Here is a 288,358-nt window from a genome sequence, read left to right as displayed (position 1 = left end):
CCCAGATGAGCTGGAGGCTCTGCCTTTTATACTTCCTGTCCCACTTTCCTACTTCCAGCAGAAGGAACACGTCTGGTCTAGCTCTGCCCACCTGGGCACAGGGGGTGGTTCCTCCCCCTCTGGGTTGGAGGGAGGCCACAGTGCCTCACTACACTCCCCAGAAAGTGTCTATTTTAAATGCTTATATACTCCAGCAATCATTCTGATGCCTCAATTTTTTCTTGCCCTATTGACATTTGGCAAATGATGCAGGTTTATTGGACACTTTCATTGAATGAATAATCTGAAAACCCAGAAAGAAGCCCTCTGGATCCCCGTTAGTGCAAATGCTGCCCATTGTATACAATATATCTAATCTATTTCTGGACTGTACACTAGAGAGATGAATGAATTATTATAGCTGTTCATGAGACATGGGCAATATGCCTAAAACAGGAGAAATTAATGCATCTGTAACAGATCATACCTCATTTAACTTTATTCCTTTGACAGCTCACTTGACTTCTAAGTCTAAAAGGTGGACATTAATGATAATGTCTTTGCGCATAATTATTTGGTAAATACAGAGACCCAGCTGCAAAAGACTGATCACAATGGAGTAAATGAGTTAGTCTAAATATGCTCTGAGCTGCAAAGATTTATTGCAAACGACCAATGGGATACTGGCTTTATTAAATGATTAATCTAGAGCACTGTCAAAATTAAAGGATTCAATACCAAAATTTATAGCCCAGTAGCTACTGATAACTAGATCATTAAGCACTATCATAAAATATTGACTTAGACACAAAAGTGGAGTGAAATAATACAAATTAATGAAATCAAGGTACTGTAATAAGCAATCAAGATATTGCAACAATCAGATTTTCTGTTTAATTTTCTGTTTATGATCTGATCATCTCACCATGAAGACTTATAAGGCCTAATGCATCTCAAGTGTAAGTGTAACTTCATTGATGTCAACGGAAATATCTGCTTACACCAGGTTCAAATTCACCTCATAATCAAGCTAAAAGTTGGTATTTGATCCAAACATAGATTCATAGAATCATAGAATATCAGGGTTCAAGGGACCTCAGGAGGTCATCTAGTCCAACCCCCTGCACAAACAGGACCAATCCCCAACTAAATCATCCCAGCCAAGGCTTTGTCAAGCCTGACCTTAATAACTTCAAAGGAAGGAGATTCCACCACCTCCCTAGGTAACCCATTCCAGTGCATCACCACCCTCCTAGTGAAAAAGTTTTTCCTAATATCCAACCTAAACCTCCCCCACTGAAACTGGTGACCATTGCTCCTTATTCTGTCATCTGGTACCACTGAGAACAGTCTAGATCCATCCTCTTGGAACCTCCTGTCAGGTAGTTGAAAGCAGCTATCAAATCCCCCCTCATTCTTCTCTTCCGCAGACTAAACAATCCCAGTTCCCTCAGCCTCTCCTCATAAATCATGTGTTCCAGTCCCCTAATCATTTTTGTTGCCCTCTGCTGGACGCTTTCCAATTTTTTCACATCTTTCTTGTAGTGTGGGGCCCAAAACTGGGCACAGTACTCCAGATAAGGCCTCACCAATGTCGAATAGAGGGGAATGATCATGTCCCTGATCCGCTGGCAATGCTCTTACTTACACAGCCCAAAATACCATTGGCCTTCTTGGCAACAAGGGCACACTGTTGACTCATATCCAGCTTCTCGTCCACTGTCACCCCTAGGTCCTTTTCTGCAGAACTGCTGCCTAGCCACTTGGTCCCTAGTCTGTAGCAGTGCGTGGGATTCTTCCGTCCTAAGTGTAGGGAAAGCCAAATAAGACCAATAAGGCTGAAGAGAAGGAATGGAAGAGAGACTGCTAGATAGGAAAGGACAGAAGAAGCTGTGCATGAGTGACTGTTCTTCCCCAAGATTCTGATCTAAAGACTGTTGTGGCAGGTACTGCAGTTTGCCATCGCCACCACTACATTAGAGCCTGGCCCCACACCTTACCACCAACAGGGCTGTGACTGGAGGGTTCTGTCTATAACACAGGAACCTGCCCAGACAGCAGGGACTTAACAGCTAGGCTGGGAGCTGGCACCACTGCTACCTCACAGTCTGGACTTGCCCCCTCTCCAGCAACAGGGAGTGTGACAGGGGACCTTTCCAAGACAGCCAGGTCTCAGTGCCAGGCAGGGAGCATACCTTCAGGCCCTCCATGTTTGGGGTTTTGTTTTTTTAAATCTTGTCTATCTGCCACTCACCCATGGCTCTCACCAAGCCCTCTTCTGCATTCTAGCATCCATCCTCCTCCCTTCTCCCCTCTGGCTCCACCCTCTCCTTCCTGGTTACCTAATCCATCACTTCTCCCAACTCCTTCTCCCCTTTCCACCATGACCTCCCCCCGTGTTTCACCAGGACAATTCTAGGTCTAACATCCACATCCTCCTCCTCGCCTCTAATGACACTTATACCAACTCTGGCCCTCCCTCCACCCCCTCTGCCACTCTCATGCCACCATTCTAACCTCACACTCCTTCCCCTTCTCTTTCTGTCACGGGAACATCCACTCGATCTCTAAACAGATCAGCCTTTCATGGCCTCTTCATATCTCACTCCTCCAGCTCCTTCCTCTCACAGAAACCTGAATCCTCTGACACTGCCTCTTCAGCTGCCCTGTCTTACAGGGGGTCTCTCCTTCTCTCAAACTCCTCATCCTGTATCAGATTTAGGAGGAAGTGTTGGCCTTTTCCTCTCCTCTTCCTGCTGCTTCCCACTCTTTCTCCTCTTTTAAACAGCACTGTATCTAACTCTCCCTCCTTTCCGCCTCCAGGTTATCTCATCTACTGTCCAGCCAACTCCTCCCCATCAGCCTTCCCTCTCTGATTTTGACTCCTAGCTTGCTCTTTGCCTCTCCTCACAATCTCCGACATGCATCCTTGGTGGCTTCAGTCTCCATGTTGATGACCGGTCCAACCCCTTTGCTGCACACTTCCTCACACTCATGTCTTCATTTGACTTGCAACCAGGTTTAACTCTCCCAGAACCAAACGGGCTGTTTACTTGACTTCGTCTTCCCCTCTCTCTCAGCATTGCCCATTATCCCGCCCCTATGCCCTGTCACTTGGCCTTTCTGTGACTTCCAGCTCATCAGCGCTGGTGACTCCTCATCTGCTCTCCTTCCTACCCTCACTCTTCCCTTTCTTCTGTTGATACCATTGTTGATTCTCTTCATGCTTCACTCCCTTCCACCTTTGACTCTTTTGCTCTTCTCTCCCATCACAAGGTCCACCCTTCCAACCTGCAGCCCTGGCTCACCTCCAACCCCTTCCTATGCTTCTGCTCTTACACGGATTAGTGTCTTGGGGAAAATCCTGTGACTAGCATGACTTTCTCCAGTACAGGTTCATTCAATCCTCCTTCACTTCTGCCAACTTTCTAGCTAAACAACTCTACTGCTCCAGTTTAATTGAATCCCATGCCAGCAATCCTAGCTGCCTTTTTGCCACCTTGACTCACTGCTCAAACCCTCCCCTCCTCTTGCCTCTACTTCTCTCTGCACAGAAGATCAACAATTTCTTCCAAAGAAAATTGACAAAATAGGATATTACCTTCCCCCTTCCCTTGGCTTGCCTTCCCTTCCTCCTCCCCCTCCCTGCTCACACATACAAGTTTCTCAGCTGCTTTCCTCCTCTTAACTCTTCCACTTGTCCCAGTGACCCCATCCCATCTCCTGGTCTCCCTCACATCAACTCTCACTCTCCTCTGTCTCCTTCCTCTCACAAGTCAAGCATGCTTTAGTCTATCCTATCCTAAAAAGCCCACTCTTGAGCCCACTAGCCTCTCCAGCTACTACCCCTTCTCCCTTTCATCTTGTTGAACACATTCAGCTCATTGAACACACTGTTTAGTCTCTGTCTGGAGTTCCCCTACTCCAATTCCATCCTAGACCCTCTCCAATCCACCTTCTGACCCTGCACTCCAATGAAACCACTCTCACCAAAGTCTCTAATGACCTCTTCCTGGTGAACCTCAGAACCAGTATTCCTTCCTCATCCTCCTTGACCTGTCAGCTGCCTCTGATGCAGTTGACCATGCTCCTCTTCTTGAAATCTTGTCCTCTCTTTGCTTCCGTCATGCTCAAATAAATTGGTTAGTCTCTAAGGTGCCACAAGTACTCCTTTTCTTTTTGCGAATACAGACTAACATGGCTGTTACTCTGAAACCTGTCCTCGCCTGATTCTCCTCCTGCCTCGCCATAAACATTCACAAAGCTTCCTCGTTTCTGACCTTCCAATCCCTCCTTAAAACTCTCCTTTGCCATGATGCCTACAAAAAAGTAAAAGCTAGGTTGCTGGTGTGCTGAGACCACTGCCTATCATGCTGACCAATATTGTCTCATTTCCCCCTGTCAGGCTGTATCCACCTTTGTCTTTTGTCCTATACGTAAATGGTAAGCTCTTGGGGGCAGCAATAATCTTTTTGTTTGGCACCTAGCACAATGGGTCCTGATCCATGGCTAGGGTTCCTAGGCACTATGGTAATACAATTAATAATTTTAAAAAATTGTTACCCCTCCTGCTTAATGTGTGTGTGATGCCAGTATGGGGAGATAGCAAGGACTCAGCTTGTGGTTTTCCAGTGTCTGACAGATTGAGTTTCGGTGACAGCTAGATGTCTGAAGCTGGATATGGATAATACAGAGATGATGATGATAGTAGGTAAGGGAGAAACAACTGGAGGAGATGTCAGAGGTGATATCTGCCCCTCCATTTGATGGATTATATCCACCTCTTTAGTACTTAGTGTTTTCTTTGCTTGAAGATACTTATATAGTCTAATCAAGTCACCTCTTAATCTACTTCTTGATAAGCTAAACAGATTCAGCTTTTTAAGGCCCTCAGATAATTTTTGTGGCTTTTTTCTGTACCCTCTCCAATTTTTCAGCATCCTTTTTAGAATGTTGACACCAGAACTGGACACAGTATTATAGTATAGGTCTCACCAATGCCATATACAGTGATAAAATCACCTCCCTGTTCCTACCCACTACTCTGCTGTTTATACAGCCAAGAATTACATTGGCCCTTTTTGCCACAGCACAGCAAGCATACGTTGAGTAGCTTGTCCACTATATGACCATAAATCCCAGAGCCACCGCTTCCCAGGATAGTCCCACCCATTCGATAGATATGACTTACATCCTCTGTACTTAGATACATGCCCTCACATCTGTGGCTGCATTAAAACATATTTTAATGGGCCCCCCTCACCAAGTTATCCAGATCCCTCTGTACGACGGCCATGTCCTCATCATTATTTACCACTCCGCCAATCTTTGTGTCATGGCCAAATTTTATCAGCAGTGATTTTATATTTACTTCCAGATCATTGGTAGAAATATTTAATAGAATCAGGCCTTGTTCTTCTGGAACACTAGAAACACCCCAATTCAATGACAAGTTCCCACTGATGACTACTTTTTGACATATGTCAGTTAGCCAGTTCTTACTCCATTCAACACATGCTTTATTGGTATTATATACTGCTAATTTTTTAGCCAGAATGGCATGTGGTACTAATTCCAATGCTTTACAAAAGCCTAAATATATTGCATATATGCAGTTAGTGTTATCAAACAAAGTTATAATCTCAGCAAAATATAAAATCGTGTTTGTTTGACAAGACCTATTCTGAAATATTGAAATCACACCAGACATTGGCCTGTCAAACTGATAAATCACCACATGCCAGTTCATACAAAACTAGTATGAATGTATTTTAGAATGACAGATCAGATCAGCTACTCTGAGAACATCTTCAGCTTTTAGAAATCCTAATGGAGTTCATTAAAATATTTTCTTTGATAATATAATACTGTATTAAAGATTTTCTAGTTCTAGCATTGCAATCATAATTAGTACATTATCTTGCTTCTTGTAATGCTCTACCTTGTTTCCATAACAAAGGAAATCCTATAATACTTTGCATTTTAAAACACGATTTCATTGTAGCTGGTTGCATATTTTTAAAACTGACCTTTCCCCCCTCCAGTTTCTGAAGCACGTCATTCTTTAACCTTGGACTGCTCTCTTGACAAGGAGAAAACTCATTAACCTTCTCTGTATAATTGAAACACACAGCTTTGTTATTATGCTGGCACTAACCCACATAAAAGGAAAGGTTCTGTAGGAGCCTGTTGCTTTAGTGATAGCCTGCTCTCCTGGCAATTATGTTATTGATAGCTTTTTCTGGGACACAGGCCAATTACTTCCCAGTAGAAGAATCACAGCACAAGAAAATACACAAATACAATACTGAAGATCACATCCCACAGAAATGCCACCTATAGCTATCTTTTAATCTAAACACCCGGGTGATATAGCCTTTTTAATGTTTATTTTAGTAGGAACGGGTCACCTAATCACTGAGAGAAAAGACAAAGTATGACTGAGAGAAAAGACAGCTTTGGCAATGTATTTTTAAAACCTCAGTATAAGAGGAAAGTATTTTTCAGCTACTGATATTTTTGCGAGTCTGTGGTTTTACATTCTATTGTGTACTTAGAACTAAGGAGCTAATCTCCTTTGCCTACACACTCCTAATACTCATTGACAGCAGTGGAAACTGCACATTCATAAAGAGAGGAGGAAGAAGACACAGCTAGAAAACATATTGCACTCAAAGATGGATTTCTCCACTTACCAACCATATGAGGAATGCAAAGGGACTCATGAACAGCCAAACCTTTCAATACTACTTGCACTTAATAAGGGGAGAAAGGGAATTCCAATAGTCAATACTGCTAACAATCCATGTAGCTTTCCATGGTACAGTCATAGAAACACTGATGTTATCTCAAATCCTCCTACCTGACCCATAGTTGCATTTGCTTCAGCTATGCTCTGCCTTTCTCCTCCCTGAGCAAGCTGCCCCACTTCTCCTGCCACTAGTGTTGTCCAGGGTGTATTCCTACCACTAATACGGACCGGCTTTCACCACATCCCCTGCAACATGATGTGCAAGGCAGTCTGGGAAAATTTAACCTGAATGCAGAGCCTTCAAAGCAACATAGTAGGAGCACAGACTGTGCAACTTATGTGCTAGAATCTGTGTATCAGAGTCAAGTGAAGTTTGAATGGCAAGGTCATTGCTCCAGGTACCAGGTGCACTGGGAACTGGCAGCCCCATTAAGCAGCCCCACACATGTACCCGCCACTATTCAAAAGCTATAAATAGGGATATTTGAGGACAAAATTAGGAATGCATCTTTATACTACAGAGAAATTAGAGCCAGGACTAAATCAGAACTTCAGATTTGAAGTTAAGATAATGGGAGAGACCTATTCGAATCCCCACATGATCCAAGCCATAGGACTTTGTTTCTAGGTTAGACCCCAAACCAGAAAAGGTCTATTTTCCAATTCCAGTTTGGATGCAGCCCAAATCTTGTGACAGTCCCCTGGTAGCAAACTCGAGATGGCAGAAGTCTCAGGGTTTGACACACACTGCAATAAAAAAGGAACGTTTTACAGTTTCGTATTTCCAGAGCATGTTGGGGCTCCCAAACCCCAAAGCCGTGACTGCTGTGGTTTGGCATTCTTTAGTATAGAGGGAGTCCAACTGTTGGCCACATCCTCGGTCAACCACTTAATGCTTCAGGTGCCAGTGAAAATTGCCTGTACATCCACTCAAATGAAAATGCAATGATCGTTCCTGGGGAATAGTAATAAAGCAAAGAAATTGATGCACATAAAATATATATTACATAGAGAAGTAAATATTGCCCTGTCCTGTAAAATAAAATGCAAACACGAGATTATTTTATGAGGGTAAAACCATGTTTTTTCATACTAACCCCTATACTAGGAACAGTCTCTTGCTCCTTCCAATCTTCCCTTAAGATTCACTGCTTTGTCAGCACTCTCCATCGCTGAACAACTACGGTAATGCTACCACTCTCCCTCCCCTTTAATTTTTTGTACAGAATCCGTCAGATTCTGAACAGCCCCTACTTGGGATTGAAGCCCCTCCTAGCTCTCCCATGGTCACTCGCTGTCTGAATGGGGCAGGGTGAAGGTGGAGCCATGGCACTCCATCCCATCCAGCAACACTGCCTAGGCAAGGAGAAGAGCGCATGCTGCACCAGCTCCAAAGATAGTGGAGCTATTGCTTCAGTGCGTGCCCATAACTGTGGTTCCTGGGCTCTGGTCTAATCCTCACTGATGTCAATGGAAAAACTCCCATTGACTTCAGTGAGGTTTGGATCAGGCCTCTGCTGAGCCAAATTCGGAGGTGACCTACATGGTAGTATATGTAACACTGGCAGGAAGGGAGTGCCTGTGGATGTAATTTGCATGCTGAGGTGCAGAAGGGAGGCACTAAGAGAGTGAAAGAACAATCTCATGCCCTCCTTTAAGATGCTTTTCCTGTGACAACCCCATCCTTCCACCCTCTTGGCATGTGAATTTCACACCTTGCACACAGCTTACACCAACACTACATCGCCTCTCAGTCTGCTGTAGTGTGTTTCATACTGGAGTGCGCAAACCTTTTCATAATGTGCCCATTTCTTTGTAAAGAGGTTGTCTCGAGGATGCCACCCCTTCCACTCGCAATTGTGCAGACCACCTCCCTTGTCACTGGTGATAAAATAACATCCCTCTTGTTACTACAGCAATTGTTTACTATAAAAAGGTAATATTAGGGAGGTATTTAGTGCAACTTCTTTTATTGTGGTTTAGAAACTGGGAATAGGTGAGGGGACAATGGCGTGGTTGGGAATTATGAAACATTACTATGTACAGTGGTCATAATTTAAAACAGCATTTTGACAACGGATACCACAGTTATTCCCTATTCTATCCAAAAGAAAAAATTGTTTCTCAAATACTGTGAGGTGCTTTCTGGCAAATACTGATATTTTAATGGGGTAAACTTTAAGTTTAAAGGCTATTTTATAAACTAATCCAGTTGGCTACTGAGTCCCCGCAAGTCACCAAAGCACATGCTTAATTTTGAGCATGAATAGTGCCTGCCTTTTTCAATAGTGGTCTATTGGGACTACTCATGCTTAAAGTTATGCATATGCTTAAGTGCTTTATTGACTTGTAGCCTTAGTTTGCTCCACTAAGCAGGTGCCGTTCTAGCATTAAGACGCTCCTGGCCATTACTGACTGGGAGGAGCATGCTGTTCTTGATACAAAATTTCACCAACGACTAAGGCAAAGATGCTAAATATAGCAGAAAAATAACCATGTCTAAAGAAAGTAAAGACCTCCCACTGCTCACCATGGCCCTGATTTAGCAAAGCATTCAATAACATGCTTAACTTTAAGAACAAAAGTAGTCCCACCAGGGCCAGTGGGACAATTCACAAGTTTAAAGTTAGGTACTTGCTTAAGTGCTTTTCTTGATCAGAGCCTAAAACTGCCTCGCTAACATGCCCCATTTTAAATATAGGCAATCTCTTTCAAACTATCAGAATATTTCAAAACAAAATAATATATCCATTTTAAGTGAATAAGTGCCAAATTCTGCCACACTTACTCACAGTGAGTAGTACTGTGACACTAGCAGACCAGGTGCCAGCTCATGCCAAGGTCCCTATGTCTCAGCTGAACACTGACAGATACATAGCTGGAACCAGTCTGGCTCACCTGTGTGTTAGTATTGTTAAAATGGGTATTAGAATTATAAGAATGTGTTTAGTGTTTACACTTTATTGAATGCATGAGAGTTGCTGCATGCACTAATCTCACTATAACATCTGTATCCCATATTGTAAGGTAATATGTGAGCCTCTATGACTGTAAATCACCAGACAGGAGAGACATTGATTAGTGTGCAGAAGGTGTTACAACCATGCCAAAAGGAAAGGTCCATCGATATCAGATGGACTATTGTGGGACATTGTAACAGGAATTTCCCTATGTACCCTCAGCAAGAGGAAAAAGACTTTTGTTTTCTGCACTTCTCCTCATGAAGATGAATTATGCAAGTGGATTCCTCCCATCAGCTGAGCTTGCAGTTCAGAGCACACGGCAGGAGAGAGCTAAAAAACCCCAAACAAAAGGAACTAGGGATCTCTGTACTGCTTGGACTTTTGAGGGGGCAATGTGTTTCTGGGCATAAGCAAGAGATCCCCAGCTGATTAGCCTGGGTTAGCCCTAACATACAGAGCTTTCTGATTATAGAAGCCTCTTTTACCTTTTGAAACTTAAGATTGTAACTCATTTGTGTATCCATGTTTACCTGCTTTAACCTTGCAAATAACTCGTTTCCTTTTTCTATCTAATCTTTGGATAATTTAAGATAGGATTGGCTAGAAGCATTGTTTTTGGTGTGAGATTTAAAGTGCAATTGACCTGGGGTAAGTGACTGGTCCTTGGGGACTGGGAGTAAGCTGACTATTGCTGTGATTCTTGGTGTGAGGGACTATCTATCACAAAGGAAAGGTTACCTGGGTGGCAGAACAAATCAGAATACCAAAGGGGACTGTCTGTGACTCCATGTTAAGGTTGTTTTAGTGCCTGAGGAGTTACCACTTGGTGAAATTTAACTATAGAGCTCACAACCAATTTGGGGTTTCTGCCCTGGTTTCTAGCAGTCTGCCTTGAGTTTGGCACTCGTGCTCTTGAGTCACTTCAGGCAGCATTACATGTATGTTACTCCACAAATATCGGACATTGTTCATGTCAATTTACTGAGCTTGATACTATTCACTCATGTAATAGGAAAGACTAATTCCTTGCAGGCGTCACTGGATGAAATTCTATGGTCTCTGGGTTACAAAGGAGGTCAGACTAGATGACCATAATGGCCCCTTCTGGTCTAAAAATTTTACTCTAACCTATGAATGGATACTACCAACTTTGAATAAGGGAGGAAGACTCTTGCCCTAAATCATTTGTTCAGTAACAACTTATTACACAACTTGTGCATTGTTCTCTTTTCATTACAATGAACAAGAAGGAATTAGCAGAGAATACTTAATGCTAATGTAATATTATCCAAGCTGGCAGTAAACAGAAATCATTTTTTAATTTCATGCAAATCTTTTTAACCAAATTCCTCCTGTAATAAATGCAACTACATGGAATATTCAAAAACGAAAAGCAGTGATAACGAGTCATCATAGGAGGGTAGCATTGGAACACTGATAAACTAAAGTAATTTGTGACAATGATAAAAACTTAGAGATAATTTCGGTAGCCTACAGCATTGCAGACTCCATTGTTTACAGCAACCATTCTAGTATCTGGTTTTAAGAAGCTGCTTAGAGCGGCCAGATATTTTAAAATAAAGGAAGGATGGTGAGGGACATTTACAAATGCACATCAGTCTATCACATTAATTTTAATGAAATCAGATAAAGCCAGGGGATGCCTGAATATTTACCGCCAACCTGAATGAGCAGGTGCCAAAATGACTGTTTCCACCCTCACAAAACCAGATGATGGAAATGAAATATTAATCCAGCAATTTCATTTACTCAGCCTTCTGTTAATGGAGGAGTTAGTCCATCTCCTGAGAGTTATGAGACTCACGTAATTTTTTATCATTAGTACCAATTTATATAGTGCAAAAGGGGATATCTAATGCTGTGGTTTGCTAATGCTTGACATTTGAGTAAGACATTTATGAAGACTGTGTCATAACGTTAACACAATAAGAAAGCAACATTAATTGAAATCTGTGGCAAACACCTTATGCTTTCAGGATGTCAATGATGTCAATGTGCATCAAAAGAAACTAAGTTACGTCAAGAAGACATCAAAATAATATCAGTACAGATAGTATGGAGATGAAAGATGAAATGCTGAGCAGCCATTCCCAGGGCTTTTTTCCTGGGGACTTCCTTCTCCACATTCTTCCTGGGAGAGGACTTTCTCACCCTGAAAGGATCTCTGCCTCTCTCTGGGCCCTCTTATATTTCCCTACAATGCCCAGTTAAGTCAAATGACCTGCAAGCAGCATGACCTTACTGCTTCTCACCACCTGGGGAGGCGAGCTAATAGTGTCAGGTTGGGGCTGAGTCCCATCTCCTCTTAAAGGGCCAATCACTCTATGACAAGTGGCCTAAATATTGATGTAGGTGCCTTACTTTCATTTGAAAATGTTGACTTAGAGAAATAAAAGGATCACTTTGTTTCACCCGCTATTGAAACGTAGTCACCCAGAATAGAACGTAGAAGCCATAGAAACAGCTTTACTAAAACTACACAGTAGGACATTAGAATTTGCTCTCAACTTCTTGACAAGTGATATCAGTGAAATTTCTTGGATATGAAGTTGCTGTATATGGACAAAAACAGGACCAAGGAGGAAGCAAAAAAGAAGAAGAAATTCATCAGCAAAAAACTACAACAAGAAAAAAGACAAGAAGAGCAGCAAAGACTGCAAGCTAAGTCCTGCAGAAGAAAGACTTCACTGACTTCAGTGGGATTTGAATCAGTCCCGGAATGCCTCACATTGTTATTTAGTATATCCTCTAGTCAGCTCAGTGTATTGATGGGGTCCAAAAGGATCCAAGTCAACACATTTGCTGTTGGAGGTTGGATCACTATGAGGTGTGGACATAAATCTCACACCTGCGCCTTCCCTTCCTTCAAAACCAGTAACCTAACACAAAGGCCAAGGCAGAAAGTAGTAAAGCTGCAGTGAATGCCTTGCTTCTTAAAAGCTCAGAAACTTTCTGAAAGGAGTCAGCAAGTCTCACTCTTTGCAGGATCCTCACTGTATCAGGCCTGAGTTAGAGTGAGATCTTTGAAATAAATATAGACAATGCAGCCTTAGACTTTGCAGCATGTTTAAAGTTTTTTACACACTCAGGCTTTAGTGGATCTGCTGCAATGAAACATCATCATCGACTTAGCGGGGAAGGAGAGCTAATAACTGATGACATGTTCAATATCTTCATAAATGATCTGGAGGATGGTGTGGATTGCACTCTCAGCAAATTTGCAGATGATACTAAACTGGGAGGAGTGGTAGATACGCTGGAGGGGAGGGATAGGATACAGAAGGACCTAGACAAATTGGAGGATTGGGCCAAAAGAAATCTGATGAGGTTCAATAAGGATAAGTGCAGGGTCCTGCACTTAGGATGGAAGAATCCAATGCACCGCTACAGACTAGGGACCGAATGGCTAGGCAGCAGTTCTGCGGAAAAGGACCTAGGGGTGACAGTGGACGAGAAGCTGGATATGAGTCAACAGTGTGCCCTTGTTGCCAAGAAGGCCAATGGCATTTTGGGATGTATAAGTAGGGGCATAGCGAGCAGATCGAGGGATGTGATCGTTCCCCTCTATTCGACACTGGTGAGGCCTCATCTGGAGTACTGTGTCCAGTTTTGGGCCCCACACTACAAGAAGGATGTGGATAAATTGGAGAGAGTCCAGCGAAGGGCAACAAAAATGATTAGGGGTCTAGAGCACATGACTTATGAAGAGAGGCTGAGGGAGCTGGGATTGTTTAGTCTGCAGAAGAGAAGAATGAGGGGGGATTTGATAGCTGCTTTCAACTACCTGAAAGGGGGTTCCAAAGAGGATGGCTCTAGACTGTTCTCAATGGTAGCAGATGACAGAACGAGGAGTAATGGTCTCAAGTTGCAATGGGGGAGGTTTAGATTGGATATTAGGAAAAACTTTTTCACTAAGAGGGTGGTGAAACACTGGAATGCGTTACCTAGGGAGGTGGTAGAATCTCCTTCCTTAGAGGTTTTTAAGGTCAGGCTTGACAAAGCCCTGGCTGGGATGATTTAACTGGGAATTGGTCCTGCTTCGAGCAGGGGGTTGGACTAGATGACCTTCTGGGGTCCCTTCCAACCCTGATATTCTATGATTTTATGATTCTATGACATCAAGAAGGCTAAGGTTTTTATTGCCTATTTGCTTCAGTCTTCAATAAAAGATTAATGGTGACCAGATACTCTACACAATTAATATTAACGACAAAGGGGAAGGAATGGCAGCCAAAGGAGGAAAAGAACAGATTTAAAAATATTTAGATAAGTTAGGTGTATTCAAGTTGGCAGGGCCCGATGAAATTCATCCTAGGGTACTTAAGAAATTAGCTGAAGCAATCTTGGAACTATTAGCAATTATCTTTGATAATTCATGGAGGACGGATGAGGTCCCAGAGGACAGGAGAAGGACAAACATAGTACCTATCTTTCAAAAAAGGTAACAAAGAGGACCCTGGGGACTTATAGACCAGTCAGTTTAATTTCAATACCTGGAAAGATACTAGAACAAATTTTAAAAAAAAATCCATTTGTAAGCACCTGGAGGATAATAAATAATAACCAGCATGGAGGTGTCAAGTACAAATCTTGCCAAACCAACCCTAATTTCCGTCTTTGATGGAGTTAGCAGATAGAGGGGAAGCAGTAAATGTGACATATCTTGATTTTAGTAAGGCTTTTGACATAGTCCCACATAACGTTCTCATAAGCAAACTAAGGAAATGTGGTCTAGATGAAAATACTATAAGCTGGGTGCACAACTGGTTGAAAGACCATACTCAGTGTAGTTATCAATGTTTCTCTGTTAAACTGGGGTCAGTCCTGGGTCAGGTACTAGACAACATTTTCATTAATGACTTAGATAATGGAGTAGAAAATATGCTTATAAAATTTGCAAATGACACTAGGCTGGGAGGAGTTGCAAGCACTTTGAAGGACAGGCTTAGAATTCAAAATCATCCTGACAAATTGGAGAATTCATCTGAAACCAACAAGATGAAATGTAATAAAGACAAATGCAAAGTACTACACTTAGGAATGAAAAATCAAATGCACGAATACAAAATGGGGAATAACTAACTGGCTAGGTGGTAATACTGCTGAAAAGGATCTGGGCATTAGCAGATCACAAATGAGAGTCAACAATGTGGTGCAGTTGTTTAAAAGCTAATATCATTCTGGCCTGTATTAACAGGAGTGTCATATGTAAATATGTCAGGTGATGCCTCACCTGAAGTACTGTGTCCAAGTTTGGGCATCACACTTTAAGAAAGATGTGGACAAATTGTAGAGAGGCCAGAGGAGAGCAACAAAAATGATAAAAGGTTTAGGAAATCTGACCTATGAGGAAACATTAAAAAAACTGAGCATGTTTAGTCTTGAGAAAAGAAGACTGAAGGGGGAACCCAATAACAGTCTTCAAATATGTTAAGGGCTGTTATAAAGAGGACAGTGATCAATTGTTCTCCATGTGCACTGAAAATAGGACAAGTAGTAATGGGTTTAATCTACAGCAAGGAAGATGTAGCTAGAAAGTTTTTCCTAAAAGGGTAGTATAGCTCCAGTATAGGCTTCCAAAGGAAGCTGTTGACTCTTAATTATTGAAGGTTTGAAAGAACAGGTCGGACAAACACCTGTCAGGGACGGTCTAGGTTTACTTGGTTCTGCCTCAGTGCAAAGTGCTGGACTTGGTGACTTTGAAGTCCCTTCCAGCCCTACATTTCTATCATTTGATCACATTTATAGCAAAATCTGTTCCTCATAGTCTCACCTGGAATGTGAAAAGAGAATGAGGATTTTTTTGTAGGGTGGTTTTCAGGATTTAAACTTGGCATAAGGAAGACAAATTCAAAGCCAGATTGGTAGTGCCCAGGACTGTATTGCAGAGAGAAAAGAGAGAGAGGACAAGAGGAAAGGGAGTAAAAGTGACAGTGAGGAGATAAGGCTATATGGGGCCTGGGTTCAATGGAAGCAAAGGGTCCCAAACAAACCAAAGTCACACTCCCAACAAATCAAAATTCTTCCCTTTGCAATCAGGTTGAGCCCCAGTGTGACTGTCAGCTACTTACAGTTCCCCACACTGGAGCAGAAGGTTCTGCTTCTGCAATATTTTCAGGTTCAACCACTCACGGGAGTAAGTAACGCAAGGTTACTGTTAGCCACTTATACGTCTATACCCAGAGGTGTGAGCAGTGTTGCCTCTGCAGTATTTCTTACTCCCACTCTCCCCTCGTTATAAGCTGCGGCTGGCAACTTGAGGTGTATCTACACAGCAACTGGACACCCACAGCTGGCCTGTTTCAACCGACTCGGGCTTGCAGGGCTTGGGCTGCAGGGCTGTTTCATTCCAGGCTCGGGTTGGAGCCTGAGCTCTGGGACCCTCCCACCTCCCAGATTCCTACAGCCTGGGCTCCAGCCCAAGCCTGGAAGTCTACACAGCACTGAAACAGCCCCACAGCCCGAACCTCGCAAGCCCAAGTCAACTGGCAGAGGCCAGCCACAGGTTTTTCTTTTCTGTGTCGACATCCCCTTGACCTAAATCTCCTGTACATCAGCATACAGCATTACTGCTGCTCTGCAGCAGCACTCAGATGAATGCTTCTACTTGCCCGTTCACTCCTGAGTTTCTCACAGGGGCATGGATTTCCCCCGTTCCCCTTTGAGTACATTAGTGAGGGAAACAGAACAGTGAGTTGATGGCCCAGGACCTTATCAGTAGAGGTGACTGTGTTTTCAGGTTAATAATTAAGCACAGATAGTGCTGCACTTCCAGAGGTATCCTTTGATGGCCTTGGATGGAGATGAGCAGCAACAGCAGAAGTGTTAACAGTGCCCTCTACCTGAGGTTTGCTGATGTTACAGGCACCGTGGGAACATGACTAGTAAGCGGCTGGAACTGTATCTGAAGCACAGCTTGGCCCCAGGAGTGGTTCGGGCAGGCTCCGCAGATCTCGGTAAAGCCCATTCTTACTCCCAGAGAGCTGGCGAGGAAATGCTGGCTGTGGTTCAGTGCCTTCAGGGTGGGGCTGGGATCAGAAGAAAACGAGTAATGGTGCCCATCACTGAGACGGGGCAAGGATGGCACCACAGAGGAAGAAATTAGACATTTCTTTTGTTTTTTACAGTGCAAATATTTGTAATAAAAATAGCTATAAAGTGAGCACTGTCCACTTTGTATTCTGTGTTGTAATTGAAATCTATATATATGTGTATATATATATATATATATATATATAATATATGAAAATGCAGAAAACATCCAAAAATATTTAAATAAATGGTATTCTATTATTAACAGCGTGATTAATCACAATTAACTTTTAAAAAATATTAATCAGTAAAGCTTCTTCTTAGCTGCTTTTCCTTTTTTTATTACTATTTGAGAGGATAAACAACATGCTACTGTTCAAAACCTCAAACACTAGACAATAAACTATCAGTCGTGGCAGGCTGGATAGGTTTACAGTCCCTAGTATTGGACTCCCACTAGCCGGGGGCTCAGATCTGCCATCTGTAATTAACAACTATTTTCAAACATGCTTCACAGTTCATTTATAGTGGGAAGTGTTTCTTACCTCTTGGGGACTTTCAGCTTGTTTGGCTGAGCAAAAAGTTTTCATGTATTGACTGAAATTTAAAAAGAAGACACTTCTATGATTTCTTTCGGGATTGCTTCATTTCCCCCACCAGCATCCTCTACCGCCCACTTTATCCCCCTTACTCTTCCATCAGTGCTACCATGCCACTGAAATTCTCTCTGGCCCTAGAAGAACTGGACACAATTTGCACCAGAGCCAATCAGTGCTACTCTGTGCATCAGCCACAGAGATACCGGCTGCTTGAGAAATCTACAAAACAAGGAAATTCGAAGATAGGACTGAACAGTGCAACATGGCCCCAAACAGCTGGAAATGCCAAAAGCAATTAAGTTAATTAAACATTATTCTCTTAATCTCATAACGTGTTTCTGAGGATACACATGGTACAAAAAGCAAACATTTAAAATACCAAAAGCATCATTGTACTCTAAAGGCTCAGAGCCAAATACTGGAGGGTGCAATTGCACTGACTAGGGACAGGATGGGGAGAGAATGTTTGCATGGTGTGGGATGGCCTGGGACTGTGCTCTTTGTGAACTCCTACCATGGAAAAGGTTTGGAAAGCAGGGATTGTGGTCAATCTATGGATCTGTGCTGACTTATTGGCCAAATCCCTCTGCATGGGGAAAGTTCAGTTTCTACAGTGCTATTTCTTTGCTGAGGCTGCAGTAGTGGCTGTGGATCAGGCTACATCCTGAAGGCAAAGACTTCATGATCTCCCACTATTGCATACTCTGGGCAGAATCAGTTTGCCCAAAACAGATAATTTGACTTTAAGTGCTTTCTGTGATGCTGCACTTCATAAGTGGCACAAAACTTCATGCAACATTCATAAAGCCCATCCCTACCTTATCCTTCGTCCTTAAGACTCACCTCTGCTATCATGCGTAGTTGAGAACATCTAGTCAGATGAGAAGCTACAGTGTGTGCACACCTAGGTTACATGAAAACCTGCTGCTAGTGTCCTCCTTCTCCCCATTGTTTTCTTCCATCCCTCTGTTGTGTCTTGTCATTGACCTACTTTTAAGCTCTTTACTACATGTTTGTACAGTGCCTCTGTTGATCACTGAATGGGGCCTCAGAGCACTCTGGTAATTAATAAATTAACAATAAAATAATAATAGGAGTACGATTCAACAGATTTCTGTTTGAGTCAGTGGGATTCATGTAAGAGTATCAAATCTGACCCCGTTTTGTATACATTAGGGAGTTTAAGGCATGGCATAACTGCATAGAAAAATTAACTACATTTCTGTTCTACAGAGTAAAGTAAATGTAAAAAAGCAATTGTGCATTTGGGGGATTTTTTTACAGTGGTAAAACACTGTATTTTACTTGGCAATAAATTTTTGCTGTATTAATTTAGTAAGTGCTGTTTTCTTGAAAATGGACCTAATTTTATTTTTTTAGAGTTGATCAAGAAACTGTGATTTTCAATATACTGCAATAATCAACTGATATTTATTAATATTTTTCACAATGCGCTTGTCATAATGGTAAAACTCCCCTGGCTCGACACTCACCTGGCTCCTGTGTTGGGGGGGGCCACCTCCTTGGGCCCCATGTGCTCTAAGCCTCCTGAGTCTGAGCAGAGTCCAGACACTGCTCCTGGCTGGGGTCCTGGGTACACTCATGGGGTCAGATCCTCTGTCTAGCTCCCCTTCTGAGGGCTGAGAGCCTGCAGGCCAGTTGGCCAGCCCCTGGGACGAGTGCTGACCACTCAGACTCCACCAAAGTGTAAATACACCACACCCAGAACTTTGCCATGTGGGTGCTCTGGGTTTACAGCTTAGCACTTCAGGGGCACATGACAGTGCAAGGCAACAGACACACAGACAGACTTCACAGGATTCTCAACCCATTACTGTAAAGTGATGAATCGCTACTGGGCTAGGCTCCAGCCAATCCACAGGCCAGGAACTGGTCTTGTGACTCCCAGACCAGGTATATAAGCCTCACAGGAGGCCGAGCAACTCAGTCTGCTCAATATCACTCCAGGGGTTGGAACTCACTCTTGCCTGACAGTGGCAACAGACTCCCCAAGCCTTAGCCTTCTCCAGCCTTGCTCCTAGTCCCGCAAAGCAGTGGCCTAACCGTTGTCAAGTTTTTTGTAGGCATCACAGCAAAGGAGAGTTTTGAGGAGGAATTTGAAGGCCAGTAATGAGGTAGCTTTACAGAAGTTTAAAGGGAGTGCTAGGAACACACAAAATTTTTATGCTTTCCTCTTCAATCATTATATGTTATTGTCCAGCAGTTTTAACATGCCTCAGTGAGGATCTCTGTCCAATAAACATTTGCATGGGGCTTTTTCTGAACTTCCCTAATTCTCAACAAAAAGACAAAAAAGCACATTGTCCTTTAACATAACACACACAAATAGACACGGGTGCCACCTGATGTGCTGGGATCCCACTGAGCCTGTCCTTTCTACCAGCTTGGGCTCCTTCATCCTGTCCTGCTGCGCCCGTGCACCTCCCCCCACACACAGACACATGCATGCACACACACAGAGCCATCTGTAGAATCACAGTCTGCAATCAGCTCTGTGCAGGAAAACTCAGCTCAGTGAATTGCCCAGCACTCTTGTGCACACACCCTCTGGACTGTAAACCCAAAATTATATTGCCTTGCACTGTTTAGAGACCTATATAGCGTAAGCTCATAAAATTCACCCCCTCCCTCAATGTGGAGGAAGATATGCACAACTTTTTGTCCCCCCATGAATTGCACAAACTGGTGTTGGAATAAACAAAAAACAAGTTTATTAACTACAAAAGGTAAATTTTAAGTGATTATAAGGGATAGCAAACAGATCAAAGCAGATTACTGAGCAAATAAAACAAAACATGCAAACTAAGCTTAATACACTAAGGAATACTAGCTACAAATAATAATTTCTCACCCTAAATGTTGTTTCAAGCATGTTGCAGAGTTTCTTGAAGATAAACTGCACTGCTTGCAGCTTAAATCTCCAGGGATTCCTTTTACAGGCTAGACCACTCTTGCCTGGGCTCAGTCCCTCCCCCCAGCTTAGTTCCTTTGTTTCTTCAGGTGTTTTCAGCAGTCTTCCTTCTTGGACAGGGAGGCAGTGCAGAAGAGCCCAGATTAACTCACTCCCCAGCCTTAGATAGGATTTGCAAATGGTGGGAATCCTTTGTTTCCCAGTTTCACACCCACCCCCTTCCAGTGGAAAAATACCAGAAGTCCAAAGTGATGTCCAGTACCAGGTGACTTGATCACCTGACCCTGCAGTGTTAAAAGCAGCATTCCAGGAAACTTCTCAGGAAGGAGGGAGATTAGCATCTTCAAAGTCCTATTGTCCTTCCTAATGGCACATCCAGGCTGATTGCATGCTGTCTGGTGGGTGTTCCCCAGCTGCAAGCACTTTTGTAATTGACACATAGTCCATATTCCTAACTTCAGATACAGAAATGATACATGCATACAAATAGGATAATCACATTCTGTAAATCATAACCTTTCCGAGGATATCTCACATAACCCATCTTGCATAAAACGTATCTTAGTTCTGCCATATTCATACCATAACAATATCTCTGTGAAGAATATGGGGCTTAATGTCACACACACACACAAATCTCTAGTTTCCCTGAACCACAGAGACTATTTGTTCCAAGAAAAAATAGCTAAATGCATATTGGAGTGCCAAGGGATGCATAAAACAAATATCAGGAGACAAAAGTGAAGTAAGTTATCAAAGGAACCACTGTATACACAGATGCTAACTACTACTCTTATCTCGGTATCCCAAAGAAACACACGCCTTGGACCAAAGCCATCCATGACTGACTTCACTGAAGTTACAACAGGAATGATTTGGCCCCTTGCATTTTCTTTTAATTACATCACATTAATTATTGAGCTATAGCAATACCAACATTCCAGGAAACAAGGCCGGGCCACTAATGGGAAAAGCAGCTGCAATTCCCTATCTCAGTTACAATGCAGATTTGTGTTAATTTATGCACGTGCGATTTTGATACTGAAATATTGTCCTTAAATGTCTTCTTTGTTGAGAGCCAATGCCTCATGTTAATCATAAACATATCAGTCTTTCAGCTGTAGTAAGACAAAAAGAGCATCAACTGACATAATGATTTATGACATAATACAGAGCACACCACACCATATGCAGGAGTGCACTTACCCATTACAGATGCTATATAAAAACTCACCTACTCCAATGCTACCCCTGATATTCACTCAAAGGAACATATGGAAGAAACAAGTGAGGGAGACCCATTTAGACAGCAGAGATCTACACACATACTCCCACATGCAAGGAGAGAGAGAGAGAGAGAGAGAGAGAGAGAGAAGATAACATGGAATAACTGTTCAATACATTAGAGAGCACTTCTAGGGTATCATCAGTTTTGTCATTGTGCACCTTAGTTTCTTTAGCTATGATGATTCATAACAAGATGTATTTATTCAGCTTCCATGCAGTCTGTAACAAAAATTACTTTAGAACAGTCCTGGAAAGATTCTCTGAGGAGCTCACACCAACTGAACATGTTTTGTGATGTTCAGTCTTGTGAGGATACGGTACCCTAAATGTATCACAAGGTGACATGTAGGCGTAACAATCCTGTCGGAAACAGCCAAACGCTTCATGAACACAGTTGAAATCAAACTGCCTATTTTCACTTCACCACATTTACACACCACTGTGATTTCACAACAGGGATGTACCTGTAAGTACAGGGTCAGGAACGAATTTCATACAAAACATTTAACAGACCTCAGAATCCATTTTGTTGTGACTCCGCATACTGAATGCCAGGGATGACATTAAACAGGATTTTTTAAATTTCTACATTATGAGCTACTGCGGTGCAATTCAAGGACAAGTGCTATTCTTAAAACGCTCAGTGTCATATAAACTATGAAACTAGGGTGACCAGATGTCCCAATTTTGAGGAACAGTCCCTATATTCAGGGCTGTGTCTTATATAGGCGCCTATTACCCCCCGACCCCACTCCCATCCCGATTTTTTCACACTTGCTATCTGGTCACCCTATATGAAACTATTCTTTATATTAATTTGAAAAAAATTGTGTTTGCAAGATCCTGGAAAACATATGCTTCTATGTTAGGCTGCAATAATGTAACACAAAGGAAGTGTTTGAAGCTCCTGTCTATCTTAGGTACTTATATACCCCCTTTCACCATAGTAGGAGAGTATTTCACAATCTTTAATATATTTATTCTCACAATATCCCTATGTGGCAGGGAAATGCTATAATCCCCATTTTACAGATGGGGGAACTAAGGCAAAGAGAGATCAAGTGACTTACCCAAGGACGCTCAGGAAGTCTGTGGCAAAGCCAGGAATTGAACCCAGGTCCCCAGCTATCATCCTAACTACTGGACCATTCTTCTTCTTAGAACATTTAAAACAAGTCTGGACAAAACAGTAAAAGATATATAAAAGGGAAAAAAGGTGGGTGAGATGCAACCTAAAAGTCATCTCACAGATCTTTTCTACACTAATTCTATGACATTTATTATAGATCCAGAACCATTTGCTTGGTCTGGACATGATTAGTAAGTACTGTAAAGTATCAGGAAATCAGTTCAATATCAGCACAGTAACACTGATAACAATTAATTTTAATAGATACTTTCCTGCAAATACTTTTTTAAAATGCATAGAGGATGCCATTACATACTTGCATGTGAGAATACCATCCTGTTTTGGTCACCTGACATCATTTCATTTGAATTCACTTGGAAATGAAGTAAACAGCTTGTATATTTGAACGAAAATGCCTGCATCTGTAATATTTCATATTTAAGTTACCATCTGGCCAATTTTTTTGAATATCATTTTACTTCTTTCTCTGATCCTTAAAATATTCCTCTGCCAGACTGCCACAAATCTCCCCTGCTGCTTCTGAGTGAAATTTGGCAGCTCTCAAATACCACCATGACAAGTCCAGGAAGAGAACAAGCCAGCATCCAGAGAGACAGGAGAGAATGAGCCAGCAGCCTGAAGAGAGACATTGTTTTTAATTACATTAATCATCCTGTAAATTTTCCATTAGTTTGGCTGGTTATATTGTAATTTCCCACAATAATTTTCCCAGAAGACATGAGTGTAATATTCGGGCTATGTCTACGCTACCGGGGTAAGTCAACCTACACTACGCAACTCCAGCCACATGAACAACATAGCTGGAGTCGACACACCTTAGGTCGAGCTACCGTGGGGGGTCGACGGGAGAAAGTCTCCCATTGACTTACCTTCCTCTTCTCGTTGGGAGTAGAGTACAGGGATCGACTGGAGAGCGTTCTGCAGTCGATTTGGCGGGTCTTTACTAGACCTGCTAAATTGACCGCCGATGGATCAATCTCAGAGCACCGATCCCTGCCGTAGTGTAGACCTGCCCTCGCTGTTGTGTTCAAAGTCAGGTAGCCTCTCTGACTTCAGTGGGTTGCACAGGGTGTAAATCAGTGCAGACTTTGGCTTGAGAAGGGTTATATTCTTGTCTTTTATGTTGTATAGTTAATTTAAAAAGGCATCTGTAGGCCAAGAAGAACTGTGGACCCAAATCATAGATCTACTCAAACTAGCATTAAAATATATCCTGCATTTTGGAAACAAAGTTTCAAACATGGTTTTAATTTATTCTGTGATTTTATTTGGTTATTTCTGTATAGTCTGACAAATGAAAAGCCAAAGGGCCAACCCTGCACTTCCTACTTAGGCAAAAATTGTTTTGAAGCCAATGGTAGCTTTGCCTGAGTAGTGACTGCAGGGTTGGTGGTGAAGTGTTCAGGCTGCTTCATCATGAATTGTAAAAATATAGCTGGTATACAATGAGCCCGTTTGTATGCTCCTTTGAATAGCTAAGAAACCTGTGGGGAGGATATTTCTTTTTAGATATCTTTCTCAACCTTTCGATTGAGTTTGAAATTCTTCTAATTACTTTGCTGACGTATCTAATTTGTAACTTTAAAAATTGTCACTCAAGAAAATAAATATAAATAAAAATAAATAAATGCAAAACTTTGTTTATAATCTTAAATCATTAAAAGCCAAGTCATTAGAGTGCCTAGCCTGAGTAAACAGGCACTACAACCAGGGAAATGTGCCAAGGTCTGAGAATTTTCTTATCCAATCTGCCATGGTCAGCACGGTAGCTATTGTGAGCTGCGAGGAGGAGCAGATGTAAACTGATGTCATGGTTTGAACCAACAGGTACAGGCTATGTGCTGATCATCTGGCCATGTGTTCTTTTCTCTTGGTCTTTCAAGACAGCAGACCATAAAAAAAAACAATATTTAGGTCAGATAGATAAAATATCTCATAAATCTAATACAGAATGATTCAGCAGATGGGTTCCCATGGGCATTCTCCACAGTGAAGAACATTTGCTTGTTGAAACTGGATGTGAATATGTTTTAATTGTTCATATCAAGACACACAATGGTTTAAGTCATGATGCTGTTCTTTTGTGATATACTGTATCATGCCAATTGTGACACTGGCAGACCAGATGCCAGCTCATGCCAAGGCCCCAGGCCTCACTGAACACTTACAAATGCATAGCTGGAAACCATGGAAAGACATACTTAGGTCTAAATCTGACCAATCTTATCAACAAAATATCTCTAAATCTCCTCCGAGTAGAGAAACACTTGACACATTTACTCACTGTAGACTGCCCAAATTAGCTAATTCACAACCTGCAGCCATTCCACTAATGGGAACTTTATAAATTCTGTTACCAGATTCGCCTGTTACATTGGGGTATGCTCATTTATTAGGGTTACTCTTCTGGGGCGGGGTTCTATAATTCTGTCAATGTACTGCTTGTGTCACTTGTGTTCTCATACGGAGCGCTACTTCGCCCTTCTGCAAGTTCCCTCCCAATGAAGCTATCCTGCAGGACCTAGGTTCCCCAGGGCTGGGTTCTGCCAGCCCCAGAATCAGACTAACACACGCACACACACATTAACAGAGCGCGTCTGAGAGGACCGGGTTAATCAGCACTCCCAAGCTGACCTCTTATATGTCCCTGGACTCAGCCGACTGGGTCAAGCAGCACTTTCAAGCTGCCTCCCTCAGATGCCCCAGATTCAGCGCGTCCCTATCCCCACTTTCACATTACAATTGTTCTGGTAGTAACCCACTTGATGAGCAAACCACACAGGATTTTTGGGCACTACAAGGATCTTTAGCTTAGGTACGAGGAGCATTGCTGGAGAGAGAGAAAGAAACAACCAGCTTAACCAAGAAAGTTATTTATTGCCAGGTAATAACCATTCAAGGGGAGCCAAAAAAACAAAACAGAATATTAAATCTAACTTAAATTTGATTATAAAAGTCAGGTTTAGAAAACTATAACTGATCACACAAGTCAGGGTCAGAAGGCTAAACCGAGACTGAGAGAGAGAGAGAGAGAGAGAGCTGGGTTCTCACTACTCCGTGAAGCTTGAATCAATCAGGGTTCCCAGGTGGTGGTGGTAGCTGAAGGTCCAGAATGCTGAAGACAGGCAGAGCCCCCAGCATGATCAGTCAAGAGAAGATGAAGTCCCAATGGAACTGATGCAGATTTTGGATCCAGGCATCAGAACACTTACTTGAGCATGGGTAGGGGTTTTTGTAGGGAAAGAGCAGTGGTTCTAGGGAGAACACTAGATTTGTTTATGGGTAAACTGATGGCTCAAGGGAGTATACCAAAGTTGTTTTGTTCAGGCTAGACAATAGGAACTGATCGTTTCTGGCTATGGGCGGTGTTCCTTTGTGGGAGCTCACAATGCAATTAGGCAGCTTCAGTATTTTGGATACCAATAAAGGATTTATTACTAGAATTGATCTGATAACTACTGAGCTGGATGTGTGCAGGAATGGGTTCATTAATATCTGGAGCATAGATTCCCCATCATGCAGTGCTTCCCTGTTTTTCTGGTCCCAGAGTTCAGTGTGGTTCTTGCCTTGGAATCTCTGTTCTCCATTCTGTATGCTGATGGAGATGCCTCCCTGTCCCAAATGAGGCTAGGGGAGTTTCCTTAATCCTGTCACCCTTGTCCGGAGGAGTTTAGGTGTGTCTTCCACTGCCTTTTCATTGCTTTTTGTAAGTCTTTCTTCCAATTGGCTTTGGTTCAAGCAGAGGCTGGGGGGAGGGGGGAGATCTTTTGTGAGTCAGACAGGCTGGACACTGTGCCCTGGTTCCCAAGAACACAGAGCTGATAGTTAAGAGTGCTATGGTGAAAGCAAAGAAACATATACTTGCTTCATACACAGCCACGGCATAGAAATTCAGAAACTTTTCATGTTGCAATCACTCAGCATTTGATTTCTGTCATTGGCCATCTAGCCATCTACCCTCCTGCTTCAGCTGTCACAGGCCCTCACCATGCTGTGGTGACCTGTGAGGACAAAACTTGAGCACAAGATATTTATCAGCCATTGTACTCAGTCAAGGACAAAAGATGATGATAATATCCTTCCAAGCCATTGGTAAAGTTGTCATGGCATGCACAATAGCCTTCCCCAGAGTCTGTCTTGGGGTACATCTACACTTTGAGCTGGGGATATGATTCCCCGATTGAGAAAACATACCCACACTATTTCGGATTGAGCTAGTGTGCTAAAAATAGAGCGTAGCTGCCATGGTGCAAGAAGCTAGCTGTCCAGAGTATGTGACTAGCCTATCTTAAGGGACTGCACACAGCATGGCTAGCTCCTCCCACCATACGCACCACCATGGCTACACTCTATTTTTAGCATGCTAGCTGGATCAGAACTAGCGTGGGTATGTCTCCTCGAGCTGGAAGTCACACCTCAGCTTGAAGTATAGATCTACACAATTTTGTGCAAAGATCATTAAAACTGGCCCAGTGACCTGCCAGGAAAGTTGTACCCCAGCCTCACCGTGACATACCTGGACACAATCCGGACTAATAAGTAGCTATGTCCTCCCTGCCCTGTAATCTGGAGTGCTCTTTACAATGCCTTGCTGCTATAGCCTCCAACCCGATCTGCTGACAAACAGCCTCCAGCATGTAAGTCACTCCCAGCTATGTCTCTGTGTGTGCTGCAGCCAGCCAGACACACCTTGGCTCTTACCAGCCTTAGTTAGGCTGCAGAGTGACCCCAATGCACCCCCAAGCCCAGATCTTCCCCCAGAAATCTATGTCCTGTACTGTCCAGCCTTCTCCTGGACAGTACAAATACACTGTCCTTTATTCCTTATTATTATTTTTAACTGTTATCCAGACACTTTAACTTAGACACACTGGATTAGATAAAACATTAAAACAAGTTTATTAACTACAAAGAGATAGATTTTAAGTGAGTATAAGTAATGAGGAATAAATGTCAGAAATGATTACAAGAAAAATAAAGATAAAACGTTTACTAGTGCCTAACTTAACAAACTATATTACAGTCAAACAAAGTTTCTCACCACATGCTCCAGCAGATTAGTGACCAAATGCTCAGGTCAGGACCACTCCTGCCCCACCTCATAGTCCAACAGCTGTTTTCCTTTGCCTTCTTAGGTGTGATGCCAGAGACAGACAGGGACAGAAGGAGGGTCTCTTGGGGGTATCTGCCCCTTCTGATTATAGTCATGTCCCCTGTTTAAGAAGCATTTCCAGTTGTGAGCAAGGCAACATGCACCCTGGTAAAGAAAGGAAACTCCAGTCTGTTTCTTTGCTAAAATGTAGATATTTGTCCCTGCCCCCTTCCTTGCCAAAGGATGGCCACTTAACAGGGAATGGTCTGTCAGCCACTGGCTGAGGTGTCAGCTTGCCCTTTGTCTCTGAGGAACTGGTTTAGCCACACCCCAGACTTATCTAAGAAACATGCTTCAGTCATGATTTCAGCTTATGTTCATAACTTTATATATAAGGTTGCTATTTGTATTTTGCCATGATATTATTGATCAGTAAGTTATGAGTTTTTAAATGACGCTTCCCAAGGCATACCTTGTACAAACATTATTACAGTAGTGCATAGGGTATGAACACAGGGGTATATTCCATCACACGCACATCCAAGGAGGCTATATAAAGAACAAATAGGCAGGACAGAACGTGTTCAGCATTGTGAATAACAGTTTGTAACAGATGATTAAGCACTGCTAGGCACAGAGTGTATTGATTTTACACAAAGGAATTGGAACCACATCATTTTGGTTGGTTTTATTGGATGCAGAGCAGTGTTCTACCTGGGAAAAGTTCCCAAGGGTGCCACTTCTGATTGCTGTGGTCCCACTGCACCCCGGATTGGGAGCACTCTATTTCAACTCTTGCCAAAGAAAACCAGTCTGAAAAAATATCCTTTTTATCATGTTTGAAATCCACAAGCACTCTTTCTATGGTGGTTGTGATTTCCCATGTGGGCCATTTTTAACAGAACAAGCAGATGAAATTATACAACAGCACAGGACAGTGAGGTCTACAGCCTCCAGTATCATCAAGCATAGATCTCATTACTATTTAATCTCAGGAATTCCTTAAGTATTTCTCTTAAAGACAAGAGACAACTATCTCTGAAGTGTTCTAAATACACAATTTAACCACTATGCTGAAGAACTCTATGCTGAGCTTATTATAATAAATACATTTGCTGCAAGTGCTACCATCAGAATCTGTAGCTAAATAAATACTTGGGTCAGACTCTGATCTCACTTATGCCAGTGTATCTTCATTACAGTAAATGGAGTTACTATGGATTTAAAGTGGTGTAACTGAGATTATGATGGCCCTCTGACTCTACTGACCACCCTTTTTCATCTGATCTTGGAAGCCTTACTTACGTGATTGTTTCTTACTCACTTGACTCATGTGAATAACAATAGCTCACATAACACTTTGCAGGATCAGGGGCTTAATAACATACATATTTAGGGCCCCACCAAATTCATGACCATGAAAAATCCATCACGGACCATGAAATCTGGACTCCCCCCATGAAATCTGGTCTTTTGTGCCCTTTCACCTTATGCAATACAGATTTCACAGGGGGAGGGGGGTAAACAGCATTTCTCAAATTGGGGGTCCAGACCCAAAAGGGAGAGTTGCGGGGGGGGGTGTCACGAGATTATTTTAGGGAGGTCATGGTATTTCCACCCTTACTTCTTTGCTGACTTCAGAGCTGGGTGGCTGGAGAGCGGCGGCTGTTTGCTGGGGTCAAGCTCTGAAGACAGCACCCCATCAGCAGCAGTGCAGAAGTAAGGGTGGCAATACCAGACCACACCATCCTTACTTCTGCGCTGCTGCTGGAAGCAGCTCTGCCTTCAGAGCTGGGCTCCAGCCCAGCAGCCGCCAATCTCCAGCTGCCCAGCTCTGAAAGCAGCACTGCCGCCAGCAGCGGTGCAGAAGTAAGGGTAGCGGTACCAATAACCCCCTCCAATAACCTTGCAATCCCCCCACAACTCCTTTTTGGGTCAGGACCCCTACAATTACAAACCATGAAATTTCAGATTTAAATAGCTGAAATCATGAAATTTACGATTTTTAAAATCCCATGACCATGAAATTGACCAAAATGGACCATGAATTTGGTAGGGCCCTCTATACATATTGTATCAATGACAGCAGCAACAACCCTCTTGATCTTACTTAGCAATAATTTTCTCAATTATCAGCTCAGCTGTCATCTTTTTAGCATTCTTCCTTCCTTCACAATTTCTAAACTTCAGGTTTATAAAACATTTTACAGTTGGAGAAAGACCAACACCTTTACAGCTGCATAGTGCTGTGATAATAGACTGCATTTAAGATACCATATACTATTAACTATGTAATTGTCAAGCATACATTTATATTACACCCATTTTAAAATGTATAATTTTAAAATCACCAGTTTAAAACATTTAAAAATTAAATGTTGCTAGTTTTGAGCTTGAGACAATGTAAACTTTTATCAACATTCTGCCTACATAAAATCTACAGAGTGAATACACACGAGCATGTGGCTATATAGATTCCTTAGTACAAACTGACAGGTCACAAATAATTGATGTGTGTGTGTGTGTGTGGGTATGCTCTCTGTCAACTTCCCAGAAATCTATAACTCAGAATCATTCACATACCACAGCAGCTGGACATCTCAACTGAAAACATTTCCATGGATGAGTGAGCCGAGCAAATGAATCACTTTTATGACCACAGAAAAAGGTTGCTCTCGGTCAATGGCTGGATATTAAAATATTAGAAGTCTATGACCTAGTTTATAATTCATCACAGAATTTTAGTTAGCACTACAGATATTAAGGTTATTTGCCTTCTGCTCCTAAAACTGAAATTACTTTAGAGACTTAGTGAAGAGTGAAAGTGCTTAGTTTAATTATTTGATTAAAATTTTTTACAAGGATTAGAAAATCTTTGAACAATAATTTGTTAAGAATTCAAGATGGACACCACTAAATTAAATATAGAAAATGACAGCTGTTGAAATTACATTATTGCTGCAATTACTTGAAAATTCAGCATAACTTCATTACTAAGCTTCAAATGAATAACAAAAGTTATACTAAAATCTTTGACCCTTCTGCACCCAAAACTCTTGCTGAACTCAATGGGAGTTTTGATTGTGCAGAGAATACAGGATCAGGCCCAAAAATGAATGAATGAGGGAGGGAGAGAAGGAGGTATCAGCATATAAACAAAAATCAGTGTTATAGGAATAAGAAATAGAAAGTGAATCATAGATGGTAAGGACTGGCAAATCAGAAGTGGGTACGGTAAACTGTATACAACATTGAGCCCAATCCTGTGAGGTGCTGGGATCCTCCTATGAGTCTATGTGAGCTGAAATCATTCAGTCCCTAACATGTCCAGGTGCGATGTGAGGGGAAATACTTTTATTCAAGTAAATGTTCTCATTTAGAGTTTAAAGGCTGTGGGACAAACCCAGAAGGGATGTGGAAAGTGGTGTAAGTTAGACTCCTACACCCTGTAACTTACATCTGTTGATGTTTGGCAGGTAAGAAAAGCAGCATGGTCCAGTGATAGGGCATTACACTGGAACTAAGGAGACCCAGATGCCGCTCCAGCCTGTGCCCCGACCTACTGTATGATCCGGAGCAAAACCCTTCAGCTCTCTGTGCCTCCGCTTGTTCTCTTACTCTTTGTCTGTCTTGTCTATTTAGACTAAGTTTGGGTGGCAGGGATTCCCTTTTGTACAGTGCCGAACACAATGGGACCGCAATCTTTAGGCCTGATCCAAAGCCCATTGAAATCAATGGAAAGATTCTAAATGACTTCAGTGGACTTTGGCTGGGGCCTGTAGGCACTACTGTAATATGAATAATATATAATAATGTGTTATTATCTTATTCTCCCTTTGACTCACAGCCACACATAGGGCTAGACTTAACAGCTGGTGTAAATTAGCATAGCTCCATTGTCTTTAACAGAGCTATGCTGATTTACACCAGTGGAAAATCTAGTTCATATGTTTTTTACTTACACACACCTGACACCTCTCATTGAATATAACTCAGTGTAAGGGATTCTAAGATGATTTAATATGTGTGTCAGTGACCTACTTCAATGTATGCTTTCTTACATCCCTCTGCTACTTGGTTTTCTTCCTACACTCTTCTCTTCTGACTCCTGAGCATAGTGGTTGCAACAATTTAGACTACCTTATACTAATACTCAGTGAGTCAAATTCAGATGTAAGGTCTACTTTACTTAGCCCTGGTCTACACTAGGAGTTGAGGTAAAATTTAGCAGCGTTAAATCACTTTAACCCTGCACCCGTCCACACGACAAAGCCCTTTTTTTTGACTTAAAGGGCTCTTAAAATCAATTTCCTTACTCAACCCCCGACAAGGGGATTAGCGCTGAAATCAGCCTTGCTGGGTCGAATTTGGGGTACTGTGGATGCAATTAGACAGTATTGGCCTCCGGGAGCTATTCCAGAGTGCTCCACTGTGACCACTCTGAACAGCACTCTCAAGTCAGATGCACAGGCCAGGAAAAGGCCCGCCAACTTTTGAATTTCATTTCCTGTTTGGCCAGCGTGGCAAACTGCAGGTGAGAGCAGAGCTCATCAGCAGAGGTGACCATGCAGAGCTCATCAGCAGAGGTGGCCATGATGGAGTCCCAGAATTGCAAAAGAGCTTCAGCATGGACCAAACAGGAGGTACGGGACCTGATCGCTGTATGGGGAGAGGAATCTGTGCTATCAGAACTATGTTCCAGTTTTCGAAATGCCAAAACATTTGTCAAAATCTCCCAGGGTACAAAGGACAGAGGCCATAACAGGGACCCAAAGTAGTGCCGATGAAACTTAAGGAGCTGAGGCAAGCCTACCAGAAAACCAGAGAGGCAAATGGCCACTCCAGGTCAGAGCCCCAAACATGCCGCTTCTATGATGAGCTGCATGCCATTTTAGGTTCAGCCACCACTACCCCAACTGTGTGCTTTGACTCCTTCAATGGAGAGGGAGGCAACACGGAAGCAGGTTTGGGGAACAAAGAAAATGATGATGATGAGGTTGTAGATAGCTCACAGCAAGCAAGCGGAGAAACCGGTTTTCCCGACATCCAGGAACTGTCAGGCAGAGAAGGGACCTCTGGTGAGTGTACCTTTTTAAATACTATACATGGTTTAAAAGCAAGTGTGTTCAATGATTAATTTGCCCTGGCATTCGCAGCCAGTACAGCTATTGGAAAAGTCTGTTAACGTGTCTGGGGATGGAGCGGAAATCCTCCAGGGACAACTCCATAAAGCTCTCGTGGATGTACTCCCAAAGCCTTTGCGAAAGGTTTCTGGGGAGGGCAGCCTTATTCCATCCACCATGGTAGGACACTTTACCACTCCAGGCCAGTAGCACGTATTCAGGAATCATTGCAGAACAAAGCATTGCAGCATATGTTTGCTGGCATTCAAGCAACATCCGTTCTTTATCTCTCTGTGTTATCCTTAGGAGAGTGATATCATTCATGGTCACCTAGTTGAAATAGGGTGCTTTTCTTAAGGGGACATTCAGAGGTGCCCATTCCTGCTGGGCTGTTTGCCTGTGGCTGAACAGAAATGTTCCCCGCTGTTAGCCACGGAGAGGGGTGAGGGGTTAGCCAACGGTGGCGGGAGGCGAAATGCAAACTTGTAACAAGTGCTATATATGTAATGTTAACAGCAAGGTTTACTGTGAAAGAGTGTACCCATTGTTCTAGAAAATGTGTCTTTTTAAATACCACTGTCCCTTTTTTTTTTTTTCCAGCTGCATGTGTTTCAAGGATCACAGGATCTTCTCCTTATCAGAGGCTAGTGAAGATTAGAAGGGGGAAAAAATGCACTCGCGATGAAATGTTCTCTGACCTCATGCTGTCCTCCCACACTGACACTGCACAGATGAATGCGTGGAGGCAGACAATGTCAGAGTGCAGGAAACCACAAAATGACCGGGAGGAGAGGTGGTGGGCTGAAGAGAGGGCTGAAGCTGATAGGTGGTGGCAGCATGATGAGAGGAGGCAGGATTCAATGCTGAGGCTGCTGGAGGATCATACTCCTACCCAAGTTCCATAGCCTCCTCACCCAGATGCCCAAGAACACGGTGGGGTGGGGCCTCCTCACCCAGCCACTCCACCCCAGAGGATTGCCCAAGCAACAGAAGGCTGGCATTCAATAAGTTTTAAACTTTTAAAGTGCTGTGTGGCCTTGTCCTTCCCTCCTCCACTACCCCACCCGGTGCTTCCCTCCTCCACCACACCTCCTGGGCTACCTTGGCAGTTAGCCACCTATTTGTGTGATGAATTAATAAAGAATGCATGAATGTGAAGCAACAATGACTTTATTGCCTCTGCAAGCAGTGATCGAAGGGGGGAGGGGAGGGTGGTTAGCTTACAGGGAAGTACAGAGAACCAAGGGGAGGGGGTCATCAAGGAGAAACAAACAGAACTTTCAGACCGTAGCCTGGCCAGTCATGAAACTGGTTTTCAAAGCTTCTCAGAAGAGCACAGGAGGGCACGGTGTGCATCAAACCGCCCTGGTGTCTGGCTGCGCGTAACCAGCAGCCAGGCAATTTGCCTCAACCTCCCACCCTGCCATAAACGTCTCCCCCTTACTCTCACAGATATTGTGGAGTGCACAGCAAACAGTAACAACAATGGGAATATTGGTTTCGCTGAGGTCTAACCGAGTCAGTAAACTGCGCCAGCACACTTTTAAACATCCAAATGCACGTACTACCACCATTCTGCACTTGCTCAGCCTGTAATTGAACAGCTCCTGACTACTGTCCAGGCTGCTTGTGTATGGCTTCATTAAGGGCTAGGCTGGGTCCCCAAGGATAACTATAGGGATTTCAACATCCCCAACGGTTATTTTCTGGTCTGGGAATAAAGTCCCTTCCTGCAGCTTTTGAAACAGACCAGAGTTCCTGAAGATGCGAGCGTCATATACCTTTCCCGGTACCATCCCCCGTTGATGTTGGTGAAATGTCCCTTGTGATCCACCAGTGCTTGCAGCACCATTGAAAAGTACCCCTTGCGGTTTATGTACTGGCTGCCCTGGTGGTCCAGTCCCAAGATAGGGATATGCGTTCTATCGCCCCACCACAGTTAGGGAATCCCATTGCAGCAAAGCCTTCCACTATGATCTGCACATTTCCCAGGGTCACTACCCTTGACATCAGCAGATCTTTGATTGCGTTGGCTACTTGCATCACAGCAGCCCCAACAGTAGATTTGCCAACTCCAATTTGATTCCCGACTGACCGGTCGCTGTCTGGTGTTGCAAGCTTCCATAGGGCTATTGCCACTCGCTTCTCAACTGTGAGGGCTGCTCTCATCTTGGTATTCTTGCACTTCAGGGGAGGGGAAAGCAAGTCACAAAGTTCCATGAAAGTGTCCTTACTCATGCGAAAGTTTCGCAGCCACTGGGAATCGTCCCAGACCTGCAACACTATGCGGTCCCACCAGTCTGTGCTTGTTTCCCGAGCCCAGAATCGGCATTCCACCGCATGAACCTGCCCCATTAGCACCATGATGCCCACATTGCCAGGGCCCATGCTTTGAGAGAAGTCTGTGTCCATGTCCTCATTACTCTCATCACCGTGCTGACGTTGCCTACTTGCCCGGTTTCACTTTGCCAGGTTCTGGTGCTGCATATACTGGGGGATAATGCACATGGTGTTTAATTTGCTCCTAATTGCCAAAGTGATCTGAGTGGGCTCCATGATTGCCGTGGTATGGCAACTGCACAGAAAAAAGATGTGGAACGATTGTCTGCCGTTGCGCTGATGGAGGGAGGGGCGACTGACGACATGGTTTACAGGGAATTAAAATCAACAAGGGGGGTGGCTTTACATCAAGGAGAAACAAAAACAACTGTCACACAGAATGGCCCCCTCAAGGATTGAACTCAAAACCCTGGGTTTAGCAGGCCAATGCTCAACCCACTGAGCTATCCCTCCCCCCAGTATTTCAGGTAGGACTGAATCTCCATTAAACTTTTCAAGGTGCCCCTGACAGACCTCACTGAAAGGATTGTCCGCCGTTGATTTCAGAGGGGGAGGGAGAGCAAATGAATACAAAACAAACCTAGTCTATTTCTTGTTTTGATCCACTCCATCTATCTTTTACATCTTTGGCTGGCAGCAGACGGTGCAGTAGGACTGCTAGCCATCCTCATCTCCTGGCTGCTCGGCAGAAGACGGTGCATTAGGACTGCCAGCAGGACTAAAGAGAATGACCTGGTCGAGTCACTCCTATTTCAGTCCCTGTGCCCATGTCTGCCCAGGCACTCCTGACCGACCTTACCGAGGTGGCCAGGAGCACCTCGGACATGATGATGATGGTTATCAGTCCTATTGCACCATCTGCTGCCACAGGGCAATGAACTGCTGCTGTGTAGAAATGCAGTACTGCATCTGCCAGCACCCAGGAGATGTAGGGTGACAATGAGCTTAGCGGGCTCCATGCTTGCCGTGGTACGGCGTCTGCACAGGTAACTCAGGAAAAAAGGCGCAAAATGATTGTCTGCCATTGCTTTCACGGAGGGAGGCAGGGAGGGAGGGACGGCCTGACGACATGTACCCAGAACCACCCGCGACAATGTTTTTGCCCCATTAGGCATTGGGATCTCAACCCAGAATTCCAATGGGTGGCGTAGACTGTGGGAACAGTGGGATAGGTACCCACAGTGCAACGCTCCAGAAGTCGACGCTAGCCTCAGTACTGTGGAAGCACTCCGCCAAGTTAATGCACTTAATACACTTAGAGCATTTTGTGTGGTGACACGCACAATCGACTATATAAAAATGATTTCTAAAAAAACAACTTCTATAAATTCGACCTAATTTCGTAGTGTAGACATACCCTTAGGGATGTAAGTTAAATATGAGTCTCATTAAACAAGTCTAAGTGTTTGTCTCCTCAAAGCCACAGTCCAGAATATGGGTAATTTATGCATTGTAGGTAGAGCACTCTAATGTGTTGCACTCTAATTGTCCCATATAGACTCTTGCTGCATGAACTAAAAGGCACCTATGTGGCATTAACATAGTCCCAGGACTACATCATTTTGAAGCAGGTATCTTTTAGTTTGCACCAGTAAGGTCTATATGGGACCATTAGAGCACAACACATAAGAGCACTCTTCAGTTCACAACCCCATAGTCTGGCCTGTAAGGGGTGAATCAAAGTTAAAAATTTTATCAAAGCTAATGTTAAAAAAATTATATAATACATAGGTTTAGAAAAGAGTGTCTGTACATCTGGGTATAGTGCTTAAATTATCCACAAATACAAGGGTTTTTTTTTTAAAGTCATATGATACATAGAGGATATAATCAGCAATAACCCAAATTTAGGTGAATAGATTTAAAATATTATGTGAATACAGTTTAGATATTAGAATCCAAATACTCGGGTACATCACTCATGAAAGTTGTACAGAGATTTGGTTGTGGAAAGCAAAATATATCAATGAGTAGAGATTGTCCTTCAGTAATTGAGAATTAGGTTGGTTGTCCATTTAGAAAATACAATCTATGAGGAAAGTATGTGTTACTTTCCTGACTGCATTTCTTATTGGCACTCCAGCTCATCCCTCCTGATAGTGCCCATGTCCAGTGATGTGTTCTATGTAGATGTCCCTCGACCACCTGATGGCGTCCAACACCCTGAGTTGCTGCATCAGCTGAGCGTAGCATTGATTGATTCCGCATTCTCTCAGCACTCGCTCGTTACTGGGGTCCCATGCGCCTAAGGCGCTGACGATCAGTGAGTGTGTCTGGACCTGGTAACCCTTAGCTATCAAGGTTTCAGCCAGAGGGGCATATTTCTCTACCTTTCAAGCTCGGGCATCTTGGAAGGCCGGGGTCCTGTTCTTGAATGGCACTGTGACGTCCACCATGATGATCTTCTTCTGGTCCTCATTGGTGATGAGGATGTCCAGTTGCAGTTGGCTGTCAGTTCCGGGGATGGCGGAGTTTACGGCAACCTTCCCCATGGATGGCAGGATGGCTCTGGCCAGGAGATCTTGGATAGTGTTGTGTCACAACTGCCAAGCTCTTGAATGAGGCTTGCAGCTACACAGGACATGGGCTAGCGTCTCGTTGGCATAGCCGCACTTCCTGCATTGCTTATCCCGATTCCCATGGCGGACGGCTCCATTCAGTGGAACACAGTTGAGCCAGGCCCTGTGGATGAACCTCCAGTCGGCAAATCAGGTGAAGCTGTCCCTGAGGAGGAAGTGGTTGCTGGCGTCCCACTTGCACATCACCACAAATGCCTTGCCCTGGGTCCAGCTTCTGTTTCAAGTTTTGACCTACATTGGGGAACCAGAGCAAGATGTAGTTATACCAACTCAAACTCCATCTAGACTCACCTTTCAATTTGATTTTTTGTTTCTTTTAACAAACGGTAAATACCTTGTAATTTTAATGCCTGTCACCTGTCCCACCATTTTGAGTCTGAGAACATTTTTCATACAAAAATGCCTGTGACTGTCTGGGCAAATAATGCATTATCCTTCAGATACATTAAGTTGCTTGGACATACATCATTCATCCATACAAAGGTGTAAGAGAAAATAGTTATAATGAAAAACATTTTTGACACCAGTTGTATGGGTATTTTATGAATGTATGCAAAGTATTATGCATTATGTGATCATACGACTGTCATCAAATGCTTTTGCTGTCCACAATTGTCATAAACAGTGTTTGTATGAAAACACTGGCATAAACAGAAAAAGTTATGGCTAATAATCTATACAATAATTTTCTAGTGTCAATTAAAATTCCACATATATGCTACACTGGAAACAAACAGTGATGAAAAATGGTTTTGATAACATATAACTTGACAGGTAAAACATTATTATATTTCATTCCAATATATGCAGCATGTATCTAAATCAATTTAACATTGATAGCCACTCCATTGTTAGATGGGGATTTATTCCCTTGAAATTATAAGAAAAACAAAATATTTCCTTCCCAAACCCCACAGAGGGTTATGGGAATGCCCTTGAATATTAGCACCATTTAAATTCAATAATAAAGAATATTTACAAGCATTGAAGGAAAGTATTAGCATCATTAATAACTCACGTAGCTAAAAATACTAATTACCACATTATTAATGTTAACACTAATGACAATAATTACATATTGAAAACTCCCACCGATTTTACTTACATTTCTCAAATATTTAAACCTTAGAGGGCCCATCTGAAATTTGCATTTATGCCTCCATTGTAATGTATTATTAACATATCACAGTAGACGCACAAGGTGCTTTACAATAAACACAATACTACAAAGAAAGAACAGTATTTCTATAATGAAAAGTTTAGGGCACAAATTGCTATGATAGAATACAAACAAAAAGACAGGAAACATCTAGGCAAATGTAGAAGGTTGTGTTGCCATTGTAACAGGGATGTTTAATCAAATAGAAGGATTTTTAAAAAAAATTTTGAAGCTGGAGAGAACGTTTTAGTTTACCTTAATTGGGAGACTGTTCCAGACATAGATGTAACCCTTCTGCCAAGTGGAGCCAGCAGCAACAAGGGCCAGGTTCAGTATCTAGGGGTTCCTTTTCAACAATACAACATAAAACTGGCTCGAACCCCCATCCAGTGACCTGGGACAATTACACACCACCCCCGGGTGCCTCTAAGAGGCAATACTTCCCCTCTTGCATGCATCGAGTCTGAGTGTAGCAAAAACTTTTAATAAAAGGAGGGAATTCACTCAGCATTAATTTGGGAAAACACCGCAACTAGGGTTCATAAACACAAACCATGAGCAAAAGACCCACCCCCAAGTAAGTTGGGCAGTGTCCTTTTCCCATCAGGGTCTTAAGTCCAGCAACCCAAAAGTCCCTTTAGTGTGCCCATCCCTTCTCTGTACCCCACTCACAGTTGTTGTCCTTGGCCTGTGCAGCCCAAGAGTTCAGAGGTTCATCTGCAGAGTTCACCTCCCACCCTGTGTGGAAGGCGGAGGGTGGGGGGAAGAGGCACCTTACACGCCGCACTGCTCGGACACTCGCTTTTCGCCCCGATGGCTGATTGCCACACTTCTGTGGCTCTCTGCTCTGGCCCTCTCCACCAGCTTCTCCGCTGGCTGCTTGCTGCTCCTCTCCACCAGCCGCCCTGCTGACCGCTTGTTGTGCCTCTCTCCACCAGCCACCCACTTGCTGCGCCTCTCTGCCAGCTGCCCAGCTGGCTACTTGCCAAGATGTCTTCAGAGCCCTCCCACACACACTTAACACAGCTCTCAGTGATTTCAGCTGTTTGAGGGATCCTCATTGCTGGTGCACACTAGACAGTCTCTCGCAATAGAGACACTGTCCAAAAGTAGGTCTAATACTTAGACCTAGGTATCACTGATTTCAGCTCTGCAGCCTGTAACAAGCCTCCCAGTTGAGTCTAAAGTAGCTCTTCTATTACACCATGGAGAGAGGAAGGGTCAAATGGTGCCTAGGACCCTTAAACAGGACCCACACCACCAAGTAGAAGTATTTATCCCACTCTCTCTCTTAAGTCATTGGGTTTTGGAACCCATGTCCCCTGCCTAGCGAGTGCCATTCAGTTGAGGGTGAGTCCCTCCATCGGGGTATGCCAAGTACAGTTCTGCTGCCCTCAGTTCACACAATAAGAATAACAATGCTTTACTACTCCTGCCCCAATAACAAGTAGACTGGGGATCCAACACAAGCCACAAGTGATCATTTGGGCAAGCAATCCCATCATGCTGAGCACCTAGGCAGGATGGGTGTGTCCAGCTGAGGATCTGCCCTCAGATGATCTTGATGTGGTGGGGGTGTGAGGAATGGGAGAAAATGGAGACAGAGATAAGAATGGTCATGTGAGTGACAGTAGAGTGACAGAAAGTTTTGAAGGTGAAGAGGAGCAGCTTGAATTTTGTGAGAAAGAAGAAATGAATTTGGTGCAGGGATTCAAGAATTAGGGAGTTATAGTCAGAGCAGTAATAAAGAAAGATGATTGTTGTAGAAAGAAGGAAAAGGAGTAGTGAATGATTAAAGGAAGAAGCAGGCAATAGGAAATGCAAAACAAAATTTCTGCTGTAGTCACATTAGAAAGAATCTTCCATGATCTTCATATTTAAGAAGGAATATTTGAAGAAGCTGAAAAATTAACAACTCATCTGATGCATTAAATTATTTACATTAGGACCCAATCCTGCTCTCTGATGCACACTGCAGTCAATAGCCGTTGTGTTCATGCATTAAGTTGGTCTTTAAAAGCGATATGCAACGCTACCTGACCAGCTAGATGAGTCTAGAGCAGGGATTCTGAGGACAACTCTTGCTGGTGGCCACTCTCACAGTTTCCCCTAAAATACTTAATTAGCTTTAGGAAAAACAAAGAAACATGCACAAATACACATCCAAACCATTGTAATTTATTTACTGCTAGCTAGTAAATCTGTTGTGAAAAGTGATATTAGCAAACATACAAGTATCACTTTTCATAGCAGACATATTCAGCCCTGCCAAGCCTGGGGACAAATTAAGCCCTGGATGTGGGATCAGGGAAGGCAGCATGGGGCTGGAGCCTAAAGCCCCACAGCCAGGACCCAAAGGCCCATGGCCCGGGCCCGGGGACAGAGCCAGCCACCCCGCCACCCCAGGTCTGAAGCCCAAAGCCTGAGCCATGCCACCCCTGGGAAGATGGGGGAACTCACCGGTTGCCTGTGTCTCCAGCGTTGTGCACCAGGTGTCTCCAGAGGGGGGCAGGACCCAACCCCTGCTGGCACCCCAGCAACCAACACCAAGACAGTGCATCCAAGAGCCAAAGGGATGGGGAGGGACCACTACTTCCTGCTGTTCCCTCCCCCACCCCCCCATCACAGCCCAGGAGGCTGTGGCCACAAGAAAAGCCCCTGGTGGCTGCATGAGACCCCGGTAGCCACATTTGAGAAATGCTGGTCTAGAGGTTTTCAAAGAAGCAAGCAGGATTCAGAAAAGGCTGTTTCAGTAAAGTTCACATTCATACAGAAAGAGCATTGTGAGTACACTGAATCACTTACCCTGTCTTAATAAAATATCTTTGGCTTATAGAAAACAAGAAAGCTTTTGGAAGCATTGCAAGGAAAAGAATAAGTGCACTCAGCTCCTTAAAAAGCAGTTGTGCACAAAAGCAGCACCTCAGCAAAAATATCAAAGGAAAATAAGAAAATTCATAGACTGATAGAGTTTAAGGCCAGAAGACACCATTCGATCATATAGTCTGACCTTGTGTATATCACAGGCCATTACATTTCACCCAGTTACTCTTGTATTGAGCCCAGTAAGTTGTGTTTAACTAAAGTATAACACAATTGGAGACTTTAGCACTCCCCCCACCCAATTTAGGGATTGCATTAATAAATAAACGAAACACTGAGTTTGGAACAGCATCTTGTTTATCTCACTTTATTAAAAGGGGAAAAATTTAGTCCTGGTACAAAACTACTAATTAAAGCATTGCTTTTTAAAATATGAGTAAAAAATACAACTTACAAATATGGAACAGTTCCAAACAATGATCTTTGCCCTGGCTTTCTTGAAGCATGTTCTTCTGTAACATCTGTAAGACATCAGTTTTGTCCTTGTGTACATGTAAAATCATAAAACCAGTTGAGACATGATTGGCCCATTGTGGATCAAATCCATCTTTTAATACAACACTGAGCTCTTAAACTACGCTTACAGCATTGGATGCTGGTACCATCAAAATCTTTTTTTTCAGCTTCATCGCAACAGAAAACAGATGGCATTGGGTTTGGCTGAGTATGACCTGGTGTGCCTGGAGTAGCCCTCACTGGAAATGCCAAGATCAGGGCAGGCTGGAAAAGGGAGAGCAGATACTCCCAAGACTGGTGAGTAACACTGAAGTTAAACTCTCCAACCAGTCACCGACTGTGCTTCTGATCCCGCACACTGGTTATCAAGAAGCAAAAAGAAATCACACAGCCCCCCTTTATTGCATGCCAGTTCTCTGGCTCCCAATCAGCACCTCGGTCCAGTACAGTGAGAACTTAAGTTATTTTTAAAAAACTCTGCTCGCATATACAAAATATTCTTCTGACCCCAAAGGGTCCGCCACGTTACCAGTTCAGTATAGGCTTGGATCTTACCTAAAATACCATGCTGCCAGCCAATCCTTTTGTATCTAAAACTAAAGGTTTATTATAAAGAAAAAAGAACAGGAACAGATATGTTAAATAGTAAAGCAGCCACATACATACAAAGATTCAAAGTCTATGAGGTTCCTAGCAGTATTGGTGAGTTTGCTGGCTTGAAAGTCCCTCTGGAACACATCCACAGCTTGGATAAGTCATTCAGTCCTTAGTTCAGAGCTTCATTTGTAGAAAGGTTACTCCAGAGATAAGAAGCAGGACTGAAGACAAGAAGCAAGACTGAAGACAAAATGGAGAAGATGCAGCTGCTTTTTATAGTCTTTTGCCATGCAGTTTGTGCTTCGTTTGTTCCAAACACAAGCTGCCCAGCACATGACCAGGAGGTCTTAGAGTTCTGCCTATAGGCATGCCCCTGCGTGCCTTGCTGAGTCATAAGGTGTATCCCTTGCCTTCTCTCAGTGGGTCAGTTGTACAGCTGATGGCCCTTGATGGGCAGTCAAGCTGGCTAGGCAATGCTGATGCCAAACTGTCTCGGGGTGTCACAAGTTTGAAATACAGAGATACATACATATTTATAATTTATAATACAAAGGTAATACAAACATATAACCAAGATTTTCATATTTGGCAAATTATAACATTTCTGCAGATACCTTACATGGCATATCTGGCACAACTCATTACAATTTTGCAATATTGATATTCATAATATCCTCAGGTGTCCCCGAGATTTCATACAGTGTCACACTGAGCAAATTGAGATATTTCTGAACTGACAACCATGATCTTTCTGTAAACTGACAGCTGGCTTTCAATAAATGAAGCGGAATAATTAATCCACCGTGGTTGAAACTGGAAACATACACCAAAGAATGTCTTGATCTTGCATTCTGTTACATTTGGAGTTATGAGACTGTCACAATTTTGAATAATTTTGTGGCCTTTCTGTTCAAATCTTGATGGAATACTAGACATTGTAAAATCAATTACTTCAAATTAGATATCCTTATAAAAATTCCTTTTCTATATTTGTGTAAAAAACTCGGTTCATTTGTCCCCTTATTTGCATTTTCTTGGGAACTTTTCTCTTCCTTGGAAGCACAGGCATTCCAATTATCTCTAATTTTAAACTGTTCCAGTGGATTTGCTCACACAATAACTTGTTGTTGTCATCTGATTTGATGGACTTAAGTGAATTGTCATGTTCATAACAGATTGGGCTTCCATTGCTGAAATGTCCGACTTTTGCAGACTTATGGACAGATTGTCTACCATGATTAGGACTTTTCAAGCTAGTTCAATACCAAAGAGGAAGTTAAATTTTCCCATTTGAGCTGCTATGCCACCAATTCAAGCTCTCATTTCAGGATCTTTCACTGCATCCTTTGCAACCTCCCAATTTGCAAACAATGCAAGGTAGTTCTCAGAAATTGATGTCAATACTTCTGCACAGAGAGTCCATCTTGTTGGATGTCTAATGATGTACTTAACACTTCATAGATTATGCTGAAATATAGCATCTTGTTAGGGCGATCTTTTAATTATTTTCTGTAATTTCATAAACAGTTTCCAGAGCATCTGTTAGGTTTCTATTATGTTGAATAGTGTCCTGGCATACCAAATTCAAAGTATGCCCATAGCAATGAATATATGTAGATCATGATTCATCCTTTTGCTCTCTGGTTGCTACACCTGATAGTCAGATGTGTTAGTGGCATCATCATAGCATTTTCTGTGACACTTGTTTAACCTCAGATTTAGATGTAATAATATAACTTCAGTTACTCATATGATTATCTCTGCCAATGTACAGGCTACACTGTACAATCCAATGGACTCTTCATGAACATTCATGTCATCATCCATATATTGCACAAGTCTGTTCTTCCATCTAGCATAATTACATACCACTTTCTGAAAATTTTCTCAGAAATATCCCTCATGATTTTAAGATCTATTATTTCCATTATCTCATTTTGATGTACAGGACTTATAACTGGCCTAGTGGATAAGGAGGAAGAAGTAGATGTGATAAAATTGGACTTTAGTAAGGCTTTAGACACAGTCCCACATGACATTCTCATAAGGAAGCTAGGGAAATATGTTCTAGATGATATTACTAAAAGGTGGGTGCATAACTGGTTGAAAGACCATTCTAAAAGAGTAAAAAGAAAAGGAGTACTTGTGGCACCTTAGAGACTAACCAATTTATTTGAGCATAAGCTTTCGTGAGCTATAGCTCACTTCATCGGAGTGAGCTGTAGCTCACGAAAGCTTATGCTCAAATAAATTGGTTAGTCTCTAAGGTGCCACAAGTACTCCTTTTCTTTTTGCAAATACAGACTAACACGGCTGTTACTCTGAAACCTGTCTAAAAGAGTAGTTATCCATGGATCACTGTCAAACTGGGAGGACATATCAAGTGGGGTCCCACAGGGGTCTGTCCTGGGTCTGGTAGTATTCAATATTTTCATTAATGACTTGGATGATGAAGTGAAGAGCATGCTTATAAAATTTGCAGATGACACTGAGCTCAGAGGTAATGCGAGCCCTTAGAGGGCAGGATTAGAATTCCAAATGATCTTGATAAATTTGTTCCTGTTATGCCTTTCTCTACTAAATTATAGAGCCCCTGTGTACCTAATATTTTCTCCCCATGAAGTCAAGTCACCTCTGAATCTTCTTTCTGATAAATTAAACAAATTGAGCTCCTCAAACTGTTCAGTGTAAGGCATTTCCTCCAGCCCTCAACTCAGGTTCTTTTCTGGCCTGTATTCTTTGTTCCTAGACATATAATGTTGCAGTTGGCTGTATTTAAATGTATTTCATGTGAATGGGCTATGGTTACCAAGCAATCTAGAAAGCTATGTATCCTAGTCATTATTTACAACCGCACGTCTTTCTGTCATCTGGAAATTTTATGAGCAATGATTTTATATTTATTTCTAGATTGTTGATGAAAATGTTGCATACCATTGGGTCTAGTACCGTTCTCTATGGTACCCCACTAGAAATACCCCCATTTGATGATGCTTCCCCATTGACAACCACTTTTTAACATGGGTCAGTTAGCCAGTTGTTAACCCATTTAACGTGCTTACTGATATTGAAAAGTAAAATTTTTTTAACAAATATTCCATAGAGTACTAACTCTAAGTATATTACATATATTAAATTTGTAATCTCATCAAAGAATGAAATCAGGTTTGTTTGGCAAGACCTATTTTCCATAAAACCATGTTGTCTGGCATTAATTATAATTTTTTATGCAATAAAGATAATGGACTGATTAAGGTCCGGGAATAAACCCAAATCTTCACAGTGAAGCCTGTACTTAGCCAAACCCCTGTTGTCTTCAGCCTGAGTGATAGCTGAGAAAAACTGAGTTAGAACTTCATGTTTGGCTCAGTGTTAAGAAGAAAGTTTTCATAAAGTTGGCAAAAATGAGACTGAACTGCGGGAAGATGGGGTATATAGTATCTGAACAAATTCTAATCTGAAGATTCTGGAAAGTCAATAAAATATGTTTATACCTGTACAAGGGCAGAGTTTTGCATAGATTCTAAAGCCAAAGGATAGGGCTGTGAACATCTAATCTGACAACCTGAAGAACACAAGAATGCTTAAAGGTACAGGATTATGCCTGGCCTTTACAAGGGCTTGTCCAGGACTTGAACCTGAAATCTCTGGTTTACACCCTAAGCAAGAATTATACTACCAGACCTATAAGCCACTTGTATTTTGGCCTATTGTATTTTGTATTTAGTGAGCATTCAACTGACACTTATATAACATTGACAATTAAACTGAGGTGAAGCTCTCACACTCCAGATGAAGAATCTTAGCAAATAGAAAGGAATTTCAAAGAGCTGCTGAATACACTTATGAAACCTTCTCACTTTGCAGGAGGGCAGCCATGAAGAAATTAAGAGGACAGCCCAAGCCCGACAGAGCACATTTGGAAAGATGAATGCAATTTTTTAAAAGACAGCCTACCCATATGTTTGACGATAAGTATATTCAATGAATGTATGTTTGCTGCCATCTGGAATTATATATAATGAGCAATAGCAGGAAATATGGAGCTGTAACCTTTCATAGGCTAATTGATAGGGTTTGTCCTAATTGTGGCTTATGCCTTATATTGTGCTGATGGTTGATACAAGTTCGGTCTCTCAATCGGCTACACTATAAAGCGCAACAAAGTGAGTATCACCAGCAGAAATAAAATAGAGAGACACGAGAAACACTCACAAGTAATCACATCCGTTTCTTAATAATTTCACTAAGCAGATAAACAATGCTACAAACATGGAACCATAATAGAAGAAAGTGAGACAATACAGAATGCCCAGCATTGATACTTGCAGTACTCATGCCTCCATGTGGGGAATCCCAGAGTATGAATAGTCATCAGAAGGGCATCAACTGGGCATCTTCTGATGCGTCCCCCACAGCACACGGGCCAAGTGACACTTTTATCATGAGTTACGCTAATGCCCACAGAAGCTCATACCTATGCTTGCAGGTTTCCACCTCTTTCCCTTGTTTGTACTTCCACGCCCCATTAACTTTGGGGTGTCCTGTTTTTCATAGGCTAAATTATTAATTCCTCTTATACTCATTAACACTTATGTCAACTAATCATCATAGCAACTTGCAGTTAACACATTGCTGACTGAGACCCTATTCCTACAAAAAATTTTTAAAAATGTTACAACCAGCTTTAACCGATCTCTTGTGCTTTTTGGTACATTGCAATACAATTTTCAGAAACATCAGCACTTAACACATGTATTTATTGTAACAGAACATTTTATGGTCCAAGGTTATTCATCAGTCAACTCCTCAAGTCAAACTGTTTCTAGGCTGGAAACCTTATTTGGTAACACTGAATATCTCATAGGAATGAAGCCTATAGGCCTTGTATTCCGGCCTTAATTCATACCTGTACCTTATCTATCTTATCCCTACAGTAAGCTAATTCTCCTGTCAGTCTTATACCCCACTACCATTCTACTTTTTCCTAACCACACAAGCTAAGTGATTTTAACAAAGCTACAAATACCAGTACCTGCAAGGTCATAAGCTACAAAGATTAAGAGTAATACTGCATGGATACATGTACATTAATAATATCTTGCATATTATATATACAGTAGGACCTCAGAGTTACAAACACCAGAGTTATGAACTGACTAGTCAACAGACACTTCGTTTAGAACTGGAAGTACACAATCAGGCAGCAGCAGAGACCAAAAAAAACCCCAGAACAAAACAGCAAATTCAGTATAGTACTGTGTTAAATGTAAACTACTAAAAAAAGGAAAGCAAAATTTTTGTTCTGCATAGTAAAGTTTCAAAGCTGTATTAAGTCAATGTTCAGTTGCAAACTTTTGAAAGAACAACCATAACATTTTGTTCAGAGTTGTGAACATTTCAGAGTTACAAACATCCTCCATTCCTGAGGTATTCGTAACTTGGAGGTTCTACTGTATATGTTGACTAGATGTTATTTTACTGCATTACATGACTTTTGTGGTTCAAAATATTTTACATCTCTGCGGTTCACCTTTCATTAAGGTTTTCTGTACCTTTCTGGAATTATAAACACATACTGAAAACTACTTCAGATACTCCCATTTGTAGAGCAGAGTCAATTGCCAAAGATTGCATATTGCTGGCAAGAGTCCATTCAAAAAGGTACATGTGGGTTGTTGTGACAGATTTGAAGCTGCCCTGTAATAATGTATTAATTAGCTTGGTTATTGAGATGTTTACTGTGTGAATTTACTGGTTTAGCTCAATAGTGGAAAACCAGTCAGGAAAGAAAAGATGGTTCAAGGTAAGCCACCGATCAGCAAACACTTGAGAGTTACTAAGGAACAATGCCAGAACCACTGGCTCTGAGGACTCTCCCCTGGTAAACCTACAGGACTGAAGGATTGCAGGCACAGCCCAGGAACACAGAAAAACTAGCGCAAGGTTTAAAAGGGACGCTCTCTCAAGAGAAGGTGTTAGTTGTTCATGGGAAGAAGACTGAAACATAGGACTCCTCTGGGTGTCTGGAGACGCTACGCCTGTCTAAATTAGCATCAAAAGATGGCATGATGTTAGTAAGAGAGACATGCAGGTAGAGTGTTGTTTTAAAATCCTTTTTTTCTGTTAAAGCTTTGTTCCTACTACTAAAATAAATGTTACTTTGATTTTTAAAAGGCTGTGTGATCACTGTATACCACTGATCACAGACTCCCGAAGGGCAGAAATGCAGGTGCCTGAACACAATTGGACCTGCTGGGTTATAACAGTTGACACACAGGGCACAGTAGCTCAGGGCCCAGTCTCAGAGTGGGAGAACTGTAGAATGCCACCCTGGGATAGGCAAAGCATGAGGCCTGACATGTGAGGGGGGTGCACTCGGAGAGACCAGGGAGGAGACAAAGGTGCAGCTAGTTCTGTAACCGTGACAGCTGCACTAATTCCAGCAGCATGACTATGCTGGGGATATCTGGGAAGAAGCCATTACACTAGATGCCACTCCAAAAGATAGTTGTGATGTATTTCAGCAGAGTGAAATCTGTGCCACTAGCCATCTGTCCTAATGGCCAGTACCGAATGATAGATAATTTTCCATTCCAATTAAGCAATCATTAAAATGGTGACCAAGATAACAAATGATGAAAAGCACCAGACATATCCAATCTAGATTGCAATAAAACATTCTTTACACTATCACATGAGAAGCTGGTGGATAAATTAAGAGGACAGGCATCAGTTCCATTGTGATATCTGTTTTAAATCCATGTTATGAAATAGGATGCACTAGGTCATTGGAACACAACTGAATTGTTTTGAAAAGAATACATACAGAACACCTGAAACATGTGACTTCAAACAACCTATGTTCTCTTTTGTCGCTAACAACAAAACCAGCATTCTGAGCTTGGTGCCCGCCCCCCAGCTCAGCACCCCAGGCGGTGGTCACCTGCCCCTAAATCCAGCCCTGGCTGAGGCTCAGTATTTGCCAGCAGCAGTAAAGGCAGAGTCATAGGATCAAAATCACCCTGCTTTGGAAATAAATTTAAATGACGTTGAGGTTGCAATCCCTTTTAGGGCAGGGTTTAGCTCTACGCCTAGCACACCTCCAAAGATACTGTCAGCACTGAACAACAACAAAAATAGTAAATAATAACAGCATTGCTTCCACTTATTGCAGGCCTGAATTTGACCTTTAGGATTCAGCATAAGGGAATGCTCAGGGAGATGGGGGGCTGTAGCAGAGGTGCTCAGGGGATTAATTAAAAGTCAAGGAAGATTTTTATTATTATTGCGCACATTTATAAGGTGCCTGCCACTGTGGTCGTTGGCTGTCTTAAACTGAGGCACTAACATTCCCAATAAGAACAGGAAAGCACCCGCATGTTTCTACTTCTTGCAGGTTTGGCGCAGACAATGAAGCGAGATATGGCCAGTCTGCTAAGCACTATATGACTGCATGGCATGTCTCGGCCATGCTACCGTCACAGTCATTCTCATGGCGGCATGTGTGACATTTAGGACCAGCTGGAATATGCCCCCATGTGGGGAAAACAGGGCAGGGCCTGCCCAGACAATCAGGTGCTCACTTTCAGATCGGGTGCCCCTAGGGTTGCCAAGTTCCAGTGCCTAGGGGCAGGAGCCACTTGGCATCCTGGGGACGAGGGTTGGGGGCCGTGGGTGGTTGGAGGGAGCTATAGCAAGGGGATGCTCAGCAGCAGCAGGTGGGGATTGGAGCCCCGGGCTCAGTGTGATTGGGGGCACTGCAGCAGGGGGATGCTCAATGAGGCTCAGGGTGGCTGGGGTAGGGCTCAGGGAGGCTGTAGCAGGGGAGACTCAATATGGCAGAGGGCTGTAGCAGGGAAGGCTCAGGTAGGTGGGGGGCTGAAGCTGGAGGTTGCTCAGGGAAGCAGGGAGGCTCAGGGCAGTGGGGGGCTGTAGCAGGGGGATGGTCAGCAAAGCAAGGGGATCAGGGTGGCAGCCGGGGGAGGGAAGCAGGGAGCTGTAGCGGGGGGCTCAGGGCGGCAGTGACGGGGATGCTCGGGGAGGCAGGGGGCTCAGGGTGGTGGCAGGGGGGCTGTAGCTGGGGGATGCACAGGAAAGCAGGGAGCTGTAGCGGGGGGCTCAGGGCGGCAGTGACGGGGATGCTCGGGGAGGCAGGGGGCTCAGGGTGGTGGCAGGGGGGCTGTAGCTGGCAGATGCACAGGGAAGCAGGGAGCTGTAGAGGGGGGCTCAGGGCGGCAGTGACGGGGATGCTCGGGGAGGCAGGGGGCTCAGGGTGGTGGCAGGGGGCCTGTAGCTGGGGGATGCACAGGGAAGCAGGGAGCTATAGCGGGGGGCTCAGGGCGGCAGTTACGGGGATGCTCGGGGAGGCAGGGGGCTCAGGGTGGTGGCAGGGGGGCTGTAGCTGGGGGATGCACAGGGAAGCAGGGAGCTGTAGCGGGGGGCTCAGGGCGGCAGTGACGGGGATGCTTGGGTAGGCAGGGGGCTCAGGGTGGTGGCAGGGGGGCTGTAGCTGGGGGATGCACAGGGAAGCAGGGAGCTGTAGCGGGGGGCTCAGGGCGGCAGTGACGGGGATGCTCGGGGAAGCAGGGGGCTCAGGGTGGTGGCAGGGGGGCTGTAGCTGGGGGATGCACAGGGAAGCAGGGAGCTGTAGCGGGGGGCTCAGGGCGGCAGTGACGGGGATGCTCGGGGAAGCAGGGGGCTCAGGGTGGTGGCAGGGGGGCTGTAGCTGGGGGATGCACAGGGAAGCAGGGAGCTGTAGCGGGGGGCTCAGGGCGGCAGTGACGGGATGCTCGGGGAAGCAGGGGGCTCAGGGTGGTGGCAGGGGGGCTGTAGCTGGGGGATGCACAGGGAAGCAGGGAGCTGTAGCGGGGGGCTCAGGGCGGCAGTGACGGGATGCTCGGGGAGGCAGGGGGCTCAGGGTGGTGGCAGGGGGGCTGTAGCTGGGGGATGCACAGGGAAGCAGGGAGCTGTAGCGGGGGGCTCAGGGCGGCAGTGACGGGATGCTCGGGGAGGCAGGGGGCTCAGGGTGGTGGCAGGGGGGCTGTAGCTGGGGGATGCACAGGGAAGCAGGGAGCTGTAGCGGGGGGCTCAGGGCGGCAGTGATGGGGATGCTCGGGGAGGCGGGGGCTGTAGCTGGGAGGGCGCAGGGAGGCGGGGGGCTTTAGCTTGGAGGGCTCAAGGAAGCGGGGAGGCTCAGGGAGGCAGGGGTGGGGGGTGTAACTGGGGGAGGCTCAGGGAGGCGCGGGTGGGGGGCTGTAGCTGGGGGAGGCTCAGGGAGGCGGGGGGGGGCCTCAGGGCGGAGCACCCGGCGCTCGTGCCTCGCGGGGCGCGCAGACATCCCCTCATTATAGCCCTCCCCCCAGAAGGTCGTCTGGGGCCAGGGACGGGTACCGCTGCGCCTGCGCATCAGAGAGCAGCAGGTGTCTCCCTGTCAGCGCGTGCCTCAGCTCCTCCCCTCCCACTTCGGTCCGTGCGCGCGCCGCTCACGCGACCCCTTTCCTCTGCTGCCCACGTGCCTTCAGCTCCTCTTCCCGCGGACTGGCAGCGCCGCACGGCGCGCGCCCCCGCCTCTGTCCGTCTGTTGTGCGCGCGTGCCTGCGCCTCTCTCTGCCTCAGCCCCATGCACCAGGCACCGCGTCCAGGGGCCAGCGCGGAGGGGATTGCACCTGCGCTCCCTATTGCACAGCCAGGAGCTGGCACTGCCGCCCCCTCCCCGTGTCTGTGCAGTGCAAACAATGAACCTGCCAGGAGCAGCCTGCCCTGCTGCATAGAAAGGACCTGGAGACCCTCCTCCTCCAGCAGGGGAGAAGCCAAGGTGACCACCATTGAGGGCTAGTCCCGCTGTCTGTCTGTCACTGTCTGTTTCCATCTGTCTGTATGAGATTGTGTTACCCTCGCACAGATGCTTGCATGGCATTGCTCTCTCTCCCCCACCTCATCACCTCCATTGCTATTAATTCAGGACCAAGGATGCTCTGCATATATCCCCCAGCCCGAATTTCCAGCTGAGGTAGATAGGATGGTGGCTCCTGGGGTTAAAAGCATTCGGCTGTAGTGCCTGCTCCAGGTTTGAATCATGAGCATTCCTAACTAAATGGTTCAAACCCCTGATATTTAATTGCAAACCGTGCTGGTGACTTGTGATTTTATTTCATGCATCATGCAACAATTGCTCTTTTTTCCATATTTAAACTCATGTGCTTTGGGTTTTGTTTATCTTGTTAAACCAAAAAACCTTTCAAATAGTTCTAGTTATGTTAACGGGTTTTTATTTCTTTAGTTCAGTACTTTGTGTCCATACCACATTTCACTTGTTTCCCTCTTCCATTTAAGGAAGAAAATCTCTCTTATTACTTCATATCCTGTTCTTTTGTTTTCTTCAAATAATTTTAGGCAATTTAAAATTAAGTATTTTTCTTCATCATTTGTACTGTCACGTTTATGTAACATGTGCCTGCCTGCATATGAGATTCATAGAAATATCTAAGGAATTGCATGTTCTTGAATTGACTAGTACTGTATCTGAACATTAAAAAATGTCTTTTCATTGAAGAAGACAGGGGTTAAAATGAATGAAGATCTGAAGGTTAATTTAAGCTGGCTGCCTCAAGATCATTTAGAAGCCAGCTCTCCAGAGAATGTCTCAACTGCAGTCTCGTCCCTGATTCCTGTCGTAGACCCAGAACCAGAGCTCATAGTAAACCCTTGGGACATTGTTTTGTGTACTTCAGGAACCCTTATCTCCTGTGAAAATGCCATTGTGGTCCTTATCATTTTCCAAAATCCTAATCTTCGTGCCCCCATGTTCCTTCTGATAGGCAGCCTGGCACTTGCAGACCTCTTAGCAGGAATTGGATTGATCATCAATTTTATTTTTGCCTATCTTCTACAATCAGAAGCTACAAAACTGGTCACTGTTGGACTGATTGTTTCCTCTTTCTCTGCATCTGTCTGCAGCTTGCTGGCTATTACTGTTGATCGTTACCTCTCATTGTATTATGCTTTGACTTATAATTCAGAAAGGACTGTCACTTTTACCTATATCATGCTTATTTTGCTCTGGGGAGCATCTATCTGTATTGGACTGCTGCCTATAATGGGCTGGAACTGCCTCAAAGATGAATCCACCTGCAGTGTTATCAGACCGCTCACTAAAAATAATGCAGCTATCCTTTCAGTCTCTTTCTTGCTCATGTTTGCTCTCATGCTGCAGCTCTACATTCAAATTTGTAAAATCGTGATGCGCCATGCCCATCAGATTGCCTTGCAACACCATTTCCTGGCCACGTCCCATTATGTGACCACCCGAAAAGGAGTGTCTACTTTGGCCATTATTTTGGGGACCTTTGCTGCTTGTTGGATTCCTTTTACACTCTATTCTTTAATAGCAGATTACACTTATCCTTCAATATATACCTATGCCACTCTCCTGCCAGCCACCTACAATTCCATCATCAATCCTGTAATATATGCTTTTAGAAACCAGGAAATACAAAAAGCATTTTGGCTTATCTGCTGTGGCTGTATCCCCTCTAGCCTGTCTCAAAGAGCAAGATCACCTAGTGATGTTTGATTAACAGCTATGAGGACTTTATTTAGCATTTTGTTTTTCAGAAATTCCTGCAACAATCTTTGGTTAGATACATTCCTTAGATTGTACGTATCTGATTCATATTCAAGCCACAGGATGCACTGACCCTTTTGTAAAGAGAAACCCCATTAACCGAAATGAACTCAGTGGTTTAAGGAAGATTTCCAAAATCATAATGATTAGTGTTCTTTCAAATTGTATTGTTGCTCAGGTTCTATGAATAGACTAAACTGGTCTTTCACATCCACTATGATTCTAAGTTAACTTTATTAGTGAAAAAAAGGTAGACTGAAGAGTTATAGCCTTTTTAAAATACTTTATGTGCTTGAGCTCAGTTATACTGCATGTTTTTTCTGTTGTCACAAATTCTCTCTCTCTTAGCCTTAGTGAAACAGTAAAGAAGACTATGTCCTTGGTTCTGTTAACATAAACTAAAATGTATATCACCAATTTAAAATAATGACCCAATTATTATTGATTCATTTAGTATTTATTGTAATACTTTCTGGACCATTAATTTGCTAAAATGAAGAAGTGCTTGTGCAGGTTTGCTATTTTATATCTCAGTATAAATTGATCATTATTTTAAAAGGTTACCTATTTTCTCATGAGTTCTGGATAGATGCTAGAATAGAATGTACGTTCCGTCTTAACTACTGCTTTATTTCTTTTAAAAAATCAACTATACATTTTTTAAAATATAGGACATCAGGGCCTATTGTAACACTGATTTTTAAACAGAATTCCTCATTTAAATTGATGGGGAGTTCTGCTCAGAAATCTATGGCACAATGTGGCCTCTAGGAATTATGCATTGTAATAAGTGCAGCATTTTAAGTTTCTTTGACAGATTCATATTTTCAGAAGTGTATAAGGAAATATTTAATAAAATAACTTGCTTAAAATAGTATATCTACAGTAAATGGTTCCCTAAAATTTGCTTTTGATACACAAGTGTTATTTCATGTTCTCATTGTTCTGCTATGGTTTCAGATTCTGAAGTTTGAAAATTCTCTGAGCATGTCAGGTTCATAATTGTATGTAGCCAAAATGCCTATGGAACATATTTTCTGCTATTCTAACAATTTAATCTTTGAGTCCATCACATATTATGATGCTCAGTACTGTATGAATATCATTTCACTTCATTCTAAGATAATACTCCTTGTGTAAAAGGCAAAGCTTCCTTTCATGAATGGTTTAATTTAAGCTGCTTCTGATCTTTTCCATGAAGCCACATAAGAATCATTAGAACAAAAATGTTGTTTTCTAATAACAATATTGTACTGACAGAAGAAAAAGCTTACTGGAAAAAAAACCCCTGATTTTGGATTTCTTTGTTAAACTTGAGGTATATTCTCATATCAGTGAATGGGAATTTATAGTAAAACTTCCATTAGTGCTAATGGAAGTTACATGTATAAATGCCTAGGCACCAATATGGGGGTGTAGTCCCGTGAATATCAAAGTAAATATACTATATTGTTGCTTCAGTATCTTCCATTATAGTTTAAAAAATCTCAAATGTTGATAAAAATATACATGTACAGTATAGAGAATATACACTACTATACTGCTGCCACTCGATCTTTTCAAATGGTATCTTTCCTTTCATTTAAACTTTTGGAACACTGTAGCTTTTGTGGCAAACTTCGGTGACATTAATAATCCATATGCTATACCCAGAACTAAATTTCAAATGTGAGTCACTTGTATATTAGCAATAATTTATTTTGGTTTCAATGCCAGATTCAAATTCCATTATTTACTTGGTTCAACCTTCATGATGTCTAACTATTACTTTGCATTAATCTAATCAAATTTAATATTGTATGGTGACGGCCTTATCTTGACAGAACTGTACTCTTGCAACTCCCGTTGGCTTAACTGGGATTTGTAGCTCCTCAGCAGCCACTGAAATCTCCCCTCAAACGATATAGGATATTTGTGTTCTTTATCTATCTCTGAATATTAATGAAGTTCTAGTAGTTTCCAGTTTTCTATTGTTTATAAGAAATCATCACTTCAAAAATACCTATGATGTATATATACTTGATTTTTATATACATATATGAAGTATCAAATATTGGAAATTATTGCTAGGATTATTTGTTAACATTTTAAAATGAATTCTGTATAAGGGTCACAAATGCTATTTGCTTGTTAACAGACACAAATAAGACTTGCTAAAACTCCACAAACAAAACCTACCCCTCTCTTCCTCTATCCTTTCCATGAGTTTGGTCAGTCGCATCAAAGTGCCAAAAACTGATCAGGACAAACACCTACAGTTGTGACTGAAATTCTATCCCAAGAAGATCTGAGTTTTGCTCCACTTCTATCTAGTTACTAATATGCCCCTCCATTACCAGAATATCTGAGCACCTCACAATTATTTTTGTGTCTTTATCTTCACAACAATCCTGTGAGGTAGGGAGGAGCTATCATTCCCCTTTTATAGCTGAGGAACAGAGACACCCACTAACTTGCCCAAGGTCACACAGGAATCCATGGCAGAGCATAGAATTGAACTTCAGTCTCCTGAGTAGTAGTCTAGTTCCCTAACCACTGGACCGTCTACTCTTTCCGCCCTTCTCTTCCAGTCTGGATCACGCCCTCCTGTGGCAAAACCCATAGTATGGGGCTCTGGAGAAGAAATGTGTGACTTCAGTGGTTGTTCCATCAGAGAGATTCCCACTCTCTTACCCAAGTAGGCCATTGTGCTTACCAAGAAACCTGGAAGATCTCCAGAGATGTGTAGGAGGCCACAGCTGTCCACATGGAGGCTGTATGCCTCTGCACTGGCTCTGGTCTGGAAGGGGGGTTCAGCAGAAAATATCCAAGGATGCCAGAGGGGGACAATGTGTGTCCCCACCACAACCTTACCCTCTCCTCCGCTCCTGGCTTACCTGGTGTTCAACTCCTCACTCAGTGTGGAACTTAGACCTGTAGATCAGCCAGGGAAGAAACTACACTCTCCTTCCATGCAGGATCAGAGAGATTTGTACCCAGAGGGTCCACTTCACAAGCAGATCTCAGGACACCATCTGGGCTGAATTTAGGATAAAGAAGGATTAAAATTACAGAGTAATGTTCACATAGGGCTAGATTGTAGAAACACTATTTGCGCCAAGTGAGGGGCAGTGCCTGTAGGTGCACTGCTTCAGAAACAGACTAGCAATCAAATTGTGACTTCAGAGCCATTACTTTGCTCTTGATGTTACTATAGTCACTTTAAAAGCTTGAATGAAGCTGATAATCACTGATAATCAGGCCATTCATGCATAATTGTCAGTTTCCTCACTTCTGCAAATTTGTTCTAGAGCCAAAGGACCATATTTTCAAAATGTGGGAACTGACTTTCATCTGGGACTCTCTTTTATAAAGATGTCCTTAAACTCAAAAGGGTCTGCAGTAATAGTCCTGACACAGGCCAAAAGTCCGCTCGAAGTCAGTAAGTTTGGCCTATATAGGACTACAGGGTTGAGCCCAAAATGCTGTAATTGTAAAACTAGTAGTCCTGAGGTAAATACTGCATAATATACAACTGAATGACCTTGTGTTCAGAACTGCATGTTAAACATTTGCCTCACCAGATTCAATAGTTCAACAAGAAGAAATGCTTTTTAAAAGCCAACTGACCCCACAGAAATAGATGGTTCTGTCCAACATTCTATTCAAGTTTCTGTATCTAGACAGTTCTGTCTTAGGCCATAGTTCTGCAAATTGTTCCGTGTGGGCAGAACCCAGCACCACATGGAGTCCCCCTGAAGTTAGTGGGACTCCACACAGACCCAGGGACCTGCCCCCATTGGATAGCTTGAAGGAACATGTCCTTATACTGTAATATTGAACAATACTAGTACCTAGTGCCAGAGGTGTTAAATTGACCATTCTTAGCAATATTGGGTTTCTTCATAGCTCAGTCATCAATTCAAGTATTTTTAAAATGCACATGCATAATTTAATTAAAAGAATGTTTGTTTTAAATTATTAACATGCTAGATCTATTGTTAGTAATAAGTTGTATTTTTAATGGTGAAACCTGTTGCAGCCAGTGGTTTGTGTACCCAACCTAAAAGCTTTTGCTAGTTTTTTTTTATTTTTCATAACATTTAACATTTTAGCAATAATGCAAAAAATGCTTTTGTTATAAGAGCAATAAAGTCCCGATAAGATACAGTTTATATAAGCTGTAGAGTCAAAGCAATAGTGAGGAAGCAATAAAATCATTAGATAAAATATTGTGTTTCAGTAAGCAAATCTGACCTGTGCAAGGACTTTACGTAAGCAGAATTCATACTTTACTGTTAGGCACTTGTTATAGTATTTGGATGGGACATTGTTTCAGGCTGGTAGCATTATGATCATTGGAGTTACTGTGTTGAAATTTTTGTGGATAACTGTTTATCTCAATTTTCATATCCTGAATTCATAATATTTCCAAGACAGCATTATGTTAATGGAATAGATATTTCTATGGAATGTATTCTTTTGTATAGTTTAAAATTTAGTTTATAGAACAGTGTAAGTATAATTTTAATTATATGCTGAGTTTCCAGTTTTAGGTTAATCTAAATAAAAAATCATAGGTTTTCATAAGACCTACACTGAAAGTACCCCAAATTTACAATGTTTGCAATGTTAAAAACAGTGGAGGGGCCAGGGATATCAGATTATCCATGCACATTGGCCGCTGAACCCCATTTTGGAGTATGAAAGGAACATGATTTTGGTATAATTGAAGAACACATCCTTCACCTCCCCCATGCCCAGGCCTGTTTAAAGCAAGCAGAAAGCTCTACTTTGCAGTGTGCAGGGGATGCTGGCAACCCATCATTGCCCGCTTCCCATATCTTTGTAATAGAAGTTAAGTGGTGTAAAGGGCCTTGTCCCATCTCTGTCACATAGGGGCCTAATCTAAAACTTACTGAAGTCAGTGGAAAGTCTCCCATTGTCTTCATTGGGTTTTGGATCAGGCTCAGGTTGAATTTCACCCACAGCTCATTCTTTTCTCATTACCTCCTTTTCCTCCCTACTATAGTTACTAAATATTAGACACTTGTGGTTTGATTTTTCAGTGTTGCTGAGCACCAGCAGCTCCCCATTGCTTCAAAGGGAGCTGGGACTGCTCAGCACCATTGATAATCAGGCCATTCATGCATAATTGTCAGTTTCCTCACTTCTGTAAATTTGTTCTAGAACCAAAGGACCATATTTTCAAAATGTGGGAACTGACTTTCATCCACAGGAAGGGCATGTGCTCCTGCTTTTGAGTGAAAATATTGGGTAGAATGGTCCCCATTTAAAAATCAACTGTTATCACATAGTGATATCCAAGACACCAATCATTTCCCTGTGTTTAAAATAGAAGGTAATGCTGATATCTCAGGTACTATCCAAAAATAAAAAAAAATTAATTGCAATGTGAAAAGCTTGAAAGCAAAAATAGGAGAACTAGAGTATCTGGCAATGGAAAGAGATTTTGACATTATAGGCATTTATGTGGAATCGAGAAAGGAGTGATATACCTGGATGTGTACTATATAGAGTGGGTAGACTAAGTAACAGAGGCAGAGGATTATCACTATGCCGGAAAGACTGAACAGCATCTCATGAGGTCACATTTCTGACCATACAGAGTATCTTACTGGATGCAAATCTTAAGTATAAGAATAAAAGTACACTGTTAGGGTAACACTGGCCTCCTGATCAGGAGAAAGATGTCGAGAGCACATTTTTGAGAAGAATCAAAGATGCAATTAAATATAACAAAAGAGTAGTAATGGGTGACCTCACCTATCCTCATATAGACTGGTTAGATGTCACATTGGAAAGAGGTGTAGAGCAGTGGTTCTCAAACAGGGATCTGGGGCCACGAGCACGTTTCAGGGGGTCCACCAAACAGGACCAGTGTTAGACTTGCTAGGGCCCAGGGAAGAAAGCCGGAGTCCCACTGAATGGGGTGAAGCCCGGGGCCCTGGGCCCCGCCACCTGGGGCTGAAGCAGAAGTCTGAGCAACTTAGCTTCACGGTGCCCCCTGTGGCATGGGGCCCTGGGCAATTGCCCAGCTTGCTACCCCTTAACGCCAGCCCTGGCTTTTAGATGCAGAAAACCAGTTATTGTGGCACAGGTGGTCCGTGGCGTTTTTATAGCATGACTGAGGGGGCCTCAGAAAGGAAAAGGTTGAGAACCCCTGCTGTAGAGAATCAATTTCTTGACAACTTAATTGATTGTCTTCTTAGAACAGCCAGTTCTAGAACACATAAGAGGCTGTTCTTGAAATAGTTCTGAGTACTGTACAGGAAATACAAGAGGTAACTAAAATTGAGCTCATATATAAATTAATCACAGTGTCTAAACTCCTCCCATTTTCCTGTCTTGGTCGTGTGTGTGTACATGTCCACTGGCTTCCTCTTCAGTCTCAGCTTTACTGCTGCTGTCAGTGTTAAACACCCTAAAGGAAGAGAATATACAAGGTCTCTCCAGAGCAATATATAAGGGTGGTGTCATTAGGTCAGTACATGAAACAGGGCCAGAAAGTGACAATCCACAAAAGAGTGGGACTGATTACACAAAATACAGTCAAATGCACAAAGTAAACATATTGAAAATATAGAGCCAAGTTAAAAAAATCATTAATCTTTTTCAGCTGTAGTGATCTTAAGGGTTTCTTTCAACAATAGTGGAGCAGATCCAGGCTATTTCGAGTGTATTTGTTGACCTGCAGGGTATACTTTACACAGGCTTTTGAGGAAGGTTGGTCTTAATGTGGCCCTTTTTGGGTGGGTCCGGGAAGCACATTAAGGCTATATTTTGTTGGGGACTACTGGAAGACTAGCGTTGAATTGATGGCAAAGCACCTAGAGTGTGAATAGGTGCCTCTTCTGCACATTAGAAATCAAAATGAATAAAATATTTCTAGTCAAATGCAATTCCCAAGGTGAAGCATCTCTAAACATTATGGTGCCCCAAGGAGCCCTAGCAAGACAATACTGTTTAATAAATTGATTTATGAACTGGAAAGGCAGATGAATAATATGGCAAAATTTGCAGGTGGCACAAAAGTTGGCCCCTTTCGTGCAATGCATTGTGTATGAGCAGACAGTACCATTAACATCAACAAAGCTAGACAATTGGGCAACACAATGGCAAGTGAAATTCAGTGTTGATACATACAAGTTACTGGTAGGAAGGAATAATACATTGGAAGGAATAATTTGAACTACTCACAGTCATTCCTGGGTTCTAAATGACTTGCAACCCCTCACAAAAAAGACTGGGGGTAGGGGGGAATTTTTGTCGACAGCTCAGTAAAAATGTCAGTTTAATGCTCCGACAGTCAATACTTGGAATGCTGTGTTCAGTTGTGGTCACTAGCGGTTCGGAGATGTTCATTGAAAATCATTAGAGATTGAAAAGATTAGGGCTATTTATTATAGAGCGGAAACTAACAGGGACATAATAAAGGCATACTAAATAATGAATGCTATAGGGAAGATAAATCAGGCATGCTTATTTTCCCTTTCTCATAATACAGGAACAAGGGGAGTTCCAATGAAATTGAAAGACAATACATTTGGAAATACTTGTCCAAAGTAAAAGCAGGTAAAAGGTAATAGCAACTTGTGGAACTGCCTGCCACAGTATATCACTTCGGCCAAGAGTTTATCATTATTTTAAAAAGGATTAGCAATTGTATGGACGAGGACCTTCACATTTACATAAGATGAAATTTAAAAAGGTCAAGGGATGCAAATCTTTATAGTTCAGAGAATTACACAACTACTAACTGCCTAAAATTAGGGTAAAAGTGTTTCCCATTGGCAAGTTATTCTGCAACTGTCCATTGTGTGGACTCACACCTTCCCCTGATGTATATAAAACTGTTGGAAACAGGATTCTGAACTAGATGGACTACTGGTTTGATCTAGTACAGCAATTTCTGTTACTTTGTTCTTACGTAAGTCAGTGTAATACCTATTGGTGAATATGACTTTTAATGATGACCACCATATCTGCACAAATGTATAGCTGCAAAAATGCACAAATGTGATTGCAAATGAGCTGCCACTTTTCTGTAAATTTGACATGCTGGGTTGTATTTTAGTTATGAATGGCCTTGATCCTGCAATCCTGACATGCATAACTTCAGTTAAAGTCAGTGGGAGTTTTCTGCCAATTTAAGAACAGGCACAACAGCAGATTATTTTTTAGGGTGCATCATAATACATTCCTGTTTCTTCTGAAGAAGAGATGAGCCCTTAACTTCATTGTAGTTGTTTCCTTGAGCGTGATTTTAAATGTGTTACCAAACATATTACATAATAAATGCCTGTGCTGAAGTTTATTATTTCAATTCTTGCTGATCTTGTAGGCTAAATTAGCCCTAGCCTTCTAGAGGAGATGAAGTAAATATATATAGTACAAAACCTTCAGTAACAAGGGAGAAAAAAACCTGAACATAGCAGATTAGACATTACGTGCAGCCTGATGAGACTCATAAGAGAAGGTAACTGACCCCCCAAAAAATCTTGTTACAAATAAGTATTAGAGTACTTATGTGAAACAAACCTTTTCAATAAAAAGAAAAGGAGGACTTGTGGCACCTTAGAGGCTAACAAATTTATTTGAGCATAAGCTTTCATGAACTACAGCTCACTTCAGCATCCGATGAAGTGAGCTGTAGCTCACAAAAGCTTATGCTCAAATAAAATTGTTAGTCTCTAAGGTGCCACAAGTCCTCCTCCTCTTTTTGCAGATACAGACTAACACGGCTGCTACGCTGAAACCTTTTCAGTGTTATTGAAGTTTTTCAGTGTAATTTGTGGGGCAATATTCAGAAGTATCTGAAAATTAATGGAATTTGCGATCCTCAATTCCTTAGGTACTTTTGAAATTCTCCCCTCTGAATTGCCTATTTTGTAAACGAACTAGTTTTTATGCAAATATTAAAAATAGTAATTGTATCACTGTATATTCAAACAAACATAATATCAGGTGTATCAATATTAAATTATTTTAATTAATTTTAACGTTCATTTTCAGTAGAGCTCAGATTGAAAAAAGCCAACAAGGACAATATCTGCAAGAGTTGTTTAGTCTTGTTTAATGTAATTTCTAAACAACATAATTCATAGTATAAACAAAATGAAATATAAAACAGCAGAGTACTATAATGACAGCTACATATTATGGGTTTGAGTCTCCTCTCACTTACATCAGCTTTATCCTGGTGCACTGCAATTCTAATGACTGTAATGGAATTACTTTTTATTTACAGCAGTGAGAGATCAAAATCTGGCCTCATATCTTTAGCTCCAAGGATCTCCCTTTTTATAATTCAGAGGTATCGTAATCCTACATAAGTAAGGGATCTACATTATTATATTTGGAAGCCAAATGGTAGTACTTGTATGTGTACATCCAGAAACCTTTTTATTAACAAAATAAAATGCTTTAAAAATTAATTCACTCATTTTCAAATTTTCCAAAGACAAATGGATTGCATTCGATCAGTGGTTCCCAAACTTGTTCCGCCGCTTGTGCAGGGAAAGCCCCTGGCGGGCCAGGCCGGTTTGTTTACCTGCCGCGTCCACAGGTTCGGCCGATCGCGGCTCCCAGTGGCCGCGGTTTGCTGCTGGAAGCCGAACCTGGGGATGCAGCAGGTAAACAAACCAGCCCGGCCCGCCAGGGGCTTTCCCTGCACGAGCGGCGGAACAAGTTTGGGAACCACTGCATTAGATAATTGTCTGTATATTTGTGATTGACTATTGCTTCTGCAGTTTGCTGTAACACTTTCCTATATGTCTGTAGCAAATTTACAGTGACAAAAATGTGTATCAGTGGATGTTTTTCTTGCAGGAGATATCTGTTTCAATTGCAGGGAAAAGTTCAAGTGAATTGCTGCTATATTGTTTATATTTACATTGGTAGTATTTTCTCATCCTATTTAATCCTAAACTGCAAGGTATCCACCAACTGTTTAAAACTGCAAGGATGTCTCCATAAGGGCCTGATCCTGGAATCCTTACTCAAGGAAAACTGCAATTGTATATTAATCACAAAATTCTAAGGACTCCACCCTGCAAGGTGCAGAGTGCTGCTCATCTTGGAATTGGAGGAGCTCAGCACCTTTCAGCATTGGAACGCAACACTAATTATATTTTCATATTTTCAAAAATTCAAAAAAAGTAATGCTTTTATAAATCTCTTTTACATATGCAGACTCACCTAAAAAGAACCCTAAGTCCACTCTTCATTTTAAGAGCTCAGGCAGTAAAACAATTATATATAACCTGCTTTCTTGAAAGGACAGAAAAACTGTGTTCTAGTACATTTTGGTATCCCATCAGTTTAAACTAGAGCTGTTGATTAATCAGTTTTAATTGCACTGCTAAAGAATAGAATACGCATTGAAATTTATTATATATTTTTGGATGTTTTTCTACATTTTCAAATATATTACAACACAGAATACAAAGTGTACAGTGCTCACTTTATTTTTATTACAAATATTTGCAGTGTAAAAATGATAAAAGAAGTAGTATTTTTCAGTTCACCTCAAACAAGTACTGTAGTGAAATATCTTTATCGTGAAACTGCAACTTACAAATGTACATTTTTTTGGTTACATAACTGCACTCAAAAACAAAACAATGTAAAATTTTAGAGTCTACAAGTTCACTCAGTCCTACTTCTTGTTCAACCAATCGCTAAGAGAAACAATTTTGTTTACATTTAGGGGAGATAATGCTGCCTGCTTCTTATTTACAATGTCACCGGAAAGTGAGAACAGACGTTCGCATGGCACTTTTGTAGCCGGCATTGCAAGTATTTACGTGCCAGATACTCTAAACATTCGTATGTCCCTTCACGCTTCGGCCGCCATTCCAGGACATGCTTCTGTGCTGATGATGCTTGTTACAAAATTAATGTGTTAATTAAATTTGTGACTGAACTCCTCAGTGGGAGAATTATGTCTCCTGCTCTGTTTTACACTCATTCTGCCATATATTACATGTTATAGCAGTCTCGGATGATGACCCAGCACATGTTGTTCGTTTTAAGAACACTTTCACTGCAGATTTGACAAAATGCAAAGAAGCTACCGATGTGAGATTTCTAAAAATAGCTACAGCACTCGACCCAAGGTTTAAGAATCTGAAGTGCCTTCCAAAATCTGAGAGGGATGAAGTGTGGAGCATGCTTTCTTTCAGAAGTCTTAAAAGAGCAACACTCTTGTCCAGAAACTACAGAACCTGAACTACCAAAAAAAGAAAATCAACCTTCTGCTGGTGGCATCTAACTCAAATTATGAAAATGAACATGCGTCAGTCCAGACTGCTTTGGATCATTGTCGAGCAGAACCTGTCATCAGCATAGACGCATGTCCTCTGGAATGGCGATTAAAGCATGAAGGGACATATGAATCTTTAGTGCATCTGGCATGTAAATATCTTGGAACGCTAGATACAATAGTGCCATGCGAACACCTGTTCTCACTTTTAGGTGACATTGTAAACAATAAGCAGGCAGCATGATCTCCTGCAAATGTGGAGGGATGGCTCAGTGGTTTGAGCATTGGCCTGCTAAACCCAGGGTTGTGAGTTCAATCCTTGAGGGGGCCATTTAGGGATCTGGGGCAAAAATTGGGGATTGGTCCTGCTTTGAGCTGGGGGTTGGACTAGATGACCTCCTGAGATCCCTTCCAACCCTGATATTCTATGATTCTATAAAGAAACCCTGAGAAGTAGGACTGAGTGGACTTGTAGGCTCTAAAGTTTTACATTGTTTTATTTTTGAATGCAGGGGTTTTTTTTGTACATAATTCTACATTTGTAAGTTCAGCTTTCATGATAAAGAGATTGCACTACAGTACTTGTATGAGGTGAATTAAAAAATACTATTTCTTTTGTTTTTTACAGTGCAAATATATGTAATAAAAAGAATAACAATGTGAGCTCTGTACACTTTGTATTCTGTGTTGTAATTGAAATCAATATACTTGAAAATGTATAAAACATTCAAAAATATTTAAATAAATATCATTCTATTATTAACAGCACAATTAATCACACAATTAATCATAATTAATTTTTTTAATTGTGTGATTAATCGCAATTAACTTTTTAATCACTTGACAGCCCTAGTGTAAACATCCCTTCAATGTCATGGGTAGCTGAAGTGTGATCAGTGGACACTGAGACCAACAGTCTAATAGAATTCAAAAAAAGATTGAAAATGTTTATGACTAACAAGAACATCCAGAGTTACAGTGGCAAGGATTTAAAACAAAAAAAAACACAACCAAGAGTTTTGGAAGGGATATAACCCCTCTTGCTTCAAGGAGGTCGGGAAGAAATTTTCCCCATAACTGTCTGCTATGAGCTTTTAGACACATCTATTACTGCCCACTGTTGGAGATAGAATATGTGATCAGATGGACCAGTATGCAGTTTCTGTGTTCCTGCATCCAGTATTCCATCATCACATCTCTGTCTCTTACTAGGAACTTAGATAGCCCCCATCACTACAGCCCATCTGAGCCTATTCCATGTATTTAAAAATAGAAGTAACAACAATTTTTTTATACATACTATTTTATATATATATATACACACACACACACACACATACATATATATATACATATATATATATACACACACATATACACACACACACACACACACACACTCACTCACTCTTCAGGGAAAATCCCACAGAAAGGAGTAAATCTTAAATTCTCTGCATCATTGGCCCAAACCTCTGAGTCATCAATTGCCCTCAGTTCCAATTCAAGTCTCCTCTTAGGAGATCCTCAGCACCTCCTAGGATCAGGCCCATTAAAGCCACAGAAAACGCAGCCAATGCTCCTTTCAGCGAAGTGGCTATAGGAAGGGGGCAGGGACCTGGCAGCTTGGTTTGCCCATTTCAGATCTGCATAGCTGTTGTTACAGTAGTGCCTGCATGTGTCTGTAAAATCACATGGAATGAGGACAGAGATGTTTCTGCAGACCTGATAGGAATAGGGGATCGTACTTCACTTGGCTTTCCATGAATTCCTGCTCCTTTCTTCTGTTCCCCCCCCCACCCATTTTGTGCTTCCCTCCGCTGCAAACAGAGAGCTATATCAGACCCATGGTGCTCAATGCGTCAGTAGACATGTTCAGATGTGTGGCGTTCTACACAACAGCTCTTCCAATGTGCTTAAACATATAGTTATCTACTTTCATTTATTCTGGGTGTTCCTACAAGTTATTAAGGATAGTAGGAGGAAATGGGTCAAGGAGAAAACAGAAATAATTGAATGGTATTTGCCAAAATATAGGATAGGAATACAATTGCAGATAATTTTACTAGTATTTTGTAGTATAATTTAATAATATAATTATAGTATAAATCAAAGTGCAATGACAAGCCTATGGGGCCTATTCCCCAATGCTCACATAAAGCCTGTGAAAGCCCTGCACGTGCATTAGGGGGCAGAATTAGGCCTTGTGCATATCGGGCCTGATCCAAATCCCATTGAAGTCAATGGGCCTTTTATTTTGCTTGTTACTTTTAGAAGTATGTACAGTAGACCTCTGTCCACCTTTTATTCTGTACCCCATCCTTCTGAAGCAGTTTGGGGTTAAAGCCTACAGTAGTTCTTCCTTTTGTTTTCTTTCAGCTTTACTGTACTTGCAAAAAAAAAAAAACCCTATGAAAATTGATAGTAAATGGGTTTAGAAACAGAAATTTCACAGCACATAAATATTAAGACTGTGTCTATGACATCAAGTTTATATTTAACTCTAGCCCATCAGTTTAGAATCCCCTGGGCTAATAGAATCATTTTACAGTTTTCTAGAGTTATATACATGTTCATTAACCAGATCCCAGGGAACATTTCTTTTCACTACCATATGCAGTAAAAAATGACTACGTATAATTTACAGTGCTTGTCCTCTTACATACGTTCAATGGGACAGCATTCCTAAAGAAACTGAATATAGTTCACCAAAATACATAATATTGGTGACTTCAATATGAGGATTACATATTGTATTGTGAAATGTTTTAGCAACAGCAGCTGCATGGAGATGCTTTCTGAAATACACATATCACTAGGAGCCAAACAGCTTTAATCCCAGTAGTTTGAATTTTTGCATGAATTGCTTTTGATATTAATCCCAATTATTGTCTTTGTATACAAAGACCTGTGGTTACTTCTTAGACTGCCTAATTTTTTAAATTGTGGTTGAAGTTTGAACCATACGTTACTAGCGTGTAAAAAAATTTAGAAATTTTAAAATTTTGAGTTTCCTCCAAGGTTAAAGCTTTGGACTGCAACTACAGCTCTTCTTGTTGTATACACAAAAATGATTTAATGCACTTTATTTTAATAAAAATGGCACAATTCTTTGTTTATAAAATGTTACAATTGCACTATGCTATAAGAATCAGTTACCAAATTTAAAATTGTACAGTTTTGTAGTCTACAGTGTAACTGCTTATTCATAAATGATTGAAACAATTAGATCTCTTTCAGTTAAATGTTAATTTTATATGTGGTACATGTAACTTAAATAAATTTTCCTTTGTAAAAATATTGTGTATGTCCTCATACTGAATGGATTTTATCTGTCTTCATTCTTTTTCCCACAGGAAAATAGTGCTGCATTTTTAAAAAATTGAGTTAATACATACACAGCAGATACACAGGGTTATCAAAAGGTGTTTGTATTTTTCCAGAATTCTAAGGATCAAATTCAGGATCAAATAAAAATGGAGAAGACTCAGTTGGACACCCATAGAACTACTGACACCCTGTGTACAAAAATCTAAGTTAATGTCATTTTACACCAGTGAGCCAGAAGCAGGTAAAGTCAGGGTGCGATTCTAACTTGCACTTTCTTCCACCTACTAGTTTAGCTGCTTTTCTTGCTCCACTATACCTCTCTTCTAACACCTTGGTATGTATCATCAAATTACACTCTTATACACAGTGACCCAAATTCAGAGGGTATGTAAGATGTAATAGGTGCTGGGGTATAAGTTATATCTTGGTAAGTGTATGAGAGTCTTAATAAATGAGTTGTAAGGTTGTATAAGGTGGGAAACTGAGTTATGAGTCCACCCGATTTAGAGAATCTATTTTTACCTTTATTTGTAAATTTTCAGACAGAATGTTTGTCACATACAGTTTCTGATAATATATTTATGATAGAGAATAAACAGGTAAGGTGGAACATGTAGGGGTCAAAGTTGCCAAGTCCTGGGGTACCAGAAGGCTTTTATGTACTTCATGGCTTCTGGTCTGATTCTTCAGTCTCATTCCTTCAGTTTCCGGTCTGATATTTCTGACTTGGGCCATTGTTCACTTGATTTCTTATACCTTTTTACATTACATATTCATTAGCTTTCCTTCAATCAATGTTAAGCATTTTGTCCGACATAACCCACGCAATACACATGCAAGCTTCTATGTACAGAGCTTTTGCTGTCTACAATATACCTTTAAAGTCAATATTTCTTATCTTGTCCAAACATGGGTTTTCGGTGACATTTACTTAAAGTTCTAGCATCACACTTGTAAATTTGTAAAAGGCCTTGTCAATAATTTTGCCTTTTGCATTTTGAGGATGCTTTTGTTTTAGGATCTTGATCATCAGTTGTTCCCCAACAGAGCGCAAAGGACTCTGAGTTGGTGTATCATACAAAATGCAGCATGGTGGGAGGACAGAAGAAGTTATCAGTTACATTAACTTGAATTCCTTCGGAACTTATTTAGGCCATGATCCTGTAATTAACTCTATGCAAAGTCAGTTGCAGGATCAGAGCCCTAGATTCAGATTTGAATTTGGCTCTAAATTTGAATCTTATGTTGAATTTACTAATAGAGACAATAAAACGACAGGGCTGAACAACCAGCTTTTCAAATGAAATTCTGAAATTGTGCATCCACCATGTGTCTTGATTTTTGCATAATATAAAATTATTCTGTTTAGTATTTGGTTTCTTTTCTAGGCACATGAGTTGTTGGAAAGAGCGACGGGTCCAAACCAAAATAGGACATTTAGTACCTTAGTCAATGAATAAATGACCCATGAAACTAAAGACCATTGATAGTTGTACTTATTATGAAATACCTTATTTACTTTTTATAAAATACATTTTTGTGATTGTTCCCCCCCTCCCCAAAATAGTACAGATAGAACAGATTTTTTTAATTACCATCATTTTTCGGTATTTTTTATTATTGTTGATGCTAGTGCCAATCAAGCCCATTGTGCTAGGCATTGTCAAAAAGTGATCCAGGTAACTACAGGCCTGTTAGTTTGACATCTGTAGTATGCAAGGTCTTGGAAAAAAATTTGAAGGAGAAAATAGTTAAGGACATTGAGGTCAATGGTAATGGGACAAAATACAATATGGTTTTACAAAAGGTAGATCATGTCAAACCAACCTGATCTCCTCCTTTGAGAAGGTAACAGATTTTTTAGACAAAGGAAACAAATTTTTTAGACAAAGTGGATCTAATTTACCTCCATTTCAGTAAGACATTTGATACAGTTCAACAAGCGGAATTATTAGCTAAATTGGAAAAGATGGGGATCAATATGAAAATTGAAAGGTGGATAAGGAACTGGTTAAAGAGGAGACTACAGTGGGTCACACTGAAAGGTGAACTGTCAGGCTGGAAGGAGGTTACCAGTGGAGTTCCTCAGGGATCGGTTTTGAGACCAATCTTATTTAATCTTTTTATTACTGACCTCAGCACAAAAAGCAGGAATGTGCTAATAAAGTTTGTGGATGACACAAAGCTGGGAGGTATTGCCAATACAGAGAAGGACCGGGATATCATACAGGAAGATCTGGATGACCTTGTAAACTGGAGTAATAGTAATAGGATGAAATTTAATAGTGAGAAGTGTAAGGTCATGCAGTTAGGGATTAATAACAAGAATTTTTGTTATAAACTGGGGACGCATCACTTGGAAATAACAGAGGAGGAGAAGGACCTCGGAGTATTGGTTCATCACAGGATGACTATGAGCCGCCAATGTGATGTGGCCGTGAAAAAAGCTAATTCGGTCTTGGGATGCATCAGGCGAGGTATTTCCAGTAGAGATAAGGAGGTGTTAGTTCTGTTATACAAGGCACTGGTGAGACCTCATCCGGAGTATTGTGTGCAGTTCTGGTCTCCCATGTTTAAGAAAGATGAATTCAAACTGAAACAGGTACAGAGAAGGGCTACTAGGATGATCCGAGGAATGGAAAACCTGTCTTATGAAAGGAGACTCAAAGAGCTTGGCTTGTTTAGCCTAATCAAAAGAAGGCTGAGGGGAGATATATTGCTCTCTATAAATATATCAGAAGGATAAATACCACGGAGGGAGAGGAATTATTTAAGCTCAGTACAAATGTGGACACAAGAACAAATGGATATAAACTGGCCTTTGGGAAGTTTAGACTTGAAATTAGACGAAGGTTTCTAACCATCAGAGGAGTGAAGTTCTGGAACAGCCTTCCAAGGGAAGCAGTGGGGGCAAAAGACCTATCTGGCTTCAAGACTAAGCTTGATAAGTTTATGGAAGGGATGATATGATGGGATAGCCTAATTTTGGCAATTAATTGATCTTCAACTATTAGCGGTAGATATGCCCAGTGGCCTGTGATGGGATGTTAGATGTGGTGGGATCTGAGTTACGACAGAGAATTCTTTCCTGGGTATCTGGCTGGTGAGTCTTGCCCACATGCTGAGGGTTTAGCTGATCGCCATATTTGGGATTGGGAAGGAATTTTCCTCCAGGGCAGATTGGCAGAGGCCCTGTGAGGTTTTCGCCTTCCTCTGCAGCGTGGGGCACGGGTCACTTGCTAGAGGATTCTCTGCACCTCGACATCTTTAAACCACAATTTGAGGACTTCAGTAGTTTAGACATAGGTTAGAGGTTTTTCACAGGAGTGGGTGGGTGAGATTGTGTGGCCTGCATTGTACAGGAGGTCAGACTAGACGATCATAATGGTCCCTTCTGACCTTAAAGTCTATGATTCTGTAACCCTTCTGCCTGTCAGAGTTGGCAGCAACAAGGGCCAGGTTCAGTATCTAGGGGTTCCATTCTAATAACACAATGCAAAACTGGCTCGAGCCCCCACCCAGTGATCTGGGACAAATATATACCACCCCCGCTGGGTGCCTCCTAGAGGCAATACTTCCCCTCTCACAAGCACATAGTCTGAGTGTAGCAAAAAGCCTTTTAATAACAGAGAGAAACAATGTGGCATTATGTTGGGGAAACACCACCAACAGGATTCATAACGCAACCTATGAGCAAAAAACCCACCCCAAGCAAATTGGGGCATGTCCTTTCCCTTTGGTTCTTGAGTGCAGCAACCCAAAATCACCCAAAGTCCCAAAAGTCCAACAATCCAAAAGTCTCTGTCCCTGGTCAGGGCAGCCCCAGAGTTCAAAAGTTTATCTGCAGAGTTTTACCTCCCAACCTGGGTGGAGATGGGGGGGGGGATTAAGGGGCACCTTACGTGGTCCAAAGCTGATGGCCCCACCTCTCCATGGGGCTCCGCTCTGCCAGCGTCCCCATGAGCTGCTCTAGGCATCCGACAAACTACTCTGCTCCACCAGCCACCAGCTGCTCTGCTCGCCGTCCCACAAACTGCAATGCTCTGCCCTGCCAGCCGTCCTACAAACTGCTCTGCTCCACAAGCTGCTCTGCTCGCTGTCCCGCAAACTGCTCTGCTCCACAAGCCGCTCTGCTCTGCTCTCCATCCCGCAAACTGCTCCACCATATATCTTCAGGCTCCCCCACTACTTAACACAACACTCAGTGATTTCAGCTTACTAAGTACAGTTCCACTGTCCTTGATTCCCATAATAACAATTTATTCTTCCTGCCCCAATAACAGAGACACTGGGGATCCCCACAGCAGCCAAATTGACCATTTGGGCAGCTATGGCCTCAGTCTAGGCAGGGTGGGTGTGCCTATGCAAATGAGATCAGCCCCTGAAGTTCTTTTCCACAACTTGCCACACCTCACCACCAGATGTCAGGGTGGAGCTCATCCTGACTCTGCTTACAATTCTATGAAGTCAAGTAACGAAGAAGATAGTCCCTGTACCAGAGAGCTCATGCCAGACAGGATGCAACAGTAGAATGAAACAGGTAAATGGGGCAGGGTGGTTTGGAAGGATTTGGTTACAATAAGAGAGAGTTTATCAGAGAAGCAGTGGGTTTCAGCTTAGAGATCAATGCCAGCTGGGAGTGAATTGTAGGCGATGTGCTGAGGTGGGTTTTAAGGAGGATTTAAAAGAGGATAAGGTGGCAGCTTAATGAATTTTGACAGGCAGTTTTTCCCCATGCACAGGGGACAGCATATGGGATAAAGCATGCAGGTGCCAGAGAGTTAAATAGACAGGCAGGCCATTGAGGCTTGTGGTAAGTGATACATCTCCATTTCTCCCCAGCTTACTGTGACAGATGTTGCAATCGTGTGCAGTATCTTTGGGGAAACATACTGTATGAGGTGTATGTATCACTGTGGGCCAGAACTGTATGTATGATTATGTTGTACTTCATGGAGGAGAGTGACCACAGCTCCTTCAGGAACTATAAGAATGGGGTGGGGGTGATTAGAGTGAATCTTTTACTTTTTGTAAACACCTCCAAAGAGGTACCATCTGCTAAGGAGGCTCACATGTGCTGGTTCAAACTGGGTTTCCAGAGAATAGGACAACAAAGCACTTGGGGCTTTAAAAGGCTGCATTTGAACTGTTTCAGGGCCTTCATTCTGATCCAGCAAAAAGACAGGGACTTATGTGCAAGGGGGGCCCCAACCCATAAAGGGTTAGAAGGACTGTGGCCTACTAGGGCCCCATAAGACTGATGGCGACCATTGGTAAGCTTTCAGCATGTGTATAGGAACTGTTCTTTTTTTTTTTTAATGTTTTCTCTGTAATGCTTTTACCTTAATAATAAATGTGCTTGCTTGGAGCTATGTGTAATTTTCAACTGCTGACAGTATATTCTTCACAGCCCTTGGAGAGAAAGCAAAGCATAAGCACTGGTCTTTAGGCAGGCTGGCTTGCTGGGGATATCAAAGTGTAAGGCAGGGAGTTATGTGGCCTTAACTCCTGCCCCCACCTCCACCCCATGGTTAGAAGGGAATGGAACAAGGGTCCCTGCCCAGAGACAGGTGACATCTGTAGACCTGAGACCTGACTGGGAACTCCTGGAGTAGGGCAGAGGTGGGTACAAGGGCTGAAGTACAGATGCAGTTACCCTGAAACTGTGACAATATGGTGGCAGCATGGATAGGATCTATGACAGTGGGGAATTGCCAATAATAATTACAGCCACAGTGAAAGCAGGTCCTGTAGACAGGAAAAGCAGAGAGAAAAATCTCAGCCTTTTCAGGAAACGAATAGCAAAAAGTGGGTGGGAGAAATGGAATAATGAACCGCTGCAAAAAGGCAGCTGGTTGAGAAAAAGGCAGCTCGAAACTGAGGAGTGGACAATGGCACAACTAATTGACCTGGTATACTCTGAGGACCAGAAAAGGAATGATGGTCCAAGATTGCAGGAAGCATCCTGCCCATTGGCAGAAATCTTGGAGCCAACTCCCTGAAGGGAAGCAGGGAAGACGCTGACAGAGGCAGCAACCGTGCTCCATCCAGACTGAATGCACCATTGCAACAGGGCTCATGGACAGATCAACAGTTAGAGCAAGAGAGACTGCAGCTAGAGAGGAACAGAGTGTGCCTGGAAACACAGCTGCTTGCAGAATGGGAGAAGTAGCACCAGCATGAGCAAGAAGAAGACAAAGATCAGTAACATCAGCTCAAGATGGAGAGGCTGTGACAGGAAAATCTTAATCTGGTAGGTGGCGCCAGACCCCAGGTACCTGTCCCCGCAGGTGACATGGACTCCAAATTATTTCCTTGCTTTAAAGAAAGGGATATGTTTCTAAATGCTTTTGAAATGGGATGTGAATTGAACAAGGTGGAGCAGGAGGACATGGTCTGGTATCTGGCTCTACCACCATCAGGGAAAAGACTTTAGACATTTTTGCCCATATAGACATTGAGACTATAAAGATTATGGGCTATACAAACAAGATTTGTCACAAACGCTTAAATTGACCCCTGAAGTGTACAGGAGGAAGTTTCAGGGAGTTCGGGGGGAAAAAGAATATGACCTATGATCAGGTGTTCACCCAAATTAGGGATTATGTAAGGAAATGGGACACTAGCTGAGGTTACCACAGTCAGTGAGGCCCATGAATTAATGGGTTTAGAACAATTCTATAAACTCTGCCACCCCGACCTAAAACCATGATTAATTGACAAAGATCCTAGAGATGTAACCACAGCTGGGAAATAGGCAGACCATTATGTGGATAGGAAGCCTGGGTTTGATAGAGACCTAGTAGGGATGGAATGGGATCAGAGGACAGGGATTCAGTCCAAGCTGAACCTGCACTTGCAGGGAAAGGAAACCATCTCCAAGAATCTCTGGAATGGGTGGGGAAAAGTGGTATGCCATACGTGACCAGCTGGGTCACTTTGCACAGGGTTTCCCTCTCCGCCCACGGAGGTCCAGTGCGGTGCTGGAAAGGCCTGCTGCACCCCAAACTCAGAGTTAACTGTGTAACTGAACCTTCAGAGGGAGGGAGTCACACAGCTACTCCACCAATGGCATATAATTTCATGCCAAGCCATTCACACCCCAAACTACTGCTCAGCTGTCCTGCAGCACCCTCCTGGGTGCAGATCCATTGGATTCCCTGTGGGAATGGAAGGTTGAAGTTAATAGGGAGATATTCACTGAATGGAGAGATACTGGGACTGCTAAGACTATAGTTAAGACCCATCTCATGAAACCCCATCAAACGCTACCAGGATGTGAAGTCTGGGTTAAAGTTCCTGATGTAAAAGCCTTCGCTCTGCATACAGTACAGATTCCTATACAGACCCAGGAAGGGTCAGATGTGCTGGTTGTAGTTGTATTGGAAGATGTTTTTCTTTTGTGCTTTTGGGGAATGATATTATGGCTTTAAAAACCAAAAGGGTGAATCAGACCCTCTTAAATTAGCTACAAACCTGCATGGGACTGTTAGCCAAAGTGCAAATGGAGTAGCTGACAGGGAGGAGAGATGATGGGGTTGTATCCCTGATGCCAGTACACAAGAGGAAAAGCTATGGAGATCATCATGATCAAGTTACCTTCCCAGCGTATGCAACCAAATACCTGAGACTAAAGGAAGGGGGATGAGACAGCTTTCTACTCCATGGGAGTGAGGAGCCATACTGACCTGAAGGGAAATTCTGTGAGTCCTGTAGCCCAGGAACCAGAGGCATTAGAGAGCATGGTGATGGCAGTATCTCCAGCCAAAAGTGGGGGCACTGAGGCAGCTGCAGTGCACTGCCAAATCCGACACCCACTCAATGGTGGAACTTGCCCGAGTAAGGTGTACAACAGTTGCTTTGAGAGATGATTGAGGTAACAACAGCCAGGAAGAAAGGGGAACATCTCCCAGTCTATGACTGCCTGAAAGAGGTGGTTAGGGACTATTTAGAAAAGCTGGACGTGCACAAGTCCATGGGGCCGGACGAGTTGCATCCGAGAGTGCTAAAGGAATTGGCGGCTGTGATTGCAGAGCCATTGGCCATTATCTTTGAAAACTCGTGGCGAACGGGGGAAGTACCGGATGACTGGAAAAAGGCTAATGTAGTGCCAATCTTTAAAAAAGGGAAGGAGGAGGATCCTGGGAACTACAGGCCAGTCAGCCTCACCTCAGTCCCCAGAAAAATCATGGAGCAGGTCCTCAAAGAATCGATCCTGAAGCACTTACATGAGAGGAAAGTGATCAGGAACAGTCAGCATGGATTCACCAAGGGAAGGTCATGCCTGATTAATCTAATCGCCTTCTATGATGAGATTACTGGTTCTGTGGATGAAGGGAAAGCAGTGGATGTATTGTTTCTTGACTTTAGCAAAGCTTTTGACATGGTCTCCCACAGTATTCTTGCCAGCAAGTTAAAGAAGTATGGGCTGGATGAATGCACTATAAGGTGGGTAGAAAGTTGGCTAGATTGTCGGGCTCAACGGGTAGTGATCAATGGCTCCATGTCTAGTTGGCAGCCGGTGTCAAGTGGAGTGCCCCAAGGGTCGGTCCTGGGGCCGGTTTTGTTCAATATCTTCATAAATGATCTGGAGGATGGTGTGGATTGCACCCTCAGCAAATTTGCGGATGATACTAAACTAGGAGGAGTGGTAGATATGCTGGAGGGCAGGGATAGGATACAGAGGGACCTAGACAAATTGGAGGATTGGGCCAAAAGAAATCTGATGAGGTTCAATAAGGATAAGTGCAGGGTCCTGCACTTAGGACGGAAGAACCCAATGCACCGCTACAGACTAGGGACCGAATGGCTAGGCAGCAGTTCTGCGGAAAAGGACCTAGGGGTGACAGTGGACGAGAAGCTGGATATGAGTCAGCAGTGTGCCCTTGTTGCCAAGAAGGCCAATGGCATTTTGGGATGTATAAGTAGGAGCATTGCCAGCAGATCGAGGGACGTGATCGTTCCCCTCTATTCGACATTGGTGAGGCCTCATCTGGAGTACTGTGTCCAGTTTTGGGCCCCACAGTACAAGAAGGATGTGGAAAAATTGGAGAGAGTCCAGCGAAGGGCAACAAAAATGATTAGGGGTCTGGAACACATGACTTATGAGGAGAGGCTGAGGGAACTGGGATTGTTTAGTCTACGGAAGAGAAGAATGAGGGGGGATTTGATAGCTACTTTCAACTACCTGAGAGGTGGTTCCAGAGAGGATGGTTCTAGACTATTCTCAGTGGTAGAAGAGGACAGGACAAGGAGTAATGGTCTCAAGTTGCAGTGGGGGAGGTTTAGGTTGGATATTAGGAAAAACTTTTTCACCAAGAGGGTGGTGAAACACTGGAATGTGTTACCTAGGGAGGTGGTAGAATCTCCTTCCTTAGAAGTTTTTAAGGTCAGGCTTGACAAAGCCCTGGCTGGGATGATTTAATTGGGGATTGGTCCTGCTTTGAGCAGGGGGTTGGACTAGATGACCTCCTGAGGTCCCTTCCAACCCTGATATTCTCTGATTCTATGGTCTGTGAAAATGTTAAGGACCCTGGAGGAAGAACGGCTGCACACCTTGACTCAGTATGTGAGTCAAAAGGTCACCCCAGCAGGGTGGGGGATCAGTGTTTTTCCCTTTCTCCCTCAGAGAAGCTGAGGTTAGGTCAAAGAGATGCCCCGGCCCCAACCTCTGAGGGGGTGGGTCAGAGAAAGGAATTTGGCTGAAGACTCTCCCTTGTGCAACTCCTCTGCTGTTAAAAGCAGTGCATGATTAAGAGCTGCTCCAGGAAGAGCCAGCCGTGCCTTATTTCTCCCTTTTGTGTAAAGAGATGCTTCCTGGAATACTCCAGAGGAGGGTGGGGAATCCCAGGAAGCGTCACAGACAGTGATGCTACAATCTCTCGATAACCTATTCCAGTACTTAACGTTCCTTATAGTTAGAAAGGTTGTTTTTTTTTCTAATTTCTCACCTAAATCCACTTTGCTGCAGATTAAGCCCATCACTTCTTGTCCTATCTTCAATGGGTCTGGAGAACAATTGATCGCTTTCTTTATAACATCCCGTAACATATTTGAAGACTTATCAGGCCTCTCCCCCGCTTCTTTTCTCAAGAATAAACATGCCCAGTTTTTTTTTTCCTTTCCTCATAGATCATGTTTTCTAAATTTTTTTATCACTTTTTGTTGGTCTCTAATAATTTTCACTGTCTAATAATCTTTATGTTTTGGGGAATAAATACTGGAAAATGTTATAATTTTTGACATTAGTGTTTTGGTTTTTTTAAATGTTAGTGTGCCTTCAATTTGGTCCCAGCACTGCTTTGTGTTTATAGGGATCACTTAATTATCAAAATCAGATGCACTTGGTCTCAGCTGATTGTGTTGTATCTTTCCATGATTGATTTTGCAACGGAGGCCATAGAGCACATCTGGCACACCCATACAAGGCTTTCAGGCTTTGGTGTCTCATCACATTAAATATTTTTTTCAACATTTAGAAAATTTGTCTAAGAAATGTGTCAATTCTTCTGCAGAGATAAAATGAGATGTTTCTCAGGGCTCATAATTTTCCCTGTTCTGCTTAGCATTTGTCTGGTTCCACTTGATTGCATTATAACCTGGTTTGATGAGTGCTCATTAAACTTAGATGTATTTCAATTTCTCCATAGACCCTAAGCATGAAATCTCTGTGGTACATCATTTCCACAACTTCTTTACCTCCAGATGAAACAGTGCTTCATTCTAATAAGGTTAAAATGAAAGAAAACATGGCTGTCTCTCTTTCCATCATTTTACCTTTAATGGTGATTAGAGAAATAGAGCTTCTTCTGCTCTAAAGCTTAGAAGTTATTTTTGACACCTTTTCAATTACAGTTTAATTGGAAGGCATCTTTTCCAGGCACATGTCTAGTCTGTCCTTCAAAATATTTGAAGTTTCCATATTTAACTGTAGAAATAGCTGCTTTGCAAGGGTGGGTGAAGTTACCCCCATGAATAGTTTGTGTGCTACGATTGTATCATCATGAATAGTATATACCCTTAGAAAAGCCCTTTAACAAGACACTCTATAAACGTTAGACCATAATTAAGCTAATTCAGGAAATTTATGCTAGAATTTGAATTTTGTTTTAAAAATAGTTGTGAGATCTCACCTGACAATGTCATCTGAGCGCTGATGGTAACTGGTATTATGGTGATCTGGAAGCAGGTCCCATCAAGCCATAACAAAAACCGAAGCCTACTAAAATGTTGACTATTCTTCTTTGCTTGAAAAAAAATTATGTTACGAATGCAGCATGGATGACTTGCATGTTTCAGTTACTATTGACTTGGTGGGTAAGTGTCCAAGATCATGTCTCATGTTTAAGTTAGCAAAATTTATTTAAACATTTTGAATAATTTCTATTCTAGATAGTGATGCAAGTCTGTCAACAAGCTAAGGGTTTCAGAATGTTATCATTACTACCAGTCAGTTGTTTGTTTTCTTTGAATAACACCGTTGGTATAACTAACTGCAGTATTCAGAAAGCATAAAACAACAACATTCAACTATGGAGTAATCCCAAAAATGAGGACATAAAAGGGCCAGTTAGAGCAGGTTATGCAGAAGTAGTGCGTGTTAAAAACAAGCTAGACCTACCAGCACACTGGAGTTTGTTATTCCACTGTCTGATCAGTTTGCTTTAATTTAGTCAGTGGCAAATAAATAGGGATCAAAAATTCAAACACTACTTAGATTCTACCTGAATGTCTAACTTATTGAGTCTGTTTCAGAGTACATAACAAAAGGAGAGAAAAAGCTAGTATCAGGTTTATCTAATAGACTTGAGTATTGTTGTGTAATAAAAATATGCTTTTCGATAAACAAAACCTTTCATATTTATTTCAGCTATCTGGAATATTTTAAGAGCTCCAGTCAGTATATTGGCAATGTGCTTGCTGAATCCAAATAAGAACATCACAAATCTGAATCACTCATCTACAACTGCCTATGCTTAAGAGAAGTCAACAAGAGAAAATATTTATGCTTATTTCTATTTACTTACTTTCTTTCGGTGTAAACAATGATTTATAAAAAACCTAGCCCAGGACCCAAAGAGCATATATTCCAGCTCGAGGAGACATACCCCCACTAGTTCCAATTGAACTAGTGCACTAAAAATAGAAGAGAAGCCATGGCAGCATGGGTAGTGGGAGGGGCTAGGCACCCTGAGCACAATCCCTTCCAAGACACTAGGCATGTACTTAGAGGCCTGTGCATACACAAAAATGTGGATCCACATCCGCCAGGATCAACCCACACTCTGACCCACGATCCGCTAGCCATCTTTTACCCTGTATCCACACCTGTAGCAGCAAGCCATCTCACAAGGGTAAGCAACAGGCAGGGGCTGGAAAGGAGGGAGGGGTCGGGGGTGTTGCAGGGAAGAAAGCAGCATAAGAGTCGGGACTGGGGGTAAGGGGCAGCTTGGGGGTGGGGTCTTGAGGAGAAGGGGCAGTGTGGGGGGTCTGGGAGGAAGGAGCATCGCATTGTGTGTGCTCCCAAGGGCTCGCAAGCAATGGCACGTGGCAGCAGCAGTGCGTGTTGCATTACAGTGAGGAGGAGGGGTGGGGTGCCAGGGCCCCGCCCGCTCCAATCCCTGTGATCAGGGGTGGACCCTGCTGCCCAGGAGCCGGGGGGCCAGGCTTGGGACTGGGAGTGCAGCCAGTGCTGCCAGGCCGGGCCATGGTGGGGATGAGGGGCCCAATCTGCCCGAGGTGCCCAATCTGCCGGACAGGAAGCAGCGCGGTGAGCGGGTGCTGGACAGCCCCGATTCCATCCAGACTCAGTCACTGGCTGCTGCGGCCGGCCCCAAGTGCAGTGCACCCCCTGGGCTGCCCGAGCCTGATGCCGTGGGCCAAGCACTGCTGGTGAATAGAGCCCTGCGAGGTTGTATCTGCGTCCGATCCACTAGCCGCAAAAATGGTCCATGGATATGAAGTGAATATCCACGGATTTGCAGGGCTCTACATGTACTCAGGGCAGCTAGTTCCTACCATTGCTCATGCTGCCACAGCTACACTTCTACTGTTAGTGTGCTAGCTTGATGAGAGAATCACACTCCCAACTCTAAGGACTGACATACCCCAAGCGTGTTTGACGTATATTAGAGAAACAACTAAACAAATGTATACAAAACAACTAACAGCCTCTCCTCCCTCCCACCAAAAAAACAAATAAGAAACCAAATAAAATAAAAATCAAGCTCAAACGATATCCCACCTCACACCATGTGAATACCAGCTTCTAACGCCTCCCTCCTTCCCCAATAGCCTGGGAAATAGATGAGCTTTGCAATGTGCCCAGAAAGACCCTGTCTAGACAAGGGAACAGGCCATTCTGGAAATGTATTAGCTAACACATTTTAAAACCCTACCTATTTTCTAGCCTAGCATGCCCAAAGTCAGTAGTACAGGATTCCTTCAGATGTGGGGAATTAGTTCCAAAGTTAAGGGCTTTCATGGAGAACACCTTTCCAGCAGCCCCATCTCTTTTACACTAATGGTGCATCTTCACTAGGAAAAAAAGGTGTTTTCTTAACTTGAGTTAACTAGCACAAGGTAAAATCCTAGTGAACACAAGGCAGTTTGTAGTTTTCATATGAGTTAGCAGACCAAGTAAAAGACTATAGGGGAGCCTAGGGTTTACCTTGACCTGCTGACACTTGTGAAAACTACAAATCACCATGTCTCTACTGGGATTTTACCTCATGCTAGCTCACTTGAGTTAGAATCATAGAATATCAGAGTTGGAAGGGACCTCTGGAGGCCATCTAGTCCAACCCCCTGCCCAGAGCAGGACCAATCCCCAACTAAATCATCCCAGCCAGGGCTTTGTCAAGCCTGACCTTAAAAACTTCTAAGGAAGGGGATTCCACCCCTCCCTAGGTAACGCATTCCAGTGTTTCACCACCCTCATAGTGAAAAAGTTTTTCCTAATATCCAACCTAAATCTCCCCCACTGCAACTTGAGACCATTACTCCTTGTCCTGTCATCTGCTATCACTGAGAATAGTCTAGATCCATCCTCTTTGGATTCACCTTTCAGGTAGTTGAAAGCAGCTATCAAATCCCCCCTCATTCTTCTCTTCCGTAGACTAAACAATCCCAGTTCCCTCAGCCTCTCCTCATAAGTCATGTGTTCCAGACCCCTAATCATTTTTGTTGCCCTTCGCTGGACTCTCTCCAATTTTTCCACATCCTTCTTGTACTGTGGGGCCCAAAACTGGACACAGTACTCCAGGTGAGGCCTCACCAATGTCGAATAGAGGGGAACGATCACGTCCCTCGATCTGCTGGCAATGCCCCTACTTATACACCCCAAAATGCCATTGGCCTTCTTGGCAACAAGGGCACACTGTTGACTCATATCCAGCTTCTCGTCCACTGTCACCCCTAGGTCCTTTTCTGCAGAACTGCTGCCTAGCCATTCGGTTCCTAGTCTGTAGCGGTGCATTGGATTCTTCTGTCCTAAGTGCAGGACTCTGCACTTGTCCTTGTTGAACCTCATCAGATTTCTTTTGGCCCAATCCTCCAATTTGTCTAGGTCCCTCTGTATCCTAACCCTACCCTCCAGCATATCTACCACTCCTCCCAGTTTAGTGTCATCTGCAAACTTGCTGAGGGTGCAATTCACACCATCCTCCAGATCATTAAGGAAGATATTGAACAAAACCGGCCCGAGGACTGACCCTTGGGGCACTCCGCTTGCTACCGGCTGCCAACTAGACATGGAGCCATTGATCACTACCCTTTGAGCCCGACAATCTAGCCAGCTTTCTATCCACCTTATAGTCCATTCATCCAGCCCATACTTCTTTAACTTACTGGCAAGAATACTGTGGGAGACCATGTCAAAAGATTTGCTCAAGTCAAGGAACAACACGTCTACTGCTTTCCCCTCATCCACAGAGCCAGTTATCTCATCATAGAAGGCAATTAGATTAGTCAGGCATGACTTGCCCTTGGTGAATCCATGCTGACTGTTCCTCTCCTCCCAGTGCTTCAGAATTGATTCCTTGAGGACCTGCTCCATGATTTTTCCAGGGACTGAGGTGAGGCTGACTGGCCTGTAGTTCCCAGGATCCTCCTTCTTCCCTTTTTTAAAGATGGGCACTACATTAGCTTTTTTCCAGTCGTCCGGGACCTCCCCCGATCGCCATGAGTTTTCAAAGATAATGGCCAATGGCTCTGCAATCACATCCGCTAACTTCTTTAGGACTCTCGGATGCAGTGCCTCCAGCCCCATGGACTTGTGCTCGTCCAGCTTTTCTAAATAGTCCCGAACCACTTCTTTCTTCACAGAGGGCTGGTCACCTCCTCCCCATGCTGTGCTGCCCAGTACAGCAGTCTGGGAGCTGACCCTGTTCGTGAAGACAGAGGCAAAAAAAGCATTGAATACATTCGCTTTTTCCACATCCTCTGTCACTAGGTTGCCTCCCTCATTCCCACACTTTCCTTGACTTTCTTCTTGTTGCTAACATACCTGAAGAAATCCTTCTTGTTACTCTTAACATCTCTTGCTAGCTGCACCTCCAGGTGTGATTTTGCCTTCCTGATTTCACTCCTGCATGCCCGAGCAATATTTTTATACTCTTCCCTGGCCATTTGTCCAATCTTCCACTTCTTGTCAGCTTCTTTTTTGTGTTTAAGATCAGCAAGGATTTCACTGTTAAGCCACGTTGGTCGCCTGCCATATTTACTATTCTTTCTACACATCGGGATGGTTTGTCCCTGTAACCTCAATAAGGATTCTTTAAAATACAGCTAGCTCTCCTGGACTCCTTTGCCCCTCATGTTATTCTCCCCGGGCATCCTGCCCATCAGTTCCCTGAGGGAGTCAAAGTCTGCTTTTCTGAAGTCCAGGGTCCATATTCTGCTGCTCTCCTTTCTTCCCTGTGTCAGGATCCTGAACTCGACCATCTCATGGTCACTGCCTCCCAGGTTCCCATCCACTTTTGTTTCCCCTACTAATTCTTCCTGGTTTGTGAGCAGCAGGTCAAGAAGAGCTCTGCCCCTAGTTGGTTCCTCCAGCACTTGCACCAGGAAATTGTCCCCTACACTTTCCAAAAACTTCCTGGATTGTCTGTGCACTGCTGTATTGCTCTCCCAGCAGATATCAGGGTGATTGAAGTCTCCCATGAGAACCAGGGCCTGCGATCTAGTAACTTCCGTTAGTTGCCGGAAGAAAGCCTCGTCCACCTCATCCCCCTGATCCGGTGGTCTATAGCAGACTCCCACCACGACATCACCCTTGTTGCTCACACTTCTAAACTTAATCCAGAGACACTCAGGTTTTTCTGCAGTTTCATACCGGAGCTCTGAGTTACAACAGTTAAATATGGGAACCAAAACCAGAAATCAGAATCCTGCCTGAAGAGTGAGCCATCAAGTATGACTGGGTGAAAACAGAGAACCAGATTCTGAACTCACACTGTTATAAACCCAGGGGAACTTCACTGGCTTCAACAGAGTGAGATTTACGTAAGTGTGAAATCAGGATCTGGCCCAAATAGCAACATGCAGACACTGTTGCTGCTAAGCTTTGTGGGGTGTTGATTTTCAGAAGTAATTTCAAGGATGAAAGGGGTGACATATATTAATTGGGAGGCTGTCCCATGCATAAAGACACAGAAGTAGTAGTTAAATAAGGAGTAAGAAGTGAATAAACTGTGGGTAGGAGGAGAGCTACAGAGAGCTTTAAAAGTGAGATGAAGTCTGAACTGTCTGTGAAAGATGATGGGATGTCAGTAGAGAGATTCAGAAGGGAAAATTTGGCGAAATTTGTGGGAAAGGAAAGATGATCTTGGTCCAGTGTTTTGAATAGGACAGAAGACAGAGAAGTTGAGGGAGGAGAGACCAGAGCGAAGGAGTTACAGTATTCAAGACAGGGGAATTAACAGTATATAGTCTTAGGGATATAGACGAAAAGAGCAAAACTAATGGTAAACTCTATCATTATCATAAAAATATAATTTTTAAAATAGTGCAGATGTACCCAGGGCTTACAGACTTTTGGATAAACTTAAAAACATTAAAACATTTTAAACAATTATTTAAATTTTGTTCACATTCAGCAGTGCAACGTTTTTAAAAACTCCACGCTGGGGACTATCCGACCTGGTTCTAAGGTTCTTTGTCACCTGCTCAGGTTCTATGCCAGCTTAGGCACAGGAGCAGTAGCTCAGATTTTCATTACTATTCATGTAAGTCAAATAATTATAAATACATGTAATAGATTTCAAGGTCAGATGGAACCATTGTGATCATCAAGTCTGACTGTAGAATACTAGCCATAGAACTCCCCCAAAATAATTCCTAAAGCATATGTTTTTGAAAAACATCCAATCTTGATTTAAAAATTGTGAGTGATGGAGAATCTGCCACAGCTCTTGATAAATTGTTCCAATGGTTAATTACTTTCACTATTAAAAAATGCATGCCTTATTTCCAGTCTGAATTTGTCTAGCTTCAATTTCTAGCTATTGGATCGGGTTATACCTCTCTCTGCTAGATTCAAGAGCCCATTATTAAGTATTTGTTCTCCTCATAGGTGAAGTCACCCCTGAACCTACTCTTTATTAAGCGAAATAGAATGAACGAACTATAAAGCATGTTTTCTAACCCTTTAATCATTCTCGTGGCTCTTCTCTGAACCCTCCACAATTTATCAACATCCTTCTTGAATTGTGGACCCAAGAACTGGACACAGTATTCCAGCAGTGGTCACACCTGTGCCAAATATAGAGGTAAAATAACTTCTCCTCTCCTACTTGAGATATGCCTGTTTATGAATCCCAAGATCACATGAGTTCTTTTAGCTACAGCATCACACTGAGAGTTCAGTTGATTATCCGCCACAACCCCCAAATCTTTTTCAGAGTCACTGTTTCCCAAGATAGAGTCCCCCATCATGTAAGTATGTCCTACATTCTTTGTTCGTAGATATATACATTTAGCCATATTTGCTTCTGCCCAGTTTACCAAGCAATCTGGATTGCTCTGTATTAATGATGTGTCCTCTTCATTATTTACCACTCCCCCCATTTTTGTGTCATCTGCAAACTTTGTCAGTGATGATTCTATGTTTTCTTTCAGGTCATTGATAAAAATGTTAAATAGCATAGGGCCAAGAACCAATCCCCACAGTTCCCCACTAGAAACACCTCTGTTCAATGACTCCCCATTTAAAATTACATTTTGAGACCTCTCACTTAGCCAGTTTTTAGTCCATTTAATGGGTGCCATGTTAACTCCATATCTTTCTAGTTTTTTAATCAAAATGTCATATGGTACCAGGTCAAACACCTCACAGAAATTTAAGTATATTACATCAACACTGTTGATCAACCAAACTTGTAATGTCATCAGAAAAAGATATCAAGTTAGTTTGACAGATCTATTTTCCATAAAACCATGGCATTAATTATGTTACTCTCTTTTAATTCTTTATTAATCGAGCATCTTATACATAAAAACATCAATAATCAGTTAGAATTTTCTGTAGTCTTAAAATATGGGAATAACTGGTATTGAGTCTTCCCATCTGTACTGTACAGCATTTTAAAATGTGTGATGACATGTAGTGTGTGAGAATTACAGACCTTTTCACTAGCTAAACTCCATTATACTCCTTCTGCAAGACCCTTTGCTTCCAGATGGTGCTGGCTAATTATTATGCTACTATTTCTGCCTGGGCCTGAGAGGGCATCGTTCAGTTAGCTGCCCAGCATCCCTGACCCCTCTATAGGAGATGGAAAGGGTAAGCATAACAGTCTCCTCTGCCAGAACTAAGATCCTGAGTCTGTTCCCATTGATGGCAGTGCGGTAGGGTTAGGTCCAAGTTGAGTTGCTGTAGCACCTCGGTTTTTTCTTCTTCTGATGCCTCAGATTTAACACTGTGCTCCTCCCTCATCAGTTTTATTATTAAGACATCAATAGTCTCCATTCAAAAGGTGACATATAATTGCACGTGCAGGGAACCAGGTAGTCATTCAAAACCTCTTTTTTTAATCATTTACCAGTTGGTGGACCGGCAATAAGAAATTCTACCATTGCTCATGGCTGCCATGTATAGATTGTTGTCATTTTAGTAACATGAGAGAGATTTTGGACCAGATTTTGGTCTCAGTTACACTGGTGAAAGTCTGGAGAAACTTAATTCAGTGAATTTATTCTGGATTTTCACCAATCTAAATGAGATCAGAATCTGGTCAACAAATCCACATGTTCTCATTGTACACCTGCTTTTTGTGGTACGGGATTATTTTTTAAAAATACATAGTACAGGTAGGAGTTGCATCTGTCTCCTACCCTTGACCAAAAGGATTGAAGAAAACACCACCTGCACCCCCAGCTCCTTCACCCATACTCCCAGAGCCTGGTAGTCATTTCTGATCTCTATTTACAATGAATAAACCTTTTTCAATCAGCAGGCCTGGATAACTTGCACCCAAGAGTGCTAAAAATGTTGGCTGGGGAAATCTATGGCCCAATGGTGTTAATTTTTAATAAATCTTGGAACACCTGGGAAATTCCAGAGAATTGGAAGAGCGTAAATGTGCGAATATTCAAAGAAGGCAATTACCTAGGTCAAAGGTCCAGTTAAGAGTCCCTCATGGCCACTCAGCAGACTGCTGTCTGGAGATCCAGATTGCTGTGAGGAGATACTCCCTGGCTTTGGGTCCCTAGGGCCACGCTCATGGTGCAGATCTTCTGGTACCCCTTCCTGAGTGGTTAAACCATGCAGCTCACTGCCCAGTGCCTGGAACCAGTGCTTATCTCCAGACTCCCCCTGTAGCTTAAACACACCCTCTTTCAGAACTCTACTCAAAGGGGTAAGCTTTCAAGGGGGCACACGGCAGGTTTAACATACACAGACAGACTTTGCACAAGATTCTAAACTACCATTGCTCTTTCTTTAATAGCACAAGAAATACACAGATCTATGCAAAAATAATAAACCATACACACATTTCCCTGCTTGTTTCCTCACCACTCCAGAGCATTCTTTGGACTGGAATCATGGTCATCCAGGGTTGTCCCGGGGCCTTCTGTTGTACTGCATGGTTTGTGTGCTGAAACATGGAATCTTATCTCCTCAGCTCAGCTCATCTCACCTTGACCAGTCCATCTCCTTCCCCTCTCCTGCCCAAACTTCCAGTGTGTGTGTCTGTGGGTCTTCCCTGGTTTATATACCCCCCACCCACACTTCCTAACATCTGGCTTATTTGTTCTGCCTTTCGTAACTTTTCACTGTTCCAAATCCCTTTCCTGCAGACCAGTTTAGCTGAAGTGTTTTCCCAACTCAAGCACCCTTCTTAGCCTAACTTTTGTGTGGCCAGAGTACAGTCCTTAAGATTGTCTCTGTTATGGGGAAATGTGAGACAGTCCTTGCCAGCAATATTGGATACATATTCACAGAGAGGGTCATTCCAGAAACAGCAATTTGTCATAGTACCAACTTCATAACATCAACTAGAATTCATGTCATATATAGATTCCCCCATGCATCTCACTGGGTAACTATAGGCCAGTTAGCCTAACATCATCCCAAGCAAAATAATGGAAAAAGCTGATATGGGATTCAATTAATAAAGAATTAAAGGTTAGGAATATAATTAATCCCAGTCAACTTGGTTTTATGGAAAATAGCGGTTGTTAAACAAACCTGATTTCATTCTTTGATCAGAGTATGAGTTTGGTTGGTCAAGGTAACTGTAGATGTAGTTCATTTAAACTTTTGTAAGCCATTTGATTTAGTGCCACATGACACATTCTGATTAAACAATTAGCACTATACAATGTCAACAGAGCCATGTTAAATAGATTGAGAACTGGCTTGCTGATAGATCTCAAAAAGTCGTTGTCAATGGCAAATCATCATAGAATGGGGGTGTTTCTAGTGGGGTTCTGGAAGGATCTGTACAAGGCCAATCAATGATCTGGAAGTAAATATAAAATTACTGCTGATAAAATTTTAAGATAGTGCAAAGATTGGTGGAGTGGTAAATAATGACAAGGACAGGCCAATCATTCAGACTGATCAGGATCACCTGGGCCCATTCAAACAAAATGTGTTTTAATACAGCCAAATACAAAGCTATACATCTAGGAACAAGGAATGCAGGCCAGATGTACAGAATGGGGGACTGTACACTGGAAAGTAGTCTGAAAAGGACTGAGGTGTTATAGTAGACAATGCAACATGAGCTCCCAATGTGATGCTCTGGGGAAAAGGATCAATGCAATCCTTGGAAGTATACACAGAAGAGCAGCGAGTAGGGGTAGGGAAGTGATTTTACCTTTGTATATGGAATTGGTGAGAATGATACCGGAATATTGTGTCCAGTTCTTGTATCCACAATTTTAAAATGATGTTGAAAAATTGGAGAGGGTGCAGAAAAGAGCCACAAAAACATTTTGAGGATTGGAGAAAATGCTGCACAGTGACAGACTGAAAGAGCTCAATCTGTTTAGCTTCTGGGAAAAAAACAGACTGAGAAGTGACTTGATTACACTGTGTAAGTACTTTCAAGGGGAGATAATACTGGGGACTGAAGTGCTCGTTACTGTTGCGGAAAAAGGCATAGCAAGAACCAATGGCTGGAAGCTGAAGCCAGACAAATTCAGGTTAGAAATTAGGCACAAATGTTTGACAGTGAAGGTGATTAACCATTGGAACAAACTACCAAGGGAAGTGGTCGGTTTTCCATTTCTGGATGTCTTCAAATCAACACTGGATGCCCCTCTGGAGGACATGCTATAGCCACCCACAAGTCACTAGGCTCAACGCAGGGTTTATTGTGTGAAATAAAATGGCCTATGATATACAGGAGATCAGACAAGAAAATCTAATGGTCCTTTCTCCCCATAAACTCTATGAAACTATGATCCACAGTAGCTGCATAATACGGGCTTTACTCTGCAGTCTCTAAGTTAAATATTGTACCACTTCTCATAAAATATTAGCTCCAAATGCCTTCGTAAACAAAATTAAACAAATGGCTTCACCATCAACTTTTTTGGACCCCTCACCACTTTATTTAAAAAAATTATGCCCTTTTTTGTTTCTAAAAACATTTTCCCTGTGAATTTTCTTGTACTGTTAATCTTATTATGTTTGTAACCAGACTGAATTTTAAAGAGGGCCTTGCACTGAGCTCCTTAGTGGGGTATGACCTTCGGAAATAAAATTACTTGAAATTATTATTAGATCCAGGTTTTCCGTGGTTCCCTATGTTTTATATAATGTACCAGTGAGAGAAATGAACCATGATGATGACTGATTTTATTAAGGAGAAAAGGTTCATATTAATAGTCTGTCTCACGATACTAATTATTTAGACTTTAAGTTATTTGGGGCAAGGACCATCTTTTGTTCTGTGTCTGTGCGGCACCTAGCACAGTGTGGTCCATGGCTAGAGATCCTAGGCACTGTGGCAATACAAATAAAGAATATAAATGACTGAAAGCTGCTACCATCTACCAACTGTTTATTGGTCTCTGTGAAGTGGGGTGGTGGTTTCACTCTAGTTCATAGTGGTCCAACCCAAAATTTCCTTCATCATTGGCCCCTTTATTCACAGTATCAGCAGGACTGAAAGGAGACAGACAAAACAAATAACTTAAAAGATATTTCATCTAGTCCAGTAGCTAATATGGATAAAGTGAGGACTTCGCTCTCCAGGGCTGTCAGAATGGCATGTTTGGGAGCCCTGAATTCATGGAGAAGAAAGGAAAATGCCAATCCTAGTACTAACAGTAAAGTATCAAGAATCCATTTATTAACAAATCATTTTCTTCTGTACTCAGTATCTTATCGTACTATACGTTCACGAACATTGCTTTTTCTTGGAGTCATGTTGAATACATCTCATTAACATCCGGTGCAACATAATTTTGATAAAACAGTAAAATTAAGTGCTACACGTGTGCATTTCACAGAAATTCCTTTTGTTAGTTGGACAGTGGGTCAAAATATCCATATAAATTGAGACATCTCTCAATAAAATAATAAAAACGGTAACAGCTTATTAATTTGAGACAAGGCTACTCTATAAATTACCTTCTAAATGTGCCTGTTTATAAAGAGCTTTTCGAATTGATTGTCCTATTGGAGAGTTTGGCTGAAAGCCCTGAAACACCAATCAAGAATTTCAACCAACATGTGAGCAATAAACACTCTTTAAAAGACAGTATTTAACACTTAACAAAAATCCACTGAAAATATAGGGGATTAGAGCATGACCATCACCATGGTATCTGAGCAATACCTGTTCATGTATCTGCCTCATTCTACACTTGATTAGAAGAGGCATATTCAATCACTAAAGTGCTAATTTCCAAAAAATCATTGGAAACCTCAGTGGTTTGCCAGCTTTGTGCCCTTCCTGCAGATCCTAAAGCACAGAACAGCTCATTTTGGAGCATAAAAGAGGATAGTCTTAATTTAACTTAATCCTGGGTAACACACATAGGAGTTTGTTCCAAGCAGTGAATGTGGTCAAACCACAAACTGTGGGAACACTGAATACAGTGTAAATACAATTTTTTTTATCCTTATTCCTTACACAGGGAAGAGAAGATGGAATTAGAACAAGCAACCTATGTCAAATTTCAAGAAGAGAGACTTCTTAAAAAAATGCAGAAGACAGAAACAGTTTCTATGGGAAAAGTTAGGAAATAACAGTGGAAAAATTCAGTTCCTCTTTATCGTGTTAGCAATCCCACTGGATTTGTTTGGACTATTCATAGAAATTAAACAAATAGGATTTTGCCCAAAATCAGCCTCAAGGCAACTAAAAAAATACATTGTTGGAGTTCCAGAGTGTGCGCATACACCTGACACAAACAGGGGGTAAAAGTGAAGGACAATGTGGCTAAATGGCATAGTAGACGAGTTCATTCAAGTCTCCCAAAGTATCCTTTAAAATATGAAATCTAGCCTAACTATACAAATAGACTGGAACAAACTCTGGCAGGGATTGCACACGACAGAGATTGAGGACAGAGAAAATCTGAAGAGCTGCAGATATCAAGGTAAATAGTACAAGATTATGGAAGTGCCTCCGAAGTAAGAACCACATGGATGTGTCTAAGAGTCCACTTGCCCACCAGGATGTGAGTAGGAAAATCAAAGTAGAAACAATTATTATAGAGAAGTTACTGGTAAATAATACTTAGTACCTAGAATGTGCTTTCCATACTGGAAGTGCTTTATAGCTATTACCTAATCTTCACAACATCTATCTGAAGTAAGTAAATACTATTAATCTCATTTTAAAGATTGGGAAACTGACACAAGGAAAAATTAGGAGTTTTGCCTGAAGCCTCAGAGGGAGTGCCAGAGCTGAGATGAAAACCTAAGAGTGCTTGTCTACCAGTTTGTGTTTAGACCACCAGGATTGTCTTTCTCTTCTACCTGTGTGGGTCACAGAGAATTATGGAGATCTATCTGCCTCAAGATAATGAAAGTGAAGCACCACTGTCTGAGAGAGTTCATTAGAGAAGGGATGGAGCAACAAACAACAAATATCTGTAGAATAAATGTGACATTTGCAAATCATCACATTGTTCTCTCTGTCTTCTGTCTGTCTTTTGCAGTGTTGTTGTACCCATGTCAGTCTCAGGATATGAGAGAGACAACAAGAAGAAGAGGTCTGAGGAACTCAAAAGCTTGTCTCTTTCACCAAAAGAAATTGGTCCAATAAAAGATATTACCTCACCCACCTTATCTTTCTTTGTCGCCTTGTCTATTTAGATTGTAAGCTCCTCAGGGCAGGGACTGTCTCTTATTCTGTTTGTGCCATGCCTAAGACAATGGGGCTGTGATGTCAGTTGGGATCCCTAGGTGCTTCAATAATAGTAACAACAATAAATAATAGTAATAATTAATAATACTAAGACACATGGATAAGTATCACAGGCAAACTATTGCAGACAAACAGACAAGTCAGGTGTATCTGCTTCACTACAACTCTCGAGAGCAACTCTTACTCTCAAGCGCAATTTCTCTCTGTGCCTCCTCCTGTCTCTCTCTCATCCTAAACCCTCAGTATTCCAGTCCGAGACAGAAGGGAAGGTCTGTCTTGTGAGTTCTGCCTGCCCAATCTAGTTAACTAATACAAAGGTTATCTTAGTAGCCTTAATTCCTTCAATCCATACAAAGCAGTGGACGCAACCACAAGCATGGCTTCCCTGTGAGTTGCTTTTGTGGCCAACCTTTTTAGGGGCCATTGGAAGGAAGATGGCTTTGAAGGAGTCACTTGCTACCCAGCTGTAGGATCACATTTTCCCACTAGTATCTCTAGAGGACATTAAACAGAAGTCTACTAAAGTTAGACATTTTAAAATGAGCAGGTCCAGGTAACTTGCATCCAAGAGTTTTTAAAGAATTGGCTGAGAAGTTCCCTGGACCATTAATGTTGATTTTCAATAAGTCTTGGAGCACTGGGGATGTTCCAGAAGATAGAGAACAAGCTAATGTGGTGCCAATTTTCAAAAAGGGTAAACAGGATGATTCAGGTAATTGTAGGCGTGTCAGCCTGATATCAATCCTGGGCAATATAATGGAGCAGCTGATACAGGACTTGATTAATAAAGAATTAAAGAAGAGTAATGTAATTAATGCAAATCAAATGGATTTACGGAAAACATATCCTGCCATACTAACTTGATATTTTTTATGAGATTATAAGTTTGGTTGATAAAAGTAATAGTGTAATATACTTAGGCTTATATAAGGTGTTTGATTTGATGCCTACACAACATTTTGATTAAAAAGCTAGAACACACATTAAATGGATTAAAAATTGGCTAACTGATAGATCTCAAAATGTAATTGAGAATGGAGGAATTGTCATCGAGCAGCTCTGCTTCCAGTGAAGTCCCATGGGGATTAGTTCTTGGCCCTATGTTATTTAACATTTTTATCAATGACCTGAAAGAAAACATAAAATCATCACTTAAAAAGTTTGCAGATGACACAAAAATTGGAGGAGTAGTAAATAATGAAGAGGATACATCATGAATATATAGTAATATGGATCACTTGGTAAACTGGGGCACAAGCAAACAATATGCATTTTAATATGGATAAAGATAAATGCATACATCTAGGAACAGAGAATGTTGGCCATACTTGTGCAATGGGGACACTATCATGGAGAACAGTAACTCTGAAAAAGATCTGGGGGTCATGATGGATAATCAGCTGAACATTAGCTCCCAGTGTGATCCTGTGGCCAAAACAGCTAATGCAATCTTTGGATACATAAACAGAAGAATCTCAATTAGATGTAGAGAGGTTATTTTACCTCTATATTTGGCATGAATGTGACCACTGCTGGATTACTGTATCCAATTCTTGTGCCCACAATTCAAGAATGTTCTTGATAAATTGTAGAGGGTTCAGAGAAGAGCCATGAGAATGATTAACAGATTAGAAAACATGCTTTCTAGTAATAGTCTCAAGGAGCTCAATCTATTTAGCTAACAAAGAGAGGATTAAGGGGTGACTTGATTATAGTTATGACATTCTGCTCAGGTTACCCAGAACTGTCTTAGCAAGAGTGAATTTTACTGAAGATTAGATTGTGTGTCAGCTCCCTGCCATACCAGTCTGTCCACTTCACCAGCAAATTATTCGAGACTCTGCCAGGCTAAACCCTGCCCTGCAGGTAACAGACAGTGAACTCTAGTTCCAGAGCTCCCCCCAGACACATCTTTCTGCAGTGTCCAGTACCTCTTACTGGACACTCACAGAAATTATCAAGGTTGCTGCCTCCAAAGAGACAGAGTATACATCAGCCTGTTAATCTAGCTGAAGATGCATACTTTACTTCAATATGACAGCACTGAGATGGTTTATACTAAAACTATGAAAAAATCTCTGTTCTTTGTTAATAAAGTTAAATGATACTAAGCAAGAGAAAGAGAGACAGGTATAGTTGCTAACAAAAGAAAACAAAACACGTTTTCTAGTGACTAAAACTTAATTATAGCAAGTTACAATCTTTATCTAAGACATCTTTCTCACTTACATCAAGCTATCAGCAGCTTCTGCTCTTCAGGCCAAGAGGGATTCAATTTTCTCAGGTTCAGAGGGTGCTGTTCTCTGTATCCCCTAATTGATGGCTAACAAGAATGGAAAATAAAAGAGGGATCAAAAAGACAAAGTCCACTGTCTTTGTTTTAGGAGCCAGGAAGACTTTTTGGACCCCTGGGGTGCTCACTAAATTGTTCCCTCCATTGTTTGTTAGCTCAGTTGCCTTACCTTATATATAAATGTACTTTCATTGTCCTCTGCCTGTAATCAACCAGTCAGACAGATGAATCTCCATTTCTTTGTCTAGGGCAGACCTGGTTTATGCACTGCCTCCCAAACACATTTTAAGAACATATTTCCAGCACACACATACAACTCTTTGTACACAATCTGTATGTACATCGCACAATGATTTTCAGGACGAGCATGTCACCAGTTTATATCTGATGCCTTACATGACATCTTTTAGATACGTATTTTGATAAGAGTGTGTTGGGGATAGTAAGTGTGTCAGACCTGATATGAGTTATAGTGTGGTGGGCCCTCTGGCAATGGGCACTAAGGGTCACAACAGTCTATAAGTATCTACATGAAGAACAAATATTTAATAATGGGCTCTTCAGTTTTGCAGAGAAAGATGTAACATGATACAATGGCTGGAAGTTGAAGCTAGACAAATTCAGATTGGAAATAAGGTGTAAATTTTTGACAGTAAGGGTAATTAAACATGAGAACAATTTACTGTACCAAGGGCCACGGTGGATTCTCTATCACTGACCATTTTTAAATCATGATTGGATGTGTTTCTAAAAGCTATACTTCTAGGAATTATTTTGGGGAAATTCTATAGCCTGTGTTCTACTGGCTGTCAGACTAGATGATCACAATGGTCCCTTCTGGACATGGAATTTGTGAATCTGCTTTGAGGAGTGATGCTGATCTAGGATCACACAGCCTTCACTCCCACACTGTCCTACTCCTCTGTACACCCCTAGACCCCTCCTCCTCTTCCACCCACCCCCAGGTTTGAAAACACCATTGTCATCCATTCAAACCAGTCAGACCAACAGCCTACGTGATTCAGGCAGAAACTTTCACCCAGTGAAATTTCCACCCGGGAGCACAAGCTAACTGATTTAAAATTTAATACCTCATTCAAGCAAAAAGCAAAAAATTACAATAGATTGAATATTTTATTGTATAATTCATCTCATCACAAAAAGAAGATAGCAGAAAGAGAAAAGTTCAGAGAAGGGCAGAAAAGATTATTAGATTTTACTCTAAAGACCTACTGGGAAAGGGTTTCCAAAGATTGAGAGATTAAAAATACTCTCATTATTTAACCTGGAAAGGAGAAAAGTAAGAGAAGATATGACAGAAATATCTACAATAATGAATGGGAGCGAGGATCTGGCAGATGCTCCTGTAGCCTTTATTGATTATGGTATTGAGTAATATTGGTAACCCCTTTAAATTCTATTATTAGACAAAGGTCCAATCTCCATGGCTACAACAGTATTCAAAACATCCAGGCTAACACCACATCAGCTAGCATCAGTGTTTGGATTGGAGACTTGAGGAGCATGCAAGAAACCACCATCAAAATCACAGAACCATACAAGAAACAACAATCACAATCTCATCTAATTAGATGTACCTTTATTAAAAGCCTTATTACATAGGGGAAAAAAACCAGTTAATATAACTGCCATGGAGATTGCAATGGTTTGAAAGTACAAAGTGTCCAGAACCAGTTTTTCTAATTCTTTCATCCTCCTATAGCCAGATAGAATCCTGAAGAAGAGTGGAGGTGGCTGGCTCCTGTTGAGGGTCAGGAACCATGACCCCCAGGAAGTGACTACCCCAGGCATCAACCAGGCCCCTTTTATAGTAAGTTACGCATAGGACCACCAAAGCTTATTTAATATGCATGGGGGTTGAACCCCTTCATGTCCATCTTCGAGGATGTTACCAATATTATTGGGAGGCTTGTCACTTGATAGGCCAATTGGATAGTTCTCCTTTCAACTCATTAGCATTTACATCACCTTATCACCATAGTAACATGTGGTTACCTTAAAGTCTCTAACATTCCCCCCCCCCGTCACCTGTGGTTATCTTGTGATGTCTACTGATCTGTCTCAGACATTATTATCCAAATTCAGCAGTTATTTTCAAACCATCAGCATAACACAGACACAAGCTCAGCATGTTTATTATTAACTCACTTATGTTAACTGATATTTATAATATAGTAAACTTATCCTAAGGCCTAATTTGACTAAGCTAAATATCTTACAGACCTAAGCCTGTAGGTTTCTTGCATTTCAGTTTAAACCTTAAGCTATCGCTTATCTGTTACCTATCAGTTATTAGTCTCTTATATCCAACTCTTATAATGCATTCGTTTATTAGTTACAAGCTACACTTCCATCTATCCTTATTCATCATTCAAGAGCAGGGAGACTTCCTTTGCATTAACTGGCTAAGGGACTGGACCAATCTTGCAAGGCCCAGACAGGTGATTTCTTTAACGAGAGATGGAGAGATCCATGATGACACCTTTCCTAAAGCATTTTCAAAAGAAAAACTTGTTGGCATTTGTTTCTACAAAATAACTTACAAATCTGAGTCTGAAGTGACCCAACCCTAGGCAACATGGCTGCAGCTGTGGGAACCTGCATGAAAGACCCCCTAAGCTTATTCTTACCAGCTTAGGTTAAATGCTGCCACCACCAAAGTGTTACACAAAGAACAGGGGAAGTGCCCACTTGGAAACGTCTCCCCCCCCCCACCCAAATATCCCCCCAAGCACTACACCCCCTTTCCTGGGGAAGGCTTGATAAAAATCCTCACCAATTTGCATAGGTGAACACAGACCCAAACCCTTGGATCTTAAGAACAAGGAAAAAGCAATCAGGTTCTTAAAAAAGAATTTTAATTAAAGAAAAAGTAAAAGAATCACCTCTGTAAAATCAGGATGGTAAATACCTTACAGGGTAATCAGATTCAAAACATAGAGAATCCCTCTAGGCAAAACCTTAAGTTACAAAAAGACACAAAAAACAGGAATATATATTCCATTCAGCACAGCTTATTTTATCAGCCATTTAAACAAAACAGAATCTAACGCATATCTAACTAGATTGCTTATTAGCCCTTTACAGGAGTTCTGACCTGCATTCCTGCTCTGGTCCCGGCAAAAGCATCACACAGACAGAGAGAACCCTTTGTTCCCCCCCCCCCCTCCAGCTTTGAAAGTATCTTGTCTCCTCATTGGTCATTTTGGTCAGGTGCCAGCGAGGTTATATTTAGCTTCTTAACCCTTTACAGGTGAAAGGGTTTTTCCTCTGGCCAGGAGGGATTTAAAGGTGTTTACCCTTTCCTTTATATTTATGACACTAGCCAACATGGCTGCAGTTCTGAGTGCACAAGCATAGGCCTGTTCATTTCTCTTGAATGCCTCCCTTCGCCACCCCTTATCATCTCTCTCCTCCCCTCACCATGGTCCTCCCATGGTTACACACCACTGGGTCCCTATCCCCATTATCCCTTTTACCTCCCTGCCTGGCCTGCTGAAGTGCTGACTCATGCTGAAATGGCTCAGCCGAAAGCTGTGCCTCCTGAAGGGATTCAACTCCGTGGCTGAATTAACTAGAACATTTCTCTCACTGTCAGGCAGGAGGAGAGCCGTTCAGTCAAGCCACTTCAGCAGCTGAGCATTTCAGCCTATCACTGGAGTAGGTGTGTTTATACAAAGTATAAAAATATAGAAGGCATCGTGAATAGCTGATACACACTCATGCAGCTAAGTGTGCTCTCACTGTGACATACTACAGATGGGAATCTTAAATTCCCACTGTAGGTCCCTAAATCCAAAATTTAGGTACAGTGAGATCCTCAGAACGCTTGCTCAGCTGCTGAACTCTGGAGGCACCTAATGTCCCTTGACACCCACATTTTTTCTGTAGAAGTCCCCATAACACACAGGTTTCTTCCTCTGGGCAGGTGCACAATGTGTCACTCTAAGTCAGGGTGAACAAAATATAGCCTACGGGCCGGATCCAGCCCATCTAACATTTCTGTCTGGCCCACCAGGCTCTTTGGCTGCCCCCTTGCAATTTCCAGGCTGCTAAAAGTCCCACTGTGCAGTGGGAGGTTCAGGCAGGCTGCCTGCCTGCTGTGGCCCCACGCTACTCCCAGAAGCGGCCAGCTCCTGCTGACATGTCTCTATGCACCCCTTGATTATTTGTTCCGTTATCTTTCTGGGTACTAAAGTTAAGCTGACCTTGAAATTGTCCAACATTAAACAGTTTTAAACAAAGTTCAGGATTAGTTATTCAGAGACCTCTTCCTGCTTAGTACCATGGCAAACATACCATTAAACTTCCTCGTAACCTTTTATTAAAGATACCAAAAAGAAGGAAAACCAGTGAAAGCATTTGAAATGTATAGTACTAAGTAAGGCTTCGATTTTAACAGCAACCCTTGTTCTTTAGCTAGAGTGTCTTGGACAGAAATGTATCTGATCAACCCCCGAACAAAGAACATTGCAAACGATCACTTTCTAGACTATGAGTAGGATTTTCAAAAGCAGCAAAGTGATTTAGGAACTGTAATGCCATTAAAAGTCAATGGGACCTGCATTCTTACATCACTTAGGTACTTATGAGTATCTCACTCCACATCAAATTCAAGCTTCTTGAACTCACTTTTAGGCCATTCAAGATTCTGCCCCTCCCTACGATTGTATTTTATTGAAGTCCCCCACCCCCGTTCTCTTCACTCTGCCACTGCTGCCAGCCATGTTTGGCCACTTCTCCCACAGCTGCCTTCACTCATTTGTTTTTACAGATGGAACACGCTCTTCAAAACCCTCCCCTAGAACAATTTCTATCCCAGCCTGCAGGAAATTACCAGCTGATAATGAGTAAAGAAATGGCTAACAGGGGCAGCTGAAGCTGATGGTACTCGTTTATTTATGTCTTGTAATAAAAAAAAAGTCAAATGACTCAGAAGGATCAAGCTGAGCACACAGTCTATGCAACTGAATGTTCTTCTCAGTTATCCTTGTCCGTCTATTGATTGTTACCCTCACCCGTTGTGTCTCGTCTTAGACTGTCATAATTTTGGAGCAGTGATGGTATCTTTGTATATATTTGTACAGCACCTAACACATGGATTCCTCAAGCCTGACTAATATGATAGTACCGAAGGCCCCACTGCTAACAGTAAAGAGGCTACTTCATTCTATGCTCTAATTGAACCTATTACAATAAAATCTACAGTGTTTTCAGAGCACATTTTTTGCTAAATCAATTCAGCACTGCCATGGCTGCTGCCATTCACTATGCTGAGTTGGCCCATACCCAGAGACTTGTTTTTCTATCAAATATTTTAAAGGGATAGTAACCAACACAAATCTGCCCCTTACTGCAGCTATTTGGAAACTCACTGAAATCATATCAATATTCTCCTGTATCCTTGTACATAAGTTTTAAACATCTGACAGATGCAACAAGCCACACAATATTATGTTCCATTTAGAATACTATAGCTCTGAGCCCTACAGTGAAGTTTTCCTTGGCACAGCCACACATCATCATAGTTTTCACATTCACCATTTTCAGATTTGACTCTGTCAGTTTTGGTATTCACGCTTACAAATTTTTTTTTTCAATTCCCCATATACAGAATGTTCAGTTTTCATGCTAGAGAATGGCAAACCCTACAATTTTCGTTGATTTGGGCTGCTCTGTCTGTCTTCTTTCTAAATGAAATCTATTTAGCAGAGGTGACAAAAAAAAGGGAAAATATTTTTTAAATCTCAGCTTGTTTGCTGAGATTCAACATTTTGAAATTTGAACAACTGGTGCGAAATGACCATAAACCTAGTGGATCCGGCTAGTAGAGGATTTCCCCACACACCCCTCACCTGCTGCCAAGGGGAATCCTTCAGATTTGTAGGATTGTAATAGTGGCTCCCTGTGATGGGGTTAATAGAGCCCTAGGGAGGCTGTGCAAAAAGCAGCTAATAGGAGAGGGGCTGCGAGGAGTGGCCAACTGGGGCCCAGCAGGCCCAAATAAAAAGATCCTCATGGCAGAGCAGGGTCAGTAGCTGCCTGGAGCTTGAGAGGGAGGATTGTGGAGTAGGCTGCAATCCTGTAGCACCTTGGACAGCTCAGTGCAGGCAGGAACCCAGGGAGAAGAGCGGGAACTCCAGACCAGCTGCTGAGATTGAGGAGAGTGTTGTGACCACGGGGAAGTGGCCCAGGGAAATGCAGCGACAGCAGAGGCAAAGAAATGCAGTAAGTGACTGAGGTTCAGAGGGTCCCTGGACTGGAACCCAGAGTAGTGGGCGGGCCCGGGTCTCCCCTCCACTTGCCATGGAGGAAGTAGCAGCAGTTGCCTGCATTGACTGCAGTTGCCACTAGGGAAGTGGCTGAATTAGTAACTAAACTCCCCTGGAAGGGGGAACAGAGATAGTGACACAGCCAGAGGGCTGAGTCACGAAGAGGACTCTGCAGTTCCTGATGCTGTGAGAGAGGTTGCAGGCCAACAGTGGAGAAGGACTGACAGTGTGCAGACGGCAGACAGGGGCGTTGACCTCGAGCTAATTCCCAGAGCGACCTGGAGGAGGTGCCAGTCCAGCGGTGAGTGACGTGCTCTGTGACACTCCCACTCCAAAACCTCCCCGCCCCTAAAGTAGGAGGAGTAGCTGCAAAAAACAGGGGAATGACCAGTGCATTTCTGTGATCTCCACCTCTGGAACAGCCTTTGTGGGGCTTTCAGCAGCTGATATAAAGCAGAGCGACTTAGACACTGCTCCACTTTACACTGGGAAGCAGGCCAGCCCCAGGTTAGAGCAAGCAGTAAAGGCTGCATTGCTCAGACACAGCCCAGTCTGGGATCCATAATTGTATTCAAGGACTGAGGTGGAATCCTAAAGTGACAACAAAGTTTTGACTTGCAAAATGTACATTTGTTCAGTAACAGAGTCTCAATGTTCTAAAAACACAGCCTTGTCTTTTCCACTGGCATGAATCACAATAAACCTCACTGCATAAAATTTTATGCAGCAACCGTGGGTGTTCACAGTTTTAATTTTATTTCATGTTGTGACAAGTTCTTGTAAAAAGATGCTTATTATGATGGAAATGTTGTATTGCAGTGGCACTTTTCCCCCCTCTACTAGGGATCAAAGCAAACTATTGAACACAGGAACCTAAAAAACAGCAACAGTTGAAGCAGCTTATTATACAGCTAGCTAACATCAACTGCAAAAAGAACAGCCACACTGTCAAGATATGTCAATCTGCTTCCAATACACAGTAATAGAATGGTTTCAGAGTAACAGCCATGTTAGTCTGTATCCACAAAAAGAAAAGGAGGACTTGTGGCACCTTAGAGACTAACCAATTTATTTGAGCATGAGCTTTCGTGAGCTACAGCTCACTTCATCGGATGCATAAAGTGGAAAATACAGTGAGGAGATTTATATACACACAGACCATGCAAAAATGGATGTTTACCATACACATTGTAAGGAGAGTGATCACTTAAGATGAGCTATTACCAGCAGGAGAGTGGGGTGGGGGGAGAGAAAACCTTTTGAAGTGATAATCAAGGTGGGCCATTTCCAGCACATTTCCAGGAGTTAACAAGAACGTCTGAGGAACGGGGGGGGGGGGGAGAGGAATAAACAAGGGGAAATAATTTTACTTTGTATAATGACTCAACCACTCCCAGTCTCTATTCAAGCCTAAGTTAATTGTATCCAATTTGCAAATTAATTCCAATTCAGCAGTCTCTCCTTGGAGTCTGTTTTCGAAGTTTTTTTGTTGAAGAATAGTCACTTTTAGATCAGAAATCGAGTGACCAGAGAGATTGAAGTGTTCTCCGACTGGTTTATGAATGTTATAATTCTTGACATCTGATTTGTGTCCATTTATTCTTTTACGTAGAGACTGTCCAGTATGACCAATGTACATGGCAGAGGGGCATTGCTGGCACATGATGGCATATATCACATTGGTGGATGTGCAGGTGAATGAGCCTCTGATAGATTGACAGAGCCAGAAGAGTACTCAGAAGTCACCTACTACAGGACAGGCCCAACAAAGAAAATATCAGAACGCCACTAGCCGTCACCTTCAGCCCCCAACTAAAACCTCTCCAACGCATTATTAAGGATCTACAATCTATCCTGAAGGACGACCCATCACTCTCACAAATCTTGGGAGACAGGCCAGTCCTTGCCTACAGACAGCCCCCCAACCTGAAGCAAATACTCACCAGCAACTACACACCACACAACAGAACCACTAACCCAGGAACCTATCCTTGCAACAAAGCCCGTTGCCAACTGTGCCCACATGTCTATTCAGGGGACACCATCATAGGGCCTAATCACATCAGCCACACTATCAGAGGCTCATTCACCTGCACATCTACCAATGTGATATATGCCATCATGTGCCAGCAATGCCCCTTTGCCACGTACATTGGTCAAACTGGACAGTCTCTACGTAAAAGAATAAATGGACACAAATCAGATGTCAAGAATTATAACATTCATAAACCAGTCGGAGAACACTTCAATCTCAGCGCAGGTCTGCGCTAGGAAAAGCACTTTTATGCCAGTGTAACTGTGTTGACAAGAGGACTTTCACTGGTATAGAAATGATGCAAAAAAGTCCCACCCCTTAGCCAATATTGCTAGACTGGCAAATCTTTCTAGTGGAGAGCTGGCTGACAACACACCTGTAGGTTCACGGTAAGCCCCAGCTTTCTGTAGAGGACCTTGCCTGCCTGCCATCACTACAAGTGTGATAAATAGACTGTAATCTCTCTGGGGTAGGGACTTTTTAGTACTGTGTTTGTACAATATCTAGCATAAAGGGGCTCTGGTCCATGACTGGGACTCCTAAGCACTACCTCAGTAGAAAGAAATAATAACAGTGCCCACTCCAGGTGTCATTGCTGGGAATAAAAAATCTCTTCAAAAGCTGTCTGATAATCATGTGCATTCATCTCAAGTTTACTAGGTGAGGAAAATGGGTCCTTTTTATATTATTAGCACTATTGGTTTATAATCTCTCTATAAACTTTAGTTATTATGGAGCCCTGGACTTAATATTCCATCCAGAGAATGCCACAGAAGGCACTATTGATTTCCATTCTCTCTGAGAGCTGGCTTCATATCTACTTAAATTAAAGGTTATATATATTCCAGCTATGGATTAGTTGTCATTCAAGTGTTGTTCTATTGTTATGAAGACAGGCTGCCCTACTGGCAAGTTCCATTTTAAATAGACAATAACGCACCTAATGAAATCTATATGGAACAAAGCTAAATAAAGAATCTTTGTGCCTTAAATAAAACATCTCTGGATCTGACAGCATATTTGCTATGGAAAATTTGGGATAGATTACTCCAAAGAAATGAAAGGTTTCAGAGTAACAGCCGTGTTAGTCTGTATTCACAAAAAGAAAAGGAGTACTTGTGGCACCTTAGAGACTAACCAATTTATTTGAACTGTAGCTCACGAAAGCTTATGCTCAAGTAAATTGGTTAGTCTCTAAGGTGCCACAAGTCCTCCTTTTCTTTTTGCAAAGAAATGAAGAATGTCTTCAATATATACACTGCAAAAACATGAATTCAATGTCTGTGTTCGTACAACACCCAGCACAAAGGTGCCCTGGTCCTCCCAGACTAAGACTGAGCTTCTCTTTCCTCTCATCAGCTGGGGGACAGCGTAAGGTGCACTGTAAGGTGTGGTTCGACCTGGCTGTGGTATCACCATTCAGGTCCTACAAATGCTTGGGTCAAACCCACCCCTTCACAAAAGGAATACTGACCTGAGATTTTTTTAATACAAAATAACAAGCACACATAAACTTTAAAAATCGTCATTAAAGCTGTCTGCATTCATCGTAAGGGAGCAGGGACACAATAGTCTAGTCTCCTGTGGGCTGCAATACTTTGGTCTCATTTCACTTGTTGGGTTTAGTGTGTGGGTGCTGGGAGGGGATGGTGGCACAGATGAGACAATCTGGTGGTCCCTTCTGGCATTACACTCTATGGTTCTAGGTAAGGAGACAAACTTTGGCTTTTGTTTTTTCTTCACAATTCTCCATCTGAATTAAATCAAAGGCACTTCCATAGGCCCAGGGAGCAGGAAAGGTTGCAAAATAAAATTGCAATTTCCAGCCTTGCCCCAAAATAGCTTAAATGCTCTTCCCTTGCCTACAATGGTAGTGTAATTGATTAGGGTTTTGTTATACGCTTTCTGCTTAGAAAGCTTTGCTTTCCATTCCACTGATGTGGGAGGAGGCAGGTGCAGGCTGAAGAAAGAAAATAGCACCAGCAAACAATTACCTCTTGCACTTTGGGAGGGGAAATTTAACCATGCCCACAATCCCCACTGGCTCAGGAGGAAACTCTTGCAGGAAAGGAGAGAGGACAGATGTAAGTATCACCCCTCTGGTTCATCCCACCATCACACACAGACAGATCACTGTTCATGGGGAAGGGAGAGCTCTAGATCCTATGCCTTTGAATGTCGTTCCTACCCAGCTTGGGGAGATAGGTTTTGGTGGAGAGGCAACTGGGACCAATTCCTGGTCAGGAAAGGAGAGGAAAGTTCTTAAACCTACCAGAGCCTCTCTCTGGCCCTCACCCCCATACCAGGCTGCCTGAAGCCCCTTCCCTTCGCCTTGAAAACTGTTCCTGCCAGGCTGAACTTGGGCATCTAAAAACGTCTCCCAAATTAGCAAAACCAACACTATGTCTACATCTGCCCTATGAGCCCTGGGGTGTGATTCCCAGCTTGCATACACATGTGCAAGCTCGATTCTCAACGGGGGTTGGGGGAATGTTACCAGTATAGTTAAAGCAGTACAACTTGTGTGTAGACAGGGCCTTACCTGTGGCCAGTAAGAGATGACCTTCTGCTCCTATCCATTGTTATGGGTTTTCTGAATCTCTGGAATTCAGGCCAAGAGACTGCATGCTGAGTTTCTGCCATCTCTACCTGCTCTTTCTTCTCCTCTTACTGACAGAGAAACACACGCCATTAAAATCTGTCTCAGATGTCCCAGTTTCTCCCTCTTTGTCCTCTTGGAGGGGCTGTTGGAGTAGTTGAAGGTTTCCTACTTCAGCGCGGTTTGTGTGCATTCAGAGATATTTGTTTCCAGAGAAAATTCCTTCAGGAAGAAGGATGCTATATAGATATTATTTCACAAGAACATTTAAAGATTTTAAGCACATTGGAGTCATATTAAGTTGTGTAAGAACAAATATTTCCAATTAGATGCTGTGCCTTGTGTCATGGAAGAAGAAATGGGTTGTGCTTGAGCTGTTGGTTGCATGTATGAACCTGGGCTCGTCTCCGCCATGCGCTGCTTCTCGACTCTGGGCTTAATAAACCGCTAAATTTGGATTCTGAATAAACTCCTATAATTGCCCCATCTGGCCACTGGAGGTCAGTGTCTTTCCATCAAAATACAGCTCCTTTTACCTGTTGTGTTTGCAGGCAAGTCTTTAATCCTCTCAGGCCAGCGCTCAGATTTTCTGTCAGTGGAACTTTTTAAGGCTGCAACCTCAATGCAGTGAAGACAGTAGACTGCAGTTTCTGGAGATGGCCTCTGTTGCACTACAGGGACTGCAGTGGGATGGATTCCAGCTGCAATCTTTCTCCTTCAGTTTAAGGACCTGTACTTGCAGCCTGGACTCATCTGAGCAGTATCATTCAGTGCAACTCGGTACTCCCGTGAGTAAGAGCTGCAGAATTGGGCCCCACATTTGTCCTATTCCCCCAGCTGTCCCAGATTAAACAGAAACTTCCAATCAGAATTCCACAGGCAGCTGTGTCGTTCCCCATCCCCCACCCCACGCTTTCCTAGTTTTATTTCTATTTTTTAAAATTTCCAGTGTCTAGTTATCCCAACCCCCCACCCCCACCTCTCCCCCACGTCTCGAGACGTGATATCTAGTGTGGCACAGGATGCCATGGCATGGTGAACATATGTTCACAAATGTTTTTCATGTTTCCTGTAATACTTATTCTCATGAGTATTTTCAGTCAAATAATGTTGTAATTACTAGATCCTTGATGCTTCCCAGCTTCAGTCTAATTAATCCTGCTTGGCTCATTTTCTAGGATTAGCGGCCGAGAAGCTGCCTGCTTAGGTGGCTACACAAGCTGTATACGACAGCAATTCTGCACTGCTCCGCTTCGAGAAATACTTTCTAATATTACTATTGTTTACTCGCTGACTGCCAAAAGGGTGCTAAGAACATATAGCAAAGATGTGGTCCAGTCCCCAAACAGCTTACAGTTTAAATGATACATGATGCAAAGGGGAGACAAAATAAAAGCTGGGGAAGGAGGAACAGTAACACAACAGCAAGATTACACGGTTACTCAGCAAAGCCAAGTGGACAGTAAGGTTGAATTATTATTTTAAATTACCACCAGACCTCACCATTAGTAGCACAGAACTTATGCTTAGCTCCACAATAGCACTTTTCATCTCAAGATCTCAAATCAATTGGGATCGGAGGGCAAGCATCATTACCTCTGTTTTACAGAGGGGGAAACTGAGGCATAGACCACTGAAGTAATTTGCCCAATGTCAACCAGTGGGTTAGTGGCAGAACCTGGAACAGAAGCCAGATTTCCTGAGCCTCAGCCCACTGTAACATCCACTGTACCATATGGCAACCACTCTCCTATTTTATATTTCATTTACTTTTGGTGCTTTCTGTATCCTAGTATTTAAATCTCCAGTCTATTTTCTGATTTAACCCAGGCCCAGTTACCCCAGTTATATGCTATATTTACAGTACCTTTCAAAATAAACTCAAACCCCAACACATCAGTCTTAGAACCCTAACTTAGATTTTGTATGCTCCCAAATTGTATATAGTTGATACTTAGTTTTGAATGGTTTTTAGCCTTTATTTGTGTTAACCCCTTAACTCTATCCTGCACTGTTTGACAACGTATTGACAACACAACCTGGGACTTTATATCCTCCTCATCCCTGATTAAAAAATTGAAGATAATTTACCTAATTCTGTTCTGACCTACACTGATGTAAGCTGAGATTTACTCAACATAGATGCATAGCTTTGAGGCCAGAAGGGACAATTATGAGCATCTCATCAGACGTCTTGCATAACAGATGCCACAGAAATTCAACCAGATATTCCTGCATCAGATGCATAACTCCTGGTTGAGCTAACATGTCTTTTAACAAGATAGATAGCCTTGATTTACAATTTTTGAGTGATGGAGAATCCACCACACCCCTTGGTAAGTTGTTCCAGGGGTTAATGAACTTCACTATTAAAAACCTGTCCATTATTTCCAGTCAATTTCTCTAGCTTCAGCTCCAGCCATTGGGTCTTGTCAATGCATTAGGCCATGTAAATCAGAGTGAGAGCAGTATCAATCCCAGTCTACCCATGTTCACCCATTGTATATAGAGCCCATCTTTTTTTATTAGCATTTGTCTCTCCGTTTTCTCTTTGGCAGCTGCATCACTGTATGTCAGCACTTCCCAGGGAAGTTAGATCTGCCTGAAGACATCTTTAGGGGACTTCACACAAACTGTGCTTTTCTGCCTTCCCAGGACCCAGGAGACTTTGCTTGGGAATTACAGAGGGTTGCTTTTTTCATGAAAATAAACTTCCAGTCAAGGTGGGAAAGCTTTGCCAAAAAAGAGGACCTTGCAGCATATTCTCTATGCAGCCAGACTTCAGATTAGTCCAGTCTCTTCAGGTAGCTTGTAGGAGTAGGACTTACAGTAATGGGTCAGACCCAAGGTCCATCTAGCCCAATATCCTGTCTGCTACAGTGGCCAGCACTAGAAGCTTCAGAGGATGGTGTAAGAATCCTAAGGTAGGTAGCTCTGGGATAATCTGTCTCACACATTAGGCCTAATCCTGGTCTCTAATAGTTAGAGCAAGAGGTTTAATATCCCTTCCACAAATTTTGTCACCATGATTATGAAACTGGATATTCTTGATATCCATATACATCCAATACCTTTCTGAATCTTGTTAAGTTCTTTGGCTCAAGAACTTCCTGTGGCAGTGAGTTCCACAGTTTAATCACACACTGTGTGAAAAAAATTTGATTGACTGTCCCCTTGTTCTTGTGTTACCAGACAGGGAGAACAGCAGTTCTTGATCTACCTTCTCTAGACCATTTATTTTTTTATATGTTATATACTTCTATTACAATGTGTGCTGTTGGCAGAGAAGCCCAGGGTATCTCTCAATCTCTCCAAGTCATTTTGTGGAGCTTTTTCTATTCAGCTAAATGAATTTCAAATAAGGTGGGGGGTGGGGGTGGGGAATCATATCAGAGCACAGGCGCTAGCTTCCTTCTTGCCCCACAGGTGCTCAATCCCCGCTCAGCCCCAGGTCCTGCCCCCACTCCACCCCTTCCTCCAAGCACTCTCCCCCTCCCCGCCTCTTCACACCCAGTTCTGTCCCTCCCCGAGTGTGCCCCATCCCTGCTCCTCCCCCTTCCCCCCCCCAACACCTCCTGCACACCACAGAATAGCTGATTGCAGTGGGTGGGAGATGCTGGGAGGGAGGGGAAAGAGTTGATCAGCAGGGCCGCTGGCAGGCAGGAGGCACTGGGGGAAGCTGGCTGCTGGTGGGAGCTAAGCACCTGCTAATTTTTTCCGTGGGTGCTCCAGGGCTGGAGCACCCACAAAGTCGGTGCCTATGTTTCAGAGTATAATTAAAAAAAAAATAGGGCTGAATTTTCATTTACACTAGTGCAAGCCCATTGCCTTCTCTAACAGGGTGGCTTGTCCCTAAGGGTTGGAAGGCCTGGGGCCAGCCAGCCCTGATTACTGAAGAAGCCACACCTGAGAGGAATCAGGTGATTTCCCTATAAAGAGCAGCAGGAAGCATAGGGGGAAGAGATCAAAGACTTCTAGGAGTTAGCAGGATCCAGGAGAAAGTCCTGAGAGTTAGGACTGAGACTCCAGCCACATAGGGCCTGACAAAGCAGGAAAGGCCCCAGGCAAGAAGGCCTCGGAAAAGGAAGAGAAAACCTTTATTTTGTGCGGACATTTGCATGGACTTTGTTTTGGGGTTTTGAGTATTATTTGAAGTTTATTTTATATTAAAAATCCCAGTCCCCCAGGAAAGGTATTTTGACCACAAAAAGCTTGGGTGAAATTTTATTTGAAGAGCTCAAGAGGGGAAACCAAGGCAGGCTGCCTGTTGTGTGACCCTAGGCCACGAGGGGGCGCATAGGAGGTGGCTGGCCTGATGTCAACTTCATGTCTATAAAATCCCCTCTCCATAAAGAACGTGCTTAATATTTTTGTCTTATTCTCCAATCTACATGATTTTTTCTTAATGCAGCCACATTCTCTATATCACATCACACAAAGGAGTTCCATTTTTTAAACATTGCTATAGTTCCAAAGCAAAAGAAGAGAAGTCTTTATTCTGAGTTATTATGGAGATTTAGCTTGGCGTTAGTGCACTGCAACATGGCACAACCACAATTAGGAGGAAGACCCAGACTCCAGTTCTAGGTGTCTGGAGATCTAGCATTCCAAGATGACTTTCTAAATCTGCACTATTTTCTTTGGCCCCTGCACTGACAAATTCATGTGGTTGGCAGTAACTTTAGTGCTGTCCTGCCAAACAGATCGGTTCTGGGGTTAGCTTGCCTCACGGCTTCCCAGTACATGCCATCTTCTCTATTACATGATAAGTTCTTTGAGACAGTGAATGTCTTCATTGTGTGTCCTGTACACTGGGGAATTTGTCATCACTTGACAAATAAATAATAGATGGAGAAGATAAATAGTTGTCCTAGAATAAGAGGGGGAAGAATGTCAATGTAAGGTTGGGAGCTAGAGCAACTGCAGTAAAACTCACCCTTGGAAGCTTTGAAAATAGTTTTCCTTTAATATGAATTCAGAGCATTTTCCCTCAGTTCCTGAAATGACAGACATTCCTGGACGGCCATATTCTGACAATTTTTCCATGAGAGAATCTGCCCAGATTACTACACTCTCCTCTTTAAAATTCATGACTTAAAAAAAAATCAATGAGGTATTTCTTTTTAATGTCATCTTTAAGACTGCATGTCCCAATGGGGTAGCAAGGCCAGCAGTTCCTGCCAATGCAATTTGCCCTCTCATACATCTCAGCTGATTGATGAGGGAAATAACAGCTGAAAGAGGCAGATGGGTGAATAGGGAGGAAAAAATCATTAAGTGCTGAAACAGATCAAGCAGACAGAATAAAAAGGGGAAGGTGATCTTCAAGAAAGAAGGTTTAACAAATTAAGGTTATCACTTAAAGGGCAGAGTTTCTCAGCTTGTAATAAAATATACATGAAATAAAACAAGAACGTATAAATACATTGTTCACTCTGATGTCCTTACGGTCTTAGCATAGCATGAAGCCTGGTCTTTCCTTTATTCCCTGCCTCATTCTTTTAATCTCTGCCTAATATATTTTGCTCTCTCACACTTATTTATTAAACTGACTAAAACCTACATAGCTCCTTTCATCAAATTGCTCAGCAAAGCTGGGTAAGCATAATTCTACCAATCTTATGGATGAGGCACTGGGTGGCTAAATGACTTGTCTAAAGTCACCAAGTGAGTCAGAAGCAAAATTCTAAGTACCCCCCTTCTATCCTGTGTCTGTTCATTCCAATACCTCACAAGTGCCTGACAGTTCTCAATATTGTACCTGTATCTGAAGCTCCCCAGGGCAAGGGGGATTCTCCTATTTTTCTGCAGAGCAGCAAGCACATCTCTGGTACTGTGTGAATAATTAAGACGAATTCCAGAACCGTAGCAAAGAATATGGATTGATTCCTTACTATCTATTTTTTCATGCTTTGCTTACCCTAGGTGTAGCTATAAATGTAGCAATGATTCTTCCATCAGTTCTCTTGGAAAATAAATCCAAAGATCACCTAGGAGATCGGCTGCTTCTGGGATAATGTTGGGGTTCATAGGCTGGTTAATATTTGTTACCCAGAAAAACATGCCAATTGCTTGCCCTCTGAGTTCAAGTCCCTTGTTTTTGATCATTACCAAGCACTTTGGCACAGGTATTTTTATCTCAGCAACCTGCCTAAGATCTCAGATCCTCAGCTTCCAATTTCAACTCTCCAGCATATTTTTTCTATGGCCTCTGACTCAAGATCCAAGCACAAACGTATTCCAGACCACAGCTAATCAGGTAAGTATTTCTGTATTTAACTATAACAAAAAATTAATGTCTTAAGAGACTTTTCTGTATTTAACTAAGAATCCCGTAAAGGCTACTTGCTTTCTTAGGTAACTGAGCAAAAAATCCAATGCAATGTGAATATGTGAGATTCCCTTTATATGTACAATAATCACAAGTGTTATCCATAGACAGGCACACACATTTCTCCACTACTCCTTCATTGTTACAGAACATGTGTGTTTTCCTCAGTAAAAACAACAGCAGTCCTCTCCTCCCACCCAAGTAAGGTTATTAAAACAACACACCTTTTAGATCATGGACACTCATGGATTCCAGTCTCCCATTCCTTTCTCCATAGTACACTTCCCCACACTGTTCCCCATGCACGGAACACCCCTTCCATTCATCCCAGTTCTCCAAGCCACTGTTATCTCTTCATTCAAATCCTTCAAAAGACCTCACATCTTCCACAAGTCCCACAAGAGCGGAGTAATCCTTAAACAAACCTCTAAAATCATCCCATCCTTGATTTCCCAGTGCCTCCCATCTTCTGTGCTTCTCTAAGGCCTTCAGGCAGGAACTGCCCCTATTTTTGTGTACTGTACATCACTGTGCACATTATCAGTGCTAAACAAATAATAAACAAATTCCAAGTCTTGCACAAATCCAAGGATTCAAACAGTTTGGTGTTTGTAACCAATATCCCAGAAAAAGCTGTTTCCATTCCTGCTCTGTCAGAGGAATCTCAGGTGATGTTAGAGACTCTCATCACGCGCTCGGAGTGTAAGCTCTCTGGTGCGGGGACTGTCTCTGTTGTACCTGCGTACAGGGCATAGTAGTATGGGGCCCTGATCCCTGACTGGAGTCTCCAGGCACTATTGCAGTATCACTAGTCTGAATAATGATGTTCAGGGTCACAGATTCTCGAGTACGTATTAGTTGAGGGACAAATGAAGACTGTGTGTCCTTTGCAGGCTTTTCTGTTACTCGCTGCAGTTTGGCTGGGGACTGCCAACGCTATTTGGAATCTTTACATACCTTGTGGCGGAAGCGGCTTTTGCCCTACAATAGAATGATCTGGGTTGTGCAGACCATCACAATGGATCCCCAGGACGTGTCCCAGTGCAGCTCCTTCCTTATGCTCATCAGCTTTCCTGACAAATATATATTTTATTTTCTTAAAAAACAGAAAACAACGTAAGAATGCACCTACCAATAACCCAAGAGCCATACATTAGGTGAATCAAGTAAAACTATCAAGAGCTACACTACGAACATTATTAGCAGAGGTGAAAGTAAGCCGGTACGTCCCGGTACGGCGTACAGCCGGTGCGCCGTACCGGGACCGGCTTTCCCAGAGGGCAATTTAAAGCCCTGGGGTAGCAGTGGCGGCGGCGGGGCTGCGGCGCAGATTTAAAGGGCCCCGGAGCTCCAGCCCCCACCACCATCCCCCCTCCCCCCTCCCGTGGGGCCCTTTAAATCCCTGCCTGAGCCCTGCTGCCAAAGCCCTGGGGTGGCGGCGGCAGGGCTCCGGAGTGGATTTAAAGGGCAGGGGCGGTAGTGGCAGCTGGATCCCCGAGGCCCTTTATATCCCCGACGGAGCCCGGCTGCCGCTACCCCAGGGCTCAGGCAGGGATTTAAAGGGCTCGGGGCTCCGGCAGCCGCTACCACAGTGGAGCCCCAGGCCCTTTAAAGGTCTGCCAGAGCCCAGAGCCCCAGGGTAGCGGTGGCAGCTGGGAGCCCCCAGGGCTCCTCAGTGATTTAAAGGGCCCAGGGCTCCGCTGAGGTAGCGGCAGCTGGAGCCCTGGGCCCTTTAAATAGCCCACGAGCCCCGGGGTTCCCAACCACCTCTGCAGCTGGTAGCTCGGGGGTGATTTAAAGGGCCCAGGGCTCCCAGCCGCCACTACCACAGCTGGAGCCCCGGGCCCTTTAAATCAAGATTTAAAGGGCCCGGGGATTTAAGGCCCTGCCTCTTCCGGTTGAGGCCATGCCCCCTGCTCAGGACTCCGGCGTACAGGTAAGTCCTCTAACTTACTTTCACCCCTTATTACTAGGACCAAAAGAAAGAACAACTAAGCTCAAATAAACTTCCCACATAATCTTAAATGTCTCTGGATGACCCTAGAGAGAGAAAGTGGGTGAGGTAGTAGCTTCTGCTGGTGACAGAGACAAGCTTTTGCACTTACACAGAGCTCTTCCTCAGGTGGATGACCCAGGCATCGATTAGTAATTTGTTCTAACGTTATGCGAGCATTCATACCCTTAATCCATTCTGACACTGAGGGAAATTTCCTTTGTCCCCTGACTCATTATGCACGTTCTTGCTAGTGCCAATACCTGTCCCATACATCTCTTTGATGCCTGTTTAGCAGGACTTCTAAAGGATTCAGAACGCATACATCTGGATTAGATAAACAAGAACCATCCAGTAAACCTGCCTGGCTCTGACTTTTCTTTTCTCCTGGTATTTTCTCAGGTGCCTGGCAAATTCTCTCATGGTTCATTGTACAGGCTGTTACTGCTTTCATGGCTAGATAAGGCCTCATTTTCCCCCATAGGGCACAAAATTGGTTCCCTGACATAGCTTCCCTTTGGGGTATCCGTTCTTTGTTTTTCCAGAGACCAACATAAGGGACCCTTCAAGCTCAGATCTAGTCTTGACAACAGAGAAAACACAAAATCAAGCATCTTTACAGTGCTAGCGACAGGAGAGATCTCGACAAGCCGCACACATCTGTCTGAGGCGGCACTGAGTTGCCTCTGGAGCCCCTCTGCGGTGTGGAACGCTCCCTCCTCTAAAAGGGTGGCTTGGGGCAGAGGGATTTCTGACACTCTGCTGCTTCTCTCTCCAGCGTGACTCCACCAGCACCAGAGCCCATAGCTAAGGCAGAGTTCCCATCTTCCTGAATTCATTTGCACATTGCAAATGTGTTTCCCTTTGAGGGCTTGTTATTTTTTTTAAACAGAATACACATCGCCTCCTCAGAAAGTCAGATTCGATCCCTCCGTTCCTCCAATTCAGATGAGAACCGCTGGAGTCCTTTGATGCCCGTTAAAACAGACAGACATATCAACATAATCACGTTGGGTTGGAGCCCCAAATATTCAAAAACCTAGAGGCTAACACTGAAAGTGGAGGAAACAACATGGCATGTGGACGTGGGCATCCGTACTAATCAGCCACCCTAATGCCAAACCACAGCTGGTTTACAATACATGCTTATGTTGTTGCTGAGAGGACACCAGCCTGATTGTATTAAAACAGTCTTTAAGTGCCCAGAAAAGCCTAGTTTATTACATAAATTTGCCTTTAGAATAGGAGTCTTGTCCTAAATTACTTGAATTCAGTTTAAATCAGGCATGGAGAGGGTTAACAGAATAAATGTAAAACCAGAGCTGCATGCCAGAAGGGCAGGAATTGTCAGGGGAACAGACCTGAGATGAATTAATTTTCCCAGTACATTATAAGGCCTTGTCTACACTACATAAATAATCCCACTTAATCACAGTTGGGCCACAGTCACTTTTCACAAACTGCTTTATGAGATGCATTCTTCTTTCCAGAAAAAAACAAAAGTCCTATTACCATATCCGGGAATAAGGTTTTAGCCTGGGGCTTGGAGCTCCACAATACTTTACACCCATGTTTATTTAAACATGAGTTTTGCTAATGCGGCTAGGCATGCAGGGTTCATGCTCTGGGAAGCTGTTTCTGGCTGCCATTAATAACCACACCCTTCCCTAGAGAAAAGGCTTTTGCAGCTAGTAATTTCATCCCCTTTAGACAAATGTTGGCTGCAGAAAGCCACTTTTTTTGTTTAATTCATTTGAGTATTAAGGAATCTTTGGCTGAAAGATTAGAAAGGTCCCTGCAAAGAGCTACCAGAATGATTCAAGGTCTGTAAAACGCCTTGTAGTGGGAGACTTAAGTATCTCATTGATTTAGGTTGTCCCACAGAAGGATAAGAGCTGACTTAATCACAGTCTGCAAGTACCTACCTGGGGAAGATTTCGGATAGTAGAGACTCATCTTTAATCTATCAGAAAAAGGCATAACAAGATGCAATGGTTGGAAGCTGCAGCTAGAAAAAAGTCAGATTATAAATAAGACACAAAGTTTTAACAGCGAGGGTAATTAAAGCATTGGCTGGCTATGCCAGAATAAGGACAGGAGACACTGGATGTGATGTAATTAGGCCACAATTTTATTCCTAAATGTCCGTTGGTGGCGGCGGGGGGGAACCCGGCAGATAAAAGTGGACATTGCAGGTAATTCCATAATTATTTACATATATCCAGGGGGAGAGGGTATTGTCAGTCCTCCCCCTTTACCCATCCTGGTCCCCAGCCAACCCACTGCTGGGAGACCCCACCTTGAATGAGGCTGGGGTGGAGGGGGGTGGGGATTGGCTTCCTGCTGTACCAGTCATAGAAGCCCTTGACACTGTTTCCATGCCTTTAAAGAATACCTCCTTTAAATTCTTTACCAATCCATTTTACCTGATCACTGTATTCCTGCCCTAGGTAGTACCTGCACTGGACAACAAGACACCAGCAAATAGCTTGGCTGCCTCCCCACCACACCTACCCAGATTCCCAGACATCGACTAATGCCCTCTTTAATATTGGCCAAAAAAGTGTCAATTCCTGTGTCTGACAGGTGAACCCCATCCTCTCTGAATAATTCTGGTGCCCCATATACTATGTCCCGAGGAGAAATTACCAACCCCGCTATGCCACCTATGAATTTGGCCACCTCCCTATTCACGTCTCCTACCATTGTCAACCCAAGGGAGCTTCACAGCTCCCTGCCACACCCTACCCAAGTCCCTCTTAGCTCCGATCATTAATTCCACTCCTTTACACATTCCCAAATCATTTCCCCCAAGGTGAACCATAATCATATCTTGTGCCTTCTCACAGGCCACCATGATGTACAGAAGGACCATCTGCTAGTCCTATAACATGTCCCTCCTCTCATGCCAGCTCAGGACTGCTTCATGACTAAGACCCAGCTGCGAAACTCCAGACAAACTGGAAGCCTGCCTGTGTGCCCAGTAAACAATACTGCACCTGTAGATCCACACACCACCTTCTGCCTGGCCTGTCTGCCAGCATCTGGAATGCAAACACAAACACTGATTCCCCAGCAGGGTTCTCCCGTGGTTTGTGTGTGCTCCAGAATGCCAACATCCAACTGCCTGAATTGTGCTAGGCCCCACACCCAGCTGGGCCTCACCTTTTGCCCCCCTGATCCTGAATGAGTGGGAACCAAATTCACATGCTGAAAGCCCCAATCTCATTAGTCCCAGTCTTAAAATGGTAACAAACTGGTATGTTCTCAGGGGATTCCCGTCACCATGAATCCAGAGGGACCCATCCCTCCTTGGCCTTATTGCCATGTATGGCCTCACAGCCTCCACAGGGCAGCTCCTGGGCTCGCCACCCACCATTAGAATAATGGATTCACTCTGGCATCTGGTCCGTTTTGACCTCTTCAAGGTTGATGTCACCAATCGCCCCTCCCAATGTATATCCCTTCATTCCAAAGCCCATCCAGAAGAGCCCCTACAGGACCCAGGTATTAGTCCGCTTATCCTAAAAGCTCCAAAACACAGTTCCAGAAATGCTGCTCTGAACAAGGCCATCCTTGTCACAATGACCCATCTCTAGGATCCACACCAGATCCATAAGCATATTAACATCAGTGGGATGACATGCATCCTCCATAGGGCTGGTGCTTCGAGATTACCCAGTTAGAAAACTCAAACTAAAACCTTGCAACATTCCCCTCCTAAATGCAGCATTACATGCCTGCCTGATTATAGCCATACATCTGAACCATGCCGGGTTTCTCTCTGGGTAAGGCTCTGAAATAACACCTGCATAGAGCAGGAAGTGCGGGGAGGGAGCCAACAGAGAATTGATTCAAGTAGCCTGGGTGGGGTTGCCAACCCTTCAGGATTGTCCTGGGATCTCCAGGAAAGCGGTGTGACAGGTTCGGTCACAGAGACCTCCTCGGAACTGTCACCTGATGTGCTGAAACTATCTTTGAGCCTATTTTCCACTGCCAGCTTGGGACTCCAGAACCCTGCCTTGTTGAGCCAGACACGCTAGTCTGCTGCAACACAGACCCAGGTCTGGTCCACGCCCCCAAAGCTGCAGACTTTAACCAAAAACTGCTCAGCAAGTCACTTATCTCCAGCACCCAGACACCCAGTTCCCAATAGGATCCAAACCCCAAATAAATCCGTTTTACTCTGTATAAAGCTTATACAGGGTAAGCTCATAAATTGTCTGCCCTCTATAACACTGATAGAGAGATATGCACAGCTGTTTGCTCCCCCAGGTACTAATCACTTACTCTGGGTTTGTTAATAAACAAAAGTGATTTTATTAAGTATAAAAGTAGGATTTAAGTGGTTTCAAGTAATAGCAGACAGAACAAAGTAAGTTACCAAGCAAAATAAAACAAAACAAGCAAGTCTAAGCCTAATACATTAAGAAACTGAATACAGGTAAATCTCACCTTCAGAAATGTTTCAATAAGCTTCTTTCACAGACTAGACTCCTTCCTAGTCTGGGCCCAGTCCTTTCCCCTGGGTACAGTTCTTGTTAGTTCCAGCTCAGGTGGTAACTAGGGGTTTTCTCATGACCGCAGCCCCCTTTGTTCTGTTCCACGCCCTTTATAGCTTTGGCACAAGGCAGGAATCTTTTGTCTCTCTGGGTCCCCACCCCTCCTTCTAAATGGAAAAGCACCAGATTTAAGATGTATTCTAGTACCAGGTGATATGGTCACATGGCCTGTGAGACCCAAAGCCTCCTCACACAAACACAGGAAGGCTTACACGTAAACAGTGCCATTTACAACCAATTGTTCTAGTTAATGGGAGCCATCAAGATCCTAAGCCACCATTAATGGCCCACACTTTGCATAATTACAATAGGACTTCAAAGTAATACTTCATATTTCTAGTTTCAGATACAAGAATGATACATTCATACAAATAGGATGAACACACTCAGTAGATTATAAGCTTTGTAATGATACCTTACAAGAGACCTTTTGCATAAGGCATATTCCAGTTACATCATATTCACACTATGAGGGTTAGGTCACAGAAACCCCCTTGGGACTGCCACCTGATGTGCTGAGACTACCTCTAAGCCTGCTTTCCCTGGCAGCTTGGGACTTCAGTACCTTGCCTGGTTGTGCCAGACACACTAGCCTGCTACAAACACAGACCCAGGTCTGAACCACGTCCCCCAGAAGCTGTAGACTTAACTGAAAACAGCTTAAGAAGTGCTCCTGTTGCCAACACCCAGATATCTAGTTCCCAATGGGATCCAAACCCAAAATAAATCCATTTTTACTCTGTATAAAGCGTATACAGGGTACACTCATAAATTGTTCACCCTCTCTAACACTGATAGAGAGATATGCACAGCTGTTTGCTCCCCCAGGAATTAATTTCTTGCTCTGGGTTATTTAATGGGTAAAAAGTGATTTTATTAAATATAAAAAGTAGGAGTTAAGTGGTTCCAAGTAGTAACAGACAGAACAAAGTTAAGTTACCAAGCAAAATAAAATAAAACACCCAAGTCTAAGCCTAATACAGTAAGACACTAAATGCAGGTAAATCTCACCCTCAGTGATGTTCCAATAAGCTTCTTTTACAGATGAAACTTCCTCCTAGCATGAGTCCAGCAATCTCTCACACCCCTGTATTCACTGTCCTTTGTTCCAGTTTGTTTGAGGCATCCTTTGGGGTGGAGAGGCTATCTCTTGAGCCAGCTGAAGACAAAATGGAGGGGTTTCCAGAGGCTTATATAGTCTCTCTCTTGTGGGTAGAAACGCCTTGTGTTCTCCTGTGCAGAATCACAGCTACAAGATGGAGTTTTGGAGTCACATGGGCAAGTCACATGTCCATGCATGACTCAGTTCTTTACAGGCCGACACCACTGTTTACATGTTAGTTTGAACATTCCCAGGAAAGCTCAGATGTGGACTGTCGTCTCTCAAGGTCTATTGTCAGCTATGTACTCCCAATTACTTGAATAACCCCTTCACGCTATGTTGACCAAATCTGCCTTATGTACTTCCTACAGCAAACACTTTAAATACAAGCATAGAGCCAACATGCATAATTTCAGATATAAAAATGATTCATGCATACCAATAGGATGAATACATTCAGTAGAACATAACCTTTGCAAAGACATGTTACATGGCATATCTAGCATAAAACATATTCCAGTTATGTCATATTTATACCCATAAGCATATTTCTATAAAGGATTATGGGGTGCAACATCACACACACTTATAAACATATTTTCATAAAACATATGGAGTGCAACGTCACAAATGGCTTCCCAATTTTCCCATGTTCCAGCCACCTGTAGCCACTTGGGCATTTCATTGTCCAGCTGGCTCTGCTCCAGCTTACTCTCTGTCAGCACCTCCCCTGTGCAGCAATGAGAACATCTATATATTCACCTCTCAACATTATAGCTTTAGTAGTTCTAAACAGGTGAACTCCCATCAGGTCAGCCATCCCAGAGTGGCTGACCGCTGTTGCCCCCCAGCTGCTCCCAGGGCAGAAATTCTCTCTCATGAATTCACACACATTACCAATCAGTTGGTGAGTTGCAGCATGCTCATAAATCACCCGCACCCCCATGAGGGGCTCCTGACCCCAGACAAGGGGTCTGCCCTGCTTAACACCTGTCTCCCAAACTTGAGCCCATGCTGGGTCTCCATTATTTCCACTTCCTGATCCCCACACTCCTGGAAGATCCAAGCTGCTGCAACAACTAAAGGTTAGCTTGCAACAGCTGCGTAATGCCATTAGCATCTCTAGGCATGGGTAACCCAGACATCCCTGATGCAGCCCCTAGGATCCCTCCATAGCCTATATGCTAGTTCTGCTATTGCAGACCTGGGACCTGCCCATCCTAGTCCTGGGTCCAACCCCTTGCCTATGTGGCCAGGATCCCACCCCTTTATCTCCCATGGCCCTTCAAGCCCTACTCCCTCCACCCTGAGCTGGGTTTGGAATTCCCACCCAGGTCTGCTCTCCCACAACTGCTATGGCCGGCTGGCGGGGGGTGGGGGGAACACCTCCCCCCTCATGTTTTCACCAGCCTGCTACAGCCCCACCCCGATGAGTATGAAACTTTCTCCCCTTCTGCTACTAAATGCGGCAGATCTTCCTCACTGGTGTGCTACCAACTGATGCCATGGGAGAGTAAAGCTTCCTGTGCTGCTATTCCTATTGCTCTGCCAGGCGCAGGTAGAAGTGGGCTTTTCCTGCACTAGCATGGCCCCCTTCTCTTCTGGTCACGTGCGGGGGGATAGGTCAGTGTTCCTGCTGACCGTTCTAAAGTTGCCACACTGAGTCACTCTGGCTCTCTAGCCCTTAAAGGGACCACACACCTTTTCCTATAAGCCAGGTGGCCCCCACGGCTCAACGTGTGGTGAGATCACTGGAACAAGTTACCTTGGGATGTGGTGGATTCTCCATCACTTGAAGTCTTCAAAACGAGATTGGGTCTCTTTCTAAAAAGACACTATATCTTAGACATTATGGGCTTGATGTACAAGTTACTGGATGAGGTTCTAGGGCCTGTGGTTATGGAGGAAGCCAAACTAGACGATCATAATGGTCTTAAAAACCGATGAATCTATGTTCTAAGCTCTAAATTTACGTTTAAAACCTGAACTATTGGAAGTTTGTTAGGTTTAACCACGTTCTGGAAAACCCAGGAACTTTGGACAATTGAACACGTAGGCCTTATCTACACTGCCAAGTTACTGCGCAGTAAAGCAACTTTCTGCAGTGTAACTCCCGAGGTGCACACACTGCCAAGCCACTTAGGGCGCAGAAACGCCGCAGTTGCAGCGTTGCAAAAAACCCCACTTTGATGAGAGTCGTAACCCTGAAAGCGCAGAGGCCCCAGCGCTGTATTGGCAGTGTAAACATATTACAGAGCACAAAGCAACAACTGGCCTCCGTAAGTGTACCATAATCCCTCAAGTGGCCGCTCTGCTCATTGTTTTGAACTCAACCGCCCTGGAGACATGCGCCCCTCCCCTTTCAAAGCTCCATTTCTGACAGCCTTTGTGTGCTGTGCTGATCTGCTCCACGACACAAAGCAAACTATTAATGTGGAATGCTTGTGGTGTTGAACACAGAGGCGTGTGTGTGTGTGTGTGTGAGAGAAAGAGAGAGAGAGACAGACAGATTGCTGTGCAGAGAGCTGGGGAGGGAGGTGGGGGCTGATATCAGGGTCCCCCCCACTTCAGGACTGCTTGCTTCCTGCCCGTCTGAACTTACAAGACAGCATGCTGACACACTCTGTCCCCCAAAAACACATCTCTCTCCCCCACTCGCTCCATACACACACACACACACACAGTCCCTGTCACACACACTGCCCCCCTCTTTCAGTTGAAAAGCAGCTGGCAATGTAGTAGGATGCCCATTGAACAATGGGATTGGGAAACCTGCATCATGTGACGCTGTGCCTGCCCCATGAGGCATTGCAAAGCTCTTCCCAAAGCACCCTGTGGCCAGTTGCACAGTGGGATAGCTACCACAATCCAATGCTCTCCTTGCCATTGCAAGACATGCTAATGTGGATGTGCTCCACCGTCACGAGGAGTACAGTGTGGACACGCAACCACGGTTTAATTCCAGCGCTTTAATGAAAACAGTATAACTTGTTGCCCAGAAGCTTCCCAGTGTGGGCATACCCTTAGATGACAAGTATTAATTTCCCATCCAGTGAGAGTTTGGCTGACCTGTCCCAGAACAGAAAGTTTTGGTACATCATCTTACCCTTTTATAAATTACTTATGTGCCATCTAAAATGTTTTGAAATTTCCCGAAGCATGGGGTGTTTCTATGCATGCATTATTGGATAAACTGCAAATCTTTACAAGATATGTATTCAAGAGCTCCGCATGTTTGTCTCTAAATATTCTAGCATCCACAAGTCATTATGAAAGGCAGTAGAGTAAGGAAGGTATTTTCTCATGTGGGCAGCCTGAAGTCCAGATACATATTATAGCCTGGCAGCAGGTGGCTCAAGGAAAGCTCTGTAAAGAAGGGGTATTCTGCAAATCAAGTTCCCATGATCTGAAATGAAAGTTTGAATTAATAGTGCAGCATATGGCTGCAAACCTGCCTTTTTTAAAAACACGGATACTGCCCCATCTAGGAGTCCCTCACTGTGTCAGCATCACCAAAGTCAAGCTGCAGCATCAGAAGTTCCTGGAGCCACAGCTGAGGGAACAACCAAGCTACCACCCACTTCTGCTGCACATGGGGTAGGGCAGGTGCTGAACTGCGCCACTCCAACAGAGAGGCAGGTCAAACCACAATCACTCCTTGGAGCGATGGGCCACATGGAAGCTTCTTCTGCTCTGAAGGCAGCCCAAACCTTCACCGACAAGCTGGGAAGTGAGGCAGAAGTACCACCAAGGAAGATGACATTGGCTGGTGTGTAAACAGACAACTCGTTCCTGCTGCTGCTTGAATCACGGTGGCTGGAGAAACAACAGCCCAGGAATGCCCCCAGCAGGCTAGGAGAAGCAGCTGTCCCAACAAGAGTCTGGTTTCACAAGAGAAATGGCAGCCCATTACAGAGAGACCCCTCCCACAACCAGCACACTCAACTCCTGACAGTGGTGTCTTCTGGGCTGTGGAAGGAGCTTGTAACCAATGCTTCCCTCGCCTAATATGACCACTGATTAAAATTACAAGTCAAAATGATTTAGCAGACTATCCTCATTGTGTGCATGCACAAAAATGTCTTCTTTGAAACTAATGTTAAAGGGCATCCTTCTTACTATGCTAATTACTAATTCAACTAGAAAGCAATTTTCCTCTGCAATAAAGATACCCCAAGCCAGTTGCATTCTTTAGTATTTGCTATTAAATTATACTTTTTTGGCAATTGGAAAACACAACTGAGTAGCTATTTGTATAGGACAAGTTGTTGGAAACAAAAACACTATAAAACTGATGAAGTATCCCGACTAGTCCATCTTTGAGGAAAAATTAAAGAGATATTATATGAGCATAACTATTACATAGTAACAGGTTTCAGAATAACAGCCGTGTTAGTCTGTATTCGCAAAAAGAAAAGGAGTACTTGTGGCACCTTAGAGACTAACTAATTTATTTGAGCATAAGCTTTCGTGAGCTACAGCTCACTTCATCAGATGCATACTGTGGAAAATACAGAAGATGTTTGTTTTTATACACACAAATCATGAAAAAATGGGTGTTTATCACTACAAAAGGTTTTCTCTCCCCCCACCCCACTCTCCTGCTGGTAATAGCTTATGTAAAGTGATCACTCCCCTTACAATGTGTATGATAATCAAGGTGGGCCATTTCCAGCACAAATCCAGGTCCCCCCCGCCCCAAACAAACCCACTCTCCTGGTAATAGCTTATCTAAAGTGATCACTCTCCTTACAATGTGAATGATAATCAAAGTGGGCCATTTCCAGCACAAATCCAGGTTTTCTCCCCACCCCCCACTCTCCTATTGGTAATAGCTTATCTAAAGTGATCACTCTCCTTACAATAAGAAAAGGAGTACTTGTGGCACCTTAGAGACTAACCAATTTATTTGAGCATAAGCTTTCATGAGCTACAGCTCACTTCATCAGATGCATCCGATGAAGTGAGCTGTAGCTCACAAAAGCTTATGCTCAAATAAATTGGTTAGTCTCTAAGGTGCCACAAGTACTCCTTTTCTTTTTGCGAATACAGACTAACACAGCTGTTATTCTGAAACCTCTCCTTACAATGTGTATGATAATCAAGGTGGGCCATTTCCAGCACAAATCTAGGGTTTAACAAGAATGTCTGAGGAAGGGGGGGGGTTAGGAAAACAAGGGGAAATAGGTTACCTTGCATAATGACTTAGCCACTCCCAGTCTCTATTCAAGCCTAAGTTAATTGTATCCAATTTGCAAATTAATTCCAATTCAGCAGTCTTTCGCTGGAGTCTGGATTTGAAATTTTTCTGTTGTAATATCGCAGCTTTCATGTCTGTAATCGCGTGACCAGAGAGATTGAAGTGTTCTCCGACTGGTTTATGAATGTTATAATTCTTGACATCTGATTTGTGTCCATTTATTCTTTTACGTAGAGACTGTCCAGTATGACCAATGTACATGGCAGAGGGGCATTGCTGGCACATGATGGCATATATCACATTGGTAGATGTGCAGGTGAACGAGCCTCTGATAGTGTGGCTGATGTTATTAGGCCCTGTGATGGTGTCCCCTGAATAGATATATATGGGCACAGTTGGCAACAGGCTTTGTTACAAGGATAGGTTCCTGGGTTAGTGGTTCTGTTGTGTGGTATGTGGTTGCTGGTGAGTATTCGCTTCAGGTTGGGGGGGCTGTCTGTAGGCAAGGACTGGCCTGTCTCCCAAGATTTGAGAGAGTGTTGGGTCATCCTTCAGGATAGGTTGTAGATCCTTGATAATGCATTGGAGGGGTTTTAGTTGGGGGCTGAAGGTGACGGCTAGTGGAGTTCTGTTATTTTCTTTGTTAGGCCTGTCCTGTAGTAGGTGACTTCTGGGAACTCTTCTGGCTCTATCAATCTGTTTCTTCACTTCCGCAGGTGGGTATTGTAGTCGTAAGAATGCTTGATAGAGATCTTGTAGGTGTTTGTCTCTGTCTGAGGGGTTGGAGCAAATGCGGTTGTATCACAGAGCTTGGCTGTAGACGATGGATCGTGTGGTGTGGTCAGGGTGAAAGCTGGAGGCATGTAGGTAGGAATAGCGGTCAGTAGGTTTCCGGTATAGGGTGGTGTTTATGTGACCATCGTTTATTAGCACTGTAGTGTCCAGGAAGTGGATCTCTTGTGTGGACTGGACCAGGCTGAGGTTGATGGTGGGATGGAAATTGTTGAAATCATGGTGGAATTCCTCAAGAGCTTCTTTTCCATGGGTCCAGATGATGAAGATGTCATCAATATAGCGGAAGTAGAGTAGGGGCATTAGGGGACGAGAGCTGAGGAAGTGTTGCTCTTAGTCAGCGATAAAAATGTTGGCATACTGTGGGGCCATGCGGGTACCCATAGCAGTGCCGCTGATTTGAAGGTATACATTGTCCCCAAATGTAAAATAGTTATGGGTAAGGACAAAGTCACAAAGTTCAGCCACCAGGTTAGCCGTGACATTATCGGGGATAGTGTTCTTGACGGCTTGTAGTCCATCTTTGTGTGGAATGTTGGTGTAGAGGGCTTCTACATCCATAGTGGCCAGGATGGTGTTATCAGGAAGATCACCGATGGATTATAGTTTCCTCAGGAAGTCAGTGGTGTCTCGAAGGTAGCTGGGAGTGATGGTAGTATAGGGCCTGAGGAGGGAGTCTACATAGCCAGGCAATCCTGCTGTCAGGGTGCCAATGCCTGAGATGATGGGGCGCCCAGGATTATCATTCACATTGTAAGCAGAGTGATTACTTTAGATAAGCTATTACCAACAGGAGGGTGGGTTTGTTTGCGGGGGGTGTAGGGGAGAAAACCTGGATTTGTGCTGGAAATGGCCCACCTTAATTATCATACACATTGTAAGGAGAGTGATCACTTTACATAAGCTATTACCAGCAGGAGAGTGGGGTGGGGGGAGAGAAAACCTTTTGTAGTGATAAACACCCATTTTTTTATGATTTGTGTGTATAAAAACAAACATCTTCTGTATTTTCCACAGTATGCATCCGATGAAGTGAGCTGTAGCTTACGAAAGCTTATGCTCAAATAAATTGGTTAGTCTCTAAGGTGCCACAAGTACTCCTTTTCTTATTACATAGTAGTTCAAAAGTATCAGGTTATCACTGATGCTATTATTTAGCAAACCAAAAAACTAATCAAGCTAAAAATAATTTAGCAGCAAAACTCATGCCATGTAGTCCAAGGAAAGAAACACAAAGGCGCAAAAGTGATACTTTATTCATATTTGTTACTTTTACATAACCCAGAGTAAGATATACAAACAGATAAAAATGACCTAAGAGTTAGTTAGTTTACATCACTAAATTCGATTTAAATTTGTATTGATAAAATACTGAACGGAGATGACAAAATACTCCAAGTTCAGAAAAACAGACTGGCTACTATGGCTGAAAAATTCCACTTATCTTTAACTGATCACAAATTATCATTTGTTTTATATTTATCATTTAAAACTAATTGATGCATATTACAAAATTTCCATGGTACACTCAGTCTCTGTGCTCATAAAATATATTTTTGTCATATCAAATTTCATTACAATGGAAAGAATTATTTGTGATGTCAGAATATTTCACCTCAACACATATCAAAAGACTATTGAAAGTACCTCTCTCACCCATATCATGACACTGGATAATACTGCAGTATTAGCTGCACTTTTATCCATTTTATTTGCTCACCCACAGAATCATTTTGGTGCATTTTGCAAAGTACAGTATAACAATTATATCCTTATGACCAACACAAACAATGTCTCTCACATGTTAATGAGGAACCACCAGACCAGAAGTAGAATTTAGCCCTGTATTTTAAAGCAAAAACAATCCTAGAAGGTGCTGAGTGCCCTCCTTTCCCATTGGCTAACCATCGTTCAGCACCTTCCAGGAGAAGGCCCTTAATGGGCAGTAAAACACAAACAGGGAGGCAAAGGCATTTTTGCCACACTACTATAAATTGAAGTCAAATCAGAAACTCGCATGCAGATTACACAGTAATAAAGTAGCCAATAATGTAATATGTGAATATTGTGACAGGCTGAATATTATTTTCTTTGGACAAAAGTAAAACCTGCTGTGAGTGAGCATGGCTCAAGAGGAAGGGAAGTTCAGAGTGAACGCGGATAAAGGTTAGATGCATCTCCTTCCCTTCCTTCTTAAGAACAGAAGGGCCTTGCAGAACAAAAGAGCTTTACCAAATATTTGACCTGAAGTTATAGAGATCTCTTCTGTTACAAAGATTACACTTGTAATCTGGTAAGGAAAAAAAAAAAAGACCAATCCCTCTCTCTCTCTCTCTCTCTCACACACACACACCATAAAAAAGCCTTATTAGGCAAGGAAGCAGTCTGAGTCGCAGTGTACAAAAGAAAAACTATATGCAAATTTCAATATTGTATTGAATAAAGTATGAATTATTTTTAAAGGGACAGAGAAAGCGCAAAAGCAAACTGTATGGTAGCCTTCTTTTCTAGGAGAAACTGAAAATATATACAGCACTGTAACTAAACACCAATTAAGCCATTATAATTGTCAGTGTTATATAAATGGGACATACTGGGATAGAAATACATTCAAAAATCAAGGGCCTTTAATGAGTGAGTTATAAGAAACTGAAATGACATTACATGACTACACACATTCCATATAAGCAAAAGTCTATCTACATATATTTATATCTACAGGAATAAAAAACTAAGTTTAGTACTTGTGAAATGTATCCAATTGCTAGCACTGAACTGAAGTCATTCCATTCATCCATGTAACAGACATAGTCTTACCAGTAGTAGAGTAAGCTTCCCGCTCTGTACTGACAAAGTGGCTCCACTCAGGTATCTAAAAACCACTCCTGAGTGTAACAGGGCATTTCAAACTTCAAGTATAGTCAATCCATGGCCAGAGAGTGCCAAAAAAAGTGTCAATTCCAATTGTGGTTTCTGTAATGTGAACATGTGTCTACTACATACTGAACTGAGACCATCCTGTTATTTTACTGTCAAACCACCAGCCAGCAACCTCCGGTTACTGACTAAGTCATCCAGTCCTCTCTCAAAAATAACTAGTAAATCCTGTGAATTGACTCTTCAAACTTACATTTCATTTGTGATTTTTCAATGGCGAGAATGTGTATAGGAGATTAAAATAATATAAGCAACTAAATCAAAAAATTCCTTAAAAATAGTGTGTAAGAAGACATTAGTTGCTGTCTGTTAGATTTTAAGATTACATGATTAATTTCTGAAAAATGCTAAAAAAGATGACATTTAAGGACCTGAAGACATTGCCCAGTCATGTATCATTGACTCTCCTCAAAGACCTACATGACTAACAGCCAGACAGTTTCACAAGTATCTAGATTGCAACATCATAAAGATAAGATGTAAAGTAAAAATATAGTTATACCTTCATGATCAAGAAAGTAAAACAAAATGCTGGTTTTGTAACAGTGCAACAACTGCAGCACACTTTGCGTGCAGCACACGATTTGCTACATTTAGTGGCACTTATGTATTATGCAGTAAATATTGAAAATAAGACTGAATTTTTGGATCTGCATCAGCATAACCACATTATTATTACAAGAGTTGCTAAGCTACCGCATTCTGAATACCACCAATTCATTTTTAGTACTTAGATCGCTAGTTTTAATACATTTCAACACCCTGCCTTCTGTCCTGCTAATGGTGTCATTATTAGAGCAAAGCATTTCATGAATTCTGTTCCTGTACTTGGACCAGGTCTCAGTCTGACCAATCATTTTCATCAAATTCTGAATCATCATCAGAATCACTGTACTCCACAGCAATGCGCCTTGAAAGAATAGTTGCCACATCATTTCCAACGGGTTCTCGCTTTGCTTCTTGTTCACGTTGCTCTTGTACCTTTTTCAGCTGAATTCCTATAGACAGGTAGACAATTCTATTTACAAACAGTTCTTTGCACCTAAAATATAATTTAAGGTTGTTGCTGCGTTTTATATTTTAAATAAAGTTAAGAGGCATTTCCAACAGGTGAAGGAAAAAAGACAGACTGGAAGTCATAAAAACTTTCCTGATCAAGAAAGAAAGAGAGACACACACAAAGTGGACTGACATCAGTCTTTCCAAGAGCATGTGCCCATAACTTTCTCAAAATAGCCTGCTATGATTTAAATTAAAGTTCTAAAAGACTATAGGACACTTTCAGTAGGAGTGATGCCAAAATTGTGTCTTGAAGGATTTTAAAGGGTTATGCTTTTTAAAGCAAGCACAACTGAATGAAGACTGCAGCACCTGATTACAAAATATTTTTCAGCTGTTAAAAAAAGTCAAATCAAATGCACTGGAGTCAATGTTTGGATTTCACAGCTGTTGCAAGGGACCCCATGGAACCTGCACACTTTTTAAAAGGATACTTCATATACCGAAGATGAGTAAAAGTTTTCATTTAACTTCACTCAAACAAGCACCTGAATTCATCTTAAATCAGCTGTAAGCCTTGGAACATGTGACTTGCTGTACAGCCCTCACCCCAAGCATTGCAAGGAGGTTAACACCCTGAGGGCTTGTCTTCACTACCGGGGTAAGTTGATCTAAGTTACGCTACTCCAGCTACATGAATAACGTAACTGGAGTCGACATAGCTTAGGTCAACTTACGCCGGTGTTTTCACTGCGCTGAGTTGACGGGAGATGCTCTCCGGTTGACTTCCCTTACTCTTCTCGGAGAGCTGGAGTACCGGGGTCGACTGGAGGGCACTCTGCCATCGATATAGCGGGTCTTCACTTGACCCACTAAATCGATTCCTGCCGCATCGATTGCGGCAGCGTTGACCTCCCCGTAGTGGAGACCAGCCCTCTGTCAAGGCATACCAAAAACGCATGTCCAAAGAGCAGGGACTGTCAAGATACCTAGGCTGGGCCATTTGTAGTGAAGTATTTCTCTCAGCAAATTATAAAGATGAAATTGTGGCTTGAGGCTAACAGCAGCTATCTACACAAATCATAGGAGACACTGTAGTCTCACTGTGGAAAAGGAATAGCTCTTAAACTCTGTGTTCACTTACCCATTCGAATAGCAGCAAGAAGATCACTTCGAGCATCACTGATTGGCGGCTGTGTGGATTCATGTCGTTTTCCTTCAGGAACTGTAAAAGCATGCATCGGGGAGGACGTAAGAGATGAAACTGCAGCAGGAGGACCTGGTGGGGGAGGAGGTGGGCCGGGGGGAGGGGAAGCTGTAACAACAAGCCCAGAAGGAGGAGGAGGAGAAGGAGCAGCAGCAGCAGCATAGGTAGATCCGGTCACTAGTCCAGAATGGGAAGGTGGCACAGGAAGTTGAAGAGGACTAACAAAAGCAGTTTGTGCTGAAGGAATCATAGGGGGAAGAGGAGTGGGGGGAGGTCCAGTAGGATTATAATAATCTACCATCTGAGCTGGGAGCATCCTATATAAAAAAAGAAAAAAAATAACTTTTAAAAACTGAAATGTTTGTCAGTAAGAAGAGTGCTTTTCTGAAATGACTGAAGTATTTGAACACTTAGCACTTACACAGTGGTGACCCTTTAAAATATGCTCATTTTACCTCAGGTACCATTAACTCACTCTTTGCAGCTTTCCCCAGCAAATTCCTTAGATTTTCATATAGGGAATATTGCAAATACTGAGGGGTAGCGTTATATTGTTATCCAAAGCAGTTGAAAATTTTAGGGCAAGCACTATATAGGGCTTTTCATATTCAAAGAGCTTTTTCAAACACTGTCTGAATCTACCTTAATTCTCAATACCCCTCTGAGGCAGATAAATAGATGTATTTGTTTCTAAAGAATCATTTTAACCTCTCACGTATGTAATGTGGGAAATAATATTAATATATGCATCTATTTCTATTGTTTTCTTGCAGTTTTCAATATTTTTCGGTGCACTACCCCTGTGGCTATTTTTCCTCATGTACAAGAAAATCTTGCCATTATCCCTTTGTTCGGCAATGCATTGAAAGTTTTTAATATTTTACAGCCATATCAATTGTTATGTTGCACCCCATATTCTTTACGGAAATATGCTTATGATATGGCATAACAGATATATTTTATGCAAGATGGGTCTTGTAAGGTATCATCGGAAAGGTTATAACTTACTGAATGTGATTATTTATCCAATTTGTATGCATGTATTATTTCTGTATTTAAAGTTAGAAATATGGACTTTGTAACAATTACAACTGTGTGTGTATTTGGGAGATACCCACCAGACAACAGGCAATCAGCCTTGATGGGCCATTAGGAAGAAACAATAAGACTGTGAAGATACTAATCTCTCTCTTTCCTGCGAGGCGAGTCCTAGGACTAGCTGTGACTCTATTACATCAGGTGGTCCTGTCACCTGGTACTAAACACCATCTTGGACTTCTAGTAATTTTCCACTAAAAGGAGGGGGAGCTCAAGACTGGGAAACAAACGATTCCCAATTTATGTAAATCTTACTTAAGGCTGGGGATTAAGGCAAACAGGACTCTTCTCCGTTGCCTTCCTCCCCAAGAAGAAAGACTGCTGAAAGTACCTGAAGAGACAAAGGAACTGAGCTATGGGAAAGGCAAGGGCTGAGTCCAGACTAAGACAGGAGTCTGGTCTGTAAAGAGAAATAACTGGAACTCTAAGCTACAGAAACTGTGCAACTTGCCTAAAACAACATTTAGGGTGAGAAATTATTTCTTGAAGCCAGTCTCTTCAAGATCTTAAGCTCAGTATGTGTGTTCTGTTTTATTTGCTTGGTAATCTGCTTTGCTCTGTTGGCTATCCCTTATAATCACTTAAAATCTGCCTTTTATAGTTAATAAACTTGTTTGTGTTTATTATTAAACCTAGTTTGTGCAATCTATAACGGGGGGGGGCAAGAAGTTGTGCATATCTTCCTCTATATTGAGGGAGGGGGCGAATATATGAGCTTATGTTGTATAGATTTCTCTACAGCACACGACAATAGTATTTTGAGTGTACTTTCCAGAGGGGAGCTGTACTTGAATGCTGGGCAATTTCCTAGCTGAATCTTCTCATAGAGAGCTGTTTGCAGACTCTGTGTGATTCTACAGCTGGTGCATCCCTACCTGTGTGTGTGTGTGCTGCCAGAGGTCCAAGAGCCTAATTCAGCCAAACCGGGAGAGGGAGCCCAGGCTAGTGGAGCAGGCAGACTCAGTGAAATCCCAGTACGTAAGGTGGCATCCCAGAAGGGGGGGTCCAACCCATCACATCAATGTTATTAAATACATTGTTAACAATTTCAGTTTTTGACATTTCCCCACCTCCATTTAGTTCACACTGTTAAATATACTTTGCAAATTAGCAGATTTCCTACTACCTACCTTACTGAGGTGTTAACAGGATTAGTTAAGTTTGTACAGTTTTGAACATGTAAAACAAGTCCTAAGTACTGTCTTATGATGATGAAAAATGCACATCCTATTGGTCTTTCCAAGAACCCACGCCAGTAAATCAGAAGTTTTACCCATAGTCTGCTGGTACCAAAGGTACAGAGCTGTGTGGTCCATCAGAGGCCTGGGGTGGAGGTGGAGGTGGTTGTTGAGGTCTGTTTAAAGTAGCATGCCGCACTGTGGTAGAGGATGGTCTATATTCATGCTCAAGGCCCTGGTTTATACCCATATACTGTGGTCCATCTCCTGTTCCATATGAAGACATTACTGGCTGCTGGTGGAGGGAATGATTCGGAGTAGCAGGATAAGAATAATCGGTAACATCGGATGCATGGGACCTAAAATTAAAGTAAATGGGATGGGGTGGAACAGAACACATGAGTGTAGCAGAACACTGTCTCCACTGTTAAGCAGTAAGGCTAATGACTGCACTGGCAATGACTTTTCTTGTGATGGGTTTCCCTATTTTAATTATCAAGCATTTGTCAGACCATGGAAACTACAACAGCAGCAATATAATTATTAAGGCAACAGCCAGCCCCTGTTCAGATCCATGCAACTTCAGAATGAATTAATCTGACAAACTAGAGTACACAAAGACCAAATCTTAATCTGCAGGGCTTGCTTGCATCTTTTCAATATTTTAGCATATTAACTCTGTGACAGAATACTGTCGAATAAATCAAATTAAATGAAAAAAGCAAAACCAATAACAGCTTTTTTTTTTAGTCCTCATCTAGTTGCAAGGAAACACTGATTTTTTTTTTTGACAACACACAATTAACAACTGTGGGCAACCAGCTAAGTATTAACAATGAAGGCAGAAAAAGAAAGCAAGAATGGAAGCAGTCGGTTATATAGAAAAACACATTTTACCAAAGCAGAGAGAACTAATTTCAAAAGCTTAATCTTTAAAGGCTTTCTTGCTTTATTCGCATAAGTAGTTTGGTTGGAAAGGCTGAGAGATACTGAAAAATGCAAATATTATTAGTTGAGCAGAGAGTTCATAAAGATGCAAAGTCTATGATGCTTTGTCAAATAAGCCCAAGAGAGGGAACAAAAGGATCTCTTCATCCCATAACTGCACAGAGCTGTACTGCATTAGTAACAGTCGTGCAGCCTGTCACTTGGTTAAAACAGATAGTCAGTAAAATGATGCATGTCATCTCTAAGACTGGAAACAAGGCAAGCAACAAAAAGCCAGGGTTTTGAGTAAAACAAAATGACACACCCTTTGGGCATTTTGTCCTTTTTCATGCTTCCTGCCTGCTCCAGTTTCTTTGCGTCACTCATGAACTCAATGCCCATTTTCCTTCTTTCCCACTCTTCTTTTCTTGTTCTTACTTTTCTCACATTTATTTGCTGGTTTCTATTTGGATTCAGCTTGTGTCTCTCTCTCTGAAGCACAACAGGTGTAACATAAATGCATTGCAATAAGCAGACACAGTCTGGAACTTGGATTTCAAACTTTATGGATTTGACTGGGACAGCATAATAACAAAGGCTTTTTAATTGCTTAAGCTCTGTATTAAAATATAATAAGGTACTATGAATACAAGCACATCTTTGTATTTTGTCAAATATTTACAACAAAGCTAAAACGATTTGTATTTTATGAGTTAGTTTATATATAGGCACTCTATTTATAGGCATTTCTATTTGGTCTCATCACCATAAGACAACTTTTGTGAGAACTGGACTCACTTTTATATTTACTTTTATAGCTTCATTCCCACAACATTCGCAAGGTAGATCAAGGTTAAAAGGGTGCATTATACGAATTACTAAATCTCTTCCTCACCCTACCACAGTCCCACAACTAACCCACAGTTGAAGTGCAGATTTCTGCAATGCAGCATTGTTGTAGCCATGTTCAGTCCCAGGACACTAGAGAGACAAGGTGGGTGAGGTAATATTTGTTATCGGATCAATTTCTGTTGGTGAGAGAGACAAGCTTTCAAGCTAAACAGAGCTCCTCTTCAGGTCTGGGAAAGGTACTAAGAGTGTCACAGCTAAATACAAGATCAAACAGATAGAATGTGAGCTAACTACTTATGCTAAACTAACTTGTACCAAGTGTGTCACAGGTAAATAAATACAAGTTAGTTTAGCATAAGTAGTTAGCTCACATTCTATCTGTTTGATCTTGTATTTAGCTGTGACACTCTTAGTACCTTTCCCAGACCTGAAGAAGAGCTCTGTGTAGCTTGAAAGCTTGTCTCTTTCACCAACAGAAGTTGGTCTGATAAAAGATATTATTACCTCACCCACCTTGTCTCTCTAGACTTTCCAATACAGGCAGGTATTTGATTCATGCAAAATTCATTGTTCACATTGCTATAAACATTTCAAAATCTGTAATAAGAAAGGAATAGTACAATGGCATAACCAACTTGATACTACAAATAATCCTCCTTCCTCCACCCACACCAAAATACCCCAGATCGTAGTGGAGGTTCTTTACAGTTCCTCCTTGGGGAAAGCTACATATTGCAACTATTTCCCAGAGCTTGCTTTCTTCACATTATAAAAATCTGCACACAAAAATCTGCACACAAAGCGTGATGAATGCATGTTTTGACATTACAGGGAAATAAAGAGGAAAAGGGTAAATTAAATGTGACTCTTTAATCTCAAGGTCCCTGGAAGCAAGGTTATAGGTGTGTGAAGGAAGAAAATTTAGAGATGCAATAAATCTACATCTTGCAGTTGAGTAATGGGCACTGATATCATCCCATCAATTCAATCAGGTCTGGATGAACCAATGTGCCCTTGGTAAACTTGCACAGGGTCCCCATCTCAGGCCCCACAAACACTATGGGGTGTGAAAAGCCACATACACACATACAAACAAAAAACCACCAGTGCCGGGAAGAGGGTGGGGTGGGGTGAGGGCCGGGCCCTGTCTGCAGGCTGTGGCAAGAGCCAACAGGCCAAAGCTGGGAGGCAGGAGGTACAGCAGGGTGAGTGCTGGAATACACTCCCTGTGCCAGGGCCTCCCACCTGGGAAGGTGGGAGCCCCCCCATTGCCATAGTGCACAAGCCGCCAAAATTCTTTTATCTGGCACTAAATTCAAGCAAGATTCAGATCAACATTTTGAAAATACTAACTTAAAAGAACTTTGCATAAAAAGAAAAATTTGAGTGATTAGCAGGACACATTTTGGCTGTAGAAATTATGGTAAACTAAAATAAACTCCTGGTAAAAAAAAATATAGACAAGGGACAACGTCTGAACACAAACTCTTGAAACTTAGCACTGATGGAAAGGGAAGAAACAACAAAAACTCTGTCTGGTTTCCAAAGAGTCAACATCATCTGGCAGAAGTCTACAGCACACAAAAAATGATTCAACATTGAAAAAACAAAGTTCTGAGCAGATTCCCCTTCATTAATCACAACTATCCAGTGAAATGAAAACACGAATCCCACTCCTACCCAGTGGCTGTTGCCTAATGGCCACAGCAAGTAAACAACCTAAACACTTACTGGAATTGTGAAATAGTTTGGCTTTTCACTAGATTCCAATTATTTCCTATGTTTCTTCTGCCTATCAATTAAATTCGACACACAGAAAACCCGTTTAGGGAAAAATTCTCTACCTAGACCCACTTGAGGAACAGCCTCAGATGTCTGGCTCTCCCTTTGCATAGAGATCTCCCAGCGAGCTCAAAGGGAGTTTCATACACACGGCGGGAGCAGAATACTGAAGATGAGCTCTGTTGTGTGCACCTGAGAGGAGATTTTTGTTTAAAGTGACGTGTTTTAAGCAATAACGATGCAGCTGGTTTTGTAGCTTGCTTTTGTAAAAAAGCGGAATGACAGAATAAAGCAGAATAAAGAACTGTTCCCCAATTACAGCATCCAACTAAAGGCAAAAATATGTACATCACCAGGTATTTAAAATATTTCTCACTTAAATAGAAAAACACTTGCAGATCTCACAGATGACTAGATCCTGAAATGATTAACAGTCATCTTGCACAGAAAAAACAACATGTACTGTCAGTAGCAATAAAATGTATCAAGGTCGAAATGAAGGAAGAGACACTAAAACTAACAATTATATATAGATCTAAATCTTCTTCAATTATACCTGTTCAAAATACAAAAATAAAATATGAAGCAAACACCATCACACGAGTTAAATACAATGCTGAAGTTCAGATAACAAAAACATAAGGAGTAGATGTACAGAAATTTAAAGTAATTAGTACATATTTCTTGAATTTCACAGTACTTTAAAAGCATTTTTGAGAAGAAGTTTAAAATGTTTATGGTGTCTTTTCTATACTAACTGCTACATTCTCAATCTAAAGCTACTCAGAATCTCAGAACATATAACTGTGACATAGCAAAGGGCTTGTTGTAAACAGACCTAGTATCTGGGGACAGTGATCCCTCTGAAGATGCTCCATGGTACACATTTTGAGACAACCTGTTGTCAGGTCTAAGCTCTTTGTCATATGCCATCATATTCCACTCCTGGCGCCTGTTCCTGGCTTTTCTAACCTTTTTCACCTCACGGGTTGTGCCATCTATACGCTTTTGCTCCTAATGTTCAAAGGAGAGAAAGCAAACATGCAAAAGAGAGAAAAAAGGAAAGGAAAAGAGCAGGTTAAAATGCAGTTAGCGTGCATAGAAATAAGACTAGAATTACAGATAAAGCCAAGACTACATAAAATTCCTCTGCAGTAACAATAACAATGAAAGAGTTAAATATCTCCTTATACTATGGACCTGACAGAAGAGAATGTTATTCATTACTGTGCTATTACTGTTTCTTTGACATAAATTAAAATTTTCTACAAAAGTAAGTAATGATCTTCACCTATTCCCCCTCCCAGTAAACACAGAATAATTGCCATTGTTAAAAAATATATTTTTTAAATCTTTCCTCACAATACATGGTAATGATGTATTCAGACAATTCTGAAATGCATCTGATAACGCTTCTTAGACCTACAAATAATACAGATATATGTGTAAAATATAATCAGAATGAATTGCATACAAACACCAATGGTTTTGTATGCCTATAAAGCACCTAGAGTTTTGAAAGAAATATGGAAAAGTGGTAACTCTTTCCAGCTACTATTACATGCCACGATTTGAGATTTCTTTTTGTAACTCGTTTATCCTTTCATGTCTGAATTAACAAATAAGAAAAAGAACAAAATTCCTCCCACTCTCTCCTCACTCTCATTTCACATTATCTTATAGGAAATGAGTCACATTAATCATATTTGCAACACATCAGTATTCAGTTCAGTAATTTATTTTATCATGAAGCTATCAGACTGTTTCATATACTTGAGATTTTGGTGTAAAACTCCAAGTACTTTCAGTGAATTTTCTTTCTTTCTTCCTCTCTTTCAGGTGCTGTTTTAGTGCTTTCACAAACATCCACAACCCCAGTGGTAGCTATCCTGCCCAGCCAAGATCGTGAATATATTTAAAAAAAACTTAGAAATTAAAAAAACAAACAGATTTATTAAAGGGTCAAGTTTAGGTTGTGTAGTTGTTACAGATTATTTATGATTTGTTCCTTTATTGAATGAGCACTGGAATCTAGACTTGGATAACATTTACCTCTAACTTTCTTGATTTACTGGTTCACTTTAAATCTAGAGATTTCTCCAAAACATTTAAATTTCATTCAAAAGGATTGGGAAGATTTGTTACAAAACAGGATTTTTTTTTATTTCAAAAAGGCTGACTTTCAAAAATTAAGGAAATTAGTTAGGGGAGTGGATTAGACTGAAGAATTTATGGATCTAAAGGCAAAGGAGACCTGGGATTACTTCAAGTCAAAACTGCAGAAGCTAACGGAAGCCTGCATTCCAAGAAAGGGGAAAAAATTCATAGACAGGAGTTGTAGACCAAGCTGAATGAGCAAGCATCTCAGAGAGGTGATTAAGAAAAAGCAGAAAGCATACAGGGAGTGGAAGATGGGAGGGATCAGCAAGGAAAGCTACCTTACTGAGGTCAGAACATGTAGGGATAAAGTGAGAAAGGCTAAAAGTCAAGTAGAGTTGGACCTTGCAAAGGGATTTAAAGCCAATAGTAAAAGGTTCTATAGCCATATAAATAAGAAGAAAACAAAGAAAGAAGAAGTGGGACCGCTAAACACTGAGGATGGAGTGCATCTTAAGGATAATCTAGGCATGACCCAATATCTAAACAAATACTTTGCCTCAGTCTTTAATGAGGCTAATGAGGATCTTAGGGATAACGGTAGCATGACAAATGGGAATGAGGTAGATATGGAGGTAGATATTACCCTGAGGTAGAAGCGAAACTCGAACAGCTTAATGGGACTAAATTGGGGGGCCCAGATAATCTTCATCCAAGAATATTAAAGGAATTGGCATCCAAAATTGCAAGCCCATTAGCAAGAATTTTTAATGAATCTGTAAACTCAAGGGTTGTACCGTATGACTGGAGAATTACTAACATAGTTCCTATTTTTAAGGAAGGAAAAAAAAGTGATCCTGGTAACTACAGGCCTGTTAGTTTGACATCTGTAGTATGCAAGGTCTTGGAAAAAAATTTGAAGGAGAAAGTAGTTAAGGACATTGAGGTCAATGGTAAATGGGACAAAATACAACATGGTTTTACAAAAGGTAGATCGTGCCAAACCAACCTGATCTCCTTCTTTGAGAAGGTAACAGATTTTTAGACACAGGAAACACAGTGGATCTAATTTACCTAGATTTCAGTAAGGCATTTGATATGGTGCCACATGGAGAATTATTAGGTAAATTGGAAAAGATGGGGATCAATATGGAAACTGAAAAGTGGATAAGGAATTGGTTAAAGGGGTCATACTGAAAGGTGAACTGTGAGGCTGGAAGGAGGTTACCAGTGGAGTTCCTCAGGGATCGGTTTTGGGAACAATCTTATTTAATCTTTTTATTACTGACCTTGGCACAAAAAGTGGGAATGTGCTAATAAAGTTTGCAGATGATACAAAGCTGGGAGGTATTGCCAATTTAGAGAAGGACCAGGATATCATACAGGAGGATCTGCTCGACCTTGTAAACTGGAGTAATAGTAATAGGATGAAATTTAATAGTGAGAAGTGTAAGGTCATGCAGTTAGGGATTAATAACAAGAATTATCGTTATAAAATGGGGACGCATCAATTAGAAGTAACGGAGGAAGAGAAGGCCCTTGGAGTACTGGTTGACCACAGGAGGACTATGAGCCGCCAATGTGATACGGCCGTGAAAAAAGCTAATGCGGTCTTGGGATGCAACAGGCGAGGTATTTCTAGTAGAGATAAGGAGGTGTTAGTACTGTTATACAAGGCACTGGTGAGACCTCACCTGGAATACTGTGTGCAGTTCTGGTCTCCCATGTTTAAGAAGGATGAATTCAAACTGGAACAGGTACAGAGAAGGGCTACTAGGACGATCCGAGGAATGGAAAACCTGTCTCATGAAAGGAGACTCAAGGAGCTTGGCTTGTTTAGCCTAACCAAAAAAAGGCTGAGGGGAGATATGATTGCTCTCTATAAATGTATCGGAGGGATAAATACTGGAGAGGGAGAGGAATTATTTAAGCTCAGTACCAATGTGGACACAAGAACAAATGGATATAAACTGGCCATTGAGAAGTTTAGACTTGAAATTAGACGAAGGTTTCTAACCATCAGAGGAGTAAAGTTCTGGAACAGCCTTCCAAGGGAAGCAGTGGGGGCAAAAGACCTATCTGGCTTCAAGATTAAACTCGATAAGTTTATGGAGGAGATGGTATGATGGGATAACATGATTTTGGCAATTAACTGATCTTTAACTATTCATGGTAAATAGGCCCAATGGCCTGTGATGGGATGTTAGATGGGTGGGATCTGAGTTACTACAAAGAATTCTTTCCTGGGTATCCGGCTGGTGAATCTTGCCCACATGCTCAGGGTTCAGCTGATTGCCATATTTGGGGTCGGGAAGGAATTTTCCTCCAGAGCTGATTGGAAGAGGCCCTGGGGGGTTTTCGCCTTCCTCTGTAGCATGGGGCACGGATCACTTGCTGGAGGATTCTCTGCACCTTGAAGTCTTTAAACCATGATTTGAGGACTTCAATAGCTCAGACATAGGTGAGAGGTTTATTCCAGGAGTGGGTGGGTGAGATTCTGTGGCCTGCATTGTGCAGGAGGTCAGACTAGATCATCATAATGGTCCCTTCTGATCTTAATATCTATGAGAATTACATCTGCATATAGGGTAGTTTTATTTTTATCCAATATCAGTAGTGACATTTCTTTTTATTAGTGTGCAAATGTCGGGCAAATAATTCCACTGTAGCTCTGGTGATGGGTATGTGGGGTGATGAATGCAGAACTCTAGAGGATATTACCACTTTCAAAGAGAACTGTGATTAGAATGGTGTGTGTCTCTCTCTTTAAATAAAACGTATAGAGCCGAGTGGATACAACATTTGTATACGAATCTGATCTGCAAAAATGATCCGTGAATATAAAGCAGATTTCCGTGGATTTGCAGGGCTCTAAAAATGAAGTAGAAACCATGTAAACAAGTAGGTGCTATAAATTAAAGACAGGGAAGGAGTGTATAGTCTGACTTTCTGAAAATAGGTACTTCAACAAACATGGCAAAGTATTGTTAGAGACCGTAAATAATTAGCTTCAGCATAACACTTGCATTAAAAAGGTTAGCAAAAATTATGCACAAAAAGCATCTGCAATGAAGTGATAGGGGTGATATAAGGAAATAGTTCCAGCATGTATCTGCAGTACTTTGAAGAAATTAAAAAAGTTCACCAATAGTTAATTTATTAACTTGAGTTTACCAATTGACAGCATAATATCACATCAGAGATCACTGACTTGACTTCTTAAATACAATTGTAGAAAATCACTTAAACACCTTATAGTCTTAAAATTATTAGTTAAAATGAGGTACAGTATTCTTCAGGGGGAATACAGAGGAAAAACTAGAAAGTGGGGGAAAAAGATTGCATAATTTTTTCCTCAAAAACCTGTTAATGACCACTAATTAACGCTCATCAAAATTCACTTGATTCACATTTTTGATTGTAGGTTTAAAAACAGTAAAGCAAAAACTTTGACAAATTCAAGTACACTAAACTCATTACCCTACTTTGTGTGCAAAGCATAACAATGCAGAACAGGAGACCTTATAGTAGCTTTTAAATGCACACAGGGTTTTAAAAAATTACACTTTTGTTCAGAGCGAACACTGTCATTTGAAAGAACCATCATATTAAATTTTCATGTATGCCTCCATGAGTTTCCTAATCCTGTAAAAGTAGGGTTAACAATGGATAATAGGTCTCAAGAACTTCCTACGGCCAATACCTCAACCATTTAAGGCAACTGCCCCACAGATGCTCTGAAAACCTGAATCTGTGAGTGATGATCACCTTTTATCTATCATTGATTGTAACGGAAATTGAGACAAAGAACCTCACAGGATTAGACCCTAAATTAGCATTCTACTTGAATGTCTGGTTTTTAGCAGACTACACAAAGTTCTCATTTAGAAGACTTGTAGAGCTTTTACTCTGATAAGATACAAGTCATTTGTGGAATTCTCATGTACTGAATTCTATGTGGAATTTCAGCTATAAAAATATAAACGAATCAAAATCAACTCCATTACAAATGGTTGTCATTGCCGCTTGACTAAATATACTCAAATACATCTAAAAAGTTGCCATTCTGTGAAGTAGTTAAGTATGCTCACGCTGTCTGTAAAAACTGCAAGTGCTACGTTAATAAGATTTGTAACAGAGATCTCAGTATTCCTGAACTTTGTTTTTATTCAACGTCCAGTATTTAAGATAAACAAAAAACATTCAATCTGTAATCTGAATTACATTTTTTTTTTTTAGTGCACAAAGGGTCTATTTTTGATCAGCAAGTTAAAGAAGACAGCATCATTCTTAAAGTGCATGGGTATTCAACAGGGATGGATAATTTGTCTTAAATACATATGGCATGTAAACCACTGAGACCTGAAAGGAAATCATATATTAAAAGGGATATAAGTAAGAAATTTAAGAAATATTCCTCTAGTGGAATTCAAGACACAAAATGCAATTCTTCAACTAACAAAAAAAAATCTTGTCATCTTCTTTCCAACAACATTCTAAGGGTCTAGGACAGTGTTTCTCAAACTTTTGTATTGGTGACCCCTTTCACACAGCAAACCTAGGAGTGCGACTTATAAATTAAAAACACTTTTTTTGTATTTAACACTATTATAAATGCTGGAGGCAAAGCAGGATTTGGGGGTGCTTTTCTACCTCAGATGAATTGGGCCTTCCACAAATTCTTGTAGCCTTCTTATGCCATCATGGCACTTTTAATCAGGGCTGTCAAGTGATTAAAAAATTAATTGCAATTAATTGCACAGTTAAATAATAATAGAGTAACATTTATTTAAATATTTTTGGATTTTTCTACATTTTCAAATATGCTGATTTCAATTACAAGACAGAATACAAAGTGTACAGAGCTCACTTCATATTTATTTTTTATTACAAATATTTACACTGTAAAAAACAAAAGAAATAGTATTTTTTAATTCATCTCATACAAGTACTGTAGTGCAATCTCTTTGTGAAAGTTGAACTTACAGATGTAGAATTATGTACAAAAAAATAACTGCATTCAAAAACAAAACTATGGAAAACTTTAGAGCCTACAAGTCCACTCCATCCTACTTCTTGTTCAGCCAACCGTGAAGACAAACAAGTTTGTTTACATTTGCAGGAGATAATGCTGCATACTTCTTGTTTACAATGTCACCTGAAAGTGAGAACAGGCGTTCACATGGAACTGTTGTAGCCGGCATCGAAAGATATTTACATGCCAGATGCACTAAAGATTCATATGTCCCTTGGTGCTTCAACTACCATTCCAGAGGACATGCATCCATGCTGATGACGAGTTCTGCTTGATAATGATCCAGAGCAGCATGGCCCAACACATGTTCATTTTCATCATCTGAGTCAGATGCCACCAGCAGAAGGCTGATTTTTTTTTTGGTGGTTTGGAGTTTCCACAAAGGAGTGTTGCTCTTTTAAGACTTCTAAAAGCTATTCCACATCTTGACCCTCTCAGATTTTGGAAGGCACTTCAGATTCTTAAACCTTGGGTCGAGTGCTGTAGCTATCTTTTGAAATCTCACATTAGTACCTTCTTTGTGTTTTGTTGAATCTGCAGTGGAAGTGTTGATATTAAGAACATGTGCAGGATCATCATCCAAGACTGCTATAACATGAAATATATGGCAGAATGCAGATAAAACAGAGGAGACATACAATTCTCCCCCAAGGAGTTCAGTCACAAATTATTTAATGCATTATTTTTTTTAACGAGTGTCATCATCATGTAAGCCTGACCTCTGGAATGGTGGCCGAAGCATGAAGGGGCATACGAATGTTTAGCATATCTGGCATGTAAATACCTTGCAATACTGGCTACAAAAGTGCCATGTGAATGCCTGTTCTCACTTTCAAGTGACATCGTAAATAAGACGTGGAAAGCATACCTCCCATAAATGTAAACAAAGTTGTTTCTCTTAGAGATTGACTTAACAAGAAGTAAGACTGAGTGGAATTGTTGGCTCGAAAGTTTTACATTGTTTTGTTTTTGAGCGCTGTTATGTAACAAAAAAATCTACATTTCATAATAAAGAGATTGCACTCTCATAATAAAGAGATTGCACTACAATACTTGTATGAGGTAAATTAAAAATACTATTTCTTTTATCATTTTTACAGTGCAAATATTTGTAAGAAGAATAATAATATAAAGTTGGCATTGTACACTTTGTATTGTGTTGTAATTAAAATCAATATATTTGAAAATGTAGAAAACATTCAAAAATATTTAATAAATTTTAATTGGTATTCTATTGTTTAACACTGCGATTAAAATTGTGATTAATCGCAATTAATTTTTGTAATCACAATTAATTGTTTTGAGTCAATCACGTGAGTTAACTGCGATTAATTGACAGCCCTACTTTTAATGCACAGTAACTCCCACCCAGAGCTGTCTGGCTCTACACAGTTGCAATGAAGACCTGTGGTCTCTCCCAATGCATGGTAGAATTCCCTACTGACTACTGGGACAATTCCTTGTGGCTAACAGTCTTCAGGTGAGTGAGCCTACTGACCAACCCTTCCAGTTCAATCTATTTTTATTCTTGGCCGGCGTGCATCCCACCTCCCTTCTGATGGCAGGGTTCCTTGTAGGCTCTATGAGCAGCAACGGGAACAGCAGTTCCATTTTACGTTAGTGTTAACAGACCTGGTGAATGTTCTATGTGATTTATGATGCTGAGAATCCACTGGGGTCAGAAGGAGTGAATTTCACTTTATGAATTTGGAGGAGTAAAGTTTCACTATGGTGACTCTTCACTTTGATTTAGAGGCAGATGACATATGTGCATTCTAAGTTTTAACATGCAACTCTCCAAATCAGCAGTCTGATAGTCCTTACTTCGAGCTCTTTTCTTCTGGAATCCTTTAGACCAATTAGGCCCCTTCCCTGGTATCCAGGAGGACATCATGTTGGATAAGATAGGCAACTGCTGATTCATCTACCTTTTCTTCTCACTCTCCTTTCTTGGGACTGCATGAAGAACCTTATGGCCCTTCCAGAGCTTCCTCAAACCAATCAGCAGCAAAGTGGCAACACGAATAAGCATCCACTAAACTCTTCATCCCATGCAAGCTAAAAACAAACACTTTAAAAAAAATATATATGTACATCCTCACTATAGATGATGCACATGCCTCTAACCCCTGCTAGTCAAATACCTGAACACACTAGTAAAAATTTGGAAGATTCTTCTCTGTGAAGAACTTTAATTTTTTTTTTGGCTTTGAGGAGCAGCAAGGAGTATCATTCCTAATACACATTCACTCTAGTTGCTGATCCATGAAATATCTGTGCTACCTTACTCACCAAGTCTTCCAACAGAAGTAGAAAAGAAGAGTCACAATTAAAGAATATAAAGAAATAACAGGGTAATTATCTGAAATTTGTGTTTTCCTGTGGGTGTGGGGTAGCTGGATAAAGAACCCCTAATAATGAATATAAAGGTAAAGAAGCATTATAAAGAACATTACAACTCAAACTTTATTCCTACCAAGGCATATACTCTTCCCAATGATGCAAAGATGGCTGATTTCCTGTATACTAAAAAGCAGATAATAGTAAGGATTTAAAGAAAACTATAGTTCTTTTTCATTCCATTTCCAAACCTCTTAAAGTAAAAAGAATAAACTGTAATCAAACTTCTAATACGAAACCTACTATTTCAGTCATATCTAAGTAGCAACAGACTTTAGACATGTACATAAGCTAAGCACAACTTAGCCTGGATAAGTGCACATGCATAAATTCTGTATATATATTCTACACCTATTTATTATATGGCTATTTACCTTTTGTCTCCTCTTCTCTTTTCGTTTATCTTCTGTATCTTGTAACATTTTTTCTTTCCAAAGATCAAAAAAATAGGAGGGATCAGTATAGAACTTCAAACCATCTTTCTTATCATCTCTGTAAACACAATGGAAGAAAAGCTTAGCAAATGTCAATAATATGTCATTTAAAACACAAGAGGCTCAGCTTTGACCTTTGTTGGTTTAAGCTTGGTCCCTTTCTATTGTTTAACTGTAGTAAGCCAAATAAAGTACATTGCACATAATTTTAGTTCAACATCTATGAAAGATCTCCAGAGCAATGTCATCTATGTAAATGAACTACACTAAAATATATCTAACAGAATTAGAAGAAGTCTTTGAATCATGATTTGAGGACTTGAGTAACTCAGACAGTTGTTATGGATTTATTACAGGAGTGGATGGATGAAGTTCTGTGGCCTGCGTTTCTGGCTTTAAGGTCTATGAGTACACTAAAGCAAAATCTCTCAGTTACACCACTACACACTGTCACCCAGGTGTAATTATGCAGCACAAACAGATACGCAAAATACTTCATTATTCAGCTATTTATGAGCACTGGTTTAATAAAATTTTAATTTAATTTTTAAATATTCAGCAATTAAAATGATCTACAATTATACCTTCAAGGTAACGATACTAAAAATACGCTGCAATTACTCTGATATATATATTATTTATATAGAGCTTTTTCAGATAAGTTACCGAAGCAGAAATGTGTACTTTTTGCAAAAATATTGTACAATCAGAAATCACGGCATCCTGTTATAAGCATCAGTTATATTTAACAATCACTCATATTTAAGCAATCTAATACCCAAGACATTTTAGGGAAAGAAATGATAACGTATTACCCAGAATACCTAGAAAAAGACTGAAAAATGAGAGTCTTTAAACAGACTATTATAAATCTAATGGAAACAGAGAATGAAGTCCTGCTTACTGTACCTGTCTATTTGCCAGGAAAAAGTCAGGTAATGAAAACAAACAGCAGCAGCACCCAAAACTCAAGATAAACAGAATAAAATGGTAATTACTATATTCTTCCTTTTCTTTACAGTATTTATATACTCAATGACAACCTCAATTTCCTGTTACCAATCAGGTTCAGATTTACATTATTCTGAAATGGGATGATTTCAACCACAGTGCAGAAATGGAGTACAATTATTCATCACAAGCGTATGACAGTTTACATTTATTTTACAGTATGAAAATCCAGTTGTCCATTCAGTACAATCCACAAAACTCATCATATTATATGTCCACTAAAAAATTACCCATCTCCACTTCTTAGGTTCACTTTCAGATGTTAATTTTTTGAGAGAAGGAACTATCTGCACTCGACAGGTATGCAAACAGTGTCCCTTTTCCACTGCACCCAGGAGGGGCTGCTGATCTCTATCTAGGTATTTATGGAACCACATTCATTGGTTGAAAGTCATCTGGCATGGCAATAACTTACAACACTCCTTTGCACATGGATAAATTAAAATTGAGATTAAGTGACTTATCTAAAGCTATCGAGGAAATCAGCGTAAGAATGAGGTTTAGAAATTGGGTGTGTCTGGCTCACAGTCCTGTGCTCAGACTGAGTATCTTTAATATAATAATTTCTACAGCTCCTTCCATATACAAAGCACTGCAAAACCAAATTATGTTACATTATATCCAATGAGCCATTCTCCAGATTCACAGAAAGCCAATCTATGAAACTAATAATATGGTTTACTTTTCAAATACGAAAATATTAACCCCTAGAAATTAATAAATTGTTACCGTTCAGTCTGACGGAGCCTTGCATTATTTATGTTTATTCAGTTTGTTAACATTGTATCATCTTGCAATGTGCAAAGGGGTGACTCAAACTATTACCTCATAAAACCTGGGGATACACCTCAAACCCTGTGTTCAGAAATGCATCTGTACTGTATAGTTACCTACCCATTCTCCTCCATACTGCTAAGAATGTATCTAGAATTAAACGAGATGAATAGCACAGTACAAGAATTTAGGCACTGACTTTATCCATACCTATATGGTGTAAGAATATTCAATGGAGGTGGTTTGTCACTCTGATTGTAGATGTCAGCCACTGGATTAGGAATGCTGTTCTTTGAAACAACTTGCTGGTCCTGTATTGTCGAACTTTTAAATGCTTTTTTCATGTTGATATCCTGTAACGATACTATTAGAGAGGAAAAGAAGATATTTAATTGTGGATATTTTCTAATATTACTACAGACCGAAACTGAGATCTCATTTTTACAACATTAAAGAGTTTTTTATTTGAAAATATTTCAACAAACTTTTCAGTATTCATATGTAGTAGTAAAACTGAAGTAATATTTATATATTTAATTTGTATAGTAAATCTTGTCAATGCATCACGTGAGAACATAGGAATTACCATACTGAATCGGACCAAAGATCAATTTAGTACACATCCTATCTCCAATAGTGTCACCAGATGCCTCAGAAGGTGTAAGCACCTCGCATTTGATCTCACCCTGATCTCTAATAGTTAGAGATTGGCTTGTCCTTGTGAATGAGACAGCTGTTCCCAATCAATATTCTCCATATCATTCATTACATATACTTCAATCATGTCTCCCCTTATTTGTCTCTAAGGAGGATAACCCCAGTCTTTTCACGCTTTCTCCATATGAGCGTTTTTCCATGCCCTTGACCATTCCTCTGAACCACCCTAAGTTCTGCAATATCTACTTTTAGATGGGGTGACCAGTAATGAACACAAGATCCTAGATAAGGCTGCACGACTGATTTATATGAAGGATCTGCAGCAGGAGGGGCTAGCCACCCAGAGTGCATGTCCATCAGAGAAACTGGATACGTACTCAAGGCGGCTCATGCGGCTATGGCTATATTCTATTATTAGCACACTTGCTCGATGAAAGCTAGTACAAGTATGTCTCCTCAAGCTGGGAATCACATCCCCAGCTCAACATTTAGACTTACTCAGGTCCAATTCTTGAGTTGATATAGTTAATTTAGAAACATGTAAGTGTGTGAGTTTAGATTTTTTTCCTCCAATGTGTACTGCTTTGCATTTATTTACATTTAATTTCATTTGCCATCATGTTGCCCATGCACCTAGCTTGTTTAGATCACTCTGAATTCCTCTCAATCCACTCTGGTCCTAATTTACATAACTACATCATTTGCAAGTTTTGTTACCTCACTATTCATTCCCCTCCTTTTCCAGATCACTAATATACTAAATAACATGGAGCCTAATATAAAATCTTGAGGCACCTTGCTGCTAACCCTTTGCCATGATAAGAATTGACCACTTAATCCTAATCTTTGCTCCATCTCCCACCTCATTTTTGAGCAATATTTAGCCTCTCACTCCATGACTACCTAGTTTCTTTAGTAGCCTCTAAGCAGATGGAGGATTTAGGAACAAAAATGAAACTTCAAGTCCCTCTTTCACCTGGCTAGCACATGTGGGTACACAAACATTTGTTTTTGACACTCACTGCTTTTTTAACCTAGTTGAATGTGAAATGATATGATCAGAATTAAAGGCAGCTTTTTCAATCATACAGTCTTGAATCGTTACATCCTAGTTTAGGAGTAAAAGTTTTCAAACATATAGATGATTCAGGAGCATAAGCCCCACTGAAAGTCAATGGGATTTAGGAGATTTTGAAAATATTATCCTTAGCAATTACCTATCCCATTCACTGTGGTGTTTCCAACAACGACATTAGGATGAAATCTTCCTAAAAAACTTTTTTCTACTGATATTAAACTGATTGGAAGTATTATGGTGCTTTCAAAATTGTGTCTGATCAATAACTGATTTTACTGAATTGAATTTTAGGCAGTCAGAAATCTAGATTAACCTCTGGTACCAATCATCTTTACTGCAAAAATTCCAATTTCCAGAGCCAAAGAGTCAATGAAATTCCTTACTGAGATTAAAACAACATTAAAATAGTTTGTGTGTGGCTCATTAGTTTGAAAGGTCATTAGCAGCGTTGGGGTAACTATGGAAAGTACTTTTGAGTGGAGTCTCCTGTGACCCTCAGATCTAGTGAGACATGAACATCGAAACAAAAGCTGCTCTGAGCGTCTCTTTACAGCTTCATAGGCTAACCAGAAACTATCCATAATGGAATAAATGGGCAGATGTTTTTTTAAAAAATTTAAAACTAGTTAAGTGAATTTAGTGCTCCTGAAATGTACCAGATTGAAAGATTTGAAGATTGAGGTCCTCCAATTTATCAAAGAACAGGTTCAGTATGGACATGAGTAGTGCTAATTTCCTCACATTTTACCATAACAATGATTGGTGCCTCAAACCTAAGATGCAGGAGCACCTGAAGATAGCTCAGTTTCTCAGACTACTTAGTTCTTGACCCCTCTCCTAAGATGGCCAAAAAGCGTTAATGTCAATTCTGGTATTTTGCAAAGCAGGTATCTGTTAACTAGCAACTGGACTGAGATAAGCAACTCTTTACATAGAGAAGGCAAAACAGCCACCCCAAATTAAGGGAACTTTAATTTACAGGGAGATATTGATAAGACATTCATATTACGTTGCCATACTCTTCCAGTAAAGGGAGCATGTTCAGCAGCTGCTTCAAACTCTCATGTAGTTTGTGGCCTGAATGAGGAGTTGGCAATTTGTCCTGCCAGCTTGATGGGCTCCAGTTGACTACATTCAGTGCCGGCATTAGAGGCGAGCAATTTAACGCATCTGGGAAGAGAGGGGCCAAATTCTTGTGTTTTCCTTGGCTGTTAGGAAGCATAATACCTAGGGCTTACCCTGACTAGGCTGCCTCACACATGGTCTGCCTCAGTGATACCCTCACTGAAGACTCACAAAAGACTGATTTATATTTCACACTAGATTCTTCTGGCAAATCCAGTTGCAAGATATGAGGAACAGTACAATTCCTGAAAGCAAGCATGTGATTACAATTGCATATCCACAATGTGCGAGTTCCTTTAATTCAGCTTGAAGGTATCCTTTGTACCAGAATGCAATGTCTCGTGTACAAGTGAAACATATATCCTAATATAGCCCTAATATTTTTAATCATTAAAGTCAGCAGCTTCTTCAAAGAGATCCATTTTTATACTTACACAGTTGGCATTACGATTCTAGAAAAATCCAGCAAATTTAATTTAATTCAAATTATACAGAGCCTTTGAATTGTATCATTTAAAAAAACCCAAGCTTTTCAATGTTAGGAAATTGAACTTGCAAGCAAGCTTGCACATTTCAGCTTTTTTTTTTTTTTGTTAAGGTAAGACATAGGAATATGTTTTTAAAATTATTTAACTTAATTTTTGGTTTCAAATAGAGTACGGGCCTTCCTCAAGTTTTTAATGCACATTACAAAATGAATGACCACATTAATAATTATATATATAAACAAGTGATGCTGTAACTTTGGTGTTGATCCAAGGATGTGCAGTATCTGGTGATTCGAAATTTGTATCACATTAGCTAGCTGATAATACATAAATCTCCATTTTCTTTAAGGAAAGAGGATTATAACAGCATTGATTAGAGCCAGTCATACTAGAGACATATTGGTAATGAATGTCAACTTTAACTTGCAACTCCCCCCTTTTAAAATGAGAGGGCCAAGTGCCCTAAACCTTTTAATGGTTTTACGATTAGGAACATTTTCACTGATGACGAAATTAAATAACTTCTGATTTATTAAGATGACCTAGATCATGAGTGTAAGAGCTATGTCTCCTGTCCCGAAAGGCAAGGATTGTATCACAAAGACCTCAAAAACTAAAATTTTAAATCAAATATGAAGAGAGCTAAGAGGTTCAAAATATTTTTCTCCAATTAACCTAATCTGATTTTTTCCAGCAAGCCCTCCTAGTAAACATGATGAACTATCAGCTCAGCATTATTCCAAAGGAAAAGCAGTGATTGTTGTGTAATTAATTACTGTGACCTTGTCAACATCCCTTCTGGTTCAGTGCTTTTATGCAATTACCTACCCTCTTCCACTGTTGAATCCAGCTGGGTAACTTTGACAGCAAGGCGATCAATTCTGTCTTGAAGAGAATTTGCTCTGATGTAGAAGTTGTTGGCCTCATTAAACAACTCACCAAATATGTCTTCAGCATGCTTGCCTGTAGAGAAAAATAGAGAATGCCATCTGTTAAAGACTTATAAAACACAGGAAACACTGCTTCAACAGCATGATATTACTCGTAAAAGAATTACAGTATACTAACGTACTACGCACTTTAGCAATGCAGTATTACATTCAGAACAGTTAAATGCAATGCAAATGGTCAGACAGATCAAAATAAACTTAAACCATCTCCTTAAGTAGCTGAGCTGCTAACAAAAACATGTAATCATTAAAATCCACTTCTGTGTTGAAAACGCCATGGTAGCCAATGTTATTGCTATCTTTTAAAAAGTTTCAGTCAATCCTGGGAATAGTAGTGAGCCACAGTAAGTCAGGTATAATTTAGTATATTTATTAATCACCTGAACAAGAGTGAGCAGCAAGAAGTGGCAGAATTCTGTTAAAGTTCTAAGTTGTGCCCTATAACCAGGCTTAACTGTACACGTTGTTAATTAAGGACATTCCAAAAATGCCCTTCAGTGCTGTGTATTGACTGCTGGGTTGTTCAATGAAATCCTTCTGGAATCTATTGCTGGAGAGTGAAAAATGTCCACATTCTAGAATCCTGGAGGAGACGCCCCTTTCCTGGATCCTTTATTTGGAAAATATAGTCTATTAATTTAACAGTGACAAGTGATGCTCACAGAATAGGGATGAAGGAAAATTTACAATATTTTGATTTTATTTTCTTTCTTTTCCGAGTGGGGGAGCTTCTGAATAGTAGAAACTTCACTAAGTGTAGTGTCAAAATCTGTAGATAACATAATGAGCTAGATGAGGGGTGGCCAACCTGTGGCTCCAGAGCCACATGAGGCTCTTCAGAAGTTAATATACGGCTCCTTGTATAGGCACTGACTCCAGGGCTGGAGCTACAGGTGCCAACTTTCCAATGTACCGGGGGTGCTCACTGCTCAATCTCTGGCTCTGCCACAGGCCCTGCCCCCACTCCACCCCTTCCCTCCCCCTCCCCTGAGCCTGCCGTGCCCTTGCTCCTCCCTGCTTCCCACCAGAGCTTCCTGCACACCATGAAACAGCTGATCGGGAGGTGCGGGAAGGGAGAGGGAGGTGCTGATCAGTGGGGCTGCCAGTGGGTGGGAGGCGCTGGAAGCAGGGGAGCTGATGGGGGGCTGCTGATGTATTATTGTGGTTCTTTGGCAATGTACATTGGTAAACTCTGGCTCCTTTTCAGGCTCAGGTTGGCCACCCCTGAGCTAGATCCTGAGGTGCACCCAAGCTCTGCTTAGCGCACCTAGTGGGGAGATAGATGTGGCATTGTGCCATCTTTCTGCTCTCCACCCCCCCCAATAAAAGTCTTGGGGACAGCTGACAAAGAGTCATAAGGACCAGAAAAAAAAGGGAAACAAACTTTTAGCAATGCCTCTATTTAAATGTTCATCTTCAGCCTTCAGAATTTACTTTCCATTAAAATGAATGGTCTGTTTGCAGCTCAGAGTTATTGTTTCAGAGTACTTGTAGATTCAATAAGACAACACTGCATCTGTTCACTTTCAGAAGATTATCTTTACAACCAGAAGAGCTAGGAAAAATATATGTTAAAAGTTTGCATTTTGCAAAACAGATAGTATGGGAGAAACTGCTTCACTAGCCTTCCCCAGGCTCTTTACTGGCTTTCACAGACTCCCTCTGATGTTGTGGCTAAATCAAAAGCTAAAGTTTATAAAAAGTGCTTTAAAAGAAGAAAAACAATATATAAGTCTCAGTTTGTCAGTTACCTTAAAGGAGGTAGAAGAGATGATTAAAGATCTGCTTGTTAATAACTTTCTCTTTTTAACACTGAAATTTTTTTTCAACTGTACTTGCTGCTCTAAAAATGAATGGTGACTGGAACACTAACTTCCTGCTGATAACAACAACAATCTGGTAAAACAACATTGTAACAGATAACTCAAATGAACATGGTCCAAACAATTTCTTAGACACAGCTTTTCTAGTTGCTCAGAATATTACTTTTTAAATTAGATTTTTTAATAACACAATTAGTTGATACATTGGAAAGCTGAGAACTTGAAAGGTGTCTAAAGTTAGGAGGCTCATAGCTTCCATATTAAAAACTGATTGTGCTATTAAAAGCCAACCATTTAAAAACAGTATTACACAGCTTCTGGAAAAGCTAAATATTAATTTGCAAAAAAGAAAAAAATTGTTACTTCACTTTCTAATAACGCAGGAAATCTATGCATACGACATTCCAAAAGTCAAACTGCAATCACCCATTACTATTTCTGGATCAGTGTTTTTACAACAGAGGTGATCTGTTAATCCTTAATTTTAAAAGCTCCTCCCCAGCCACCCCAAATAGATAAACAAACTGAGAGTCCTCTCCACTTCACCCCCCCAAAAACTTTCAATCTCTTCTGTTTCCTTATAGTTACTGTGATATCAGACACCAAAAAGCAGTTCCTCCCTGCACTTCCAAGTATCATCCGCATTCTACTCCATATTAGACTTTTCTTGACAAAGTGGCTTGCAAAATATACTTAAGTCTTTTGAGAAGATCACTACTACTTTTCATCAAATAACATGTATCATTATATTTCTCTCCAACTTCTGCAGTAAATAACTTGTGGGACATTGGTCTACAAAATTTTCATGAATCTGTAGCTGATCTCTGGTAGCAATCTCTGCAAAAATCAATTGCAATTAATTCCCTACAAAAATCTGAATTAACATATTGAATAAGATGTCTCTGAAGTTACCTTCTGTAAGAAATGAAACTTATTAGTGCTGGTTACAGAAAAGAAACAAATCAGTGATGCAGATGAGCCCAAGGAGTAAAAACCTATCAGTGTTAATTACAAAGACTATCTTCTTTTAAGCTTTATGACAGGGTCGGGCCAAATGGCTACAGGAGAGTGATTTTTTTTCCACTTATCACTTTATTTTGTACAAAAACATTTAAGCAGTTGCCACATCAGCTGCCTGTGTTCTCATGCAATTGTACTTTTTGCTTAAGATTATTTCTGTTACACTTTTCCAATTTTATTTTCTGCTGATCTTATTTATTTGCTCCACTTTCTCCACACGTTTGCCCACATTGTTGCAGCTGTGCTTAAATAATCCCCTTTCTTCAACTTGGCAAGCCCTCTCCCACCTTTCGGACTGACAGGATTTTATTTTTCCCCATCCAGTTCCACTAGTGTTACTACCAACCTGTATTTCTCTGCCTGCTCATTTCCCTTGTGAGCACCTCTGCTTCTCAGCCAGACAGAAGTATCTAAACATTAGTTGACTGATTCCCCTGTCAAGCCATATTAGATAACACTTGACTGGTGACTCCAATGTGGGAATCTGGGAAACACCCTGAAACCATGGAATTCCTATACATGTCATGACTGCTAACAGATCTGCAAATTAGGACTACTGGCAAATATATCTTTTCTTTTTGACTAAACATTGGTTTTATTTTGAATTTGTAATGAATACTAAATTAAGATGGCATTTACTACCATTGTGGTGTCCGTCACAAGGATGAAAAAATGACACTACAATGTTTAAGTAGCTAAAATTAGCACAACCTTAACCTCAGTTGAGAAGTCATGTAAAAGCAAGCATGGCGGCACAGGATAGGATATTAGAGTTCACAGGGCAGCAGTCAGAGAAAGTGAAAAGAGAGTTGCAATATATTAATACTACTACTATAAAAGTAGGGTTGGCAGAATTTGATTTTTTTATAGTTTTGACTGATAATGTTTATTTTTAAGCATTTTTTAATTTTTATCTATTTAAATTTTCGCAATGGTGGGAAATTCTGGGAGGGTCAGACAATTATTTAATAAGAGTAGATAAGATTCAAAATGTTGACGTTTTATAACTGTTTCAAAGCAAACTGTCAACATCACATGCAAAATATACAAAGAAAATATCCTTAAATCAAACCCTAATAAGTTCTCAAGCAGCATTTATATTTTTCCATCAGTGTCTGTGTATGCCCTCAACAGAGCCGGCCTCTGGGGTGGGTGGCCAGGGCAGTTGCCCGGGGCGGCTGCCCAGGGCGGCCTGCTAAAGATGGCGCTGTGCACTGGCCCAGCCCAGTTCTATACCTGCATGCTGCGGCCAAGGGGCCGCGGTGCTGGTTCCTGTCCACCCGGCCCAGCCCCTGCCCCACTTCTCTCCACCGGCGCCAGGCAGAGAGGAGACCTCAGCCGTTGCGGCTCTGCTCCGGCCCCACCTCCTCCCCCAGAGGTTCATACCACTGGGTGGTGCGAGCTGGCGGGGGAGGGGGAGGCTCGGTGGCAGGCCTGGGTCAGGGTTTCTGGCTGCCCCAATTTCATGCAAAAATTTAATTCCACAGTCTCCTTTACGCAGTTCCCCCCCAACACACACACCCAGCGCTCCCTGCATCCAGGTCACTTTCCCCACCTGGGCTGTGCTGTGAGGCATCAGCAGCTGCTGCTCTCATGCCCTCTCCTTATGCAGCCCAGGCAGGGAAAGTGACCTAGATGCAGAGAGCCCTGATGTTCCTCCTTGCCCCCCCCCCCCGCCCCCCATGTGCAGAGCAGAGGAGCAACAGTCCTGGTGGGAGCGAGCAGCAATGCCAGCTGCTTTGTGCATCCAGCTCTGTTTCCCCACATAGGTGCAGGAGGGGGATGCAGGGGTTAGGAGTGAAGGGGGTGCAGGAGGGGGAGCAGGCCTTTGGGGTGAAGGGAGGGTGGGAAGCCTGGGGAGCCCATGGGGGCCAGGGGCAATGGGGGGGCACCATGCACATAGGGGCCAGAGGCACCAAAATGCAAGTTCGCCCAGGGTGCCATTTTCCCTAAGTCTGGCCCTGGCCCTGAAATCAACGTTTACCAATGAAAATCTAATTCTTCCAAGCCTATATAAAAGTATCCAAGATGGAGAGTTAGCAGCCAGCATTCTGTATGCACAAAGCTCAAGGAAGAGGTCTGACTCTTACTGTGGTCTTGTCTATGCTTAAAAAGCAGCTGCACCACTGTAGCGCTTCAGTGTAGCGCTACCTATGTAGACGGAAGAGCTTCTCTTGTCGGCATAACGACTCCACCTCCCCAGGAGGCGGCAGCTAGGTTGACAGGAGAATTCTCCCATCAACCTGGTACTGTCTACACAATGGGTTAGGTCAGTTTAACTAGATCGCTTCAGGGTGTGGATTTTTCACACCTCTGAGCAACATAGTTATACTGACCTAATTTTCTAATGTAGACCAGGCCTCAGTATTAACACTGGAGGGGACAAAGCCCTGGGGGCTAGGGATGTGCATTTCACTCGTGCAATGAAATTCCAGTCTGGTTTGGCCAAAATATATCAATTGTTAAAAATTGCTATTTCCCTTCTCTTGTGTGGGTTGCTCAGGAATTATCATTTTAGCAGCATGTCAAAATAACTGACCATGATTGTTCTAATCTAATCAGCAGCAGCACACTACACTGAGAAAGCCCGAGAGCTGCCAGAGCAGAGTGAGAGGGGATATAGCTGGATCAGGCCCACCCCATGTTTAACCCTATTAGCCCCATTCCTCCCCAGACCCAGCAAACGGCACCATTAGCCCTTCCTCAATACCCCTCTGGGGGCAGAAGCTCCTTTGACCTCCCAGGGATGGAGAAGAGATGGAGGGAGACAGCACACACAAGCTCGGTTAGTCTTCCACTGGCCAACCTTGAGCCTAGCATGTGGCCCCAACAGCCCATGCCCGCTTCTGGGATAAAAGCTTTGTCCTAAATCCTGATGCTCAGGTGGCAAGAGTCTGTGCTGTGGTGCTGAAGGTTCAGGACTCACACCTGACCAATAATACATGATGGGAGAAAGTTGTTACAGTTGAACATAATATAATGGTTTTTTTTTACCTTTTTCTTTTTTTAGAAACAAGGAAGTTACTTACAAAAACCTACATTAAGAATATTATTCAGGTTGTACAATCAAGCACTTAACAGGCAGACTTACGGTTGCCAGTCTTCTTCTTCTTTAGTATGGCTTGGGTAGCTAGCATTGATTACAAATTTACAGCTAGATTTGATAGCTAGCACATTGCCACAGCAGTGAGCTGGTGAATGTCCTTCAGGCCCCCAGCGAAGAATGAAGGGAACCCTCAGATATGATGTACTCCATCGTTTGTGCCTGGTGACCACAGTTGCATACAGGTATTTGGCTCATTTTTCATTTAAAGAGGGTTTGTCCACATCTCCAATGAGATGTCATGATGCGATTCGATCAGCACCAGTCAAAACCTGGTGGTTCCTCGGCAGGGTCAGAGATGAGCTGCTTGCTGTGAGTGATCAAAATGTTCCATGTGGCTCTTTCCTTGAGCCTCAGCATTGAAGTTGAGCGAAAGGCTCTTCGTGCAGTTCCAAAGAGGATTGCAGGATTTTCATCTGGTCTTTGGTGGGTTCTGCAGGTCATCATGCAATGGATCCTCATGTTTGCATTGACATGATTGAGAAAGCAAGATGCCTCAGCAGCTCTTCTAATCTGTGGAGGCTGGATATGCGACAGGACCAGGAGTCAGTCAACTTGAATCAATTTGAGCGTCTCTGACACTATGTGCATGGTGTTATTGAGTTGTGTATCAAGGAGTTTAGTGAGACCTCTGTGAGCCAACACTCAGTACTCAGATGCAGAATACACCAAGGCAATTGTTGAGGTTCATAGGGTCCATGGACTGAAGCCTCATGATGTTCTGGCCAGTTTCCGGATAAACATAACACAAGACCTGACCTCATCACAAGTGTTCTCAAAGTGTTGTCGAAAGGTCAAACTCTGGTCCAGTGTAATGCTGAGATATTTTGGGTTAACCTAATGGCTGATGTTCTTACCGTAGAACTGCACATCGAGTTTGGTATTAGACATTTTATTGTTCAGACGGAAAGTGGTCACCTTAGTTTTCAGGTTAGGCCTAAGTTTCCCACATTGGAAATAATCAGTCACTGTGCTAAGATCTTGGGTTAGTGTGCACTTGATGGTATGGAGGCTTGTGTGCTGAACAGCTAGGGCGATATCATCCGCATACATGAATTTCCTCGACTCTGTCGCTGGCATATCCATGGTGTATAGATTAAAAAGTATCAGGGCCATGCAGCATGGTTGCCTGTCAAACTTTAATTCAGCCCCCTTCTGCATATATATTATGAAACAGTTTTTAGTTACCTAATCACATACTGGTTTTTTTACAGGACCCCAGTGAAACTAATTTATTATTGACTATTGGGCCAGGATGATCTCACCACCACAGAAACTAAGGAAGTGGGGCGAAGTAGAAGGGAAATGGACAACGTAGCAATACTTAAAACAAAGGAGTATCATATTTATGTTAACAGAGTTTTACACCCATTATAATTTCAGTTTCAAATATCTTTAAGGTCTGCATGCTTCATAATTCTCAAGTACAATTACAGTCTTTTATTCCTTTTGGGAACCCAAAGTTTGAGTCTTTTAAGGGAAGCAGGCTCAGCCTGTGTCTAAACTCTCCTTGGTTCAGTACCTTCCCTTCCAAGGGTCTGTCATAGATTCATAGACACCAAGGCCCGAAGGGACCATTGTGATAATCTAGTCTGACCTCCTGTAGAACACAGGCCACAGAACTTCCCCAAAGTAAATCCTAGAGCACCTCTTTTCGAAAAACAGCTTATATCAGTGAGGTCCTGCAATGGGCACTAGACAAAAGTTGCAACAACTACATGATATTGACATAAGTCCAAACTGTTACAGCCAGGAGGGGGAGAATTCCAGCCTCAGGTTGTCCAAAACCAAATCCCTAGGTTTTGCTGTGAGGAGGGCGAAAAAAACCCAAGCAGCCTCCGCCAATCTGGTGATACGGGGAAAAATTCTTTCTCCGTTCCACAGTGGCAACTAGCACAGCCCACAGCAACCTAGCACAGGAAGGGAGGGTGGGTTCACTGCTGGTAAGCAGCAAACAGGAAGTGACTGAGCACACTGCTCTTATCATGGCTCCAAATCTCCTGACAAATCCTGTGAGACATTATGGCTCCAAATCACGAGCTAAATCTCACAAGACCTTAAGCCCAGCCCAGAAGTCCTGAGGAGGCTGGAAATCTCTCAAGACCTGGGCCATCTTGTCCTTTTTACCCTCTTCCATTGCAGGAGCCACCAAAACACACCCTTCACTGCGCTCAGGGCCCTCTTTTGGATGGACAATACATTCTTGGTGTCTGGGACAAAAGGCAGTATTGTACTACTTCCTGAAGTGTTCAGAAATAACGATCAAAATTTTGCATAAATTAATCTTTATGCTTTCTTTTGAGAATAAACATTTTGATGTTCTCTACTAGCCAACCCTTGCACATAAGGATTCAGATATGATCCTAATACTAATAAACTGAGAGGCATCTGTTTCGGGAAATACAGCTGAGCAAGATGCACATATTTGAACCCCAGCTGGGTTCGGGACCTGACAGTTTTGAGGGTAACTTGAGGTCGAATGGCTCCCAACAACACTTCCCTGAACAATATAGTTGTAACAGAACACTGGAGGAAAAACAAGCTCATGGATAAGAGAGGTAGTTCTGTTAGCTCTCAGCAGCAATGGCATGCACTCTCTTGTGCAGATGGAGCCAATGACAAGCACCAGCACAAGAGCACTCCTGTACCCCTCCCAACAAGTTTTGTATGCAGTTCCATAGCTTGATACTACAGGTGCCAAATCCTCTAAGTGGAAATGCACAGAGGCCCTCTGTGTAGAGCTCCTGCTTTCAGTGCAAAACAGAACAGGACACAATCTTAACTTCAACATCACAATAGCTCTGCCATAATATATATAGAAATAGAATCCTGAGGACATTCCCCATGAGATTCACTCCCATTAAACAACATTTAGAACTGCAGTCAGATATTTAAATATGATACTTTTCTTGGACACAGTTTAGTACAGGGTGGATTAGTCAGAGTTCACTGCTCTCTAAACAAGTTCAGTTGACTCAAACTTTCCTAATAAATGTAAGCTCAAAAGAATAGTATCTAGTGCCATTATCCTACGGAGTTGGAAACCTAGTGAAGTCACATGACTGACTTTTTAATTAAGAGCTTTACCTGCATAAATTACTTCATGAAACGATTTGTTTCTGGCAGAAAAGAGTCTAAAGTCAAACATATTTAATCTATAGCTAAAATAAATATTGTAATTATCTGAATTTCTAAAATACACAAAAATTGAAGCTCTTTCTTCTTTAAATAAATCTAAACAAATCTAGACTTTCTTTCTAAAATTCTCTTAAGTTACTCTAACTTTCCTCAGTTACTGTTTGTCTTTCTGCTTACAAGGGGACAATGGGATCCATTCTCTTCCTGATATGTGTGCTTATTTCTCATTAGTATTAACGTGTCATGTGCATATAAAGGAAGAAGAGATTCCTAAGAAAAAATAAGTTCTTTAAAAGACAACTGAACCAACTTCCTATGGCCATCAAATGCCAAGAAGCAGAGTGGTCTACTGGACTGAGCAAGGGACGAGAAGCCAGGAATTCGTGATGCATGTTCTAATCTTGGCTTTTAGATTGATTTACGTGGCCTGGGGCAAGTTCACTTATTCTCTCTGTGCCACAATTTCCACATCTAAACTCTAGCTGCCTCAGGGAGGTGTTTGCACAGACCTTTGAAGATGTAAAGCAATATATAAGAGCAGAAGTATTATTATTATACACTTTGCAAATGGGGAAGTCTTACATTTTAATTTGTCCATTTAAAACAAGCAAACTTAAAGCCTTTGTGCGACTCAATTTTTCATTAATAAACAAAAGTACAAAACTATAAAGACTTACTCAGACTGCTTAGTTGCCGTATAATAGCAGCAAGGGTACTGTTGGTTACACATTCCAGTTCACTAGTTATTCCTTCAGGAAGAGCTCCTCGGCAGAGGTGCCTAGGTTCAATGTTCCTCTTTACTAAAGGCATGGCTAACAATCTGCAATTTACAGAAAAAATAGCGTTATAGTTCAAGCAAAATAGGAAGTTACAATGTATACTGGACATTTCCCTAATATACCTTAAATAAGCGTTTCCTTTATTGCTTATTTTAGATCACCTTCAGGTGTTCTACACAGCCCAGAAAACACAAGGATGACAAGCCCCTGCCCTGAAGAGTTTATAGTCTAAGTGGACTTAACAGACAAACGAAGATCTAACATCCAACAGTAATGTGCTGGGGGAGAGGACACAGGTTACAGAAATAAAATTGCTCACTTAAGGTCTTATGGGTCGTACAGCTGTTGGTTGTGTGTATGTTACGGGGTTTGATATCTTGTAACTGCAAATATTCTTAAATTTCTAGGTGACGTTGCAGAAATATGCTTTTAGGAATGATCTGAATGAGGTACTGATGCAGACTTGACAAACAGATTTTGCAAGACCATTTCAAGTATAAAAGGCAAAATGGAATGTGCTGAGACAGCTGTTAGCGAAAACAAAAGGGACATCAAGGCTGGTGTCCCTGTAGGGGTTGAGGATGGAGACAGGCAACCATGTGGCAAAACAGAGCAGACTGAAGGAATTGTGAAAGGAGACAAGGGCACGATGGCTGTATAATACAGGTCCGTAAGAAAGTAAAGACGAAAAGTTTGAACTTGATGCAACGTTCAATGGGGATACAGTGAAGTGACTCAAAGGTGGAGGTAAACATAAGTTACTTTTTTAATATCAGTTAATAAATCTTTGTAAATTCAGTTGAAGCAACTGAGAGGCAAGAAAGATCATTTTGAGATGGGCATTTTGGAACAAACGAAGGGAATGAGGCAAAGTTAGTATAAAGAAGATTAGAGAGAGGAGGAAGTTGCAATAGTTAAGGGAGGTGATGATCAGCATGTGAACCAATGATGTTACTGTGGAGATGGGAAAGCTCATGTATTTTCTTTCTTTTTTTAAAAAAATATCTGATGACAACAGCCATGCACTATTTAAGAATAAATGTTTAGATCTGTAGGATCACAGATATATTCCAGGAGGGCACATTTTTGTACAGAAATCTGGTATCTACCTTGGAAAACTGTAAGTGGCAAGACTTTATTTGAAGGCAAATACTGAAGTCTTCCTCTTTGCTGCACTGGAACAGTAATAAAGTAGTGACCTTTCACCTTTAATTTACTCCTGAGATAATTCTGCACAACTGTGCAATGCAGAATTTGTGCAGAAGGGGAGATTACTTACCTGTAACTGGAGGTTCTTTGAGATGGTCCATATCTGTATTCCACTGAGGGTTATCCACATGCGCTGTGCGCTTGGAGCTTTTCAAAGTAGTCCATCGGTCCACGCATGCGTCCTTGTACTGCCTCATGGTTTCACCCAAGGCGATAAAGGGCAGGATGGACTGACTGCACCTTCAGTTCCTTCTCTACCACAAATCTAACAAATCTGCAGCAGAGGGGAAGGAGGGCGGGACTGGAATACAGATAGAGATTACACATCTCAAAAAGCCTCCAGTTACCGGTAAGTAACCTCCTCTTCTTCTTCGAGTGATGGTCCCTATTGTATTCCACTGAGGGTGATTAACAAGCAGTCAAAAGATAACAGAAGGGTGCACCATAGAACGGAGACTGCTGCACCAAACGAGGCATCCGTCACAGAGTCTTGCACCAGGGCATAGAGAGAAGAAAAGTTGCGTACTGAACTCCACATGACCACCTTACATATGTTCATAAGGGACATATTGTGGAACGCGGCGGTAGTTGATGCTTGCACTCATGTGGAATGGGCCCGAATCCCACCTGGTGGGGACTGCCCTGACAACTGATAGAGCATAATGCACCCTGAGACCTACTTCAAGAGTCTCTGGGTGGAGATGGCCTGCCCCTGAATTCGGTCTGCTATGGCAACAAATAGTCTAGGAGACTTCTGGAATGGCTTCATCCTTTGTAGGTAAAAAAACCATAAGAACAAAAGAGCAGCCATACTGGGTCAGACCAAAGGTCCATCTAACCTAGTATCCTGTCTTCCGACAGTGGCCAATGCCAGCTGCCCCAACGGGAATGAACAGAACAGGCAGCCCATTCCCAGTTTCTGGCAAACAGAGGCTAGGAACACCATCCCTGCCCATCCTAGCTAATAGCCATTGATGGACCTTATCCTCCAGGAACTTATCTAGTTCTTTTTTGTATCTGTTATAGTCTTGGCCTTCACAACATCCTCTGGCAAAGACTTCCACAGACTGACTGTGCATTGTGTGGAAAAAATACTTCCTTTTGTTTTAAGCCTGCGCCCTATTAATTTCATTTAGTGACCCCTAGTTCTTGTGTTATGAAAAGAAGTAAATAACACTTCCTTATTTACTTTCTCCACACCAGTCATGATTTTATAGACCTCCATCATATTCCCCCTTAGTCATCTCTTTTCCAAGTTGAAAACTCCCAGTATTATTAATCTCTCCTCATATCGAAGCCATTCCATACCCCTTATCATTTTTGTTGCCCTTTTCTGAACCTTTTTCAATTCCAATATATCTTTTTTGAGATGGGACTACCACATCTGCACGCAGTATTCAAGATGTGGGCATACCATGGATTTATATAGAGGCAATATTACACTTTCTGTCTTATTATCTAACCCTTTCTTAATGATTCCCAACATTCTGTTCACTTTTTTGACTGCCACTGCACACTGAGTAGATTTTTTCAGAGAACTATCAACAATGACTAAGATCTCTTTCTTGAGTGGCATCAGCTAATTTAGACCCCATCATTTTATATGTATATTTGGGATTATGTTTTCCAATGTGCATTACTTTGCATTTACCAACACTGAATTTCATCTGCCATTTTGTTACTCAGTCACCCAGTTTTGAAAGATCCTTTTGTAGCTCTTCTCAGTCTGCCTGCATATCTTGAGTAGTTTTGTATCATCTGCAAATTTGGCCACCTCACTGTTTACCCCTTTTTCCAGATCATTTATGAATATGTTGAATAGTACTGGTCCCAATACAGACCCTTGGGGGACACTACTGCTTACCTCTCTCCATTCTGAAAACTGACCATTTATTTCTACCCTTTGTTTCCACTCTTTTAACCAGTTACCAATCCATGAGAGGACCCTGTGCCCTGAAAGGTTGTGGGGACTGGTTCTATTGCTCCTCTCTGCAGTAGGGAATCCACCTTTAGGGCAAGGACACTGTCATGAAAGCAGTCCCTGAGAGAGGACTGGGTTGGGAGATGTGGAGGAGGCAGTGTCATAAACTCAATCGTATAGCTGTGTCAAATGACATCCAGGACCCACCTGTCCACTGTTATCATGCTCCATGCTGGCAGAAAGAGTTTGAGATGGTCCCTGAAAAGGATGGCTGGCAAGAGTACTGGGGTGCAAAGTGGTTAACAGCTCTCTAGATGCACTCAAATATCACTTATGTGAAGATTGAGTGTGCTGCACAGATGACTGCCCTGGAGGACAAGGCAGACCTTTGTGCACTTCTGTGGAGGCTCAAAGGCTCGCTAGTCGTAGAACTGGGGAGCTCTGTAGTGCTGTATAGACAGCGGGCGATAAAATTTTCATTTGGGTACTGGCATATAAATGCCTAGGGATTGCAGGGCAGCTCTAGAGTCTTTCAGTGAGTGTAAAGAATCATCCGTCTTCTGATTGAAGAGGTATGATTCATCAAAAGGGAAGTCCTCAGTTGTGCTCTGTACTTCCCTAGGGAAGCCTGAGGAGTCTAACCAGAATTCCCTGCTCATGATGATTTGAGTTGCCATTCTATACGAGGACGTGTCTGTGAAATCAACTGCAGCATGAAGTATGGTTCTAGTGACCAACTTGCCCTCCTCCAAAATAGCTTGGAAGCAGGCACGATCCTGCTGTGGTAGCTTGTCCACAAAATTCACCATCTGGACATAGTTCAAAAAGTCATATTTGGCCATCAGCAGAAGGCAGTTCGAAATACGGAACAGGAGGCTGGCCGAGGAATAGACCTTCCTACCCATAAGGTCCAAACTCTTTCCCTCGTTGTCAAAGGGAGTGGAACATGGATGCCATTTGGTCCGCTCCATGGCAGCCTGAAACACCAGGGAATTAGGCATAGGGTGGGAGAACAGAAACTCAGACCCCTTGGAGGAGACAATCTCTTTTCCACCCCTTTTGGGGTGGGGGTACATGTGGCCTGGGTATTTCATACAGTACATGTCAGTTGGAGAATGGCATCGTTAATCAGTAGAGCCACTCTAGCTGGTACCAATGCATGCAAAATGTCTGACAGTTGGTGCTGAGACTGTCCTGCACTCCACCCCTTCCAACAGGATCCAAACAGCATTAGCTGTTCTTCTTAGCAGCTCCTGAAATTGATGATAGTTATCAGGAAAAGAGGAAGGTGTCAACGACAAAGTGACATCTGGAGACGACGAGGGAAGCCTCTCCAGACCCAGAGGTACCAATGGAGCTGGGCTAACTGGTGCATCGTCCAGTCCCGATTCCAAATGTCTACTCAACAAAGGACGGGTGGGTGAAATTGGGGACTCCTCCTGGGTGGATTGGGACGGTTCCAAAGCCAGATACTGGGGCCACAAGCTCCAATATGGCCAACCTGGTTGATCCTGATACTGCGGTGGCAGTGCCCATGGAGCCAGATACCAGTGGCTCTCAAGCGGAGACAATGGAAGGTATTGCCACAGCGCCATCAGAACCTTCGGGTAGTCATGCCTTCAGAACAGAAGCAATGGACCATGCGTATCATCAGAGTCCTCTGACTCAGAGAAACTGGAGTCCTGTACAAGTGGAGGTGCAGACAAAATGGGGTGTATTACAGGACATGACCAGAAGACAGCAGATCCAACGTAGGAAGGAGGCCCTCTTAGCAGGCAGAAGCCTCATCCCTTCCAGGGCAAACAGTTCATGAGGTCCAGGAGCACATCCGAGCCTCCCTGGAGTCAACAGCAGAGACATACGAAATCGGAGCTGATAGGGGAACCTGTCTCAGTGCATACAGTGGGAGTCCCAGACACCTGGGGGTGACAGTGGGAGCCTCAGTCAAGCAACATTTCCTGAATCTTTTTTTATCTCTATTATTACAGACATACTCACTGACAAGTATTTTGAAATAAATTACAAAAATAATTGCAACTGGTGTGATTATATTGTGTTATTCTGACAAATAAAATATGCAGAATTTTGCAGAATTTTTAATTTTTAGGCGCAGAATTCTTAAGGAGCAGAATTCTCCCAGGAGTATATTGAAATCATATTGGTAAAACAGAAATAAAGTCTTTCTGCTTCTTGAGACAAAACTATACAATACTTTTAGCAACCACTGTTTTTGAAATAAATCTTTAGAATTCACTTGTGGCAAGCTGGGAAGAAAAAAATATTTTAGAGCAGTCCATTGAGTATTTACAAAGTTAACTTTTAACTCAATATTAAACACACAAATTATTTAATTTTAAGAGGTTTTCAAAACAGGATCTTAATAAAAATTATTTAAATGACACAGACTTGAATTTTAATATCTTAGTCCTCCAGCGACAGAAAGCTTTTTAAGATATTTCATGTCTTAAATCCAGTTCAGTTTGGTGATATTTTGTTTTACATCTGGTGTTTCAGACCAGATACAGGAAACTCATTTTTTATTTAATACAAGACCCATATGAAGACTTTTGGTTCCTGTTTGGTGTTTTTGTACTCCTCGAGGACTGGATTATTTGTTTTTAAAGCACTATTTAACCTCTTAGATTATTCAGTCTTATGATTTTGGCCTAACAAAAGACTTCTGGAAGTTTAGAACTGCTAAAGCTTATGCACACTTTATACAGGATACAGCATACTATTTGTGTTGAACATGAAACTACTTATAAGGAATTATTTAACTGTGTAAGAAAGGGATAAAACTGAAGCTAGTAGGAAGTAAATTAATAGGCCATCATTAGTATAACTGCAGATCCCAAATCTTAAAATTACTTCAATACATAAAATACATCATATAGTTACCTATAACCTATTCACAGGCAACATTATCATACAGACTAGTAAAGATTTAAGCACTCTCCATGTCATATACGAGCAAAGTTTCTGAAATTCTAGTGCATGATTAACATTTCACAAAAATATATTTTCTTAGAATTAGTCATTGTGATTTGCAATTTAGCAGTAATGTCCTCTACTTGATAAGTGTGAGTATTGTTTTAACTGGATAAATATAGTGGAATTTGTGTTTTATATATAATTGTGCACAGCTTTTCTTCTTTCAAGTGGGCTTTCTTAAATGTTCTGCCCCTCAGTAAAAAGACACACTAGTTCTAGCTGCAAGTTGTGCTTTTGGGTGTATTTACTTTGTAGCTTATTTAACATTTATTTATTTAATATGTTTCAATTGGAAGTTAAATTCCAATATGTATGCTCAGCAATAATAATTAAAATATGCACTATGTTAAAAGAATATACTAGTAATTGCTTGTTTTATTTATGCAATAGTGCTCTCATACATTAAAGATACATTTCTTAAGCAGAGGCAGATCAGAAAAAGGTACTCAACTTGAATGTATAATTTCCTTGGAAAATTATATTTCATCTATATGATTCAATCAGATATGAAATCTACAATATGGAGGCACACACATCAGATTTTTAAAATAATTTACAGGCTTTTCTTAATTAAAGTCAATTCATAAATAAGCATAAATTCTAATACCATACTTCATTCAGCTCTGATTAAAAATTAAGACAGCACTTTTTAAAGGAATAATTTTCTGCTTGATCTGGTGGTATCCATTTATTAACATAAGAATCTTTTCAATTAAGTGTCTCTTGCTTTACTAATTATTGTAGAACTTTCCAGTGCTACAAACTTTTGTATACCGCTAGTAAAAATATATCTATTCTTCACCCCATTTTATTCACTACCATACATGTTTTAACAAATGTAACATGTAATTCTTTGTGAATATATAATCCTTTCATCATTTTCTTACCACTACTCTGCATCTCACACCACACTTTCCAAGCCAAGTAAACAAGTTGGAAAAATCTTATGGGGTCATGGCAGCATAATGGCTAAATTCTCTTTCAACAGATGTTAACAGCATCTAGGAGTAGGAGATGAAATATGTCTCTGCATTACTAGGGCACAATTCAGACTGAGAAAAAGCATTGCCAGGTGAAGATTTTTTTATATTAACTTATTATTTTTTTAAAAGATATATACACAAAAACAAACATAAAATATACATAAACTTCTCATAATACATAAATTCTCATATACGTAAAGTTCTCATAATATATTAACCATTTGCTACCTAACCTTAGCTATACTTTAAACATTTAATTATATATAACACGAGTGGTTAAAATATAAACCAATTTGTATTATACAATTTACAAGCAAACAAAATTTGCTTATAAAAATCCAACCAGTTAAAGAAAAATTATTGAAGTTAGAAAGAATAGATTCAAAATTCAGAGGAGAGGAATAGAGATTGGAAGGAAAGGAAGTGAGTAGAGAAGAGTGGGAGGTCAGGAGGGGCCATGCATTTAATAGGATCATTCAGATATTTTTAAGCTTGGCCTCCAAGGAAAGAATTGTATACTGTAACAGAAATACCCAATGTGCAGATGGTTTTCACAAAACAGGAAGTGTTTCAAGTGATCTTTTGACTACTTACATTCTGTAGAAAATGCTAAGTCCTTTTATAAATATGCTTTTAGTATGACACACACAACCATCCTCACCTTCAAATGGAACCACCTGAGAGGAGACAAAGGCTCAAAGAAAAGACATCATTTTTCTATAGCTCTATCCTATTGTATGACCAGATGCTGCAAGACTTGTATGAAAATGCTTGCTGGTATTTCTACTATTTTATTGAATTAGTCCATGTAACCAGGCTAATATACCGGTGGTTATTCCACAGTGACTACTGTGTTAAGATACATTAGAGAAGATGAGATACTGTATTTTCAAGAGAACTGAAAACCTATAGAGGAACTTTGTAAAAAGAACTTCTTAAGCAGTTATTAAAAAGAGGTTCTTCTGCAGGAGGTCAGAAAAGAAGACCAGAAATGGTCCCTTCTAGCCTTAAAAATCTATGAACATCCATCTTCTATCTTCATTTTTCCTCTACATTGCCCTTTCTGCTGTTACAAGTTACTCTGTGGCTCCAGAGAGTTGTTCTGCCAGTACAAGTGCAGTTGTGCAGAATGAAGCATGCTGCATTCTGGCATAGCACAAAGCAAACTGCTTCATTGTTAATTACAATATTTTTAGCAAACATTTTGGAACAGAGAAGGGAGGAGAATACTTTTTTAGTACATTCACATTTTTCAGAAACAAGCAGGAACGTAGGACGAAGCAAGTAATGCAGTGAGTTGTAATTTTTTCAGATAACTAACCAGTTTACCAAAGTATGACCGACCATCAGTTATACCAGCAGTGCACTGACTTACATATCATTCATTCTACATACTCTAGATTTTGGATACAACTGAAGATGATGCAGGATACAGAGGCTTATGATAAAGGGAGAGAAAGAAAGGAGGGATTCTTCAAGTTTCTCATCATACTAGCCATGATCTGGGAAAGCATGTTTTAACTTTAAGCACAAGATTAATCCCACTGAAGTCAACGGTTCTACTCACATGCTTAATATTTAGATTGTGCTTACGTGCTCTGCTAGATCAGGGCCAAAATGCTTAGCACCTTTCTGGATTCAGCCCTTGGAGTTCAAAGTTTGGTTCTGAGCTTATTTTATATTGGTGCCCTATAGTGATGACACCAGCAGAAGAGCAGAGAAATTTAAAAACAGTTAAAAAAATCTTTTATGGGAATACCATTTAAAGGTACTCTCAGAAACATGGATTATTTTAGAATAGTCTGTTTTTTAAAAAAATGCTATAGTGTCCCTTTAATAATGTATCTTTAAAATGTGTAGTAAAACCACCTGCACAACTTGTTTTAAATTAGAATTTAATTATTCACCAGTTATTTGTGTAGAAACAGAAGAACAAGAGGTAACTGATAATTTTTTCCCAATGCTTTTCAAGCTGTTTCAGCACTGTGTTGTTTCAATTCAGTTCAGAACATGTCCCTATAGTAAAGTGGATAATTGCAAACTACAAGGAACGGTTACTGCATGTAAAAAGACAGCCACGCTGCCACAGCAAGACAGACTTAAAATTCATCCAGAAAGCAGATGGAAAGTAACAGGCATGAAAGACTCCAAACACAATACACAATCCTACTGAATAACACCAGAGTGTGGCTATTCTCAGAGACAAGTTGAAGCTTCTAATTCTAAAGAGTTTGGAGGTCTTTAGACAACTGGCAAGAACTCAAACCAACAGCTGTTACTAAAACCAACATCCTTGTCTCTCCCACTCCCTCTAGAATGACAATACATTTTACTTAAAAAAAAAACACAAATGCAGCTGGAGTTTCAGGAATCTAGACAGATTTTGTGCTCATTAAAAAATCATTTTTTTCATACATTCATAGAAGTTAGAGATGAGAAAAAAGCCTATTCAGTCATACAATTCATCTCCCTGCAAATGAAGGATTGTTTCCTATGATACTTTATTTAGGCTACGTCTACACTGGCGAGCTTACAGTGGCATAGCTGTACCAATGCAGCTGAGCCACTGTAAGATCTCTCCTGTAGCTGCTCTATGCTAACATGAGAGCGCTCTCCCGGCAACATAATTAAACCACCCCCAACAAGTAGCAGTAGCTATGTCAGCAGGAGAAGCTCTCTCACCGACACAGCGCTGTCCACCTTGGTGCTTACGCCGGTGTAACTTATGTCGTTCAGGGATGTGGTTTTTTCACACCCCTGATGGACATAAGTTATACCAACATATGTGGTAAATAGCCTAAGTGTTTTTGTCAAGCCCATTTTTAAAAATCCAGAAACAAGACTTCTCCAAGTTCCTCTGGGAAACAATTACACAGCTGAACAAAATTTCTCCTTATCTTCACCCTGTATTTTCCCTTTGTAAGTTTCATCAGTATCAATTAGGTGTTATACAGGGCTCTTCATTCCTAGATCTCAAAGCATCTTACCAAGGAGAGTAACTGTCAAAATCCTCACTTTATGGAAAAAGAAAACAAAGGACATATAGATTAGGTGACCACCCAATGGTCACACAGTAGGTCAGTGGCAGAGCCAGGAAAATAATGTAGGTCTCCTGACTTCTAGTTCCCTAACCTACCCACTGGCCTACTGTGTGATGGCTACCTTCCTCTAGTGATGGCTCTTCATCTTTGATATTTACACCTTTTAGATAATTGGAGACCGTTACACAGGCACCGACTCCATGGGTGCTCCAGGACTGGAGCACCCGTGGGAAAAAAATGGTAGGTGCTCAGCACCCACTGGAAGCTCCACATATCAGTGCCTTCCCCTCCCCACAGTGCCTCCCGCCAGCCCCATCGATCAGCTCTTCCCCCTCCCTCCCAGTGCCTCCCACCCACCATGTATCAGCTATTTAGCGGCATATGGGGGGGACAGGGAGGAGTGAGGGCGGCGCGCTCGGGGGAGGGGGAAGAATGGGGCTGAGCAGGGGCGGGAAGAGATGGGGCAGGGACTTGGGGGAAGGGATGGAGTGGGGTGGGCACCTGGCACATTAGAAAGTTGGTGCCTCTGGACAGTTGTATCTTTCCTATATCCACCCTTTGTTGTCACTTAGCCAAGGCTTCCTCAAATCAAGTCCTCTGATAATTCTCATTTCTTTTTCCTGAACTACATCCAATTTGTTAGTATCATTTCCTACTCAGGTTACTTTTCTCTAGGTCTCTTTGCACTGGAGTAATTTGGCTCCAAAATTGGGGGTGGGAGGGGAAATGAAGTGAGCTGGTAGGAATACAAATCATCAAGGCCCCATCAACTCTGCATATCTTTCTGCCCTTTTCCTTCAATTCCCTTCCTCCTTCCTTCCAAACAGAGCAAATCCCCCAGCCCCACAATCTTTCCAGGTGCCCTTTTGAGGTCTCCTTGTCCCTCTTCCCCACCATACTCTCTTTGGCTGCTCGCTTCTCTGCTGGAGTTTCCCCCCATCTCAATCTGGTTCTCATTTTCCCCCTCAAGTTCCTCCTTGTCCCCCCCCTCATATTTCCTACCACCAATCCTCTCCCCAGTATCTTTTCAAGGAACATCCTTCTTCCTCTTCCCCACCTGCTGAGAGTAAGAGACTCCACCTTCCACAGCGGCCTGCAGAAAAGTAGCCACCTTTTCTCTGATCCTCCTCCTATCCCTCTGCGAGCAGATTAGCTGTCTCTGTGCTGCTGTTCTGAGATGTCTCCAGTAAGCCATGGATTTTCAGTGGTATGGTAAAGGTGTTCATAATAGCCTAGAGAAGTCACATCTTCCAAAGTATATGTACAAACAGTTGCCAAAAAAGCAAACATCATTCTGGAAGGTATTTGCAGGAGTGTTGTAAAGCAAGACATGAGAAGTAATTCTTCCGCTCTATTCCACGCTGATAAGGCCTCAACTGCAGTATTGTGTACAGTTCTGGGCACCACATTTCAAGAAAGATGTAGGTGAATTGGAGAAAATCCAGAGAAGAGCAACAAAAATGACTAAAGATCCAAAAACATGAACTATGAGGGAAGATTTAAAAAATTGAGCTGGTTTAATCTGGAGCAGAGAAGGCAGAGGGAACATGATAACAGTTTTCAAGTACATAATAGATTGTTACAAGGAGGAAGGAGACCGCTGAGGATAGGACAAGCAACAGGCTTAAATTGCAGCAAGGGCAGTTTCGGCTGCACATTAGGAAAAACTTCCTGTCAGGGTGGCTAATCACTGAATAAATTGCCTAGGGAGGTTGTGGAATCTCCGTCATTGGAGATTTTTAAAAGCAGGTTAGATATGGGGATGGTCTAGAGCAGTGGTTCTCAAAGCCGGTCTGCCGCTTGTTCAGGGAAAGCCCCTGGTGCGCCGGACCAGTTTGTTTACCTGCCGCGTTCGCAGGTTCAGCCGATCGCGGCTCCCATTGGCCACGGTTCGCCACTCCAGGCCAATGGGGGCTGCAGGAAGCAGCGCGGGCCGAGGGATGTGCTGGCTGCCCTTCCTGCAGCCCCCATTGGCCTGGAGTGGCAAACTGCAGCCAGTGGGAGCCACGATTGGCCGAACCTGCGGACGCAGCAGGTAAACAAACCAGCCCGGCTCGCCAGGGGCTTTCCCTGGACAAGTGTCGGACCGGCTTTGAGAACCACTGGTCTAAGGATACCTAATCCTGCCTTGAGTGCAGTGAACTCTCGAGGTCCCTTCCAGTCCTACGAGTCTATGAAATTTTCCAAGTAATACCTTACCTGCTCTTTATCAAATTATTTCTGTAAGTCTTCCTTTCTTACTAACTCTACAACCTTCTAGCTGGGAAAGGAGTGCAAGATAGTCAGGGTTTGATCAAAATAGTTTGCTCCTCTTAGCATCAGGCTTTCACTTTTGATCTTCTCATGCTACATCTGTCTGCATACTAGACAGCTGCGAAACTGGTTCAGATGTCCCTAGAGCAATTTTGTTTCTTTGTTAAAAGCTTTTCCTTTTTTTTTTTTTTTTTTTTTGCCCTTCTATTGAGAGGAATTTTACTTATCTGTAGCTTCACAAGCTCATATTTTTTTGCTCACTTCTTTGGGTCAGATTTGACGGTCCAGTGATATCATAAAGGAGATCAAACCAGTAAACGGCATGGGGGGAAACAGGCTCTAGCTGCAGTGTGTGTAGGCCTGAAGGACTTTCACCTCAGGTGTTCTCAAGCAGCCTCCATAGGTCCACAAATCACCTAAGGACAAGCCTAATTAAAAGTATGTAAAGAGTCCTTTGACCTCAGTGGAAATACTTGTGCTTAATAGTTTAATATGTCCTTTGGTACCCCTCTGAAACAGGATGATTAAGGGGAAGTTTATTATTTTTGTTTTCTCTTCAAATAGAGATTAGATGATACAGTGGTTTGGGCAATCTTGACATAAAAAGTTGTAGAAGAACAAGGTTGTGTTCCCAGGAATTCTCAGGGAGACAAGCCTAAAAGTCATTAGTGTTTATATAAACCGATTGTGGTGAAAATTTCTTCCTTTTGTGCCCATGTAAGTGTTGTAAGTTATCAGACAAATAGGAACATCTGATTCTGATCAACTGGCAACATTAATCAAAAGTAAAGTAAAGCAAATTCAATTAGTAAAATAATCTATTTCTTTCCAGGTACAATTAAGTAAACAGATGGGTAATTAGTAATGTGACTGGGATGACTACAGTGTTTGCCTTGATTTCCTGAATAATCTGATAAGTGTACTTGTTTTCAGACAATGCTGGGATGTATTTATATAACATTTTATTTCCTTGTTCTATTTTGGTCTATTGCAATATTAATGGATTTTTAAATTTATAGTATTTCTGCATTTCACTCCACAGTTAAAGAACTTTACTAGGATTGTTTATATAAGCAAACTGAAAACAAAAGAGCAAGGTTGTTTTTTTGTGTGTGGCTTAAATCGCTATGCTTTCTAAAATGATTTATTTTCTAATATTACAATGCAAGTATTTTGTATTGATTTTCTTGTTGAGGAAAAGATTTTTTTTAAAAGGAATTCAGTTTCCTGGCCATTTTTGAGTCATTAATTTCATTCCTCTCCTCATTTATTAAGAGACATTTTCCCTCAGTCCTACTTTTCCTGGTCCATTTGTGAATGCCCCTCAGCTAACATTAACTTATTTCTCTCTCTTTTTTTTTTTTTTTTGGCTGCACTTATCTTTTCCCTGCGAGCTGTTTTTGACTAAAGTAGTCTTTTTTGTTACCTCATTCTCCCCCAACTCACTGCCTTATCATTTACAGTATCAGTTTGGTTTTTTAAACCTCTGATCTTTGAATACCCTCCTCACATCCACAACATGTAAAATTTTACACCTGATTTCCAGTCTGAATTTTTTTGGCTTCAACTTCCAGCCATTAGGCCCTGTTATACCTTTCTCTCCTAATTTGAAGAGTCCATTATCAAATATTTGTCCTCCATATAAATATTTATACACTAATCAAGTCACCCCTTAAACGTCTCTTCATTAAGCTAAATCAATGGAGATCCTTGAGTCTACTACTATATAAAGGCAGGTTCTCTCATCCCCTCTCTAAATAGTCTTGTGGCTCTTCTCTGAACCCTGTCCAGTTTTTCAACATCCTTCTCAAATTGTGGACAGCGTATTCCAGCAGCAGTTGTACCAGGCATAAATACAGAATTAAAATAACCTCTCTACTGCTTGAGATACCCGTTTATGCATTCAAGGATCACATTAGCCCTTTTGGCACATCACACTGGGAGCTCATTTTTAGCTGATTATTCCACACCACCCCCAAATCTTTTTCAGAGTCACTGCTTCCCAGGATACAGTCTCCCATCCCAAGTATGGCCTACATTCTGTGTTCCTAGATGTACACATTTAGCCATATTAAAACACATATTGTTTGCTTGCACCCAGTTTACCAAGCAATCCGGAGTGCTCTAAATCAGTGATCTGTGTTCTTCATTATATACCACTGTCCTAATTTTTCTGTCATCTGCAAACTCTATCAGTGATGATTTTATGTTTTCTTCAGGTCATTAATAAAAATGTTAAATAGGGTAGGGCCAAGAACTGAACCCTGTGGGACCAGATTAGAGAGACACCATATTCATTTTATTATGTTATGTTTTTTAATTAAAATGTCACGCAGTACCTAGTCAAACAGAAGTGTAAGTATATTACATCAGCACTATTAACTTTATCAACCAAAGTTGTAATCTCACACAAAAAATCAAGTTAGTCTGACAGATTCTATTTTCCATAAACCTATGTTGATTGGCATTAGTTATTTTACTCTCCTTTAATTCTTTATTAATCAAGTCCCATATCAGCAGCTCCATTATTTTGCCCAGGATCAATATTAGACTGACAGACTTATAATTACTTGTTTACCCTTTTTAAAATATTGGCACAACATTAGCTTTTTTTCCAGTCTTCTGGAACAAGCCCAGTGTTCCAAGACTTACTGAAAATCAAAATTAATGATCCAAGGAGCTCCTAAAACTGCACTACAAGTTATCTGGACCTGCTGATTTTAAAATCTCTAATTTTAGTAGCAAGACAGGGTGGGTGAAGTATTATCTTTTATTGGATTGACGTCTGTTGGTGAGAGACAGAAGTTGGTCCAATAAAAGATATTACCTCACTTACCTTGTCTAATATCCTGGGACTGGCATGGCTATAACTTCACTGTATATAATTTTAGTAACTGCTGTTCAGCATCCTCCTGAGATACTGGTGGAATGGAAAGAGTTACATCATGACTACATCATCATCTGCTTTTTCCCCATATACAGAACAGAAATATTTATTGAACACTTCTGCCCTTTCTGTGTTATTGTGGATAATTTTACCATTTCCATCTAGTAATTGATCAATACCATTGTTAAGATTTTTTTTTGTTCCTAATGTATTTTAAAAACTCCTCCTTATTGCCCTTAATTCTTCTGGCTGTAGAGTTCTCCTTTGCTTCCCTTATCAATTTTCTACAATTCCTAACATCTGATTTATATTTAGATTATAAATTAAAATAATTACATTAGAGCAATCTGTGGTCCCATTTCTTATTGTACTGCGTTCAAGCACTTTGTGGTCATAGGTCCAAGCTTCCAGCTCCTCTCATTTTCAGACAGTAATTAGGTGATTCAGGATGGCTTCTCACGTGGGAAGTCTACTTTCTGGATCATGAAGCTGTCCTCTCTCTAATTTACAGCTGCTATTTGTTAGTCAATATACTTATCAAACACCTTCTCTTTAGTACCTTCTTCTAGGGTATGTCTACACTACGAAATTAGGTCGAATTTATAGAAGTCGGTTTTTTAGAAATCGGTTTTATATATTCGAGTGTGTGTGTCCCCACAGAAAATGCTCTAAGTGCATTAACTCGGCGGAGTGCTTCCACAGTACCGAGGCAAGCGTCGACTTCCGGAGCGTTGCACTGTGGGTAGCTATCCCACAGTTCCCGCAGTCTCCGCTGCCCACTGGAATTCTGGGTTGAGATCCCAATGCCTGATGGGCGTAAAACATTGTCGCGGGTGGTTCTGGGTACATATCATCAGGTCCCCCTTCCCTCCCTCCCTCCGTGAAAGCAGCAGCAGACAATCGTTTCGCGCCTTTTTTCTTGAGTTACCTGTGCAGATGCCATACCATGGCAAGCATGGAGCCCGCTCAGGTAACCGTCATCGTATGTCTCCTGGGTGCTGGCAGACGTGGTACTGCATTGCTACACAGCAGCATCAACCCACTGCCTTCTGGCAGCAGACGGTGCAATAGGACTGGTAGCCGTCATCGTCATGTCCGAGGTGCTCCTGGCCACATCGGCCAGGAGCGCCTGGGCAGACATGGGCGCAGGGACTAAATTTGGAGTGACTTGACCAGGTCACTCTCTTTAGTTCCACAGTCAGTCCTATTGAACCATCTTATGGTGAGCAGGCAGGCGATATGGATTGCTAGCAGTCCTACTGTACCATCTTCTGCCAGGCAGGCAAGAGATGTGGATGGCTTGCAGTCCTTCTGCACTGTCTGCTGCCAGCCAAAGATGTAAAAGATAGATGGAGTGGATCAAAACAAGAAATAGACCAGATTTGTTTTGTACTCATTTGCTTCCCACCCTCCCCCCGTCTAGGGGACTCATTCCTCTAGGTCACACTGCAGTCACTCACAGAGAAGGTGCAGCGAGGTAAATCTAGCCACGTATCAATCAGAGGCCAGACCAACCTGCTTGTTCCAATAAGAACAATTACTTAGGTGCACCATTTCTTATTGGAACCCTCCGTGAAGTCCTGCCTGAAATACTCATTGAGGTAAAGCCACCCCCTTTGTTGATTTTAATTCCCTGTAAGCCAACCCTGTAAGCCATGTCGTCAGTCGCCCCTCCCTCCGTCAGAGCAACGGCAGACAATCGTTCCGCGCATTTTTTCTGTGCGGACGCCATACCAAGGGAAGCATGGAGGCCGCTCAGCTCACTTTGGCAATTAGGAGCACATTAAACACCACACGCATTATCCAGCAGTATATGCAGCACCAGAACCTGGCAGAGCGATACCGGGCGAGGAAGCGACATCAGCGCGGTCACGTGAGTGATCAGGACATGGACACAGATTTCTCTGAAAGCATGGGCCCTGCCAATGCATGCATCATGGTGCTAATGGGGCAGGTTCATGCTGTGGAACGCCGATTCTGGGCTTGGGAAACAAGCACAGACTGGTGGGACCACATAGTGTTGCGGGTCTGGGACGATTCCCAGTGGCTGCGAAACTTTCGCATGCGTAAGGACACTTTCATGGAACTTTGTGACTTGCTTTCCCCTGCCCTGAAGCACATGAATACCAAGATGAGAGCAGCCCTCACAGTTGAGAAGTGAGTGGCAATAGCCCTGTGGAAGCTTGCAACACCAGACAGCTACCGGTCAGTTGGGAATCAATTTGGAGTGGGCACATCTACTGTGGGGGCTGCTGTGATGCAAGTAGCCCACGCAATCAAAGATCTGCTGATATCAAGGGTAGCGAACCTGGGAAATGTGCAGGTCATAGTGGATGGCTTTGCTGCAATGGGATTCCCTAACTGTGGTGGGGCCATAGACGGAACCCATATCCCTATCTTGGCACCGGAGCACCAAGCCGGCAAGTACATAAACCGCAAGGGGTACTTTTCAATAGTGCTGCAAGGTCTGGTGGATCACAAGGGACGTTTCACCAACATCACTGGGGGATGGCTGGGAAAGGTACATGACGCTCGCATCTTCAGGAACTCTGGTCTGTTTCAAAAGCTGCAGGAAGGGACTTTATTCCCAGACCAGAAAATAACTGTTGGGGATGTTGAAATGCCTATATGTATCCTTGGGGACCCAGCCTACCCCTTAATGCCATGGCTCATGAAGCCGTACACAGGCAGCCTGGACAGTAGTCAGGAGCTCTTCAACTACAGGCTGAGCAAGTGCAGAATGGTGGTAGAATGTGCGTTTGGACATTTAAAGGCGCGCTGGCGCAGTTTACTGACTCGCTTAGACCTCAGCGAAACCAATATTCCCACTGTTATTACTGCTTGCTGTGTGCTCCACAATATCTGTGAGAGTAAGGGGGAGACATTTATGGCAGGGTGGGAGGTTGAGGCAAATCGCCTGGCTGCTGGTTACGCGCAGCCAGACACCAGGGCGGTTAGAAGAGCACAGGAAGGCGCAGTATGCATCAGAGAAGCTTTCAAAACCAGTTTCATGACTGGCCAGGCTACGGTGTGAAAGTTCTCTTTGTTTCTCCTTGATGAAACCCCCCGCCCCTTGGTTCACTCTACTTCCCTCTAAGCTAACCACCCTCTCCTCCTCCCTTCGATCACCGCTTGCAGAGGCAATAAAGTCATTGTTGCTTCACATTCATGCATTCTTTATTCATTCATCACACAAATAGGGGGATGACTACCAAGGTAGCCCAGTAGGGGTGGTGGAGAAGGGAGGGAAAAAGCCACACAGCACTATAAAAGTTTACAACTTTAAAATTTATTGAATGCCAGCCTTCTGTTTTTTGGACAATCCTCTGTGGTGGAGTGGCTGGTTGGCCGGAGGCCCCCCCACCGCGTTCTTGGGCGTCTGGGTGAGGAGGCTATGGAACTTGGGGAGGAGGGCGGTTGGTTGCATAGGGGCTGTAGTGGCAGTCTGTGCTCCAGCTGCCTTTGCTGCAGCTCAACCATACACTGGAGCACACTGGTTTGATCCTTCAGCAGCCTCAGCACTGAATCCTGCCTCCTCTCATCACGCTGCCGCCACATTTGAGCTTCAGCCCTCTCTTCAGCTCGCCACTTACTCTCTTCAGGCCGCCACTTCTCCTCCCTGTCATTTTGTGCTTTCCTGCACTCTGACATTATTTGCTTCCACGCATTCGTCAGTGCTCTGTCAGTGTGGGAGGACAGCATGAGCTCAGAGAACATTTCATCACGAGTGCGCTTTTTTTTTCTTTCTAATCTTCACTAGCCTCTGGGAAGGAGAAGATCCTGTGATCATTGAAACACATGCAACTGATGGAGAAAAAAAAGGGACAGCGGTATTTAAAAAGACACATTTTATAAAACAGTGGCTACACTGTTTCAGGGTAAACCTTGCCGTTAACATTACATACATAGCACATGTGCTTTCGTTACAAGGTCGCATTTTGCCTCCCCCCACCGCGTGGCTACCCCCTCAACCCTCCCCCCTCCCCGTGGCTAACAGCGGGGAACATTTCTGTTCAGCCACAGGCAAACAGCCCAGCAGGAACGGGCACCTCTGAGTGTCCCCTGAAGAAAAGCACCCTATTTCAACCAGGTGACCATGAATGATATCTCACTCTCCTGAGGATAACACAGAGAGATAAAGAACGGATGTTGTTTGAACGCCAGCAAACATACACTGCAATGCTTTGTTCTACAATGATTCCCGAGTACGTGTTACTGGCCTGGAGTGGTAAAGTGTCCTACCATGGAGGACACAATAAGGCTGCCCTCCCCAGAAACCTTTTGCAAAGGCTTTCGGAGTACATCCAGGAGAGCAGCGAATGCCAGGGCAAAGTAATCCTTTCACATGCTTGCTTTTAAACCATGTATAGTATTTTAAAAGGTACACTCACCGGAGGTCCCTTCTCCGCCTGCCGGGTCCAGGAGGCAGCCTTGGGTGGGTTTGGGGGGTACTGGCTCCAGGTCCAGGGTGAGACACAGTTCCTGGCTGTCGGGAAAACCGGTTTCTCCGCTTGCTTGCTGTGAGCTATCTACAACCTCATCATCATCTTCTTCGTCCCCAAAACCTGCTTCCGTGTTGCCTCCATCTCCATTGAAGGAGTCAAACTACACGGCTGGGGTAGTGGTGGCTGAACCCCCTAAAATGGCATGCAGCTCATCATAGAAGCAGCATGTTTGGGGCTCTGACCCGGAGCGGCCATTCGCCTCTCTGGTTGGCTTGCCTCAGCTCCTTAAGTTTCACGAGGCACTGCTTCGGGTCCCTGTTATGGCCTCTGTCCTTCATGCCCTGGGAGATTTTGACAAAGGTTTTGGCATTTCAAAAACTGGAACGGAGTTCTGATAGCACAGATTCCTCTCCCCATACAGCGATCAGATCCCGTACCCCCCCGTTCGGTCCATGCTGGAGCTCTTTTGCGATTCTGGGACTCCACCATGGTCACCTCTGCTGATGAGCTCTGCATGGTCACCTGCAGCTTGCCACGCTGGCCAAACAGGAAATGAGATTCAAAAGTTCGCGGTTCTTTTCCTGTCTACCTGGCCAGTGCATCTGAGCTGAGAGTGCTGTCCAGAGCGGTCACAATGGAGCACTCTGGGATAGCTCCTGGAGGCCAATACCATCGAATTGTGTCCACAGTACCCCAAATTCAACCCAGCAAGGCCGATTTAAGCGCTAATCCACTTGTCAGGGGTGAAGTAAGGAAATCGATTTTAAGAGCCCTTTAAGTCGAAATAAAGGGCTTCATCGTGTGGATGGGTGCAGGTTTACATCGATTTAACGCTGCTAAATTCGACCTAAAGTCCTAGTGTAGACCAGGGCCTAGTCTTAATTCTTTTAACCAGTTTATTTCACTTCTAGATGGAGCATATCCATTCCCCATATGCCTGGTCTGCAAAACGAGATCACAAGACAGTTTCAGACAAAGTACACACGGAAGCCTTCACTGGACCCATGCAAACATCCAGCACATTAACGATCTACCTATCTGCTACCTGAGAGCACATAACTGTAAATATGGTTTATAGTAATGTCACATTAACACACAGAAAAAAAAATTGCACATTTTAACAATGATTTCAAATGAATTGTGCCTGATTATACAAGAAGTGAATTTGGTCATCACTGTTTAAGTCTTTCATTTTTTAACATTGCTGTAAACAAAAGCCAGTTTTTCTTTTATCTACTTTGCATTCTGTATACATATGGCTAATTAATTACATATAGATAAGGATAAGATTATTTCACGGAGGTCACGGATTCCATGACTTTCAGAGACCTCCATAACATTTTCCAGCCCCCGGGTGGCAGGCCGGAGCTGGTCAGATGGCAGGGGGCTCCAGCAGCTCCCAGCCACCATGGGCAGCAGTTGCTGGACACCTCAACTTCTGCAGTGGGACTGGCGCTCTCATCCCCCCACTCCCACTCATGCTTCAGGACCCCTGCCCCCCATCAGCCCCATTTTGTCACAATTATTATTAGTAAAAGTCAGGAACAGCTCCTGGGCTTCCGTGAATTTTTATTTATTGCCCATGACCTGTCCCTGACTTTTAGTAAAAATAACCATGACAAAATCTTAACCTTACACATGGAACACCAGTTTACTTTGTTGTTTTCTCTCAAACAAATAGTGACCATATTAAAGTATCAACAAAAGAAGATGCTAACATATTAATCCTGTCCTTATTGTGATGGTTGCTCATTCTACACACCTCCCATATCGCTCAGTGTGAATGAGAGTGGTGGGATAGGGAAAGAAAGAGTATTCCAGACTGATTGGAACATCTGCTCAATTGCCTTTATTACTAAAATATTTTATTCCCACTATTGACTGAGTTATGCCATCAAAAATTAATATCATAAAACCAAATAAAAGGTAAATATTCTGAGCAACAGAAGACAAAAGTGACTTTTCAAATTATGTATTCGCAACTGACACGATTAGCATATTTTTAGTTTCTCTTATTAACTTAATGTAGATTATATAAATCACTATTTTAAAATATGTATATATATGCAAATGTTTAACATTTTAAAACTCTCCTACAGGGCTTTTATGGAGAGGATTTGGGGTGGGGGGGGATTACCACAGTAAAACAAGAACTATTTAGTTATATATATTTTCTTTTCTTTAAATACTTGAAATCTTCTTGAAATCTAATGCTGTATCCTGTGAATCTAATGTTCATGAACAGTGATGCCTAATTTCCCTATTACTCTTATTCTCATGTGCCTCATTATTAGTTAAAAACATTGTACAGACAACTTTACTTCTCCAATGACAGAATTTTCTGGTTTTGATTTCTTGTATACTTCACCCTGAGTACTTCATATTCTACATTATCAATTTTTAATCATTGCTTTGGTAATACACTACCTGTTCAACATAGTGTCTTCCCTCCATCACTTCTTCCCTGTATAGCTTTCTTAATTAAGGCCTGATCCAAAACCCACTGAAGTCAGTCTCTTTCCATCAGGCTTCAAGAGGCTTTGGATCAGGCCCATACATTGCACTTACCCACACAGACATTTGAGTTTTGAAATTCACCCTTCCAGGTTTCTGAATTACTTTTTTAGAAGAACTAGCTAAGGAACATATTTTATGTCAAGATTCTGTTACATGGTCTCTTCTAGTGCTTAGAAACAGGACTGATCCATGAGGCTATATATAGGTTACCTTCAGTTGTGTTTTTGCCTTCCTCTGAAAAGAAAAACCATACAGACAGCGTGTTGAAATTTGTTTCAACTCTATTTCAGCAATACTGCACACCGCAAATATGTTAGTGCTACAGACCTTGTACAACAAAAGTATTTTATTTTTACATTTCCTTTTTTCAGAACTGGCAAAAGTGTACGTAAAGGTAATAAAAAGTTACTAAGATTATTGGAAACCAAACTCTTGAATGAAAAATGGAATTCTGACAATCTCAAATTTATTTTGAACATTACATATATTTTTGCAATGTTGGGCAACCAGTGTACGCTGGGTGGGGTCAGACTGAATGAAATTCTTAAAGCAGTGGAGAAGAGGCTGGAGACCTTAATTCTCTTCTGCAACCCCTCCATTCCTCCGCAATCCCTTATCCCCTTCCAATACCCTGGACCTCCTACACATTATTATAGAATCAAAGTAGTATAGGACTGGAACGGATCTCAAGAAGTCATCTAATCCAGTCCCCTGCACTCAAAGCAGACTACATAATAACTAGACCATTCCTGACAGATCTTTGTCTCACCTGTTCTTAAAAACCTCCCATGATGGAGATTCCACAACCTCCCTAGGCAATTTCTTACAGTGCTTAACTACCCTGACAGTTAGGAAGTTTTTCCTCATGTCCAATCTAAACCATCCCTGCTGCAATTTAAGCCCATTGCTTCTTGTCCTATCCACAGAAGGTAAGGAGAACAATTTTTCTCCCTCCTCCTTTTAACAACCTATTATGTACTTGAAAACTGTTATGTCCCCCCTCAGTCTTCTCTTCTCCAGAACAAAACCCAATTTTTTTCCAATCTTTCCTCATAGGTCATCTTTTCTAGACCTTTGATCATTTTTGTTGACCTCTGGACTTTCTCCCATTTATCCACATCTTTCCTGAAGTGTGGCGCCCAGAACTGGACACAATACTCCAGTTGAGGCCTTATCAGCGTGGAGTAGAGCAGAAGAATTACTTCTTGTGTCTTGCTTACAACCATCCTGGGATGTATTTGCAGGAGTATGTTCACTTTTTTTTTGGTTACAGTGTTACACTGTTCACTTATATTTAGCTTGTGATCCAATATAGCCCCCAGATCCCTTTCTGCAATACTCCCTTCTAAGCAGTCATTTCCCATTTTGTATGTGTGCAACTGATTGTTCCTTCCTAAGTGGAGTACATTGCATTTGTCTTTATTGAATTTCATCCTATTTACTTCAGACCATTTCTCCAGTTTGTCCAGATCATTTGAATTTTAATTCTACTCTCCAAAGCACTTGCAACCCCTTCCAGCTTGGTATCGTCTGCAAGCTTTATAAGTGTACTCTCTATGCCATTATCTAAATCCCTGATGAAGATATTGAACAGAACTGGACACAGAACTGATTTCTGTGGGACCCTGAGACACCCGGACACCCCAAAATTCATCACTGTCATGTAATTAGGATATGTTTGTACAAAGTATGCCTTGTGAGGTATCATTCTAAAGGTCTTGATCTGGTAGACATTAATATCTCATTGGACTATATGTGCTACTGTCATATGTGAAGTTATAAAGTTTGGCTATTTATGTGTTACTGAAACGTTGTGAGATTGAAAACACCCACAAGCAGCCTTTCAGGCACAACAGTAAAAAGGCCAAACAATGTTAATGGCTTAGTTGGGAAATGCACACAAGGATTACTCCACAAAAAGTCTCAGTAGAAACTTCTCAGAGATAGCACACACACAATGGGAACTGTTTGACCCAGGTCTCAGCAAAATAGCCTTTCAGCAAGTGGGAAGAAGCTATAAAAGGGGGACAATGACAACATGATGGTACCTCACTCTCCCTACAACAACACACATGGAAACACCTGAGGAACAAGGACCAAACTGTGGGAAGTCATGGTCTCAGGCTAGCAGGATTTTTAGCCTGTGTATGAAAACCTGGCAAAGCCAAGGCAGCCTGTGCCTTAAGAATCTGCCAACTTGCTTATCACTCAGGGTGAGAATTTGCTAATTCATATCCTTCCTATTTAGTGTGTTAAGCTCAGTTTGCGGTTTTGTTTATTTACTAAGATAATCTGTTTTGATCGGTTTGCTATCATTTATTTAAAATCTATCTTTTGTAGTTAATAAACTTGTTTTTGTTTTGTCTAAAACCAGTGTGTGGAAATCATATCGGGGGTGGGGGGGTAGCGGATGAAGGTGTTGCATATCTTCCTCCACACTGAGGGAGGGGGCAAATTTTATGAGCTTATGCTGTACAGTTCTCTATGCAGCACAAGACAGTATAATTTTGGATTTACACTCCAGAGGGGGATGGCACTTGAGTATCTGGCAGTTCCTTAGCTGAGCCTTCCCATGCAGAGCTGATCTCAGCATGTGTGTGTATAGCTGCAGCTGGGTGTGTCCCTACCTGTATGTGTGCTGGTTAAGTGCAATCTGAAGCCTGAGGGAGGGCTTGGCTGGCTTGCCTCGCAATACAGTGTAAAGTGAGCCCAGGCTGGTGGGTCAGGCGGGCTCAGTGGTACCTCAGTTCCAAGTGGTGCCCCGGGGGGAACCCATCAGAGACCCCCCTTGATATGCCCTTCAAGTATGACTGTGAATCACTGATAACTACCTTCTGGGAACTGTTTTCCAACTAGTTATGCATCCACCTTACAGTAGCTCCATCTAGGTTGCATAACCCTAGTTTGTTTATGAGGTCATGTGAGACAGTATCGAAAGCTTACTGAAGTGAAGATTACCATGTCTACTGCTTCACCCCTATTCACAAGGCTTGTTACCCTGTCAAAGAAAGCTATCAGATTAGTTTGACACGATTTGTTCTTGACAAATCCATGCTGTTACTTATCACCTTATTATCTTCTAGGTGTATGCAAACTGATTGCTTGATTATTTGCTCCATTATCTTTCTGGATACTGAAATTAAATTGACTGTTCTGTAATTCCCCGGGTTGTCCTTATTCCCCTTTTTATAGATTGGCACTATATTTGCCCTCTTCAAGTCCTCTAGACTTCCTTCTTGAGTGCTCTAGGATGGATTTTATTAGGTCCTGCCAATTTGAAGACATCTAGCTTGTCTAAGTAATTTTTAACTTGTTCCTTTCCTATTTTAGCCTCAGATCCTATCTCATTTTCACTGGCATTCACTATGTTAGACATCCAATCGCTACTAACCTTTTTGGTGAAAACTAACCAAAAAAAGCCATTTAGCACTTTTGCCATTTCCATATTTTCTGTTATTGCCTTTCTCTCCTCACTGAGCAGTGACCTACTCTGTTCTTGGTCTTCCACTTACTTCTAATGTATCTGTATTAACTCAGTACCTAGGAGCCCTAGTCATGAAGTAGGACCCCATTGTGCTAGACACTGTACAAACAGAGCAGTAAGACAGTCCATCCCTGCCCCAAAGAGCTTAAAATCTAAATATATCAGACACAGAATGTGGGAAGGAGTATAGACATCTTTCAGTATCCCCCTCCATACCCTGCCTTTCTCCTGAATGTCTGAGAGAATGTCAATCTGGCAGGCAGGCAACTGAGCTCAGATGGGGTATTCAAGCTAACAGTCTTCTGATTTATTTTGGAGGGAGCTTAAAGGAAGGGGCGTTCAGGGTCCTTTTGAGATTCAATTTTCCATGCTTCGTCTCAACTCAAAGACAAATAATTCTGGAAAGATAAATGGATGAAGTGATTTTGCTCTTTGAGTAAGACAAACATGAAAAGCTTCCCCCTTTGATTATATACTCTCTAATTATGCAAAAATGGCTGAAGTTTATAATGGCAAACTTTGCATGTCTCTGGACATCTCCTTTGGTTAATTCTGAACAAAACTGGTTTAGTACTTTTGAAGGTAAAACGCAGTTAAAATGAAATGTATCAATTCACCCACTACGTGAATGCAGTAGGTAGCATTGCATCAGTACAGGTTGTCCATAATCTGCTGGCTGTGCAGTAGGTAACTTACTGCAGTAGAGGGCTGGCAGGATAGCAAAACACCTTCCCTGGGCCACAGAGCCCTCCCCAATCTGAGGAAAGGAGTGTTGCTATTCCACACATCTCCTGTTTATTAGGGTACAAGTTACACAACATAAGTGGTTCACATGATGTGTGTTACCTACTACAGTTTACTTGTATAGGTCAAGCTGGAAATAAGTGAAAAAAGTCTTTACTTGATATAGATGCAACGGAGAAAACAAATTTTTAAAACATGTAATTCACCTTTAGACGGATAAATATTTCTGTTTTATTACTGGAGGTTTTACTGGTGGTGCATACCAGATGGTACTAGTATTTAGAATATAGTGGGAAGATTTTATTTGTTTTTGCCAATAAGGAAAATTAGAGCAGACAAACTCTAGATGGTTCCCTCTCAGGATGGGGGTCGGTTCACAAAATCTGCAGCTACTGGGATTCTGAGGAGGCATTTGGGGGCTAAAAGGGTTTCTTTTCCCCAGTCTGCTGGTGTCTCTTCCCCCACACTTCATTTCAGTAAGCAGCCTGGTCCCATCCCCACCCCCCACTCTCTCCAACTATGAAGACTCCCTGTCCATGAAAAGTGAGAGTGCAGATCCCAGATCCACCATGGCTTCTTTACCTTAGTCTCTAGAAAGGATAGCAAAGAAGTGAATTGCTGGTGGGGCTGAAGATGGTGTCCTTAGCCTCTGTTTATCAGAAGCTGGGAATGGGAGACAGGGGATAGATCACTTGATGATTAACTGTTCTGTTCATTCCCTCTGGGGACCTGACATTGGCCACTGTCGGAAGACAGGATGCTGAAGTAGACTGACCTTTGGTCTGACCCAGTATGGCCGTTCTTATGTATGATTTCAGCCAGCACTGGCTTCACCCCCTCCTCACAAAAACTCTTTCCCTCTCCTCATGACATCTTTCCTTTACCTTGATTCTCAGCTTTGGGTGGCAACTCAGAGGTCTTTTATTCCTTCTTCATGCTGAAGTCTTAGGAGGGGACCTGCTGGCCCTATTCCCACATTTTGCTTCTTCAGCGGGCCAACAGTCAGTCCACTTCTGGTAACAAATGCTACTGGCTGCAACTTTAGGGGAGTGGATGGTTCTGCCTACCTACCATTCGTTCTCCCTGTTCCCATTTGTATCTAGCAGCAGCAGCATTGTGGAAACATGTCAGCTGCATCTAGCCCTAAAATAATCTGTGGTTCCAATGCCCTATAGGGGTAGCGAGTTGTATGGGCCCGGGGTGCCCAGGCTCCAGGAATATTCAGGGCCCGGGGGCCCGGACCCCTTCTGGGCACCAGCAAAAATTATCCAAACCTGCCGCTAGCAATGCCCTACAGTGCACTGAGATACTAAGAAATCCTGTCCCATTACCATACCTGCTCAATTTCTCAAAGGATCCTTTTGCCCAACATGGAATTTTAGCTATCATCAGGTTGAAACATCATAACCATTTCACCGCACACAACAATAGTACATACATATTTCAGGTAAGAAAACCAAGGTACCCAACTGAAACCTCATGCATAATTTCAGGAATGCAAAACATAATTATCCAAATTGGATTTAACCTAGCACAGCAGAGTACATCCCTTCTCTTTTAAAAAGAACCGTAAGATTTGTAATGAACACCTAATTTTTCCATCTCACCAAAAGAACTTATTCTTGCAGCATACAGTGTTCCCCTCATACTATCCGAGGGGCACTGGTCAAACACTGACATAAAGGGAAAGTGACACATAAATACTCAACACAGCTACCTGCAGCATAGTGACTTTTTACTGGGAAAGGTTCCTTTCCTATCTAAGTATTTTCCTAGCACAACCCTCCTTATTTCGTGAGATCCGACAAGATTACAACCCAGGCTGGTATGGCTGCAGGCACACAAATACCATTATAACCTGAAATGATGAGCAAGGAAAGACAGAAAGAGTACAGGATCATTAAGAGGGAGTTTGGCTAATGCTCAACTTCTTAAAAAAATGTTAAGAAATGTTAGCTGTGGATGTTTAAGTGTGCTCCTTTGAAGAATACAAATTGCATATCTTAAGAACCCATAACAAAAATCAAACAAAGTAATGAAATATAAATTCTTGCATTTCAGTTTCATTGAACTGAGGGAGGGACCATTTTTCTTATCTAAATTAGTGTTACTGCAATTGTGTAATGCAATAAATATAAGCAACTCATCTACTGTTTACTATGTATTTTTAATGTTATGTTGGGGAATTTACTGATAACATAAATCTTGTGATGGAGAATTTGACACATGCCAACAAACTGCATGCATGAGCCTACAACATTACTATTATTTATACTGCAATACAGACTGAAGTCCATACATATTTCAAAGATAGTTTAGAATTTACCTAAAGTTGTCTATGCTGGAAAAATATGAGTGCTCCAGAAGCTAAAACTGTCAGAATGTTTTAACAGATGTAAACTGCAGAGTTGACTTATATTGATCCTATTTAACATGGTCTTATTGGATTTCAAGTGCTTGGATTATCTGTCTGGGTCAAGACCATTGTGACAACCACAGAACGTTAAGGTCTTTAAGATCTACACGGCAATGAAAATGTGCAGTTTAAATCCTCAAAAGACCTTAAGCTAACCAGCAGTAAAACCAATGGAAGCTTCCTTTTGATTCTCAGCATTGCAATTAACCCTAAATTAAAAATCTGCAGGAAAATGGTGAAGGGTTCTTTTTTCCCCCTGATAAATTCCTTTTGTCTTTTGAAAGTGATCTGTTGATACACAGTGTTTTCTATTTTTATTTTCTTGCTACTTAAACTTAAAAGGTCTAGCAATGGCTATTAGCCAGGATGGGCACGGACGGTGTCCCTAGCCTCTGTTTGTCAGAAGTTGGGAATGGGCAACAGGGGATGGGATCACTTGATGATTACCTGTTCTGTGCATTCCCTCTGGGGCACCTGGCATTGGCCACTGTAGAAAGACAGGACACTGCGCTAGATGGACCTTTGGTATGACCCAATATGGCTGTTCTTATGTAAAAGGCTAAGGTAAAAAGTGAAGTTAGATCAAACAACAACAACAAAAAGATCTAGAGCGGACGAACCTTTGGTCATCTCTGTGTTTCATTTGATTTATGTTTTCTGTCTTCACTAGCTGCTCAAACGCACGCTATTATCCTCATTCTGATTCAGCATCTTTTTTAAAAATTGTATATGTCTTCCCTTTTAAATTCAGTACTAGAGCTGTCCAGGAATTTTTCTTCACAACATTTTTTCAACAGAAAATGTGGCTACTGCAAAACTGAAATTTTCAATGAGACAGTGTCAATTTTGCTGATGTTTCTCAATTTTCTATTTGGAAAAGCAAAACAAAGTATTTTGTTCTGGTTTGGGTCAACCTGATTTGAAATACTTCAGTTTGTTGAACCACATTTGAACATTCCGTTTTGGGTCAATTCGACATTAATCTGTGTCTACTTGAGCTGCTGCAGTGCCTTGTGCCCCTTTCCACCCCCCCTCGCACAATGGGCTAGACTGGCTAGACTACATCTCTCATGATGCACTGCAGTCTCCATTCTGGCTGCACCCACATGGTACTTCATGGGAGTTCCATGGCTGTTGTGCATCACAAGGTGAGGTAGTCTGGCCAGGGATCCTGGCCCACAGGGAAGAAAGGGGGCATAAATTACAAGACAGGTAGTCTGGCCAGGGATCCTGGCCCACAGGGAAAAAAGGGGTCAAATTACAAGACAGGTGGACACAGTTTAATGTCAAATTGTCCCAAGACCAAATGTTTCAACATTTCAAAGGATTTTACCTCAAAACTTTGCATTCCACAAAACAACCATTTAGAGTTTTCTTCCTGATTCATGACGACAACAAATGTCAAAATACTGAAGTTTCACATAAATTAGAAATTCTGATTTTTGCTAAACTCTACTCTGTATCCCTTCTGGTTACTATTTCTTTGGGGATGGGGGGCAGGAAAGAGTCTGTCGCATATTACCACTTTCTCCATCAATCTGATGTTTCTATCAAGTTGAGAATGGGACCCAAAAAGCAATTTTCAATAATTTCAACTTCTGGAAATGAGAGCATGTCTTGCTGAGGATTTTGTGCACCTGTGTTAAGCAACCTGCAACAAGAATTGCTTGAGTATACATACCACACTGTTTTCCCATGATTAAGGTACCTTTGCCTCTTATCACTGAGGCTACACAACACTGCAATGTTTCAACATCAGCACTCAGTATTCTGGTCAGATATCCCATGGTACATTACTCTAACACTCTGCTACACATATAATGGACATTGTGGCATACCCACTGGAAGGCAACGGCATTCTGGGGCTTGGGGATCAGCACTAAATAATTTCAATACCACCTCTCATTTTATCCCATTATCCAGCCACGTTTTCAAAGCACTGTCAAGCCGCATGGAGAAAACATTTGCGATTTCTGTGGTCTTCACAGTGATGACAGGCTGCTGCTAGTATATCTGAAGTCATACAATAAATTCAGAACAAGGGCATTAAAATAAACTGAGAAGGTGATGTGTGATAAATGAAAGGGGGCGGGGGGAGCTCCTTTTTATGGACACCGAGCCAGCCAGTTAACTATAAAGTCCCTCTTCATGGCTGTTCTCTGCTTCCTTTACCTGTAAAGGGTTAAAAGGTCTCCCTTGTTAGACAAAAGAAAGGGAGCAGGCACCTGAGCAAAAGAGCCAATGGGACGGCTAGAACTTTTTAAAATTGGAAAAAACCTCCCCTTTGTCTGTTGTTGTTCTCTGGGGAAGAGGGGAACAGGGCAGCAGTTATGCTATGAGAAGCTTTAAGCCAGGTATGAAAAATCATCAGATCATACCGAGAACTACTTATTTGAAACCCCCAGATAGGTAAGTAGATGGGGAATGTCTAGAAAGATGCGATTAGGTTTATTTCTTTTATTTTGTAAGGCTTGTGGACTCCTCTGTGCTAACTCCAGATGCTTTGTTTTAGTTGTAACCTTTAAGCTGGACCTCAGGATGCTTTCTTGCTGCTTAATCCTTGTATTGTTTTAATAAAATTTACCTTTTTTAAGAACAGGATTCAATTTGTGTGTCCTAAGAGGTTTGTGCATATGTTGTTTAATTAGCTGGTGGCAACAGCTAATTTCCTTTGTTTTCTTTCTCAGCTCTTCCCCGGAGAGGGGTACCCCACAGGAAGGAAGGTAAAAAACCACTTCTTCAGATGCAGTTTTTTACCCATGAAAGCTTATGCCCAAATAAATCGGTTAGTCTTTAAGGTGCCACCGGACTCCTTGCTGTTTTTGTGTTTACAGACTAACACGGCTACCCTCTGATACTAGTCTGTGAAAGAAGCTTACTGGAACATCTCTGAAGGTGAGATTTTACCTGTAGTCAGTTTCTTAATGTATTAGGCTTAGACTTGTGTGTTTTTGCTTTATTTTGCTTGGTGACTTACTTTGTTCTGTTACTTGAAATCACTTAAATCCTACTCTTTATTCTTAATAAAATGACTTTTGTTTATTATTGAACTCAGAGTAAGTGATTAATACCTGGGGGAGCAAACAGCTGTGCATCTCTCTCTCTATCAGTGATATACACGGAAACAATTTGAGTTTACCCTGTATAAGCTTTATATAGAGTAAAACGGACTTATTTGGAGTTTGGATCCCATTGGGAACAGGGTGTCTGGGTGCTAGAGATAGGTGACCTGCTGAGCAGTTCTTGGTTAAAGTCTGCAGCTTTGGGGGCATGGACCAGACCTGGGTCTGTGTTGCAGCAGGCTAGCACATCTGACTCAACAAGGCAGGGTTCTGGAGTCCCAGGCTGGCAGGGAAAACGGGCTCAGAGGTAATCTCAGCACATCAGGTGACAGTCCCAAGGGGGTCTCTGTGACTGAACCCATCACAACTGGAACATGCATTTGGAAGACTGAAAACTAGATGGAGCATCGTGATAAGAAACATCTTCGTTATGACAGCTGTTCGCTGTGTTTTGTGCAACCACTGTGAAGGCAAGAGAGAAAACCTTGCAAATGGATGGAGCAGGTGGTGGGCAGATTTGGTGAATGTTTTGAATGGCCTGATTGAAGGCCTCTATGAAATGATGCAACTACTCAAGGGCACAGACTGAGAGCCACATTACAGTCATAGTTCAAGTATAGGTGCCATTTGTAAACAGCGTACATGCTTTTGTAGAGGGCATCTATCAGCATTACTGACTGTGCACATCTTCTTGTGTACTTCCTGGTAAAAGGAGTTAAACAGACTTGGTGTGTATGTTATATCACATTTCTTGTTGAGTTTTTAGCGCACAATATGTGAATGTCATATAATGCTTGTAAACAGGATCCTTTTTGTGCATGTGAGGCTGTTATGACCATGATGATGCATATTTCAGGGAATGGTGCAGACTCAGAACCATGAATGTAAACACATTTTCAGTGCTTCGGTAGCAATGAATACACCAAGCAGAATGGGATAAGCTTGTGAACAGTAAAAACACAAAAAGAACCTATTCAAAATTCAAAGTTGCTCAAAGCTGGAAGGATTCAAAGGCCCCGTGCTCCAGGAGTGTTGTTTGCCTCTACATCATCCACAACAGTTGTGTCTGATGTGCTAGCCCTTTTCCTGCCCTTCCTCTCTCTCATGCCAATACTATTGCAGAAAAAGAACAAGTTATTGTCCATTAGTCTCCATGCCAACATTGATAAAATGTTACTTTTCCCTCAGTTTTGGAATTCCATTTCCACTGGCTATTTCCAGTCTTTGTGGGCTTGGAGATGGTAAGATGTTTACTCAGTTTCTCCCCTTTGCATGGATCCCTTGGGCCTGTAATATGGTGGGTGTGGGTGGAGGGTATTAGTTCTGCCAAGTTGGGAATAGGATGATAAAATCCAGGTAGGCTGTGGGCTAGTTAAAGTGGGTGCAACAATGGTTAGCTAGTAATTGCATGTGCACTTCCGTAGGCTGACCTTACTTTGGAGAACGTTATCCCCAAAAGACAGAAGGATTCTGTTCAAAAAGGTATTGGGCAAAATAGGATGATATGCTTGCTACTGTTTGTCAAGATGGTTCCCCCAGGCTGGCTTCCCCTCCACAGGTTAGGTTTCTGCCTGTGGTTCAGGCTGATCATCCAGCTGTGATCTGGGGTACTCCTGGATCTCCACCACTGTAGCTGTCCCAGGGTTCACCAGGTCAATGATGTACCAGTTGAGGTGGACCGTACCACTGATCTGGAACATGTAGGCGCCACGGCCAAAGGTGTCTGATGATACCATCAGTTCCTGCAAAATTGTAAGTCTGATGTAGACACTGCCATTCTAGAAGAGTGTATGTCCTGGGCCTCCCTGTCCTTTACAGATGGTCTGGGCGGGAAGGAGGGGCTTGGCTTGCTGGAGCTGCACCTTTCCTAGTGCTCCAGGATCTCCTGGCCCTAACAATTCCAGAGGAAAAATCCTTCACCTCCATGGTACTGAGTTGAGAGGCCAAAGCTTCTAACACCACAGACTTAGCAGGAAACCAGGACCTTTTGGGAGCCAGCCCCTTATGGTGGGAGACAGAGCGCCGCCTCTTTGGAGCTTTCCCTGAGTCCTCCAAAGTCTCTCCCTGTCATAAATATAAAGGGAAGGGTAACCACTTTTCTGTATACAGTGCTATAAAAATCCCTCCTGACCAGAGGCAAAGTCCTTTTACCTGTAAAGGGTTAAGAAGCTCAGGTAACCTGGCTGCCCCCTGACCCAAAATGACCAATGATAGGACAAGATACTTTCAAACCTGGAGGGGTGCTTTTGTCTGTCTGTGTGATACCTTTGCTGGGAACTGATCAAGGATGCAAGCCCTTCAACTCCTGTAAAGTTAGTAAGTAATCTAGCTAGAAAACGCATTAGGTTTTTTTTGTTTTGGCTTGTGAAATTCGTTGTGCTGGAGGAAATGTATATTCCTGGTTGTGTGTCTTTTTGTAACTTAAGATTTTGCCTAGAGGACTTCTCTATGTTTTGAATCTGACTGCCTGTAAGATTATCTTCCATTCTGATCTTACAGAGTTGTTCTCTTATCTTTTTTTGTTCTTCTAATACAGTTCTGTTTTTTAAGAATCTGATTGAGTTTTTTGGGTCTTAAAAATCCAAGGCTGGTCTGTGCTCATCTTGTTTATTCTCAAGCCTCCCCAGGAAAGGGGGTGTAAGGGCCTGGGGGGATATTTTGGGGAAACAGGAACTCCAAGTGGTCCTTTCCCTTATTGTTTGTCAAATCACTTGGTGGTGGCAGCATTTTACCTAATCCAAGGGAAAAGACCTTGTGCCTTGGGGAATTTTTAACCTAAGCTGGTAGAAATAATCTTAGGGGGTCTTTCATGCAGGTCCCCACATCTGTACTCTAGAGTTCAGAGTGGGGAAGGAACCCTGACACCCCCTCTTAAAGGACACCTTGGCTGTCAAAGGGGTACTGGGTCAGTCCAGAGACAGAGGTACAGGAGGTGGAGGTATTCTGACCTGACTCAGAAGCAGGTCAAAGGGAACACTCCTTCATCAGAAACCTCAATTTAATCTCTCGATTCTTCCATGCTCTAGATTTGAGAGCTAGGCAGAGGTTAAACTTTTGGTAGACAGGGGACACTCCCAAGCAATGGATATATGTAGTGGCCGTCACTGACCATGATAGCCTCCCAACAAGAGAGGTAGCATTTGTAACCTGGCAGGCCAGGCATGCCCAGCCAAAACAAGTAAGTCCCCCGCCCCCCACAAAAGAGGGGGTGAAAGGAGAGGAAAAAACCAAGCCTCTAACTAAAATTCTATACTAACAACTAATAATAAACAAAAACATTACACTAATTAAAAAATCAATTGTAGAACATGCTGAGGCATGCACACCTGGACGCGCTACAGCTCTGTCGCAGGCCAAGGAGGAAGAGAAGAACTTCAGGGCAGTTTGCCCAGGCAGCTCAATATATCCTTGGTGTGCAGCATGAGGTTGTATAGAGCACGTGCGCAGGCTGAATGGACACTGCCAATGGAAAATCTCCGATGAAGGTCTCCAGAGGTGCATTTGCACCTGAAGTACAGAACTAATAGGGATGCTACTCAAAGAGGAAGTTTTGATATTTCAACCTTTCATCCCCATTCAGTACAAAACTATTTCAAAATACTTGGATTTCCCACAGGACAGAAATGCTGGCTTTTGCTGAGCTCTAACTAACATTTCTAAAAAGTAAAATATTGCAGTGTTTATTTTAGGGAAACAGTTGCACGTTTCTTCAAAAGATTAGAATTTCCCCCCCCCACTCAATACATGCCATTTAGTATTAGCAAAAATCTTCTTTTGAAGTTGTTTTAAAATATATTTCCCATTTAAGCATATACCCCAGGTTCACTACACTCATACAAGCTGTGGAATAGACCACAGACCAGTTCACATATGACAAAATCATTGACAATAACAGTGCAAAAAAAAAAGTTCAATATTTTGTTACAAAGGGAATCTACTTCCAAAGAACAATAATCCATAAAGAAGAAACATACATGTAAAGAGACATAAGTTAAAATATTTTAAATACATTATTAAAAAATAAAAATAGCTGTTTTGACTATTCCAGTGCAAATCTGTGGAATCTAACTATATTTACGAGTATAGGTTATTCAAAAGAAGGGGGAAGGAAGAAAGACTAGTCAAAGCTAAGTAACCATGTGGAAAGGAGGTTTGATACACAAGCTCTTCTCTCAAATCCCTTTGTATATATCCAATAATTTAAAATGCAATTTACATCAATTCAGTTAAATAAAAAGACAATAATTAACGACAACATGACAAGATGTCAATCACTGAGTGTAAACAAGTCCCATAAACACCCTCAGAAGTGAATTATAACCTAACAACGTATATGCTTAGTGCTTATTAGCAATCCAGCTGAATCATTCCCTTCCCCAACCCTCGCATCAGTATTCAAAATGGCTTTTTAAATGAAATTAGAAGGATAGTCATGCGTATCTTTCAGCAGGAATAGCAGCTTAAAACAGATGGATACGAAGTCTCGGGGGGCAGGGGGGGGGAAGGGGAATCAGGCTTCCTTAGAGCTTTCTTCTATTTTACAATCAATCAACATAAGTACACAGTACACAGAAAGTGTAAAAGGTTAAAGTCAATAGATGGGTGAAGTGGATGCCATGTCAATTTCCCTTGGTATCTCTGGCTTGTTTTCCACAAATCTTCCTCCTTCCCAGTATCTCAAATTCTGATTTCAACAGGTTTTGCACACAAGCAGCTCACTAATCATTTATTTTTAATGATTCTTGTCTTAAAATTCAAAGAAAATGAAAATGTAAGGCAAAGCCAGGTATGGGTGAAGCACCATTGGAAGTAACACGTGAGTCAATATGACTATATGTTTCAGAGTAACAGCCGTGTTAGTCTGTATTCGCAAAAAGAAAGGGAGTACTTGTGGCACCTTAGAGACTAAGAAATTTATTTAAGCATAAGCTTTCGTGAGCTACAGCTCACTTCATCCGATGAAGTGAGCTGTAGCTCACGAAAGCTTATGCTTAAATAAATTTGTTAGTCTCTAATATGACTATAGTAAAACAAAGATGCATATGCTGCATTTTCAAATGCTTTTGTAGCTACATACACAGTAACTCCCATTATGAGATAAATAAGCCATTATAAATCCAACAGAAACCTCAGACTGAATAACTCAGCTGGGATTTTTAGGAGAAAAGACTTTAAGACTTGAAGGCTGAAAAGCTGTGCTCCATGAAATCAGATGTTGTGTCAATGGATCTCCACTGAGCTGGCGGGATAGAAATGTTCCAGAAATTAACTTAGAAACAAAGGCAAACAGCGCTTCCAAATAATCACTTACTAAAGTGAGGCTTCAGCAACTTTCTCCAGTTAGGGTCATCAAAATCTTAGTTTACGTTGCTGCAGATCCTGGAGATTACCAAGGATAACACTGAAAAGTCAGAAAAATAGTAAAATCAACTTTCATTTTAACATTTAAAAAAACCTAATTAAAACATATTTTGGAAACATACGGTTTTTTAAACACAATCAGAACCTCTAATTTTTTTAACTCAGTTTTGGAAATGAAAACCCCTCATGAAAACTCATGAAATAGCAGAGCTTTAAATTAACAGAGCATCTGTGAATAGGGTATTGGCTTACAGCTGACCCCGAAATTCTGCTCTACCAGAATCAGTGCTAAATGTGCATGTTGGCAGGGTTGGGGGGAGCGGGTAATGGGGGATGGCTCAGTTCCACTTTGCTTTTCAGCCAATCAGCTGGTAAGATGGAGTTATGGAGAGGATCTCATGCAGCTGTGAGCAACTGCTCTACATGGAGGGAGCGGCTAAAAAGATGCTGAAAGAACAAGGGCTACAGCTTCACCTCTCTTCCCTCTACCCAAAACATATATTCCTCCTCAGCCACTGAATATCTGAGGGAGGGAGGGCAGCTTTAAGCCCAATGTTCCCGTCTAACCAGCAGCAATGCAACAAACGTGCAGCTGAAGAAGTGTATCGGTGAGGGAGAAGTTCATTTTGCTGACAGGCAATCTTGCTTCAGTTCTTGGCTATTTGGCCAGTATAGACCAACTAACTAGGCCTGAAGGGTATTAGTGGCTTGGTAGCCTGCCTACCCCAACATTGTTACAGTTGTGACAGTCCATTCAGCTGCTATCTATTCTAGGTAACTTAAATGGCCCCAGTTACAACAGTATGTAAGCATCTAAACAAACATTTATTTCTTCTCAGTATTTGGTGAAAGGAAAGCAATGTCCCCATTTTACAGATAGGGAAAATGGCATAAATTGACTCGGCCATGGTCACAAAAGAAGCCTGTAACAAAACCAGGACTTGAACCTACACCTCTCAAGTCTCAGCCCTAAGTGCCTATGAGAAGCATAACTAAACTGTTGCCTCAGAACCCACGCCACCACAAGTTGTGGTTCACTAAAAGTAAGCGAAAGTCTCTTGTGCAGGAAGAATTCCCAGGGAACCCATTGGCACCACAGCCACCTCTTGAGTCCCTAGGGCTGCACTTAATGCATCCTCCTAGAACCTGAAAACACAGTCACCAACTCCCTGATTAATTTTAATTAAAAGTAATTCTGCTCTCCACCTGCCTCCCCAAGCCTTCAACATTGCAGACTCTGGAGGTTTAGGTGCTGTCTAAACTATTTTCAGGCCGGGAATAGCAGATGTAGAAGTGGCCTGGATGGTCTCTTTTGGAGATCTGCCACAACAGAGTAACTAATTAGGGGGAAGACTAAGGCCATTGTATGGGAGTTAGAGGAGACCAGTCCCCCCCAGCCAGCCACTTTTTTTTTTTTTAAACACACTTGCAATTTAATGTAAACTGATGCATTTCAAAAGGCAAAATAACTAAGGTGGCACTTGAGATTAAGTTTTTAAAATCTAGGGATGAAAAAGTTAACCTTCACAGGAAGATAAGGTGGGTGAAGCCTGAAGAAGAGCTCTAGGTAAGCTCGAAAGCTTGTCTCTCACCAACAGAAGTTGGTCCGGTAAAAGATGATATCTCACCTGCTTTGTGTCTCTAATATTCTGGGACTGACACAGCTACAACACTGCACACAACCTTCATATGGACAGTATAAGCCATATTCGGAAAGAGCATGAATCCCATCAGAAAGGGATTTAGGGTTTAAAGTCATAACTTATATACACACACACACACACACACACACACTCTACGTGCATGACCCCATACTCTTGGAAGAAGAGGCTAGCCCCCAGTTAGAACCCATCCTGATCGTCACTGGAAGCTGGTCGGAGGTGGAACTAAGGTAAAGCACAATCCAGAGTTCTGATTTTCTCAAATTCTCAGCCTTCCCCACTCAAAAAAATTTTAATCCTGCTAGAAATCCCAGCAAAAGACCCACAAAAAACCCTATAAAGGTTTCATGGAACGAAAAGCACAGACAATGTAATTTACTTCTTAAGTATATTTATTTTTCAAACATACAAAGGCATACACTGTGCTTTGAGATTGCATTATGTGTTACTTCTTTCACAACAAAATTTTAAGTAGCATGTAAACAACCATACATAAGTAGTTTAGGATGACTGCACATAAGTTCTCTATTCTTTCTCATTTTATTTTCGTTATCAGAGAAATGGCAAAGATACTTTTCTGTGCATTCTTTAACAGCATATTCAAAAATCTGGATTCAATATTCTGTGGTTTTCTTTCCAGTCACAGAATCAACAACATTAAGTAGGAACACATTTTTCCATACGTGGATTCTTACAGCTATTATCAGGCCATCTCAACCAATCATCTTGCATTAAACATCAACGTTGATTCTTCGAGTTTATGTCTATCTGGAAGAGTATATCCAAGGCTAAGCCCATCAATCATTGCTATATATTCCTCATTCATACTATACATTCACATCTTTGAATTTCAGTTCTCTTTGAAACTTCTGGGGCATGAAAGAAACCGATTACTTCCAAATGGAGATAATGCTTCAGAGCTGCTGGAAGGACAAGAATAGGGACTTAAATTATAATTGTGGCTAAATTTCATATATGACAATAGCATCCAGACTGTCTCTACCGCATGATCAAACTCATCAATATTCTGATGTTCCGATTCAAAAGACTAAGACTAATTCAGTGGAACACTTTACCCTGAAAAAATTCAAAGGCATCCATTTTCTGAACTTTTTGAGATGACTACAAATCTTCTTGTTTGATACTTAAGACAGAATGTTTATATTTTACATAAGAAATATTGGTTTTAATTACTTCAGTACTTGTTTCCTATTATTACCTTAAACTACAGAAAAATTAAATTGGATACATTCATGTACTGATGTTGGTAACCACCCATAGGGAGGAGTGATCACCAAATTCCACATTTATTACAGTTAGAATGAGAAATCACCACCCAGTGAATTCAACAAACAAAGACTTAAAAACAAGATGACCTAATCAGCATGATATAGAACCATGTTATCAGATGGCCTGCCTGCATTCCAGAAGTTTCTAGAATCTAGCAAACTAAGTCCTCACTAATATTTAACAACTCTGCCCACTCCTTTTCAACATCTGACAGTTAGCATGCCTCTTTTTCTGATCTCTTTTGACTCCACCCATTTCCCTTCCCTCCTATTCTTTTCTCTATAATTTTCTTATTGTACAGAAGAGTCAAAATAGGAACAATAAGAACCTTGTTCTTTTCACTTCCTTTTTAATATCACAGACTGAATTTAAAGCCCATTTCTAGTATCAAAAATCTTTTCACACACTCTAAAAACAAACACTATATATATATGGGGGGGGGCACACGCTTGTTCATTCTTTTCAGATAGGTATACTATAGAATGACAAATTCAAAATCCAGAAACAAGACTACTGAGATGAAGTATTTGGTTCTGAGTGTTGGCAGGTGGGGATGTTTGGAGGAGTTCTTATTAAACAAACAGAGCACCTACTATTCACCCCAAGAGTGTGAACATGTTCATCCTAGGGCTTTCAATTAATCACAGTTAACTCATGCGATTAACTCAAAAAACTTAATCGTGATTAATCGCAGTTTTAATCGCATTGTTGAACAACAGAATACCAATTGAAATGTATTAAGTATTTTGGATGTTTTTCTACATTTTTATATATATTTTATTCTGTGTTGTAATTGAAATCAAAGTATATTATTTTATATTATAAATGTTTGCACTGCAAAAATGATAAAAGAAATCGCATTTTTCAATTCACCTCATACAAGTACTGTAGTGTAATCTCTTTGTCGTGAAAGTGCAACTTACAAATGTAGATTTTTGTTACATAACTGCACTCAAAAACAAAACTATGTAAAAACTTCAAAGCCTACAATTCCACTCAGTCCTACTTCCTGTTCAGCCAATCGCTAAGACAAACAAGTTTGTTTACATTTACAGGAGATAATGCTGCCTGCTTTTGTTTACGTCACCTGAAAGTGAGAACAGGCATTTGGAATGTCCCTTTGGTAGCCAGCTTTGCAATGTATTTACATGTCAGATATGCCCCTTCATGCTTCAGCCACCATTCCACAGGACATGCTTCCATGCTGATGATGCTTGTTAAACAAGTAATGCATTAATTAAAATTGTGACTGAACTCCTTGAGGGACAATTGTATGTCCCCTGCTCGGTTTTACCCTCATTCTGCCACATATTTCATGTTATAGCAATCTCGGATGATGACCCAGCACGTTGTTCATTTTAAAACCACTTTTACTGCAGATTTGATAAAACGCAAAGAAGGTACCAATGTGAGATTTCTAAACATACCTACAGCACTCGACTCAAGGCTTAAGAATCTGAAGTGCCTTCCAAAATGAGAGAGGGAAGGGGTGTGGAGCATGCTTTCAGAAGTCTTCAAAGAGCAACACTCCGATGCGGAAACTACAGAACCCGAACCACCAAAAAAGAAAATGAACCTTCTGCTGGTGGCATCTGACTTAGATAATGAAAATGAACACGCGTTGGTCTGCACTGATTTGGACTGTTATCGAGCAGAATCAGTCATCAGCATGACCCCTGGAACGGTGGTTGAAGCATGAAGGGAGATATGAATCGCATTTGGCACGTAAATATCTTGCAACGCTGGCTAAAACAGTGCCATGAGAAGGCCTGTTCTCACTTTCAGGTGACATTGTAAACAAGAAGCAGGCAGCATTATCTCCTGCAAGTGTAAACAAACTTGTTTGTCTGAGTGATTGTCTGAACAAGACGTAGGACTGAGCGGACTTGAAGGCTCTAAAATTTTATATTGTTTTATTTTTGAATGCAGGGTTTTTTGTACCTAATTCTACATTTGTAAGTTCAACTTTCATGATAAAGAGACTGCACTACAGTACTTGTATCGGGTAAATTGAAAAATACTATTTCTTTTGTTTTTTTTACAGTGCAAATATTTTTAATGAAATATAAAGTGAGAACTGTAAATTTTGCATTCTGTGTAATTGAAATCAGTATATTTGAAAATTTAGAAACCACCCAAATATATTTAAATAAATGGCATTCTATTATTAACAGTGCGATTAATCACAATTAATATTTTTAATTGCTTGACAGCCCTAGTTTATCCACACAGTAAACTATAGGATATTAACAGGCTTCAGATTAAGCAACTTCCTGGAAAGAGTCTCAATACAACATCAATTCATCCCTCTGAGTTACAATAATTCATTATTATTAATGCCTATTTAAGAGGTATGGCAGCCTTTAACGTGCAGACAAAGACTGCAGTTCCAACCGGCTAAAAAGCAACTTTAGGACAAGCTGCGTAGTCAGCTTTATCTTATAAATACACTAACAAACTACACAGAAAAAAGAGGAAGTTGTGGCTTAAACATTAACAACGTACAGAAGTCAGATGGTTGGTACTGTGAATATTTTTACAATATACGTTTTAAGTTTACACTTTTTCGTGTCTACAACTTTAAAAGGGAATAGGAATACTAATCACTTGGATGTTACAAGCATTTTAATATTACCAGAAATTCAGTAGAAGAAAGCAGTTTTAAATTAGTTTTAACTGAATTAATCTTTGCCAGAAAGAATTTTAAACCACTGAGTTGTATTCCTTTCCCCAGCCCAACTCCATACCGTTTAATCTCAACTTGTGCCAAACCATGAGGAGTTTTCTTCAGTATCTTCTTTTGGATTGGACCAAAACATTTTCTTGATAGTGATTTCAAACTAAAAGTTTTGCTCAGAAAAGCTGCCCAATAAACCCACTCCATCAACATGAATACGAGGACAGACAGGTCTTTAGAATACTACCTGTAAATTAATTCTGATAATGTGGTAACAATGAATCTGACAACTCTGCTGAAAAGAAAAATGAAAAACTAAAGTAACATCACAAGTCCTAGAGTATCTGCACAGTAAATCAACACTGCTATATTCAAAATATTTGGTCATGAATATTTCTTCTTAGGATCGCAGAACTTTAGAATGTACTTCATGTCAATCTGCATCTCTAAAGTTTGTTCTCTTTTCCTTACTATTAAAACTCTTCTCACTGCCTAGAAAAAGCTCTTTTAAAGTGTTACAATTTCACTGTTTAACCACTTAAAAATTCCATTTCAAACTTCTCCAAAAATATCAATATTTTGTATTTTTGTAAGCTTAGACAGATCATGCAAATACAAGACTGAAATACATACTTAAGTATCTCCTACACATTTTAATGTAAGTTTAAAAGATTATCAATAATTTTATGTTTAAAATCCCTGACAAAATTCTCTACTTCTAATATCACAAAACACCTGTAAATTGGACAAATATCTGTAAACTACTTAACTGTAACCAGCCAAATGTGAAGGAATTTCCATTTACAGCCATTCATAACAGTAAGATTTTTATGATGTGAATAATCTGAATTAATTCCTCAGTGAACAATAAAAAAAAAAAATCAAGTGTAACTAGCACCTGAGAGTCAAATCACAAGAAACCTGATTTGAGAGAGAAAAATATGCAAATTTAGTAGTATATTCCATTACTGTGCCTCAAAAGTTTAGTCTTCTTAAGAAGACAAGTATATAGGCCTGGGGAATGGACCTCCTGGGTCATCAACTCCAGTCCCCTGTTATTGCAGGTAATCCTATCATACAACCCCATTCATAAACTTAAGCTCTATTTTGAAACCAGTTACATTGTTTGCCCCCACTACTCCTATTGGAAGGCTATTCCAGAACGTCACTCCTCCAGCGGTTAGAAAGTGTCTTCTAATATCCAGACTTTAAATTTACTCATGGCCAGTTTATACCCATTTGCTCTTGTGTCAACCTTGTCCTTTAGCTTAAATAGCTCTTCTCTCTCCATGGTGTTTATCCCCCAGATGTATTTATGGAGAACAATCATGTCCCTTTCAGCCTTCATTTCACTGGCTAAACAAGCCAATCTCTTAAAGAAGAAAAGGAGTACTTGTGGCACCTTAGAGAGACTAACAAATTTATTTGAGCATAATCTTTCGTGAGCTACTTTACTGTATGCTTTTCTTTTTGCGAATACAGACTAACACGGCTGCTACTCTGAAACCAATCTCTTCAGTCGCCTCTCATAAAACAGACTCTCTAGTCTTCTGATCTTCCAAGTAGCCCTTCTCTGCACCTGTTCCAGTTTGAATTCTTGCCACCCTTTTGGCTACTTCTCATAGTTGAGACATTCTACCAGGTATCTAGTTTGATTAGCACACGCAGATGGTCATATAACCTTTATATAGTTGACTACTGAAATCAAGAAGTTCCCTAGGATGCTAAAAAAAAAATAAAATACTTTGAGATCCCACTGTGTCTTATGTTACTGGGTTATCATACCTTTTCTGTGGTAGGTTTTAAGGTGCTGAAATATATTCTACTTAAAAACATCCCTTCTGTTTTTAAAATTTTAAAAATTGGCCCAAAGATGTCTTAGTAGGACCATTATTGGGTCCCTTCTCCCTTCATACATACATGGCCAGCGACATCTGTGATAAATAGAGGACTTTGTGATAAACTCCATTTACATGCACCTTTGCCCACTTCCCCTCTACCTTATTCTCTAATCCATCTCATCCAGGACTACTACCACTACTCCGTATCTCTAAACAACTTCCATCAGTCACTGCATTTATTTTTCCCAGTAGGGAAGTATTTCTATCTAAACCTCCATATATAGACATTCACCAAAAGAACACAAGCTCAAGTCCAGAATGGACAATATTCAGTCCTAGACCAGTAACTGATTTAAAATCTAATTTCTCAATCCATCAGCACTATAAAAACAACATGGTGGCTATAGAAAGCCAGGCAGGCTTGCTTTCAGATGGGCGTCACAGAGTTAGGGGTGCAATGAGGAGTTGTCTCATCACTTGTTCTGCAAGTCTGGATGCCTTTCAATGATTTCCTACTCTAGCTCCCAGCCTGGGAGGCTCGCAATCAGTTTACAAGCGTGCAGGTGACACCCTGAAGCGTCTGTATGCTAGAGAGCCCTGTTTCAGAAACTCTGACTCTAGCAGCCTGTCTATAGCCCCACAGCTCTTCTCTGGCTTCCACCAGGCTTGGTTAACAACCGGCAAGATGATCCCAACACATTCCCAGTCCCAAATTTTCCCAAAACTGTGTGCTCTGCGAAGTCCAGCTCTCTCCTGGACAGTACAGAGAAATAATAAGGTTCATTTGTTCCCCTAAAGACACAAAAACATATCACATCTTATTAATTTAACTGGGGTAAATACGCCCTTCCATTTAAACACAGCACTGCATTAGTTTATAGTAAATAAAACAAATGTATTAACAATAGGACATAGGTTAAGTGATGCCAAGTAAAATGAATAAAGTCAAAGGGTTACAAGTAAATAAAAGTGAACACTCATATTTAAAAGTCTAAAACCTAATCTAGCAAAGTACAGGCTTTATTCAAGATGGTTTCTCACCTATATTCAGTTCCCAGAAACTTCAAATCCTCCCTGCTTGGTAAAAGGACCCAGCTTTCTCAGCTTGCAAGAGCTCTGCTCTTTTGTGTCTGTCTAATGATAGATGCCAAAGAGGGCTTCAGTCCGTGCTTATATATTCCAAGATTCAATTACTTGGTTTCAAGAGGCAGGATGACCTCATGCTGCTTTTCCCCGTTTTGTGGGCTTCCCATCCCGTATGTAAATGGAGCATCCACTGTTTTGATTCCACCATGCTTAATTTACATAGGAGACAGATATATAGCTGCCTTCTTCTCCTGTCTGGGAGGGAACCTGTTTCTCATCTGTTTGGCCACAGACTTTAAAGCATAGTATCATCAAGTATCCATATTTCCTGATGTAGTGTTTTTTCACAATATTAAATAACCAGTGTGTTAGCTTCCAGAAAAGACCACACTCTATAACCTTTTCTAATACTTAATACACACCATGTACAAACTTCATGCAAGAATATTAATGATCAGTGATTATTACAATAGTTTGTAGGGTGTGACTACAGGGGTGCTTAGTGTCACAATGGGAGAGGGGTTTTGTGCCTATCCCTTGTAAATCATATGGTATAGAATCTTAAAATGACATTATTAGATTTTAGGCCATATATAGGTTTCAACATTATAATTTTTTACATACACATCCTAACCAAGCCTATTCAGTTTGACTCCTGGTACTAAGGCTGCCTGGCTTTACAGACAGAGAGATGAAAACATTATCCATTATAAATTTAAAGTCTACAACATATTTTCTGTAAAATGTGAGCCATATACAGAATACAAAATTTTGTTATATGATAAAATATTTTAGTAGCTCTCATATGTGGTTTTGCCACTTGTAAGAAATATGGTGATCCTAAACTAGTTCCAATACAATTTGTTACAAATATACAGAATGCACAATGATGTAGTACACTACTTAGCTCGAATACAGTAATTTCCATCACAGAATCTCAAACTTTCACAAACTAACAAGCCTCCACATGTGCCAAGTAGATATAGTACCTCGTTTTTACCAGTGGGGAAAATGGAAGTTCAAAGCTGTTAAGTAACTTATCCAGGGTCACCCAGACCCATACTCTAATCATAAAACCCTGCTGAATTCCATTACTGCTGCTCTACTTGTAGAGTGCCCAGAAGTATGCACACAAGGGAAGTGCCACAACGAGGATATGTATTTAGAAATTTTTCTAGCATGCTCAGAAGAGGAGAGCTCCCTAGCCAGCAAGCCAGAACTTTTAGCCATATTCTCTGAATAGTAACATGATCCTGAATCAGTAATAAGTAATATATGATGTAGTATATTAATGTTTTATTGTAACTTTGTCTTAGTAAAAAGTTCACAAAAATTAAACACAACTTTATCCCTCTGCATCCATAAGAAAAAACTCTGAAATATGTGGCAAAATGGATTTATGTACACATCTGATCTATATGAAAGTTGCTAATGGTAAGAAGGTCTGAGATATAAAAAACGAATTCTTTGGCTGCTGAGAACTATAATCAAACAAGTTGCTTAAAAGCACACTGAAAAGTCTGCATCTGAATTGCGGGACAGTCAAAGCTTCATTCTTTCAAAAAGCTTTTATGAACAGATCATACAAATGGGAGAGAACATGGGTAACTTCCAGGCAAAAGAAAATACCACTATTATAATGGGGTATTTGAAGAAGCCTCTCCCAGGGCAAGTAATCCAAGAGGAATCAAAGGTAGCCATGGACTTTGCAGAGACTGAGATGAAATAGGCCTTTTTTTCTAATTACTTGAACAGAAAAAAATCCTTCACTGAAACCTTTAATGTGAAAACGGGAGGCTCTACATCATGAAGCATGTTGTCTTAACTGAAGCATTTTTAAAAGAGGAAGGATTGGTCAGAATCCATCACTCACTCACTCAGGGAAATGTACCCACTTTGTCCTTTTAAGACCTTCTATAAGTGGTGACAGACATAACTAAAAGGCTACATTTCTGGAAGTAACCTCTCTAAAATGAAAAAAATCTAAAGGGGATTTCAAGGAAAAGTATCTACATGGCTAAAATCTTAATATTCTAAAGTCCAGTGCTAAAAAGTAAAGAGAGAGTAAAAAAAGATAATTACTGTCCCCAAAGATAGTCCTCGGACTTGGACTCCATTACAGAAGTTGAGAACAGGAAGCATCCAGTTCCCTAACATAGGGTATGTCTACACTACGGAATAAGGTCGAATTTATAGAAGTCGTTTTTTTAGAAATCGGTTTTATATATTCGAGTGTGTGTGTCCCCACAGAAAATGCTCTAAGTGCATTAAGTGCATTAACTCGGCGGAGTGCTTCCACAGTACCGAGGCTAGAGTCGACTTCCGGAGCGTTGCACTGTGGGTAGCTATCCCACAGTTCCCGCAGTCTCCGCTGCCCATTGGAATTCTGGGTTGAGATCCCAATGCCTGATGGGGCTAAAACATCGTCGCGGGTGGTTCTGGGTACATATCGTCAGTCCCCCCTTCCCTCCCTCCCTCCCTCCGTGAAAGCAAGGGCAGACAATCGTTTCGCGCCTTTTTTCCTGAGTTATCTGTGCAGACGCCATACCACGGCAAGCATGGAGCCCGCTCAGGTAACCGTCACCGTATGTCTCCTGGGTGCTGGCAGACGCGGTACGGCATTGCTACACAGGAGCAGCAACCCATTGCCTTCTGGCAGCAGACGGTACAATACGACTGGCAGCCGTCCTCGTCGTGTCCGAGGTGCTCCTGGCCACATCGGCTGGGAGCGCCGGGGCAGACATGGGCGCAGGGACTAAATTTGGAGTGACTTGACCAGGTCATTCTCTTTAGTCCTGCAGTCAGTCCTATTGAACCGTCTTATGGTGAGCAGGCAGGCAATACGGATTGCTAGCAGTCGTACTGTACCATCTTCTGCCAGGCAGGCAAGAGATGACGATGGCTAGCAGTCGTACTGTACCATCTTCTGCCGAGCAGCCATGAGATGTGGCTAACAGCGGGGAACATTTCTGTTTAGCCACAGGCAAACAGCCCAGAAGGAATGGGCTCCTCTGAGTGTCCCCTGAAGAAAAGCACCCTATTTCAACCAGGTGACCATGGATTATATCTCACTCTCCTGAGGATAACACAGAGAGATAAAGAACAGATGTTGTTTGAATGCCAGCAAACATACACTGCAATGCTTTGTTCTACAATGATTCCCGAGTACGTGTTACTGGCCTGGAGTGGTAAAGTGTCCTACCATGAAGGACGCAATAAGGCTGCCCTCCCCAGAAACCTTTTGCAAAGGCTTTGGGAGTATATCCAGGAGAGCCGCGAATGCCAGGGCAAAGTAATCCTTTCACATGCTTGCTTTTAAACCATGTATAGTATTTTAAAAGGTACACTCACCGGAGGTCCCTTCTCCGCCTGCTGGGTCCGGGAGGCAGCCTTGGGTGGGTTCGGGGGGTACTGGCTCCAGGTCCAGGGTGAGAAACAGTTCCTGGCTGTCGGGAAAACCGGTTTCTCCACTTGCTTGCTGTGAGCTATCTACAACCTCATCATCATCATCATCTTCTTCGTCCCCAAAACCTGCTTCCGTATTGCCTCCATCTCCATTGAAGGAGTCAAACAACACGGCTGGGGTAGTGGTGGCTGAACCCCCTAAAATGGCATGCAGCTCATCAAAGAAGCAGCATGTTTGGGGCTCTGACCCGGAGCGGCCGTTCGCCTCTCTGGTTTTCTGGTAGGCTTGCCTCAGCTCCTTCAGTTTCACGCGGCACTGCTTCGGGTCCCTGTTATGGCCTCTGTCCTTCATGCCCTGGGAGATTGACAAAGGTTTTGGCATTTCGAAAACTGGAACGGAGTTCTGATAGCACGGATTCCTCTCCCCATACAGCGATCAGATCCCGTACCTCCCGTTCGGTCCATGCTGGAGCTCTTTTGCGATTCTGGGACTCCATCATGGTCACCTCTGCTGATGAGCTCTGCATGGTCACCTGCAGCTTGCCACGCTGGCCAAACAGGAAATGAGATTCAAAAGTTCACGGTTCTTTTCCTGTCTACCTGGCCAGTGCATCTGAGTTGAGAGTGCTGTCCAGAGCGGTCAAAATGGAGCACTCTGGGATAGCTCCCGGAAGCCAATACCCTCGAATTGTGTCCACAGTACCCCAAATTCGAGCCGGCAAGGCCAATTTAAGCGCTAATCCACTTGTCAGGGGTGGAGTAAGGAAATCGATTTTAAGAGCCCTTTAAGTCGAAATAAAGGGCTTCATTGTGTGGACGGGTGCAGGTTTACATCGATTTAATGCTGCTAAATTCAACCTAAAGTCCTAGTGTAGACCAGGGCATAGTGGTTCTCAACCTTTCCAGACTATTGTACCCCTTTCAGGAGTTCGATTTGTCTAGTGTACCTCTAAGTTTCACCTCACTTAAAAACTACTTGCTTACAACATCAGACATAAAAATTCAAAAGTGTCACAGCACTCTATTACTGAACCATTGCTGACTTTCTTATTTTTACCATATAATTATAAAATAAATCAATTGGAATATAAATATTGCACTTACATCTCAGTGACACTGAGTCAGTGTACAGTATATAGAGTAGTACAAACAAGTCATTGTCTGTATGAAATTTTAATTTTGTACTGACTTCGCTAGGGCTTTTTATGTAGCCTGTTGTAAAACTAGGCAAATACACAGATGAATTGATGTACCCCCTGGAAGACCTCTGCATACTCCCCGGGGTATGCATACCCCTGGTTGAGAACTACTGCCCTAACACCTGAAGGAGGAATAGATTCTTAGTCTAGTTTTAACCGTATCGCAACAATCTCATGGAAGGGTTAGTGGCTTGAGGACCATTTGTTCCGGCAGATCAGCCCACAGCCAGCAGTACTCACTAACAAAAGACAGGTCACTGGCCAACCCTAACTCCTTGTTAGGAGCTGGGACTGGCTGGGAGCTTCACTAGTACTGCCTAGAACGAGAAGTACGAAGCAGTAGGTGGAAGCAGCCTCGCATCCACTCTGTCCAAGGTCTAAAAGATTTGGAGGCTCTTACTCCATCAGCCATCATTGACATGGCAGTTGCTGATGCTTCCCCCTCCTTCCACCATCATTGTTACTATATTACCAGCCACTGTCCTGGACTGCATGGTTTTTTCTGCTCTTACCTCCCTTTTCTTTCCTATCCACTGATCACTGTGGCCTCACCTTCACCTTTTTTCTTACAGCTGCCACAGTGATCATGACCCTGGCATGTCTACTCACATACCCTGTCCCTCTTCTACTACTCCTTAGGGCACTCTGTGCCAAAAAACAAAAAATTCTGCAAATTTTATTTGTCAAATGAACGTGGAGGCTCCAACATAGCATTAGGGAGCACAGGCCACTGACTGCACAGAGGTGGGAGATCACTCTGCAGCTCGTATCCGGGACAGACTCAGCAGTGAGATTGCACCCAACCCTGACACAGTGCAAGGACCAGGCCTGCCCCAGAAACACCCCAGGGCCCTGCCCCTCTGTGCCAGGTGCACCAGGTGTGGGCAGGCAGGCTCAGCAAGGCAGGATCCAATTACGAAGGGGCTTAGTGTGGAGGGATCCAGGTGTGGATTGAGACAGTTCTGTGTGGGGCAATCTAGGTATGGCCGGTTCAGTGAGGGATCCAGGTACGGGGGGGGGGGGGGAAATCTAGATGCAATGGTAATAGGACTCTGCAGGGGGGTCCAGGTGAAGGTGGTTGGAGCTCAGCAGGGGCAGGTCTGGGTATGGGGTGGATAAAGCTTGGCAGGGGGGTCTGGGGAGCTCAGTGGTATTAATGAACTGTATATTAAACATACTCAGGTAGGGGAACATCTACCTTCCCCAGATTTTTGCATCGCTCTGGGGCTATGGGGTCCAGACGCCTGGTGTGAGGCTGCAGAGGGCATGTTGAAAGGCAGAAACATGGAGACTTATGGCACTTTAAAAGCAAAAACTCATGTGTATGTTCATCTTCCAAATGCTAAGCCTTTTTACAAGTTTTATACACATCCAGCAGCAGATCATTGTGTGTGCTACGAAGATGATATAAATACTGAATCAAGTGAAGAGTGAGTGAAAACAAACCAGGTTTGTGTAACTTAAACTGAATCTTACAGCTGCCAAAATTTGATCAGTTTCCTTTTAAACTTCCGCCTATTTAGATTCCATTCTGGCATTAACAAATGTGTGATAAAACCTAAAAAGAGAACATATCGGTTTAAATGACATAACATCAAAGCACAAGTCAAAGAATAATCTTTAGCTTGTCAGGTGAGGAAATGGACCTCATCAGGGCTACAACAAGGAGTCCTGTGGCACCTTAAAGACTAACAGATTTATTTGAGTATAAGCTTTTGTGGGTAAAAACCTCACTTCTTCAGATGCATGGAGTGAAAGTTAGTTACAGATGCAGATATATGTCTGCATCTGTAACTTTCACTCCATGCATCTGAAGAAGTGAGGTTTTTACCCACCAAAGCTTATGCTCAAATAAATCTGTTAGTCTTTAAGGTGCCACCGGACTCCTTGTTGTTTTTGTGGCTACAGACTAACACAGCTACCCCCTGATACTCATCAGGGATAGTTACAAATACTGTGCTGACATCAGTGTCTTAGCAGAATGAGCAGATGTTCAGAGGCAGCATAGAGAGGTGACTATACTTTCAAAACATATTCAAATCTCACCTTTTCATTTACATGCAATTATTGAAAACAGGTCAGAGAGAGCACTTCCAGGCTCTTACGAATGAGCATTTCCCTGGTATGCACTCTGATAATACATACCTGATTTTTAAAAACAAGTTAACTGTACAATTTCACATGTTTGATTTAGCTATAATCACTAAATTAATTTTATACCAAAATATTCTTAGTTTTGGGCAGTACCTTGAACAATCCATTTGTCTACTCACAAGGCAAGAAGGAATTTGGAGTGGCCTAGCAAGCTGACTGGAGCCCAGCAGTAGCACAACTGGAGCTGCTAGCTCCTTCTTCTGACGGAGGAGGTCAAAACCTGAGAGTTCAGGCACCATTCTATACTTTTCAGGAAGGGGAGCAGAGTAGCCCAGATACTACTGCTCTCTCACCAAGATGGGAGGTGGTGCCAGCTCATGCCTATAAGGAAAGAGAAACAAGTCGAAGAGCGGAACAACCCAAGGGCCACTGCTCCACTAAGATGAAGGCGGTAGAGAGAAGAGGAAAGTAGTCGAGGCACCAGTGCTATTTATTACGGTGTTGCCATAGCTGCACTATAGTTCTGGTTACATTAAGAACTTTCATTTCGACAGGGTCATAATTCAGGGAAATGGGCAAAAGACTCTGTGCCCACTAGTGCAGTGGTTCCCAAATGTTATTGGTTCATGTACCAACTTCATTATAAGCTGATGTTTTAAGTATCAAATTTCTCCCTTTTGTGTACATTTTAAGTCTTAATAGGCTTAAGTATTTATGGGCTCATAGTAAAATAATTTTTTTATTTGACTGATGGAAATTAGAAGAGAAGGGAGTTTGGCAGGAGGGTTAGAGGATGCAAGGTTTAGAGCTGGTTGGGAAATTTTTAACAAAACGGTTTTGTTCAGAAAATGCCAATTTGTGTCAAAATAGAACATTTTTGGAAGGATATTCCAGTTTCAACTAATCTTTTTTCGCTAAGTGTTTCTCATGTCCAGGATGGAACTCCTGGTCAAAGCCAGGGAGACAGTCCCAGAATACCCTGGTGGCTAGTACACTCCCAGAATACCCCATCCCAGAATACCCTGGTGGCCAGGACACTCCGTGGGATGTGAGAAACCAAGGATTGAACCTGGGGCTCCCACATCCCAGCTGAGTGCCCTAACCACCAGGCAACTGGCTCTTCTGGAATGGCTGAACATCCTTTTTATTCATGAAAAACTTCAAAAGGTCTCAAAACTTTGTCCTCATGCAGAACGGGAAATTTTTGAAATGACAAAAAGGTTTGAAAGATGGAAAAACCATTTCCCGCTCAGCTCTAATGAGGTTAGACTAGGGATAGGGGTTCTGGCTGGAATGTGGCAGGGCTTTTAGGGGAAGGTAGAGAAGTGAGCGAGTCTTGGTTGGAAGTGGGGCATTTAATTGGGCACCAGGCAGTTTCATCTCAAATTCACCTTGTTCCAAGGTTTGAGCCTCCTGGTTCCCCCTCTGACAAGGAGCTTGCAAATCCTATTGCACACCCCAGCCACTTTGGAGAGTCTTTCTGACAGGTGTCCTCCTACCCTGATCCTTGGACCCACAACTCCTTCCTCTTGGTTAAGGGATTCCACAGCCTTCCATCAGTATCTTGCTTCCAACCCCGTTCCACAAAGCTTCCCTCGGTCCTTGGACACTTCTGAGGCAGGCAGATTTCCCCAGCCCACCAGTCTCTGTTCTGGTTACCATCACAAGGAGCCTCTCTCTTGACTTGATGCTCCCCTGGAATTGTCCTCTCCAGGGATGGTGTCCCTAGCCTTTGTTTGCCAGAAGCTGGGAATTGGCAACAGGGGATGGACTGCTTGATGATTATCTTTTCTGTTCATTCCCTCTGGGGCACCTGGCATTGGCCACTGTCAGAAGACAGGATACTGGGCTCACCATTCTTTTGCCATCAGCAAACAGCTTTGAATCACTCTGGCAAAGTGTCCCAAGCCCCTCTAGTAATGGTACATAAAAGATGACCACCTATTACTGCTATCAGTTACTCCATCAGGTCAAAGGGCAGAGGTCTGGCGAGGTACAGAAAAAGATTGAAACCCTGCTGATGACGGCTGCAGTTATAGCAGGGTGGGGTTAGCTGAACCCACAAGTTTTGTTTAACTCCTGTTGTACCAGGCAGCAGTTTCTCTGCTCTTTCACAGTTGGTTGCTCAGCTAGTTGAAAAACTGTACTCGGTAGTTAGCAATGCTTTACTGTCCAGCTGAGAGGATGTGTGAAAGGGATCCCATTGGGTCTGTCCTGGGTCCCGTACTAGTCAATATTTTCATTAATGACTTGGGTAATGGAGTGGAGAGTATGCTTATGAAATTTGTGGATGACACCGACCTTGGAGGGTTGCTCTGAAATCAACATTATGAAATTCAGTAAAGACCAGTGCAAAGAACTGCCTTCAGGAAAGAAAAATAAAATGCACAAATAAAAAATAGGGAATAACTAGCTAGACAGTCATACTGCAGAAAGGGATGTTGGGGGTTACAGCAGATCACAAATTGATTGAGTCACCAGTGTGATATAGTTGCAAAAAAGGCGAATAACATTCTGGGATGTATTAATAGGAGTGTTGTATGTAAGACAAGCAATGTAATTATCCTTTGCTTCTCAGCACTGGTGAGGTCTCAGCTGGAGTACTGTGCCCAGTTTTGGGAGTCACACTTAAAGATATGGACAAATTGGAGAGAGTCCAGAAGACAGCAACAAAAATTATAAAAAGGTTTAGAAAACCTTACACATCAGGAAAGGTTAAAAAACAACCAACCACCATGATAAAAGAAGACTGAGGCGGGACCTTATAAGTCTTCAAATATGTTTAGGGCTGTTATAAAGAGGATGGTGATCAATTTTTCTTCATGTACCCTGAAGGTAGGGCAAGAAGTAGTCGGCTTAATCGGCAGCAAGTGAGATTTAGATAGTTTTTGATAATAAATCTTTTCTAACTATAAGGATAGTCAAGTACTGGGGTTTTTAAGAGCAGGTTAGGTGCACACCTGTCAGGGATGATCTAGTATAACTGGCCCTGCCTCTGTGCAGATGTCCTCTCGAGGTCCCTTTCAGCCCTGAATATCTATGGTTCTGTACCCAGTACTTCTGTACTGATGTGTTCTCAGGATAGATTTAACCTAAATCTACCAGATTTGGAAAGATTGTGACAGGTCAGTACAAATGCTTTCAGGATTAATAAACTTTTATATTCACTGATACCAAACGAGAGATCAGTAAGAAACTGTGTGTGTCTGTGAATGTGTATTGATTGCTGATTTTTTTAAACTGTGTGAAAATCACGCTTCTCCCTCTCTTAAGGATTAAATGGTCTAATAATTATGTTTTACTATTTGAAAAGTCTGAGTGTGTACTTGGCAATATACCAGATGCCAAAAATGAACATACTTGCCTTGAAAAGCTTAGTCTAAAAGAAAGAAAAGACATGACTCGTTGGGAAACCCAGAGGAGGGAGTTAAACCCTTTTTATGTATGTATGTATGTCTATTTCATAATAATTAGCTTCTTGTAGGCATGTGGAGGAACTGAATTTTCTTGTGTTACTCAAAGGAAAGGATAGTAGCTTGGCAGAGCGTGGTAGTTGAGGGTATTTGATACACAAAGAGCAGTGTGGACAAAGGCATCTAAGTGGAGTGGAAGTAGGGGATAAACAGGACACCAGCATAACAGGACACCACATAGCTAAATAACTTACTGCTGTCTCAGATCAGATAACACTTGAATCAGACTACTACACTAGTATGATTCAATATGGAACAGATAATCACTCAAACTTCCACCGTTTTGTTGTATATTTCAATTTGTCTTACACTTCCTTGTGGCTTTTCTTCTATTTTTATATCTCTACAGCTGAAACTGAAACCCTTTGGAAGATCTGTAACCCTTTGTAAATCTGCCAGTCTCAAAGACAAAATGAGGAAGGATCATGAAGAGTAAATTCACTTCTTTGCAGAATATAAGAAATGAACAAAAAAATCCCATACTGAAGTCCTCACGGAGGTCTGAGGTCTACAGTGCTATACTTCGGAATCAGACTAACTCTAGATTAGCATAACATTTATTCTGTGAAGCAGTCTGAGACTTTATTAAAAGATGGGTGTACTGTATTCTACAGTTTTTTGTATCTGAAAACTTGATAAAACTTGCCTATCCAAATACCATGGCTCAAACCATGGTATACTGAGAGTGTAATACAAATAAACAATGTTGTGAAAAATCTTAAAAATATTCTCAGGGAGAATATTGGGAAGTCTACTTTTTAATTCTAATATATTATGTAGAATTTCCTGATGAAAATGGACATCTGTGTAACAGTTTGCATATTTGCATGCTAACATTAGTGGCAGATATTTGGTACAGAAATATAAATCTTAAGGTACTAAAATGGGATTTGAACACTTTAACAAGCCAACTTTTCTGCTAGAAAGGATACCAATAGATTACATTATGGACTGAATCTTTAAGTACATCAGAATGATGCTCCTCCCACCTGAGGAGGCAGCAAATGGGGCGTTCCACAACATTTACACCCTCCTGATCTTGATGGGGAGCCTGGGGTTACTTCACCATCTACAACAGCTTGCAGCAACCTCAGGATTGGTTTAAGGTGTCAACAAGTGAAGGCCTCCTGGGAGCCCAGGTCCCCTACACTGGAAGACAGGGAGCAGCTTAAATTCCCTTTTGTGCTGCTCCTTTAGTGGGAGCAAAGATCTGGTGCCTTTTAAAAAAAGGCCAAAGCCATTATTTCTTTATGCAACCTGAAAAAGTGAAGCTGTAATAAGTTGGGAAAACCCCACCTTAACTGTAGCATCAAATGATTGGTCTGACTATTTAGAAAACAAAAATGATCACCAGCTCTGCAGTAGACCTTAGAAAGTGAACATGTTGGCTCTTTTTCATAAGCTAACTTACTTAATAACTTTAGAGTACAAGTTAAATGGGGGGAAATACCCTAACATTCCAAAGTTTTTAATGTAAAAAAATGTTTGAAGTGTGTGTTTATGCGAAAAGTATATTGTGTTTTGGGTTGGAATCCTTGGCTATCTATTCTGCTTTTTTGTTTCTGTTTAAAACCACTGGTCCTCTTGGGAATAAGGACTCTTTTTACTTCAGATACTTAAATTCCAACTGTTTGAGGAAGTTAATTAACCAGTTATGCTTTAGGCTTAATATAGAAAACATCTGTATTCATCACTAGAGACAAACCCCTCTTCATTGTCCTTTATTTTACTCATGCCAGGCTCTTGAAGAGGACCATTACAGGAGTATGAGCCTATGCCGATGAACATAGTTTATACACTTCATAAGCATTTATATATTAAATATAATACTTTAAATATTTATAAACATTTTTGGTGATTTAGCCACATCCAGAGTTGAACAATGTTTGGTTTTTCTGTGATTATTTCTTAGTTCTGTAACATTGTTTTACACAAGTACAGGCTTTGTTGAGTTTAATATAATTTTCTCTTTCGTAAGTTGGATTTAATTTTGTTTTATAATATGTTGTGTTCTGTGCCTGAATACCTTTCAGTCGGTATTTGAATTTACCAATAGCAGATCTTTGAGGTGAAGAAAGCTAAAACTTATTTATATTGAGTTTTCTCTTTGATCCTTTTCATCTAAAACTAATTTAGTAAACATATTAAATTGCAACTCAGAAAAGTTCAATATTGACCATTCATGTATAGCAAATGTCCTAATTTGACACACAGTTTGGAAACACTACATGATCAATTGAGTCTATATTCAAACTCTCATTTACTATGCTAGACAGAAAAGTAATCTAATCTACAACAGTTCCAGTTAGATTTGTAGCATTTTACACAAAACAGTTCATAATATAAAATGAAAATGACTACTTTCGGTCTGTTCCTGTAGTGTAGTGAGGTATTTTTGTTTAAATCATTTCTATTGTGGTTTTTGTCATTTCAGTTAACTTTTGTTGGGTCTCATCCACTTCCCTCTCTCTCAATTTCTCAATTTTTGCCACAGGGCATTGTTTAAAAATGCACAGATAATGCCAAGGTTATCTGTAATATGTAAGATATGATGTCCGAGGGCCTTTTAAATATATACATGCGTGAGAAAAGGCTTTTAACATTCAACTAGAAAGCATCTGGCTAGATGTGGGAAAATACTGTTGGTCCCATAACATGCTATCTTATGGAAATCAATGCAAAATTACTTATAAATTGTTATAACCCAACAAAGTTATGTACTATAAAGACAGGACTGAGAGGGGGCACACGGGGGGGGGGGGGGGGCTGGCTCAGTTAGGGGCTGACTACAAGGAGGCAGGAGCTCTCTATCTGCCTGAACGAACAGACCGGCAACCTGCCAACCAACACAGCCACTGGAGGCAAGTAAGCCTTCCCCTGTCAAAGGGAACCTGTGGGTATGCCCCAACTGTGGGATAACTGGACCAGCAGGGCCATACCCCAAACTAAAATAACTTTCGTAGGAAGCAGCCCAGGAAAACAAGTCCTGAACACACACACACACACACACACACACACACACACACACAGCCAGGCAAGAGACCTATCTCCCCTGTTTAGAGGGTTAAGCAACACAGGACCTTGGGCCAGGTCCCCCTTCAGCTCCCCTCCCCTCCGGATCAAAGACCCTGTCACTAGGCCACCGAAGGCTTTATCACACCAACCTTATAGTAATTTAATCTAGACATTTCCCTAGTTTGCTTATGAGAATGTCATGTGGGACTGTGTCAAAAGCCTTACTAAAATCAAGACATATCACATCTACTGCTTCCCCCTGTCCACTAGGCCAGTAACCCTGTCAAAAAAGGAAATTAGTTTGGTTTGGCATGATTTATTCAACAAATCACACTGGCTACTACCCATATCACCCTATAATACTGAGGGGCTTAAAAACTGGTTGTTTAATAATTTGTTCTAGTACCTTTCCAGATATCAAAGTTAGGCTGACTGGTCTATAGTCCCCAGGTCTGTTTTGTTCCCTTTTTTAAAAGGTAGGTACTATGTTTGCCCTTCACCAATCTTCTGGGACACCCCCCCTCCTCCATCATTCATGAGTTCTCGAAGATAATCACCAATGGTTCCAAGATTGCTTCAGTTAGTTCCTAAAATACCGTACGGTGAATTAAGTCAAGTCCTGTCAACTTCAATATATCTAACATGTAAATATTCTTTAACTTGTTCTTTCCCAATTCTGATTTGTGTTCCTCCCACCTTGCTTTTAATAATGTGTTAAGTATCTGGTCACAATTAACCATTTTAGTGAAGACTGAAGCACAGCAGGCATTAAACACCTCAGCTTTTATGATATTTCCATTATTAGTTTTCCTGCTGCACAAAGTAGTGGACCTACACTATCCATCTTTCTCGTGCTCACAATGTATTTATGGAACCTTTTATTTACCTTTGCATCAGGATAGGTTGCTGTTGTGCTTTAAATATTGTCTGAGAAACTGCCAGCTCTCCTGAACATTTTTTCCCTTCAGTTTTCTTCCCATGGGACACTACCCTATGAGTTCTGAGTTTGTTAAAGTCTGCTTTTTTTGAAGTCCATTTTCCTTATTCTGCTACTCTCACTCCTTCCCTTCCTTAGGATCATGAAATCATCGTTTCATGAGCACCTTCACCAAAACTGCCTTCCACCTTCAGATTCACAACCAATTCATCCCTGTTGGTCAGAATCAAGTCTAAAATGGCTGCCCACGCAGTTACTTCCTTCACCTTCTAAAACAAAAAAGTTCTCTCAGACACATTTCAAGAACTTACTTTGTGTTTTGCCAAATTATTTTTCCAACAAAATGTTTGGGTAGTTAAATCCGCCCTCATTGCTACCAGCTCGTGTGTTTTGGATATTTGTTATAGAAATGCCTCATCCACCTGATTTGAGGGTCAACAGAAGACCCCTACCTTCATGTCACCCTGCTTTTTCCCCCCTTTAACTTTACCGAGAGGCTCCCCAATTACGTGGGTAATCACAATGTGCTCTTAACATCTGATATCTCAAATTATTAAGACCAAAAATGTGCGCTATTTTTATTCCTGATATTTTACAAAACAAGATCCTAAATGGTCAATGATCTCCTGGATTAGCAAGGTTTTTGCCATTGTTACAGACCTTAGTATAGCAAGTCTTTGACTTCGGAAGTGTTATTTTCACCACTCAGTTCCTCATAATTACAACTCAAAATGTTTTAAACCTTCATAAATTGTTCTGTAGTTGAAAGCACCTTAACATATTATAATTTAAAAAGCCACTTGTAGTTTATCACACAACCTTTCAATCACAACAGTGAGCTAAATGAAAGCATGCTCAATAAAAGGAACAATAGCTCCCATTAACTACTTACCTTTTAAAGGAAGCTATAATGAGCAAACATTCTTTCTGGTCTCAAAATGACAAAAAAGCTGTTCCGCAATTGGCTAGCAAGCCTCAGATTTATTTATTTATTTACAGATAAAACAATCAAATCAATCGATCCACAATTTGTATATAGCCTTTCAACTACAAACATGAATCCAAACTAAACGCATTGAAATCAGGTACACAGAGTGATTAAAAACACTTGAAAGGAACACTAACACTGTTCTGAACAAAAACAGATTAAGTGCTTGTCTACACAGCAAATTTAGTCCACAGCTTTTTGCAGCATATCAGGTAATACACATCACACAAGCCACAATATTAGCATGTACAGAGGATGGTGCACTCTGTAACTGTGCATCATTGTTTTTACACCTGGGGGTGGCTTGCTATGAACTGAGGACATGGAATTCGCATAGGGTAGTCCATGCTCCTTTACTTCGCTGCTGAACAGTGTGCATTCTGGAATTTCTCTCACTGCGCAATATCCTATGACTCATCTGTCTCCACCCTATACTTCCTTTGTGGGCAGGTTAGCACCATTTTCAAATTGCTGTCAACCAGCAAGTACACCAGACCCTCACTAGAACGTGGGATTTGGGATCCATACGCGGTACTGCGTTAACGCGGGGACCGCGTTAAAATGAAGTGCAATTAAAGTAATAAAATTTGGGATCCATGGCCACGACCACGTTATATGCAAATTCGCACTATATAGACGCGCGTTCTAGCGAGGGTCCGGAGTATCCAACAATGCTTGCACCGCTATGCTGGCAACCTCAACTATACAAAGGCTGCTTGAGCTGTATTTCAGCATTCAAAGCCGTATGAATTCAGCTTGGGACTTCAACTGCCACATGACCAAGCAAATGATGTGGCAGTGACAGCAGCTTCTCCAGCAGCAGGAGGGTCCCCAGCATTGGCAGAACCTGGACACAGATGAGGAAGAGACTGAGCAACCGACAGAGGACTTGTTCCTGGAGCAGCTTCACAGCAGTGCTGTTTCTGGGCTCGGGAAACCAGCATGGACTGGTAGAAAGGGACTGTTCTGCAGACCTACAATGGCCAGCAGTGGGGAGAGAATTTCAGGATAGGGAAGGCAAGCTTTTTGAAGACGTGCTGAACTAACCTCAGAGCTACAGCAGCAGCAAAACATGCAGTGCCCAATGCCAAGTGGGTCACAATTGAGGTCTGGAAGCTGGCCAACCCCAAATGTTACTGGTACACAGCACACCAATTCAGTGTGGGAAGATCAACCATAGGGCCATCATCATGCAGGTGTGTGATTCCATGCAAAAGGTATGTTGCACCAGTTTAGTCATGCTCAGGATGTTGATGGTTTTGCATGCACAGGGTTCCTAAAATGTAATGGGACAACTGATGCGACCCATGTGCTTATTATTTGTGCTCCTGCCCCCTTCTTCTCCAGGCTCAGAATTCATAAACAGGAATTGTTATTTCTCCATGGTGCTCCAAGGGTTGTCAATCATCAATCACTGTGGCAGGTTTACAGACATAAGTGCTCAATGGTCTGGAAGGGTACAAGATGCTAAGATCTTTCAGAACTCAGCTCTATTTAAATTAATGAAGAAATGAGTGTTGTCTCCCAGGAACACTATGGACATTAATGGCATGGACGCTGCTACCAGTTATCCTGGGAGACCCAGCTTACCCTCTGCTTCCTTGGTTAATGGAGCCATTCACGGGCTGCTCAGACAGAAGAAAGGAACTGTAACTACCACCTCAATAGTTGCAGAATGACAGTGAAGTATGCATTTGGCTGCCTGAAAGGGAGATGTTGCTGTTTGTGCAATAGGTTGGAAGCAGCAGGAAAAAAAATCCCAAAGATTTTAGAAGTAGGTTGTATTTTGTGCTGTATTTGGGAAGTAAGGAAGAAAGCCTTAGCAACAGGTGGGAGCTTGAGTTGCAGAGATTCGTTCAGTGGTTGGCGCAGTCAGCAAAGTGTCCAATACAAAATGCAAACAGCTGGGGCAATATTGTCAGATGTCTATTGCTCTTATTTTGAGTCTCTGGCCTGAAATTGTGCAGCTGTACATCCTACTGTTAACCCATGAAGGGAAGTGGGGCAATTTTTTTTTTTTGCAGTTCACTTTTACCAGGTGGTAGAAATGCAATGTTGTGGCAATCTTTACCTACATGTGTTTGTAAAAATCTTATGAGTTACTGAAAAAACTATTATTTTCTGTGTGAAACAAACCATCAACTCATTATGAAAAATTTTAAAGGCTTTGTCAAGGTTCCTCCCCCACTCTGAACTCTAGGGTACAGATGTGGGGACCTGCATGAAAAACCTCCTAAGCTTATCTTTACCAGCTTAGGTCAAAACTTCCCCAAGGTACAAAATATTCCACCCTTTTGTCCTTGGATTGGCCGCTACCACCACCAAACAAATACTGGTTACTGGGGAAGAGCTGTTTGGACACGTCTTTCCCCCCAAAATACTTCCCAAAAACCTTGCACCCTACTTCCTGGACAAGGTTTGGTAAAAAGCCTCACCAATTTGCCTAGGTGACTACAGACCCAGACCCTTGGATCTTAAGAACAATGAACAATCCTCCCAACACTTGCACCCTCCCTTTCCTGGGAAATGTTGGATAAAAAGCCTCACCAATTTGCATAGGTGACCACAGACCCAAACCCCTGGATCTGAGAACAATGAAAAAAGCATTCAGTTTTCTTACAAGAAGACTTTTAATAAAAATAGAATTAGAAATAAGAAATCCCCCCTGTAAAATCAGGATGGTAAATACCTTACAGGGTAATTAGATTCAAAACATAGAGAACCCCTCTAGGCAAAAACCTTAAGTTACAAAAAAGATACACAGACAGAAATAGTTATTCTATTCAGCACAATTCTTTTCTCAGCCATTTAAAGAAATCATAATCTAACACATACCTAGCTAGATTACTTACTAAAAGTTCTAAGGCTTCATTCCTGGTCTATCCCCGGCAAAGACAAAATGTAGACAGACACACAAACCCTTTGTTTCTCTCCCTCCTACCAGCTTTTGAAAGTATCTTGTCTCCTCATTGGTCATTTTGGTCAGGTGCCAGCGAGGTTACCTTTAGCTTCTTAACCCTTTACAGGTGAGAGGAGATTTCCTCTGGCCAGGAGGGATTTTAAAGGGGTTTACCCTTCCCTTTCTATTTATGACAGGCTTTTATTAAACAGACTATTATCTAACAAATGAACCTTCAACTGAAACAAAAATGGCTTTTAATGATGAAACAGTATGTTAAAAAAACAATAGTGAAACAAAACAGTGCAGGGCAGGGCATAAAGGGCAGGGGGGAGGGGTCAAAGTCACAGGCAAGTATACACCTTTGCTCTGCCACTTCTGGTACTTTTGGCACGGAATGTCATGGATCAAATTTGGCTGGGGCAACAGAGGGTTCAAAAGAGCTGGGGCCACAGGTGCTACTGTTCTCAGTGCCCGAAGCTGGGGCCTGGGAGGGGAACGTCCTCTGGAGTAATGCCGTGGAGGTTCAGCAGGGAGGAAGAGTTATTGCTCCCAGCAGCCTGTATTGTTCAGGGGCTGTATAACATCGCTAGGTGCTGGTGCACAGTACTGCATTGCCTGCTGCCCTAATAGTAACATGCTGCAACAGTGCATTTTAGCTTTGTATTGCCTCTAAGATTCACTTCTGCACTGCCCTGTCTTTCTCCAGGCTGTCTTTGGCCATAGCAACACTTTCCCGGCAACTGTCACTGTCCTTTGGCACTGCAACAATTTCCCTGGAAAGCCCCTTACTGGATTCCCTCTCTGTCCTCAAATACTGTCTTGACCTCTCTGCATTTTTCTATTTTTTGTTCATTTTGGAGGAAAGTGGAACGTAGTTAATGTGTAGTGTACCAGGGTGTGGGGGCAGGGTGCAAACCAATAGAGTCGACTAATAGAGGGAGGGAGGTGGGGACCTCAGACTCGGAAAGGCTTCTAGCTCACTTTCTACTACAGCTGCAGACATGGGGCACCCAGAAGAGAAGCTAGTATGGCAGTGTAGCATAATTAAAACTTAAATAGTAAATTATTAAACATATAAAAAACATGCCAACATCCACTCCACTGGATCAGCCTCTTTGGTCACGGTGTGGGCTACTGCCTGCGAATGGGAGTTGGCTGCTACAGGGCAGGAATCAGGCTTTCAATCTACCTGGCCAACATCAGGATCCCGAGTCCCAGATCCTGGCTTCCCAGGGCAATCTCTTCCTTGTGGGCTCCTCATGCTTATCTTCTGATGAGGCTTGCTGGTCATCATTGGAGAGGGTAACAGCAGGCTCCTCAAGCTTCCCGGGTTGAGCGGTCATGTAGTTATGTAAAATATTGTCCAGCTCATCAAAAAAAAAAAAGTGCACAGGCTACATGTCCGCTACTGGATTTTTTTGTGACGTCCTTCATTTTAATATAGGTGCTTCTGAGCTGTTTATTCTTCATCCAGCACTGTTTGGCATCCCAGTCACAGACCCTCGTAAGAACCTGCCTTGTAATGCCACCAAAAGATCTTTATTGAGGTGGCAGTACTAACGCATCTTCTCCCCAGATGGCGATGAGATCCAGAGTCTCTGTACCACTTCAAGCAGCTACTTGAAGTGTGTTCCTGGGTTATTGTCACAGGTATTGTAATAAACTGGAATCCAGAAGCAAATGAACAAAATTAGGCTGTGCGCCAGCTTATAAACAGGGTGGGCTCAACAGGTAAACTTGGCCTGAGAGCATGGGAGGGCACACAGGTAAAACAGACAAGTCAGTAATGGTCACCAGCAAAGTAGTATGGGATAGCCACTGGGCGACTGCCAAAGCAGTTCACAGAAGCATTGTATACACACAGACAGGACTAATTCACTTCACAGCAAAAGTTAGTTCCCTTTGAAAGAGGACTCCAGAGTCTGCAATAAATACAGAGTCAGAGCACTACAGTGAACTGTGTCATGTAAACAAGCATTTTCAAAGTGAATGAACTTGAAAAGATGTAGATTAAACCCCCTGTGTAGACAATCCCTCAAAATGTTGAAGTATTATAAACAGTATAATGGCTCATCTCAATTGTAGTTACTGTGGTTAAGGAATCAGTGCATTATTAAAATCTTGACTTCCACCTCTAGTTGTTTCAGTAAGGGTCAGATGCACTCCCCTTCTTAAAAGGGCTCAATCTTAGTGGGAGAGCCATTGCATAATGCATGTCATGGTTTAAATAAAAAATAAAAAACACACCCCAGTGTGCCAGGTTTATCTTACTTAAAAAGTTATATTGAGATCTTCCCTAAGATAGATCTAATACTACTCAACACAAAATAAACCCACTAACAAAAAATAATCAGTAGCATTTATCTGTGTATGAATGAAGCATTGCAGTTTTCCCATTAAACCCACCATGAAGGCTTCATTTATAATTAAGGATAAGATTTTGTTGCGGAGATCACAGAAGTCATGGTTTCTGTGACTTTCAGAGACATCTGTGACATTTTCAGCTTCGGTCTCAAACAGCCTCAGGTAGCAAGTACCTCGATACTCTGAGCTGCTGTGGGTCCTGGAGGCCCTTCCCCACCCTCCTATGGGGCTCTGGCTCTCATCCCCCACTGGGCTCAGACTTCAGTCATTCCCTCCCCCCCCCCACCACCACCATTTTTAGTAAAACTCAGACAGGTCACAGGTTTCCACGAATGTGTGTTTATTTGCTGTGACCTGTCTAACTTTTACTAAAAAATAACCGTGACAAAAATCTTAACGTTATTTATAATATGGAAAGTGACATAAGTGCAGTAAAAACTTCTAGAACAAGTGATTTCCATGAAGTTAATCTCTCCTGGGAGCTTGTTTGCCCATAAGAGATTGATAGTAGAGGCATATTTTAAAAGGTTCTGCTATTTTCCATATCTTACGGATCCACGATTGAAGTCTACTAGACATTAAATTATGAAATTAGATGAGATGCCAGAAAATACTCTGCTCCTTGCAAGAATACCAGTGTTTGAAAAAAACAAAAATTTATTAAAAAGCAAAACCCTCAACACATATACAAGACAGTCAACCATCCTTACTAGGTACCTTATAGGATGAAAGTTATTCCGCACACACGCACACAAATTACTACATAACCATAGCAATATCCTAGATAATGACCTGTCTTTAGCCGTCACCACCCTTATTGAATTTCCTCTTTCCTGTTCTCCATAAAAAAATCAGAAGCCTTACATGAGATTCACATTTACAGTATTTGTTATGTATATTTATTTCAGATTTCCATTGCCTCCAACCAATTAAAGTGCTTTTACAAGAAGTCAGAAGTGAATATCATCCACTTTATTCAGACAGAAAAATTGATGTAGAGAAATATTAAGTACCTCGCCCATACAGTCACACAACAATTTGAAAATGGAATCCTGGTATCCCGGCTCCCAATTACATGCTCTAACCATTATACACTGCTGCCTCCAAATGATATTTTTGCACTAGCTTACTCAAACAATTCATAAGGACTTATTTTGATTGCTGTAAAAATATATTCCCACTAAAAAAAGTGCAAATATAGCAAAAAAAATATATTTACAGCAATTCTTACTAGTTTATTCAATATTTTAACTCTGCATGGTAGATCTAGAAGTTTGAAGTTAAAATAGCTTTCCCAGTCATTTGTCAGTACTCTTTTCAGTCCCTACAGTCCCTTTTTATCATACTCCTATCTGCTAATTATTCACACAGATTCGGTTAGATTGCGTGCAAATTTTTCAAGCTAGGCCATGATTTACTACTGAGTTCCATCAATAAGACAGGAGTAGAAACAAAGTTATATAGTGAAGCTTAGAAAGATACAGTATGTTGCATAATGCAAGGAAGAAGAGAGAGATACACTAGATAAAGGACATCTTGAAGACTAAATCAACAGTCTCAGTGAGCTCACCATGTCACAGAAAGGGTTAAAAGAATCCATTCAACTGTATTTCTAGCTGTTCATCCTTACGACAACCTCCACTGCCCACTTGTTACAATTTTCAAATACTTACATGCTTTCTCTCATGGTGCTCCCCATAAACATCCTCAAAGCTCTCTCATTATTCACCTTCAAATCCCTCCTCAAAACTCTTTTGACAGAACGCCTACGAAACACGTCATCAGTAAGCTACTAGTGTCCAAAGACTACTGCCTATTATGCTGAGTAAAATTGTCTAATTTTTTACTCATATTCCCACTTGTCTATCTCCATCTGTTGGATTATACTTAGACTTTAAGCCCCTGAGGACACAGATTGTACAGCACCTAGCACAACAGGGCCTTGGGCACTACAGTAACACAAATAATATATAACTAGGTTCCTAGCTATTTGAGAACCAGTTTCTCCCTCCACATGCTGGTACAGTGATGAAGTGAAGGCAGTAGGGCTGTCAAGCGATTAAAAACATTAATCGTGATTAATCGCGCTGTTAAACACTAATAGAATACCATTTATTTAAATATTTTTGGATGTTTTCTATATTTTCAAATATAGATTTCAATTACAACACAGAATACAAAGTGTACAGTGCTCACTTTATATTTATTTTTGATTACAAAGATTTGCACTGTAAAAAAAGAAAAGTATTTTTCAATTCACCTAATACAAGTACTGTAGTGCAATCTCTTTATCATGAAAGTTCAACTTATAAATGTAGAATTATGTACAAAAAAACTGCATTCAAAAATAAAACAATGTAAAACTTTAGAGCCTACAAGTCCACTCAGTCCTACTTCAGCAAATCACTCAGACAAACAAGTTTGGTTACAATTTGCAGGAGATAATGCTCCCCCACTTCTTGTTTATGTCACCTGAAAGTGAGAAAAGGCGTTCGCATGGCACTGTTCTAGCTAGTGTCGCAAGATATTTATACACCAGATGCGATAAAGATTCATATGTCCCTTCATGCTTCAAGCACCATTCCAGAGAACATGAGTTTATGCCGATGACGGGTTCTGCTTGATAACAATCCAAAGCAGAGCGGACCAACGCATGTTCATTTTCATCATCTGCTGGTGGCATCTGACTCAGACGGCTGATTTTCTTTTTTGGTGGTTCGAGTTCTTTGGTTTCCACACCCGAGTGCTGCTCTTTTAAGACTTCTGAAAGCGTGCTCCACACCTCATCCCTCTGAGATTTTGGATGGCACTTCAGATCCTTAAACCTTGGGTCAAGTGCTTTAGCTATTTTTAGAAATCTCACATTGATACTTTCTTTGCGTTTTGTCAAATCTGCTGTGAAAAAGTGTTCTTAAAACAAACATGCACTGGGTCATCATCTGAGACTGCTATAACATGAAATATATGGCAGAATGTGGGTAAAACAGAACAGGAGACATACAATTCTCCCCCAAGGAGTTCAGTCACAAATTTAGTTAACCTCGCAACAACGGCTACAAAAGTTCCATGCAAATGCCTGTTCTCACTTTCAGGTGACATTGTAAATAAGAACCAGGCAGCAATATCTCCCATAAATGTTATTAAACTTGTTTGTCTTAGCGATTGGCTGAAGAAGTAGGACTGAGTGGACTTGTAGGCTCTAAAGTTTGACAGTGTTTTGTTTTTGAGTGCAGTTATATAACAAAAAAAAATTATATCTGTAAGTTACACTTACATGATAAAGAGATTGCACTACAGTACTTGTCTGAAGTGAATTGAAAAATACTATTTCTTTTGTCATTTTTACAGCGCAAATATTTGTAATCACAAATATTAAGTGAGCACTGTATACTTTGTAACAGAAATAAATATATTTGAAAATGTAGAAAAACATCTAAAATATTTAATAAATTTCAATTGGTATTCTATTGTTTAACAGTGCGATTAACCATGATTAATTTTTTTAATTGTGATTAATTTTTTTTCAATTGCGAGTTAACTGTGATTAATCGACAGCCCTAGAAGGCAGCAATTAAAAAATGAAAAAGCAATATAACAAATGGAAAATAGATAGCAATTAAGATAAATTAGAAGTTATGAAGTGTAGAAAATTGATAAGGGAAGCTAAAGGCATCAGGAAAAAATCCATGGTTGGAAGGGCTAAGGACAATGAGTTTTTTGAGTATATTAGAACAACAAAAATCATAGCAGTAGTATAGGCCCATTGAGGTGGTAAAATATTTAATGATACAGAAAAGGCAGAAGTGTACAATAAATATTTCTGTTCTATATTTGGAAAGAAGCAGGATGATGTACTGGTACCACATGAGAATGAAGTACTTTCCCATCCATTAGCAACTGAGGAGGTTAAACAACATCTACTAGGGATGAACAATTTTGAAATCGACAGACCTAAGTAGCACGCACCCAAGAATCCTAAAAGAGCTGGCTGAGGAGATCTCTGGCCTGCTGATGTTAATTTTAATAAATCTTAGAATACCAGGAAAAATCCAGATGAATGGAAGTGTGCTAATGCTGTGCCAATATCCACAAAGGGCAAGCAACATGACCCAGATAACTATAGGTCAGTTATCCAGACATCAATTGCACACAAAATAACGGAAAAGCTGATCCATGATTTAATTGTTAAAGAACTGGATATAATGAACACCAGTCAACATGATTTTTTGAAAAACAGGACTTGTCAAACAAAACTGATTTCATTCTTTGAGATTACAAATTTGGTTGATAAAGGTCAGAAGGTTACTCACCTTGTGCAGTAACTGAAGTTCTTCAAGATGTGTCCCCCTGTGGGTGCTCCACTTCAGGTGCCGGTGCACCCACAGGGGGACACATCTCGAAGAACTTCGGTTACTGCACAAGGTGAGTAACCTTCTCTTCTTCGAGTGCTGTCCCTGTGGGTGCTCCCCACTTCAGGTGAATGCGGGGCAGTGCTCTCATGAGGATGGAAGGGGCTTCAGAGTGGAGTTAGTTGTTGCTGAGGCTAGTACAGTGAGGCCTAGTCTTGTGTCTGAGCTTGACCAGAGAGTAATTACGTAGTGGTTCATGAATGTGTGTTCAGAGGCCCAGGTAGCCACCCTACAGATGTCTAGAATCGGCACATTGTGTAGGAATGCTATGAAGGTAGATAAAGCTCTCTTGTCGAGTGTGTTTTGATGGCCGGAGGGGCTTCAGTGTTGTGTAGTGAATAGTACATATGGATACAGCTGGATAGCCATTTAAATAATCTTTGGGTAGATATGGCAGAGCTCTTCGATCATTCTGTTGACACAAAAAGTCGAGGTGATTTTTGGAGGGGCTTTGTTCTGTCCAGATAAAATGCTCAGGCGTGGAGCACATCCAATGTGTGCAGGACTGCATCTTGAGCATTAGTGTGTAGTTTTGGATTAAATGTAGGTAACTGAATCGGTTGGTTGAGGTGGAATGACGACGATATTTTGAGCACAAACTTAGGATGTGTTCTATGTGTCACTTTATCCTTGAAGAAGAATATGTATTGGGGGGTGAGCCATGGGAGCCCCTATCTTCCTAACTCTTTGTGCGGATGTAATGGCAACCAGGAATGTCACTTTCATAGGAAGCAAAGTAACGTGCATGTGGCTAAGGGTTCAAATGGGGCTCTAGTTAGACTTCTGAGCACCAGATTTAAGTCCCATGCTGGCATAGGTTCTCAGATGTCTGGGTATACGTTCTGTATGCCCGTGAGAAATCACTTCGTAATCAGGTGAGTGAATACCAAAGTCCCGTCTACCTGCTGATGGAAGGCCCTGATGGCAGCGAGATTAACTCTAACCGTGCTCGTAGCAAGCCCTCAGTTCTTTAGGGATAATAAACATTGCAGGATTAGTGGAAGTGGTGCCTGGCTTGCAGATATTTATTTGTTCTGGCACTGCAGGAAGGATTTTTCCCATTTTTGGAGGTAAGCAGTATACGTATTGTGTTTCCTGCTGTTTATTAACACTTGTTTTACTTGTTCTGAGCAGGTCAGTCAGTCACGATGGAGCCATGACGGAGCCACACCTCCAGGTGAAGTTTCTCCAGGTCCTGAGAGAGAATATTCCATAGGTGAGGGAGAGTGAATGGTGTACAGATCGCCATGCATGTCAGGTTAGGGAACCATGTCTGTCTGGGCCATGTTGGTACTATGAGTATTATTTTGGCCATTGGTTCATATTTTGTGTATTACTCTGAAAATTAGAAGTATTAGTGGGAATGTGTATAGGAGAGGAGTGTTCCATTGGATGAGAAAAGCGTCCCCCAGGGATCATGCTCCTAGTCTTGCTTGTGAGCAAAACCCTGGCCGTTTCTCGTTTACTGATGTTGAACAGATCTATGTGTGGGGATCCCCACATGTGAAAAATGTGTTGTGTTATTTTGTCTTTCGGTTCCTGTGTGTGCTCCTGGGAAAGCTGTCTGTTTAAGCACACGTTCAATAGCTTAAGAACTAGCTAACTGACAAAATGTAATTGTCAACTGGGAATCATCATCAAGTGGTAATGTTTTTAGTGGGGTTCCATAGAAACCCAGTGAGGAAGCAGTCACTAGTCATCATTTTTATCAATGATTTAGAAGTAAATATAAAATCATTAGTGATAAAATTTGTGGATGACAAATATTGGCAGAGTGGTAAATAATGAGGACAGGGCATTCAAACAGAGCATTCTTGATTGGTTAGTAATTTGAGCCCATTAACACAAAATGAGTTTTAGTGCAACCAAATGCAAAGTTACAAATCTAGGAATAAGGAATGCAGGAACTATCCCTATAGAACAGGGACTGTATTTTGGTAAACAGTGATTTTGAAAAGGGGATATCAGTGGACAAAACTCAAAATAAGATCCCAAAGCAAAAAGGGCTGCAATCCTTTTAGGTATAAACAGGGGACTAGTGAGCAGGTGTAGGGAGGTGGTATACGGCACTGGTGAGATCGACAGTAGAATACCGCATACTGGTGTCCACATTTTAAAAAGGATATTGAAAATTGGAGGAAATATAGGAAAGAGCCACAAAAAAAGACTGAAGGCTGAAGAAAATGTTTTACAGTGAGATACTTAAGCTAAACAGATTGAGTTCTATCAAAAAGAAGACTGAAGAAATTTGATTACAGCATATTACAGTATCTTCACAGGGAGAAAATGCGGGTACTAGAGGGCTCTTAAATCTAGCAGATAAAGATATAACAGCCACCAACAGCTGGACGCTTAAGCCAGACAAATTCAAATTAGAAATAAGGCACACGTTATTAACAGTAAAGGAAGATTAACCATGGGAATAAGCTACCAAGGGAAGTAAGTGGTGGATTCCTTATTTCTTCATGTCATCAGATTGAGACCAGATGTCTTTCTGGAAAGTGTACTTCAGCCTAACAAGTTACTGGGCTCAATACAGGGACAACTGGATGAAATTTAATGGCCTGTGATATAAAAGAGGTCAGAATAGATGATCTAATGGTGCCTTCTGGCATTAAACTCTATAAATCTATGAATATGAATACCATGAAAAGAGACGATATTAGCAGGGATGCTAAAGCTAATTTAAATACATGGTTATAACAGTGTGGCCAGGTTTTCTCTGCAGAAAGCACATCACATGGAAATTTGCTTTCTTAACTGGTATGAGAAAGCCCAAGTTTTCTGATCTTTTAAGACATGGCGCAAAGTCTATTTTTAAATGTTCTGGCCATTGCCTACAGGTGTGTGGGTGTGCAGTTATTTCTCCAGGGGAGATGTGAGAGTTAAGGAAATATTTTCTTTAACTTTCATTTTTAAAAACTATTTTATTAAAACCATACACATGCATCACTGGACTGTTATTGGGAAAATGTGTAAGTTAATTTAAAACTAATTATACATATTAAATAAAAAAATTCAGGATAAAAGAAAGGGGTAAACAAGAGATGTTAAGAATGAAGGTGGGCAATTTGCTGACTTTTAAAAATTATTTTTTAAAAGAAGAGTATGTGGTAATGTTGATCCGAGGTAGGCTCACTTAGTGCCACCAGAGGCCTATATTCTGCTATGAACAAATATAGATCTGCAAGGATTAGTTCCCCGTTAAATTTCCTATTTCCTTTTTTTTTTTTTTTTTTTTTTTTTAAATAAAAGTCCAATAGGATAGTATTTTAACTTTTCTGCAAGATCATATTATACAGCATTAAATGTTATTTTATCTTGGTGTCAAAACAAAGTCAATGTATTTAGACAGAAACCTCTGATTATGGAACTCTAGCGTCCAATGGATGAAGAGTTTCCCGAGTACAGACTGTGGGTCGGACCATCAGCTGTCAGCCTCAAACATAAAATTAAAACTGAAAAGTTTACAAAGTTTTACACGTCCACTGCCTTTGGACTTGTCCAGAATCAATGAACGTTATATAACTTTTGGCCAGGATGGGTATGAAGCATTGGCACAGGTGGAAGAGGAGAACAATCGCAATTAAATTTGGAACAACACAAAAACTATTATGCTTGAAACTACCAAAGCACACAGTACAAAAAGTCAGTGTCAAATTGCACCATGGTTAACTGAGAAGGTGTTTGAGCTGGTGGAAAAGTGACAGAATGAAAGACAAAAAACACAGGAGAGAATACGAGGAATTGAGCAGGACAGACAAAAAGGCAGATGAAAAAATATTTAAGAGTAAGATGTATGTAACTTGAGAATTATAAAGAATAATAATACATTCAGTCAGAAGAAGTCAGGCTTCTTACCTAAAGGTTTTTCCTGCCATGATCATAATAAAAGACAATCAAGCCAGAGTCCTCACTGAGGGTGATATTAAATGTAGATGGAGAGGATACTGTGCAAATCTGTATGCTTCACCAGAGTCGCTCATAATACAGGACAATAAAAGAAATTACAGAGCCAGGCCATCAATCCTGCAAGAGGAAGTGGTGGATGCTATCATGAACACGAAGCCTTGGAAAGAAGCAGGTGTAGATAACTGTTAAAAGCAATTGGAGATCATGGCACTGATCTTATGTGAAAAATTTGTAGTGGTAACCAACCCGAGATATGCTGATGGCATGACACTCTTTGCTACGACTGATGCAATGCAATAAATATTGGAGTCAATTAGTGAGGAATATGGACTATTCCTGAACGTGATAAAAACACAATTCATGTACGCTGATATGATGAACAAAAAACAAGATACAAAGATGTCACGATTAACAGAGAAGCTGTAGAGGCAGCTGTGACCCTAAAAGCCCTTCAATCCCAATTGGCAAAGGGTTCGCTGTCATAAAACAGCAACTCCTATCAAGCCTGACAAACTGACTACAGCAAATCACACTGATATAGTATTTAGAAGAATTTATTTATCAATAAAGAATGCTGAGTAGCGTACCAAATAAAAGCATGTATCATACTGATTCTAAAAAAGAAAAGGAGTACTTGTGGCACCTTAGAGACTAACCAATTTATTTGAGCATGAGCTTTCGTGAGCTACAGCTCACTTCATCGGATGCTCACGAAAGCTCATGCTCAAATAAATTGGTTAGTCTCTAAGGTGCCACAAGTACTCCTTTTCTTTTTGCGAATACAGACTAACACGGCTGTTACTCTGAATACTGATTCTAAGCATTGCAAGATGTATATATGGGTGTTATGTAAGAATCCGGATCTAGATCCTGATTTGACTGAATTCTGTTTCCACTATCCTTACTCAGTACCACTTAAAACAAAATAAGTTTATTAACAGAGTTTTATCATAAGCAGATCTCAGTACTGTAATATTAAGTAAAGTGTGAATTCTTAGTTGATTGCACAAACAAGCTTGTGTATACTGGCTCTTTGGAGATTCTGAGCTGGTAATTTCTGAGAACATCCAGTGACGGAGGATGGATGCTCCGGGAAGGGCTTAGGAACTGGAGTGCACCAAGTATTACCTGCAAGGCAAAAGTAAGGGCTGGCAGATCCCTCAGAAGTTTGTCAGAGGTGACTAACAGACTGGGGTCATAGGGAACTGTCACCCAGGTTAGCACCAGCAAATCTCTTGCTAAGGCATAGGTGTAATAACGTGACCCATAATTCTGGGCTTGCCAAGAAAGTGTCTCACCAGTATCTGAATATGATTATTTGGCAACATATAAATTCAAGCAGGATGTTCCAAAGAAATTGGAAGATGACTAAGGATTGCTCACTCAGCTATGGCCTCTTTTAAGGAAATGTGGAAAATCAGTGGCATCTCAAAATGTACAAAGATGACGCTGGTTAAAAGCCTTTTTTATCCATGGAGATTTATGGATGTGAATCATGGGAAGTTAATGCTGCTGACAAGAAGAAAACTGAAGCATTTGAAATGTGGTGCTGCAAAGGACTCTTGTGTATCTCCTGGATGGAAAAAAAGAAATGCCTATGTTAGAAATATTATTGGAGAGTATCAGACCCTGATGTCAGAAATCAACTTGTATTTTAGTCACATTAGGCACAGAGATGGAAATAACCTTGAGGAAGTTATTATGGAAGGAATAATGGAAGGTTATCATAGTAGCGGACGACCAGCAAGATGGATGGATTGTGTGTGGCATTTCCCCTGGAAGGTCAGCTGCTGAGTGCCTGAAATTAGTGATGGATCGTGAAGGCTTTCAAAAATTCTAATTGATGTCACTGGTATTCAGACATGAATAAATGGATTTACTTATTTACTATGAATAAACAGAATTGCTGAATATCAAATATCTGACTTTTAGATCTCTTGGCATTTTTTTTAAAACATTGCAGAATTAACTTATTAAGAATTAAAGGTTAAATAAAGTCTCCAAACAAGCAAGAAGATATACTTAAGCATTTCTCTTCTCCCTCCCTCTCCTCTGCTCTGCATTTAGGACATATGTTTGCAATTAATAATATTTCACAGATGCAGGCTACAGGACATATCTGAATTCACTATTCACAGGTGAGTGCATTCTGTATATTGGCAGAGTGTGATCTCAGCTTTTCCTTTCTGAATGAATTCCTTATTTCCCCAGCAAATCTGTGACAGGAACCCCACCACCAGACCTCCAAAATTGTAACAATGTAGTCTTGACACAAGCAATTTTTCATTTGTTATCAAGTGCATTGTAACTTCTTTGCCATCCGATTGGCCCCCCCCGGGCTCATCTAGACTGAATACACTACAAAAAGTGCTAAAGACAATCTGAACAAGAAATGAGGTTTTAAAAGATGAGTGCATATAGCACAAAGGGGGGCAAACTACGGCCCGCAGGCCACATCTGGCCTGCAGGACTCTTCCCTCTGGCCCCCGAGCTCCTGCCAGGGAATGGGGTCAGGACATGCTTGCGGAGAAGCCAGCCCAACTCCCGGGCACTGCGGTGAGTGAGGCGGAGCCTAGCCCCTGCCCTTCTGCTTCCCTTCCTCCCTCGCAGTCACAGTTCTCCCAGCACCTGGGCAGTGTGACTGCAGATCCAGCCGGGCAGCACGGCTATAGTGCCGCCAGACCTGGTGCTCCAGGGCGATGCGGTCGGGGAGCAGTGGGGTTTGCAGGGGGGCGGTCAATGGGCCTGGGCCCTGCTGCCGGTGATGGGGCAGAGCAAGCTAGGGCCCCCCTCCACCCCCAGCAGCCAAGCCCAGACAGGGAGCGAGCCCTGCCCGACTGCCAGGGAGAGCAGCCAAATGAGTGGGGGAAACACACAGGGAAAGGACTGAGCCCCCCTTTCCTCCACCCCACAGGTAACGTGGGGTGGGGAGAGCAGGGAGGGTTGGATAGGGGTGGGGGGGGCCCCAGGGAGGCGGTCAGGGGGCAGGGAGCAGGGGAGATTGGATGGGGTGGGGGGGTCCCAGGGGATAGTCAGGGGCATAGAGCAGGGGTGTTTGGATAGGATGTGGGAGTCCTGGGGGGCAGTCGGGGGGGGAAAATGGATGAGGGTGCAGGTTTCAGGGGGCTGGATAGGGGGTGGGGCCCAGGCCACGCCTCACTGTTTGGGGAGGCATAGCCTCCCTCAGCCTTCCCTACCCGGCCCTCCATACAATTTCTGTACCCGTTTTGGCCTTAGGACCAAAAAGTTTTCCCACCCTGGTATAGCACATTGTACCATGTGAGCGCTGGGCATAAATAAATGTTTTGAAACAAAAACAAGGCTCAACAGAAATGGGCGCTATGGTATGTATGTGATTCAAAGAACAAGCTGTCTGTCCAAGAGAGGATTCCTTCAGAAAGGAACATAAAGGATTTAAAGCAAGACAACATTTTACACAGATTGAGGATTAAAAGTATCCGAGTTGCTGATCATCATCACAATAATAAAAGGAGTACTTGTGGCACCTTAGAGACTAACCAATTTATTTGAGCATTAGCTTTCGTGAGCTACAGCTCACTTCATCGGATGCATATGCATCCGATGAAGTGAGCTGTAGCTCACGAAAGCTTATGCTCAAATAAATTGGTTAGTCTCTAAGGTGCCACAAGTACTCCTTTTATTATTGTGAATACAGACTAACACGGCTGTTACTCTGAAACCTATCACAATAATAGTGAGAAAGAATTTAGATTTCCTTTTTTAAAAAATTGTTTCCAGATGCCTATGGAATGCATGACACAGCATCCTGGATTGAATAAGACACTAGATGTGTTATCAGTTAAAGAAAGGAGGACAAACATTTTAGATCTGTAGTGCTAACCTGCATTTTTACCTCCCTGCACCTATACAATTTCAGACTTCTGAGGGCATGTCTACACTAAAAGCTTAAGTCAACCTATATGAGGTCAACTTACAGCCACCGCAGTAATTATTGCAGTGGCTCATGTCCACACTACCCTCCATTGGTCAGTGTTACGTGTCCTCACGAGCAGCAACTCCACCGACCTAAGAGGAGGAGTATGGGGAGCTGAGAGCCCAGGCTCTCCGCTCCATTCGCGGCTCCCCGCCATGGTCCTGGCTGCCCCACGGGCTCCCGGCTCCCCACCAGCCGCCCTTCCAGCCCACCCCAACTCCCCACCCTCTATTCCCTGCCTCTGCTGCTCAAACAATAACTTCAGTCCCAACACCTGTTAGTCTTCTGTTCCCACTCCCATCTGCATGTAATTTTCCCTATTGGCTCCTATGCACTGAACACCTTCACTATCCCAGTTAGTCAAGTCATCAACATCTCATTCTCTCTTAAAAATCCACTTAGTCCATGAGGCCCACAAGAACTGAATCATCATTTAAATGGAAACACAAACTATGTCACATCCTGACCTTTGATTCCCCAGTATGTCCCACCTTCCATGGGTCTACCTATTAGGCCATAAGCTCTTCAGGGCAAGGTCTGTTTGTGTACTGTAAAAGAGCTACACACATTGTCAGAACTAACTGATTTCTAATCGAAAACAGTAAATCCTGTTTCATTAACCAGCAGAATCAAATGCAAAAGTAAATAAGCAGGGCAATTAGAGAAAACTAAATTTTACTTTCAAACTTTGTTATAACAGTGTATGGTGTTAACACAGGTGAGGTTAACTACTCTCTCCAAAAGTAGTTATCTGAACAGTTTTACTTTAACGTGTGCAAGTACTAATCAGATATATTTGTTTTTGTTTTTTTAAGTGTGTATAGAATCACAACCCTTAGGTAAGCTGTTTGTAAGAACCATGAATATGTAATGTGTAAAGATGTAGTTGAAGCCCTAAGCCTAAATAGGGATGGTATAAGAACAGTGTTAGAAAATTGTTGCAATTTAATACAGTACACAACTGTTTTATTTCAGTAAGTTACACAGACCGTCTTGGAGGACAGAAAGCAACTTGCACCACAGGTATTTTTCAACATGGCAAGTAGGCATACTCTTCAGGCTTGCAGATGTCACACTAATATAATTTTCAATATTTTCTTTCATTATTTATACAGGAATATTTTGTATCACCAATGTGAATTCAGCAAAGGTTTTTCTGCTATCCACGTTACCCACTCATGGGAAAGACTTTGGTGTCAAAGTTAATTTGGAACCCAGTGTGTATAAGTAGCTCAGATTATTCATTGTAACATGCATTATCTTGTACTTCATAGATCAAATTAATTCACTGTAGTCTGCTGCCCAATCACTTAGTTTTATTAGCAGAAACAATGAGGAGTACTTGTGGCACCTTAGAGACTAAAATTTATTTGGGCATAAGCTTTCGTGGGCAAAAACCCACTTCATCAGATGTATGGAGTGGAAGATACAGTAGGAAGATATATATAGATATATATATATATAGTACATGAAAAGATGGGAGTTGCCTTACCAGTTCTAACGAGACAATTCAATTAAAGTGGCTATCAACAGGAGGAAAAAAATCACTTTTGTAGTGGTAATCAGGGTGGCCCATTTCAAACAGTTGACAAGAAGGTGTGAGTAACAGTAGGGGGAAAATTAGTTTTTAGTTCTTGTAGTGACCCATCCACTCCCAGTCTTTATTCAGGCCTAATTTGATGGTGTCCAGTTTGCGAATTACTTCCAGTTTTGCAGTTTCTCGTTGGAGTCTGTTTTTGAAGTTTTTATGTTGAAGAATTGCCACTTTTAAGTCTGTTATTGAGTGTCCAGGGAGGCTGAAGTGTTCTCGAACTGGTTTTTGAATGTTATAATTCTCGACGTCTGATTTGTGTCCATTTATTCTTTTGCGTAGAGACTGTCTGGTTTGGCCAATGTACATGGCAGAGGGGCATTAGTTTCTTAAATTCCTCACAATCCTCTCTAAATTTGATTACCCTAAAAACTGTCATCTGCAAATTTTTCCACCCTGTTTGATAACTGCTAATATATGATATAAACACTATAGCTTGCAGCATAAGGGAAAATTTAAGGTCAAACTTTCAACCTTAATTCTGAATTTCCTCACTTCTGATTGATTCCTTAACCCTGACGTTGCATTACCACTAGGTTTTTATTCTTTAGTTTTGGTTATGAGATTTGTTTTGAAAGTGAATAAAATATATTTTGTATTAATATATTTTATTTACATCCATTATTTAAATACTGTATATATTCAGCATTGCGGAAAAGTTCATTTGGGTTGCTTATTCCCTATTTCTAGGACACTGATCATCCTGAGAAGCACACACTCTGTCACATATCAGTTTCCATGCAGTATTTACTAACTCAGGACAAAAAATGCTAGTAAATAATATTGTTACTTACCCTGTTCTCACCAGGACAAGCCTGTTTTATTAGCCAGTGCTCTGTGTCCCCTAGAAAGATTGAGCAGTCCTGATTTTAAGTGGAAAACATTTTAAATTAAAACACTAATTGGCAGTATGATCCTACCCTCCAGTTGGGACCAGGTGACATCTGAAATTTACATTCAACATATGCCCATGGCTGACTGGGGACATGTGAAATTCAGACAAAATATAAAGGGCAAAGCACAAATATCAAACAAGGCTTCATCATGGTGTTACCTCCAGCCCAGCCTGTCCCATTTTGGAAGGAGCAACTCCACTATAAAGTTTTCATCATTTTGTTTTTGCTACTTCAGCCTGTTTCATTATATTACCAGTATTTTTAAGTGCTCAGAATACATATCCTATGGCAACTAAGTACTTCTAAATGTAGCATTTTACAAATTAATTTCCCAGGCAATTACTACGTAGGAGATCCATTTTTTAAAAAAAGTTTAGTCTGCTGATCAAGTCTATTGTTTCATGAGAGAAGAAAAAAAACCCAACTTCCTTATCAAGTATGTTACAATTAAGTTTTTTCAAATCTTGCTTCCCACCACACCTCAACCAGAATCTCCTGGTTCTGCAACTGTACATGTGCTATTATGCCCCTCGCCCTTCTGGCTGCGGTGATAGAGGTGATAGAGCTATGTCTCCATTATTCTGCCCCTCCCTCAGCTTTCTGACTGCTGCAAAGTTCTCTGTTAGCTATCCCACTCAGCCTCCATTTTCAAATCCTTTTCCAAGTGCCTGCCTCTGCTGTTTATAGTTTAGCCAACCAGCCACAAAGTAAAGTAGACCATCTTTTTCAGGTTCAGTACTATCCATATGCTTTTGAAGAGCATGAATAAACACGGACATACACTGGTTAGTTTTCACTCTGCTGTTCTATGGGAAAGCTCCAAGTAACCGCTGAGGCTCTGAAGCTACGTACATACTAACAAAGACAGGAATTCATCGGTTACACTCAGTTCACATTTGGAATGTTTTCTTTGCAACAAGAGGGAATATTGGGTTTTTTGTTGGGTTTTTTTGCGTGGGTAGGTTTGCTTTCATTAAATAAAAGCTCTCACCTGTAAAAGCTCGCTATTTGCTCTGGGCAATGGGGTTACACAAGTATTTAGGGATTTGAAATAGAGACCCTTTGTTACCAGTGATGAAGCACAGGAAAGAACCTACTACATGATAAACACCTGCAGCTGACCCAGGTCAGCTGACTCCAGCATGTAGGGTTCGGGCTGTGGGGCTGTAAAACTGTTGTGTAGACATTTGGGCTCAGGCTGGAGCCTGAGCTCTGGGACCCAGCAAGGAAGGAGGGTCCCAAAGCCTGGGCTCCAGCCGAAGCTTAAATGTCTACATAGCAATTTTTAGCTCTGAAGCCCAAGCCAGCTGACCCATCCCAGCCGCAGCCAAGTTGCAGGTCTTTTATTCCAGTGCAGAAATACCCTCAGAGCCCAGGAGGAGACTGCGGGCCTTGCAGTAAAAAAAAAAAAAAAAAAAAAAAAAAAGTGTCACGTGAGCACATCTGAAACAAAAAAAGAAAAAACTGAGAAAAATATGGAAGCCCAAAATATCAATTTTAAAGGACTTTTAGGGCTAGAACTGTATTAGAATACAATCCATGTAAATGTGGAAAATATTTGTGTACCCTGACAACAGGGACACGATATTAAATGATGTCATTTTAACTTTACAATGTCCAGATTATTTGGATTTCTACAGCAGGGATTTATGGAGGCATTTTTATAAGAATGTGCTGTTGCAGCTGAAGTACTGCAACATAGGTGATGAATGTCCACATTTAACCTGTGATTCAGAATAGCCTGGCATCTGGAAAACAAGTTTCAAATCATATTTTGAGATAGTAATTAATGGTTCCTAAAACCCTGCAAGAAATGCCATGGCATTTTTCTCATTTGAAAAACCAAAGCTACTCTGTACACCACTCATATAGACTGAGTTGAGCCTTTACGTGTATGTCAGTCACAGCAAATTTGATTTTGTAAAAGTGTTAGCATGTGAAGGAAGCCCTGCTAGACTCAAAAATCCATGCTTCAGCAGAACTTTGCTACCTTCTAGCAGACATGACCTTTCCATTTAATATTGCCATGCAGCTCTTGTATGTTAAGCTTTCAGTGATAGTTTTCATTGTCTGTTGATCACAAATTCCCCTCCATAGCACAGCGTAGAGAAGTGGTGTACAGAAGATTCATAGATTTAACTTTTTTTAAGGCCTGAAGGGACCATTATGACCATCTAGTCTGACCTTCTGCAAAACACAAGCTTAGAACTACACTAAGTAATTCATGCACTGATCACTGTAACTGTGGTTTAAGAAATTAATCCAACCTAGATTTGAAGACTTGATTTACATTGTCTTTTTACAGGACCAAGTATATATATAAATTACTGTTTCGGACTGTATTCTGTTTGAAAGAAAAATATAATCACATCATGATTGCTAGATTAATGCTCAGCTCATCTTTATTAGGACATCACCCAAGTTGAAGTCCCACGTGATAAACACAATTTTTCTTTCTGTGAGTTACAGACTGATACTTAGGGAGCCACTTGCCCTGTTGTCCATTCTGATTTTAGTGGACTACAAGAGATCCCCGCTAGTTCCCCACCTTGGCTTTATCAGTTAGAATACTGAGCTATAAGATCCTGTGCTTCCAAGTTATTGATAACTAACAGATAATGGTAGCTTTCAAACAGGCCACCACCACTACCACCACCCCCCACTCTCCTTTTACCAACTATCCTTGCTAAGTAGGTCAGGATGTTAAAAGGACAGGCATTCTCCCATCAGGTTTCAGTAATGCCAGCTTTGTCCCTCCCCCCCCCCCCCACAAGACCATTTCAAATTCTTCCCTTTTATTATAAAGGCTTCTAAATCATGGGAGGGCTATTTAAATACCAGCATGATAGGCATCCTAAATATAATCCTCAGACTTGATACCTTTCAGTTTACAGTAGCTTTCAATTTACAGTTATCCAGGTAATTTTCAATCCATGTGACAATATTCATATTCAATTCAAATTTAGTTCATTTCCTTGGATTTTTGAGTCATTACCCAGTGCTTTACTAATACACTCTATTCAGCTATTGATTTAGCAATTAGACAAGAAACATAATAACTGATTAACATTATAAACCCAAGCTGTTTATTTCTAAGTGTCATTATCCTTCAGGCATGCACTTACTATCAATATTGGTTCCATTAGTGTATTATTTCTAAATATTAATCAATAAAACTCAGTATGGGTCTAAATTTCAGAGGTGTTAAGCAACCACAGCTTCAATTAAAGTAACAGGATTCGTGGATACTCAAAATCTCTGAGGGGGGAGGGAGAGGGAAATCAGACCCCAAGGCTATATTCACACTACCCCACAGTTCAGATTACAGGGTGCGTGAATAGTGGTGCGTACCAAAGTGCCGAGCTGTAACTCTACTGGGTGAACCTCTTCAAACAGGACTATTTTCAGAGTAACAGCCGTGTTAGTCTGTATTCGCAAAAAGAAAAGGAGTACTTGTGGCACCTTAGAGACTAACCAATTTATCTGAGCATGAGCTTTCGTGAGCTACAGCTCACTTCATTGGATGCATACTGTGGAAACTGCAGAAGACATTATATACACAGAGACCATGAAAGAATACCTCCTCCCACCCCACTCTCCTGCTGGTAATAGCTTATCTAAAGTGATCATCAAGTTGGGCCATTTCCAGCACAAATCCAGGTTTTCTCACCCTCCGCCCCCCCCCACACACAAACTCTCTCTCCTGCTGGTAACAGCCCATCCAAAGTGACCACTCTCTTTACAATGTGTATGATAATCAAGGTGGGCCATTTCCAGCACAAATACAGGTTCACTCACCCCCCCCCCCCAGGACTATGTAACAAAGTAGGAACCTTTTAGTTTATGCCCTCAGCAGCCACACGGGGGAGTTACAATGAAGCACTTTGGTGCACACTACTGTTCATACCACTACAGTCTGAACTGTGGGACAGTGTAGACAAGCCCTAAATTTATAGTGTACTTCAAAAAGAAAAAAAAAAGTTTTCAATGCAACATCACAATTCCAATAATCACATAGACAAGTAAAGCTTGACTCAAAATTTAAATTTAGCTTTGAAAATTACTACAGGCTGATTGTCCTCTGGACAGGCAGACACAATAACTCCATGGAAGACAACTCTTGCCAGATACAGATGAGCATTTACAAGGGTAACAGGTAACCGTGCTCGTCATTTCAACCTGGACAACCGGCTATGACGACATCATTAAGCTTAAGCTTCCAAAACGTTTAACACTTGATTCTGCAGAAAACACAATTATGCTAGATGTTTTGAAAACAGATCACTTTTTTCCCCTTTTACAAATACATGGTGATGCCAGACATATGCTTGTTTTCAAAAGAACAACTGTTAAGAAGGAAGAACGCTCTTCATGAGGTTCTTGGCAAAAATAACATTCTATGGTTTTATGAAATATGACAGCAGGCAGCTTACTAAACTCAGTAATGAGGAAGAGGGTAGTTGCATTTGGCATAGTATCCCATGTTTTACACCCCTTTCCCTCATTTTTAAGATTCACCCTGAGCCCCTTTTGGGATCAATTGGGGAGGAACGTACCTTGCATTGCTCTCCAGTAAGCATGTCCAGCAGACCAAAAAACCCCACACAGTGTCAAAGAGTCTAGAGGAAACCACATAAAACAGAAGGGTGTCATGATCATTTTTTGCACAGCACAGGGGAGAAAGAAGCAGGTTGAAAAGTGAAGTAAAGAAGAGTTCAGAAAAACTAGGGAAAGAAGAAGGAGAAAGACTGAGGTGTGAGGAACTAAAACAGGGGCAGGGAAAACACCACCCAAGTGAAGAGGAGAGAGATAGCAAAAAGAGAAATTAACAGCTTCATTTTAAGTTGTAGGACACAGGGGGAGAAGGGATTTAACAGGGCTTTTCAGCTGCCAAAAGCAACATAAACATCTTACGGTGGTGGTGGTTGTGTTTAATTCACCATCACCTGTTTTCAGTAAGGTAGGGTAGTAATCCCAATAAAAACAAACAAGCAAGAGCAATATTGGATTCTCTGACAAAACTGTAAATTAGGCTGCTAAATATGATAGTTGGTTTTGTGCTGTTAGTTGGCATCTCTCTACTGGATGGATGCTCCTGAACTTAGTTTAGCAGCCTGTTTATGCTGGCCCAAGTTTTACTCCACATATGTGGAATGATGGAGCAGAACAGAATGACTGCTTCCTCACACACCTGTCTACAATGTGTAAGAGGGGAAAATGCATGATCATGAGGGACTTCAATTTGACTGACATATGCTGGACATCTCATGCTGCCAGTGCTAAAACATCCTTGGAATTTCCAAACATTATAGATGACAATTGCCAAACTCAATAACTGTGGCAGCCAACACAGAGGAATTCTATATTACAGCTTGTCTTAACAGACAAAGGAAGAACCAATTACAGAACTAAAAGTTAATGCTAGTTTAAATACAAGTGACCATGACTTGATCACATTTATAATGTGGAAGAAGAATAAAGTCAGTAATATATATACTTGGTATTTTAATAGGGCCAATTTCACTAAGCTGAAAACAATTATAAGCTAAATCAGCTGCAAGGAAGAATTTAATCAGAAAAATTTGAATGATAATTGGCAATGATTTACGAACACCTTACTAGATGCCCGAAAAGCCACAATCAAGGAAGAAGGCTGTGCTGATTAAAAAAACCAACTTGGTTTAGAGGGGAAGTGAAGGCAGCTCTAAAAACCCATACGTATACATTACACACACACACAAACACCCCCCACATGAGAGAAAAAGGAATTTGCAAATAATGAACATAAATCAGAAGTTAATAATTGTAGAAAATAAAAAAGGGAAGCCACAGGACACAAGGAGAGCTCTACAGCCAGAAGACTTAAAGACAGTAAGGAGGCTTTTTTCATATATTAGGAACAAAAAGAATCCTGACAATGGTATTGGTCCATTACTAGCGGGAAATGGCAGAATTATCAATAATGATGCAGAAATAGTCAATAAATATTTCTGTTCTGTATTTCGGGGAACAAAAACAGAAGATATAGTCTCATCATATGGTGATCACACTCTTTCCAGTATCTCTGGAAGATCACTCCTGGGGGAATTCTATGCATGTGTGCAGAATTCAAGTCCCCTGCAGATTTCTTTGCTTCCCTGTAGAAAATGACAGGGAAGCAAAGGGAAGCCACAAGAGCATTCACGCGCCCCTCCCCAGTAGCACAGACGTGTCATTTCAGGCGCCTGAGCAGCCGGCGGAGGGGTAAATCAATGCAGAGGGGCTGGGGATGCCCCTGCCAATGATTTCTACCCTGTGCTAGGCTCAGCTGCTAGTCCCAGCTTGGGGAGGATGGGACTGCAAGGAGTTGTTGAGGCCAAATCAGACTCATTCCCACCCCCAGAAACCTCCCGACTGCAGGAAGCTCCAATCCCTCCCAGCTTCCTGCCCCCATTTTTCCTGAGCCGCAGGGGGAGGTGTCACTGTACGGAGAGCTGCTCCCCCATCTGCCCAACCACTATGCATCCAGACCCCCACATACCCAGATGCTCCCCGACCTGCCTCACCCGCCCTGCACACAGAAACCCCACAGAGCTACCTGCACCCAGACTGCCCCATACAGAACCCTCTCACCCCACACCTGGATCCCCCCACACTAAGCTCCTCCACACTTGGATCCTGCCGGGCTGAGCCTGCTTGCCCCACACCTAGATTGGGAACCAAAGCTGGGCATGCAAGTAAGACTATCCCTCTTGCTTACTATCTTGGTGTGCCTGGTGCGGAGGAGCAGGGCCCCAGGTGTTTCTGGGCAAATCCAGCCCTTGTGCTGTGTCCGGGTCCGTGTTCCAGAGGGGAGATGAAGGCTCCAGGGTGATCTCTCCACCTCCATGTGGCCAGTGGCCTATGCTCCCCACTGCCATGCTGGCGCCTCCACATTTATCAACAAGTAAAATATGTAGAATTTTAAAATATTGTTTGCAGATTTGAGGCGGGGGGGTTAATTTTTTGGCACAGAATTCCCTCAGGAGTAGAAGTTAAACAGAAGCTACTAAAGTTAGACATTTTTTAAATCAGCAGATCAGATAACTTACATTCAAGAGAGTTTTTAAAAAGCTGGATGAGGAGCTTGCTGAACCATTAATGTTGATTTTTCAATAAGTCATGGAGCACTGGGGACATTCCACAAGACTGGAAGAAAGCTAATGTTGTGCCAATTTTTAATAACGAATAAGCAGGATGACTCAGGTAATTATAGACCTGTCATTGATCTCAGACAAGATAATGAAACAGCTGATATGGGACTCAAAAAAATTAAAGAAGGATACTGTTATTAATGCAAATCAACATGGGTTTATGGAAAATAGACCCTGTCAAACTAATCTGATTTTTTTTATAAGGCTATTACAAGTTTGGTTGGCAAAAGTAAGTGTTGCCATAATATACTTAGACTTCTGCAAGGTGTTTCACTTGGTACTTCATGAGATTTTGATTAAAAAACTAGAATACAAAATTAACATGGCACACATTAAATGGTTTAAAAACTAGCTAACTGAAACATCTCAAAATGTTACTATAAATGGGAAATCATTATCAAGCAGAGGTGTTTCTAACTGGGTCCTACAGAGGTCAGTTCTTGGCCCTATGCATCTTATTGAAGACTTGGAAGAAAACATAAATCATCACTGAAAGTCTGCAAACACCACAAAAATTGGGGGAATGGTGAACAATGAAGAGAACAAGTCACTGATTCAGAGCGAGCTAGACTGGTAAACTGGGTGCAAGCAAAAAATATGTGTTTTAATGCAGCCAAGTGTAAATGTATGCATCTGGGAACAAAGAACATAAGAATGGCCATACTGGATCAGACCAAAGGTCCATCCAGCCCAGTATCCTGTCTACCAACAGTGGCCAATGCCAGGTGCCCCAGAGGGAGTGAACCTAACAGGTAAGGATCTAGTGATCTCTCTCCTACCATCCATCTCCACCCTCTGACAAACAGGCTAGCGACACCATTCTTTACCCATCCTGGCTAATAGCTATTTATGGACTTAACTTTCATAAATTTATCCAGTTCTCTTTTAAACCCTGTTATGGTCCTAGCCTTCACAACCTCCTCAGGCAAGGAGTTCCACAGGTTGACTGTGCACTGAGTGAAAAAGAACTTCCTTTTGTTTTAAACCTGCTACCCATTAATTTCATTTGGTGGCCCCTAGTTCTTATATTATGGGAACAAGTAAATAACATTTCCTTATTCACATTCTCCACACCACTCATGATTTTGTATACCTCTATCATATCCCCCCTTAGTCTCCTCTTTTCCAAGCTGAAAAGTCCTAGCTTCTTTAATCTCTCCTCATATGGGACCCGTTCCAAACCCCTAATCATTGTAGCTGCCCTTTTCTGAACCTTTTCTAATGCCAGTATATCTGTTTTGAGTTGACGGGACCACATCTGTATACAGTATTCAAGATGTGGGCGTACCATGGATTTATATAAGGGCAAAAAGATATTCTCCATCTTATTCTCTATCTCTTTTTTAATGATTCCTAACATCCCGTTTGCCTTTTTGACTGCCGCTGCACACTGCGTGGACTTCTTCATGGAAATATCCACGATGACTTCAAGATCTTTCTCCTGATTAGTTGTAGCTAAATTAGCCCCCCAACATATTGTATGTATAGTTGGGGTTATTTTTTTCCCAATGTGCATTACTTTACATTTATTCACATTAAATTTCATTTGCCATTTTGTTGCCCAATCTCTTAGTTTTGTGAGATCTTTTGAAGTTCTTCACTGTCTGCTTTCGTCTTAACCATCTTGAGCAGTTTAGTATCATCTGCAAACTTTACCCCTTTCTCCAGATCATTTATGAATAAGTTGAATAGGATTGGTCCTAGGACCGACCCTTGGGGAACACCACTAATTACCCCTCTCCATTCTGAAAATTTACTTTTTATTCCTATCCTTTGTTCCCTATCTTTTAACCAGTTCTCAGTCCATGAAAGGATCTTCCCTCTTATCCCATGACAACTTAATTTAGCTAAGAGCCTTTGGTGAGGGTCCTTGCAAAGGCTTTCGGGAAATCTAAGTACACTATGTCCACCGGATCCTCCTTGTCCACATGTTTGTTGACCCCCTCAAAGAACTCTAACAGATTAGTAAGACATGATCTCCCTTTACAGAAACCATGTTGACTTTTGCACTACAATTTATGTTCTTCTATGTGTCTGACAATTTTACTCTTTACTATTGTTTCAACTAATTTGCCTGGTATTGACATTAGCCTTACTAGTCTAATTGCCAGGATCACCTCTAGAGCCCTTCTTAAATATTGGCGTTACATTAGCTATTTTCCAGACTTTGGGTACAGTAGCTGATTTAAAGGACAGGTTACAAACCATAGTTAATAGTTCTGCAATTTCACATTTGAGTTCTTTCAGAACTCTTGGGTGAATGCTATCTGGTCCCGGTGACTTGTTACTGTTAAGTTTCTCAATTAATTCCAAAACCTCCTCTAGTGACACTTCAATCTGTGACAATTCCTCAGATTTGTCACCTACAAAAGATGGCTCAGGTTTGGGAATCTCCCTAACATCCTCATGTGAAGACTAAAGGAAAGAATTCATTTAGTTTCTCCGTGATGACTTTATCATCTTTAAGTGCTCCTTTCATATCTCAATCGTCCAGGGGCCCCACTGGTTGTTTAGCAGGCTTCCTGCTTCTGATATACTTAAACATTTTGTTATTACCTTTTGAGGTTTTAGCTAGCAGTTCTTCAAACTCCTTTTTGGCTTTTCTTATTACATTTTTTCATTTGATTTGGCAGTGTTTATGCTCCTTTCTATTTATCTCACTAGGATCTGACTTCCACTTTTTAAAAGATGCCTTTTTATCTCTCACTGCTTCCTTTACATCGTTAAGCCAAGTGGCTCTTTTTTAGTTCTTTTACTGTGTTTTTTAAATTTGGGGTATACATTTAAGTTGAGCTCTATTATGGTGTCTTTGAAAAGTGTCCATGCAGCTTGCAGGGATTTCACTCTAGTCACTGTACCTTTTAATTTCTGTTTAACTAACCTCCTCATTTTTGCATAGTTCCCCTTTCTGAAATTAAATGCCAAAGTGTTGGGCTGTTGAGGCGTTCTTCCCACCACATGAGGCCATACATACATGATGGGGGACTCTATTCTGACAAGCACTGACGCTGGAAAAGATTTGGTGGTTGTGGTGGATAAAGAGCTGAACATGAGCTCTTACTATGACCAAAAGGGCTATTGCAATCCTTGGATTCAGAAACAGGGAACCTTAAGTAGGAGCAGAGAGGTTATTTTACCTCTGTATTTGGCACTGGTGCTGGAATACCACATCCAGTTCTGGCGCCTACAATTCAAGCCAGAGGTTGATAAGTTGGAGAGGGTTCAGAGAGGAGCCACGAGAATGATTAAAGGATCAGAAAACATGATAATGAGACTCAAGGACCACAATTTGTTTAGCTTAACAAAGAGAAGTTTAAGGGGTGACTTGATTACAGTCTATAATTACCTACATGGGGAATAAATATTTGATAATGGCTCTTCAATCTAACAGAGAAAAGGTATAATATGAACCAAAGGCTGACCGTTGAAGCTAAATACATTTACACCTTATTTCCAGACTGAATTTAACAATGAATAATTAGCCATCGGAATAATTTACTGTGGCAGATTCTCCTTCATTAACAATTTTAAATCAAGATTCCATATTTTTTCTAAAAGATGTACTCTAGGAATTATTTGGGGGAAGTTCTATGCCCTGTGCTATACAGGTCAGACTGGCTAACAACAATGGTCACTTCTGGGCTTAGAATCAATCTATGAAGAGGGTTTCCAAATGGTCTTTGAAGTTTCTAGGCACGGTAAACTTTCCACATCCTCCCTTGGAGCTCACCATTCCCTGCCAGTCATTAATTCACTCCTCAGTCAAGAGATGACAGAGCAGGTCCAGGACACAGATGAATGGTTATTCCAGGCCTCAGGAGGGAAACTTCTCTCCTCCCCTTATTTCCACTGAAGAAACTCAAGCAAGTAACATCTTCCAATGCCACCACAGCATGAAATAATGCTAGGAGCATCACTACTATTGTTCTGGTGTTTAAACCATTTTTTGGTAGGGGATAGGGTGGGTTAATAAATTTAAAACACTTGTCTTTGTTAGGATGGACAGGAACCTTGGAATAGAGCAACAACAAAGTGAAGAATTTCAGTCCAGAACCTCAGAAGCAGAAGGAAGAGGACATGTGGAGATCTGCAGGCACTTTGGCAGAAGGTTCAAGCTTCTGAAAGACATGCTAGAGCAGGAATGGCAATCCCAGGTTGAAGCTGAGAGAATGCTGCAGAGGGTGGCCAAGTATATTGCCCATGACTGTGCCATGAGTCAGCAGAACTGTCAGCAGCAGCATGAGGTGCGCCAGCAGCTTGAGTGCATGCTGGGTATCATGGTCAGCAAGTACCAGAACAACATACCACCTGCATAACCTGCTGTTATGAACTCCCCTTCAGGCTACCATGGCCTGCAGCCGGTTACCTCTGGGTGAGGCAGTTAACCAGTCCCTAGATGGAAATGACCTTCAACAGCTTTACCCAATGCACTCCACCTCTTGCAGGCACAATGGAGTGATGATAGGTACCCTAACCATATGCACTTCCCATACATGTGATACTTTACTGTACACCTTGTGCATCTACCACATTTATGTGTAGAGCACCTTGTTAAGACAGCTGGACTGCTAATATTATTCACTTTGATCACATTCTCTTTATTCAATCCCTTTGAAAGAGTACTTGGACAGCAACAGAGAGGGAGAGGAACTTCACAACAAATACTTTATTGCACAATCATCTTCACAATACATGCATAGGTTGTTTTCCTATAGAGGTACACCGAGCAGATTACTGCTCAATATCAATCTCATTTTCCCATTCCTCCATTTCTCCCTCCAAGCCTACATCTAACATCAGTTAGAGCACAGTCTGGCCGCTTGCAAGAAGTCTGTACAGAAGCACAATCATCTCCTCAGACTGGGCCAAAGTATCCCCCCCCAAAGTACAACATGCCCCATTGACATGAATGGCATTATAGATGCCGCTGAAGTCCAATCAGTTCTGTAGGCAACACCATCTGGCATTCAGTCAGCCACAATCATCCTGCACAGGGTGTGACTGAACCTTCTTCTGCCAGGCGCTCTCATGTCAAGGTACAGTTTAATGAGCCAAGGCAGTAGAGAGTAGGCTGGGTCTCAAAAAACAGCAGGCACAGACACCCCACTGACATCCATTTTAATCGTAAATTCCAGTTTGTCCCAATTCAGAAAGGTCTGATCTTCAGAATACCCTGGTATACCCAAAATACCATGGCACTCTGCCATGAATCCCACAAAATTATACTGAATATCCCTCCACCAAGGCCTGCAAAACAATGGAGTAGTACCCTTTGCAGTTGACAATCATAGGCACCCTTGTGGGCAGGGGAAGGAAAGGAGAGTGGGGGGAGCGAGGGCAAATAATGGGCATGTGTGCCATCAATGGCTCCAGCACAAGTCAGAAAGCCCATGCATTCAAAGCCTGCTACTGTATGACAAGGATATAAGTAATCTTAGCTACCCATCGGTGAACCAGAGTTATTTCTATCACCACAACACCGACTGTTTCCTTGCCAATACCAAAGTCATTAGTCATTGCCCTGTAACTGTCTGAGGTAGACAACTTCCAGATGGCAAAAGCTTCTGAACTGAACTGCATGTCCTAGCACCAAACGGCTGGGAGAAGCTCATTGCAGTTCCAAGAAGGTACCTTTCCTCATGTGGAAATTCTGGGTCCATTGCTGTTCTTAGTCCAAAACTACCAGTCTGAATAGGGCAGAGATCCACAAAATGTGGGGCATGGAGAAACGTTCAGGGGGTGCAGGGGGGCCTTGGCCAGCCCCCACAAGGGGCAGAGAGTGCCACCCTGCCCCCAACTGGGACCCCACTCCCGGCCCTGTTCCCACCTAGGGCCCTGCCACTGGCCCCACCTCCAGGGGGCTGCGGCCCCAGCCTCAGCGCCCTTGCCCCTGTCCATGTCCCCCAGGCCCCGCCTGGAGCCACAGTCCTACGCCCAGCTCCAGGGGGAGGGGCGTGACCCTAAAAAGTTTGGGAACCACTGGAAGAAGGACATGGCACAGCTCTAAAAGCCTGCAATACTTGCTCCATTGTGTCTGCAAGCTGCTTGCATGATCTCCTGAGGAAATTATGTTGCCACCTTCTCAGCATGAGAAGCTGCTTCCTAGTGGCCCTCTACCATATCTCATAACCTTTACTCAGTTTCCCAGTCCAAAATGTCAGTGGTATTAATGTCAGCATTTCATAAACCTCATTATTTAGAATGGTATCCATGGCTTCCAACCAGAATGCAGACCACAAGCAACTCTAATAAATTGCCAGGCAAATACCACGTCCACCCATGTGCCCAGAATGAACAAAAAACTTTCCCCTAAATACAACACAGAAGTCTGGAACGAGCAGCTTGGAACAGTGCAATGTTTCAAATCCAAGGGATATGGTCCCAGGAGGCAAGCACCTCCACTGAAGTCAGTACTGGGACAGTGTGCATTCAGTAACTCCAAGATGGCTTGAGTTACCCTTTGCAATGTGGCTGCGCTTACTCAAACTAGAGGTACTCCACTCAAGCTAGTCGAGTATACATACTCAAGCTAACAACGCAGTGAAGTCAATCCCTATATCCCATTAATAAAAATCCAATCCATCCAGTCTCCTGTTCTTGCTTTCTTTGTCAACAGAAATCATTAGGGGCGAGGCAGCTTTTTAAATAGCTGAAAATGAAAATGTGGCACAATCACATGAAATGATTTTGAAATGTATATGGCCCAAGAGCTATTTGAGTATTGTATGTGCTCACAGCTGAGCCAGGCAAGAGACACATGGCAATGTTGTCAAAGAACGACTCGTAACTTCTAGATACGAGGAAGAGCAGGTCGAAGAAGACAGTTGCAAGGTAGAAAAGTAAAAAACTAAATACCGTAAAGAATATAGAAAAATTTTACTTTACACAACTTTAAGTTTAGCAGTCCCTTAAATTATAAGTTACAATTGTCTGAAATATTTTACCCACTGAAGCCACAAGTAACAGAAAAATACTAGATAAGATTAGAGAAAAACTATTTTTCAGTTTCTTTATGTTGTGCATTTAATATCACTTCCACTGTTTTCCATGCACACTCTCAAGGAGTTCCCCATTTATGTGGGTCCTTTCGATAGGCAAGCAGAGGAGAGAAAACAAGAAAATGCAATTGTAAAACAAGAACTGATAGAAGACTCAGCTGAAAACATTGTTTTTACTTTTTTTTAAAAAAGCATACATCCACAGACAAAACATATTACAAAGATTGTTTGGTTGCCCTAACTATTCACAACTCTGCCCTATGATACCATGAAGGGGGGGAAATATGCAGCAATCTAATACGCAATCTTTAAAAATCAGTTTGAGACCACAAAATTGATATACATAAATCACAATTCCAGATTTAGTTCTGCCAATTTGTGTGTAAACACCACCTGAGCTGCAATCACTGGGGGAAAACAACCAAAAAAGTCTGATTCAGGATGCTATATTTCTTAAAGCGTCCATTTTTTAAAAAGTAACTGCAACTTACACAGGTTTACTTCTACATTCTGAGAAAACTCATTCTATATTCAAAGAGTAGGTTGCTGCAATTTTGGGGAGCAAACTATTTTTCACACAAAGTGACTGAACCCCTACTTTGAGTGCAAAATTCAATGGAACCTTTACTACAGAGCTGAGAGTACGCCTCCGTAATATTAATTACATTTTCAGTTGATAATCTCTCTTTAAAGGCAATAAACTGAAAGTAAACATTTTTGAAATATTTACACTCATTCTTTATACAAAAAAATAAGCAAAACATAAGGCACGTGTTGTATGCACTGTCTCTATATATTTCAGTCACTGCCAAATACTGTGGTGTCAAAGTGTCGATGTGGACAGAGAGGAAAAATTACTTTACTTTGACAAATCCAGATTTGATACATGGGGTTTTGTGTCATTTATGCATTCCAGGAAAGAACAGGAACTTATAATACCTAAAGGAAAAATAAGTTTCGCAACATTATAAAAAGTAACCAGTAAGGTGGAACAAAAAACAAAACAAAAAAGAAGCAGCCCTCAAGTCAAATACACAACTTGATCTGTAACACAGATTACAAAAAGTTGGCCTTACTACACTGGTTGCTTTTTCATTACTAATGTAGTTACTGTAGTAGTATAACCCAGACTGTTTTTCAGTTTTTGCCTGCTAGTTAATGCATCCACGCCAACTAGAAAATATCACCAAGTCACAGAAAGATAGCCACCACTCATTTGCATAATCTACTCCTGGGGGAATTCAGTGCCAAAAAAAATTAAAATTCTGAAACAAAAAATTAAAAATTCTGCACACTTAAAATTCTGCAAAAAAATTTATTTGTCAAAACAACGTGAGTTTCAATTACTGTTGGTCATTTATTTCAAAATACCTGTCAGCAAGTATGTCTGTAACAATACAGACAACAAAAAGATTCAGGAAATGTTTTTTGACAAATAGATTCCTTACTAGGCATAATAATACAGAACTCTGAGTAATAATTCATTTAAACTATAACACAGAACCATATTTCCCACACCCCTCAGAAGCAGTAAAAAGGCTTCAGGAAGTCAGGGGTAACGGACGAGCTGAGGGAGACGGAAGTAAATTGCTGGGAAGGAGCCTGGGTCTGAACTTGGAAGGTTGTTGGGTATGGGTGGGAAAAGTAAAGAACAGGTTGGGTTGCTGGTTTTGTTTTTTTTGGGGGGGGGGGGGGAGAGAAGCGATTGTTGGGGAGCTCCTCCCATGCAGACCCTGGCTGACCCCTAGCCTCTCCCATTTATTCAGGCACATCTGCCTGCCCCTATGTGTTCCTTCACCCTCATGTGTCCTTGCACCCCCCTGTCCATGTGTCCCTCCACCTCATATGGCCCTGCACCCCCTCCTCCATCCCCATGTGTCTCTGTACCCCCTCCCCCATCCCGATGTGGCTCTCTGACCCCACCCAGCCACTCCCCGGTCTCTGTACCCCCTGCCCCTGTGTCTCTGTGCCCCCACCCAGTCACCCCATCCCTATGTAGCTCTGCATCCCCTCCCCCATCACCATGTGGCCTTGCACTCCCTCCCTCCGTGGCCCTGTGCCTCCACTCTCATTCAGCCCCTGCCCCAGTCTGTCCCCCTCCACTAGCCCTTATGAGCCTGTCTGGCCACCCAGCACCCTAAGCTATTGGTCTCCCCATAGTCCATCTCCTGACCTGGCTCGCTGTGAAGAAGGCAGGCTCTCTCTCTTCCCTTGCTGGGGAGGAGCTGCTGCTTTGTTCAATTGCCACAGTGCCCTCTGGTGGGCAAAAGGCAGAACTGCAGCAACATTTTGGCAGAAGCTTTTTTCTGCATAAAAACTAAAAATATGCAGGGCTCATTAATTATGCACACACACAGTGGCACAGAATTCCCCCAGGAGCAATAATCTAAGAAAATGTGTGTTCTAAAAAACTGAGAGAAGGTCTCTTGAAATGTGTGCAAGGAACCTGGACTGATGGAGACAAGCTATAAAAGCCAGTCTGCACTAGCAAAATGACTTGTATCCTGAAGAGACAGAAGTGATGGGGGGTGGGGAGGGAGAACCAAGAAAAATGTCCTGTCCATCCAAATGCCCATTCTTCTATTTCTTCTTAGGCACAACCACCTCGCGTAGATCCAAGCAGTATTCAGATCCTCTAGAAAACTCTGCTGCTCTACTCAAAAGAGGTCAAATCTTATCTCTGTTCCCAAAGGATTAAAGAATGACCACTCTAGATTGAGGACACCCTGAAAAGAGTCCCTGCCACGGCCTCCTTCATGAATAACGCCATTAGCCTGTGGCTCATTTCTCACTGACACTTTGGTGTAAATGCCACAAAGGGGACACACCCTTTTAAAGAACCCCCTTCAGCCAGAAATTTAAGATGTGTTTTGCAATGGGCAAAACACCTGTTTGGCAATAGGCACTTTAGTGGGGCCAGATATAAAGAAGGAGGAACCTCAAATTCTGTTCTCAGAACTCATCATTACAGAAGTTATAGCCACGACCAATGGGGGGGGGGGCGGGTGTCATAAATATAAAGGGAAGGGTAACCACCTTTCTGTATACAGAACTATAAAATCCCTCCTGGCCAGAGGCAAAACCCTTTCACCTGTAAAGGGTTAAGAAGCTAAGGTAACCTCGCTGGCACCTGACCCAAAACCACCAATGAGGGGACAAGAGACTTTCAAATCTGGAGGGGGGGAACAAAGGGTTGTCTGTCTGTCTGTGTGATGCTTTTGCCAGGAACAGATCAGGAATGCAGCCTGACAACTCCTGTAAACTTAGTAAGTAATCTAGCTAGAAAATGCGTTAGATTTTCTTTTGTTTAATGGCTGGTAAAATAAGTTGTGCTGGAGGGAATGTATATTCCTGTTTTTGTGTCTTTTTGTAACTTAAGGTTTTGCCCAGAGGGATTCTCGATGTTTTGAATCGGATTACCCTGTAAGGTATTTACCATCCTGATTTTACAGAGGTGATTCTTCTACCTTTTCTTTAATTAAAATTCTTCTTTTAAGAACCTGATTGCTTTTTCATTGTTCTTAAGATCCAAGGGTTTGGGTCAGTATTCACCTGTACCAATTGGTGAGGATTATCATCAAGCCTTCCCCAGGAAAGGGGGAGTAGGGCTTTGGGGGGATATTTTGGGGGAAAGACGTCGCAAGTGGTCTCTTTCCCTGTTCTTTGTTTAAAACGCTTGGTGGTGGCAGCATACTGTTCAAGGACAAGGCAAAGTTTGTACCTTGGGGGAGTTTTTAACCTAAGCTAGTAAGAATAAGCTTAGGGGGTCTTTCATGCAAGTCCCCACATCTGTACCCTAGAGTTCAAGTGGGGAAGGAACCTTGACAGGGGGAAAAGAACACTAACAGTTATTAAGGTTAACGTAGGAAAGAACTGTATACCATAACCTCCAAAGTTGGCAAACAGACAGTAACTGAGGGACAGTCAGAGGTCAGGTTTTTCATACCCTCCCCATTCCAGAACACTGGATCAGAAACCTTATCTACCCTGAGTTTTTTTCCTAGTCTCCCACTGTTGCTATAGCTCCATCAGGGTTAGCAAAGGTGGAAGAACTACTGTAGATCAGTTACTGGCATTTTTACTGTTATGAACAGGTCTAGATGACAGTGACCTATTACAATCATGGGAGGTTATGAAAAAGCACAATGTAGACTCAACCTAAGGGATATTATGCATGAATGTCCACCAACGGTTTTTCTATTCTAAATGATTCTACAGTTCACGTTAGACACAAGGCTCCTACAGTGAGGATCTGAAGAAGGTAATGTCATGAAGGAAAACTTTCAGCTACTATCCAGTTAGATGGAAGTTCATTTTATATGGATACATAGAGAAAACGACTATATTAAGTGCAAATGTTATTCTTGGGGCAACCTTTAGGAATTTTGTTGCATACTTGCACTGTGGAGAAATGCACATAAGTCATTCTAAAACTCTGTTCATGATGTATTAATAGAAGTTATGAGAGTTGGCACAGCATAAATTACTTTTTTTTTTTTTTTTAAAAACAGTGATGTCTGCAGAGTATGAACTCAGAACAGATGTCAATGATAGCGTATGTACAGATGCAGAAAGTGTCTCCCAATTACCAGCATTTGTTTCAGACGTCACATCATATTTAACAAAATCTTAAAAGTTAAAAAAATCTCCAAATAGCTGCAGAATCAGTATTAATCAACAAACTAAAGAAACTATTTGTATGCTGCCCAACTTCAAGACAAAATGTGAAGCTAATGCTTAGCCAATTTCATACAAAGCCCATTCTGAAGCATCAGCATTCTGTTTAAGTTCTTTCAGGTAGTTCTACATACAACTAAGATCCTAGCAAACATAAAAAACTCCACAGGCTTGTAAAGAAAGTTGTTCTCCTACATATGACTGACTATCAGTACTCACAAAAAAAGCCACTAAATTTTTAAAACAATTACTTTGGCAATATGTAAATTACATACCTTGTATTTTAGGCTTAATAGTTCACGTGTGTCATTGTGCTAAAACTTAAATGAATCTGACCTAAAATAATTACTTAGTAAGCAATCCTTAATATCTTGCCACCTTAAAATACATAATTTAAAACATCAAAGATTATTACTTTTCCAAGTTATGCCTAGTCATATAAGTCCAATAAAGATCATCATAAATATGCAGAAAGAAAAGTGTTTTCAATATGTGTGGCCTATAAGTGTTGCTGGAATTAACACAGCTATTCTTAACCTCATATTAACATTCAAATTATTCCAAGACCCTTATTCTGATAGTACACACCTTTTATGAGTGGGAGCTGATATATATATCAGCAGAGGAGAGTCCCCATAGTATTGAGAAAGCTAAAACACTTCCATGAAGTGGAAATTAAAGATTTTTGAAAAAGATGAATCTAGACCCTTACCAGTATTTTGTATTTAGTCATACCGAAATTTAAGTAACATTAAGTTTAGGTTAAAGCCAGTCTGATTTGTGAAATGGGTAAAATTAAATATGGTGTCAGTTTAAGGGTTTACTGACAAGCACTGGGATTTATTGTTTAGTAGCATTTCAAAGGAGAACACATTCAGTTAACATTCACCTATTTAAAAATAGTACTTTAATATAACTTTAATCAATAGTTTGAAGAAATCAAATTTGCAAAATTATTCCGTTTCCTCTGCAAGAATGTCACATATCACAGCTGCTATAACAGCAAATAACTTAAAAGAACCATTCCACAGACTTCCATTTTGATCCTTAACTTACTGTCTTTGGCTGAAATTTCTCATCTTTAGTCTCTTTCACTGATGTTTTCCGGGTCTTTTTGTTTGTTTTTGTTTTGGGGGTTGGTTTGTTTGGGGAGAATAAAGGAGATGGTTGACACTAGCAACAACAAAAAACAGTTTCTTGTGCTCTGAGAAATCAAATCCATTTTTCTGTTAAAAATAGACTACTGTGCTACCAGTGTCAATAATCACACTATGGGTTAGTTTCCAAATTATAAATTTGGCAGTTTCTAATGAAGATGTGAAAAAAAAAAATCTGTGCACAAATTAAAAAAACAGATAAGCAAGTGGATGTGATGCAGTTTCAGACAATATTTTCATTACTGCTCCCAAGCATCAACTCAGTTTTCTAGGGATAAGAAGTGAAAGAATGGCTACAACACTGAACTGTTTGTCTACACAGTGGGGTAATACACCACTACAAGAGTGTGATTTCTAAAGCCCACTAACATGTTGTACATTAACTGATCCAAGACCCTGCTGATGCACCCTAAATGTTTCCTAGCATCCTTAAAAGGAAGTGGGGAACTTTAGTGTACATCAGCAGTACATAGACCAGTTAATGTGCAACATGGTGTGATTTCTCAAATGCACTCCCATTGCCACTCTGTGTAGATAAGCCCTAAGACTCATGGTCCTGCTTTGAGCAGGAGGTTGGATTAGATGACCTCCTGAGGTCTCTTCCAACCCTAATCTTCTTTGATTCTATATCTGGGTTCAATTCCTAGCACTGATACAGGCTTCCTGTGTGATTATGGGTGCACTCTCTATGCCTCAGTTCCCTGTCTGTAAAATGGGGGTAACAATATTCCACTTCTACCACTTTTTGTTCCCCTAACCAATTTAGATGGTAAATTCTTTGGGGGCAGGGACTGCCTCTTGCTCTGTGCTTGTCCAGTTCCTCACACAATGGAGCCCACCAAGCACCACCACAATATATATATATATATATATATATATATATATATATATATATATAAGATAAAGATAAAGATAAACAAAAGCAATTGTCTGGAAAACGCACATTCATATACTGATCTCTCTAAACAGAGAGAATGTATCCAGATCCCTAAACTTAAGACTACTACTAGATGTCAGATATATCAATTAAAACAATGAGCCCCAGATTTCCTACTTCTCGTGAAGGATGTCCTGCTGGCATTGAGAGGATCAACAGAGCTCAACAACATTGTAGCAAAGCATGCTGAACACACAAAATATAATATATTACTAGCATAAGTGGTGTAACTCACCACTTACAATAGCTGTGAATTGGCTGCACAAGATATTGAACTATGTTCACTCTGTCCATACCAGGGGTGCTACCATTTTCAAAAACTTGATGGGCACTATATTGTGAAATACGGATTAATGTAGCCCGTTAAAAAAACAAACAAAAATGAAGTACTAGGCAACCTGTTTTAGCATACAGCACGGTGATAAGTAGACACCACGCAGAGACACTACTGCAAGAGCAGAGTACTAGCCAGAACTACAAAAACACTTCTTGCCCACCCCTTCCCACAAGCAGGAGAGGGAGATTTGGGAAAGCATACTGTAGGAGGATTCAGAACCAACAGAGAGATCTGACTGTATGCACTACACAACTTTTTTTTAAATCCCTACCAATAGCTCAGGGAATCAGGGCACTCACTATCCTACACCCATTAACTTAAATTAGAGCAAGATCAGGCTCTCAGAGCAGAAGCCCTAAACTTAAAAGGGAAGATTTTCAAAGACACAGGCAACAGTTAGGTACCTAACCCTCATTGTCAATGGGAATTAGGTGCCTAACTACCATTAGTTCCTTTTAAAGTCTCCTCAGAAGAGTCTATTCTACTGAGGTACTTATACTGCCCTCCTAAACACAGCATGAGTGTCATCCAGAAGTGTATTAAGCAACATGACTAGCATCTGTCGCATGTAGTTCTTCCTTCTTTCTCCCCGCAATGGAAAATTGTGTGAGGATTATGTATTATTTAATATATTAAACACTATGCTTACATGTATCATGTGTTTATATTAATAAAGGCAAGGTTGAGCAAGTGTGCTTTGCACTTGGAGCAGACGGCGGTGAAGTTTGCAGTTGGTCTCAGATGCTGAATGATTTCATGCTACAGTTCTGGAACCACCCTCGAGGAAAGCCACATGTCCTGCACAGAAAAGTCTATCCTTGGGGTAGACAATCATATTGTGCCGGAGAAGCAGGGCTGTTGACAGCAGTTGTTATCCATAGTATCTTATGCATGTGCTTCACAGCTTGCAGGATCACGAAATTGTTTAAAAAAAAAAATCAGAGGAATCACAATGCAATAATATTTGGAAGCTAACCTTATGCAACATATATGAACAAGAAAAACATAATCAAAAGGCTATTTTATTAAATCAACTAATAATTTTTCAGTGCAGAACTGAAATACTTACACAGCACTTCTACCCAGGAATCTTATGCTATGTCCAACATTGTTGTAGTTAAGCATTAGCCCCATTTCACAGATGGAGAAACTGATGCGCGGAGAGTATGTCTATACTACAATGGGATCAAGCTGCTCAGAGCAGTAGACAAACTGGCACTAATAGGGCTTGAGATACCATGCTAAAAATAGCAGCGTGGATGTTCCGGCTCCAGTGGTAGCTTGGGCTCTCAAGCCCACCGGACTCCAGGCGTCTGCACTTAGGTATCTAATAAGGGCAAGTCTACACTACAGCACTACATTGGCCCAGCTGCACGGATGCAACTGCTCAGCTGCAGCACATCTGGTGAAGACTAGCTATACCAACAGGACAGCGCTCTCCCGTCAGCATAATTACTCCATCTCCACAGAGGCAGAAGCTATGTCAGCGAGAGAGCATCTCCCACCTACATAGCGACGGTGTGGACAGCGCTTCAGTCGATGTAACTTGCATCACTTGGGGGGGGGGGGCGGGATATCTCTTTCACACTCATGAGTGACGTAAATTACATCGACTTACACTGCAGAATAGACCAGCCCCAAGTCTCAGTTGGAGCCAGCCCCAACATCCACACTGCTATTTTTAGAAATATTCAACTTTTTTTTTTAAATCACAACTTCTGTGAAAGTTTTTAAACTACTTTTGTTACAAGTAACACCTACTACCACTACTGTATGTGAAAAATGAGAGGAAGAAGCATTCCTCTATTTTTTCAGTTTATTTTGTGCATTTGATACGCTGGGTATATTGAGCTCACAGCTCTCCTGCATGGTCAATTTGTCTCCCAAATTTTTGAACAGATCTTTCACACAGCAAGGCACAAAGAGAAAAGTATTTTTTAAAAGGGAAATGCAACTGCAAAACCACAAAAGCTGACAGAAGGAATATTCAAACTGGTTTTCAACTGCCTAGAATTCAAGCCATCAGGGTGTCTTTAAAGGACAAATTAGATTCCTGTTAAGTATTACCACTAACTTCAAAGGAACCTAAGTAAATAAGCCAAAGACACATAATAAGCTGGTGGCAGAGAGAGAAATCAGAAGCCAAACGAGCCTTTTGTACTCTCACCACTAAACCACACTTCCTCCCACACAAAAAAGAAACAAACAGATTTCTAAAAACCAGCTGCTCCGATAAAGCCACAGGTCGCTTTTGAGAAGTCCGGAGGGGCAGTCTGCGGACATCTCAAATGCGCATTTTAGGAAATAAAACCTGTTTTTAAAACTCAGAAATAACGAGCGTGAAGGGAGCCAGCGGGCAATGGGCAGCACCTCCGGGGGCGCAGATTCACGAGCCCCGGCCGCAGCGAGGGGCACCCGGCACGGCTGCGGGCTAGCGGCTGGGGAGGCGTTCAGCGCGAGAGAGTGGCCGGGATGGGGGTTGACACTATTCTCCACCCACCCACCCACGCGCGCACACACACACACACACACCCCTCCAGTCCTTGCGGGGGGCGCCGGCCCGGGTCTCCGCAGGCCGGGCTCACAGGGACTCCAGGGCGGAGGCGAAGCGTGGGGCCGGGGTCCCCCTTTCCCCCAGCCGGAGCCCGGGATCCAGCTCCGCTCTCCCCACAGCCCTCGCCCCTCAGCGGGCCGGACACCAGCAGCATCGGGGGAGGGGGAGAAGAGGGGGAGAGCGCCCCTCACAGCCCCACCCGCTCCGGGAGGGAGGGGCGCGGGTCCGGCAGGAGGCCGGGGGCCGGCAGGGGGATGAGGGGGATTATCTCCCCGGGCTGGCGGGGCGGGGCCGCAGCGAACCCGCCACCCCTTGCGGAGTCTCCCTCGGCGGCAGCTGGTCGCTCACTGGGGAGGGGAGGGGAGGGGGGGCCGCTCAGGACAACCCCCAGTACCCGCCCCGAAGGATGCGCGTTCTGGGTCGCCGTGCCCCCGGCCGGGGCGCGCGCCACCCGCACTCACCTCGCGCCGGGCCCTCACCCGCCTCTGAAGGCAACCGCCGTGCGAAGGACTTCTCTTGTCTTGCCCCGTGTCCGAGACCCCCACCACTGGCGGCCCGCCCCAAGACACGCCCACTCACCCCCCCAAGCCGAGGGGGCGGGGCAAGGTCCACCAATAGGACTCAGAATTCGCACGTACACAAAATGATTGGCGTGCGCCGTGACCAATGGGGAAGCCGAAGACTGCGGGCGGGGGGGGGAAGAGAGGCTGCCTGTCACTCAACTGGCCCCAGCAGGGAGCCCTGAGTGACCTGCCTAGGGAGTGGACCCTGCGGGAACGGGGAGGAGGACTCCTGGTGCACAGAGGCGGGCGCCCCCCTGCGGGATCCCAGCGCAATCCGTTCTTCTCCCCACCCTTCCCCCCACACACAGCGCCCCCCCCCGCACAGTTACCAGGACCTCTCATCACCACAAACACACACCCCCGCACAGTTACCAGCCCCCCAGTCGCCAGAGCTGCTCCCCCCACACACATAAAGTTACCAATCCCCAGCCCTAGGTTGCCAGGACCATCCCACCCCCACCCCCACCCCCCCCACACACACACACAGAGTTACCAGCCCTTCTCACCTCCCCCCACACTCCCCGTTACTGGGGCTGCTTCCACAGTTACCAGTTCCCCCCGCCACACACACAGCTACAAGAGCCACCCCCACTTTCCCCCACATGCAGAGTTTCAAGGGACCCCCCCAGTTACCAGGGCCCCTACCTCTTCCACAAACACACAACACAGCTCTACCAGGGGCACCTGCCCTCCCCTCCATAAGCACAGTTACCAGGGGCCCTTTCTGCTGAAACCCCTGTTTAAATACCACCACCACAGTCACTTGGAGTTGCCACAGGCCCCGTCAGTATCTCCGCCACAATCCCTTCTACAGATCCCCAATCCCTCCCTTTACCAGGGCCCCCCACAGCCTCCTCCTCTCCATTTCCAGGGTTTCCCCCACAGACCCAGTTAGGGTGACCAGATAGCAAGTGTGAAAAATCGGGACGGGGGTAATAGGAGCCTATATAAGAAAAAGCCCCAAATATCTGGACGGTCCCTATAAAATCGGGACATCTGGTCACCCTAGACCCAGTCCTGGAATCTCTCATCCCATCCCAGTTACTAAAACCTCCCAGTTACCAGGGTTCCACATGCAGATACTCCCCCACCTCAATTCCGGGGCCAATGAGCCTGGGAGGGCTCCTTGTTGAACAGTTGCAGGGAGCCCATAGGACCTTGTGGCCCTGGCCCTGCCAGCAGGATGCATTGTGAGAGCTGCAGCTGCTGACACAGTATGAACAATATTTCCTTCTTTGCTGGGGTTTTGTCCTTTGTAGTTAGTCCTGTAACTGGGTCTTTTGTTTCCCAGTGCAAAGCCCTTTATAAAACATTAAGTCAGACTCTATCATGTGAGTAAGATTTTGGAGAGGGGGAAAAACAACTGCCAAATGAACTTTAATGGCTCAGGGCACTTTATTAAATAATCACTGCTGAAAATACAGGATTAATGAACGACATCTTAAATCAAAGGGTACTCAACCTTTTCAGGCAACTGCAAGTTTACTCAGCTGAAACCTCACCTGTACTATCTAGAGCAGTGGTTCTCAAACTCTTTTCATGGACCACTTGAAAATTGCTGAGGGTCTCGGCGGACCACTGAATGATCTTTCCAAATGTTGTTTGTACTGTTAGCTAACTATTGTAAAGGGCTTTGGATAAAAGCGCTATATTAAAAAAATAATTAATGGTTTTTTGTTCTACAAATAAAAGCACACAACTCATATTTTAATATCCGTAGTCTTACCTTTCTAATGCAATGGATGTGCCCTCTTTCCCCAGCCGCTGCAGCCCCTGAGGGGGGTCTCTCGCTGGCAGCCTCAGCTCTGGAGCTGGGGAAAGTCGCCTCTTTCTCTGACCGCCGCAGCCCTGCACATCCTAAATTCCCCCACCCCCTCTTCTCACCCAATTGTCCCTCCCACCTATTTCCCCCACCTCACCCCACTGTCCCCTCCCACTTACCCCCTATTCCCCCCAAGGCCACCACCTCACTTTACATGTGCATCTTCTCCAGGGTCCAGGCACCTAATTAGTGGAGCCACACCTGCGTGGCTTCACTAATTAGGTGGGTGGCCCTTCATTCTTTCATGTGCAGCCGCCCAGGCGTGCACCTTAGTGGGAACTATCTGCAGCCACCTGAATGGAGCTCGTGGACCACAGTTTGAGAAACTCTGATCTAGAGTCTACCAGCTCACATTTCAGATATACATACTTCTCTCCATAGTGGGAACAGAGTACAAAACTGGGGTTTGGAGCACATCATTCTCCAATACACGATAAAGCACGCACAACTACGTGAGAAGCAGGTAGCAGAGGGGTTGGGCCCTATATAAACCATAATGGCCTTGATTCTTCCACATTTATTATTAAATAATATCTTATGCAAGTGTTTCCATTAATTTTGGAAGGATGGCTTGGATATTAAGATTCTACTCAGTGTAAAGACAGCAGAATCGGGCCCTAAGATATGGAAGTTGAACCTAGGGTCAGAAAAGCTGGAAGTACCAATAGTATTAGGAACCAGCAGTTGGGAACCATTGATCTAACTCTCCAAGGTTATGGGATAAAAACCAATAAGCAGTATGGCTTTTTACATTTTTCAGTACAGATGATGGTAGCTCTAAAATCACTGATGCAAAACAGACAGAAGGCTAAGTGTCATTAGGCAACATCACTTACATGGGGGAAAGAGATGGCCTCTTCCTCAATATCAGGGTCCAATGGGGCAAAAATCGTTAGAGAGGATGGTCTCAGAAGGTTTTGAGAAGAAATCGTTTTGTTAAAAAGGTGATTGCTTCCCCTAACACACATACAGCAAAAGAGAAAATTATTCAGAGACAGTATCATAAGACAGCTGGAAAATTACTCAGCATTGTTAAACCACTAGTACATTAGCACTGGTTCAGTAATATTTTATAGTGGCATTGAGATTCTAGGGTTTAAGAAACATTAATTTTAAATGGATCTATTACTACCAGTAATTTTTCTCTGCTACAGCAATAGAAACTGTAAATATTCTGCATGAAGCAAGAAATTAATGCATATTTATTCCATCCAGTTTCCAGTCTCCTGGATTTCTTCTCAGCTCACATTCTTCTTTTCATACTTTAGTGACATTGTTGCACCAATACTTGTTTTTTACAATAATTTCTAAATGTTTGTAGAAGTGGAAATCAGAAGCAGTTTTCACATTGCTATTTTGACTTGGTCTTAGAATTTGCTAATAATGCAAACTGCCAAGCCACTTGTATTTAGTCTGTCCTACATTTATAACTTACTTTGTATTAAGTAAGGGATAAAACTTTGTATTAAGGGATAAAAATTGCGGGATAAATTATTTGCAATGACTCATTCAACCAGTTCTAGTTATAGGTATTGTTATTTTGGGGTGAAATCCTTCAGTCCTAGTTTCAGGAAAACCCTCTGGAACTAATGTCTGCAGGTCTGGGCTATTAAGAGATGTCCAGGACCAGGGGCTTGACCCTCCATCTCATGAAATCAAAAGTAAAACTCCCAGTGGCCTCAATGGGTGCTGCAATTGGAAGTCATAATGCAGCAATATTAGACATCAGGATTGAGATATATTAACAGAGCTGTTTGTGGAAGTGTGCATGATAAGCTGTTTGCAATGTAAGTGACTCAGCTCAGCATTATGAGGCCCTCACTTTCTTAAATTGTGTATTTCACACAAAAATATAACATTAAATAACACTTCTGAAGCCTGTTCTCTGCTGTAGCTTATAAAAACAGTTTTTATAGACAACAATATTCAGTATCATGAAAGTATAACATTGCTGAGTAATGTTAAAATAACCAATCTTACCACAAATGATACAATCCCCTGAAAATCATTACAGTGCCTCATATTATTAATAGAACATCGTTATGCCTCAGAAGTGTTTAGTGTTGAATCAGCATTTGAAATAAATTGCTTTTTCCTCCAGCCACACCCTACTAAAAGGCCTCCATGTCTTCACTGAGGAAATTGATTTAGTACAACTAGAAGATACTTGCAATGCACAATATAAGATGCATTACCACATTATGGTTTACTACATATGCATTAGAGGAATTTAGTTTTCAGGGCTGGTTTTCCTTAGCTTTCATAAGTATATCCATATTAAAGAAAGCCAAAGGCAAATTTTTATGAGGTCACTGACTATTCTGTAATTTTATTTGCAATTTTTTCTTCACTACTTCTCCACATTTGTGCACTCAAATTACTGGAATATGGAGAAACTAGTAAATTATATTAAGATGAGATTCAACTAGGTCCTTAGTAGAAAGATATAAATGTGAAGTGGCATTATTTAATCTCATTTGTAACTGATCTTGTGAAAAAATGCAGAAAAGCAAGAACAAAAGGTAAGACCAACAATTTTTCAATCCACATGCTTTCATCAACTGCACAAGATCTGTAATTACACAAGTAATGAGTAAGGCCCATGAGGTAAATACAAAGTGTTTACCATTTAAAGCACTTACATTATTTCTCTAGGCTGGCTCCAGGGTCCATCAGTGTTCTGTGTTAGGATATCATAAGAGGTGGGAACCAGTGGTCTGTAGCAGGAACAAACATAGTGCTACAAAACCATTAAGAACCTATCTGTTGAGAAGACTCCCTTTTTAAAAATAAACATGAAAAACCACCCATCCAAGCTCATGGTCAATTAGGAGATATTCAAGAACAAAAATAAACCCTGTGGAATATAGGAATCACCAAACCATGAAACACCTATGGTCCAATTAGTGCAGTAGCCAACTTGGATAGCAGATAGTGCCAGATGCTACAGAGGAAGGTACAAGAAATTCCACAGAGGACAAGTTGTGGAATAACTTACTTAAAGAAGTCTCTTCCTAACACCCACCCATTACTGGTTGGCTTATGCCCTGAAGAATGAGGTTTATATCACATATAAAAAAACGTGTTTGTTTCAGTTGTCTATGGTTTGAATCTTTCTTGGAGAGAAAGAACCCACTTTTGTCTAGTAAGAGATTTGGTGGGAGGGGATTCATTGACATTGTAGCAACCTCCTTTCCCCCAAAATTGGTCATCAAAACAAAGTAAAACCCAGAAGGATCAGGAAAGGATTACTGTGTCTATAATAAATATGCACCAGTTGGGATCTCCAAGATTCATAAAAATGAGAAGAAAAAGAGATAATTTAGTCCATCCCCTGCTAATGCAAGATTACTCTATGTAGTACATTTTCCAGTATTCTGACCAATCTAGTTCCCAATGTCCCAAGTGACAGGGGTCCCACTACTTCCCTTGGTAAAACAGTTCCATGGCCTCATAAATCTCACTGACTAGATATTTAACCTATATTTTTCCTTTCTTGGTTTCATCCCATTAGTCCTAGTTATACCTCATGTAACACAGCCACCAAATGATCTGCCTTCTTAGTGTTTAGAGTGCTGCATAGTCAGCTCTTTTAATCTTTCCTTGTAAATCACTCCCTCTAGTCCAATGATCACTCTTGTACTTCTCAACATGAGTCACTTTGTCAATATCTCTGTAGTAACACGGAGGAGGTTTTCAAAGGCACAAATGGCAAATGCCTAGCTCTTATTGACTTGCAATATGCCTTTAAAAACCTCCCCCATGGAGCACATAGAACAGAATGGAATATCCTCAGTGGGTCAAGAAAGTACCAGTCTAGTCACGGGAAGTATAAGAACCCCAGAAGATCAGGGAAGAGCCAGTCTGCCACAGAAAGTGCACACCAGTTGGGAACACCTTCTATGGTGTTAATATAAGAATGTGAGCCACCTAAAGGATGAGAAAGAAGATTGAGAACAATACTGGGAGTTCTGAGAGAGAGAGCTTGACCAACTGGAAAACTCAAGATTCCCCTCAAGGGCTTGGAGCCAGACATTGAAATTCATAATCATGAAATGTCATAGTGGGGCCTACATTCTTTGGACTTTTACTGTAGTGTAGAAAATAGGGTTTAGTTGAAAGAAAGGGTAGGAGGTGACTATGGTGAGGGAGGTGCAATGAGGGCACTGGGTTAAATGATTTTTTTCTTTTATAAAAAACATGTTATAGTGGGTGTACATCAATGAGTGAATGCATAATGGTTTCTGTAACAAAAATACATAAATAAGAATAACATTGAAAATAAAAATACAAGCAAAGGAAGGAAAAAATAGACAAAATAAGGCTCTTATCTTGCAAACATGTACCCACATGCATAATTTTACTCACCAGAGTAGCACTATAGCTACTTGATTAACATCAGCAAGTATGAGGTTTCATTATTGGCATCAATGGAACAACTCATATGAGTAAAGATGTAGAATCAGAGAAATGTAGGAATGGAAGAGATCTCAAGAGGTAATCTTCTAGTCCAGTGATTCTCAACCTATTTACCATTGTGGGCCACATATGCAGCTCTCTCTGTGTTATGTGGACCACATCCACAAAATATATATACTACTTGTATGGCTCTGAGGATGTCACATGGGCTGTAGCTGTGTGCTGATTGGGCCACAAGCAGCCCATAGGTTGAGAACCACTATTCTAGTCCAACTCTCCTTGCTGTTGCAAGATATGTAGACCATCCCTGACAGGTGTTTGTCTAAACTGTTCTTAAAAACCTCCATTGATGTGGATTCCACAACTTCCCTTGGAAGCCTATTCCAGCACTTAACTAACTATCCTTATCATTAGAAAGTTTCAAGATAAGAGCCTTATTTTGTTTAATCTTGTTTTTCCTAATATCTAACCTAAAACTTCCTTGCTGCAAATTAAGCCAATTACTTCTTGTCCTATCTTCGGTGTGCATGGAGACACTTGAACACTGTCCCCATATAACAGATATGTTATCAGGTCTCTCCTCAGTCTTCTTTTTCAAGACTATACATACCCAGTTTGTATAAACCTAAACCTTTTATCATTGTTGTTGCTCCCCTCTGGAGTGTCTACAATTTGTCCACATATTTCTTAAAGTGTGATACCCAAAACTGCATACAATACTCCAGCGGAGGCCTCACCAGTACCAGGTAGAGCAGGACAATTACCTCTTGTGTCTTATATACAACACTCTTGTTAATACATCCCAGAATAATATTAGCCTTGTTTGCAACTGTATCACATTGCTGGCTCATATTCAATTTGTGATCCACTATAACCCCCAGACACTTTTAAATAGTACTACTGCCTAGCCAGTTATTCCCCATTGTGTAGTTGTGCATTTGATTTTTCCTTCCTAGAGCTGAGTACTTTTCACTTGTCTTTACTGAAGTTCACATTGTTGATTTCAGACCAATACCCCAATTTTTCAAGGTAATTTTGAATTCTAATCCCGTCCTTTAAAGTGCATGCAACCCCTCCTAGCTTCATGCCATCCACAAATTTTATAAGCATATTCTCCACTCCATTATCCAAATCATTAATGAAAACATTGAATAGTACCAGACCCAGAAGAGACCCCTAAGGGACTCCTCTAGATATGCTCTCCCAGTCTCACAGGAAAGCATTGGTAACTACTCTTTGAGTACTGTTTTTCAACCCACTGAGCACTCACCTTATAGTGATTTCATCTAGACCACATTTTCCTAGTTTGCTGGTGATATGCCTAAGCATTTGTAGAAGCATGCCATTAGATTGTAACATTTGCAGAACTGGCATCAGGTCTATCTACGTGTTTGTACAGGACCTAGCACAACAGAGTCTGATCCTGATTGGGGCCCATATAAACTAATAATAACATAAATCCTAGGTGAGGAGAGGTTTCTATTAAACTAAAGATGAAAATGATTTGTATGATCAGTACACTACCCTTGTGTTATTTATTTTTATATTAAATTTGTTTAATTTTATGCTGCCCTCAAACATAAACCAGGCCACATGAATTTCTACTGGCAACATAAAACTACATGGTAGCATTGTCAGAGGGGTGTTGGAGTGTTTGACAAGGAGAAGGCAAAGATGGGATTTGGGTACTGGGGAGGCAGTTTGGATATATGGCATTCAGAAGGCACTTGAGGTTTTGGGCATTGAGTCGGGGGTACATTTACTCTTTCCCTCCATCACGTGACTAGAGCTGAAGGTTACTTTACATTTTAGGGAGATTTGAACCCCTAGTGTCACACCCCAGCACTGCTATTTGCCAGACCCCCCCCCACCCATTATCCACCAGTAATACATGGGTACATTCACTGGAAATTTCTGCTAAGATATCAGCAGTGAAATAGTTAAAGTTGATATTTTATAATTTCACAATCGGCTTCAGATACCCAAATAGCCTGCTGCAGTCCCCACCTGAGCAGGCTGTGACCACAGGGCTAAACTGGCCGAGTAACCCAGAATTGAATATAGGCCATAATTAATAGTGAAGGTTCATATTTTAGAAACACCAGTGATCAGTTTTTGACCACAGTCAAACACCAGATTTTAATTTTTAAAAATAAGCAGAAAATAATTCACATCTTCATAATAGCATAAAAATATTTTAAATGCTCCTGATCTGGGAGGAACATCTTATTGAGAATAATAATAATAAGGTAAGCTTGTTTGAAAAACAAGTAAATTTTTGAAAATGCAAAACTTAATGTATAATTAATATGTCAAAGTACACTGGGGGTAATTTTCAGCAAATAAACATAAAGCAAAGCTTTTTAACTATCAAAGCATATGTTAGCAACTTATTATTGCTTCTTCCAAAAAGATATCCCTCACCAGTACTTTTTTATTACTTCTCACTGTGAAACTAGCTAAGAGTGAGATGAAGTCCACAATTCATAGATTAAGAATACACGGGGAGAGGGTGGAAATGGGATTTTTCACCAATAAATATACACATACATTTAAGCTTAAAAACCGGAATCCCTTTTTGTAACAGTTTGAGAATATCACATTGCATGGATTTTTGGTTTTAAACATATTCTTTAATTCATCAGTTCTCAAACTGTGGGTTGCGACCCCGTTTTAGTGGGTTGCCAGGGCTGGCTTAGACTTGATGGGGCCCAGGGCCAAAGCTGAAGCCTGAGCCCCACCAGCTGGGGCCAAAGCCTGAGGGCTTCAGCCTTGGGTGGCAGGGCTTAGGTTACAGGCCCCCTGGCTGGGGCTGAAGCCCTTGGGCATCAGTTTTGTCTCTCCCCTCACCCCCAGCATGGGGCCATGGGGCTCAGGCTTTGGCTTTGGCCCCCTAGGCTGGGGTCGTGTAGTAATTTTTGTTGTTAGAAGGGGGTCGTGGTGCAATGAAGTTGGAGAATCCCTGCTTTAATTGTTTTATACAAAAGCATTTAAGCACATGCTAAACATCAAGCACCAGAGTAATCCTATTGATTTCAACATGGATTTTAGAATGCTTAAAGTTAAGAATGTGCTTTGCTAGGTTGAATCAGAGTGCTTGGCACCTTGCAAGATTGAGTCCTGAATTAAGTGAACATTTAAGGCAGTGGTCCCCAAACTATGGGGTGCACCCCACAGAGGAACATTGTGGGGGGGAGGGCACAGTGGGACCCGGGCCAGCCCCCACTGGGGGTGGGGAGGGAGCACCACTCAGCCTCACTCTGTCCCCAGCTCCACTCCAGCCCCAGCCTCAGCCCCTGGTTCCCAGCTTTGACCATGGCCCCACTCCCAGTTTCAGCCATGGCTCTGCTCTCAGCTCCTGCCCGGCTGTGGTTCCGCTCCTGGCACCAGCTCCCCACTGTGGCTCCCAGAGGTGGGTGTGCAGACAGATTCCACTATGGGTAAGGTGGGGGCATGACAGAAAAAGTTTGGGGACCATTGATTTACGGTAATTGTATGTGCAAGATGTATGAGTACATATTCCTCATTTTCAAATTCCTCATCGCACAAGCAAATCCTACATATGTGCATGGAAAATGGACTGTGTAAGAAGTGTTGTGCTCAGATATCCACAGTTATGTGTATATAAGAAACACAAATGCAGAACTTGCACATGCAATTAAAACTTGCTGAAAATTTGAGCCTACATTGTATACAAAATGCTGTTTCTCCTCTCTCCATTTCTGTTATGGAAAAAATGTACAAACTGAATAAAGGAAAGATTTAAACAAGTCCTAGGTAGGCGCAGATTTTCAGCTGTAGGAAGATCTGTCATTTAGCTAATAAAATAATCTCAAGAGTTGGTAAAGGAGTGCATGAGTTGACATGTGTACCAAGGCAGAGCAAAAACCTGTAACAAGAAAAAGAAACAGAGAAATATTAGAGGACTCACAGAAAGGGAGATTGGAAATTTCTGAGAGAGAGCAAGAGAGAGCAAGAGAGAAGGAAGCACTGAAGGGGAAATAAAAGACTAATTTGCTTGTTTAGTTTTAACTGGAATCTGAGCTAGATGGTTTTTCTGCCATACATCAAACTGATTTCTGGGATTCAAGAAACAAGACAGTTCAATACAGACTGTCTGTTTTTATGTGTCTTTTTTGTTTCTCCTTTCAACCGATACCTCATGGCAAACATTACAAAAAACATGCTGTTTAGAAACAACTGTCATTACATAGCATTTATTTATTTATTTTAAGACATTTTAAGACCATGAAAAAAAGGTCATCTTCTGTAACTTGTCTGCTCTTTTCTGGTTAGGTTAATCAAATGTCTGACTTTTTTCATTATAATTCTCCATTCAATCCTTCTTCAAAACCAAATCTAGCTTTGTTTTATTTTATTAATACCTTCTCCTTCAATTGCCTCCCTCTTGGTATTTTATTCCATAAAGTCATTGTATAAAAGAGTTCTGCCTAATTTCCTTGTTTACTCCTCTTTGCCCATCAATTCTTCTTTGGGGTAGGGACTTGTCTTCCTGTGTGTCTGAATTGTGTCCAGCACCCTGGTGCTGTAAGTATAGTAAAATGATAATATCCCTTGTTCTTTTTTTAATAATTTACTGTGGTGTCTGGAGTTAAGTAACTGTTCTTATTATGTTTTCTGTGTACTGGACCTCTAAATTTCTAGGAGACTACATGAAGGAGCAGGAACAACCTACCACAGAAGAGACACACTGCTTTTTCTAATGGAGACTTTACTTTCGTTCTTTCTAGTTTTGTTCTTTGTCTGCTCTTCTAAAACAAAAGTAATTTAGATTGAAAGACACAGCTGTTTGTATGGAAAACATAACACTAGTATCAACATTTTCTATCAGCTTATTTATCCTTGTATCAATTATTGCACTAACATTTCATTAATGAATAGGCAAAGTTAAAAACAAATAAGTCTAGACTTCCTGAGACATCACATCAGCCACCAAGGAATGTTTTTATAATACCATCCTTCTAGTGGGCATACTGAGTGCTTTTATAATTTTTCTGGTAGTCCAATAAAGGCATCTTGGAGCAGGTCCAGACTCTCTAATTAATTCACAGTAGGATGCTCACAACGGTCACCATGGATCAGAAAGGTCAAGACTTTGCCTGTGCCTTTAAAACATCAGTAAAAATAAAATTCATGTCTCTCACAAAGGTCACCACAAGCTAAATGTACAACATGATCCTCTCTCAATCAGTCTCATGCTCCCTGCTGATTATCATTATTTCTGCGGTTACCTTAAGGATTTAAAAATGTAATCCAAAAACTAAAGGGAAGTAGTCTTTCAGTGTTTATCAGCTATGTTGGGAACAGAATATTATAAAGGTAGATAGATAGGATAAGTCAGAAAAAGTGAAATAGGCACTGTAAATGTGTAGAGTCATTCACTGATGAGGACACTACTTTAATTAATCTCATTTGATTCTTAGCAGGACTAAGACAGGAAAATCCAGATTGAAAAACATCTGTTGCACAGTTGTTAGAATAGTAATTCAAGGTAAAAGGCTATAAAGTGAGGCAGAATATTAATTCAGCTCCTTTTTTAAGGGAATTAAAAGTACTCTCTCCATGACCAAAATAAGGGAAAGGCTGTGCAATCATCAATTTACAGGAACATGGTGATCTGTAAAGGATTAAAGAAGACACAGCACTAAGGTCAGTTACTTAAAGGATGTAGAGAATAGCTCCAGGACCTTTTATAGCTGATTCTTTCATTATAGAGCTCTCTGATCCTTTGTTAAACAGCAGATTATTCATTTCTTTGTTAACCTCTAGTCAGCACCCTGGACAGTTCACACCTCTCTCAGCTATATACTGCAGTACAAATTGAGAGAGATTGGCAGTAGATAACAGCTTTCTGATTTTTTTAATGTTTACAAAGCACACTCACATACATTAGCAGACAGTATGTACATCATGATATTGTTAAGACTGGAACCCAGATAAGTTTAAAGATAATGCTGCTCTTCTATTGTTTACTCACCTCACTATCATAATACCACTTTGCATAATGGTTGGTGATAGGAAAGCAAATATGGTTTCCCATGTTACACACTGATCTGAGACTCTTTCATAGCTAGTGACATCAGTTAAAGGAGATTTAAACAAAACAAATAGCTTGTGGGCTCAATTCACTCCCTGGGTTGCACTGGCAGAAACTGGGGCAAGACAGGCTGCAGTCCTCCAACTGGGGTAAGTCTTCCAGGAGTGGGGGTACAGCGGTGCTGCGCTGGGAGTCCCAGAGCCAGGCAGAGCTACCCCATTAATGGGTGGGGTGAGCCTGGTGGAAGGTGGTGCCACCTTGGCTGAGAAGCCCTGATTCAACACCACCCACAGAAAGCCTTACTGCGGAGTTCCTACGAATCCATGCTCGTGGGCAGGGCCACAGTCCTACCTTATGGGTGAATCCCCCTATAACACAGCTGCTCCCACAGGAACACAGGCTTGGAAACTGCATGCACAGGGTGTCTCTGACCCTGGGTGCTTATGTTTGGCCAAGGACAGAGATATCTGATGGCACCATGGGGATGCTTTCAGACTGCAGTGGGCAGAGTGAAGTTATTATACTGCTGTCAGGGTTTCCTTGGTGTTAGTTTGCATCATTGCCAATTTTAAATGCAGGAAAGCTTGTTCCTTTCCTTTGGTTCCCCCAATCCCCATAGCATGTAAACAAAAAGAAATCATAATCCTTCATTAACATGTATGCAAATCAATACTAAACATCTACAATGGACTCTTGACTTGACTGGCAGTAGTGACTCCCTAGGAGTTCTGTTGATAGATTATTAATGTTCTAGTATATGAATGCTTCACCACAAGCCCTGTTTCAACACTTCTTTTATTTTTATGTATTCATTTAGGACCCATCTATTTGCACTAGGGACACGTACAGGGAAAGCAATTACTAATCTTGCCAAATAAACCAGTGAAAAAGGAAAACTTCCTCATCCAATTGACCCATCAGTACTATGAATAACCATCCCCCTTAAGCCCATAAGCACTTTCCTAATCCTCCCTTCTCATGAGCCTGGGGAAACAGATAGGTCTTGCAGTGTGCCATGAAGGTCAGCAGACTTTATGGCTTGTATCTTTATTTACTGCATAAGATTTACAGCCAAGGCTCCATTATATTTGCTGAAGCTGTCATGCCCTTTGAAAAGGGCATTGTGAAATGTTTTTATAAACTGGATATTTTGGAGGTTGGCAATTTTAAGGAGGATATGAGGAAGGCTCCAAAAAGAAACCAATAATGCACACTTAGCCAAGCCCTCTGAAAAGAAAACACAGACCAACCAATGTGATGCACAAATTGAGGCTGACTCGGGGGTCTAGTCATACAGACTCCTCTACTCCTACCACTCAGCTAATCAAAACCTCATGATCACTGTACTGATCTCCTATTCATATTGCCAGAAACCTAAGAGCCAAATTCTGTTCTAAATTACACTGGTGTAAATCCAGAGTAACTCTATTAACATCAATGGAGCTACTCTAGGTTTACATGAGTGTAACTGAGAGCAGATTATGGGCTGCTGATTTTACTGTTCTGCCATTTACATTTTAAGATAAAAACACTTGCATCACAGGTAATCCACCCTGATATTTCTGTACATGAAAAAGAAAATTAGTCTCTTTAAAATGGTGAAAATCAATAATAAAATACTGACTCATGTTAAAAGATAATTTGGCATATGGTTGTGACATCCCATTACTTAGACTGGGAGGAGCCAGAAAAACACAAGAGACAGCTTCCAGGGACCACCAAACACTGAAGATGTCATTAGATTGCTTGCTATAGCTTTCACTCTGACCATTACTGCCCTGTAGCTTCCTCCAACCTTCTCACTCAGTCTCTTCATTTCAGGCTCACTCCACCTGCCCAGCATGCTCTCTTCTGCCATCTCTCCCTTGCTCTCCTTTCTTCTACATCCTCTTTCTCTTCCTTTGTCTTTCCATTCAGCTAGTTCCCTCCTAATTAAACTCCATCCAAAGAATCTAAAAAAAAATTAAACTCACAATCTCCTCCCACACCCCATAAATACCCATGGAACTAAACTAACAAGACATCTGAAAACCATCACATTGTTCACAGTGCTTGTATGGTACAGTCGTTTCTCTGATCCTTTGTGTCTCTTGTCTACTCAGACTGTAAAGTCTTTGGAACAGAGACTGTCTACTGCTCTGTTTGTACAGTACAATCTCAGTAGGCCCCAAGGTGTTATAAATAGTATTCTTAATTCCTCTCTTTTTAAATTAAGCTGTGATCTTGATTAAAGATCTAGGTAGATGGATTGTGATATAGTACTTACTATATGAATCATCATCCCATTGTTACATTGTACTTCTGCCATTCCATTATATCCATCTTTTGTCTTCCACCATATACTTCGATGATAAACGCTTTGAACAGGGGCTCTCTTTCAATTCCATGGGTGGACAGTGTTTAGCACAATGGGGCCCTGGTACCAAACTGAGGGCTCTAGGCAATACTACAGTATAAATAATGGAGCTGCATCAGTATGCTCCATACCTTACTAATTCCATCACTAGACTAACTTTTAACCATGTGGGTGTTCTCGCATTGCTGTAATAAGGTGACTTGACAGGGACATACCATTACACTGCTGTGGTGCACTGCTAGAAGTGCTGTCATGTGGGTAAGACACGGAACTGGTCATTAATAATCTCATGGCACTTTTCTCATTAGTAGAGGTATAAAATCACAGCATCCTAACTATTTGGGTAATTACATTCTGCCATAGTAAATTCCCCCTGATGTTTCAATGAGCTATAGTATTTTTCACTTCCAAGCCTATACTTTATGCAACTTTCCTATGCTCAGTTAAACAACTGATATATTTTTTTCAGATGTGACTGAATTTCAGTTATGTACATAAAGTGACATTACATAATGTAGGAACACGGAAGACCATGAGTTCAGTTTTGGCATCTCAGAAAAGAGAAGGAGCATTGCTAAGCTGCTGGGTTGTGATGTTTGACAGGAAAGCTTCACATATAATAATAATATAATATGTGACCTTCTCCAGACAAATGGAATCCGGGTTGAGTCACAGCAGCACGATGTTAGAATTCCCTCTGAGACCTCTTTCCACTTGGCTTCCCAAGACATTCAGTTGGACTCCAGATTTGGTCACTCGAGTATCTTTATTTGGCATACAGCAATGCTCTGCTGAGGTAATCAGAATCAATTGTAGGCCATGGATGCAGGGTACATCACAGATCCATAGTTACACATCATATTGCATTTACTATATATTGCATTACACATTTTGGGACTGGCTTGGTTACTTTGTAGGAATCAATCCCTGTACAACATGCTCTGTCCATGCACTATCCATGTTTGACCTACTCTTTACCTCCTCTTTACATTCCTGACTTATCTTGTCCATTGTTATCTTGTTTTTGTAAATGGTTTCCTGGGTGTTCCTCCCCTTATCTTAGCTAGCTGTCGTTTAGCTTAATGACCCATTTACCTATCCTTACTTAGCACAAACATCTTATTTTCAGCCTGCTGATCTATTTACCTCCCTAATCCTGTCTTCCAAGAAATGAGGCCTCCCCAAGTTTAATTATTCATGTTCAGCTAAGCCTACAATAGTCAGTAAAGTTTATAAAGCACTTTTGGATCCATTGTATGAAAAGTACTACATATAAATGCAAGACTCTTCTTACTCTAAAGAAAATGCATTAATGGCATTTAACAACTGCATTCTTCTGGCAACCCCTCTGAGGAACATGGCTGTTAGGGACTGAAATGTAGGCGGTCTGGCCTAGTAGTCAGGTCTAGTGCGCATAGGGTGACCAGATGTCCTGATGTTATAGCGACAATCCCAATTTTGGGATCTTTTTCTTATATAGGCTCCTATTACCACCCACCCCCATCCCAATTTTTCACACTTGCTGTCTGGTCACCCCAAGTGCGCAGAGCAGGCTGCCAGGGGTCAAGCCAGAGTCAGAACCAGGAACTGAGGGTCAGAATCAAGGGTCAAGCCAGAGTCTGGGTCAGAAGTTGGAGGCCAGAGCCAGGACTGGTCACTGGTGAGGTGTAAGGACAGGAGGAAAGGCAAAGATCAAGCATAGAGCAGGAGGAAAGGTGGGGGTAAGGCAGAAACCAGGTTGGGTGCAGGCACAAGCAGGGTCCAATACAGCCAACACAGGAAATCACCTTGTTGCTCAGACAAACTTCCTGTTCCTTCTCCTGTCTTAAATAGCATAGTTGGACCAATCAGTGGAGCCCGGCGATCCTCCAGTCAGAGCTCCCATGAGTGGTGCTTGGCTGGGTCTAGAGCCCTAGTAGCTTCTCAGCCCACCAGGTTTTAGGAACCATTGGGTGGAGGCCAGGATATGGCAGCTGTGTGGGGATGCCCTAGTCTGAGTGCAAGACCCAGAACATCTCAATATCTACACTGTAATGTGCCCCTGGGTCAGTGGGACTTGAGATAGCTGAGCCGTGTTAGAGAATTCTGGGTTGAGCATCTACATGGTATTTAAACCCTATGTTAAGACTTTTCTAACCCATGCTCAAACCTAGGGCACTGGCGTCACACTGCAGTGCACAGACTCAAGTCAAAATAACCATATCCCAGAATCCCTAGTGCCTCTCAAAATGTGGCCTCTCTAGCCCTAGAGCAGGGGTTCTCTAACTTCATTGCACCATGACCCCCTTCTGACAACAAAAATTACTGCACAACCCCAGGAGAAGGGACTGAAGCCTGACCCTGTCTGCCATGCTGCCCCCGGGCGGGGGCGGGGTGCCAAAGCCAAAGCCCAAGGGCTTCAGCTCCAGGCAGGGGGACTGTAATCTGAGCCCTGCCACCCAGAGATGAAGCCCTTGGGCTTGGGCTTTGGCCCCAGGTGGTGGGGCTCGGGCTTTGGCTTTGGCCCTGGGCCCCGCAAGTCTAACGCTAGCCCTGGTGACCCCATTAAAATAGGGTTGTGACCCACTTTGGGGTCCCAACCCACATTTAGAGAACTGCTGCCCTAGAGCCACTGTGCACTGTGGGAAAATTTTACTGCCCTCCCTGCATGTTACAGGAAGTTTGAACAGCCTGCCAACACAGCCTGCTGAGCAGCATGGGTGGCACATGAACTGCCTGTTGGGGGAAGCTAGCCCCCAGCCCTGCCCTTCTGCACAAGGTTCCTCCCCGTCCATGGCTGGAGCCCTGAGCCCCTCCTTCCCCCCACAGCCACCAGCCCCGCTGCCCCAGCCCGCCCTGCCCAAGTGGCCCCAGCCCCAGAGTGCTGAGCACCACAGCTCTAACACCCCCTGCCCCAGATGGCGCATCCCCAGTGCCCAGGGGCCCCCCAGCCAATCCAAGTCCCGGTGGCAGGCTGGCCCACCCTATCCCCAGACCCAGCATGTTTCCAGGAAGAGGAGCAGCCTGCCTGGGCTGGAGCCAAGGGGGAAGTGGCAAGCAGGAGAGGGCCTCAGGACAGAGTGTGGGCAGGGCCACACAGGGCTGTTTGGAGAGGCTTAGCCTCCCCCAGCCTGCGACACCCACCACCCATGCTGAGCAGTCATTTTGGTCTGTGCACGCCCACCTACCAGAGCCAGCAATGTGGAAGAGGCACCTTTTGACAAACTTCTCTTGCTTGCACTTTCACTCCTATGTCAGGAAGCTGAAAGAGCAGCCACAAGGCACTGGTGGACATTTTGGCTGCAGTTTTCTGTTTCACAAAAGGTACCTGATGGATTTCCTGATGGAACTGCAGGAGGAGGAGGAGTACCCTGACATCACAGACTCTCACTGGCAGATGCTTCTTAGTATAATTGGCGTAGCCACTGATGCCTCCTATGTAGACCGCCACTTCTGGCACGGGGCCACAAGCACAGACTGGAGGGATCACATAGTCATGCAGAGTTAGTTGGGGATTAGGTCCTGCTTTAAGCAGGGGGTTGGACTAGATGATCTCCTGAGGTCCCTTCCAACCCTGATATTCTATGATTCTGAGAGACCTGGGATGGCCAGTAGTAGGTCCAGAACTTTCACATGAAGAAAGCCACATTTCTGGAGCTCTGTGAGCAGCTTGCCCCGACACTCCAACTTAAAGCACCCCATCTGAGGTTACCCCTGCCAGACCAGAAGCAGGTTGCTATAACTGTGTGCAAGCTGGCTACCCCAGACTGCTACAGGTACACTGCTAACCAGTTTGGTATTGGCAAGTTAACTGTGAGTAAAGTGGTGGCAGAGGTAACTGATGCCATCAGGCATGAGGTTTACCCCAAGGTGGCAGGCATTCAAGATATTTCAGAGGTAATTGTGGGCTTTGCGAGACTGGGGTTTCCTAACTGTGCTGGGGCTATTGATGGGACTCAGGTGCCCCTAGTTTGCCCTCCTCCAGGAGCATGAGTACATACACTGTATAGGGTACTACTCCATTGTTATGTGGGCACTGGTGGACTACAGAGGCAGATTTATGAAAGTCAGTGTGGGCTGTACAGGAAAAGTTCATGATGCCAGAGGTTTTAGCCATGAGTCTACATTCATGGACAGGCTAGAAAACTATTCCCACCAAATGACATCGACATAAATGATGTTACTATCCCCCGTCTTATTGTAGGGGACCCCGGGAACCGCCTTTTGCCTTGT

At 41.8% G+C, this 288,358-nt stretch overlaps 2 protein-coding genes across 7 annotated transcripts; one reads left to right on the top strand and one right to left on the bottom strand.

The window, feature by feature from the left end:
* The first annotated feature begins 52,473 nt into the window (after window positions 1-52,473).
* On the top strand, window positions 52,474-55,203 carry GPR12 (G protein-coupled receptor 12). 2 transcript variants are annotated; one of them, XM_074943504.1, is made up of 2 exons: window positions 52,474-52,760; window positions 53,502-55,203. In XM_074943504.1, exons 1-2 carry the CDS (start codon window positions 52,566-52,568, stop codon window positions 54,516-54,518), a joined length of 1,212 nt encoding a protein of 403 aa, XP_074799605.1. In that variant the 5' UTR covers window positions 52,474-52,565; the 3' UTR covers window positions 54,519-55,203. The 2 variants fall into 2 exon arrangements, with proteins under 2 accessions (XP_074799605.1, XP_074799598.1); XM_074943497.1 differs by having other exon boundaries at window positions 53,499-55,203.
* Window positions 55,204-128,407: 73,204 nt separating this feature from the next.
* On the bottom strand, window positions 128,408-269,477 carry WASF3 (WASP family member 3). Of its 5 annotated transcripts, none has more exons than XM_074958751.1 (10): window positions 269,390-269,477; window positions 201,352-201,441; window positions 163,986-164,128; window positions 154,103-154,237; window positions 150,137-150,290; window positions 148,082-148,199; window positions 135,867-136,033; window positions 134,710-134,973; window positions 132,276-132,655; window positions 128,408-131,130 (listed from the first exon to the last, which is right to left on the bottom strand). In XM_074958751.1, the coding sequence occupies exons 3-10, from the start codon at window positions 164,116-164,118 to the stop codon at window positions 130,973-130,975; spliced, it is 1,509 nt and encodes a 502-aa protein (XP_074814852.1). In that variant the 5' UTR covers window positions 164,119-164,128; window positions 201,352-201,441; window positions 269,390-269,477; the 3' UTR covers window positions 128,408-130,972. The 5 variants fall into 5 exon arrangements, with proteins under 5 accessions (XP_074814852.1, XP_074814825.1, XP_074814833.1 ...); XM_074958724.1 differs by lacking the exon at window positions 135,867-136,033 and adding an exon at window positions 139,014-139,189 and having other exon boundaries at window positions 128,409-131,130; XM_074958732.1 differs by lacking the exons at window positions 135,867-136,033; window positions 269,390-269,477 and adding exons at window positions 139,014-139,189; window positions 249,653-249,715 and having other exon boundaries at window positions 128,409-131,130.
* Window positions 269,478-288,358: the final 18,881 nt, after the last annotated feature.

The sequence above is a fragment of the Natator depressus genome, chromosome 1, assembly GCF_965152275.1.
Source record: "Natator depressus isolate rNatDep1 chromosome 1, rNatDep2.hap1, whole genome shotgun sequence".
Classification (NCBI taxonomy): Eukaryota; Metazoa; Chordata; order Testudines; family Cheloniidae; genus Natator; species Natator depressus.
Note: the sequence above shows the minus strand (reverse complement) of the source record. Positions and strands in the feature narration are given on the sequence as shown.

Coding starts and splice junctions, on each gene's coding strand:
- GPR12 (XM_074943497.1), top strand. CDS start 52,566: ATGCACCAGGCACCGCGTCCAGGGGCCAGCGCGGAGGGGATTGCACCT. Junction 52,761..53,498: donor CCAGCAGGGGAGAAGCCAAG/GTGACCACCATT, acceptor TTTTCATTGAAG/AAGACAGGGGTTAAAATGAA.
- WASF3 (XM_074958724.1), bottom strand. CDS start 164,118: ATGCCTTTAGTAAAGAGGAACATTGAACCTAGGCACCTCTGCCGAGGA. Junction 148,200..150,136: donor AATATTCTTACACCATATAG/GTATGGATAAAG, acceptor TTGTGTTTACAG/AGATGATAAGAAAGATGGTT. Junction 132,656..134,709: donor TTGGTACCAGCAGACTATGG/GTAAAACTTCTG, acceptor TTTTTTATATAG/GATGCTCCCAGCTCAGATGG.